Here is a 288,358-nt window from a genome sequence, read left to right as displayed (position 1 = left end):
TCTCCTCCTCTGTCAGCAGTCCAGGTGTCTCTGCCTGGTGTGTGTGTGTGTGTGTCGACAGGAATGAAACAGTTTTGAGTAATCCATCATGTTCCCACTTCCCCTGGACATGCTTGTTTAGCCAGGCAAGTGTCCTTTGTTTCAGAACCAGCTTTAGCAAAACAATTGTAGTAACCAGTACAGCTGGGAACAAGAAGCTCCGATCTCCCCCTGTCGTGGTCAATGGCCATGCCTGCGCCCGTCCAGAGTGAGTGACGTTCAACACCCCTGAGCTGTCACCGGAACGCTAGGTAATAAATAATAACAGTTAATAAAATAACAGCATTATTTTGGGTGACTGTGGTACGGATGCTGGATGGGCCCTAACTAACAGGGTGTTGTGTTTAGTAGCACCACACGCACGCACGCACGCACGCTTGTTTTGTCTGGGGGGGTGAGGTCAAATCTTGACGTCCGTGATCTTCAGGTTGGAGCGCTTGACAGGTGCCAGAGTTTCCGACTAGGAGTTGGATGACCGTTCCAAAAGATTTTCTTTATTTTTGCTTAAAAAATAAAATTGTAATCAGTTGTTTTGATTGCTCTGAGGTCGGAGATTTCCAAGTTCCCAGTTGTTTTGAACGTGGCATTAGTCTCAGCGAAGAGAGGGAGCGAGCAGCAGAGGGTCCACCTCACGGTTCCTGCTCTCCTTCCTCTCCTCCGGTGAGACTGACCAGAGAGAGGGGACACCGTCTTCTACCGGATAGAGAAACTCCACTCTCACCTCATCTGCCTCATGCACACATTCACATTGTTCCTATATTTCTTCTCTCTGGCTCTCTCGCTCCAGCCTCCAGGTGCTAACAGTAAGGGCCCAGCATGTCCTTCCAAAACCATCAAATGCCCTTCCAACACACACACACACACACACACACACACACACACACACACACACACACACACACACACACACACACACACACACACACACACACACACACACACACACACACACACACACACACACGCGGTTACCGTGGCTTTTCTTAGTTGTCTTATTTAACCTTTTAATGAGCCTTTGACTCAGCAAACCTTTAACATTTATTTGACCAGGAAGTCATCATTCTTTAATGTCTTTACTCAAATCCCCTTCCCTAAACACCTTGTTGGGTCCTGTACCTACACACTCAACTAGCAGGCACCTCTCCCCACCCAGGTCCGTCTCATCAGTGCAGTGCTATTGATCGGGAGTGATTGTAACAACATTGTTGCCCTCCGCTATGTGTGTGTGTGTGTGTGTGACCTTTACTAAGTAGGGACAATAGGAGCACCACACACACACACACACCTCTGAATTATGGATGGACTTTCTCTTCCTCCTTTTTTCTTACATTTTTGTTTGCTCTACACCCTTTTCAGTTCTCCCTTTCTCCTCCTTATTTTTATATTTTATCCTCCATCTTCCTCCCTCCTCTCATCTGGTTAAAGGCAGTCGTCAGCACTTCTGTTTGCGGCCCCTGGATGACACGTGTGATTAGGATGATAATTGTAGTAATTGTTGAGGGAATGAAACACTACCATCACTCTGCTTTTTTTATATCTTCTACCCTCTGCTTCTTCCTGCTCTGCTTTCCCTCTTCTTCCTCTCCTTCTTTCTCTCCTCCTCTTTCTCTCCTCTCTCTCGCTTCCCTTGCTTTCCCTCTTCTTCCTCTCCTTCTTTCTCTCCTCCTCTTTCTCTCCTCTCTCTCTCTCTCGCTTCCCTTGCTTTCCCTCTTCTTCCTCTCCTTCTTTCTCTCCTCTTTCTCTCCTCTCTCTCTCGCTTCCCTTGCTTTCCCTCTTCTTTCTCTCTCTCGCTTCCCTTTCTTTCATTCTCTCAACCAGTCTTTCTGTCTACAAAAAAAAATCTAGTCCCTCTCTACCTCTTACCTCTCTTTCTCTCAATCATTCACTTGCTACTGTCTCCTTTTCTTTCTTTCTCTCTACAGTCTGTCTACCTCTAACTTTCTCTAGTCCCTCTATCTCTACCTCTCCCTCTCTTTCTCTACCTCCACACTCCCTCCCACTCATTCCCTTAACATTGCACTGTACTCAGCGTTAGTGGGGATTAATCTTTTAATCGATGCTATCGAATTGCCTTGTTGTGGCAAGAACTTTTGACTTGTCGTCTTATTGTGGAAACTTTGTATTTGTACGAACAGGAGTGAGGCATTGGGGACTGCTGATAGGTCCCTGAATAACAAGCCACTGGCGCTTACACAGCTTACATGGGTCTCGTTTGGGCTCTAATAAGCTAGTAGTGTATATTTATGTGTTTCTATTGCAAATATAATTTGCTGTGTTGTCTTTTTCATGTGTGTGTCAGGGTTTCTGTTAGCCGGGAATAGCTGGCTTTTGGCCTTTAAACAATTGAAAGGCCAATAAAGAACAACTCCTGTTGTGAAATGATGCTTTTTATCCTGTTCATTGATGGAACTACATTAGACTGGTCATGTTTATGGGTTTCTGGGTTAATTTGCATACTTTAGTGGAATTAGATTGGCCCGTGTGTGTATTCGTTATGTATCTTAACACGTGCACAGAATAGAGATGCAGAGGCTTTGAGCAGCAAATCAGTCAGACAGCACTTTTATAAACCCAATCATTCCTCAACAATTCTAACCGCAATCGTGTGTTAAAAATATTTTTGGGACAACCATTAAAAATAGCAGTTATTTGTTTTTCTGAACTGGTAATTAAAGTGCGCTACCCATTCGCCATTCAAATGCAGGCAGGCTTCATCAACACATCACCCCACGCTGCAATGATCTGGAGGCAGTAGCCATTTTGAAAACCTATGGCTACTTAATTGTTTGACACCTGAATATTTGAATACATATTATGAGGCGTGTTTTACCTTGCTTCAAAGTAGCTTGACCAAATCCAACCATATCCTTGGTTGCAATGATTTGATACAGACTTCCATGTGCCATTGTTCTAGTGGTTTTCTACTTTCTCTCACTGCCCGGACGCCAAATGCTCATGGCAAAATTCTATAGCCTAGTTAGCCAACTCCTGTCTATACAGAAATAAATAAAATAACTCAAAATAGGCTACTAAAGCATGATTTGGCCACAGAGGATCATTAGCTTCCTCTAGCCTTTATAAGTTGTGTATTGTTTTAAATCGTATTGCCTACAGTCGGAAGGAAAGGCAACGCGCGCAATTTGGGCAGAACACACACTTTGGACAAGCTCACGTTGCGAATCCCAAACAGATGATTGTGGAGTTGAGACTGTCAGTGAGAAGTAGAGGCGCCCAGTCAGCCATGTCACAGTATTTCAAAATTCACTCGCGGTTAAACACAGTTTGGAATGCAAATGGCTGTTGCTGTAAAAAGACTGTCATCTGTATTTAACTTATCAAAAATGTTATCGGCACCAGCGGAGATCATCGGCCATATCCCCGGTGAGTGTGCACTGCCTATATCCCCTCTGTCATTGTTGAGTCATTGCCACATTCATTTAGTTTATTCTTGGACCATCATTTCCTCCTCCAGTTGATTCTGTGTGTCTCATTGTCAGAGGCCTATTAGATGTAGGCTCCCCTGTCGCATTCAAAAAGATTCTCCTAATGTCTCCTGTCATATAACGTAGAGTAGTATTGCATGAAATGTGTTTGTCCCGTGCAAAGAAAGAAACGTATCTTATAAAGCCTATTTCCCAGGCTGCTACACGGGCTCAGCCATGTGTCGAATTGAATGGTCTTTTCCAACCGTGATTGAGTTGTATTCAATTATGACTATCCAATCTACTCATCACATTATGAATAGTAACTCTGCAAATGTAATGATGCATGGAATGCTTTTTATGGTGAAAATGGTCTTCCCCAATCTTAACTTATGCTGCCTAGGCTAGTGATTTTGCTGTTCGTTTCGCGTCTTGTTGGCTGAGGAAAAGTACATGTGGACAGTTATTGTTCAAATTGTAAGGACACACGTCATTGCATCCTCGACATGCATGTTCTGTTAAGATGAATTACCATAATGTAAATGTGATTTCTGTCTTTCTGAGCACCGTGGGTGGACATCCTAATCAATTTACCACCCAATGCATATGGGTCCGGTACAGTTCTCAAATATCCGGAAAATGAAAATGATGCCGGTCAAATGTCCAGTGCCACATTCTCCTGACCGAAACCCTGGTAAGTGTGTGTGTCTGGCTCGCAGTTGCTCCATTTTTGTAGAATGGCGAAGGTTCCTATGACAACAGTGCTTGTTGTATGCCGTCATGATCCTGGTGAAGGCATGAACATGCTGCTCCACACACACACAACAGCTGTCATCCTGAAAACTGCCAACCTGTCCCTCTCCTCCCACCCTTTATTTTCTCTCTCCATCCCCCCTCTCTCCCTGTGTTGACACAGAGACAGGGCTCCCATGTTGGTAGAGGAGAGACCCCTCTCTCTCCCTGTGTTGACACAGAGACAGGGCTCCCATGTTGGTAGAGGAGAGACCCCTCTCTCTCCCTGTGTTGACACAGAGACAGGGCTCCCATGTTGGTAGATCAGAGACCCCTCTCTCTCCCTGTGTTGACACAGAGACAGGGCTCCCATGTTGGTAGAGGAGAGACCCCTCTCTCTCCCTGTGTTGACACAGAGACAGGGCTCCCATGTTGGTAGAGGAGAGACCCCTCTCTCCCTGTGTTGACACAGAGACAGGGCTCCCATGTTGGTAGAGGAGAGACCCCTCTCTCTCCCTGTGTTGACACAGAGACAGGACTCCCATGTTGGTAGAGGAGAGACCCCTCTCTCTCCCTGTGTTGACACAGAGACAGGGCTCCCATGTTGGTAGAGGAGAGACCCCTCTCTCTCCCTGTGTTGACACAGAGACAGGGCTCCCATGTTGGTAGAGGAGAGACCCCTCTCTCTCCCTGTGTTGACACAGAGACAGGGCTCCCATGTTGGTAGAGGAGAGACCCCTCTCTCTCCCTGTGTTGACACAGAGACAGGGCTCCCATGTTGGTAGAGGAGAGACCCCTCTCTCCCTGTTGACACAGAGACAGGGCTCCCATGTTGGTAGAGGAGAGACCCCTCTCTCTCCCTGTGTTGACACAGAGACAGGGCTCCCATGTTGGTAGAGGAGAGACCCCTCTCTCTCCCTGTGTTGACACAGAGACAGGGCTCCCATGTTGGTAGAGGAGAGACCCCTCTCTCCCTGTTGACACAGAGACAGGGCTCCCATGTTGGTAGAGGAGAGACCCCTCTCTCTCCCTGTGTTGACACAGAGACAGGGCTCCCATGTTGGTAGAGGAGAGACCCCTCTCTCTCCCTGTGTTGACACAGAGACAGGGCTCCCATGTTGGTAGAGGAGAGACCCCTCTCTCTTTTCTCACTTCCTGCTGGGCACACACAATCTCACAGCAATGTTTTGTCTCTTACCACCTGGGCTGCCCACCGTGCCGTTTCACATCAACCCGTGTGTCTGTCGTACGCTTATTGAGTTGTCAAATGCCTGGCTGACTGGCTTCTACCATGTTGAGGTCACAGGCCCAGTCCTGCCCCCCTCTTCTCTCTTCTCTGCCGTCATACACACACCTTTGTAGAAGAGTTCTGTCAGGCAGTCTGTCAGCTTGGGCCTTTCAATAAGCGTGTCCTCCCCTTTAGTTCATCCATCAGAATCAGCTGCGGCAGAGAGTTCTCTTTTAAAGAGGGTGACTAAAAGAGAGAGAGGGAGCAATCCCACGCGAGCTTACCCCAGCACAATGTCTGACCTCTCCAGGCTGCTCTCCGGTCCCCCGCACCCCAGAGAAAGGCTTCTGATCTCAACCGCAGCGGCAGTGATCCCCCCCTCCCCTGGCTTCAAGGAGAGCCGGAGCTCAAAGAGAAGGACAAGCCACAGAGCCAGCCAGGCAGAATCCTTTACAAGGCAGGGAGATCTGACTAGTATAAATAGGAGAGAATCATCTGATTGGGCCAAGAGAATAGGCTAGAAGAGAGAGGTGTGTGTGTGTGTGTGTCTAACCCCAAGGTTACAGAAAATGGTGTGTCTCAACAAATATGTGCAGTAGCTTTGATACACTGTTATATAGTCAGATAATCAATCCCACATGACAAGATAGACTATACATATTCCGTACAGTCCTTCCCTTGTCTCTAATGGCTGTCAGTGGCGATATGACACACACTCAAGCTAAATATTCACATGCATATGCGTAATCCATTATTTTATATACACACACAAATCGCACACTCCTCCCATCTGTGACATTTGCAGAGATGTGTAGGAGTATTGGGTGCCTGTGTCCCTACAGTGGTTGCTCCACTAAAAGTTTTGTGATTATGCTGTGGGACTTAGAGGTCATTTGTGGTTTAGTACGGTACCCTGCGTCACCACTTCATTGCTCCAGACCAGCACAAGGGGGAGTTAGAGAACTGATTATGCTTTTGGGTCGCTACTGTGTCTCGAACTGACAATGAATTGGCGAAATAAACCGAAATAGAAACTGATAATTGTGCAGGACTTCAGTATTACTTACTTAAACTGTTGTTACACTAAGGTTTTTATTATTTTATTTTGTTTAGGATTATTTTTCCCTTACTGTAGTAGTATAGGCCACTCCCGACCGGTCACGTTATACAGCGCCTGAGTGGTGCAACAGTCTAAGACACTGCATAGCAGTGCAAGCTGGTTCAATACCCGTGCCGGCCTCGACTGGGAGACCCATGAGATGACTGTAGGTTTTTGGTTTCTCTTCCTCTAAAACCAGAAATAACAAACTGGCTTTATTTACAAATTAGTAACAATGTCTCACCCCATGTTGGCCTCTTTCTCACTCATTTTACATTATTTGAAAACAAACTCATCTCCAAAATATTGTTATTTTTTAAACAAAGCGATTTATTATTATTATTATTATTCATTTAGAATTATATTAAAGCCCCTTGGATATTCTGACAGGTATATTATTAACCCTGTTATTAGCAGGACAATATATATTGGTCATGTTGTTCATGGCTCCCGACTGGCGCACAATGGGATTGCCTTGCAGTTCTCCAGCTGTATCCACTGAAAGCGCGTGAGCTTCAAGGCACGAGGGCAGGGGATGGGCCGCAAAGCCGCGCACAGAAGACCGACCTAGCCCATGGGGAAGGGAGGAGGAGGGGGGGGGGGACCCTCGCCACACTGGGTAGCACAGAGCAACACTTTAAGGGGCATTGCACTAATAATGGCGCTGACTAGGGAAGCGTTCCCGCTGTTCTAGCAGGTAGCTGGACAATAGACTTGCCTAGATGCCGCGCACGGCACAGGGATTCTTTCGCTAAATAACCCAGCACTGTAGCCTACTTCCGACTGTCACGTTGTACAGCGCCATATTATCCGTTCCATCCTATCGGAAACCCACAGGGGTTTTTCATTTTTCTTGGAATAGAAACACCATAATATTAATCAAACTAATCCCAAACTCTAAAAGTAATTGGAAAGGTAGATACAAATTATTTGTGACATTATGGTTACAATAAGGAATGTAAACAAGATGCTGTGTTTTTATTTACAGTAGTGATGGACAGCTGGTGGCATTTTGAAAACACGTTTTCAAACACTAGTAGGCTGATTATCAGGACAATAGCCTTTATAGCCTGGCTACTGTAGGTGAGAACATCCCCCCACTACCTGCAATGTATTCGATGCTTAAGTATTCTGAAGTGTTACATTTCTAACTCAAAACAGCAGCACAGTATTTCTTCATCAACATCTTTATACTTTAGTTAATAAAATAACTTGAAGAAAGACATTCAAAATGCAGATGGTTATTTAAACTACATTTTAGTTGCACTTCCACCCTGCTCCACGACCACAGGTAAAATCTTGCTGAAATGATCAATGTATTTGTTGCATTGTAGTATCGTCAATTTCTCTAGCCAAAATGTCTTGATGGCCTCAAAAGATTGGACATACCTACTCATTCCAGGGTTTTTCTTTATTTAACTTTTTTCTACATTGTAGAATAATAGTGAAGACATCACAACTATGAAATAACACATATGGAATCAGTTAAGAACAAATTCTTATTTACAAAGACAGCCTAGTCCTTCCTCCCCATTGGGGAATTGAACCCCGGTCTCCCGCGTGCCCGGCACTGTAGCCTACTCCCGACCATTACGTTGAACAGCTCCATATTTTCTGTTCCATCCTAACGGAAACCAAGAGGGTTTTTAGTTTTTCTTGGAATAGAAACACCATAATATTAATCAAATTAATTAAGCAACATTTCTTAAAATCAGTCCCATATACTATGTTCTTACAATAAAAGGTTTTAAATTCTCTAGTACAGCCACTTTTGAAGGCTATCAAATGCTTCTCAAAGATGCCCTCTGGTGGTCAAACTAGCACTAACTAGCATTAATGGTACCAGTGGTTGACACTTAAATAACGTGCCATAGAATTCTGTGGCACCATGCAAGCTGTGCAGCAGTACGCTGCAACTTTTAAAGGGAGAACCACTGTACATATCCTCAAGGATGTTTTATTAAGAAGATACCATGCACAATCACATGATTTGACATACACACGTTCATAGACATTTTACACACACACACACACACACACACACACACACACACACACACACACACACACACACACACACACACACACACACACACACACACACACACACACACACACACACACACACACACACACACAGCCCTTCTCTGTAAGACTACGTGTTAGCCTCTCTGCAGAGTGTGTGAGTACAGCACAGTAGGTGCAGGCTGGTGAGTAAAGGCTGTTTATTAACACCACAGACACACGATGACTAAGGCTGTTAACACCACAGACAATGACTGTTGTGAAAGGCTCTTTGTTAACACCACAGACAGACAGTGTGCTCCTGCTGTCTCCAGACAGACACTCGATGACTGTTGTTCATTAAATCCTGCCCAGCTGAGTGCTAGGCTAATGGCCATGTCGTTTGGCCACTTAGCGTCGAGATAGAGTCGCAGTGAAGATGGATTTACAGGATGGGTTGGCTGAGTGAGGGGTAGAAGAGATATTGGGGGGGTTCTGGTTATTCATTTAAGTCTGGCAGAGAAAGATGAGCTGCATACTGATCAATACGTTATCGTAGCAGATGTCAGTGTTCTTGATTAGAGAAGAGGCCTACGTGTGTGTCCGTGTCTCTCTCTCCCAGTGAATCCAGAGGAAAGGCCATCGAATGTAATTGGCAAAAGAGAAAGCATATGGCTGCTGATTAAGGTGAAACCGGTGTGCCTGGCACTTACTACCATACCCAGATCAAAGGCACTTCAATATTTTGTCTTGCCCATTAACCCTCTGAATGGCACACACACACGGTCCATGTCTCAATTGTCTCAAGGCTTAAAAATCCTTCTTTAACCTGTCTCCTCCCCTTTATCTACACTGATTGAAGTGGATGTAATAAGTGACATCAATAAGGGATCATAGCTTTAACCTGGATGCACCTGGTCAGTCTGCCGTGGAAAGTATTGTACACTCAGTGTAGTCACACAAAGCTAACCCCACACACACACACCTGTTGTACCCTGTCGTTGTCCCCATCCCTTGTCACCCACATCAGTATACTGATTGTTGTAAAAATGACCTCATAAAAATATCGAGGAGTGAAAATATTCCTGCTGCTGACATTTGTGCTCAATTACTCTGATGTGAATATTAAGATGGGTGTATGTACTACCCCTCCTGCCAGCCTGCTACCACAGCCTCTACTGCCTCAGCCTCTACTGCCTCAGCCTCTACTGCCTCGCTGGAATGGAGCTTATTCACGCCTCGTACGGATGTTCTACAGCGTCTTCTCTGTGGAGGAGAGAGGTGCAGACCAATCCAAATAGCAGCGTTACTGTCCATTGTGATTAGCCTCAGGCCTTTGAAATGTCTTAAAGTTGGGCCACGGATAGTTTTGCAGTCTACTAAGATAGTCAATAAGGTACACCATATAGGGTGTTGGTGTGAAATATAGTTTTTTGTGTATCTGGAACATTGAACCAGAGAGACATATTGTCAGCTTTTCAGATTTTCTATCAGCCACTGCAGTTGGCTGGTACACAGTGGTAGACACCACCCAGTCATTGCACCGCGTGCACTCACACACACACACACACACACACACACTACACACAGGTGTCGATTCACTCCATATCGTTCCTCTGTCCCTTAGTGCAAGTTGTCATTTTGTCTGCGAGATGACACACTCTTCACAAAGAGAGTTATCTCCTGAAACAATGCTAGTGAAGCCATACTGGATGTATTACTGTGATCTAACATTTTGTTCCTGCGCTGCCAGCAGAGTAGGAGGCTAGGTCTAGGCCAAGTCATCTGATGTAACCTCACCTCCCCTCACCCCTCGCTCCCCACTGCCAGGGGTGGAGTGTCTCCCCCTAGCCATACGTTGACTCTCTCCCAAGTACACATTGTAGACAGCTGAAAGAGCTTGGTAGGTGAATGAAGCTTTCTGGCCCATTGTTTTCACCTGTCCTGCATGTTCAGATGCTGTATCTGTCCTGCATGTTCATCTGTGTTCAGATGCTGTATCTGTCCTGCATGTTCATCTGTGTTCAGATGCTGTATCTGTCCTGCATGTTCATCTGTGTTCAGATGCTGTACCTGTCCTGCATGTTCATCTGTGTTCAGATGCTGTATCTGTCCTGCATGTTCATCTGTGTTCAGATGCTGTATCTGTCCTGCATGTTCATCTGTGTTCAGATGCTGTATCTGTCCTGCATGTTCATCTGTGTTCAGATGCTGTACCTGTCCTGCATGTTCATCTGTGTTCAGATGCTGTATCTGTCCTGCATGTTCATCTGTGTTCAGATGCTGTATCTGTCCTGCATGTTCATCTGTGTTCAGATGCTGTATCTGTCCTGCATGTTCATCTGTGTTCAGATGCTGTACCTGTCCTGCATGTTCATCTGTGTTCAGATGCTGTATCTGTCCTGCATGTTCATCTGTGTTCAGATGCTGTATCTGTCCTGCATGTTCATCTGTGTTCAGATGCTGTATCTGTCCTGCATGTTCATCTGTGTTCAGATGCTGTATCTGTCCTGCATGTTCATCTGTGTTCAGATGCTGTACCTGTCCTGCATGTTCATCTGTGTTCAGATGCTGTATCTGTCCTGCATGTTCATCTGTGTTCAGATGCTGTATCTGTCCTGCATGTTCATCTGTGTTCAGATGCTGTATCTGTCCTGCATGTTCATCTGTGTTCAGATGCTGTATCTGTCCTGCATGTTCATCTGTGTTCAGATGCTGTATCTGTCCTGCATGTTCATCTCAGTACCTTTATGCAGCATCTTCATCCTCACATTATTCATTCATAGTACGAACGTACTAGTAGCTGCCCTGGCTGACTTTCCCTGAGCAATCACAGTGGCTGCTACACTGAACAAAAATATAACACAACATGTAAGGTGTTGGTCCCATGTTTCATGAGCTGAAATAAAAGACCCCAGAAATGTTCCATATACGCACAAAAAGCTTATTACTCTCAAATTGTGTGCACATATTTGTTTACATGTTGGTAAGTGAGCATTTTATCCTTTGCCAAGATAATCCATCCACTTGACAGTTGTGGCATATCAAGAAGCTGATTAAACAGCATGATCATTACACAGGTGCACCTTGGGCCGGGAACAATAAAAGTCCACTCTAAAATGTGCAGTTTTGTCACACAACACAATGCCACAGAAGTCTCATGTTTTGAGGGAGTGTTCAATTAGCATCCTGACTGCAGGTATGTCCACCACAGCTGTTGCCAAATCATTTTATGTTAATTTCTCTACCATAAGCTAATGTCGTTTTAGAGAATTTGGCAGTTTGTCCAATCGGCCTCACCACAGCAGACCACGTGTAACCACGCCAGCCCAGGGGTGCTGAAGAGTATTTCTGACTGTTAATAAAGCCCTTTCGTGGGAAAAAACTCATTCTGATTGGCTGCGGCCCTGCCCAGTCAAGTGAAATCCATATATTAGGGCCTAATGAATTAATTTAAAATGCCTGATTTCCTTATATGAACTGTAACTCAGTAAAATCTTTGAAATTGTTGCGTTTATTTGTTCAGTATACTCATTGTTGAACCTAGTATATTTGTCATGTTTAACCCAAAGCATTGTCTCTCCCCATGCCACTGTTCTTTTCCACTCCTCCTCCTTTGGTCTCCCCTCAGTCTCCCCAGCAGGCGCGCAGTACCTTTATCAATAGTCACCACAGGGGGTGTGTTGGTTCACTGTAGCTACCCGTCTCCTCCCATAGACAGGTAAACCATCCATCATTTAACCTTCTATTGGCAGGAACAACCGCTTGTGGAGTGTTTGGAAGTTTAGGGTCAGAAGGAATATGATATGCTACATCAAATTAAAGGGATTGGCAGCACTCCAGCTAGTAGAAAACAATTGGAGATGGTTGGGTTGGTATTTCAAGGAATCGTATAGAATACAAATGGCTAATTGACCTAATTTGCTGCTTATGTAACAATACACACTAGAAACACAGTATACAGGTTCAACTGCCAGTCAAAACGCACCTCCAAGCACAGAGGCACATCAGAGTTCACCCTCGTGTGTGTGTGTGTGTGTGTGTGTGTGTGTGTGTGTGTGTGTGTGTGTGTGTGTGTGTGTGTGTGTGTGTGTGTGTAAAAATAACCAAACGACGGGGGGGTATTAGAAAGCCCTGGCGCTCTCTCTCCCTCTCTAGGGCCCCTCTGTGATTGGAAAAGACAAAGGACTATTAAAATGGTCCAGCTCTAGCAAAGAATACCTTGACTGTTGTTCTCACACACACCAGCTTTGATGTTCCCATCGCCCTCCTATTTAATTAGACGGTCACAGACGGATAGAGACCGAGAGAGACCGAGGGAGCGACAGAGCAAGCGAGGAGCGTTGTCTAATTAGTAGTGCCCCCTACAGGGGGAGTATACCTTCCTCCCTCAGTGGGATTCTTTTAAACAATCTGTATTTGCGCTTGGTATTTGTTATGCATTTTGATGCTCACTCACCTGCTCAGTGGGTAAGAGTTGCCCAGTGGGTAAGAGTTGCCCAGTGGGTAAGAGTTGCCCAGTGGGTAAGAGTTGCCCTGTGGGTAAGAGTTGCCCTGTGGGTAAGAGTTGCCCAGTGGGTAAGAGTTGCCCAGTGGGTAAGAGTTGCCCAGTGGGTAAGAGTTGCCCAGTGGGTAAGAGTTGCCCAGTGGGTAAGAGTTGCCCAGTGGGTAAGAGTTGCCCAGTGGGTAAGAGTTGCCCAGTGGGTAAGAGTTGCCCTGTGGGTAAGAGTTGCCCTGTGGGTAAGAGTTGCCCTGTGGGTAAGAGTTGCCCTGTGGGTAAGAGTTGCCCTGTGGGTAAGAGTTGCCCTGTGGGTAAGAGTTGCCCTGTGGGTAAGAGTTGCCCTGTGGGTAAGAGTTGCCCTGTGGGTAAGAGTTGCCCTGTGGGTAAGAGTTGCCCTGTGGGTAAGAGTTGCCCTGTGGGTAAGAGTTGCCCTGTGGGTAAGAGTTGCCCTGTGGGTAAGAGTGCAGGGTTGGTAACACCAGGGTTGTGAATGTTATTCCCACATAGGTCACATAAAGGTAACTGGCAAAATAAAGGAAACACCAACATAAAGTGTCTTAATAGGGCGTTGGGTCACCACGAGCCAGAACAGCTTCATTGCTCCTTGTCATAGATTCTACAAGTGTCTGGAACTCTATTGGAGGGATGCAACACCATTTTTCCATGAGGAATTCCATACTTTGGTGTTTTTTTCATGGTGCAAAACACTGTCTGAGGCACCGCTTCAGAATCAGGAGTGTTCCAATTGGGTTCAGATCTGGTGACTATGACTGACACACAAACCCTTTAAACCCCCATGCTCCTTTGAGAGCCCTCTTTCAAAGTCACTGAGATCTCTTCTTCTAGCCATGGTAGCCAAAATAATGGGCAACTGGGCATTTGTATACATGACCATAAGCATGATGGGATGTTAATTGCTTAATTAACTAAGGAACCACACCTCTATGGAAGCACCTGCTTTCAATATGCTTTGTATCCCTCATTTACTCAAGTGTTTCCATTATTTTGGCAGTTACCTGTAAATTGAGTTAATGTCTTGGCTCGGAATTGCTTTGAATAAGTGTCCTGAATGACCGTGTTCGTTCTATATTATTATACTCTGGGATTGTGGGTGTTGTCCAGAATCACTTCCTGACTCGTCTTTGCTGAACAGACTGATTGTGTTTGATGTGGCCAGAGAGAGAGAGGTGGTGTGTTAGACTGACGCAAGGTCACCTTAAATCCTCACACACTGCCAGGTCTACATCTCACGTGGACAAATACACACAAACAAACACTGTTAGAATGCCCTTCACTGGGGTTAACTCCCTTCGGAGGCATCAGGCCCCCACTAATACCCAGCTGTGTGTGTGTGTGTGTGTGTGTGTGTGTGTGTGTGTGTGTGTGTGTGTGTGGGCGCGCGTGCGCATCCATGTCCGTTCGCCGAGATAAGAGGGATTGAGGGTATAAACTTGTTTCTGATCTTTACAACTAGTCTACAACTAATCTAAACACACTGCGCATTTGGACCTAGAAACTCTAATGTGCTCTTTAATCCTACTATTAGTGTTGCTGCGTTCTGAACTCAGTCTGTTTTTCAGCAGTAAACGCTCGCTCTCAGCACTCTTTAGCAGTAATCTGCAAGTGTGCATGTTTGCTGTTCGGAGTGCTTTATTGTCAAAGTGCACACTACCGTTGTATTGGCCTTCCCAATGAGAGCATGAAAGCCAAGTCTGTGATTATTACATATAGGTGTTTTTGTTCTCCTGGCTCGCACATCGTTTAAATGAACTATTAGCTGTATTTTAAATGGGCAGTTTTCAAGGCTGCATTTATTTGGGGTCCATTAAAACTAGGAACTGGGACCGGCGCCTAGGCCCTGCTCATAAAAGCTTGCCTATGAATCTGAGATAAGCACTCTACTTGCTATATCTTAATATATTGGATCGGAATCCATCTTTTTACCACATTTACATTAAGTAATTATGCACAGTGCAATAGTTTTCTAAATGGCCCCACTAAATAATAAGTGCAGAGAACTGTAAAAGAGAGAGAGAGAAAATACTCTGTTTCCCATGATGCATTGGTTAGCGCATCACAGGCTGCTGCAGAGAGGTTTCATATTGATCCTGGAAGGCTACAGCGACAGCTGACCCCATTGAACTATTGCTGATGGAGTGTTAGACACACACACACACACTGTAGCCATATAAGTCCTACAAGTGATCACACAGGTCATTGTATAATCTGTAGTGAACATAAACTGCCTCTGAAGCTGAAATAACACAGTTAGTTTTTCCCTGTTAATGTCTTTTCTAGCCGTATTCCCATTTGAAAGCAGCGTTATCAGAGAACACATGATAATGTGAATCTAAATGGGTTCAACAACCTAGAAAACTAGTACACAGCTCTTTCCCTTTCTATTTCAAAGCCATACTTTCTTCCTCTTCAGCACCCCCACCGCTCTCTCTCGCGCGCTCTCTAGCGCTCTCTCTCTCTCTCGCGCTCTCTCTCGCGCTCTCTCTCTCTCTCGCTCTCGCGCGCTCTCTCGCGCTCTCTCTCTCTCTCTCTCTCGCGCTCTCTCTCTCGTGCGCGCGCTCTCTCTCTCTCTCTCTCTCTCGCGCTCTCTCTCTCTCTCTCGCGCTCTCTCTCTCTCACGCTCTCTCTCTCTCTCTCTCTCTCTCTCTCTCTCTCTCTCTCGCGCTCTCTCTCTCTCTCTCGCTCTCTGGCTCTCTGGCTCCCTCGCTCTCTCGCTCTCTCTGGCTCCCTCGCTCTCTCTCTCTCTGGCTCCCTCGCTCTCTCTCTCTCTGGCTCCCTCGCTCTCTCTCTCTCTCTCTCCGTCTGTCGCACTCGCTCTGTCCCTCTTTTCTTCCTTGCAGGAAGCACTGTGCTGATTCTTCCCTAACTCTGACACATTGAATCAGAATACCTTTTATAACACACTGACTTAAGTAGCTACCTTGTTAAAACATTTTCTCTCCTCTTAGCATGCCAGCTTTGAAGTAGATTGCTAGCACTGTAGGAGGCGTTATGTCAGATGAGCTCCCCACCGCTCCAAAACTGCTCCAAATGAAGTCGTTGTTTGGGTTTTTTCTCCTTCTCTTCTGACCCAGAGTCATCTGTTCACTCCGAGACGCTCTGCTTCACAAACCCCCCAACCCCTGTGTGTCGTGTTTAAAATGTGTGTAGCTACCAAGGGGGGCCTTCTCTTTCCCAGTGTGTGTCTCGCTCGCTCCCTCTCTCTGCTTCCTAAATGACATGTGGAGAAATGGATGGCCCTGCAGAACAGCAGCGGCAGCACTAGCAGCGGCAGCACTAGCAGCGGCAGCACTAGCAGCGGCAGCACTGGCAGCGGCAGCACTGGCAGCGGCAGCACTGGCAGCGGCAGCACTGGCAGCGGCAGCACTGGCAGCGGCAGCACTGGCAGCGGCAGCACTGGCAGCGGCAGCACTGGCAGCGGCAGCACTGGCAGCGGCAGCACTGGCAGCGGCAGCACTGGCAGCGGCAGCACTGGCAGCGGCAGCACTGGCAGCGGCAGCACTGGCAGCGGCAGCACTGGCAGCGGCAGCACTGGCAGCGGCAGCACTGGCAGCGGCAGCACTGGCAGCGGCAGCACTGGCAGCGGCAGCACTAGCAGCGGCAGCACTAGCAGCGGCAGCACTAGCAGCACTGGCAGCGGCAGCACTAGCAGCACTGGCAGCGGCAGCACTAGCAGCACTGGCAGCGGCAGCACTAGCAGCGGCAGCACTAGCAGCGGCAGCACTAGCAGCGGCAGCACTGGCAGCACTGGCAGCGGCAGCACTGGCAGCGGCAGCACTAGCAGCACTAGCAGCGGCAGCACTGGCAGCGGCAGCACTGGCAGCGGCAGCACTGGCAGCGGCAGCACTGGCAGCGGCAGCACTAGCAGCGGCAGCGGTAGCACAGTGGTGGCAGAGGCAGTAGCGGTAGCTAACAACGTCAGTGGAAAATCCATTCCGCTAAAGCAGGGGGCACCGAGAGTACCGTGAAGATCCATGCTAATGTGGTACAAGGAGAGCAGAGGGGGAGTGCATGGGCAAATTCATTGTAGAATCCGGAATGAACTGTGTGTGAGAGAGAGAGACTGTGTCTACCCTGACAGCTCCCTACGATAAGCAGAGGTCATAAAAACTCTTCCATTGTCTCTGGCCGGCGGCAACACAGAGACACTGTTTTTCACTTTCCATCAGAGCAATACAGTCTCCCTCCAGGACCACAACTGGTTCACATACAACTAGGTTGGTAACAGTAACAGGCAGCTTAAATTGGATTTGAAATCGTTTCTAGTCTGATCTTCCAGATTGAATATTGTCTGATGGTATCTTTTAAAGGCTCGCCTGTTGGCATTGCTGTTAAGATATGTTTCTATTGAATTCTTTAACAACCAATCAAAGCACAAGCCTGACAGTGAACCAATGAAAATTAATCAATACGGCCCCATCTGATAAAACACACCTCAGAAAAACAAGTCGGTCTCTTCCTCTTTCCTTACGCAACCGCTCGTTCCCTAGGCCTCAACCCCCCCCCCCCCCCCCCTTCCCCCCCCACACACACACACAATAGCAGGGATCCTCACACACAGCAACAACTCATCATGTCAACCTACTATAGTGTGTAGCCATCAGTAATTGGCTTTTACTCCCATCAACATTGTTGAGTCACGTTGACTCCCAGCCACGGCGTGCAGCCAGGCGTGCTCATAGAAGAGCCTGTTGTTTGAGTGTCATTCATACAACTGTTATGAACAGATAGGCCCTGAGTCATCACCAGTGTTGTTTTAAAGGTTGGCATTCATTATAGTATTAAAGAATGTTTATTTCATGTTATAAAATGTTGGTCTATAGTCTAATCATTGGTAGTAGAACGTTTGTCTATCTTTTCCCTTGTGCCATTTGGAATAAATTGAATTCTAACGACCTGTTATATTCCAATAACTAGGACCCTATTTAGTCATATCCCCCTTGACTATAGAATCGTATAGAAATATATTGAATCGTATAGAAATATATTGAATCGTATAGAAATATATTGAATCGTATAGAAATAAATTGAATAATTTAGCCTAGATAGCACATGGAATAAGTAATGCAGAAAGTAAATATTTGAGGAGCTGTTATTTCATGAACACATTGTTTGGTCATTAGAAGGGACCAGCACACTGTTCCTCTGTCCTCATGTGGGTCAACAATTAATTTCCATTCAAAATCCTATTTCTCCTAACCTTACCCTAACCTTAACCCATAACCCTAAACCTAACCCCTAAACTTAAAATAGTCTTTGTCCTCATGGGATATGGGATATGTCCCCACGAGAGAGCATTTCCCTTGTTCTAAAATCCCATAAGGATAGTACATCCCCACAAGTATAGAAGAACCAACCACGCACACACAACCCTACAACCACACAACCGAGCACACAAAACCCTACAACCACACACAACCCCTACAACCACACACAACCCCTACAACCACACACAACCCCTACAACCACACACAACCCCTACAACCACACACAACCCCTACAACCACACACAACCCCTACAACCACACACAACCCCTACAACCACACACAACCCCTACAACCACACACAACCCCTACAACCACACACAACCCCTACAACCCCTACAACCACACACACCCCTACAACCACACACAACCCCTACAACCACACACAACCGAGCACACACACAACCACACACAAACCCACAACCACACACAACCCTACAACCACACACAACCGAGCACACACACAACCACACACAACCCCACAACCACACAAAACCGAGCGCACACACAACCACACACAACCCCTACAACCACACACAACCCTACAACCACACACAACCGAGCACACACAACCCTACAACCACACACAACCGAGCGCACACACAACCACACACAACCCCACAACCACACACAACTGAGCGCACACACAACCACACACAACCCCTACAACCACACAAAACCGAGCGCACACACAACCACACACAACCCCACAACCACAAACAACCGAGCGCACACACAACCACACACAACCCCACAACCACACACAACCGAGCGCACGCACAACCACACACAACCCCTACAACCACACACAACCGAGCACAACCCCTGCAACCCCACACAACCCTACAACCACACACAACCGAGCACGCACAACCACACACAATCCCTACAACCACACACAACCCCTACAACCACACACAACCCCTACAACCACACACAACCGAGCGCGCACACAACCCTACAACCACACACAACCCCTACAACCACACACAACCCCTACAACCACACACAACCCCTACAACCACACACGACCCCTACAACTGAGCGCACACACAACCTCTACAACCGAGCGCACACACAACCCCTACAATCACACACAACCAACCACACACAACCCCTACAATCACACACAACCAACCACACACAACCCCTACAACCACACACAACCCCTACAACCACACACAACTCCTACAACCACACACAACTCCTACAACCACACACAACTCCTACAACTGAGCGCACACACAACCCCTACAACCACACACAACCCCTACAACCACACACAACCCCTACAACCGAGCGCACACACAACCCCTACAATCACACACAACCAACCACACACAACCCCTACAACCACACCCAACCCCTAGTACATCACATACCATTTATTGCCCCCCTCCGCCCCCTAGTGAGAGAACTTGGGACTATAGCCTTGTTCTGTTCAATGTTCTCTGTGTATATAGTTCAAAATAATACAATGTAAAAATTGCTGACACCATTCAAACCAATGAGGGTTCAGAACTTTAAAGCCAATTATCTCAGAATCATCTTTTTGCAGATAGAACCATTAAAGTCCCAAGTTTACCAGTGGTTCAGCCCCTTACTGGTTATCAGCTTTTCCTATTGTACTATACTGCCCCCCCCCCCCCCCCTACACCTCTAGCTGGTGCAGCCCTCCAGGCACAATCAAAGAATTCATTCTTTCCCTGTTCTATCTCTAGCTGGCACTTTTTCATCATGTTCTGTTTGCTCCATATATCTCTTGCTCTGTCTCTCCCTGTCTGTCTCTCTCTGTTTTCCCCTTCTCCTTTTCTATCTGCTCTGTCTCCCCTCTTTTGATATTTGTTTATTCTATTCCATTTAATATTTCACCAACATGCTTATCTTGCTCCACCACATTTGTCCTGCACTTTCTTTCTGCTGATTTGTCTATGTTCTGCCCGCTTCTCTCTCTCTCTCTCTGCCTCCATCTTTCCTCTTTTGCATTTTTCAGATTTCCTACCGTTCTACTTTTCCTGTTTCTCTCCCGCTCACTCTTTCTCTCCCCTTTTCCTTTCTCTCTCATGTCTTCCCTCCTTTTCTCTCCCCTCCAAGTGTTCTGCTTCTCCCTCCCTCCCCTCTCTCCATCCGTCAGGGTCCTGTGAGCTGTGGCGGACACGCTGCATGCTGCATGCTCGTCTCCTTCCAAATGGCTTCCTCAGTGATTGCTAATGAAGCACACGGAGTAGAGCGAGAGCTGCTTCCTTCCGACGGAGGAGGACTGGCGTTTGTGTCGCCCTGGACACTGCCTGCCTGACAGCCCCCAACGACTAGCTAGCTAGCGGCACCACGTTAGCTCAGTACAGAACCACTCCAGTATAGATTGGTGTGGTATAGCAGAGATATAATTCAGTACAGAACCACTCCAGTATAGATTGGTGTGGTATAGCAGAGATATAATTCAGTACAGAACCACTCCAGTATAGATTGGTGTGGTATAGCAGAGATATAATTCAGTACAGAACCACTCCAGTATAGATTGGTGTGGTATAGCAGAGATATAATTCAGTACAGAAAGCACAGGACAGACACCTTACTGCCTCTAGGACCCCTCTTGTTGTCCAACTACACAACTGTGCTTTGTCAGCTCACTACAGCATAGTACAACATTGGATGATGTGGTACATCATGGGTAGAGCACAGTATGCCAATGGTATTGCATTGGTGTAGGATAATACTGCACAGAAATGGTACAGAACTCTACAGACCAGCACATGTCCACCATACGTACTGGATGTGGATACCTGCTGGTCGAACATCTCATCCCAAAATCATGGCCGTTAATATGGAGTTAGTCCCCCTTTTACTGCTATAACAGCCTCTACTCTTCTGGGAAGGCTTTCCACTAGATGCTGGAGCGTTGCTGTGCGTACTTGCTTCCCTTCAGCCACAAGAGCGTTAGTGATATTGGGCACTGAGGGTGGGCGATTTAGGCTTGGCTCGCAGTCTGCGTTCCATTTCATCCCAAAGGTGTTCGATGGGGTTGAAGTCAGTGCTCTGTTCAGGCCAGTCAAGTTCTTCCACACCGATCTCGAGAAACCAACAACATTTCTGTGTGGACCTCGCTTTAGATGCACAGAATCGTCTAGAATGTCATTGTATGCTGTAGCGTTAAGATTTTCCTTTACTGGAACTAAGGGGCCTAGTCCGACCAATGGAAAAACAGCCCCAGACCATTATTCCTCCTCCACCAAACTTTACAGTTGGTACTATGCATTCGGTCAGGTAGCGTCCTCCTGGCATCCACCAAACCCAGATGAGTTTGTTGGACTGCCAGATGGTGATGCGAGATTCACTCCAGACAACACGTTTCCACTGCTCCAGAGTCCACTCATTTGAAGGAGTGTCCACATACTTTTGTATATATTGTGTATGTACTATCTTAGTTTGATCACTCTGTTGTTGCAGAGAATTTTACTGTCATTTCCACCTTAAAATGTCAGACTTGATTTGCCTTAACAAAAAAATATACCAACACTTCCTTCGGTTTCTCACTCTCTCTACTGTCTCTCACTCTCTCTACTGTCTCTCACTCTCTCTACTGTCTCTCACTCTCTCTACTGTCTCTCACTCTCTCTACTGTCTCTCACTCTCTCTACTGTCTCTCACTCTCTCTACTGTCTCTCACTCTCTCTACTGTCTCTCACTCTCTCTACTGTCTCTCACTCTCTCTACTGTCTCTACTGTCTCTCACTCTCTCTACTGTCTCTCTCACTCTACTGTCTCTCTCACTCTACTGTCTCTCTCACTCTACTGTCTCTCTCTACTGTCTCTCTCACTCTACTGTCTCTCTCTACTGTCTCTCTCACTCTACTGTCTCTCTCTACTGTCTCTCTCACTCTACTGTCTCTCTCTACTGTCTCTCTCACTCTCTACTGTCTGTCTCTCTGTCTTTCTCTCTCTAACTCTCTTTCTCTGTCTCTCTGTCTTTCTCTCTCTAACTCTCTTTCTCTACCTCTCTAACTCTCTTTCTCTACCTCTCTAACTCTTTCTCTACCTCTCTAACTCTCTTTCTCTACCTCTCTCTCTCTACTGTCTCTCTCACTCTCTACTGTCTGTCTCTCTGTCTTTCTCTCTCTAACTCTCTTTCTCTACCTCTCTAACTCTCTTTCTCTAACTCTCTTTCTCTACCTCTCTCTCTCTCTACTCTCTCTCTCTCTCTCTCTACTGTCTCTTGCGTTCAGCACACTCCAGTGACAATTGGGATGCTACTTTGTGGCTCTCACACACTATCACATCGTCAAACCAGTTTCCTGCTCAAATCATCACACCGGAGAAACAATGACAAATTCTGCCATTCGATGGCGATGAAATGGACTGGATGAAGCGGCTACGCTTGTTTTCCAAGCCCCCCAAGTCGCCGCAGCTCGCCCCGCTGTCCCTACACATGAAGTATCCACAGCACAAATCACTGCTGACACACACACACACATGCATACGCACACACAGGCACATACGCAGACACACACACATTCACATGCATACGCACACACACGGGCATGTTCGCATATGCAACAAAGCAAACACACACATTTCACTGTCAGTCTACACCTGTTGTTTATCAAGCATGTGACAAAGAACATTTGATTTGACACACCACAGTGCCCGTCAGATGCTGTCCCTTAGCCAGCCCTGCACTTTGACACACTGTCCCTTAAGGCAAGCCGTGAGTCACCGACGGTAACGGGGAGAGGGGGAAGGAGCGAGAGAAAGAGAAGGGGGGGGGGGGGCGTATTTGGATTTAATCATGTCTGATCCTTGCCTAAGTGACCAGAGTTGGCCTAAGGTGCACTGCAGAAGCCTGCATTTAACCCAGTAGGTAGTTGGGGGGGTCTTCAAGGGTAGATGGTACAAGGTCATGCATGGGCACAACATGTATGGCTTTGTGTTTTGTGTGAGGTGAACTGGCTGGGATTGTTTGTTCGTGAGCTGTGTGTGTGTAAGGGTGTCTTACTGTTTGTGTGCCAGCGATATGTCTGCATCAGTGACAGACACAGTGAATGTAATACACGTATAGGTAATGTGTGTGGGATTCAGGTTCTCTAAGTATTTGGGTTTAAGAGAGATTTTTAGGCTGCTTATCAGCTCAGTGGCAGTGTGCATATGGTTGTGTGCATCTGTGTGTAATCTAAGTAAATGTGGGCTATGTGTGTGTGAGAGGCAGGGATATTTTGACTTTGTGTGTGTGAAGGATATATTAATCAGTTTGCGTGTGTATGTATCAAACCCCCCCTCCTAATCTGTCTCTTTGGATTGGAGATGGCCCCTCTCTCTAAGCCCCCCTCCCTCCCTCCATCTCGCTCTCTAAATTCCCAGAGCCGTCACCCCCACATACACACGTCACTCTCCCTCTGACGGGCCCTGACTGCAGGATAAACACATCAAAAGCTGCCTCAGCTCTCTCTCTCTCTGCTATCTCAGCTCTCTCTCTCTGCTATCTCAGCTCTCTCTCTGCTATCTCTGCTCTGTCTCTCTTTCTGCTATCTCTGCTCTGTCTCTCTCTCTGCTATCTCAGCTCTCTCTCTCTCTGCTATCTCAGCTCTCTCTCTCTCTGCTATCTCTGTCTCTCTCTCTCTCTGCTATCTCTGCTCTGTCTCTCTCTCTGCTATCTCTGCTCTGTCTCTCTCTGCTATCTCTGCTCTGTCTCTCTCTGCTCTCTCTGCTCTCTCTGCTCTGTCTCTCTCTGTCTCTCTCTGCTCTCTCTGCTCTCTCTGCTCTGTCTCTCTCTCTCTCTGCTATCTCTGCTCTGTCTCTCTCTCTCTGCTATCTCTGCTCTCTCTCTCTGCTATCTCTGCTCTGTCTCTCTCTCTCTCTGCTCTGTCTCTCTCTCTCTCTGCTATCTCTCTTTGCTCTCTCTCTCTCTCTCTCTCTCTCTCTGTCTCTCTCTCTCTCTGCTATCTCTGCTCTGTCTCTCTCTCTGCTATCTCTGCTCTGTCTCTCTCTGCTCTCTCTGCTCTCTCTGCTCTGTCTCTCTCTCTCTGCTATCTCTGCTCTGTCTCTCTCTGCTATCTCTGCTCTGTCTCTCTCTGCTCTCTCTGCTCTGTCTCTCTCTGCTCTCTCTGCTCTGTCTCTCTCTCTCTGCTATCTCTGCTCTCTCTCTCTGCTATCTCTGCTCTGTCTCTCTCTCTCTCTGCTCTGTCTCTCTCTCTCTCTGCTATCTCTCTTTGCTCTCTCTCTCTCTCTCTCTCTCTCTCTCTCTCTCTCTCTCTGCTATCTCTGCTCTGTCTCTCTCTCTCTCTCTCTCTCTCTGCTATCTCTGCTCTCTCTCTCTGCTATCTCTCTCTCTCTGCTATCTCTCTCTCTCTCTGCTAGCTCTGCTCTGTCTCTCTCTCTCTGTCTATCTCTGCTCTCTCTCTGTCTCTCTCTCTGCTCTGTCTCTCTCTCTGCTCTCTCTGCTCTGTCTCTCTCTCTGCTATCTCTGCTCTGTCTCTCTCTCTCTGCTATCTCTGCTCTGTCTCTCTCTCTCTCTCTTTGCTATCTCTGCTCTGTCTCTCTCTCTTTGCTATCTCTGCTCTGTCTTTCTCTCTCTGTCTGCTCTGTGTTTCTCTCTCTCTCTTTGCTATCTCTGCTCTGTATCTCTCTCTCTCTTTGCTATCTCTGCTCTGTATCTCTCTCTCTCTTTGCTATCTCTGCTCTCTGCTCTCTCTTTGCTATCTCTCTCTCTTCTCTCTCTGCTCTCTGCTCTGTCTCTCTCTCTGCTCTCTCTGCTCTGTCTCTCTCTCTGCTCTCTGCTCTGTCTCTCTCTCTGCTATCTCTGCTCTGTCTCTCTCTCTCTGCTATCTCTGCTCTGTCTCTCTCTCTCTCTCTTTGCTATCTCTGCTCTGTCTCTCTCTCTCTCTCTTTGCTATCTCTGCTCTGTCTCTCTCTCTTTGCTATCTCTGCTCTGTCTCTCTCTCTCTGCTCTGTCTCTCTGCTATCTCTGCTCTGTCTCTCTCTCTCTTTGCTATCTCTCTCTCTCTCTCTGCTCTGTCTCTCTGCTATCTCTGCTCTCTCGCTCTGCTCTCTCTCTCTGCTAGCTCTGCTCTGTCTTTCTCTCTCTCTCTGCTCTCTTATGCTCTTACTGCATGGCGCAGAGCAGAGACACGAGTATATCAGCCACTCTCCCTTTCCCTCCCTCCCTCTCTTTCTCGCTCCTCTCTTTCTCGCTCCTCTCTTTCTCGCTCCTCTCTTTCTCGCTCCTCTCTATCACAAATAAATAGGAGTAGAGAGGAAATAGAGTCGGACCCTCCGAGACAATCTTGCATCGTCCTCCCATTACTGCCTCGGTTACGTAAACCGGTGACAGAGGGGACAGTATGTGCCGTTTAACGGCTGCCGGGGCTTTGCCGGTGACCGGGCTGCGGTGACACTACCTCGTCAGCAGTAGTTTTTTATTTTTGTGGGATGAGTTTTCTACACGAGGGTTGTGTCCGTCCAGGCTGTGTAAATTATAGACCAATCAGAGTTGAATCACTCAGACACAGTGAGCATTATGCCCTCATCGTCGATACCAGCTGGTATTATTACTTCCTTTTACTGATTAATAAGATGCCCCCAATTTTGTTTTTGTCTGATCTTTTTTTCTCTTTTCTTGCATTTTAATGAGCTGTGGCACCGGGGGCCCTGTCGCCCGGTTGTTAATGCTCCGGCGTCCCGCTGACAGCCAGCGTGCGTCTTGGTAAAGAAAGAGAGGCCTCTGTTCTGTACGTGTCACTCCTTACACCGATTGTCAAAACAACCGGCTCTCTAAAAAACCACGCTGTTAGCCAGTTTGAGCCGTCCACAGACGCTAACGACCCGGTGTACATGTCATCTCTGCAGGTGAGGGCTAGGGGAGAGCTAGGCTAGGGCTATGTTAAGATGGAGAGGGAGATTGTTGAAGAATGCACAGTTAACGGCGAGACCCACAGCATTTGTCATATAAAACCGTTGCTGACTGATGAAGCCACAACAGCTGGGGGGTGCAATGAAAAGAGAAATGAGATGTTTTGGGGGCCAAGAGGAACGCGTGCTCACATCACCAGGGTCTGTCTCGTACATCCACAAGTCACGTAGTGAAAAACACCTCTCTGATCACTTGAAGTCAAGCGCATAGAAAACAACCCCTCTAGTTAGCACACCATATCACACCCTACATCTTCATATCTTTACACACATGCAATCATTCATTGACATGACAGCAGTGCAGTCTCATATCACTGGGGAGCACTTCAAATACCCCTGTATGAATAGAGGCCCTTTAAGAGCTATTTCTCCTGGGTTCCATGCATTTGGAGAACTTCATGAAAACGGGACAAATCTAGTACCCGCTTTGAAATGGGCCACACCTTGATGAAGTACCGTGTCATTGGCTAATGTTATGCGTACTGAACATAGCTTCTCTCCACCTGCCTCGACACACGGGCATATCAAGTGTTATTAATAACAGCAGCAGACACGGTGCTGTGATTCATTCTGTGTGAGTCACCCAGCACACGCAGGGTTAAAGTATAGCTGCAGAGTCTTACTGCAGTGTCTGAAGCGTTTGGCTGTTCGCTACAGTACGCCAGGATGGAAAAAAGAGGGAGAAAAAAACGTCATCTCTCTCTGTTTGTTTTTTTTCTCTCCAAAAATCATTTTTATTGCATTTGTAACATTTGGCACAGTACAAATTCATGGTGCTTTTACAAGATAAACCTGTAAAGATCAAACACTGACCTTTTTTTTTTAATGTTTCTTTTCTTAAAGAAAGTCTTCTCAGTATAAATGTTTTTTCTCTTTTCACTGCATTCTCTGTAGCATTGGTTTAAAAAAAATCACACAGAATGCCTCTTTTTTAAAACAAGTCTACCCTCATTTCTCAAAGTCAAGATGGTATGTTAAACAACTCGTCTTTTTAAATAGAAGTTACAAGTTAGAAAATAGTTTGAATGTATTTATTTGTAATATAATATGCTTCTCTATCACCAGCCCATGGTAGTTTGAATAGTTTCATATATAGATTTATTTATAAGCATGTACAACAAGAAATTATCAGTCTTTAAGTTTTGCACTCTGTACAAAAAGAAAGTTCCTGTCCTTTTTTCCCCGTTGTGCATTCTATTGCATGTAGTTATGAGAAGAGAGGGGGGGCTATGGGGATTGGGACGTGGCTGGGGAGGGGGGTTGTTAAATCTGAGTCTCCTGAACCTTCTCCTTGGTGTGAGTTTTTATGACAAAGGGCTCAGGGAGGTTTGTGGTGGCGCTGGGCAAGGTTCGAGGGAGAGAGTTCCCGATGTTGTTCTCTGTCCATTTAGCCCCGTGTCCTGCTGGCTTGTACGTGTTGTATTTGGGCTTGAGGGTGCGGTAGTCCACCTTGTGATGGTCTGCTTTGTGGGGACTGGAATCCATGATGGGTTTCTGGTTGCCATAATCCTGTTTGTGGGAGCTGTTGTAGTCTGATTTGAAGACGATGTAGTCCGGCGCGGCCTTGGGAGTGTATTCTGATTTGGGTTTGTATTGACTGTTGTCGGGTTTGGATTTGTGTGTACTGTACTCCGGTTTGGATTTGGACTGAGTGCTGTAGTCAGCTTTGTAAGGGCTGTAGTCTGGTTTAGGTCGTGGGTGAGTGCTGTAGTCAGGTTTGAATGGGCTATAGTCCGGTTTGGGTTTTGGATGAGTGCCATAATCCGGTTTGAAGGGGCTATAATCTGCTTTAGGTGTTCTCGGGTGAGTACTGTAGTCGGGTTTGAAGGGGCTATAGTCCGCTTTAGGTGTTCTCGGGTGAGTACTGTAGTCAGGTTTGAAGGGGCTATAGTCCGCTTTAGGCTGCTTGTGAGTGCTATATTCAGGTCTGAACGGGCTATAATCAGCCTTTGGTCTATGAAGGCTAAAATCTGGTGTAGATTTGTGGGCACTATATTCCACGGTAGATTTGTGGGTAGTGTAGTCCACGGTTGGTTTATAGGTGGTGTACTCAGCCTTGGGCTTGTGTATAATGTAGTCTGGTTTGGGCTTGTGGATTATGTAGTCCCCCTTGTAGTCAGCTTTGGGTTTGGGGAAGCCATAGTCTGTTTTGTGGCTGATATAATCCAGTTTTTGGATGCTGTTGTGGTCTCGTATCTCGGGCAGCGTGTGGTCTCGGATCTCTTTGGCAGCAGAAGCTGGCGGTGGCAGGTCCTCCTCGTCCACCTGGATGATTTCCACGGTACGGGCGGCTGCCACCGTGCTCCGCTGCTGGTGGCGCTTCCTCAGCTTGTAGAAGGCGATGAGCATGACGGCGGCCAGCAGCGTGACGGCTACGAAGCAGCCGATGATGATCTTGGTGGTTTTCATCATCTCGTCCAGGCTGGGGACTGTGTCGGGTGGCTTGACCGTGGCGGACTTGGAGGCAGGAATGGCGGACGGTCGGGCGCCTGGCTGGCCCTCGGTGTTCTGGAGCAGAACAGTGGGAGTAGAGATGAAGACGGGCTGAAAGAGGGAGGGTGAGGCAGTGGTGGTGGTGCCAGCTCCCCCCGCACCTCCTCCTGCTTCTCCTCCTGCCCCCCTACCAGTGTTAGGGGCGCTCGTTGTGGTCTTGGGCTTGGGCATCTCCGTGGTGGGTCCCGGCACTTCCACGGTCACCGTGGTGAAGTAGCTGAGGTTGGACGTGTTGAGTTCAGCCGCGCTCACGTTGAGGTAGGCCGAGGCGTTTGAGTTGCCGGCCGCGTTGGACACCATGCAGGTGTAGGTGCCTGTGTCAGCCGCCAGGACGTTGGAGAAGTTGAGCGTGCCGTCGTTGAGCACAGCGATCCGCTGGTGTGCCGAGGCGTGCGTCAGGACAGTCCCATTGGGTAGCAGCCACCGGACCGAGGACATTGGCGCCGTCCGGCAACGGAGCTCCGCTACGCGCTCTGCCGAAATGTTCAAGTCTCTTGGCGCATCGCCAATGAAGGGGGCAGAGCACTGGAGCACGCCGGGCTCCCCCCGGTCCACCTCCACCAGCTGGCGGCCCCGCATGTGGGCCGGCGCGTGGCATCGGCCGCAGCAGGTAGAATTGGTAGGGATGTACTCTCGCAGCCAGCGCGCCAGCCACAGGGCTTCACAGCCACAGTTCCAGGGGTTGTGGTGGAGGTGCAGCTCCACCAGGTACCTGAGGGGGGAGAACAGGTCGTGCGGCAGGGCGCTCAGATTGTTGTGGGCTAGGTTGAGCTCCACAAGTGAGCTCAGGTCGTCGAAGGCGTTGCGCTCGATCACCCCAATCTGCGAATTCATCACCCACAGCTTCTTGAGTGAGCGGAGGCCCCGGAAGGAGCCTGGCTTGATTTCGGAGAAGAGGTTCTCCGAGATCTCCAGCTCCTCCAGGCCCAGCAGGGGGCTCAGATTGGGCATCTCCCCCCGGATGTTGCACATGCCCAGGTTGAGGTACTTGAGGTTGTGCAGGCCCTCGAAGGCGCCATCGGAGATGAAATCCAGCTTGCGCAGCTCGCCCAAGTCCAAACGCATGAGCGAGGGCACTCGGTTGAAGGCATACGAAGGGATGCTCTCGATGGGGTTATTCCTCAGCCATAATTCCCTTAGCTTGGACAGGTACTCAAAGGCACCACTGGGCACCCCAGTTAGCCGGTTGTCAAATAGCTCCAGCGTGTTTAGGCTGGTGAGGCCATTGAAGGCGCCCACCTCGATCTGCCGGATAGCGTTGCGGCCCAGCTGCAGAACCTCAAGGTGGTGCAGGTGTCGGAAGGTGTCGGCCTGCACCTCTCCAATGGCATTCTCCATCAGGTTGAGGTGGCGCGTGTTGGCGGGGATGCCCGGGGGCACGCGAGTGAGGCCGCGCCGAGTGCACACCACCTTGCTCAGCTGGCTACTACACGAGCACTGCGGTGGGCAGCCCTGAGGCCCTGGCGCTGCCGCCCCCGCCATAGCCAAAGAGGAGCTGCTCCACGCTCGCGCCATCAGGAACACAACACAGAGCAGGGTGGCTCGACGCACAGCTACCCGCCCCAGGAGACTCATGATGTGGCACGCTCATAATTCAGCATCGTCCGGGGGGAGAGGGCTGGAGGTGGGGTTGGGGGCGGGGGGGTTGGCTGATTGGGGTGGTGGTCGAAAGTGGGAGGGGGGGTGGGGTATAAAGAGGGGAGGGAGGGGGGTTAGTTCTTGGGCTGGCCCTACCCTGGATTAAGCAAGACTCTGGCTCTCTTTTCCATGGACACTACTGGAGGGGGGAGGACGACTGCTCTTAAATGTTTCTGAGAAAGAGAAATAATAATAGAATAGGAGATGGAGATGATTGAAATAGGGTTGGAAACGCTAGACACCTACCTCAATCTTTTATTTACAGGTCCTTACGAGATTGTTTTCTCTTTTTGTCAATCACATTAAATCAGGTATATATCCAAGGAGCATAAAAATACAGACTTTTCTTTCTGCTCTGTTAGAAGCAAATGAAGTGAAGATTCTTTGCCAAAATGGCCCCTTTTTATAATTCCACTCAAGCGAACATCATCCGAAGAAGGAAAAGATGTGAAGGCCCATCCGCAGCTTGTGTTTTAGATGGGTAGGAATCCAGTCAGGCTCCTAAAGCAGTACCCTCTCGCTCCCCCTCGGCTGCTCTTCTCCCGCTTGTCCTTGGAATCCGCTGCTCGATGCCTCCGCTGAACGCCTTCTCCAAGTCTCCATAGCACAAACGCGTGCTCACCGACACACACACTCCGCACTCTGAAAACCCAAGGCAGAGAAGAAAAATGGGTGGGGGTTTCAGGGTGGGGTGGGGGGGGGGGGGTTAAGGAGGAAGAAGAAGAAAAATTCCACAGTCCTTTCAAATGTTCTCCCCCTTTTGCTTGAGGTGGGGGGGGGGGGGACAGGACCCCCCTTTCCTTTCCTTGGCTCTTTCTATTTTTTGGTGGTCAGTCAGTCAGTCCACCCTCTCTCTCTCTCTTGGTGTGTCGCGTCGTGTCCACTTGATTTCTGTTGCGCTCGGCAGGGTTGAAAAGGCTACGCGACACACACTGCGGTCATTAGCTTATTTCTCCTCTTAACTAGCTCTGCGCTCCAGCACAGCAGCACGCAAACACGGCTCGCCAGCAGCGGCGCTCACACACACACACACAGCAGCTGCAGCCTGCCTCCCGCGCACTTCCCAATAATCCGTCAATTTCTTCCGAGGGTGGGTGGGGGTTTGTAGCAGGGTGAAGAGTGGTAGCGAAGGGGGGTGTGTAGAGTAGGTTCAGCAGCAATATCAGCACAGCAAAAAGAGGATAAAGCGCTATCTCCCTCGGTCTCTTTCTAGCTCCTGTTTTCAATCCCTTTTTTTTCTTCACCGCGCGGCAGAATAGGAGAGTGAAGCAAGAGAGAGCCGAGCGGGGCACAGGCGTGAATGTTACAGCAGCTTCGATGAGGAAAATAGATCCGCTGTAGCAGCAGACGAGCGAGAGCGGGGATGTGTATCTCTTTCTCTCTCTCTCTCTCTCTCGCTCTTCTCAGCCCCTGCAGTGTCCTGAGGTAGTGGCCAAGCTCAAAGCACTCAGTCCTTTGTGTGTGCCAGCGCGAAGCCTCTCAACCGTGTTAGCTTCCACTGTCCTCTCTTTTTCTCTCTGTCTCTCTTTCTCTCTCTTTCTCTCTCTGGCTCCCTGGCTTAGAGGAGAATAAAGCGCTGCCCAGGTGAACTGGAGAAAACGCCAGCGTGTCCCCACGGCAACACGATTTTAACCCCTGCAGCCCCGGTGTTAATCCTGTTGCTCAGGTTATTCCGGCACGTTTTTCTGGTGCCACTGTGGTGCAAGGCTGCTCTCTCTCTCTCTCTCTCGTTTACTCACTCTCTCTCTTTCATTCGCTTGTTCACTCTGTTGCTCTCTCTCTCTTTTGTCCTTGAGTGGGGAACGTGAATGTACTGCTGACGCATCCCGCTCGGAGCAGTGCATTGGTTTGATGCAGTGTTTTTGTGCATTAACTAATCCACTCTCTCCCCTCTCTTTCTTTCTTTCTCTCTCCCTCTTTCTCTCTCTATCCCCCCTCTCTCATTCTACCCTGTTCATCTCCCCTCTCCAGTCTCACTCAAGCCTTTGCTCTTGCTCTCTCTCCTCGTTTGCCTGTCTACTCATCTTTTTTCTCTCCCCCATTGCTCTCTCTCGCGCTCGCTCTCTCTCTCTCCGTCCTCCTGTCAGAAGGTCAATGTAGAGTGAGTGTATCCTGCCTGACGTGTGTGTGTGTGTGTGTGTGCGCGCGCGCGCACACGTGCGCTCTGGGCCCTGGGACATTTTGAGGACTGGATGGCGGGAGATGGTCTACTGTTGAGTGAGGAAGTAAAAGAGAGAGGGAGAGAGGGACAGAGAGAAGAAGAGAGAGGGACAGAGAGAAGAAGAGAGAGGGACAGAGAGAAGAAGAGAGAGGGACAGAGAGAAGAAGAGAGAGGGACAGAGAGGGACAGAGAGAAGAAGAGAGAGGGACAGAGAGAAGAAGAGAGAGGGACAGAGAGAAGAAGAGAGAGGGACAGAGAGAAGAAGAGAGAGGGACAGAGAGAAGAAGAGAGAGGGACAGAGAGAAGAAGAGAGAGGGACAGAGAGAAGAAGAGAGAGGGACAGAGAGAAGAAGAGAGAGGGACAGAGAGAAGAAGAGAGAGGGACAGAGAGAAGAAGAGAGAGGGACAGAGAGAAGAAGAGAGAGGGACAGAGAGAAGAAGAGAGAGGGACAGAGAGAAGAAGAGAGAGGGACAGAGAGAAGAAGAGAGAGGGACAGAGAGAAGAAGAGAGAGGGACAGAGAGAAGAAGAGAGAGGGACAGAGAGAAGAAGCGAGAGGGCGGGAGAGAGAGAGGGACAGAGAGAAGTGAGAGGGAGGACGAGATAAAGAGAGAGGGACAGAAAGAAGAAGTGAGAGGGAGGACGAGATAAAGAGAGAGGGACAGAGAGAAGAGTCACTCTGATTTCGATGATAAACACACCTCTGTTTGATGAATGATTTTACTCTACATCTACTGTCTCTCTCTTTCACTCTCTCTTTCACTCTCTTGTTCTCTCTTTCACTCTCTCGTTCTCTCGTTCACTCTCTCGTTCTCTCTTTCGCTCTCTCGTTCACTCTCTCGCTCTCTCGTTCACTCTCTCGTTCTCTCTTTCACTCTCTCGTTCTCTCTTTCACTCTCTCTCCCTCTTGCTCGCTCTCTTTCCCTTTCTCTCTCTCCCCCACTCCTCCATTTCCCAGGAACAGGGAAGAATATCTGACTCCTTCCTTTCCCCACTATTCTCTCTCCCTTTAACGCCCTCTCTCGCTCCCACCTCTCCCTCTTACTCTCCCTCTTACTCTACCTCTCTCCTCAAGTTGATGTGAGTGAATGGTGATTAGTCCGGGGTCCGGCCCCTGGTCGGAGAGTGGGATGCTGCTGACTGTGGTGCTTGGAGCACACCAGGCCACCGTGCAGGGTCTTCATGGTGTGTGTAGAACAGGGATTCCTCAACTAGACTCAGATGTTTTTTTCTTTAGTGGATGGTCATGGGGCTGGAACATAAGTACAAATCATTTGTAGACTGCACATTGAACGCAACAAGATATCATCATATTTGACTAAAACATGATCATTTCAAACCTGGATTACATTTGTATATGGTCACACTTGGGGATACTTAAATAAATAAATATTATATTTAATATTATAAATATAAATATTTCCAAAATTCAAATCACTTAGAGCTGGTTTGCTGGTGTTTTTACAATATTTTATGTCCAACAATAAAACTATTGTTTATTTATAATTGTTTTGCTCAGAAAACTTTTAAGAAAGTCACTTGGCCGCCAGCTGGGGAACCCTGGTTTAGAACATAGAATTACAACTGATAAGGCAGGTCCTCACCAGACATCACCGGCAACAACGTCGCCTATGGGCACATACCCACTGTCACTGGACCAGACTGGACTTCAAAAAGTGATCTTCACTGACGAGTGGCGGTTTTGTCTCTCCAGGGGTGATGGTCGCATTCGCGTTTATTGTTGAAGGAATGAGTGTTACACCGAGGCATGTGCTCTGGAGCGGGATCGATGTGGAGGTGGAGGGTCCGTCATGGTCTAGAGCGGTGTGTCACAGCATCATCGGACTGAGCTTGTTGTCATTGCAGGCAATCTCAACGCTGTGCGTTACAGGGAAGACATCCTCCTCCCTCATGTGGTACCCTTCCTGCAGGCTCATCTTAAAATGACCCTCCAGCATGACAATGGTACCAACTATACTGCTCGTTCTGTGCGTGTTTTCCTGCAAGACAGTAATGTCAGTGTTCTGCCATGGCCAGCGAAGAGCCCGGATCTGAATCCCATTGAGCACGTCTGGGACCTTTTGGATCGGAGGAAGAGAGCTAGGGCTATCACCCCCAGAAATGTCCGGGAACTTGCAGGTGTCTTGGTGGAAGAGTGGGGTAAAATCTCACAACAAGAACTGGCAAATCTGATGCTGTCCATGAGGAGGAGATGCACTGCAGTACTTAATGCAGCTGGTGGCCACACCAGATACTGACTGTTACTTTTGATTTTGACCCCGACCCTTTGTTCAGGGACACATTATTCAATTTATGTTAGTCACATGTCTGTGGAACATGTTCAGCTTATGTCTCAGTTGTTGAATCTTGTTATGTTCATACAAATATTTACACATTTTAAGTTTGCTGAAAATAAACACAGTTGACAGTGAGAGGACGTTTCTTCTTTTGCTGAGTTTAGTTGGTTTTGACTTTGAAATCAAACATATACACACACACACACACACACACACACACACACACACACACACACACACACACACACACACACACACACACACACACACACACACACACACACACACACACACACACACACACAGCCGGAAGACCTAACCCGGGATAATCTGCACAGCTCCATGAACCCAGTCACAACATCAGCCTGCAATGTCAATTGCCCTTCTGTTTTAATGGGCCAAGCCCAAATGTAATATTGTGTGTGGATGAGGTGAGCAGTGGTACTGGCAGGCACTCAGTCTGTTCAGAGCGGGGACGGTGTGTGTGTGTGTTGGGTCTCATACGAGAATTCATATGAGAATTCCCTACCAAAATGACCCATCAACCCATAATGACCACGGCTTGTAGTTGGTAGGCTCCTCTCCTTTTAGCCTGCCCTTGACTCATTGAAACAGTTCCCCCTAATGCCACATCGAATTGACCCAGAATGGCAGCTTTGCCCTGATAGGCTCTAGTGCTGCCCCCCCTGTAAATAATATTGTTGATATATTTTTGGTTGCGTTAAAGCACTGTCCAAGCAGTGCTGGTGGTCATATAACGTTACGGTGATCCACAATGGCAGAAGGGAGCCTGGTTGAGTTGTGGTCGGCCCCTGACTCCTTCCATGGGGGATCTGATGAATTTAACGTTGAAAGACTGAACTGCCTTACCACCACCATGCCACCTTCTCATGCCCGCTAGCCCTAACGTGCCTGCTGCTGCCTCGAATGCCCTGGACCGCCCGGCGTGGTTTGTGGGCACGAGGCGACCCACTTTTTGGCACGGTGGGTCTGCCAGTCAGTTAGGATGTCAAGGGTAGACGTGTGTTTGTGGAGTGCGTGGTGCAGAACCCAGGCCTTGGGGCTACAGCCAGCGAGTCTGGGATGCTACCAGTCACATGTAGGTCAGCTGTGTGTTTGTGTGAGATATGAGATGAGAGCGAGAGGACCAATGAGTGTATGTCCTGCCGTATATCCCTAATGCTAATCTGATTATATACTGTACACAGTAGCAGGATGATAGATCTAATGAATATTATGTCATTGCACAGCCCTTGCCAGAAATGAGGATTTGTGTGCGTTCTGTTTAGTTTGACAGTGTAGGCTAAAGAGCAGGGGTGGGCAACATACGAGCCCATTCACTCCGGCCCAGGGGAGATTTGAGTCAAAAATATACAAAAAATATTGGGAAATGTATTATTTTGGTTTAAGGTCCAGGTCACTCTTGAATGTCTAGAACTATATGGAAATTATTTTAAAAATTCTAATGGACCTAAAAGTTTTCAAATCACTGCCCCTTTTTCTTTCCGGCTTTTGACGAAGTAATCGTTCCGAAAAAATCAGTGCAAAAATCTCGAATGCAACTTTCTGTCGTTGGATTCTATCTTGTAACCTTTGGAATCAGAGGCAGATGCTTTCTCCCATCCGCCGTCCCCAACGCCCTAGCAAAGCCCAACTTGAAGTTTACAGCGCTCACTGTTGCTCCTAGTGGCTGGCTATAGCGCCTGTGAACCTTAAAGGCATGTGTGCTTGGGGAAAGAAGTCTCTGCTTCTGTGTTTGTGAGTTTGTATGTGCTCATTTCTTTTTGCGTTAGCTGTGTGTGTTCATAGTGTTTATGTGTGTGTGTGTGTGTGTGTGTCCTCCACCTCTGCAGTATCTAGGGAGACCACAGTCCTCTCTCTCATCAGTTCTGCTCAGCCTCATCCCCAGTAAACTGGGTTTAACCATTTCTCCAGCCCACTGCCCTGCTCTCCGCTGGGAACTTTGTCCCCTTCTCTCTCTCCAGACTTTCAGTTTTCAATCCTCTGCTAGTTTTAGTATTATTTCTCAGAGGAGGGAACACACACCGACTGACCTTGGGGAAGAGGACAGGGGTCAGACACATCTTTTCCCATTTTTCATTTCAATTTCCAGAATTTTATTCTGGGAGAGATTACACCCACAAAGACCGCCGCCACCCCGGCAAGAGAGCTTAAACCATGTGTGAGGGATTTTACCATTAATCATTCTCATTACACACTTTACACACACCATACACACGCGCCAGTGTGACAGCTGGCAGTTGTCCAGCATACAATGGACTCACTCACACACACACACACACACACACACACACACACACACACACACACACACACACACACACACACACACACACACACACACACACCTGTACACACACCCAGACATACGCTACATTGCAACTAGATTAAATATTCTAGATTAGACTTCTGTAATCCAGTTCGATGTGAGTTTTTTTTATTTTATCACGTGAATTTAACCCACCATAGGTAATCTCACCTCAACCTGTGGGGGCTCTTGTCTGTCTCTTGTCTCTCTCACACTCTCCTCTCCTTCCCTCCTTAACAGTGTATTAGCGCGTGGTCTAATATTTGAAGGCCAGTCAGTGGTTAATTGTATTTGCCCAGATGGTGTGGGAGACGTGGTATATGTGTGACATGCTATTGGGGGCTTAAGGGTTCAGTCTAAGTGAATCCACACTTTAACCCCCTCTCTTTGTCTCTCTCTCCCTCCATCCCTCTCTTTGTCTCTCTCTCCCTCCATCCCTCTCTTTGTCTCTCTCTCCCTCCAACCCTCTCTTTGTCTCTCTCTCCCTCCATCCCTCTCTTTGTCTCTCTCTCCCTCCATCCCTCTCTTTGTCTCTCTCTCTCCCTCCATCCCTCTCTTTGTCTCTCTCTCCCTCCATCCCTCTCTTTGTCTCTCTCTCCCTCCATCCCTCTCTTTGTCTCTCTCTCCCTCATCCCTCTCTTTGTCTCTCTCTCCCTCATCCCTCTCTTTGTCTCTCTCTCCCTCCATCCCTCTCTTTGTCTCTCTCTCTCCCTCCATCCCTCTCTTTGTCTCTCTCTCTCCCTCCATCCCTCTCTTTGTCTCTCTCTCTCCCTCCATCCCTCTCTTTGTCTCTCTCTCTCCCTCCATCCCTCTCTTTGTCTCTCTCTCCCTCCATCCCTCTCTTTGTCTCTCTCTCCCTCCATCCCTCTCTTTGTCTCTCTCTCCCTCCATCCCTCTCTTTGTCTCTCTCTCCCTCCATCCCTCTCTTTGTCTCTCTCTCTCTTTGTCTCTCTCTCTCTCCCTCCATCCCTCTCTTTGTCTCTCTCTCCCTCCAACCCTCTCTTTGTCTCTCTCTCCCTCCATCCCTCTCTTTGTCTCTCTCTCCCTCCATCCCTCTCTTTGTCTCTCTCTCCCTCCATCCCTCTCTTTGTCTCTCTCTCCCTCCATCCCTCTCTTTGTCTCTCTCTCCCTCCATCCCTCTCTTTGTCTCTCTCTCCCTCCATCCCTCTCTTTGTCTCTCTCTCCCTCCATCCCTCTCTTTGTCTCTCTCTCTCCCTCCATCCCTCTCTTTGTCTCTCTCTCTCCCTCCATCCCTCTCTTTGTCTCTCTCTCCCTCCATCCCTCTCTTTGTCTCTCTCCTCCCTCCATCCCTCTCTTTGTCTCTCTCTCCCTCCATCCCTCTCTTTGTCTCTCTCTCCCTCCATCCCTCTCTTTGTCTCTCTCTCTCTTTGTCTCTCTCTCCCTCCATCCCTCTCTTTGTCTCTCTCTCCCTCCATCCCTCTCTTTGTCTCTCTCTCCCTCCATCCCTCTCTTTGTCTCTCTCTCCCTCCATCCCTCTCTTTGTCTCTCTCTCCCTCCATCCCTCTCTTTGTCTCTCTCTCCCTCCATCCCTCTCTTTGTCTCTCTCTCCCTCCATCCCTCTCTTTGTCTCTCTCTCTCTTTGTCTCTCTCTCCCTCCATCTCTCTCTTTGTCTCTCTCTCCCTCCATCCCTCTCTTTGTCTCTCTCTCCCTCCATCCCTCTCTTTGTCTCTCTCTCCCTCCATCCCTCTCTTTGTCTCTCTCTCCCTCCATCCCTCTCTTTGTCTCTCTCTCCCTCCATCCCTCTCTCACCCTGTTGATCTCTGTCCTTCTCAGTGTTGATCTCTACCTCTTATTCCCCCCTTCCTCCTCATCTCTATTTTTATCTCTCAATCTACCCTCCCCCTCTCTCTCCTGTCATCCCCCTCTCTCTCCTTTCATCCCCCTCTCTCTCCTTTCATCCCCCTAGTGTGCTACAGCAGCTCTCATAATAGCCATTGTTTATAGACTAATGACCTTCATTATGTTTGGGGCCTGTTTGTAGCCCCGCCAGAGCTAGTGGATTAGCTAGCCTCATGTCAGCTGGATGTGGAAGAAAGCAGGCTTAAAGTAGCCAACCCAGTGATTATCCTCCTCATCATCATTGCCTGTTAAAAGCCTTCATAATAGCCTAGCAGATGAACATTTAATAAAAAGACTATTGAAGTCGCCCAAATTCAATTTTGGTATTTGAGAATCATCTCATCTATTTTGATATGGTTTATTGCACATCTGAGGCATAGCATTTGTGGTGGTGAGATTTGAAGGTCAGTTGTGTGTAGTGTAGCCTAACAATGTTTGGCTTTAATCCTCTTGTGTTTCTTTTAGTGTGACCTTTTACATATTTAGAGGTGTAATTAGCCAAAGTGTTTGTGTTAATGTTCTGGGGCACACACACACACACACTGTCCCATTTAGGAACGCATCCAACCACTGCTCTCCCTGGCATCCGGTACCAAGGGGGTGGGGCCAACCCCCTGTTGCTCACCCATTCTACCATATGCAAATTCCCCCGCCGTCTTTCCCGGCCACGTCATTGGTCGAGGAGGCTCCATTAAGATTCCTGAAGCGTCGTGGCGTGCGCTTTATCCCTCACTGTGTCGCCTTGCCAACCGCCTGACGGGCTAGCGGGCTGTAAATAGAGAGGGCTCCATTCTCAGCTCCCTGGGTAAAGACATGTTGATGCCCAACCATGAGAGGCCTTAAATCTCCCTGACTTTTAGCTGCTTGGGAGCAGAGGACGTGTGGGTGGTGGGGGGCTACTCTGGGTACTCTGCCCTACTCTCTCAATCTCCCTTTTCTCCCATTCCCCTCTCGTCCTTTTCGGGGGCTGGTGAAAATGAAACTTGCCTGTCTGTCTCTATCTCTGAGTTTGCTGGCTAGCTGAGCGCATTCCCAAATGCAGCACAACCGTGCTAAAGAAAGCCTCTAAGAGTCTAATATTCTGTCTAAAATGTTTTATGGTCAGTCTCTGCCTAGCGAACTCTTTGATCGTGACCACTGAAATACATGCTATGTCAACATTTTAATGCGGATGGTTTTGCCACACACCCAATTTGTGACATTGTGTTAACACCTTTGTACTTTGCCTCACTGTCATGAGATGCTAGTTCCGTCTCCAAAATGGCATCTCTACTAACCTCCAGTTTCCCACAGTCTTCCATGAAACGGCAGGGTAAGTGTGGAAACTCCATCAGAAACCGTGGGAGGATTAGGAGGGGAGGGGAGGCAGGTTAGATCGGGACAGAAGGGAACAGCTTTCATCCCTAAAATCCGTCACAGATATATGCCAGACTATCAACAATGGTCAGACTGAGTTCAATGCCCACAGCCTGTCTCTCTGTGTGTGTTTCTGTGTTCCTGTCTGTCACAAATCCCTTCCGCAGGAATATCTAGAACGTCTCACAGATATTACCTCTGGAAAGAGTTTTAGCCAGTGAGGATGGTAGCTAGTCTAGATGGAGAACCCAGTGACTTATCCTCTAATATTCCCAATTTTGATTTCATTACAGGTAAACTTTCCCTCTTAGTAACCTGGTTTGCACTCCAAATGGCACCCTATTCCCTATATAGTGCACTACTTTTGACCAGGGACCATGGGGCTTTGGTCAAAAGTAGTGTACTATATAAGGAATAGGGTGCCATTTGGCGCATTAATGTATTCCTGCTCAGTGCAGCACTCAGACACTGGGAGCTCGTTGAGCAGATTGAAGCCCCTGCTACCATTCAAATGAACAATGTGTTCCCAGGCTACTAGGCTGGAGATGAGTCAAAAGGGCTGCGGGGGAACACTGTGATAGGATGCTGGAATGCAGGCTAATGCAGAGAGGTGTGAGCATGCACAGTCCCGCGCTGTTAGTTGGTACTTCGCAAAGGAGATGAGGGAAATCACCTGCTTCTATGTTTTTTTGGGGGGGGTCTATATTTGTTGGGAGTTTATGTTCAGGGGAAAAAAGGTGTGTGCTGCGTGTGTGGGTGTGAATATTTTAGTTTTAATAAGTGTGTGCACTTTATGCTCCTCGTTTGCACGTATGTGGTTGTCGTGTGTGTGTGTGTGTGTATTTATTGGTTTTCTCCTAATGCTGATCTCATGATTGTGACACTCCCCACCCCCACTCCTGCACGGACTATCTGAAACAGTCTCCTCGTACAAACCTACTGCAGTCAGTTTCTCTAAAATGTCATCTCCATTCCTCTCCTCCTTTTTTAAAACCTGAGGATTTGTCCAAACAAGCTAAGTGGGTCTAATCTGGTGCGTACACCTGTCATACAGACATGTTAACCACACCACATTTAGTTACTCTAAGAATCCTCCACAGAACACTCAACCAGACAAGCAGCTTTGCAGCACCAGGAATAAAAGAAACAGCAATGGACAGGGAGAAGGAGTGGAATATGACGTCCAAAAGAGAGGGGGAGAAAGACGGAAAAGAGGAATAAATCCCCTTAAACCTGTGACCTTTCTTAAATGTGTTTTCTGTAGCAAGGCAATTGGCGATTTCCCCAGAGGTGGGACTGACTGGACTCGGCCCGGCAGGCTGCTCAGTAGCTCTAGTGAAGGGAAAAAAGCCATGGCTAGCACTTTCTGAGTTGAAGTCAATAACAGATTGGGCCATTCTATCAGGGCCTCTCTCTCTCTCTCTCTCTCTCTCTCTCTCTCTCTCTCTCTCTCTCTCTCTCTCTCGCTCTCTCTCGCTCTCTCTCGCTCTCTCTCGCTCTCTCTCGCTCTCTCTCGCTCTCTCTCGCTCTCTCTCGCTCTCTCTCGCTCTCTCTCGCTCTCTCTCGCTCTCTCTCGCTCTCTCTCGCTCTCTCTCGCTCTCTCTCGCTCTCTCTCGCTCTCTCTCGCTCTCTCTCGCTCTCTCTCGCTCTCTCTCGCTCTCTCTCGCTCTCTCTCGCTCTCTCTCGCTCTCTCTCGCTCTCTCTCGCTCTCTCTCGCTCTCTCTCGCTCTCTCTCGCTCTCTCTCGCTCTCTCGCTCTCTCGCTCTCTCGCTCTCTCGCTCTCTCGCTCTCTCGCTCTCTCTCTCTCTCTCTCTCTCTCTCTCTCTCTCTCTCTCTCTCTCTCTCTCTCTCTCGCTCTCTCGCTCTCTCGCTCTCTCGCTCTCTCGCTCTCTCGCTCTCTCGCTCTCTCGCTCTCTCGCTCTCTCGCTCTCTCGCTCTCTCGCTCTCTCGCTCTCTCGCTCTCTCGCTCTCTCGCTCTCTCGCTCTCTCGCTCTCTCGCTCTCTCGCTCTCTCGCTCTCTCGCTCTCTCGCTCTCTCGCTCTCTCGCTCTCTCTCTCTCTCTCTCTCTCTCTCTCTCTCTCTCTCTCTCTCTCTCTCTCTCTCTCTCTCTCTCTCGCTCTCTCGCTCTCTCGCTCTCTCGCTCTCTCGCTCTCTCGCTCTCTCGCTCTCTCGCTCTCTCGCTCTCTCGCTCTCTCGCTCTCTCGCTCTCTCGCTCTCTCGCTCTCTCGCTCTCTCTCTCTCTCTCTCTCTCTCTCTCTCGCTCTCTCTCGCTCTCTCTCGCTCTCTCTCGCTCTCTCTCGCTCTCTCGCTCTCTCTCGCTCTCTCTCGCTCTCTCTCGCTCTCTCTCGCTCTCTCTCGCTCTCTCTCGCTCTCTCTCGCTCTCTCTCGCTCTCTCTCGCTCTCTCTCGCTCTCTCTCGCTCTCTCTCGCTCTCTCTCGCTCTCTCTCGCTCCCTCTCGCTCCCTCTCGCTCCCTCTCGCTCCCTCTCTCTCGCTCTCTCTCGCTCTCTCTCGCTCTCTCTCGCTCTCTCTCGCTCTCTCTCGCTCTCTCTCGCTCTCTCTCGCTCTCTCTCGCTCTCTCTCGCTCTCTCTCGCTCTCTCTCTCGCTCTCTCTCGCTCTCTCTCGCTCTCTCTCGCTCTCTCTCGCTCTCTCTCTCGCTCTCTCTCTCGCTCTCTCTCTCGCTCTCTCTCTCTCTCTCTCTCTCTCTCTCTCTCTCTCTCTCTCTCTCTCTCTCTCTCTCTCTCTCTCTGTGTTGAGAGCTCAGGGATGGAGAAATGGGCGTTGATTGAGTTCTTAAAAATACTCCTTCCTTCCAACAATCGGTTGTGAAAAAGCGAAGGAGGGAGCATGCGCTGAGGAAAAAGAAGACAGGAAAGAGACTGTTGATGGATGGCCTGGCAGAGATGTACTACTGCCTGGCAACAAGGGGGGAAATGGAGAGATAAAGAGGAAAGAGAGAGTCAACAAGTGTGAATGGGAAAGGGCCTGGAGATCAGAGACCTTGGGAGTCCCTCCAGCCTGTTTCACTGGGTTTGAGAGAGCGAGACGCACACACAGATAGGTCTAATGCACATAGATTTAGCCCCAAACCTCCTTTTCTCCAAATCCCTTCTCATATGTTAGCATTTTTACCAGGGCTTACAGGGATTAAAGTGGGCACGGCTGGCCGGCTTGTGTCGGGAACGGAGAGATCCAGAAAGATGAGTGTAGAGGAGAGGACACACTGTGTGTGGCGGTAGATGGGCTACTCTGTGTGTGTGTGTGTGTGTGTGTAATCCTCCATTGCCTGACAGATACAGTAACTATACTAGTCATATCAGCACAGTTTGGCCCACAGTATGCTGTTAGTATGTTGGAAAGCATCGCTTGCAATTTTCGTGAACCTTCCCTCAGTTATATTTAGCAAAATTTGAAAGATGGGCAAATTGAATTTGTATAGCCTACAGTTGGGTTTCTGCATTTTCCTTTGTCAGCTAACTTAGCATTGGCCTACATTTTAAGACCCATTTATTTTCCATGAACCTAGACCTGGATGGGTTCTATGCTACAGTGTCTTCAGAAAGTATTCACACACCTTGACTTAATCCACATTTTGTTGTTACAGCCTGAATTCAAAATTGATAAAATATATTTTTTAAATTCTAACCCATCTACACACAATACCCCATAATGACAAAGTGAAAATGTGTTTTTAGAAATATTTGCACATTTATTGAAAATGAAATAGTCATATCTCATTTACGTAAGTATTCACACCCATGAGTCAATACATGCTAGAATCACCTTCGGCACCGATTACAACGGACTTCTTCTGACTCTCTAAGAGCTTTGCACAACTGTACATATTTGTACTTTTTATTTTTTATGATTCTAGCTCTGTCAAGTTTGTTGTTGATCATTGATAGACAGCAATTTTCAAGTCTTGCCATAGATTTTCAAGCTGATATATGTCAAAACTGTAACTAGGCCACTTCGGAACATTCAATGTTGTCTTGGTAAGCAAGTCTCGTGTATATTTGGCCTTGTGTTTTATTGCTATGTTTTGGAATATTTGCATTCTCTACAGGCTATGTTTATACTGTGGAGTAACTACAATGTTGTTGATCCATCCTCAGTTTTTCCTGTCACATTCATTAAACTCAAACTGTTTTAAAGTAACCATTGGCCTCATGTTAAAATCTTGTGCGGTTTCCTTCCTCTCCGGCAACTGAGTTAGGAAGGACGGCTGTATCTTTGTAGTGACTGGGTGTATTGATACACCATCCAAAGTGTAATTAATAATTTCACCATGCTCAAAGGGATATTCAATGTCTGCTTCCCCCCCCCCCCCCCATCTACAAATAGGTGCCCTACTTTGCATGGCATTGAAAAACCTCCCTGGTCTTTGTGGTTGAATCTGTGTTTGAAATTCACTGTTCGACTGAGGGACCTTACAGATAGTTGTATGTGTGGTGTACAAAGATGGGGTAGTAATTCAAAGATCATGTTAAACACTATTATTGCACACAGTGAGTCCATGCAACTTATGTGACTTGTTAAGCACATTTTTACTCCTGAACTTTTTTAGGCTTACCATAACAAAATGGTTAAATACTGACTCAAGACATTTTAAGCTTTTAACAAAGTAAAATAATAATCTAAAAATATAATTCCACGTTCACATTATGGGGTATTGTGTGTAGGCCAGTAACACACCATTTAAATGTAATCCATGTTAAATTCAGGCTGTAACGGAACAACATGTGTAGAAAGTCCATGGATGTGAATTCTTTCTGAAAGCACTGTATGCAGTGGAACGACAAGGTCAATGGACTTCTAGGAGAGAGAGAGGCCCACTTAACTCTACATTAACCACCATTTCCTCAAATTATAGTGTACATCTAAGCCCCTAACCATCAGTTACATCATATCATTGGCCTTTAGGTGTGTGTGTGGTGCATGTGCATGTTACCCAGAATGGGCTCGATCCATGTCTGACGCATGGCCCCAATCTGTCGTATGTCTCTCCCGGCTCACATCTGGAGCAATGGGTTTTCCTCTGGATAGACACACATGCTGTACACACACACTCTGCCCACACACACACTGCCCAGAGATGCATTTCCATGGTCGTATGATGCAGAGGACGCTTTATTGTATGAAACCAGAAGAGTCAGTGTAAATAAACCACACACCGTCCCCCCATCAAAATACACTTGCTTCATCATGGGAGAACAACTTGATCGTTTTGTGGTTTTGCTGCGGTAAGAGTGCTGTCTAGTATGAAAAAGCAGGACATTTCACTTCCTCTCCTCCTCCTATTCCCCTTCCTCCTTCCCTTCTTTTTTCTCCTCCTCGTCCTAGATGGTGCTCTGCCATGTGCCGGTGATCCCTGGCTGCCTTGTGGTTTTAGCACTATGCCCACTCCTCTCTGTCTCCTTCCCTCTCTCGCCTTCCCTGTAAGACAAGCTCATAGTGAAAGCCGATGCCCGGGGATGTGTGCTCACTCACTCTCTCTCTCTCTCTCCCCCTCTCACTTACTCACCATATCTCTCTCTCTCATTCCGTTCCTTTCTCTCATTTCGTTCCGAGTATCAACCACAGGAACAGACAGGACATGGTAGAGAGAGAGAGCTGCTGACGACTGGCCCTACGTCACCTCGTGTCCCTCTCTCCCGCCCACATAGACACAGACACTTATCTCACACACATAAACACTGTTCTCTTGCTTGCATACACACACAGCTCTCTCTCTCTCTCTCACAGACACACGCCGCTCTGCCTCCCAGCTGAATGCTTTATGTAAGACGGTTTGTTGGCCTTAGAGGAAAACTCCATGAAATTGCAGCATATTATTGCCCTGCTACTGGGAAGCTATAGGCAGATAGAGTTAAGCACACTGCATAATATCATCTCCCATGTACAGTTGATATCAGAAGTATTCACCCCATTTTTAGATTTTGTCACATTTTGTTGCGTTACAAAGTGGGATTGAAATGGATTTAGAAAGTGATTTTGTTGTGATTGATCTACACAATAGTTCATGTCAAAGTTACAAGACAATTCTACACATTTTTACAAATGAAAACAATATTAACTCAAATATAGTTATTGCATCAGTGATGGCGCCGTTTTATTGGCTCTCAACCTATCATGCTATTTTGTTTGTTTTTTCCCGTTGGTCGTAACTTGTTTTATACATAATGTTGCTGATACCGTCTCTTATGACCGAAAAGAGCTTCTGGACATCAGAACTGGGATTATTCACCTCAAATTGGACGAGGAGTTCTTCAATGAGTTGGACGCAGGGGATATACTGCAGACACCCGACCAGGCCCCGATCCCCGTGATTCGCTGGAGAAGGAGATTTAGGCAAAAGATCAGGCTGCCTTGCAAGGATCAGGCGACGAGTGGGTAATCTGCCTTTGCCCTCCGTTCTGCTAGCTAACGTACATTCGCTGGAAAATAAATGGGACGAACTGAAAGCACTTATATCCTACCAATGGGACATGGAAAACTGTAATACCTTATGTTTCACCGAGTCGTGGCTGAACGACGACATCAAGAACATACAGCTAGCGGGTCAGACAATATCGGCAGGACATAACAGCAGCCTCTGGTAAGACACGGGGCGGGAGCCTATGCATTTATGTAAACAACAGCTGGTGCTTGATATCTAAGGAAGTCTCAAAGTTTTGCTCACATGAGGTAGAGTATCTCATGATAATCTGTAGACCACACTATCTACCTAGAGAGTTTTCATCTGTATTTTTCGTTGCTGTCTACATACCACCACAGAGCAAGGTTGGCACTAAAACCGCACTAAAGGAGATGTATTCCGCCATAAACAAACAGGAAAACGCTCATCCAGAGGTGGCACCTTTCCAGAGCCGGTGACTTTAATGCAGGGAAACTTCAATGAGTTTTACCAAATTTCTATTAGCATGTTAAATGTGGAAGCAGAGGGAAAAAAATTCTAGACCCCCTTTACTCCACACACATAGAAGTGTACAAAGCTCTCCCTCGCCCACCATTTGGCAAATCTGACCATAACTCTATCCTCCTGATCCCTGCTTACAAGCAAAAATTAAAGCAGGAAGCACAAGTGACTTGGTCTATTAAAAAAAGTGGTCAGATGAAGCGGATGCTAAACTGCAGGACTGTTTTGCTAGCACAGACTGGAATATGTTCCGGGATTCTTCCGGTGGCATTGAGGAGTACACCACTTCAGTCACTGGCTTTATCAATAAGTGAATCGAGCACGTCGTCCCCACAGTGACTGCACGTACATACCCCAACCAGAAGCCATGGATTGCAGGCAACATTCGCACTGAGCTAAAGGGTAGAGCTGCCGCTTTCAAGGAGCGGGACTCTAACCCGGACCATCGAGAGGATCCTGACTGGTTGCATCACTTCCTGGTATGGCAACTGCTCGGTCTCCGACCTCAAGGCACTACAGTGTATGGCTCAGTACATCACCGGGGCCAAGCTTCCTGCCATCCAGGACCTAAGGCCCTAAAAAATGTCAGACTCCAGCCACCCTAGTCATAGACTCTTATCTCTGCTACCGCACGGAGCACCAAGTCTAGGTCCAAGAGGCTTCTAAACAACTTCTACCCACAAGCCACAAGACAAGACGGAACAGCTAATCAAATGGCTCCCCCCCAGCTGCTACTCTCTGTTATTATCTATGCATAGCCACTTTAATAACCAATTACCTCGACACCGGAGCCCCCACACATTGACACATTGACTCTGTACAGGTACCCCCTGTATATAGCCCCACTATTGTTATTTACTACTGCTTTTTAATTATTTGTTTTTCTTATCTCTTACTTTTGAGGTATTTTCTTCACTGCACTGTCGGTTAAGGGCTTGTAAGTAAACCTTTCACTGAAAGTTCTAAACCTGTTGTATTCGGCACATGTGACAAATACAATTTGATTTGAATAAGTATTTACCACCTTTGTTTAGGCAAGCCTTAATTAGTTCAGAAATGAAATGTGGCTATGTACAATGTGGCTTAAGCTACATTGAGGGGTTGACCTTATTTTTTGCTCTGTCCCGAGTGGCGCAGTGGACTAAGTCCCTGCATATCAGTGCTTGAGGCGTCACTACAGACATCCTGGTTCGAATCCAGGCCGTGATTGGATGTCCCATAGGGCGGCACAATTGGCCCAGCATCGTCCGAGTTTGGCCGGTGTAGGCCGTCATAGCCAGCAGCATACCACCCCCCCCCCCCTTCTGCATACCACTGCTGGCTTGCTTCTGAAGCTAAGCAGGTTTGGTCCTGGTCAGTCCCTGGATGGGAGACCAGATGCTGCTGGAAGTGGTGTTGGAGGGCCAGTAGGAGGCACTCTTTCCTCTGGTCTAAAAAAATAATAATATCCCAATGCCCCAGGGCAGTGATTGGGGACACTGCCCTGTGTAGGGTGCTGTCTTTCGGATGGGACGTTAAACGGGTGTCCTGACTCTCTGAGGTCATTAAAGATCCCATGGCACTTATCGTAAGAGTAGGGGTGTTAACCCCGGTGTCCTGGCTAAATTCCCAATCTGGCCCTCAAACCATCATGGTCACCTAATAATCCCCAGTTTACAATTGGCTCATTCATCCCCCTCCTCTCCCCTGTAACTATTCCCCAGGTCGTTGCTGCAAATGAGAACGTGTTCTCAGTCAACTTACCTGGTAAAATAACGGTAAAATAAAAATAAAATTGTAAATAAGAATTTGTTCTTTACTGACTTGCTTAGTTAAATAAAATGTGAAATAAAATAAAAAATACATACAACATCTGTAAGGTCCCTCGGTCAATTATTGAATTTCTAGCATAGACCAAGGAGCTTTTCAAAAGCCTCATTAAGAAGGGCAGTGATTTGGTAGATGGGTAACAAATAACAAATCAGACATTGAATATCTCTTTAAGCATAGTCAAGTTAATAATTATGCTGTGGATGATGTATCAAACCACTCACGCACATCAAAGTTGCAGTTGTCCTTCTGAACTGATCTGCAGGACTTGAAGGAAACTGCTCAGGGATGTCACCTTTGGTGATTTTAAAATGGATACAGAGTTCAATGGCGGTGTTGGGGGAAAAACTGAAAATTGAGCAACATTGTAGTGATTCCACAATAATGATGAATTGAAAAGGGAAAAAAGTATAAAAAATATTACAAAACATGCACTAAAGTAATATTGCAAAAAAGAACACAGCAAAGGAATACACTTTTGGTCCTAAATGCGAAGCCCTATGTTTGGTCCTAAATGCGAAGCCCTATGTTTGGTCCTAAATGCAAAGCCCTATGTTTGGTCCTAAATGCAAAGCCCTATGTTTGGTCCTAAATGCAAAGCCCTATGTTTGGTCCTAAATGCAAAGCCCTATGTTTGGTCCTAAATGCGAAGCCCTATGTTTGGTCCTAAATGCGAAGCCCTATGTTTGGTCCTAAATGCGAAGCCCTATGTTTGGGGCAAATCTTCAGGATACAAAGAAACAGGATGGATCTAAGCACAGGCAGAATCCTAGAGGAAAAGCTGATTGTCTGCTTTACACTAGACACTAGGAGAGGTATTCACCTTTCAGCAGGACAATAACCTACAACACCAAGCCAAATCTACACTGGAGTTGCTTACCAAGAAGACAGTCAATGTTCCTGATAGGCGAAGTTACAGTTTTGACTGAAATCGTCTTGAATCTTTGGCAAGACTTGAAAATTGCTGTCTAGCCATGATCCCCTTGACAGAGCTTAAATAACTTTTAAAAGAATAATGGGCAAATGTTGCACAATCCAGGTGAGCAAAGTCTGAACTAGGGCTGTTACGGTGACAGCGGTAATTAGGCTTCTCCCAGCTCTGATGCTGCTGATGGTCATTAGTATCATATCAAACATGCTAACAGCCTGGTACTCAGCACCCTATTGTCCCTCAAATCACTCTGACAGCAATGCAAATGTATTTATAAGTCTAATCAAACACTCCATGAGCTCATGTTGCGCAACATGTCTATAGGCTATGCAATTGCATGAGAAAACAGAGTGATGGCCTCTATTAAAAAGAGGATGATTTCTTTCAGCTCTCTCAGCTTTCTATAGGCTAGGCCTACTATATTTATTTCTCAACTTTCCTAATATTAAGCATATTGCTTCTCTTTACAGCAGGAGTATAGCCTACCTGGCTGGCATGGGAAAGGTGTCCTCCATTCACAATTTAAGTACATAGATGACAAGTATTTTTTCCCCCTGCCCCTGTTTGGAGACAGGTGCATGATAATCGTACTCCCTAATGTAGCCCACAGCCATATGGCATAGCCAGATCAGGGCCTAACATAAGGACAACTCCCGAGTATGCTATTCTATTCTTCTGAAATGGACTACATTTTCTTCATATGTTTCTTTAGACTTGTTTTAAAATAAAGAATGGATTTATTGTGGTGGCTATATTTCATAGATTTTTTTTTATTCAAATGTATATGTTCTGAAGGTTTGCATCAGTGGCTTGTAGGCTATGTGTGGAATTCAGGAGACGCTAAATGTGTTTGTTTATTAACGGTAAATTACCGGCAGTTATATATGCTTGACAATCAACGGCTGACAAAATGTAATGACCGCCAGAGCCCTAGTCTTAACAGGCAAAAAGCCCATGGAATCCGATATTTCAAGCCACATTTCAATCCAATTCCATAACTGGTTTAAAGTCAAATACAAATCTGATTCCTGGCCTGTGTCTGAATGGTCAAATCTGATTGTGTATATATTGTTTAAAACTGAAATGGATTTTATACTGTTATTTGGCATATTTTGTTGCTTGCTAACTTCTGTTTGACAAGAACATGTGTAAGCTAACCAGCTTGTTAATTGTTTACAAACAAGTAAGTGATTGTGCTAGAAAGCCAAACAGCTACCTAGCTAGCTAGTTGACTGCTGTCCGTAGCCAAAAAATACTTGTTTTCAAAGGATCATCTCATCCTTATCTTACACTGATTTTGAACATTCAAATCAACTGGGAAATGTCCATGGCAGGCATTGTCACCATAGCTTGCTACATAACTTCTCACTGATAGGAGCACCACCAACAGTCAGACTACACCACTCCCCACAAACCCATCGTTACTATGACAACTTGCATAGCCATGTCAGCAAATGACTGCTGTATGAACACATCAAATCCCATTTGGTCACTTGTAATTCCAAAACGGATGTGAAAAACAACAGCTGATTTGAGCATTAAGGCCTGCAGTGAGAACAAGGCTTTAGAGACTTACCCAAGAAGACTTACATCTGTAATCGCTGCCAAAGGTCTTTCTAATATGTATTGGCTTATTCTTCCACTTTGACATTACATAGTATTTTGTGTAGATCATTAATGAAATCCATTTTAATCTCACTTTTTAACACAATAAAATGTGAAGAAATCCAAGGGAAGTGAAAATACGTATGATACCCACTGTATGTTTGCTATAATATTTAAAGCCAAACGTCATCTCCTGTTTTATTGCTTTGTCTGACACAGACATTAGTGGATCAAGTTAATGTCATGATAAAAGACACCGACGTGTTGGATAAGATATTAGAGTGGCTTAGGTTAGACAGAGTTATTAGGTCGCCTTGACATTTTGTGAAATTACATTTTTCTCACAAGTCGTCCTTCTGAGGACAGAATAAGCAACGCTACAGTACATTTGGTGTGTGTAGGTCTGTATCACTCTTTGAAACTAGACTAACTCATTATGTCAGTTTGTGTGTGTTAATGTGTCACCATGGAAACCAGTGCCCAGTTGCTTGGAGCTTGATGGCTGTAGGTAAATAATGCTTCCTCTATGGATGCTTTAATAAACACACCCCCACCCTCTCTCCGTGCCTACAGTGTTCCCCTGAAAGACTACCATTTGCAGAATAGTCCCTCTAGGCTACGCTGGTGTGTCCCATTATTGACATGCACTTTGCCTGTCTCCACTCTTTTCACTTCAGTATTTGACTCCCTTTCAAGAGTCTGTTCTGTAGTAGAGATCAGAGATGATGCTTATTGTTTCTGTTTCTGGCTTGACTGGCCGTACGACTCTCATTGAGACAGCTAGGATCTCTACTGCACCTCTCCTGTCCTCAGTACACACATCTGTGCATGTGCTCGCATGAAAGCAATGCACACACACAAATTATACACACATACACACACCGCCACATGACCTTTACGATGATTGAGACCCTCTTGCTGTGCTCCCTGTCGGAATCTGGAGGTTTAGTTCCACACACACACACACACACACACACACACACACACACACACACACACACACACACACACACACACACACACACACACACACACACACACACACACACACACACACACCCACCCACCCTTCTCCCTCTGTGGTGCATCACAAGACAATCTGAATCTCAGAGAGTGGCAGGAACACTAATGATAGTAATGATAGTACTGGGGGCCTGAGACAGACAGCCAGGAGCCCAACGGGACTCCTCAACCACAGCACTTAACCTGTCAGAACCAAACCAACACTTTATTATAATCAGAACCATAGCCTTTTAGCATTCTGCATTATGGATGGTGTGTCTCTGTGTAAATGCCAAAGCAGATGAGAGCTTGTCTGGATTTGCAATAAAATTGATTTTCTTTTTGAGTTGATGCTGCCTTAATGTCGACTTTTTATGAGTTCATTCTTTTGGACTCTTCCCTTGTTAATCCAACGTGGGTGAATGGAGAATCCTGGGTATTTTAATATGTATTCACGGCGCATTGCCTTGTCTGGATGGCGACTGCTTTGCTGACTCCAGTGTCTAGACTAAAGCCATAGACTAGGCACCATTTGATGGGTGTATCGTACTTTGTCATTACACTGTTCATTTAAATGGGATGGAGGTGACGACGTGAATCTTCCAGGCCGAGGAAAATCTTCACCTTAGTTAGGGTGGATGCGGTTTCACTGGACTCAACTTAAAATCAAATCAAATTTTATTGGCCACATACACATGGTTAGCAGATTTTAATGCGAGTGTTGCGTAATGCTTGTGCTTCTAGTTCCCACCATGCAGTAATATCTAACAAGTAATCTAACAATTTCACAACAACTACCTTATACACACACAAGTGTAAAGGAATGAATAAGAATATGTACATATAAATATATGGATGAGCGATGGCCGAACGGCATAGGCAAGATGCAGTAGATGGTATAGAGTACAGTATATACATATGAGATGAGTAATGTAGGGTATGTAAACATTATATAAAGTGCCGTTAATTAAAGTGACTAGTGATACATTTATTACATCCAATTTTTTATTATTAAATTGGCTAGATATTTGAGTCAGTATGTTGGCAGCAGCCACTCAATGTTAGTGATGGTTGTTTAACAGTCTGATGGCCTTGAGATAGAAGCTGTTTTTCCGTCTCTCGGTCCCTGCTTTGATGCACCTGTACTGACCTTGCCTTCTGGATGATAGCGGGGTGAACAGGCAGTGGCTCGGGTGGTTGTTGTCCTTGATCTTTTTGGCCTTCCTGTGACATCGGGTGGTGTAGGTGTCTTGGAGGGCAGGTAGTTTGCTCCCGGTAATGCATTGTGCAGACCTCACCACCCTCTGGAGAGCCTTGCGGTTGTTGGCGGAGCAGTTGCCGTACCAGGCGGTGATACAGCTTGACAGGATGCTTTCGATTGTGCATCTGTAAAAGTATGTATGTTTGCTATGTTTTTGGTGGCAAGCCGAGTTTCTTCAGCCTCCTGAGGTTAGAGGCGCTGTTGCGCCTTCTTCACCACGTCTGTGTGGGTGAACCATTTCAGTTTGTCCGTGATGTGTACGCCGAGGAACTTAACTTTCCACCTTCTCCACTACTGTCCTGTCGATGTGGATAGGGGGGTCCCTCTGCTGTTTCCTGAAGTCCACGATCATCTCCTTTGTTTTGTTGATGTTGAGTGTGAGGTTATTTTCCTGACACCACCCTCCGAGGGCCCTCACCTCCTCCCTGTAGGCCATTTTGTTGTTGTTGGTAATCAAGCCTATCACTGTAGTGTCGTCTGCAAACTTGATGATTGAGTTGGAGGCGTGCATGGCCACGCAGTCATGGGTGAACAGGGAGTACAGGTGGGGGCTGAGAACGCACTTTTGTGGGGCCCCAGTGTTGAGGATCAGCGGGGTGGAGATGTTGTTTCCTACCCTCAGCACCTGGGGGTGGCCCGTCAGAATGTCCAGGACCCAGTAGCACAGGGCGGGGTCGAGACCCAGGGTCTCAAGCTTAATGCTGAGTTTGGAGGTTACTATGATGTTAAATGCTGAGCTGTAATCGATGAACAGCATTCTTACATAGGTATTCCTCTTGTCCAGATAGGTTAGGGCAGTGTGATTGCGTCATCTGTGGACCTATTGGGGCGGTAAGCAAATTGGAGTGGGTGTAGGGTGTCAGGTAGGGTGGAGGTGATATGATCCTTGACTAGTCTCTCAAAGCATTTCATGATGACGGAAGTGAGTGCTACGGGGCGATAGTCGTTTAGGTTAGTTACCTTAGCTTTCTTGGGAACAGGAACAATGGTGGCCCTCTTGAAGCATGTGGGAACAGCAGACTGGGATATGGATTGGTTTAATATGCATGTAAACACATGCTCTGAGGACGTGACTAGGGATGCCGCATGGGCCGGCAGCCTTGCGAGGTTTGACACGTTTAAATGTTTTACTCACGTTGGCTGCGGTGAAGGAGAACCCGCATGTTTTGGTAGCGGGCCGTGTCAGTTACACTGTTTTGTCCTCAAAGCGAGCAAAGAAGTTGTTTAGTTTGTCTGGGAGCAAGACGTCGGTGTCCGCGACGGGGCTGGTTTTCTTTTTGTAATTCGTGATTGACTGTAGACCCTGCAACATATGTCTCGTGTCTGAGCTGTTGAATTGCGACTCTACTTTGTCTCTATACTGACGCTTAGCTTGTTTGATTTCCTTTGTGGAGGGAATAGCTACACTGTTTGTATTCGGTCATGTTTCTGGATGCCTTGCCATGATTAAAAGCAGTGGTTCGCGCTTTCAGTTTTGCGCGAATGCTGCCATCAATCCACGGTTTCTGGTTGGGGAAGGTTTTAATAGTCACCATGGGTACAACATCACCGATGCACTTGTTACTAAACTCGCTCACCGAGTCAGCATATACATCAATGTTGTTGTCTGAGGCTATCCGGAACATATCCCAGTCCACGTGATCGAAGCAATCTTTTAAGCGTGGAATCCGATTGGTCAGACCAGCGTTGAACAGACCTGAGCAGGAGCGTTTCCTGTTTTAGTTTTTGTCTCTAGGTTGGTAGCAACAAAATGGAGTCATGGTCAGATTTGCCGAAAAGGAGGGCGAAGGAGGGCTTTGTGTGCGTTGCGGAAGTTACACATTTGATATGCTGATAAAATTTAGGCAGCCTTGTTATCAGATTAGACTTGTTAAAATCCCCAGCTACAATAAATGCACCATGATATGTGGTTTCCAGGTTACATAGGGTCCAATGAAGTTCTTTCAGGGCCGTCGATGTGTCTGCTTTGGGGGGAGGGATATACACGGCTGTGATTATAATCGAAGAGAATTCTCTTGGTAGATAATGCGGTCGGCATTTGATTGTAAGAAATTCTTGGTCAGGTGAACAAAAGGACTTGAGTTCCTGTATGTTGTTATGATCACACCACGACTCGTTAATCATAAGGCATACACCCCCGCCCTTCTTCTTACCAGAGAGATGCTTGTTTCTGTCGGCGCAATGCGTGAAGAAACCGGGTGGCTGTACCGACTCATATAACGTATCCCGCGTGAGCCATGTTTCTGTGAAACAGAGAATGTTACAATCTCTGATGTCTCTCTGGAAGGCAACCCTTGCTCGAATTTCATCTACCTTATTGTCAAGAGACTGGACATTGGCGAGTAGTATACTTGTGAGCGATGTGCCCATCTACGGAGCCTGACCAGAAGACCGCTCTGTCTGCCACTTCTGCGGCGCTGTTGTTTTGGGTCGCCTTCTGGGATCCGATCCATTGTCCTGGGTGGTGATCCAAACAGAGGATTCGCTTCGGGAAAGTCGTATTCCTGGTCGTAATGTTGGTAAGTTGACGTTGCTCGATATATCCGATATTTATTCGGATATATTGAGCATTTATATGATTTCCTGCGGTAACAGTGTAATACATAAAAACACGAAATACTGCATAGTTTCCTAAGAACACGAAGTGAGGTGACCATCTATGTCGGCGCCATATCTAGCTCATCTATAAAACAACTAGGCTAGACGCTAGAGTTTTCAAGCATGAACGGAATTACAATCCTCCAACCAACATTTTTGCCTGCATGCGGCTCTCCTCAGGTTTTATTGTTTTTTTTATCCAACCCTCATTATACCTAGCTACAGGGCCCTACTTTGTCTGCTGAGAGTGGTATAAGTTAAATGTGTTTGACTGCATCGTGGCGTTGTCAGTTGCTGAATGTGGACATTACTGCGAGCCAACCTGGCAACGTGCTGTTTTAAACCCACTTTGTCCCTGGTCCTGCTGGCTCGTTTGGCTTGAGCACTCTGCCTCCTAATTGAACTGGTCGTACATTAACAACACCAGGTGTGTTTAAAGCACTTTAGCGGCCGGGAAGTGGCAGCACGGTTTAAAGGCCCAATGCATACATTTTTTTAAAGCAATATCAAATAATTTGTCTAATTAAGTACCTTGCTGTAATATATTTCCATTAAAATAGGCAAAAATGGCTTTTTAGGAAAACAGTATTTCTCAAGCAAGACTTTTGCTCTGATTTTCAGGGAGTGGCCTGAGTGGGGAGGGGAAAACTGGGTTTGCAACTCGGCGCTATTGGTCTATTATCCAATTTACCGCATGGTAATGTCACCATGGAAAGCCAAAACTCCTACCCATGCAAACCTGCTGTGTAAATTGTATTTTCAACCAGCAACTATCAGGAAATAACACTGATCAAATTGTTCCACACTTTTACAGTGTTACTTTCATCAGCTGTTGATACAAAACACAGGGAATTCTTGATTTTAACTGCACTGGGCCTTTTAAGGGGCTCTTTGCTTTCTCGTGTGTTTGGGTCTCTCTGTGTGCAACTGCAGCCCCCATGGGGCGTCCAAGACCTGCCTTTGCGAAACACTTGGTACCGTTATCCTAACAGTGTTACGCAACCGCACTTAGTCAGCGAGAGGTGACACGGCTCGCCAATAAACCTCACTTTGACTTACCACACCCCTTGGCCCCCCTGGCTTGTCGCTTTTGCTCACCCGCCTCAGCCATCACTGTGAGTGTTAATACTGTACTACACTCTCTGTTTATTCTACTGCATTACATGTAATCAAGAAGCGGCAGGCAGGTTAAGCAGGCCCACAGTGACGCCACTGATTTGATGAACGTGCAACCTTTTGACTGGCGAGGACGAGGAGGGAATATTCGCTAGCTCCTTTCTTGGAGTGGAGGAGCAGGTGTGTGTGTGTGTGTGTGTGTTGCTCTCCTGCTGTCGTTCTCTCTCTCCATGTCTCAACTCGGTCTCTTCCTCTCAATTCAATTCAAGGGGCTTTTTTGGCATGGGAAACATATGTTAACATTGCCTCTCTCTTCTCACTCTCCCGTTCCCCTCTTTCCTTCCCTCCCTCCTGATTCTCCAGTCAGTGCATGTCTTTACCCAGGCAGCCTGATTAGCAGCATCTGTTTATCCTGTAGTCTTCTGGGGGAGGAAGGAGGGGAAGAGGAGACACAAAAGAAAACTCTTTCTCCTTCATCGCTCTCCTCCCGTCATCCCTCACTACTCCTCCTCCTCCTCTCTCTCTCTCCCTTGTCTCCTCATTATGGTGCCTGTTCCGAGGCCTTGTTTTTTACACTCCAGTCAATCACTTCTTCCCCCCCCGACCACAGAGAGCAGAGGAGCACTGCTAGCAACAAAGATGAGGAGCAGAAGGATGGTGTCACATTGAAAATACTTTTCTTTTATAGCTTACCTCAGCAGAAATGTTAACCAACCCAGGGTGATGGAGGCAGATAAGGGACAGTAATACTGGGAGGAAGTGGAGGAAAGTGGAAAGAAGGATTGTGTTGGCAGCTAAAAGTTTTGTTTTGGATAACGGCGTGCTACAGCAGTTTTGCTATCTTTAGCGATTTTAGCACGGTGTTGCTAGCTATGTGTCCAATGCGGGATGCCAAGAACAATGTTAGCACGCTACATGCTACGCTGTACGGCGATAGCATTAGTGTCTTGCATGTTCTTCCAAAGGAGAAACACTTCAGCAATAAGCTAGCTGCTAGCTCTTCCTGCTTCATACCTTTTAGTCTCTACCTCAGGAATGTCAGCTCAAGGCTAAAGCAACACGCTAGGCGGCCATGTTTGAGCTGATAGAAAGCTCCTTCTCTGTTCCACACACTCTCTCCTCTAAAGCTCCCTGACTAGAACTAATCACTCCTAGCCAGGCGCCCAGAGAGGCTGCAAGCACCGCTCCCATCCCCCACGCATTGCATCCCTCCCCCACTTCGGATAACCGTTCTTGGGTACACGGGCGGGGAGGTGTTCCTGGCTGGTTCGCGGGCATGGAGACAGGGAAGGCTGTAATCCCATTTGGGAAACGCCATACTCTCCGCTGGTGATTAGATTACAGTAGCACAGTGCTGCTGTTGTCGTGAGCTTCGTGTCTCTAACGTCCAGGCCCCTTTAAAAACAGCAGTGGAAGTAGTATTCTCACCTCCCTACCAGTACTGCAGGAAGGCCCACACGACTGTCTGACTCCAGACTGTAGGCTGGGACTGTGTGAGTCTGGTGAGCTTAGTTTACCTCGCGACATGGATTTGTGTGTGTGATTGGATCAGAGGGGCCTCATCTCATTTGTTGATTGGCTGTTGTCTCCAAGGCCGACTGGCTCCAAGTCTATTGTAGCTTTATGGGTCTGGGTGTCTGGCTTTTTTACTACACTCCTCCAAATCAGAGGGCTCTGATTGGATCAACGGGGACCAGTCTGATTTGGTGATTTGGCTGTTGACTGGTGGGGTGAAAAGTTCATTCCCATGTCTCATGTTTGTAGCCTAGCTGGGTTGTAGAGTAGGGATGGAGTATGTTGTGTTGTACAAGGGAGGAGGTAGGAATGATGTGCCTTAATTACAGCAATAAATAAATGGGGTTATCTAGTTAGTTATGTTGACCCTTGCGGTATTTTGATATGTATTGTATTTGCAGCATTGTTTAGGGCAGAGAAATAGGATAGAGAAGCTCTCCCCTCACTAGTCTCTGTCACTTTCCCACACTCTGGCCCCACCCCCATCTCCAGTGACACGCTCCTTCTCCAACCAGCCCTCGCAACAGGCAGCGCTCTACTCCTGTTTCTCTGACAACCGTTTCAAACGAACAAAAGGGCACGCTGAAAAATGCCTACACTCTCCCCCTCTTTTCTTATTTTCTTCTTCACCCTCGCTCTCGCCGTCTGTCAGGCCGGGGAGGACAGAAAGGGCTTTTTGGTTGTCGTTGGCGTACGGCATTCTAGCGGTGTCACGGGGAGAAGGGGGTTCAGACAAATGAAGGGCTCACCATGATTGCCTTCACCTCTCGCCGCAGCACCACTGTTTCTCCAGAGTTCAGTCAAACAGCACTGCCATGCCAGATATGTCATCCTTCAGGTGCTACGGCTGTTTTTCCCCTCCCTCACCGTCCTCCATTTTGTGGTGGGGGGGTTGTTTTGACACTTTTGAGGTGGTTTTGGAGGGGCGGCGACTCGTTTACGTTCATGTTCTGATTAGGAAAGGAAACCCGTCCATTGGGGAAATGTATCCCAGCAAAGTCCTGGCCGCGGAAAAGCCTGGAATGAATCATATTATATTAGGTGTTCGTGTTGGTTTAGGAAAGATTGACTGCCTTCCGCTGAACTCTCGCAAATGTTGCCTTGACCCTTTTGGTTATCTGGCGTTGTGGTTTTATTTTTGCAACGAATCTCTCAGCAATTTCAATGATTCTCCACTTCCTTTTTTTAATGGTGCTGAGAATCCAATCAAGTTCAGAGTGAGAATAGTCCTTGGCCTTAGCATTAATCACATTTTAAGTCCGGTGCTATCAACACACTGTTTCTCTCTCTCTCTCTCTGGACTCTTTCTGGGGTCGATCCAATGTCCAGCTCCCTCCCAAAGGCTTCTTTAACGATCCTTATGAACTTCCTTCCAGTTCACCATCCATGTGGCTGTGAAGTGCATTTTCTAACCCTAAAAGGGACAACCACTATCTTTACAAAAGTCTGCTAGAACTTTTTTCACCCCTTAAAGTAACTGTCCAGTGAAAATCTCACTTAAAAGTTAAGTTAACATACCCAAATAATGTTGACTCATCCTATACTCGTATTTGTGGCAAAATCATACATTGGAGAAAATAAAACACTTCAAAAACACCACCTCAGACTTGTATCTCAAACAGTTTGTCATCACTCGCATTAATATTTTAATGACCAGTGTACGCCCACACTATTCCAATACAGAAAAGCTGCTTTTTTACATACTTCTAAAAAACTTGGAAAGAGAACTATTTCCCTGATAATTTAACGAATTATAGGTCATATTTCATAGACATCTGGAAATACTGGATAGTTACTTTAAAGGTGCAACCTGTAACTTTAATTGTTGACCAAATGACTGCACTTATTTTTATAAACAGGGGGGGTGAGTAGTGGCACATGAAACAATTTAGTTTATTTCAGCTTCTTGGCTGAGTGAGTTTTTGTAGTACTTCAAGTTTCCAATGGGGGATTTCAATGAAATTTAGGCTACAATTTACCAACTACACCTTTAAGCAACAGTGGAATATCCCACAGGAAGTGACCGGTTCACTTGTTATTAGTGAGTCAGCAGTTTTGGTCGTGAACTGAAAAGAAGACATAGACAAGATGTCCGCCATCTTCCTTTCGGGAGAGTTATTGAAAGAGGGAAAAAAACACATTATTTGATTTAATCATTCTCCAGTTGGCAGATAGCCTCGGCCCAGAGACAGCCAGGGAATGGCTGTGTAGTTTTATGGTACCAGGTTGGTACTAGGTGTGTTTGTGTATCACATTGGGGAGTCGTGGCTTAAATCCCTCTCCAATCGTTTTCCCGACCCTAAGTGTGTTCAATGTGACTTAACCGCTCCCACACATGCTTCAAGGCACTGTTTTGGATAGCATGGACTACCTCACACTAAACTAAAGAGAAAAACATTGTTTGTGTGTGTGTGTGTGTGTGTGTGTGTGTGTGTGTGTGTGTGTGTGTGTGTGTGTGCACGTACCTGTATAGTTGTTCCTATACAATCACTATGACTTGTGGGTTGTTTCAGATCCATAGTGTCATTTCTTTCTCCATTCTATAACGTTGTGATATTGACATTTTAACATGTTTACCCACACAGCTCCCACTTCCTGCAGCTCCACTGGGAATGCTTGTGATATTAGCCAGCTTGATATGCATGGACCCAGTGTCAGGTTCACCTTTTAACTTGGATGGTTCTGTTCTACTTTGTCAAAAGAAGCTGTAACTGGACTGGATTACTTACTATAACTCTCTTACTAACCAGATCTACAAGTAACTTCAGTTGACCACATGTATTACACATGTATTACACTAATGTTTTTAATGTAAGGGAAATGAAAATAGGCTATACGTTTTTCAGTAGGGCCTTGAATAATCTGTCAATGTGTCCTTGAGCAAGGCACTTACCCCTAATTTGTTCGAGACACCGTACTACTATGGCTGACTCTGTAATACAACACATTTCACTTCACCATTTTGATCGAAAACATTTCCTTGCTTCTATCTAAACAAAAAACTATTGTTATATTTTTACATGGATATACACAAGCCTAAGATCACCATCCGCAATGCCAAGCACCAGCTGGAGTGGTGTAAGGCTCGTCACCATTGGAGCAGTGGAAACGCGTTTTCTGGAGTGATGAATCACGCTTCACCATTTGGCAGTCCAACAGATGAATCTGGATTTGGCGGATGCCAGGAGAACTCTACCTGCCCGAATGCGTCGTGCTAACTGTAAAGGTTGGAGGAGGAATTATGGTCTTGGGCTGTTATTCATGGTTTGGGCCAGTACCCTTAGTTTCCAATGAAGGGAATTCTTAACCTTACAGCATGCAATAACATTCTAGACGATTCTGTGTTTCCAACTTTGTAGCAACAGTTTGGGGAAGGCCCTTTCCTGTTTCAACATGACAAAGACCCCGTGCACAAAGCGTGGTCCATACAGAAATGGTTTGGCAAGATCGGTATGGAAGAACTTGACTGGCCTGCACAGAGCCCTGACTTCAACCCCATCGAACACTTTTGGGATGAATTTGAAAGCCGAATCGCCCAACATCAGCGCCCAACCTCACTACTGCTCTTGAAGCTGAATGGAAGCAAGTCTGCGCAGCAATGTTCCAACATCTAGTGGAAAGCCTTCCCAGAAGAGTAGAGGCTGTTATATCAGCAGAGGGGTGACCAACTCCATATTAATATCCATGATTTTGGAATGAGATATTCGACCACTTTTGGTCATGTAGTGTAATTCCAAAAATGTTTCATGCAATTCATCCTTTACAATTGCAAATGCACTATTCATTAAGCTTTGAGGACACCTGGCAACATTCTCTACTTTCTCTAGCGGTACCTATAGGCTGACAGGCCCAGCGGTTCTGGTGTTAACAGACTACTTTCTCTAGCGGTACCTATAGGCTGACAGGCCCAGCGGTTCTGGTGTTAACAGACTACTTTCTCTAGCGGTACCTATAGGCTGACAGGCCCAGCGGTTCTGGTGTTAACAGACTACTTTCTCTAGCGGTACCTATAGGCTGACAGGCCCAGCGGTTCTGGTGTTAACAGACTGCTTTCTCTAGCGGTACCTATAGGCTGACAGGCCCAGCGGTTCTGGTGTTAACCGACTACTTTCTCTAGCGGTACCTATAGGCTGACAGGCCCAGCGGTTCTGGTGTTAACAGACTACTTTCTCTAGCGGTACCTATAGGCTGACAGGCCCAGCGGTTCTGGTGTTAACAGACTAATTGCAGTTATTACTGTTATTGATTTTAATAACCAGGCTGTTAGAGCCCATCCAATGCCACTCTGCTTTCTATCGAGCTACATGGCTGCTGAAACTGCACTGCGACAGTTGCATAAATTGCCTTTATCAAGCCCCATGCTCTCGTTTTGTGGTCCCGTGTAGCTCAGTTGGTAGAGCATGGTGCTTGCAACACCAGGGTTGTGGTGTAACGCTCGTCGTCAGTGGAAGGAAGAGTGGACCAAAGTGCAGCGTGGAAGTGTTCATGATATTTATTTACAAGAAACACTCAAACAAAAATAACAAATCCAAAAACGAAAGCGAACAGTTCCGTCAGGCACAGACACTAAACAGAAAATCACACCCCACAAAACTCAAACGGAAAATCACAACTTATATATGATCCCCAATCAGAGACAACGATAGACAGCTGTCTCTGATTGGGAACCACACTCGGCAAAACAACAAAGAAATAGAAAGCATAGATTTTCCCACCCGAGTCACACCCTGACCCAACCAAACATAGAGAATAAATAAGGATCTCTAAGGTCAGGGCGTGACATGTGGCTTCGATTCCCACGTGGGACCAGTACGAAAAAAGTATGAACATGTATGCACTCACTGCTGTAGGTCGCGTTAGCTAAATGACTCGAATATAAAACAGTCATTCCAACACTGTCGACTCATCGTTCTTTATTGAGATTTGTATTTAACTTTCGTCACGACAAGATATTGCCCCTCATGTTACTCAATGGTTATCTCCCCGCCTCCCAACGTATAGGTTTGTGTGCTCTCTCCCTCCCCTACAATCCCCCCCACCCCTTCCCTCTCTCCCCGTGCCCCCGAGCGTAACCATAGAGAAACAGATAGATCACACCACAAAACATTGTGGTTCTTGGTAGGCTAACAGAGAGGGAGGGGGTCTCCTCTTCATAATTGATTGCCACACACACACACACAGACACACAGACACACACACACACACACACACCCCACACCCCACACCCCACACCCCCCACACACACACAGCCATCTAGGTCAGCTGGATGGGACACCCTGGGCCCGGAGTGTGATGGACTCAGTATTGACCCAGTGAGAGGCTATGCTTTCAGCTGAAGGCTTCATACGTCTTTCAACGCCCAGCTATCTAGTCTTCTCTCACACCTCTCTCTTGCTGTCACTCTTTTACTCTCTCTCTTTCTCGTTCTCCATTCTTTCTCTGCTCGTTGTCTCCTCACACACTCACATTCCCAGTTATTGTACACTCATTTATCTAACCTTCTCTCTTGCTCTCCACCCCCAATTTGCACCAACAGTATTTGCATACTAAAATTGCCACTGGTGATGGGAGAACTAGATGATGCATACCAGATGCATACCAGCAAAGCCACTACACAACATTTTATTGGGCCTTTGTTGTTTAAAAAGGATGGAAAATACAATCACGAGGATCCACTTTTATTGACAATATACGACTCACAGACAGTGCATTGCGCAAACAAAACAACCCTTGCAATATCAACTGGAATTGCATGGGTCTATTAATGAACTTTTTGTTGAAAACTAATATTTGAATGGGAAGAGTCTGTCACTGGCAAACATGGTTACAGACCCAACAACATTATATAGTATCCCCTCCTCATGGTTACAGACCCAACAACATTATATAGTATCCCCTCCTCATGGTTACAGAACCAACAACATTATATAGTATCCCCTCATGGTTCCAGACCCAACAACATTATATAGTATCCCTTCCTCATGGTTACAGACCCAACAATATTATATAGTATCCCTCCTCATGGTTACAGACCCAACAACATTATATAGTATCCCCTCATGGTTACAGACCCAACAACATTATATAGTATCCCCTCCTCATGGTTACAGACCCAACAAGATTATATAGTAAAACAATGAAATCATTCCAACATTGATTAAAATGATTAATAAGATTCTATTGAGAGAGAGATCAATGTAAGCAATATAACAATTGAGATGTACAAGCTATGGCATAAGGGAACGATGAGTGGATAAGTGGCAAGCCGTCATTTCTATTAAGACATTAATGAGCGAGTAGTCTAACTATTTGTTCCGCACTTTTGAAATGTACAGCGACAGAATTCAGAACATGGGCCGTTCTTACAGTATTCTACCTGTACACCAAGTCAGAACTGGAGGATAAAAAAACGGGGCATATAAGCAGACAATGAAAGCTCTTACAGTATTCTACGATGACATTTCTCTAACAGGCTTTAGGCTACATGTGTACCACCAAGTCAAAACAGTAGGGTAAGTTTTTTGAGGGGGAGACGGACAAAACTCTTAGGCTGAGACACATAGGCTACTAACAGCTTACTACACAACATACAATTAGTAGTATTTTCTTAGCTACAGTATACATATCTCCCTGGCATATTACATCATTTATGCCGCCGTATGCAAGACATGTTTGTGGACCGTTGTTGTGCTGTGCTTCCTTGAATGTGGCGAGGCGGTCCTTCTTGTGGGCAAACTTTGTCATCAAAGTCTTGCATTCTCTGGATTTAGGGTGCTTTCAAGATAGCAGGGAACTCAGGGAAAAAACACTGTGGAATCATGATGTCAGTGATCTTCAGGTCGGCGCTCTAGAAAGAGGCCAGCGTTCCCCACGTGGAATTCCGACTTGAATGACCATTCAACACGTATGTTTCCAATCTGAAGTTGTTTTTTTCCCTAGTTCCCAGTTGTCTTGAATGCACTGAAGTCTGAGATTTCCCAGTTATTAGTGTCCAGTTGTTTTGAATGCGGCTGAAGTCTGAGATTTCCCAGTTATTAGTGTCCAGTTGTTTTGAACGCGGCTGAAGTCTGAGATTTCCCAGTTATTAGTATCCAGTTGTTTTGAATGCGGCTGAAGTCTGAGATTTCCCAGTTATTAGTATCCAGTTGTTTTGAATGCGGCTGAAGTCTGAGATTTCCCAGTTATTAGTATCCAGTTGTTTTGAATGCGGCTGAAGTCTGAGATTTCCCAGTTATTAGTGTCCAGTTGTTTTGAATGCGGCTGAAGTCTGAGATTTCCCAGTTATTAGTGTCCAGTTGTTTTGAATGCGGCTGAAGTCTGAGATTTCCCAGTAATTAGTGTCCAGTTGTTTTGAACGCGGCTGAAGTGTGAGATTTCCCAGTTATTAGTGTCCAGTTGTTTTGAATGCGGCTGAAGTCTGAGATTTCCCAGTTATTAGTATTCAGTTGTTTTGAATGCGGCTGAAGTCATGCTGTTTTGACTGCATGGCCAATGTATTCATCTTTTCTGTCCCATGGTGTTGCGTGTGAATGTTTATCCTTATAAGTTTGGAAAATAGACCCTTCAGACTTAATGTTTTAAATCCTTAAACCCAGACTTGGACCACACACCGTCTCCTCTGAATAGCAGGCAGGGGAAGCAAAAGTTAGCCGTTGATTCATTGCAAGCCCCTCATTGTTGAATTAGCAATTCCCAACTTTTTGACTTATGTTTATGTCCAATGGTCGATGAGCACCGACATGTTTTATCTATAATTTCTCTTCATATGACAAGGATTATGGTGGCAGGCAGCCTAGTGGTTAGAGCGTTGGACTAGTAACCGAAAGGTTGCAAGATCGAATCCCCGAGCTGACAAGGTTCAAATCTGTCGTTCTGCCCCCTGAACAAGGCAGTTAACCCACTGTTCTTAACTGACTTGTCTAGTTAAATAAAGGTAAAATAATTGAAAGGGATTTTCCAGTAGATTGTCGACGTGATTCATGATGACTGCTTGTCGAGCTCTAGCTAAGATTGTGAAAGTATGATGTTGACATGATCAGTCCAATCAATGCTACAGTAGATCTGATTGGCCTGTCTGTGTGGCATTTCAGCTGTTCCCCTGTTGCCAGAATACACTCACACACTCCACCTGCTCCAGGTCTAAACAAGAGACCCAGCAGAAAACCCTACAAACCAGCCTTTATAGAGAGAATGGCAGCGCCTATTTGTCTTTAATTGGACACGTTTGGGAGAGAACGACGTAATGGACGTGTCCACTTCTCCTCTAACTCATTCATGAGCGAGGGAGCGCAAAGACTACTGCTATTTGTGCCAAAACAGAGTACAAACAGAGAGTACTTGTGACGGACCCGAACTTAAGGTAAGCTTTGACTATGTACAGACTCAGTGAGCATAGCTTTGCTATTGAGAAAGGCCGCCGTAGGCAGACCTGACTCTCAAGAGAAGACAGGCTATGTGCACACTGCACACAAAATGAGGTGGAAACCGAGCTGCACTTCCTAACCTCCTGCCCAATGTATGACCATATTAGAGACATGTATTTCCCTCAGTTCACACAGATCCACAAAGAATTCAAAAACAAACCCAATTTTGAAAAACTCCCATACCTACTGGGTGAAATACCACAGTGTGTCATCACAACAGCAAGATTTGTGACCTGTTGTCACAAGAAAAGGTCAACCAGTGAAGAAAAAACACCTTTGTAAATGCAACCCATATTTATGTTTATTTATTTTGCACATTGTTACAACACTGTATATAGACATAATATGACATTTGAAATGTCTTTATTCTTTTGGAACTTCTGTAAGTGTAATGTTTACTGTTCATTTTTGTTTATTTAACTTTTGTTTATGATCTACTTCACTTGCTTTGGCAATGTTAACATATGTTTCCCATGCCAATGAAGCCCTTGAATTGAATTGAGAGCGAGAGAGATTCGTCCTTTGATCTCCTCTCCTTATCCCAAAACGAAACAGACGCTGGGATATAATAAGCACTAGAAAAAAAGTCTTCCACCCCTCCACAACCATGGTAAATACTTTTTGTTTTCCCTGCTAACTCAGGTGGAGAAGGATGTTGGATGTTCGCCTCCCAATCAGCCGTCTCTGTTTCTTATTGTCCCTTTTCTGTTATTTTCTCCTCATCCCGCTCGCCTGTCATAGCCACGACAAATCGTTTAGCGACTCGAGCAGACGGTAGATCCTTTCATTACAACCCGGGAGCCCTCTGCCATTTCTCGCTTTCTCTACCTCTCTCTCTGTATTTTTTTCAATCGGCAGACAGGAGACTCATTCTGGGCAAACATAAATTATCTATTGATGAGGGAAACTCATTAATGTGAGGCAGTCTTTTGTGAGTGAATTTGCCAAGGGGGTGGTTGTAGGGGGGGGGGGGGGATCATTCATGTTTCACTGGCCTGCTAATGACCCCCGATCGTTTGGTGCGAGGGGTGCAATCGGCCCTCTGTGACAGTGATGCATGGGCCTCCGAGTCACATTGATCGCACAGGGGTCCTTAGGAGTGGACATAACAAAACACACACACACACTGTGCACCTTTGTAAACCTCACATGCCTGCTTTGTGTCAGAGACAAGTGCATCTAGACTATGCTGCCTTCCTGTGTGTGTGCGTGCGTGACGAGACCTTCTATGATATGAGCACTGATTACAAGAGCAGACCACCCTAAGCAGAGTGCTGAAGGTTGATGGGACAGCAGGCTAGAGTGGAGCTATCTAGCTTAGACACACAGCGCTGTGAGTGCCAAAGACTGCTCTACTGGGAGGTATAGGCCTAGTTCAGTTGAAGGCAGAGGACAAAGTGCTGTTTGAAAAGCTACATGGCAAAAGCTCTGGAGAAGTGAGAGTGAAGCTGTGGGAGGACAGAGTTGGATTTGGGGTGTGTGAGCTTGTGTCCTGCATCCAGCTCTGTGTGTGCCCACGTCCAGCGCCTGTCAACATGGTGAGAGGTTAAGCAATAAATGTTTATGGAGAAACCTCTCAGAGTTTACACACACTTCCCTCAGCACTTATTGCTGCGCTCTGTGATTTCCACCTGTGCTCCCGGCCGGGCTCACCCCTCTCCCGGACTCTTAAAAACCCAGAGTGCTTCTGTGTTATTCTGCCAGTCCTTTCCCAGGCTGTGTCTTAAATGACACTCTATTCCCTTTGGGCCCTGGTCAGATGTAGTGTACTATATAGTCAATAGGGTGCAATTTGAGACGCTTTCCAAGTCCCCCCCCCCCGATGTTGTTTAGCTAGTGGCGACTCTGTGTGGACTTTAAAGAGGTCTGAGTGACGGGTTGATATGCCGTGTTCTCAGCTCTTTTACCGTGTTGGAGCGTAAAGATGATGCTGTTGCTACAGGGCAGCAGAGCTCTACTCAGGGAACTTTATGTACTCACACACTCATCAATGTGCACACACACATCCACACACACACATCCGCACACACTATCATGCATACAGCAGGTGACCACTCTTGACAGCGCTGTATATCGACAGTGACACAGCTAACCCGAAACAAACGAGCAAACGTCTCCTCTCACCGCTCCCCTGGTTATTGGACACACCTGGCTGCTTCACCGCCAGAGGAAACCAAGTGGTCATGAGTCAGATGTCAGGAGATCGGTCCAGGCCAGGGAGGGCAACTCAATAGCCCCAGGCCCCTTTAGACACACAGGGACAGGGCTTATGGGGAGAGGCAAATGGTCTGGATAGCTGGCCCTCCTCCCTTGTCTCCCTGATAGGCCTAGAAGGTTTCCTTTGGCCTTTGTTGTCTTCAAAAACAAACAAATGACTGGCACTCTTCTTATAATTACTTAAAAATGCCTTTATTTTACTTATGGCATGTTCAATAAAAGAAAAGGTCTGTGTTTGGGCAGCATGGCCTACATCAGGGAGTAACCACAGTCTTTGTAGTCTCATTGATCAGGAGAATAGGAAGAGGATTTGTTTTGTCATTTCTCTGTCTCCATCATTCAGTTTTTATAGAATCATTCCTGGTAGGGATGAACATTTCTGTAGCTTTTGCTGCCGACTAACCGATCCTCATTAACCACTTAACAAACGCTTACATTTGTTCCAAACAGTAAAATGATGTGACCAAGAGAAAATCATGCATACTAGAAACATACATTTTTCCAAATACTTAATGCGGGGGACTAGAAACAAAGTGCTTTAATTTATAAACAGTAAAACAGATATGTATGAAAATACCCTCAAAGGAAAGCTTTCGTTCTGTACTGGCGCCTAATATTAAGCATTCTATGTGTATTCTAAAATGTATTATAAACTGGGTGGTTCGAGCCCTGAATGCCGATTGGCTGACAGCCGTGGTATATCAGACCATTTACCATGCGTATGACAAAATCTGTATTTTTACTGTTCTAATGACGTTGGTAACCAGTTTATAATAGAAATGTGACACCTCGGGGTTTGTGGTGTATGGCCAATATACCACGGCTAAGGGCTTCTCCTCCATCATTGTCACGGCCGTTTACATCCCTTTTCAAGCCCATACCACGACGGCCCTCAAAGAACTTCACTGAACTTTATGCAAACTGGAACCACATATCCTGAGAGTGCATTTATTGTAGCTGGGGATTTTAACAAAGCAAATTTGAGGACTAGGCTGCCGGAGTTCTATCGACTGTAGTACTCGCGCTGCTAAGACTCTCAACCATTGCTATTCAAACTTCCGGAATGTGTACAAGGCCCTCCCCCGCTCTCCTTTCAGCAAATCTGACCACGACTCCATCTTGCTCCTCTCTTCCTATAGGCAGAAACAGGAAATCCCGGGAAGCTTGCGAAAATAATCTAGACGCATACACGGATAAAACCTACCCTAACCAGAAACCGTGGATAGAAACTGAAAGCGCGAACCAACGTATTTCACCATGACAAGGTGACTGGCATTATGGCAAAATATAAACAGTGTAGTTAATCACTCCACAAGGCAATCAAACAAGCTAAACGTCAGCATCGAGAAAAAGTGGAGTCGCAATGCAACGGCTCAGACACAAGACGCATGTGGCAGGGACTACAGACGATCACAGACTACAAAAGGAAAACCAACCATGTTGCCGAGACTGATGTCTTGCTTCCGGACAGGCTAAACACATTCTTTGCACGCTTTGAAGATAACACAGTGCCACTGACGCGGCCGCTAACAAGGACTGTGGGCTCTCCTTCTCCGTGGCCGACGCGACTAAAACATTTCAACGTGTTAACCCTGGCAAGGCTGCCTGGCCAGACAGCATCCCTAGCCACGTCCTCAGAGCATGCACAGACCTGCTGGCTGGTGTGTTTACGGGCATGTTCAATCTCTCACTATCCCAGTCTGCTGTCCCCATATGCTTCAAGATGGCCACCATTGTTCCTGTACCCAACAAGGTGAAGGTAACTTATCTTAATGACTATAGCCCCCTAGCACTCACCTCTGTCATCATGAAGTGCTTTGAGATACTAGTCAAGGTTCATATCACCTCTACCATACCTGCAACCCTAGACCCACTTCAATTTTCTTTACCTTCAATTTGCTTTACCGCCCCAATAGAACCACAGACGATGCAACGCCATCACTCTGCACACTGCCCTATCTCATCTGGACAAGAGGAATACTTATTCATACCTTGGGCTCCCGAGTGGCGCAGCAGGCTAAGGCACTGCATCTCAGTGCTAGAGGTGTCACTACAGTCCCTGGTCCGTATCAAGGCTGTATCACATCCAGCTGTGATTAGGAGTCCCATCGGGTGGCGCACAATAGGCCCAGCATTGGCTGGGGTAGGCCGTCATTTTAAATAAGAATTTGTTCTTAACTGACTTGCCTAGTTAAATAAAGGTTAAATAAAATTTTTAACAAAATGTAAGAATGAGCATTCAGCACCATAGTACCCGCCAAGCTCATCATTAAGCTCGAGGCCCTGGGTCTGAACCCCGCCCTGTGCAACTGGGTCCTGGACTTCCTGACGGGCCGCCCCCAGGTGGTGAAAGTAGGAAACATCACCTCCACTCCGCTGATCCTCAACACTTGGGGCCCAACACGGGTGCGTGCTCAGCACCCTCCTGTACTCCCTGTTCACCCATGACTGCGTGGCCAAGCATGCCTCCAACTCATTCATCAAGTTTGCAGACGAAACAACATTAGTAAGTTTGATGACCAATGATGCCGAGACAGCCTACAGGGAGGAGGTGATGGCTCTGGGAGTGTGGTGCCTGGAAAACCACCTCTCAATTAATGTAATCAAAACAAAGGAGAAGATCGTGGACTTCAGGAAACAACAGAGGGTTCACCCCCCTATCTACATCGACAGGACCACAGTGGAGAAGGTGGAAAGCTTCAAGTTCCTTGGTGTACACATCACTGACAAACTAAAATGGACCACCCACACAAACAGTGTGGCGAAGTAGGCAGATCAGAGCCTCTTCAACCTCAGGAGGCTATAGAAATTTGGCTTGTCACCTAAAACCCTCACTAACCTTTACAGATGCACAATTGAAAGCATCCTGCCAAGCTGTATCACCGCAGGTACTGCAACTGCACCGCCCACAACCGCAAGGCTCTCCAGAGGGTGGTGCGGTCTGCCCAACGCATTACCGGGGGCAAACCACCCACCCTCCAGGACACCTACAGCACCCGATTTGAGCCACTGCCTGTTCACCCTGCTATCATCCAGAAGGCGAGGTAAGTACAGGTGCATCAAAGCTGGGACTGAGAGACTGAAAAAAAGCTTCTACCTCAAGGCCATCAGACTGTTAAACAGCCATCACTAACACTGAGTGGCTGCTGCCTATAGGCATAGCCTAGAAATCACTGGCCACTTTAAGGAATGGAACACTAGTCACTTTAATTATGTTTACATATCTGGCATTACTCATCTCATATGTATATACTGTATTCTAGACTATCCTACGGTATCTTATTCCGTTCCGCTCTGACATCGCTCGTCCATATATGTATATAGTCTTCATTCATTCCTACTTAGATGTGTGTATTGGGTATATGTTGTGTAATTTGTTAGACATTACTGCACTGTCGGAGCTAGAAGCACAAGCATTTTGCTACACCTACAATAACATCTGCTAATCACGTGTATGTGACCAATAAATGTAGATTTAGATTTGTAATACAGGCACTCCGCGTTGTGCATATGAACAGCCCTGAGCCGTGGTATATTGGCCATATACCACACCCCCTCTGTCCTTGTTGCTTAACTATCCCAACTAAAATGCACACGCTCCAATTGAATTCCACGAAATGATGCTAATTAACCTATTTACCGATAAGCATGACCGGTCAAATGTATTTTCGGTGCCTAACCGATTAATGGTTAACCGTTAACATCCCTAGTTATTTGGCCCAGGCCCTGACCTATTTGCCTATTTGTGTTCATAGTGTGCGTGTTTTGTTCGTCCTCAGTATTTGTCATTAGGCCACATGTAGCCACTTTAATTAAGAGGCCATTACCACAGCATTATCATCCAAAGCAGATCAATCCCATTAGGGGATCGATGAACGTCAACTACCTATTTCTTTTTTAAGGTGATCTATATTTATAGATTTGACCCTGTAACCACGAGGCCTTCGATCCGGCAGAAGTGCCTTGCCATAACCTAACACGTCAAACTCATTCCACGGAGGGCTGAGCGCCGGCGGGTCTTTGCTCCTCCATTGTACTTGACTGATGAATGAAGGTCACTGTTTAGTAAGGAACTCCCCTCACCTGCTTGTCTAGGTCTTCATTGACAGGAAATAACAAAAGCCAGCAGACACCAGGCCGTCCATGGACTGAGTTTGACCCTTCCTGGTTTAAAATGTGGGATCGTTTTAGGTTGGGCAAGGTGATGGACGTCACCAAGGTGTCATAGGCCTGTATGTCTGTTACACCTCTTTATGTTTGCTTAGGCCCTATGGGCCTAGGTCAAAAGGAGTGCACTATAAAGGGAAGAGTTCCATTTGGGATGCAGCCCAGGAAATGTCCACATAATGACCGTGGTCGTTATGTTTTGAAAGGATTATTAGGAAGAAGAAACAACCTTAATGATTTGAAGAGGAGCTGTAAGGGTGCTCGACAAATAGGCCCTTGGTCTGTAATGTGAAGCCATCATCATCCCAGCCTACCCTGCTATTAGTGTTATTATGTGCAATTTATTCCCTTCATTACTGGTGGTGTTCCAGGTGTAATTTTGTGGTCATAAGGTTATGTGATGACTAACGTGTGTGTGTGTGTGTGTGTGTGTGTGTGTGTGTGTGTGTGTGTGTGTGTGTGTGTGCGTGTGCGTGTGCGTGTGCGTGTGCGTGTGCGTGTGCGTGTGCGTGTGCGTGCGTGTGTGTGTGTGCGCGTGTGTGCGTGCGCCAATAGCTCGACATGCAACCCTCCACAGCTAATTTGACCCTGTCTTCTCTTTTTTGCTGAATATTCTGAATCTTTCCATTTTCATTTATTCTCTTTAGTAAGCAGTGATTGACACACACACACACACACTCATTAAGATGTCGTCCCCTCTCGGATAGCACTGTACGCACCGTTACCCTCGCAGCAGTGCTGTCAACAAACGTACCAACAGCGCTAACAGAACACTGTACCAGACACACACACACCCCCTCCCCTTGCAGTGCTAGATAATAGAGCTGCCATGGCATTCACACGGGCTGTCATACAGAAACCTGTCCTGCATAATGTATTTATTTCCAGGTAATAGTTGTTCATTTATTTATTTGGTTTCCTGCTTATCATCACGGACATTTATTTGATTTATTTCCACCTCACTATAAAACGCACCAGACTGCGAGGTTTATCGATTTGTGTCCAGTCGGAATGCCAGTCCGGAACGCGGTGTGGGAAAATGTATCATTTATATGAACTTACAGTATATCCACCCAAAGGAATCTATAATAGTGATGGGGGAAATCGATACAGTTACATATCAATCTTATTTTTGCCGATATGTTGTTTTGACTATTGCAATATTTGTGCGCTAGTTGGCTGTACCTGTTCACCAAAACTCCAGTGTTTTTCCTTCATAGCTTTTCCTCCATTTTTAATAGGGAGACAATTTGTTTCAGCTTTATTTTCATGGCTCTTGTCCCTCTGAGGCAGACATATGGTGAGCAATATGTTTGGAACAACAAATTGTAATAAAATCACAGTATCAAATCACAATACATACAGTAAAGAATCGTGATAATTGCAATACATATCTTTTCGGCACCTAAATATTGTAATGATGTTGTTTTGTGAGGTGGCTGGCAATTCCCAGTCCTAATCTATATTTCAGTGAAAGGCGAGACGATGAGTTTTGGCCGCTGTTTGATACCTCTGAAATGGTGCTTTCAAGGTTGACTGGGAGCCCCACTGATTCAGCACTCCTGTCCCATCAACGTCTCGATGCCTTTTCTTCTCCCATCACAACACATGAACCGCATCCAATGTATTTATTTTATTTGTCAAAAATATCGACATATGGATTTTGATCAAAGTTTTCCATTGTTTTTGAGTTAGGGTTTTGAGTGGACGAGCCAGTGAAATCTCTCCTATGTCCCCTTCTCTCTCTCCCTCTTTTTCTCCGTCCCTCTTTTTTTCCTCCATCCCTCGCTCTCTGATAAGTGCTTAAGATTGCTCTGAGCATGTTGATACCCTGCCCCCAATACCCCCTCTAGGGCTCAATGTGATACATGTCTAATGCCAGTGGGTGAGCAGAGCTGTCGGTTGGAGAGACTGAGGTTCTTGTCATCTAGCAGATGGAGAGGGGAATGATGGTGAAAGAGGGATATCAGAGGATGGACGGAGGGGTTATGGAGGATGAATGATGGTGTTTACCCTCTCCCTCCCACCTCTGTCATTCCTGCTTTCTGTGGAACAAGCACCTGTTTTGTTCTTCTATCCTCGTGGGGATCTAAAATGTATTTCCGTTCAGAATCCTATTTTCCATAACCCTAACCCAACCCCTAAACCTACCTCCTAACCCTAACCCAAACCCTAAACCTACCTCCTAACCCCTAACCCAACCCCTAAACCTACCTCCTAACCCCTAACCCTAACCCAAACCCTAAACCTACCTCCTAACCCAAACCCCTAAACCTACCTCCTAACCCCTAACCCTATTTGTAACCCAACCCCTAAACCTACCTCCTAACCCCTAACCCTATTTGTAACCCAACCCCTAAACCTACCTCCTAACCCCTAACCCTATTTGTAACCCAACCCCTAAACCTACCTCCTAACCCCTAACCCTATTTGTAACCCAACCCCTAAACCTACCTCCTAACCCCTAACCCTATTTGTAACCCAACCCCTAAACCTACCTCCTAACCCCTAACCCAACCCCTAAACCTACCTCCTAACCCCTAACCCTAACCCAACCCCTAAACCTACCTCCTAACCCCTAACCCAACCCCTAAACCTACCTCCTAACCCCTAACCCTAACCCAAACCCTAAACCTACCTCCTAACCCTAACCCAACCCCTAAACCTACCTCCTAACCCCTAACCCTAACCCAACCCCTAAACCTACCTCCTAACCCCTAACCCAACCCCTAAACCTACCTCCTAACCCCTAACCCTAACCCAAACCCTAAACCTACCTCCTAACCCTAACCCAACCCCTAAACCTACCTCCTAACCCCTAACCCTAACCCAACCCCTAAACCTACCTCCTAACCCCTAACCCTATTTGTAACCCAACCCCTAAGCTTAAAATAGCCTTTGCTCTCGTGGGGATGTGGGAAATGTCCCCGCGAGAGAGCTTTTTCCTTGTTGTACTATCCTTGTGGGGACTTTGGGGGAGTTTTGGCCACCACAGGGATAGAAGGACCTACACACACACCCTTAGTGCAGATTACAGCTCACTCACTGTCACACGTCAGCCATGATACTTACATCTGAGGCTGACTGAGTCATTCTGCATTGTCCCAATACACACAGTCTCCCACATCAATTGATTTGTAACTGAAACTCTCATGGAACTCAGCTGACTTGTATGATGATAAGGAAACCCTCTCTGAGTGTTCCATCTCTTTTAATGTAGTGATGACACACAACCTGTTGACAGGTTTGCATTACTCATGAAGAGCTTTTTATGTAAATGGATGAATCAGTGCCAACCTGCCTGCCTGCCTGTCTTTCCTCTTGTTATTCACTCAGAAAGCCATGCTTACGTTTGTAAATTAGAGGCTGTGGCTGAACCCCTGACACGGACCCACACAGACACCCAGACAGACAGGCAGGCAGACAGACAGGCAGGCAGACAGACAGACAGGCAGGCAGACAGACAGACAGGCAGGCAGACACCCAGACAGGCAGACACCCAGACAGGCAGACACCCAGACAGGCAGACACCCAGACAGGCAGACACCCAGACAGGCAGACAGAGACCCACACAGATAGACAGAGACCCAGACAGACAGACAGAGACCCAGACAGACAGACACAGACAGAGAGACAGAGATATACACATGAAGAAAAAGACAGATAGACATACAGACAGAGACCCCGACAGAGACCCACACAGACAGACAGAGACCCACAGACAGAGATCCACACAGGACGAAAGAGACACAGACAGACAGACATACATAGACCCAGACAGAGAGACAGAGATCTACACAGGCAGAAAGAGAGACAGACAGACAGAGACCCACCCACACAGACAGACAGAGACCCACCCACACAGACAGACAGAGACCCACCCACACAGACAGACAGAGACCCACCCACACAGACAGACAGAGACCCACCCACACAGACAGACAGAGACCCACCCACACAGACAGACAGAGACCCACCCACACAGACAGACAGAGACCCACCCACACAGACAGACAGAGACCCACCCACACAGACAGACAGAGACCCACCCACACAGACAGACAGAGACCCACCCACACAGACAGACAGAGACCCACCCACACAGACAGACAGAGACCCACCCACACAGACAGACTGAGACCCACCCACACAGACAGACTGAGACCCACCCACACAGACAGACTGAGACCCACCCACACAGACAGACTGAGACCCACCCACACAGACAGACTGAGACCCACCCACACAGACAGACTGAGACCCACCCACACAGACAGACTGAGACCCACCCACACAGACAGACAGAGACCCACCCACACAGACAGACAGAGACCCACCCAGACAGACAGACAGACAGAGACCCACCCAGACAGACAGACAGACAGAGACCCACCCAGACAGACAGACAGAGACCCACCCAGACAGACAGACAGAGACCCACCCAGACAGACAGACAGAGACCCACCCAGACAGACAGACAGATGCGCAAACGCAGACAGACAGACAGATGCGCAAACGCAGACAGACATACACATGCGCACACGCAGACAGACAGACAGATGCGCAAACGCAGACAGACAGACAGATGCGCACACGCAGACAGACACATACACGTGCGCACACGCAGACAGACACATACACGTGCGCACACGCAGACAGACACATACACGTGCGCACACGCAGACAGACACATACACGTGCGCACACGCAGACAGACACATACACGTGCGCACACGCAGACAGACACATACACGTGCGCACGCGCAGACAGACACATACACGTGCGCACGCGCAGACAGACACATACACGTGCGCACGCGCAGACAGACACATACACGTGCGCACGCGCAGACAGACACATACACGTGCGCACGCGCAGACAGACACATACACGTGCGCACGCGCAGACAGACACATACACGTGCGCACGCGCAGACAGACACATACACGTGCGCACGCGCAGACAGACACATACACGTGCGCACGCGCAGACAGACACATACACGTGCGCACGCGCAGACAGACACATACACGTGCGCACGCGCAGACAGACACATACACGTGCGCACGCGCAGACAGACACATACACGTGCGCACGCGCAGACAGACACATACACGTGCGCACGCGCAGACAGACACATACACGTGCGCACGCGCAGACAGACACATACACGTGCGCACGCGCAGACAGACACATACACGTGCGCACGCGCAGACAGACACATACACGTGCGCACGCGCAGACAGACACATACACGTGCGCACGCGCAGACAGACACATACACGTGCGCACGCGCAGACAGACACATACACGTGCGCACGCGCAGACAGACACATACACGTGCGCACGCGCAGACAGACACATACACGTGCGCACGCGCAGACAGACACATACACGTGCGCACGCGCAGACAGACACATACACGTGCGCACGCGCAGACAGACACATGCACGTGCGCACGCGCAGACAGACACATACACGTGCGCACGCGCAGACAGACACATACACGTGCGCACGCGCAGACAGACACAGACACGTGCGCACGCGCAGACAGACACAGACACGTGCGCACGCGCAGACAGACACAGACACGTGCGCACGCGCAGACAGACACAGACACGTGCGCACGCGCAGACAGACACAGACACGTGCGCACGCGCAGACAGACACAGACACGTGCGCACGCGCAGACAGACACAGACACGTGCGCACGCGCAGACAGACACAGACACGTGCGCACGCGCAGACAGACACAGACACGTGCGCACGCGCAGACAGACACGTGCGCACGCGCAGACAGACACGGACACGTGCGCACGCGCAGACAGACACAGACACGTGCGCACGCGCAGACAGACACAGACACGTGCGCACGCGCAGACAGACACATACACATGCGCACGCGCAGACAGACACATGCGCACGCGCAGACAGACGCATACACATGCGCACGCGCAGACAGACGCACGCGCAGACAGACGCACGCGCAGACAGACGCACGCGCAGACAGACGCACGCGCAGACAGACGCACGCGCAGACAGACGCACGCGCAGACAGACGCACGCGCAGACAGACGCACGCGCAGACAGACGCACGCGCAGACAGACGCACGCGCAGACAGACGCACGCGCAGACAGACGCACGCGCAGACAGACGCACGCGCAGACAGACGCACGCGCAGACAGACGCACGCGCAGACAGACGCACGCGCAGACAGACGCACGCGCAGACAGACGCACGCGCAGACAGACACGCATGCACATGCGCGCGCAGACGCTCACGCGCGCACACAGGCACGCACGCACACAGACACGAAAACAGAGAGACAGACAGCAGTGACAGAGTCCAACCTGAGAAGCATTCTCCAGCCCCTTATCCTCCCTCTCCTGTGTTTTACGACCACCGGCAGCTCTTTTGACTTATGCAGCGCTGCGTTTATACGGCGCAGAACTCTGGCCTGGTAATTGGACAGTGCCGTAAAAAAGCAGATTTAAAGTGTGTGAGAGATACAGTGACTGGTGATTGAAGACACCAGGAAAGGAGAGTATCTCTCTGTCTCCTGATTCCCAGGTGGGGACGACGTTAAATCGAGGTCCCGGCTCATTCGACTTCTCAAACGATCGTGAGAGCTTATCAAAAGGCGTTTAATTTCAAATCCCGGGGGACTGTTTTGTATGAGAAGTGTGGCCCTTTGGTGACATCTTAACCATCTAATCCCACCCTTTGAAACAGCCAAGTGAATTAGCGACTAGTGAGCTAAGTCTGTAGTAGTTGATCAGCTAAAAGTCCTTCTAAGCCTTCCACTTCAATGGACTCCAAGAAAGGATTGGTCTTCTGTAGTCTTTGTAGTCTTAAACAATGAGTTCTCACCCACTCTCTTGTTTTGTGTTGTTTTTTTGTTTTGTTTTGAACACCGGTTTACAATCCCAGCGTTTAGGAGATTACCGGAGCTACATTTGTGTTCCGACGGCAGCCATTTTGGCTCCTTCAAGCCCTCCACTGGGAGCCATCTGGGCTCTGCTCTAAAGCAGTCGACCCTCCCCACCCCTAGCCCTCCATTGTGAGCGTTTTTACTTTAGACTGGAAACTAAAGTGGTTCGCGTGGGCCGCCAATCAGCCTCCTCAGATCAGCTCCAGAGCTCCAGGGGTGTGAATGCAGTCTGTTACCTCAGAGAAAGAGAAAACAAGCCCAGGCAGGTGCATGCTTGCTTGGGCCGCGTCTGTTATGCGGGGGTATCCCCCGAGCGGTGAAAGGCCCACCGGTATCAATGGGCCACATTATCACCTCTGCTGGGGGGCCCCTGAGTGGCCCTAGAAACACTCTGTGCCAGGCATGATGCTTTAGTCAGCCCACAGCCACTCAGTACACAGCCCATTTCATGGTGTTGGTATGCAGGCGATAGGTAAGACATGGTCTTTGGTCCAGCGAGAAGGTGACAAAACAACCAAATATTGAGCTGTAGCAGGAGATAATGAGGTGTGTGTGTACATGCGTTTACACACGTGTGTTGCCGCCCGCCAGCTTGTCCATTAGTGTGTAATGTGATTCCGTGTATAGGCCAGTATTATTCATGTTGCTCAGTAGGATCATGTCTGACCATTAGGCTTCACAAAGCTCTGCTGCCATTATTTTAGTATTTGTGCTGTTGTCAAGTGGTGAGCAAATGTCCCTTCCATCATGCCTCCTGTAGTTGTATAGTTCTATATGTGGTCCAGCAGATAGACACACTCATCAGTCCTGCAGTGAAGGAAACGGTGTGTGTGTACTCCCGTGTGTCTGTGTACTTGTCCATTCAGTCCTCCCTACAAAGCTTTCTTACTACGCCCCATTTTCCCTTCTTTGTCCTTCATCTCTTTCCCTTTCTCTCACTCTTTCTTTCACACCTTCTCTCTTCGATATCTCTCCCTCTTTACTATCTCGCTCTCTCCCCACTGTCTCTCTCCCCACTGTCTCTCTCTTTCTCCCCACTGTCTCTCTTTCTCCCCACTGTCTCTCTTTCTCCTCACTGTCTCTCTTTCTCCCCACTGTCTCTCTCCCCACTGTCTCTCTCTCTCTCTCCCCCACTGTCTCTCTCTCTCTCTCCCCCACTGTCTCTCTCTCTCTCTCCCCCACTGTCTCTCTCTCTCCCCCCCCACTGTCTCTCTCTCTCTCTCCCCCACTGTCTCTCTCTCTCTCTCCCCCACTGTCTCTCTCTCTCTCTCCCCCACTGTCTCTCTCTCTCTCTCCCCCACTGTCGCTCTCTCTCTCCCCCACTGTCTCTCTCTCTCTCTCTCCCCCACTGTCTCTCTCTCTCTCTCTCCCCCACTGTCTCTCTCTCTCTCTCTCTCCCCCACTGTCTCTCTCTCTCTCTCTCCCCCACTGTCTCTCTCTCTCTCCCCCACTGTCTCTCTCTCTCTCTCTCCCCCACTGTCTCTCTCTCTCTCTCTCCCCCACTGTCTCTCTCTCTCTCTCTCCCCCACTGTCTCTCTCTCTCTCTCCCCCACTGTCTCTCACTCTCTCCCCCACTGTCTCTCGCTCTCTCCCCCACTGTCTCTCGCTCTCTCCCCCACTGTCTCTCGCTCTCTCCCCCACTGTCTCTCGCTCTCTCCCCCACTGTCTCTCTCTCTTTCTCCCGACTGTCTCTCTCTCTTTCTCCCCCACTGTCTCTCTCCCACTGTCTCTCTCTCTCTCTCCCCCACTGTCTCTCTCTCTCCCCCCCACTGTCTCTCTCTCTCTCTCCCCCACTGTCTCTCTCTCTCTCTCCCCCACTGTCTCTCTCTCTCTCTCCCCCACTGTCTCTCTCTCTCTCTCCCCCACTGTCTCTCTCTCTCTCCCCCACTGTCTCTCTCTCTCTCTCTCCCCCACTGTCTCTCTCTCTCTCTCTCCCCCACTGTCTCTCTCTCTCTCTCTCCCCCACTGTCTCTCTCTCTCTCTCCCCCACTGTCTCTCTCTCTCTCTCTCCCACTGTCTCTCTCTCTCTCTCTCCCACTGTCTCTCGCTCTCTCCCCCACTGTCTCTCGCTCTCTCCCCCACTGTCTCTCGCTCTCTCCCCCACTGTCTCTCGCTCCCTCCCCCACTGTCTCTCTCTCTTTCTCCCGACTGTCTCTCTCTCTTTCTCCCCCACTGTCTCTCTCCCACTGTCTCTCTCTCTCCCACTGTCTCTCTCTCTCTTTCTCCCCACTGTCTCTCTCTCTCTTTCTCCCCACTGTCTCTCTCTCTCTTTCTCCCCACTGTCTCTCTCTCTCTTTCTCCCCACTGTCTCTCTCTCTCCCCACTGTCTCTCTCTCCCCCACTGTCTCTCTCTCTCTTTCTCCCCACTGTCTCTCTCTCTCTCTCCCCCACTGTCTCTCTCTATCCCCCACTGTCTCTCTCTCTTTCTCCCCCACTGTCTCTCTCTCTCTCCCCCACTGTCTCTCTCTCTCTCTCTCTCTCTCTCCCCCACTGTCTCTCTCTCTTTCTCCCCCACTGTCTCTCTCTCTTTCTCCCCCACTGTCTCTCTCTCTTTCTCCCCCACTGTCTCTCTCTCTTTCTCCCCCACTGTCTCTCTCTCTCCCCCACTGTCTCTCTCTCTTTCTCCCCACTGTCTCTCTCTCTTTCTCCCCACTGTCTCTCTCTCTTTCTCCCCACTGTCTCTCTCTCTTTCTCCCCACTGTCTCTCTCTCTTTCTCCCCCACTGTCTCTCTCTCTCCCCCACTGTCTCTCTCTCTCCCCCACTGTCTCTCTCTCTCCCCCACTGTCTCTCTCTCTTTCTCCCCCACTGTCTCTCTCTCTTTCTCCCCACTGTCTCTCTCTCTTTCTCCCCACTGTCTCTCTCTCTTTCTCCCCACTGTCTCTCTCTCTTTCTCCCCCACTGTCTCTCTCTCTTTCTCCCCCACTGTCTCTCTCTCTCCCCCACTGTCTCTCTCTCTTTCTCCCCCACTGTCTCTCTCTCTTTCTCCCCCACTGTCTCTCTCTCTTTCTCCCCCACTGTCTCTCTCTCTTTCTCCCCACGGTCTCTCTTTCTCCCCGCGGTCTCTCTCTCTTTCTCCCCACTGTGTCTCTCTCTCTCTTCCCCCACTGTCTCTCTCTCTCTCCCCCCACGGTCTCTCTCTCTCTCCCACGCTCTCTCTCTCTCCCCCCCACTGTCTCTCTCTCTCTCCCCCACGGTCTCTCTCTCTCTCTCCTACTGTCTCTCTCTCCGAGTCCCGTGTCTGTCTCTGACGTATGTACACTCAGGTTGTCATAAACAGGTAATGGATCTACTTGTTATCACGTCTTTATGTCGTTGCTTTTAACGCTCAACAAGGCGTTTGTTCCCCCAGCTTCGCTAAGTGGCCACCAGAGAGGTTTACAACGTCCCCAAGTCAGTCCCCGTCGTGGTGGCGGAGAGAGAAGACGTCTCAACAAGCAGCATATCTTTCAGCCCGTCAGATTGAAATGTGCAGCGAATGATTCGAAAAGCTTTTTGAGATTGTAAATACAGACGTAATAAGCATCAATACAACTGGCATCAATATCCCTCTTGTGTTCTACCAAGTGTGTGTGTAGCGATTGTGTGTGTGTCCACAACTGTGTGTGTGAGACGAATATATTTGGCCCCATAGAACCATAATTCCATCCCCTATTGGCCTGTATGTGCTGTATCTCTTTACTCTGTTAGTGATAGTGAATAGTGATGCTGTACCTCTTTACTGTGTTAGTGGTAGTGAAAAGTGCTGCTGTACCTCTTTACTGTGTTAGTGGTAGTGAATAGTGCTGCTGTACCTCTTTACTCTGTTAGTGGTAGTGAATAGTGCTGCTGTACCTCTTTACTCTGTTAGTGGTAGTGAATAGTGCTGCTGTACCTCTTTACTCTGTTAGTGGTAGTGAATAGTGCTGCTGTACCTCTTTACTCTGTTAGTGGTAGTGAATAGTGCTGCTGTATCTCTTTACTCTGTTAGTGGTAGTGAATAGTGATGCTGTACCTCTTTACTCTGTTAGTGGTAGTGAATAGTGCTGCTGTACCTCTTTACTCTGTTAGTGGTAGTGAATAGTGCTGCTGTATCTCTTTACTCTGTTAGTGGTAGTGAATAGTGATGCTGTACCTCTTTACTCTGTTAGTGGTAGTGAATAGTGCTGCTGTACCTCTTTACTCTGTTAGTGGTAGTGAATAGTGCTGCTGTACCTCTTTACTCTGTTAGTGGTAGTGAATAGTGCTGCTGTACCTCTTTACTCTGTTAGTGGTAGTGAATAGTGCTGCTGTACCTCTTTACTCTGTTAGTGGTAGTGAATAGTGCTGCTGTACCTCTTTACTCTGTTAGTGGTAGTGAATAGTGCTGCTGTACCTCTTTACTCTGTTAGTGGTAGTGAATAGTGCTGCTGTACCTCTTTACTCTGTTAGTGGTAGTGAATAGTGCTGCTGTACCTCTTTACTCTGTTAGTGGTAGTGAATAGTGCTGCTGTACCTCTTTACTCTGTTAGTGGTAGTGAATAGTGCTGCTGTATCTCTTTACTCTGTTAGTGGTAGTGAATAGTGATGCTGTACCTCTTTACTCTGTTAGTGGTAGTGAATAGTGCTGCTGTATGATAATGTCATGGATCCTATTATCAGTCCAGTTTGACACTTTGAAATTGAATACCTATGCAATTCCTCAAATTAAGCAAGTGATTTTCTTTGGCACCCCATAGTGAATAGGATGCTCCTGATGGATAACACACACACTCCCATTTGCACTGATTAATACGAAACATCCCACTGCTCTACTTCTTTTCCCCACATTGTTCAATTTCTCCTCCTCTCCCTCTCTCCATTTCTCCTTCTCTCTCTCCATTTCTCCTTCTCCCTCTCTCCATTTCTCCTCCTCTCCCTCTCTCCATTTCTCCTTCTCTCTCTCCATTTCTCCTTCTCCCTCTCTCCATTTCTCCCCTCCATCCACTCATTTCCCCTCTCAATTTTCGTCTGACATCAAGCGTTGGGGTGCTGACATGTTTTGGGCATGTGGTTTGTGAAGACCCAGTGAGGGGTGGAGAGGATAATGAGCATCAGCCTGTCTGAGGAGAGAGCGCTGCCTGCTCCCTGCTCGCTCCAGCTCACTACAGACCTTTCCCTCCGCTCTCCCCCCTCACTTCCCTGGTTGACATTTAAGTGCTGGGAGGTGCAGTGTGTCTATAATAGCCTGGTTGTATAACTGGCAGGCCAGTTAGAGAGAGGTGCGAAGGGGGGGAGAGAAAGGGAGGGAAGAGAGAGGGGGAGAGACAGGGAAATTGGGGAAGGGGGGAGAGAAAGGGTGGGAGATCGGGGAGGGTGAGAAAGAGAGGGAGAGGTAGGGGTAGGAAGGAGGGGAGAGGGGAGAAATAGAGGGAGGGAAGAGATGAGGAACTTGTCATCTTTTGTCAATCCTTGTCTATCTGTCCTCTTAACAGCATGTTGAGGATGTAACATTGGCACATAAACGATACTGAACCAGAAAGACAGCCACATGGTAGTGTACTGTAGCAGTAGTGTGGGGAGGGATCCTGTAGTCAAACACTTCAACAAGACTTGTGCATTTACACATAACATCCAACCCCATTTAACCAAACTTGCCTAGACAGGTCAGAAAGCATCAGAAACCCCCCCACGAGGCAGCATTACTTAACATGACCCCCTCGCCTTCTCTCAACCCCCCCCAAGACCCAGCTAGGAGCTGGGTGCGAAAGCAGGAAACACAGCCTACGTTTGTCCCTGTTTCCACCGCAGCGTGTTGTCATTATTGTGTTTAATCAAAGTGCAGATTATGCTCTCATTAAAAAGCTTTTTACTTTGACTGTGGATACAAGGCACAGAGGAGTTAGGCAAAGTAATTTGCGTCAAATTTCCCACGGGGGCCCACAGAGGCTAAGCAGCCAGTGTCTTAATCGTTTGACTTTCTCTAGTATGTCTTCGCCGCACCTGGCCTCTCTCTTCTTTCTCTCTCTCTCCCACTCTGCCGTCGGAGGGAAAAGATAACGCCATATTGATTTGTCTTTCTCTCCTCCCACGCTTTATGAAACAAAACGTAATGAATAGGTAATTCTCCTGAATAGGCAGATTTTGGTTATTGTCTCCAAAGGGCTAATGTTGTTAAATACCCAGCACTTTGTCAGCAGCCAGGTTAGCACTGCAGGGAATACAATTTGTCTCGCACTGATTGCAAAAAATTTTGAAAATGTGTGGGAACCGCACTCTATGACGATATTGGAGTCTTAACCAAAGACTGGTAGAGGAAGTTTGGACTCGATACTGAATTAGAAAGTCATTTAAAGTTCTTTTAAGGTTGTTGTTGGCATCAGCTGAAGTCAAGAGGGGAAACATGGTGAAGTTTACTATTCTACTATTCAGTTATGGATCTGCTCCAGCTAATCATGGATGTGTTTTGTTATAGAACTATGACATGTTCCTCAGCTGTCCCCAAAAAAACAATCATGGTCTATTAGTTTTCCAGCTCAGTCACTCTCTGACTTTTCTTTTCCTAACTTTTTGAAACGCTAATTTGATTTTCATTAGCTATATATTCCAGTACTTTTCCAGCCCTTTCATATGGTGTCCCTGTAAACAGTCCTCCATGGCTCAGAGACCAATGAGGTCGATCTGGGGGTCCTGAGTCGTCTTGGAGGTCTAACCCACTGAGTGTCTCCGCTGGGTGTAATTGTGCATGAAAGATGAGCGCGGCGGCCGTGACCAAAACAGCGAGAAGGCCAACTGACAGTGAGAGAGCTGCCACATCAGCTGTGTGCGGCGAGCTCAACGCTCTCAGATCGATGGCGAGCTCAGGGGCCTCCAATGATCTGTCTGTTTAAGGACAGGAGAACGTCTCCTGCTTCAGAGCACCCTCCTCGCTTTCTCTAATAGAATCTAAAACCTAATCCCGATACAGTACATTAACCCGGTCTCGTTTCTCCCTCCTCTTCTGTCTCCTCCCTCTTCCCTCTGGCAGGTGGAGGTGGAAGTAGAGAGTATGGACAAGGCTGGTAACTTCATCGGCTGGCTTCACATCGAGGGGGTCAACCTGTCGGTGGCGCTGGTAGAGAACGCCCTATCGAAGGTCCACTTCACGGCCGAGCGCAGCTCCTACTACAAGACCCTGGTATCCGGAGAGGAGGCCTCTCGTCTCAGGAAAGACAAGGTAAGTCCTCAGTTTGCCCCGTGTTTTTGTTTGTTAGCGTTTTGGCGTTATATATATATATATATATATATATATATATATATATATATATATATATATATATATTTATTATTATTATTATTATTATTATTATTATTATTATTATTATAGTTTATAGTTTTGGGGTTAGCAATCTTTGTTAGCCTTGAGGGTGCTTTTGTTTGTTAGTGTTTTGGGGTTAACAATCTTTGTAATCCCTGAGGGCACTTTTGTTTGTTAGCACTTAACCATTAGCATCAGGCTTAGTTTGCATGGGCTTTAAGGCTCATCCTAACTAGAGGTCTTCACGGATCCACCTGTACCCGAATACCGGAGACCCGATCCCGGTCCAGATCCAGAATTCCTAATGAATCCACGGGTCTGATCTGATATGATTGTCACGGGTCTGGGTATGATCTGATATGATTGTCACGGGTCTGGGTATGATCTGATATGATTGTCACGGGTCTGGATATGATCTGATATGATTGTCACGGGTCCGGGTATGATCTGATATGATTGTCACGGGTCTGGGTATGATCTGATATGATTGTCACGGGTCTGGGTATGATCTGATATGATTGTCACGGGTCTGGGTATGATCTGATATGATTGTCACGGGGTCTGGGTATGATCTGATATGATTGTCACGGGTCTGGGTATGATCTGATATGATTGTCACGGGTCTGGGTATGATCTGATATGATTGTCACGGGTCTGGGTATGAGCTGATATGATTGTCACGGGTCTGGGTATGAGCTGATATGATTGTCACGGGTCTGGGGTATGTGTAGTAAAGAGAGAGAAATTGTATTTGTGCTGATGCTCTTGCTTTTCACGAGAGTGGAGAGTGTAGCTTGTTGTTGCTGTTAAGCCAATCATAAATCATCAAATCGGAAATAGGCTACAGTCATAGAGCCTCCGTGTGTGGCAAAAGTTAGATGTCTAATCAATGGAAGATTGAGTTAAAATGGCAGAATTAAAAGTTAAAGGGGGAGGTTAGGTTAGCACGACCAAGAGCCAACAGGTAGGCTGCTACTTAATATTCTGCAGGGTGGTGTTGTTATTTGTAACAGTAGGATTAGAAAGCGCTTTCACTGCAGCTTCAGTTAGCCTAGCTAGCTAGCTTAACTAGCTTTTCCCGTTTTGATGTAGTCAAGACAGGTACTATGTAATCATATTTGTTGATAAATAACCTAGCTATGGCAGGTATTAGTCTACTATGGCTTGGTTGCTGTCTCTTGTCTCTCCATCCTCCCTGCTCCCTGTGTCACTCGCTCACAGTACAGTCCCTCCCCCGCCTGTTACAGCAGTACATCTCTCTCTCCTCTCGCGCTTTATCAGCTCCGGTTATTAAAGTATCTTAAAAAAATATACGTTTCTGCTGCTTCCCTCACTTGGATCGGGTCTGGATCCGACCAGGTCTATACTGAACGGGTCTAGTTGTCCTCGGGTCTGTTCGAGTCTAGCAGTCCTTGGGTCCGTTTGGTTTCTATATTTAAAACATTTATTTATGCATATCTGGTCCATGTGGGAATAATTTAGGCAACAACAAAACTTTGAAGAGGTAAGAGATGGTGAAATAATTTGGAATAGGGTTAGTATTTGTGGAAAAGTTGGGCTAGTTAGCTAGAAGACATGGACTCCAAGACTAGTTGGTATCACAAAGTCCAGTGGACTTGGGAATCAAGACCAGTACTAGTTGACATCACTCCGTTCCTGTCTTAACTTTAAACCGCTAGTTAGCATGAACGCTATGGTTAGCAGTTAAAAAGGCTTTTCATAATATCTGCTTAGAGACCCTGTCCTTGTGTAAGAAATCTGGTGTCACCCCGTCATCATACTATATCAATTTCCTCCAAATGCATCAATCTCATCTGTGACATGGAGAAAGCCAGCCAATGATGAGAGTGGTGAGAGTGATGCTACGTCTTTGGGGAGGAGAATTGCCACATATTCCCCCGTTATCATTGACGCCTCCTTTCCCTTCCTATCGCAGGCCTTTGATGGATGGAGGCCCTCTCTCTTAGTGATCCCAATCTCTCCCTCCATTTTCATTATGCCAGATGAATTCAGTCCTGGGCCAGCTGTCTCGCCCATCCTCTATCCCCGCTACCACTCTCTCTATCTCTCCCTGCTATGCCCAACGCTTTGGGAAGCTGCCGCATCTGCTTTTCTCCTATCATTGGAATGATCTACTGCTGGAGCCAAGCAGGGACTGTGTTCCCTGTCCTTCCTCTGAATCCATCACGGCTCTAGCAGCACTATATGAGAAACATCCATCTGAGTGGTTGGGATAGGGAGTGAACCTGGGGCCGGAGTACAAAGTAAATCTAATCTCCCACGATTGTGCCATGGATGCACGTTGTCCGCTGAGGGGGCGGTGAGGAGAGCGCTCTTTTTGGCCTCCCGACCAGTCTGTCCCTCTCCATCGTCTGTCCAGGAGTACAGGCCAGATTGGCTTCCTGTTTCAGACCTGATCTGATTGAGAGCAGAGCTTAAGAGGGCAACAGTGAGATTCTCTCTTTCTCTACTTGGCCTAACCGTCAGTTGTGGCCCTCAAGGGCTGTGTGATTGTGTTTGAAGTGGTTTTCCCTGAGTGGCATTGGGCCGAAAGACAACGGCGTCACCCCCCCCCCCCCCCCCCCGTGTGTATATATGTGTGTGGGGGTGGGGCAGATGTTTGTGTGCTGTGTACATCCTGGGGGGTCAGACGAGGCGGAGGGGTTGTGGATATAATTAACCCTTCGGGACCTGGCGGAGAAAAAGCTGAGCGCTCTGCTTTTTTTCTTTCTTCTGAAGTGCAGCCGGGCCGTCCTTCGCTAGGTGTACCATCCTCCTCTCTCGTCTTCCTCTTCTTCCCTCTCTTTTTATTGGCCCCCCTGGCTGTGGATATGGGAGAAATTGTTGTTGCTGTGTCAGGCGTATCCCCCGACAAGAAAGAGGGCTTGGCGTAATGAAGTGGACTCTGAGGGGTCCAGAGATCTTCCCCTCATTAAAGTTTCCACTGCTGGGGGAGCAGGGACCGGGGCATGGGGGGGGGGATGTTGCTGCTTTTGCACTTGTTCCTAAAACTAAAGTGCTTAGCTCGAGTGACTTCCGTCGATATGAGGTTTTCTTTACGCGACGCTGCCAATGGGAGCAGGTCGTTACGGTTGAAATGAAAGCTCTCACAAAGTTGTCCGCTTCTGTTTTTATCTTTATGGCCATCAGCATATTTGGGCTCGGAGATCAGCATCTCTTAAATTGATGTCTGCCTCCGTTACGCAAGACTCAGCTCAACCGTGTCCCATTTAGATAGGAAGGTCAAGGCCTGGTCACACCACATGCCTAATTCTGCTCTGCCACATCTATCTGGATGAGCGGTTGCATCATTTTGAGACGTAATGCACCACAGATAGACTTGGCGGGTGCAGTGGTGGTCAGAGCTGTCTCTTTAGCTTCTTGCCTTGACAAATGAACCGTTAATCTTCACCCCAAACCCCTAACATGACTTAACCACTGTCTAGAGAATAGACGGAGCATGTGTTTACCTAAGCAGTAAGGCACAAGGTGGTGTGGTATAGGGCCAATAAACCACGGCGAAGGGCTGTTCTGAAGCACGACGCAACGCGGAGTGCCTGCATACAGCCCTTAGCCGTGGTATATTGGCCATATACCACTAACCCCCGAGGTGCCTTATTGCTATTATAAACTGTTTACTAACGGAATTATAGCAGTAAAAATAAGTGTTTATACGTGGTATACGATCTGATATACCTCGACTGTCAGCCAATCAGCATTCAGGGCTCAAACCACCCAGCTTATAATTAGTGTTACGTTGTTTTAACAAAGCACTACTCCTTTTATTCCTATGCCCCGGCCCATTTTAATGCCTTCTCTTGTTTGTTTTGTGAAAGCATTCTTGTGTACCGAGACTTCTCTCTGGATGGTGAAAGAATCTGATTCCTGCTTACGAAGCATCACTGTAAACAAGGTCTCCTGAAACACTGCCTGTTTTCTGCTGCTGAATAAGTGCCATTGCATTTGTTTATGTGTTACACTCCCACTAGTCACATGCTGGGAGAGCAAGAGGGGACGGGGGTTTTTGTACAGTAACAATTCCGCTCAAAGTGGAACGCAGCATAATTTTTTTCTATTCAGGCCTAGTTTTACGAGTTCCCAAAGAATGAGGTCGGTAAGGGCACCGGAGGGGGGTGGTGCACCTCTAGGGACAATCACAATCACAAGAACACTCACACAAACACGAAAATGAAAGTGTTCTGAAATGAAGAGAGGTGGAGAGAAAAGAACAATCAGTTCAAAATACCAAAGCTCTTTTTTGGTTGCTATGCAGCCCAGTGGGTTTCATTGTCCTTCTTAGTTGTTGACATGCAATTCTGGCTCTTGTCAATGTTTGACTCCTCAATGGGAGCCCCCCCGGCCTCAGCACACCCAGCCAGTAGGCTGTGATAGAGGGAAAAAGCAACACACTGATAATTGGAGCGGCCTAATTATGAAGAAGTAAATCAAGAATGGGTCCTTGATAAAACCAGAGCCCCTGTTTCTGTTGAGCAAGAGGTTTTCTGCTGTAATTACCCAGTAGTGAAAGAGATTAGCTTCCTCTGATGGGCCTTCAGAGAGCGAGAGAGAGGAGGAGGGACGAGCAAGATTATATGACCTTCCTGGTGATCCCCCTATCTTAGTCCCTTTTTTCTGCCTTCTACAGAGACCACTCCCCATCCCTTCTCCCTTTGTTCTCTCATCTTTCCCCAGTCTTCCCTCCTTCCATCCCTCCCTCCTTCTCTCCTAAATCATCCTCGTAATACCTCTAATTAACTGGAATCATGCTTCTTCACAAATGCAGTCATGACCTTATTCCCCTGAACTTGCTTCATCTGACAGTGGGAGGGGAGGCTAGGGTGAGCTGGGCTGCTTTGTACTGTTTCGTGTGAATACCATTTTGAGAGTCTCTGGCACCTGCATTGCCCGTGACCTTTCAAGAACAGCAGAATCCCTGGGGAGGTAAAGCTTGGCCGACCGCTGTACTGTCTCGTTTCACATCCGTCCGTCAACGTGCATCCGTCTGTCTGAGAATTTAAAAGTACCCCGGGTTTGACGTTGGAACTCCTCCCAAAACGCGTCCTTGAGGAAGACTGATTGAAGTACATAATCCTGTTTCAGATGGGTTTTTGGGAGGAATCCAAGCGTTAGGAGAGACTGACTAATGTTCCAGCGCATCAGGGGCTGTTTGAATACCCAGAGCTACTAGCCAGAGCGTCTCTGGTAATGTAAGGGAAATCAACATTCCCAATGTCCCATGTTTGGCCGACGAGCACTGTAAGCATGTCCTGATGTTTGTTGCTACGCAGCAATCTTAACTCTTACTCACCATTACCAACACTGAGTCACACAAAGGGTCAAGTGGCTTGCTTCATAAGCCAAAATGTTTCCACGTAATCAAAAATCATCCCACTTCTCCCTCTCTATGGGTTGTCAATTCCATATTATTTTTAGACGTGTTGTCAGAAATAGCCCCACAGCTTTGGAGAGCTCCCCATGGCCCTATCTGCACAGACTGATCCACAGTCAGCACATTACACACCTGGCTAAACAAGAACAAGCCGAGAATGAATCAAGATAATTGGGGTTTTAGTGAACCTAATATGCCTGTGTCTTCTTCCTGAGTACATGCTGGGGGAAGTGTACCTTGGATTACTATATTCAATACTCTGGATTAGCCTAGCGATAGCATTTCATCTCTTTCCCTAGCATTATTACCATTTATTGCTGTTACTATGGAAAAACGTCTACCCGTTTTGTCAGTCAAGGGGATTTACATGGAATCAACATAACTAGGCTGTATCATGTGGTAATTAAAGATGACATGTATAGAGGGCATACCGTTACGTACAAGGACTCATGTTGTTGCTCTTCCAAGGAACAGGCCGTCTCTATCCATCTATTAGTACTTCCTCAAAGCAACTTTAAGCCCTAAAGTGTTCATGCCTTCTGCTTTCTTTTTCTCCCTCGGAGGGAGATCCTATTGCAATCACCATGGCGAAATCTCAAAAACGCACTGGGGATTATTATTAAAGCAGCTCATTTGGAGTCGTTTGTGAACTAATGAGCGAATTCGAGAGCCAATCCGCTTGAAATTTCAGGTGCTCCTTCTTCAATTTAGCTCCCCTTTTAACAGAAATCCCTCTCTCTCGCTCAGCCGGCAAGTTATTACTTTTTACTTCAGCCATTTTATTCAGGCCCGGGTCTCTTTCCCGTTAGCATTGTGAAGAGGCTCGGCACGGATGTGAAATCATTATAATTTTTTCCCAACCAAATGTCATTAGTCAGTGTGAAGAATTGAGACTAATTGCGTCTCAGGGTAGACAAGTGATTATATATATATGACCATTACCATCATCACTTCTCACCGCTGTCATTGTTGCCTGCTTATTTAACAAATGGAGGGCATTCGGTGTCAGACAGGAGCCACGACAGCGACACAGAGAATCAAAAAAAGAGTTATCCAATTAGACACCCCCCTTCACGCCAAATACCTGGAAAGCACATTGAGAGCCACTGGAAGCAGCCACAGAGGCTGTTGGGCTATTCACACAGCGCCTCACCAAACCTCTGGTTTTAATTTCCAAAGCAACCTATCACCTTTCACATAAACCCTGTTGGTTGAATCAAGTGGGTGAGCTGATGTTGGAGTCTGAGCATGAGTCAGTCTGATGACTAGGCAGGAGCACCTGTGTTATTGATCCAAAATGACCGTGTTAACTCTACCCAGCAACAACAGGAACATCATTGATTGGGTCCAGATGGGCATCCTCTACAAGGACACTGCTGACATGGTACTGTTGAAGTGGGAGATGTGTCAAACATCCTGTCAGAGAATCATAAAGCCAACTGATACATGTACAGCAGGACATTTGAGATGCTGTCAACATGCTCCCCAACAGCCCGTACTGTTTCCCACGGAATACCACAACAACAAAGTGGTGGGACATTGTTTTTGCGTCACCGGACTCCACATTTGGCAAATTATTTCAGTTAGCGTCTGTCTGCGGTGGATTAGAGCGAGGGATAATATGATGATAGAAAGTAGAAGTCTCCATTGTGTAATACATTCCCCCTCGCATCATTTCTCAAGCGCTGGGCTCTGGCAGCTTGTTTGCATTGCGATGCCGAGTGATTCTTGGAGCCGTATCAAAACAATCTGTCATAACCAGTGAACTTTGAATAAACACAAGAAAGCTCTTTACCTTTCGCTATAGCGTGAACTCTGCCTCAACTGCTAAGCCCCTCATCTTAAATGAATGAGTGTGGGCCACTGCCATCGTTGTGCTCTTGTGTTTTTCTCTCTGTGTAAACACAAACTGAAGAATGAGGGGGATATGAAGGGAGACATCCTCTTTAACATCCTGTGTGTGCTTCCTGGTTGCGTTGAATAATGCAGGGCTATGGAGGCTGCTGTGTCAGGGACACAGGTTGCACTGGGTCTACTGTACTGGGAGTGAGACTTTGAGGAAGGTTGGACGTAACAACTAGTCTTCGGTGTTTCCCCTAGGTTGTTTTGGTCAAGACGGGATGCCATTTTATTTTAGTTTCTCAGAATCTCTCCGGAAACAATGCAAACGATAGTAGGGAAAACACAGATTTTGACACAAAGGTAGTCAAAGACATTCGTTTTAATAATAATCCCAAGTTAGTCAAAGACATTAGTTTTAATAATAATCCCAAGTTAGTCAAAGACATTAGTTTTAATAATAATCCCAAGGTAGTCAAAGACATTAGTTTTAATAATAATCCCAAGGTAGTCAAAGCCATTAGTTTTAATAATAATCCCAAGGTAGTCAAAGACATTATTTTTAATAATGCTTAATTACACTGTTATCTTGTTTCCGTTAATAGCCGGCTGCTCATTAGCACAATGGCCAACCCCATAAAACATGAAAGGTACACAACATAGCCTCCTATCCCACCCCAGCCATTTGTCTTTGTTTTGGTTGAACGGCTATTTGATAAGGGCTGTGACTCATAGTTAATGAAATGCCTTTGGCCGCTCAGGCGTTAACTCTGCGCAGTCGCAATACATGGGCTGTTTATATGCTGAGGCCTGTACGCAGGCTCTGTTTGTGATGTGTGGCAGCGACATGGTCTGTTTATATGCTGAGGCCTGTACGCAGGCTCTGTTTGTGATGTGTGGCAGCGACATGGTCTGTTTATATGCTGAGGCCTGTACGCAGGCTCTGTTTGTGATGTGTGGCAGCGACATGGTCTGTTTATATGCTGAGGCCTGTATGCAGGCTCTGTTTGTGATGTGTGGCAGCGACATGGTCTGTTTATATGCTGAGGCCTGTATGCAGGCTCTGTTTGTGATATGTGGCGCAGCGACATGGGCTGTTTATATGCTGAGGCCTGTACGCAGGCTCTGTTTGTGATGTGTGGCAGCGACATGGTCTGTTTATATGCTGAGGCCTGTACGCAGGCTCTGTTTGTGATGTGTGGCAGCGACATGGTCTGTTTATATGCTGAGGCCTGTATGCAGGCTCTGTTTGTGATGTGTGGCAGCGACATGGTCTGTTTATATGCTGAGGCCTGTACGCAGGCTCTGTTTGTGATATGTGGCAGCGACATGGTCTGTTTATATGCTGAGGCCTGTACGCAGGCTCTGTTTGTGATATGTGGCAGCGACATGGTCTGTTTATATGCTGAGGCCTGTACGCAGGCTCTGTTTGTGATATGTGGCAGTGACATGGTCTGTTTATATGCTGAGGCCTGTACGCAGGCTCTGTTTGTGATGTGTGGCAGCGACATGGTCTGTTTATATGCTGAGGCCTGTACGCAGGCTCTGTTTGTGATGTGTGGCAGCGACATGGTCTGTTTATATGCTGAGGCCTGTACGCAGGCTCTGTTTGTGATATGTGGCAGCGACATGGTCTGTTTATATGCTGAGGCCTGTACGCAGGCTCTGTTTGTGATATGTGGCAGTGACATGGTCTGTTTATATGCTGAGGCCTGTACGCAGGCTCTGTTTGTGATGTGTGGCAGCGACATGGTCTGTTTATATGCTGAGGCCTGTACGCAGGCTCTGTTTGTGATGTGTGGCAGCGACATGGTCTGTTTATATGCTGAGGCCTGTACGCAGGCTCTGTTTGTGATATGTGGCAGCGACATGGTCTGTTTATATGCTGAGGCCTGTACGCAGGCTCTGTTTGTGATGTGTGGCGCAGCGACATGGTCTGTTTATATGCTGAGGCCTGTACGCAGGCTCTGTTTGTGATATGTGGCAGCGACATGGTCTGTTTATATGCTGAGGCCTGTACGCAGGCTCTGTTTGTGATGTGTGGCAGTGACATGGTCTGTTTATATGCTGAGGCCTGTACGCAGGCTCTGTTTGTGATGTGTGGCAGTGACATGGTCTGTTTATATGCTGAGGCCTGTACGCAGGCTCTGTTTGTGATGTGTGGCAGCGACATGGTCTGTTTATATGCTGAGGCCTGTACGCAGGCTCTGTTTGTGATGTGTGGCAGTGACATGGTCTGTTTATATGCTGAGGCCTGTACGCAGGCTCTGTTTGTGATGTGTGGCAGCGACATGGTCTGTTTATATGCTGAGGCCTGTACGCAGGCTCTGTTTGTGATGTGTGGCAGCGACATGGTCTGTTTATATGCTGAGGCCTGTACGCAGGCTCTGTTTGTGATGTGTGGCGCAGCGACATGGTCTGTTTATATGCTGAGGCCTGTACGCAGGCTCTGTTTGTGATGTGTGGCAGCGACATGGTCTGTTTATATGCTGAGGCCTGTACGCAGGCTCTGTTTGTGATGTGTGGCAGCGACATGGTCTGTTTATATGCTGAGGCCTGTACGCAGGCTCTGTTTGTGATGTGTGGCAGCGACATGGTCTGTTTATATGCTGAGGCCTGTACGCAGGCTCTGTTTGTGATATGTGGCAGCGACATGGTCTGTTTATATGCTGAGGCCTGTATGCAGGCTCTGTTTGTGATGTGTGGCAGCGACATGGTCTGTTTATATGCTGAGGCCTGTACGCAGGCTCTGTTTGTGATGTGTGGCAGCGACATGGTCTGTTTATATGCTGAGGACTGTACGCAGGCTCTGTTTGTGATGTGTGGCAGCGACATGGTCTGTTTATATGCTGAGGCCTGTACGCAGGCTCTGTTTGTGATGTGTGGCAGCGACATGGTCTGTTTATATGCTGAGGCCTGTACGCAGGCTCTGTTTGTGATGTGTGGCAGCGACATGGTCTGTTTATATGCTGAGGCCTGTACGCAGGCTCTGTTTGTGATGTGTGGCAGCGACATGGTCTGTTTATATGCTGAGGACTGTACGCAGGCTCTGTTTGTGATATGTGGCAGTGACATGGTCTGTTTATATGCTGAGGCCTGTACGCAGGCTCTGTTTGTGATATGTGGCGCAGCGACATGGTCTGTTTATATGCTGAGGCCTGTACGCAGGCTCTGTTTGTGATGTGTGGCAGCGACATGGTCTGTTTATATGCTGAGGCCTGTACGCAGGCTCTGTTTGTGATGTGTGGCAGTGACATGGTCTGTTTATATGCTGAGGCCTGTACGCAGGCTCTGTTTGTGATATGTGGCAGCGACATGGTCTGTTTATATGCTGAGGCCTGTACGCAGGCTCTGTTTGTGATGTGTGGCAGCGACATGGTCTGTTTATATGCTGAGGCCTGTACGCAGGCTCTGTTTGTGATGTGTGGCAGTGACATGGTCTGTTAATATGCTGAGGCCTGTACGCAGGCTCTGTTTGTGATATGTGGCAGCGACATGGTCTGTTTATATGCTGAGGCCTGTACGCAGGCTCTGTTTGTGATGTGTGGCAGTGACATGGTCTGTTTATATGCTGAGGCCTGTACGCAGGCTCTGTTTGTGATATGTGGCGCAGCGACATGGTCTGTTTATATGCTGAGGCCTGTACGCAGGCTCTGTTTGTGATGTGTGGCAGCGACATGGTCTGTTTATATGCTGAGGCCTGTACGCAGGCTCTGTTTGTGATGTGTGGCAGCGACATGGTCTGTTTATATGCTGAGGCCTGTACGCAGGCTCTGTTTGTGATGTGTGGCAGCGACATGGTCTGTTTATATGCTGAGGCCTGTACGCAGGCTCTGTTTGTGATATGTGGCAGCGACATGGTCACATGCTATCCCATAGGAGCAATGCTGTGGTACTACAGTAATCCCTTTGCAATAGATGGCGCTATTGTGGTGTGGTTTCAGGGCACCCCTCCTTCTGTGGGTAATCACAGGTACACACCACAGAAATAACCCTAGTCATGTAGGAGTGGAACCATCTACCACAAGGCTGTGTGTGTGTTGTCGGTGACAGGCGGCCACAGAGTGTGTGTAAGGATAGGGGAAATGGCACTTTCCAGTGCCGTGACTGGGGGACACAATGGGGGATGTGACACGTAGGAGATCCAGCGCTGTTGGCATGATGAGGAAGAGGATTCTACCACATTTAGTTTCCTGTTGTGTGTGTGTGTGTGTGGTAGTTGTGTGTGCAGGTGAATATACATTGTGTGTCTATACTGACTGAGTGGCCCTGCCCTCTTTACTCTCCCTCAACAGTGTGCACAACATTCATCCCCCACAACACAAGGCTAAGAGCTGACAGAGGACATTTCATACGGCTAACACGTTATATAATCTGATTCTCTGCCCTGCCCTGCGCTCACACACACACACACACACACACATACACACACACACATACACACACACACACACACACACACACACCATGAACACAGAGACTCACATGCACGCACATTATGAACATACACATAATTAGACCTGCATTCTCTCTCTCACACACACACACACACACACACACACACACACACACACACACACACACACACACACACACACACACACACACACACACACACACACACACACACACACACACACACACACACACACACACACACACACACACACACACACACACACACACACACACACACACACACACACACTCCGCTCCCCCAGGGACGTGGCTCTCCTCGGCAGGCGACAGGCTTGGCCCACTGGTACCCCGCGGTGCCAGAAAGAAAGGTGGAGGGAGAAATGTGTGTATGTCCCCATCTCTCCTCCTCATTCAGACCTAGGCTGCAGCATTCTGTCAGCTCTGCAGCTCTCAGCCCTCACTGCCTCTGGAGTGTGGGTTGTTTTTATGTGTGTTTGTGTGAGTGTGTGTGTGAGTGCGTGCAGTTGTCTGTTTGACTGTGTCCTTGGCCCACCACTCGCCCTTCTCCAGTCATCCGCGGGATTCCTGCAGGCTCTTATAGCCGAGCTCCTCTGGGGCAAGTTTGCGGCTGCTCTTGGTCTGCCCGTGCAGAAAGAACGCACCCCCCCCACACACCTTCTCCCCCCAGTTTGCTGTTGGTTGATGTTAGGGATAGGAAGTTAAGGGGGGAGAAGGGGAGCACACATTGTTGGGGGTAGCGTAATGAGGGATGACATTGTGAATTGCATTAATGCTGGTTAACACATGCTTGGGTATGCAGACTGCAAAAGAGAGGGAACACGAACCCTGCACTGCCTGCCTTACCGCCTGCCTTCCTGTTCATAGGGGCTTTCCTCTTTCTTCCCCTTCTCCTCCTCCCTGCTCTCTCATCTCTCCCTTTCTCTTTTCTCAAAACCCCCCATTCATCCATGCTGACGTAATCGGGCGTGTAAGGGTTCATGTTGGCGGTGGTGGTGCATTTTGACATCATAGGGGATCTTCTGCACAGGACTGGTCCTTCCTGATTTTCCTCCACCTCCAAAGGAATGAGATGAGTTTTGAAAGCAGCACCATGATATTATGACATCATATTAGGTCAACCATAATCTCATAGATGGTTATGCTCCTCATTTATGGGAAATCAACAAACACATTTGTTTTTGTCGCTCTAATGACTTTTGGTATTTTTTATTTGGATTTTATTTCATTTTTTTGGTTAACCCATCCATCCATCCATCTTTGGAGGACACATCAATTAATTTTTTTATTTTACAGCTTTTCTGCTGTGTGTGTGTGTGTGTGTGTGTGTGTGTGTGTGTGTGTGTGTGTGTGTGTGTGTGTGTGTGTGTGTGTGTGTGTGTGTGTGTGTGTGTGTGTAAAATACAGTTGAAGTCAGAGGTTTACATACACTTAGGTTGGAGTCATTAAAACTTGTTTTTCAACCACTCCACAGATTTCTTGTTAACAAACTATAGTTTTGGGAAGTCGGTTAAGACATCTGCTTTGTGCATGACATAAGTCATTTTTCCAACAATTGTTTACAGACAGATTATTTGACTTATAATTCACTGTATCACAATTCCAGTGGGTCAGAAGTTTACATACATTAAGTTGACAGTGCCTTTTAAACAGCTTGGAAAATTCCAGAAAATTATGTCATGGCTTTAGGTGCTTCTGATAGGCTAATTGACATCATTTTAGTCAATTGGAGGTGTACCTGGGATGTATTTCAAGGCCTACCTTCAACCTGAGTCTCTCTTTGCTTGACATCATGGAAAAATCAAAATAAATCAGCCAAGACCTCAGGGGAAAAAAAATGTAGACCTCCAAGTCTGGTTCATCCTTGGGAGCAATATCCAAACGCCTGAAGGTACCTCGTTCATCTGTACAAACAGTAGTACGCAAGTATAAACACCATGGGTCCACGCAGCCATCATACCGCTCAGGAAGGAGACGTGTTGGCCTCCTAGAGATGAATGTACTTTGGTGCAAAAAGGGAAAATCAATCCCAGATCAACAGCAAAGGACCTTGTGAAGTTGCTGGAGGAAACGGGTACAAAAGTATCTATATCCACAGTAAAACGAGTCCTATATCGACATAACCTGAATGGCTGCTCAGCAAGGAGGAAGCCACTGCTCCAAAACCGCTATAAAAACGCCAGACTACGGTTTGCAACTGCACATGGGGACAAAGATCAGACTTTTTGGAGAAATGTCCTCTGGTCTGATGAAACAAAAATAGAACTGTTTGGCCACAATGACCATCGTTATGTTTGGAGGAAAAAGGGGGTGGCTTGCAAGCCGAACACCACCATCCCAACCGTGAAGCACGGGGGTGGCAGCATCATGTTGTGTGGATGCTTTGCTGCAGGAGGGACTGGTGTATTTCACAAAATAGATGGCATCATGAGGTAGGGAAATTATGAGGATATATTGAAGCAACATCTCAAGACATCAGTCAGGAAGTTAATGCTTGGTTGCAAGTGGGTCTTCCAAATGGACAATGACCCCAGGCATACTTCCAAAGTTATGGCAAAATGGCTTAAAGACAACAAAGTCAAGTTATTGGAGTGGCCATCACAAAGCCCTGACCTCAATCCTACAGAAAATGTGTGGGCAGAACTGAAAAAGCATGTGCGAGCAAGGAGGCATACAAACCTGACTGTTACACCAGCTCTGTCAGGAGGAATAAGCCAAAAAACTTCTGACCCACTGTGAATGTGATGAAAGAAATAAAAGCTGAAATAAATCATTCTCTCAGCAATTATTCTGACATTTCACATACTTAAAATAAAGTGGTGATCCTAACTGACCTGAGACAGGACATTTTTACTAGGTATAAATGTCAGGAATTGTGAAAAACTGAGTTTAAATGTATTTGGCTAAACTTCCGACTTCAACTGTGTGTGTGTGTGTGTGTGTGTGTGTGTGTGTGTGTGTGTGTGTGTGTGTGTGTGTGTGTGTGTGTGTGTGTGTGTGTGTTTGTGTGTATATATATATATGTGTTTGTGTGTATATATATATATATGTGTTTGTGTGTATATATATATATATGTGTTTGTGTGTATATATATATATATGTGTTTGTGTGTATATATATATATATGTGTTTGTATATATATTTTACCTACATGGTGCTTGTATATACACTGCTCAATAAAAATTGAACACTAAAATAACACATCCTAGATCTGAATGAATGAACTATTCTTATTAAATACTTTTTTCTTTACATAGTTGAATGTGCTGACAACAAAATCACACAAAAATTATCAATGGAAATCAAATTTATCAACCCATGGCGGTCTGGATTTGGAGTCACACTCAAAATTAAAGTGGAAAACCACACTACAGGCTGATCCAACTTTGATGTAATGTCCTTAAAACAAGTCAAAATGAGGCTCAGTAGTGTGTGTGGCCTCCACGTGCCTGTATGACCTCCCTACAACGCCTGGGCATGCTCCTGATGAGGTGGCGGATGGTCTTCTGAGGGATCTCCACCCAGACCTGGACTAAAGCATCCGCCAACTCCTGGACAGTCTGTGGTGCAACGTGGCGTTGGTGGATGGAGCGAGACATGATGTCCCAGATGTGCTCAATTGGATTCAGGTCTGGGGAACGGGCGGGCCAGTCCATAGGATCAATGCCTTCCTCTTGCAGGAACTGCTGACACACTCCAGCCACATGAGGTCTTGCATTGTCTTGCATTAGGAGGAACCCAGGGCCAATCGCACCAGCATATGGTCTCACAAGGGGTCTGAGGATCTCATCTCGGTACCTAATGGCAGTCAGGCTACCTCTGGCGAGCCCCAAAGAAATGCCACCCCACACCATGACTGACCCACCGCCAAATCGGTCATGCTGGAGGATGTTGCAGGCAGCAGAACGTTCTCCACGGCGTCTCCAGACTCTGTCACGTCTGTCACATGTGCTCAGTGTGAACCTGCTTTCATCTGTGAAGAGCACAGGGCGCCAGTGGCGAATTTGCCAATATTGGTGTTCTCTGGCAAATGCCAAACGTCCTGCACGGTGTTAGGCTGTAAGCATAACCCCCACCTGTGGATGTCGGCCCCTCATACCACCCTCATGGAGTCTCTTTCTGACCGTTTGAGCAGACACATGCACATTTGTGGCCTGCAGGAGGTCATTTTGCAGGGCTCTGGCAGTGCACCTCCTTGCACAAAGGCGAAGGTAGCGGTCCTGCTGCTGGGTTGTTGCCCTCCTACGGCCTCCTCCACGTCTCCTGATGTACTTGCCTGTCTCCTGGTAGCGCCTCCATGCTCTGGACACTACGCTGACAGACACAGCAAACCTTCTTGCCACAGCTCGCATTGATGTGTCCTCCTGGATGAGCTGCACTACCTGAGCCACTTGTGTGGGTTGTAGACTCCGTCTCATGCTACCACTAGAGTGAAAGCACCGCCAGCATTCAAAAGTGACCAAAACATCAGCCAGGAAGCATAGGAACTGAGAAGTGGTCTGTGGTCACCACCTGCAGAACCACTCCTTTATTGGGGGTGTCTTGCTAATTGCCTATAATTTCCACCTTTTGTCTATTCCATTTGCACAACAGCATGTGAAATTTATTGTCAATCAGTGTTGCTTCCTAAATGGACAGTTTGATTTCACAGAAGTGTGATTGACTTGGAGTTACATTGTGTTGTTTAAGTGTTCCCTTTATTTTTTTGAGCAGTTTACATCAGTCACATAACAATAATACATGACTGAACATGAGCTTTTTAATCCCGCCCCTCAGCCCCTCCCACCCATCACCACCATTCAATAGATTTGTACATGTGATGAATGTCACACATGTTGCAATTTTGTTGTCTATATCTTAGTTTTCCATCTCTAACACCTGGGGAATTACATGGGATGAAATCGTTAAACTGATGTCTCTGATATTGGGCTATTGACTTGTTGGCAACATTGCTGTAACACTAGAATTGTGTGTTTATTACTCAGCCCTGTGTCAGGGTAGTGATGATGAATTATACAACCTACCTGTAACATTCTACAAACGGTTGGTGGTGTCTGCAATTTGCAGTTTTTGCAGCGTTTCTATAACGTTCAACAAACATAGCTGTATATTACTCTGTATATTAGCGTAGCTGAATATTAGCCCTGGGTCGTGGAGGCGGTGATGATATGTTGGTCACACGGGCCTCACGGCGCCCTTCCTTGCGTAATGGATGTTGCCTCTACATTTCCCCGCAGTACGCTAACATTTAGGCATTTGATGAGTGTAGAGGCAGCGCCACGAAAACATCAGGACCCTCCACTCTCTTCCTTGCTTCAGGTGTCCTCTCTAATCGCCCGTCTGTAATTAAAAAAGTGTGGGCAATCGCCAAACAAATACACACACACACTTGGACATGACATGTTTTAAGGCCTCCTCTCCCAGCTACATTTAACTGGTTTTAATACGGGTGGGCAGTACGACTTCCTCCCTCCTCTTTGTTCTTCCCTTTAATGAAATGCTAAATATTTGTTTCTCCGGGGCGCCATTTAAACGCTCCCTCCTGCTTTTGGGAGCGTCTCAACCCCGCTTTTAATTAGTTCCACTTTAATGAGTCACTCAGTCCTCCTGGAGACTAAGGCACCTTATGTGACTTTGCCTCAAAATGGCCCCCACCACGTCACGTAAACCGGCTCTGACAGGCGCTAGTTGCCTTTGACACCTCTGATGCTGGCTGGGCAGCTCATGCCACCGCACTCCCGTGGGGACTGAGGTAACGTTAGATCAGGTTTCCTGGCTGCAACACACAGTGGTTGCCATAATAATAACCATCTTATAATTTGTTTGTGCCAGCTAGGTGGGTACAGTGCATGTACATTTGGAGAGTGAGGTAATTAGTTTTTTTCTGTATACTTGGATTTGATAAATACACTGAACAAAAATATTAAGGCAACATGCAGCAATTTCAAAGGTTACAGTTCATATAAGGAAATCAGTCAATTTAAATGGCATGGCAATGGGCCTCGGGGCAATGGGCCTCGGGGCAATGGGCCTCGGGGCAATGGGCCTCGGGGCAATGGGCCTCAGGGCAATGGGCCTCAGGATTTCGTCACGGTATCTCTGTGTATTCAAATTTCCATCGATAAAATGCAATTGTGTTCGTTGTCCGTAGCTTATGCCTGGTCAGACCATAACCCCACCACTACCATGGGGCACTCTGTTCACAATGTTGACATCAGCAAACTTCTCGCCCAAACATGTGCCATCTGCAGTTGAAACCGGTATTCATATCTGTGAAGAACCCACTTCTCCAGCGTGCCAGTGACCATCGAAGGTGAGCGTTTGCCCACCTAAGTCAGTTACAACGCCGAGCTGCAGTCAGGTCAAGACCCTGGTGAGGACGACGAGCATGCAGATTAGCTTCCCTGAGACAGTTTCTGGGAGTTTGTGCTGTCATTATTATTGGTTGTGCAGACCCACTGTTTTATTTGCTGTCCGTCCGGTTGGCTGGTCACAGACGATCCTGCAGGTGAAGAAGCCGGATGTGGAGGTCCTGGGCTGGCGTGGTCTGCAGTGTTGAGGCCAGTTGGACATACTGATAAATTCTCTAAAACTTGAGACATCTGTGGCATTGTGTTGTGACAAACCTGCACATTTTAGAGTGGCCTTTATTGTCCCCAGCATAAGGTGCACCTGTGTAATGATCATGCTGTTAAATCAGCTTCTTGATACAGTATGCCAGGTGGATGTATTATCTTGGCAAAGGAGAAAGGCTCACTAACAGGGATGTAAGCAAATATGTGCACACAATTTGATAGTAATAAGCTTTTTGCGTATATGGAACATTTCTGGGGTCTTTTATTTTAGCTCATGAAACATGGGACCAACACTTTACATGTTGCTTTTATATTTTTGTTTACTGTATCAATATGAGAACTACTGGGAGTACAAAGTTAACATGTTTAGTTCTAGGTAATTGCCTCTACTCTACACTAGGTAGCTAGGCCACAGGCAGTGGTGCCTAGTACTGCAATGCACTTCCTGCTTCCATGTCCAGTCTGCTCTGAGGTTTAACACAAACACCACACAGACTGACATTTGTAAAGACTACATCCTGCGTGGTTTTGTGAGGTCCCCCCTCCCAGACAGCTTTAAGCTGGGGTGATCCTGCTGTAGGACTGGGGCCTAACTCTGGATCTAACGGCTCATCAGTTCTCTTTATTACCTGCTCTCACCAAGAGACAAATGGAGAGAGAGAGATTAAGAGAGAGGGCCCTCCTCTGTAGAAGGCTACAACTATTCTTAGATCCTCAGCCAATTCCACTCTCTCTCTCCCTTCTCTCTCTCTCACACTTCTCTCTCTCACTCACTGTACTCATTCGATAGGGGTGTTTATTGTGATAGCATTGAGTTGGAGTTGTCATTGTTTTACCTGTGTGTGTGTTCATTGTTAGGCCTATCTGTGTTGCCACGTGTCCATCTGTATCAGTGTGTGATTGCCTGCCTCTGTGTTGGTTTCTCCACATGTTTTTCACCTACCACTGCCCAGGCCCTGACAGTCCATCCCCTCCAGAGTTGTAGCAGGCTGTTAAGTTAAGGTCCTCACAGCATCAATCACACAGTCACTCTCCACTGCTCCCTCTGTCAAGCCATCCGTTTCTCCTTTGCTTAGGCCTCTATTGACCCCTCGGGGGCCCCTGGGGGCTTTTATAGCCGCCCGTAAATCTGCACTGGCTTTCACTTCCACACACATTGAGGAGCACACACACACATAGCTAGTTAACACACACATGCACTAACACACACCATGGGTTAAGGTTAGAGGGGCTAGAGTGAGGGGGAGGGGGTTGACAGAAAGCTGACAGAAAACGCCATTCCTTAATGAGAGAATAAATGGGCCTTTTTCATGTGCTGTCACTGTCCCCTGGTCTTTGGAGGAGAGAGGGGATGGAGGGAGGGAGGTGTGGAAGGGGTAGTCCTGTCTGGATTAGCTAGCCTAGCTGTGTGTGTGTCTGTGTGTATGTGCACATACCTGTACTTGTGTTTCTATTAGTGGTGACAGGGTCAGCAAGGGGCGGGCCCAGTTCCCACTTGCCAATCAAGGAGGGAGGAAGTAGTCATTCCCCAGTAGGTGAAGGGGGAACACATCATACCAGTGCCTGTACCAAGCTTTCTTACTGGCTGCTGCTTCTTAATGGCACTTACTGCTTCTACTGCTTCTTAATGGCACTCTAACATGCTACTCTGTGCCCCATTGATAATTCCAGACACCCATGACTATTTAGCCACCTGACTTACTCCCTTTCAGAACAAGCATTTGGCTCAACTGATGTGGATCAGACCATCTCAGTTAACTGACAGTGTTAGCCCCCTTCCCCCCCATTTGAAGTTTTTTTTATTTATTTATTTATTTAACCTTTATTTAACCAGGTAGGCAAATTGAGAGCACGTTCTCATTTACAATTGCGACCTGGCCAAGATAAAGCAAAGCAGTTCGACACATACAACAACACATAGTTACACATGGAGTAAAAACAAACATATAGTCAATAATACAGTGAAAAAGATTTAAAAAAAATAAGTCTATATACAATGTGAGCAAGTGAGGTGAGATAAGGGAGGTGAAGGCAAACAGATATATGTATAAATAAATAAAAATATAAAAAGGCCATGGAGGCGAAGTGAGTACAACACAGCAAGTAAAATAAAAACTAAAAAAAAAACACTGGAATGGTTGGTTTGCATTGGAAGAAAGTGCAAAGTAGAGACAGAAATAATGGGGTGCAAAGGAGCAAAATAAATTAATAAATAAATACAGTAGGTAAAGAGGTAGTTGTTTGGGCTAAATTGTAGATGGGTTATGTACAGGTGCAGTAATCTATGAGCTGCTCTGACAGCTGGTGCTTAAAGCTAGTAAGGGAGATAGGTGTTTCCAGTTTCAGTTTCAAGTTTGGTGAATGGATCATTTTATTATTATGTGCTAATCAGACCAGCTCTGCCTTCCCCTCTCTCCCTCTCATTCTCGCTCCCTTTCTCTCCCTCTCACCTGAAGGAGAAACAGAGTTACGTAAGAAGGCCATTCTGTCTTCAGCATTTTGTCATCTCTGTCGCTGCGCTAGTCTCTCTCTCCCTCGCTCTCCGTATTTTCTGTTCCTCTCTTTCGCTCTCTTCCTTTCTCTATTCCTGTACATCTCTCTATCAATTCAATTCAAGGGGCTTTATTGGCATGTGAAACATATGTTAGCATTGCCAAAGCAAGTGAAGTAGATAATATACAAAAGTGAAATAAACAATAAAAATTCTCTCTGTCTGTCTGTCTCTCAAGAGAGACTGTATGCTCCTCGCCATCTTCCCTCCATGGCAGCCTGGGTGAAGTAGTCGGTTAATTAAAAAGTTGATTAATTGGCTTTTAATTGCATATTTGTACATGTAACTTGAAGGCTGTTTATTTTGTTCTATTATTTTTACCGTCTCTCCTCCAATACGACACAAAGCTTGCACACGCACAATAAGCCAGCATGTGTATAAACAGAGCTGCTGGAGGGGGAGGATGGGGGATGTGTCTTTCTTTCATCAATACGGAATTCCAACCCACTTTATTCTGAGGGAGAGAGAGAATGCAGCACCAAGGTCATAGAAACCACTCTGCTGCTGGATAGATAAAGGTGATGGAGAGATAGAAGGCGATACACTGGGAAGAGAGAGTGGTGATACACTGGGAAGAGAGAGTGGTGATACACTGGGAAGAGAGAGCGGCGATACACTGGGAAGAGAGAGCGGTGATACACTGGGAAGAGAGATAGAAGGTGATACACTGGGAAGAGAGATAGAAGGTGATACACTGGGAAGGTAGAGAGGTGATACACTGGGAAGAGAGGGTGGTGATACACTGGGAAGGTAGAGCGGTGATACACTGGGAAGAGAGAGAGAGGTGATACACTGGGAAGGTAGAGAGGTGATACACTGGGAAGGTAGAGAGGTGATACACTGGGAAGGTAGAGAGGTGATACACTGGGAAGGTAGAGAGGTGATACACTGGGAAGGTCGAGCGGTGATACACTGGGAAGGTCGAGCGGTGATACACTGGGAAGAGAGAGAGAGGTGATACACTGGGAAGAGAGAGAGAGGTGATACACTGGGAAGGTAGAGAGGTGATACACTGGGAAGGTAGAGAGGTGATACACTGGGAAGGTCGAGCGGTGATACACTGGGAAGGTAGAGCGGTGATACACTGGGAAGAGAGAGAGAGGTGATACACTGGGAAGGTAGAGAGGTGATACACTGGGAAGGTAGAGAGGTGATACACTGGGAAGGTAGAGAGGTGATACACTGGGAAGGTAGAGAGGTGATACACTGGGAAGGTCGAGCGGTGATACACTGGGAAGGTCGAGCGGTGATACACTGGGAAGAGAGAGAGAGGTGATACACTGGGAAGAGAGAGAGAGGTGATACACTGGGAAGGTAGAGAGGTGATACACTGGGAAGGTAGAGAGGTGATACACTGGGAAGGTCGAGCGGTGATACACTGGGAAGGTAGAGCGGTGATACACTGGGAAGAGAGAGAGAGGTGATACACTGGGAAGGTAGAGAGGTGATACACTGGGAAGGTAGAGAGGTGATACACTGGGAAGGTAGAGAGGTGATACACTGGGAAGGTAGAGAGGTGATACACTGGGAAGGTTGAGCGGTGATACACTGGGAAGAGAGAGAGAGGTGATACACTGGGAAGGTAGAGAGGTGATACACTGGGAAGGTCGAGCGGTGATACACTGGGAAGGTAGAGCGGTGATACACTGGGAAGAGAGAGAGGTGATACACTGGGAAGGTAGAGAGATGATACACTGGGAAGGTAGAGAGGTGATACACTGGGAAGGTAGAGAAGTGATACACTGGGAAGGTTGAGCGGTGATACACCGGGAAGAGAGAGAGAGGTGATACACTGGGAAGGTAGAGAGGTGATACACTGGGAAGGTCGAGCGGTGATACACTGGGAAGGTAGAGCGGTGATACACTGGGAAGAGAGAGAGCGGTGATACACTGGGAAGAGAGAGAGCGGTAATACACTGGGAAGAGAGAGAGCGGTAATACACTGGGAAGGTAGAGCGGTGATACACTGGGAAGAGAGAGAGACAGAAGGTGATACACTGGGAAGAGAGAGAGACAGAAGGTGATACACTGGGAACAGAGAGAGACAGAAGGCGATACACTGGGAACAGAGAGAGACAGAAGGCGATACACTGGGAACAGAGAGAGACAGAAGGCGATACACTGGGAACAGAGAGAGACAGAAGGCGATACACTGGGAACAGAGAGAGACAGAAGGTGATACACTGGGAACAGAGAGAGACAGAAGGCGATACACTGGGAACAGAGAGAGACAGAAGGTGATACACTGGGAACAGAGAGAGACAGAAGGCGATACACTGGGAACAGAGAGAGACAGAAGGCGATACACTGGGAACAGAGAGAGACAGAAGGCGATACACTGGGAACAGAGAGAGACAGAAGGCGATACACTGGGAACAGAGAGAGAAAGAAGGTGATACACTGGGAACAGAGAGAGACAGAAGGTGATACACTGGGAACAGAGAGAGAAAGAAGGTGATACACTGGGAACAGAGAGAGAAAGAAGGCGATACACTGGGAACAGAGAGAGACAGAAGGCGATACACTGGGAACAGAGAGAGACAGAAGGCGATACACTGGGAACAGAGAGAGACAGAAGGCGATACACTGGGAACAGAGAGAGACAGAAGGCGATACACTGGGAACAGAGAGAGACAGAAGGTGATACACTGGGAACAGAGAGAGACAGAAGATGATACACTGGGTACAGAGAGAGACAGAAGGTGATACACTGGGAACAGAGAGAGACAGAAGGCGATACACTGGGAACAGAGAGAGACAGAAGGCGATACACTGGGAACAGAGAGAGACAGAAGGCGATACACTGGGAACAGAGAGACTACATTCAAGTAGCATGCACACACACACTTAGAACAGCCCTTTTGAACCCTTGCACTCTGGAAAAGTTAAGCAAGCTACTGTTTAAGAACAATTATGTACAGGAACATCGAGGGACATTGTATAAAATGTCCTTTCTTTTGGAACACCACTCACTGATGCGTTGCAAGGTAATTCCTCTTTTCCATGCATTTGCAACCTCCTGCCCTTTCTTAATGAATGCAGACCACATACAGTGTCTTCAAAGGGTTCACACCCCTGGACTTTCTCCACATTTTGTTGTTACAGCCTGAATTTAAAATGGATTGAATTGAAATGTAGTATTTGTTATGGCCAGCCTAAATAAGTTCAGGTGTTCAAATGTCACATAATAAGTTGCATGGAATCACTCTGTGTGCAATAATAGTGTTTAACATGATTTTTGAAAGACTACCTCATCTCTGTTCCCCACATTAATTATCTGTAAGGTCCCTCAGTCGAGCAGTGGATTTCAAACACAGATTCAACCACAAAGATAAGGGCGGTTTTGAAATGCCTCGCAAAGAATGGCACCTATTGGTAGATGGGTAAAAATAACAAATGCAGACATTAAATATCCCTTTGAGCATGGTGAAGTTATTAATTACACTGTGGATGGTGTATCAATACACCCAGTCACTACAAAGATACAGGCGTCCTTCCTAATTCAGTTGCCGGAGAGGAAGGAAACCGCTCAGGGATTTCACAATGAGGCCAATGGGGTCTTTAAAACATTCAGAGTTTAATGGCTGTGATAGAGAACTGCGGATGGATCAACAACATTGTAAATACTCCACAATACTAACCTAATTGACAGAGGGAAAATAAGGAAGCCTGTACAGAATGCAAATATTCCAAAACATGCATCCTGTTTGCAAAAAAAATGGCAAAGAAATTCACTTTAATTCCTGAATACAAAGTGTTGTGTTTGGGGCAAACACGACACATCACTGAGTACCACTCTTTATATTTTCAAGCATGGTGTTGGCTGCATTATGTTATGAGTATGCTTGTCATCGGCACGGACTAGGGAGTTTTTTTATGATTAAAAGATAATGAATAGAGCTAAGCACAGGCAAAATTCTCGAGGAAAACCTTGTTCAGTCTGCTTTCCACCAGACACTGGAATTGCTGTCTAGCAAATTCTCGCAATGATCAACAACCAACTTGACAGAGCTTGAAGAATTTTCAAAAGAATAATGTGCAAAGCTCTGAGTGTGCAAATGTGTGCAAAGTTCTGAGAGCCTTACCCAGAAAGACACACAGCTGAAATTGCTGCCAAAGGTGGTTCTAACATGTATTGACTCAGGGGTGTGATTGTAATGATGATGTAATTATTCAATACATATGCAAAAATGTCTAAAAACATGTTTTCACTTTGTCATTATTGGGTATTGTGTGTAGAGAACAAAATGTGGAATGAGTCAAGGGGTATGAATACTTTCTGAAGTCACTGTACACACACACACACACACACACACATAGACACCCCCCCCCCCCCCGTCAGGCAGACTACAACAGCTTTAATTGCATGACGCCACTTTGATGTCCTTGTAGCTTGATGATGTTTTAGTTTTCATTTTATTTAACCTTTTATTTAACTAGGCAAGTCAGTTAAGAACAATTTCTTATTTACAATGATGGCCTACCCCGGCCAAACCCAGACGCCGACGCTGGGCCAATTGTGCGCCACCTTATGGGACTCCCAATCATGGCCGGAAGTAATGCAGCCCGGCCTGCAATGCGGTCGTTTTCTGCTAGCGGTAATGCTCCATGTGTTACAAAGGTTCCCCCAGTCGGCTAACGTATGTGTATGTAAAAGAGGGAGAATTGTGTGTTCATGTGAATGATGGAGAGAGCCCGGGTCGCATCAAAACAGAGGTGTGTGTGTGTGTGTGTCTTCATGTGTGTGTTCATCTTTGCATGTGTGTCACAAGATTTTTCCGCATGCATGCTTTTCCTCCTGTTTCCATGGTTACGCCATGCTGTGGTCACCTCGGTATCCAGGTGGCGATAGCGTCCGCCACGGTAAACTCCTTAGCACTCAGCGCCAAGTGCTAACCCAGAACCAGTAAAGTGAATGGTGGATGAGCTCCTGTGTCAATTTGAAAAAGTTAGGAAGGCTACAACCAGAGAGAGCTTAAGGGTCATTTTCTGAAATGAGTCATGAAAGCCGGGGGTTGAGGAGCCCACCGCTGCTCGCCCAGCCGCCGCCCGCTGTCCACCGACTACGGACATCTGTTGGCTGTGATATAAGAGGCTAAGGAGAGTCTCTCTTTCAATCTCTCACTCTCACCCTCCTCTCTCGCTCTCTGTTTAAATTCCCAGCTGCTCACTCCTCCCCCCCCAATACTCACCACCAGCCGCACCACCTGTTCAGTTTTAATGCATCATCTATTTGCTAAGTAACCACATCCAGGTCTCTCTGCGTTCTCTCCTCCTCTCCCGTCTTGTCCTCCAGATTTCGATGCTGTTCGGGAGAGACTGGGTGGGAAAAAGGGATTAGGGCTGTTAGAGCTCACGGCTTGTTAAACCGCCGCTGTGTGTGCGTGTGTGTGTCTGCCTGTGTGTATCTGTGGGGTTTAAGTGTGTGGTGGGTGGGCATTGGAGTTTAGCCTTTTGGAAAGAATGAAGTCTTGCTCATATGTCTCTGGGGGAAGTTTCTACTAGGTACAGATCTGGGATCAGCTTCCCCTCCCCCAATCCATTAGTGCACAATATTAAAAGCTGACCTCTTGGATGAGTGGGCTGAGCCACAGTAGTTTCCTGTGCTGTGATATAGACCCAGCCCTAGAGTGTTGGGATTGGTATGTATATAGGCCCAGCCGTAGAGTGTTGGGATTGGTATGTATATAGGCCCAGCCCTAGTGTGTTGGGATTGGTATGTATATAGACCCAGCCCTAGTGTGTTGGGATTGGTATGTATATAAGCCCAGCCCTAGTGTGTTGGGATTGGTATGTATATAGGCCCAGCCCTAGTGTGTTGGGATTGATATGTATATAGGCCCAGCCCTAGTGTGTTGGGATTGGTATGTATATAGGCCCAGCCCTAGTGTGTTGGGATTGGTATGTATATAGGCCCAGCCCTAGTGTGTTGGGATTGGTATGTATATAGACCCAGCCCTAGTGTGTTGGGATTGGTATGTATATAGGCCCAGCCCTAGTGTGTTGGGATTGGTATGTATATAGGCCCAGCCCTAGTGTGTTGGGATTGGTATGTATATAGACCCAGCCCTAGTGTGTTGGGATTGGTATGTATATAGGCCCAGCCCTAGTGTGTTGGGATTGGTATGTATATAAGCCCAGCCCTAGTGTGTTGGGATTGGTATGTATATCGACCCAGCCCTGGTGTGTTGGGATTGGTATGTATATAGGCCCAGCCCTAGTGTGTTGGGATTGGTATGTATATAGGCCCAGCCCTAGTGTGTTGGGATTGGTATGTATATAGACCCAGCCCTAGTGTGTTGGGATTGGTATGTATATAGACCCAGCCCTAGTGTGTTGGGATTGGTATGTATATAGGCCCAGCCCTAGTGTGTTGGGATTGGTATGTATATAGGCCCAGCCCTAGTGTGTTGGGATTGGTATGTATATAGACCCAGCCCTAGTGTGTTGGGATTGGTATGTATATAGACCCAGCCCTAGTGTGTTGGGATTGGTATGTATATAGGCCCAGACCTAGTGTGTTGGGATTGGTATGTATATAGACCCAGCCCTAGTGTGTTGGGATTGGTATGTATATAGGCCCAGCCCTAGTGTGTTGGGATTGGAATGTATATAGGCCCAGCCCTAGTGTGTTGGGATTGGTATTTATATAGACCCAGCCCTAGAGTGTTGGGATTGGTATGTATATAGACCCAGCCCTAGTGTGTTGGGATTGGTATGTATATAGGCCCAGCCCTAGTGTGTTGGGATTGGTATGTATATAGACCCAGCCCTAGTGTGTTGGGATTGGTATGTATATAGGCCAAGCCCTAGAGTGTTGGGATTGCTATGTATATAGGCCCAGCCCTAGTGTGTTGGGATTGCTATGTATATAGGCCCAGCCCTAGAGTGTTGGGATTGGTATGTATATAGACCCAGCCCTAGAGTGTTGGGATTGGTATGTATATAGACCCAGCCCTAGTGTGTTGGGATTGGTATGTATATAGACCCAGCCCTAGTGTGTTGGGATTGGTATGTATATAGGCCCAGCCCTAGTGTGTTGGGATTGGAATGTATATAGGCCCAGCCCTAGTGTGTTGGGATTGGTATTTATATAGACCCAGCCCTAGAGTGTTGGGATTGGTATGTATATAGACCCAGCCCTAGTGTGTTGGGATTGGTATGTATATAGGCCCAGCCCTAGTGTGTTGGGATTGGTATGTATATAGACCCAGCCCTAGTGTGTTGGGATTGTTATGTATATAGGCCAAGCCCTAGAGTGTTGGGATTGCTATGTATATAGGCCCAGCCCTAGTGTGTTGGGATTGCTATGTATATAGACCCAGCCCTAGTGTGTTGGGATTGGTATGTATATAGGCCCAGCCCTAGTGTGTTGGGATTGATATGTATATAGGCCCAGCCCTAGTGTGTTGGGATTGGTATGTATATAGGCCCAGCCCTAGTGTGTTGGGATTGGTATGTATATAGACCCAGCCCTAGTGTGTTGGGATTGGTATGTATATAGGCCCAGCCCTAGTGTGTTGGGATTGATATGTATATAGGCCCAGCCCTAGTGTGTTGGGATTGGTATGTATATAGGCCCAGCCCTAGTGTGTTGGGATTGGTATGTATATAGACCCAGCCCTAGTGTGTTGGGATTGGTATGTATATAGGCCCAGCCCTAGTGTGTTGGGATTGGTATGTATATAGGCCCAGCCCTAGTGTGTTGGGATTGGTATGTATATAGACCCAGCCCTAGTGTGTTGGGATTGGTATGTATATAGGCCCAGCCCTAGTGTGTTGGGATTGGTATGTATATAAGCCCAGCCCTAGTGTGTTGGGATTGGTATGTATATCGACCCAGCCCTGGTGTGTTGGGATTGGTATGTATATAGGCCCAGCCCTAGTGTGTTGGGATTGGTATGTATATAGGCCCAGCCGTAGTGTGTTGGGATTGGTATGTATATAGACCCAGCCCTAGTGTGTTGGGATTGGTATGTATATAGACCCAGCCCTAGTGTGTTGGGATTGGTATGTATATAGGCCCAGCCCTAGTGTGTTGGGATTGGTATGTATATAGGCCCAGCCCTAGTGTGTTGGGATTGGTATGTATATAGACCCAGCCCTAGTGTGTTGGGATTGGTATGTATATAGACCCAGCCCTAGTGTGTTGGGATTGGTATGTATATAGGCCCAGACCTAGTGTGTTGGGATTGGTATGTATATAGACCCAGCCCTAGTGTGTTGGGATTGGTATGTATATAGGCCCAGCCCTAGTGTGTTGGGATTGGAATGTATATAGGCCCAGCCCTAGTGTGTTGGGATTGGTATTTATATAGACCCAGCCCTAGAGTGTTGGGATTGGTATGTATATAGACCCAGCCCTAGTGTGTTGGGATTGGTATGTATATAGGCCCAGCCCTAGTGTGTTGGGATTGGTATGTATATAGACCCAGCCCTAGTGTGTTGGGATTGGTATGTATATAGGCCAAGCCCTAGAGTGTTGGGATTGCTATGTATATAGGCCCAGCCCTAGTGTGTTGGGATTGCTATGTATATAGGCCCAGCCCTAGAGTGTTGGGATTGGTATGTATATAGACCCAGCCCTAGAGTGTTGGGATTGGTATGTATATAGACCCAGCCCTAGTGTGTTGGGATTGGTATGTATATAGACCCAGCCCTAGTGTGTTGGGATTGGTATGTATATAGACCCAGCCCTAGTGTGTTGGGATTGGTATGTATATAGGCCCAGCCCTAGAGTGTTGGGATTGGTATGTATATAGGCCCAGCCCTAGTGTGTTGGGATTGGTATGTATATAGGCCCAGCCCTAGTGTGTTGGGATTGGTATGTATATAGGCCCAGCTCTAGTATAGTATTGTTAAATTGGCCTCTATGTTGGGCTATTGTGTTTATTGGTGTGTCCTTAGAGCCAATAAGCCAGCGTGTTATTGTGTTGTCCCAGTGTGTGAAGATACTGTCCTAGCTCACCCTCCTGTCCCCACCTGTCTTCCCAAGGCCTTGTGTGTGTGTGTGTGTGTGTGTGTGTGTCGGCTACGTATGCGTGTGTCGCCTACATGTGTGTTTTATTACAGTGTTGTGCTCAAGGCAGTCATGTGCTGCAGGGCAGTGAGGTGAGAACCACGTGGCGCTCATACTAACATACAGACATCGCAAATCATCACACACAAACATCCACCCCTCTCGCTTAATCCCCTAAGACAGGGCGAGCCATGAGGGGTTAATGCTCCATGACCACCCCCTGTTAACCTTGGTGATTGGGTTAATGTCCTTGGATCACCAGGTCTCCTCCATACATCATACCGCCTGACAAATGTCCTCACATTCTACCGTTGTACCCAGTGTACTGCTGTGTGGGTCCCCAATGACACCTGTCAATCAAGCACCCATCCAATCAGAGACGAGCCCTGTGGTTTTCTTTCATTGTTGGATCAGGAGGAAATGTGATATGCACCAAATAAGAAAATTGCTCCGAGTCACCTGCTCTGCATTTGTCTTAATCGGAGGATTGTGTTTTTACCTGAAGTGATTGCAATCAGTCAAATCATTCACCGTTCAACCCACATCTCCCCGTGTGTTACCTGACGAGAACATCGGTCTCTGTCGTGGAATCAGTCATGGTCAACCCTCTATGGCTCTAAGCTCCACCAGCCACCACCCCTCTCATCACCCAGATGGTTGAAACATTAACATTTGCACTTAAGACAAGTGAGAAGGGATTTTATGCCTCCCTGTTTTTGATCGATGGTTTTATTAAAACAGCATTTCAGATCGTGTAAAACGCACATTCTGGCTCCACACACACACACACACACACACACACACACACACACACACACACACACACACACACACACACACACACACACACACACACACACACACTGAGGATATTGGTCTTGTTCATATCCTCCCATGTGCCAATCAGCCAAGCACTTTACAGATTCCTCCCCCACTGTGCGTGTTTTTCAAACATTTACCAGCAATGATAATTCCTGTTAACATGCTTGTAGTCATTATTAATACAGCTGTTCCATGATGGATGCACAGTGCATAGACGTTCTGTCCTTCAATCAATTCATTAACATGGCTGTACACATGTATGTAAAGCGTCATCAGTAAATAGCGCACTATGCCATCACACCTACCGTAAGTGTTGCACACTGTCATGTACAGTAAGTGTTGCGCACGGTCAGGTACAGTAAGTGTTGTGCACGGTCATGTACAGTAAGTGTTGCGCACGGTCATGTACCGTAAGTGTTGCGCACGGTCAGGTACAGTAAGTGTTGTGCACGGTCATGTACAGTAAGTGTTGCGCACGGTCAGGTACAGTAAGTGTTGTGCACGGTCATGTACAGTAAGTGTTGCGCACGGTCATGTACCGTAAGTGTTGCACACTGTCATGTACCGTAAGTGTTGCGCACTGTCATGTACAGTAAGTGTTGCGCACGGTCATGTACAGTAAATGTTGCGCACGGTCATGTACAGTAAGTGTTGCGCACAGTCATGTACAGTAAGTGTTGCGCACGGTCATGTACAGTAGGTGTTGCGCACGGTCATGTACAGTAGGTGTTGCGCACGGTCATGTACAGTAAGTGTTGCGCACAGTCATGTACAGTAAGTGTTGCGCACGGTCATGTACAGTAAGTGTTGCGCACGGTCATGTACAGTAAGTGTTGCGCACGGTCATGTACAGTGTTGCGCACGGTCATGTACAGTAGGTGTTGCGCACGGTCATGTACAGTAGGTGTTGCGCACGGTCATGTACAGTAGGTGTTGCGCACGGTCATGTACAGTAGGTGTTGCGCACGGTCATGTACAGTAGGTGTTGCGCACGGTCATGTACAGTAGGTGTTGCGCACGGTCATGTACAGTAAGTGTTGCGCACGGTCATGTACAGTAAGTGTTGCGCACGGTCATGTACAGTAAGTGTTGCGCACGGTCATGTACAGTAGGTGTTGCGCACGGTCATGTACAGTAGGTGTTGCACGGCTTGCCAGAGTGTGTTGTCCATACAAATACAATGATTGCATCAATTTATGTCATTGTCATTCATATTCTATGTGGCTGATGAATGCATAGTAGGCTGTAACGCGTCCCCGTTACAGAAAGCGTTGTATGAATTGTCATTGTGTTGGCGAACGCGTACCAGGCCCAGGTTGCGTATGACCGTGTTCTTACATGGGATGTATCACAGCTGCACTATAGAGCCCCTAGTTAGGTTGAGTGGTGTAGTGGTATAGATTGAAGTGGTGGGATGGATTGGTTGGCTGGAGTGGCACTCTGATTCGCCAGACTGGTTCATCATTTCCAGCCTCGAATAGTTCCCCCGACACACCATGGCAACGGTTGAGCCAGAGGAATCCGGGGTCAGCCACAGGCCCGCCAACCCCATCAACCCAATATCTCTACTCATTTATACAACGTTGTGCTCAACATTGTAAGGAAAGCCTGGTGTTCAAATTGGTTTACCAATCAAGTCTAGTGGGAATGAGGTAGTGGTTATGTCCTGACCTGAGTGAATACCTTGTGGTTGGATGATTGAATTGGAGGAATGATGCATCTTTGTTATTGAATGTGGGATTGGTACCTACGTCTGGATGTTCTGATGTTCAGGTGAACATGTAGCCTAGATTTACTTTACTGAATCTTCTTGGGGGCTTTGTCTCGTGTCTCCCGTCAAACAAGCATAGTTTGGGCTCAGTTTGTTTTCTCTGAGTGTTCGGTGACGAACGTTCGAGGTTCACTCATCATGTAAGATGTAGACTCGAGAAGGGAAACGTGGCAAGAGAGCAGCCATTTATTTAATGAGGCATTCACTTTTCAAGGCCCCTTCATTAGGAACCTAATAGAGGCTTAGATTGATCTGCAAAGGTCACTTTTATTAATAACAAGCACTTGTATTGATTTGTATTGTTTGCAGAGCACTATTGAATAATGAATTAACAATGAAACTACATATGTGGGTGGTGTAGCGGGAGAGAGGCTGCTCCATACGCTCTCCCTACATTCATGTTCTCCTCCAGCTCTAGACAGATATGACTAGCTTTTCCACAGCTGCGTATTTTCAAAATGTCAATTACCTCAATTGCTAACGAATAGTGCTGTACTTTTCATTGTGTGATAGATTTGAAAACTTGTTTCAACAGGCTGCAAGTGAAGTACTTGAAGTTTAGGGCAAAGGTTTCTGGGTAGAGTAGTTTGATAAAACCAGTATGATACAAGTAAGCTAGTATATAGCCTACACCAGAAAAGGAGTAGCAGGGTTGTTGGAAATGGTTTAGACTGAAGCTGATGTGGAGGTCTGTGGCCATGTCCTACCTCGAGTGATAGTTCACTGTGTAGTGTAGAACAGACAATGACAGCAGTGTGGATTTATCCAACCTGTGCGTGTCCTTGTGCACCCTACTACCCTCATCTCACTCTTCTTGTGTGTGTGTGTGTGTGTGTGTGTGTGTGTGTGTGTGTGTGTGTGTGTGTGTGTGTGCGCGCGTGTATGCCCCAGTGTGTGTGTGCGCGTGTATGCCCCAGTGTGTGTGTGTGTGTGTGTGAGTCTGCCCTAGTGAGTGTCTGTGTGAGTCTGCCCTAGTGAGTGTCTGTGTGAGTCTGCCCTAGTGAGTGTCTGTGTGAGTCTGCCCTAGTGAGTGTCTGTGTGAGTATGCCCCAGTGAGTGTGTGTGTGAGTATGCCCCAGTGAGTGTGTGTGTGTGTGAGTATGCACTAGTGTCTGTGCTCTGGGTGTTGATGGAGATTTGGTCTCGCCCGGGCCGAACACACTCTATTGGAATTGACATGCTGTCACCTTTAATCAATGTTCCCAATGTCCCCATCCCCCTGGTTCCGGGGGGGTGTGTGTGCACACGTGAACAAGGCTGTGTGTGTGTGAAAAAGCAAATGTTCTGAATGTAATGTCTCTTAGTCTGCCAGGACATTCTAAATGACCTCCCATTCCAGTCTATACCAGTACTGCTGCAAGCCCTTCCAGACTCACGTTTCCTCTCTTCAAACTCTGCAGTGTTTTTCACTTTCTTCGTTATTAGTTAGTTCATTTGAAAATGTCTTTGCACATTTGTATATAAAGCCGGTTGTGGTTTTAGTAAAACAGTCAGTCTACTCTTCAGTACCTCAAGGGGTTTGGCTGTGACATCTGCAAGGCACAGTTCACCCTTAGGCTTTGGTTCAGCTATCTCTTACCATTTGTCACTACTTTACTATTCATGCTTCACTAGCATAGCATGATTATCCCATGTTAAACCCCATGCCATGTGACCTGGGTGTGTTAACAACATGCTGATACCAGTGTACTCAGCCATACCCATCAGTCACTATGGCAGCAGTGTGCTGTAGGGGCCCTACTCTGAATGGTGGGGGCTACTGATTATGATTACACATCATGTGCAACACAGCCACAGACTATTATTGTGTCACACAATACACCTGCTGTACAAAACATTACGAACACCTGCTCTTTCCACGGCAGACTGACCAGGTGAATCCAGGTTAAAGCTATGATCCCTTATTGATGTCACTTATTACATCCACTTCAATCAGTGTAGATGAAGGGGAGGAGACGGGTTAAAGAAGGATTTTCAAGCCTTGAGATAATTGAGACATGGATTGTGTATGTGTGCTATTCAGAGGGTTAATGGGCAAGACAAAATATTTAAGTGTCTTTGAATGGGGTATGGTAGTAGGTGCCAGGAGCACCGGTTTGTGTCAAGAACTGCAACACTGCTGGGTTTTTCACGCTCAACAGTTTCCCGTGTTTATCAAGAATGGTACACCACCCAAAGGACATCCAGCCAACTTGACACAACTGTGGGAAGCATTGGAGTCAACATGGGCCAGCCTCCCTGTGGAACCATCACCAGCATCACATCATTCTTGTGGCTTCAGTGTGTAAGCGTGTCTGTCTGTCTTTCATCATGAGGGAGACCATTACAGCAATGGACCCTGCCTTCACATTATCCAGTAGGTCTCAGTTTTCAACCGTGTGTGTGTGTGTGTGTGTGTGTGTGTGTGTGTGTGTGTGTGTGTGTGTGTGTCGGCTACACATCATTCACCAGGGTACTGAAGGTCACAGAGTCCTAAAAGCTTGCTACTTTACCCCTCAAGGTGTTTCCTTTTGGAAACACTGTTGTTGTCCTTTTGGAAACACTGTTGTTGTCCTTTTGGAAACACTGTTGTTGTCCTTTTGGAAACACTGTTGTTGTCCTTTTGGAAACACTGTTGTTGTCCTTTTGGAAACACTGTTGTTGTCCTTTTGGAAACACTGTTGTTGTCCTTTTGGAAACACTGTTGTTGTCCTTTTGGAAACACTGTTGTTGTCCTTTTGGAAACACTGTTGTTGTCCTTTTGGAAACACTGTTGTTGTCCTTTTGGAAACACTGTTGTTGTCCTTTTGGAACAATGTTGTTGTCCTTTTGGAAACACTGTTGTTGTCCTTTTGGAAACACTGTTGTTGTCCTTTTGGAAACACTGTTGTTGTCCTTTTGGAAACAATGTTGTTGTCCTTTTGGAAACAATGTTGTTGTCCTTTTGGAAACACTGTTGTTGTCCTTTTGGAAACACTGTTGTTGTCCTTTTGGAAACACTGTTGTTGTCCTTTTGGAACACTGTTGTTGTCCTTTTGGAACACTGTTGTTGTCCTTTTGGAAACACTGTTGTTGTCCTTTTGGAACACTGTTGTTGTCCTTTTGGAACAATGTTGGTGTCCTTTTGGAACACTGTTGTTGTCCTTTTGGAACACTGTTGTTGTCCTTTTGGAAACACTGTTGTTATCCTTTTGGAACACTGTTGTTGTCCTTTTGGAACAATGTTGGTGTCCTTTTGGAACAATGTTGTTGTCCTTTTGGAACAATGTTGTTGTCCTTTTGGAAACACTGTTGTTGTCCTTTTGGAAACACTGTTGTTGTCCTTTTGGAAACACTGTTGTTGTCCTTTTGGAAACACTGTTGTTGTCCTTTTGGAACCCCTGTTATTGTTCTTTTGGAACCCCTGTTATTGTTCTTTTGGAACCCCTGTTATTGTCCTTTTGGAACCCCTGTTATTGTCCTTTTGGAACCCCTGTTATTGTCCATCTTTTGGAACCCCTGTTATTGTCCATCTTTTGGAACCCCTGTTGTTGTCCTCCTTTTGGAACACTGTTGTTATCCTTTTGGAACACTGTTGTTATCCTTTTGGAACACTGTTGTCCTCCTCCTTTTGGAACACTGTTGTGCTCCTCCTTTTGGAACACTGTTGTTATCCTTTTGGAACACTGTTGTCCTCCTCCTTTTGGAACACTGTTGTCCTCCTCCTTTTGGAACACTGTTGTCCTCCTCCTTTTGGAACACTGTTGTCCTCCTCCTTTTGGGACACTGTTGTCGTCCTCCTTTTGGAACACTGTTGTCGTCCTCCTTTTGGAACACTGTTGTCGTCCTCCTTTTGGAACTCTGTTGTCGTCCTCCTTTTGGAACACTGTTGTCGTCCTCCTTTTGGAAGCCCTGTTGTCGTCCTCCTTTTGGAAGCCCTGTTGTCGTCCTCCTTTTGGAAGCCCTGTTGTCGTCCTCCTTTTGGAAGCCCTGTTGTCGTCCTCCTTTTGGAACACTGTTGTCGTCCTCCTTTTGGAACACTGTTGTCGTCCTCCTTTTGGAACACTGTTGTTGTCCTCCTTTTGGAACACTGTTGTTGTCCTCCTTTTGGAACACTGTTGTCGTCCTCCTTTTGGAACACTGTTGTCGTCCTCCTTTTGGAACACTGTTGTCGTCCTCCTTTTGGAACACTGTTGTCGTCCTCCTTTTGGAACACTGTTGTTGTCCTTATAGAACAGTTTTCCTTTTCAGGAGTAGAGGCCTGATGATTTACTGGCTCTGCTTTTTGGAGCCGGACACAGGGAGCTTGGAATCCTAACTCCTCTCGCGTCTACTGTGTCGAAGCAGCAACAGCAGTCACATACCTGCGTTCAAGTGGAACAAACAGGAATGGTCGGTTGCTCACGGAAGGTCATCCGCCTAGGGCACAGCGAGGGAGAATGTGTGTGGGGGGGTGAGCGCCATGTGGAAGGGCACTTCTGCATCGTCTTTGTGAAAGCAGCGCTGTGATTGGCATTCTGTGTGTTTTCTCTCCTCCTGTTCCCTTGCCACTGCGGCGGCATGACGTGGGCCAACGTGTCAGAGGTCACTTGGCCTGAATCGGCATGAACGACTCCCAAACCCCCACAGAGACGCCACCACGGTGACAGTTGCCACGGTAATGAACAGTGACACGCTAATCTGTGTCACTCGGATTGGTCCTGCAGGTTTGATTAAAAGCCCAGACATGTCATTACCCTCTGCTGAAGCACCACTGCATTGTGGGTATTGACTCCATTAATATCTATGGGAGGGATGGAGAAAAAGACCCGTGGAAGTTTGAAGCGTGGCCATGTTTGGGTCTTAACTTCTCTAGGGTAGGGGGCAGCATTTGGCATTTTGGATGAAAAGCATGCCCAAATTAAACTGCCTGCTTCTCGGGCCCAGAAGATATGATATGCATATAACTGGTAGATTTGGATAGAAAACACTCTTAACGTTTCCAAAACTGTTAAAATAGTGTCTGTGTATAACAGCACTGATTTGGCAGGCGAAAACCTGCGAAAAATCCAATCAGGAAGTAGTTGTTTTTTTGGTTTTGTAGTTTTCTATTCAATGCCATTACAGTATCCATTGACTTAGGACTCAAATTGCAGTTTCTATGCCTTCCACTAGATGTCAACATGAGTGGAATGAGTGGACCCTAGGGTGTCACAGAGCTTTTTCATGCGCGCGACCAAGAGAGTGCCTTTCTTGTTTACCTTTTATATTGACTACGTTATTGTCCGGTTGAAATATTATCAATTATTTAGGCTAAAAACAACCTGAGGTTTGAATAAAAATATCGTTTGACATGTTTCTATGAACTTTACATATACAATTTGGATTTTTTGTCTGCCTGTTTTGACTGCGTTTGAGCCTGTGGATTACTGAAGAAAACACGCGAACAAAACGGAGGTTTTTGGATATAAAGAGACTTTATCGAACAAAAGGAACATTTATTGAGTAAATAAATGTCTGCTGAGTGCAACCATATGAAGATCATCAAAGGTAAGGGATTAATTTTATCTCTATTTCTGACTTGTGTAACTGTTCTACTTGGCTGGTTACTGTTTAATGATTTGTCTAGTGGTCTATGTTCTCAAATAATCGTAAGGTATGCTTTCGCCGTAAAGCATTTTAAAAATCTGACACCGTGGTTGGATTCACAAGATGTTAATCTTTAAACCTATGTAAAATATGTTTTGTTTTCTGAATTTTTATAATGAGTATTTCTTTCTGTATTTGAATTTGGCGGCCAGCAGTTTCACTGGCTGTTGAAGAGGCGGGACGCTAATGTCTCACGTACCCAAGAGAGGTTAATTAACTCCTGGTCGGTCGTGTCCACAAAGTTATTATTTTTTAAATTCCCCTTCCCTTTTATTTGGCACCACGAAGAAGCAATTGAATGTAATTGGGTGGTTTGACCCAGTCTTTTGTATCCAGGTGGGCAGGGCACCCGCCAAGGCTCGCTCGGCTGGCGCTCTGTGTCACTTGTTGTATAATAAATATGTTTTCACAATGATTCAAGGTAGCAGGCAGTAAGCCGACACACTAGCACGACTCATTGCTGTAGTGAAATGGGCCTGTAAATGTCTTACGCTGCACACGTCAGATGTAATTGGTTAGTGCTAGCATGTCGTAAAAGGCCTATAAAACGTGGGGTGTAATTAGCCTACCATGCTAACATGCTGACCACACCGCGCATCGCGTTACATACGCGAGCATTGCAAAATAAATGTACACATACATGTTATTCAGTAATTTCCTCCAAACTGATCGCTCGCGTCAATGAGTGTCCGCGTAGCCAGGCGCTAAAATAGAACTTGGTTTTAACGCTTGACGTGCTGCAAGTCTCATCTCTCCCATCTCCTCATTGGTTTTTAGGAGCATATACCCACGTGGGTGATTGAAAGATGGTGGTGGTAATGCACTGTAAAATTGGTTGCCAACCGCCATATGAAGTCCAAAGAAGAAGAAGAAGCCTAAAGGAGGAGAGATTACTAGAAACTAACTAGGTTTCCTCTTTTATCTGTGGTTTAAATGTCGGAGTAGAGAACACGTGTGACGCAAAATTTTACAAAGACCCAGGAAAGAAAAGACCTTATGCATGTAATGTAAAATAACAACCCAATGTTCATATCCCACGACAAATTAGCTAGCAACAGCAAGCAAGCTAGCTAGCTAAATGGCTGTGAATGTTTTATGTGTTTCGACCTGTCCCCAAATTAATATAGTTGGTTCACAGTTTGTTTTGATATTTTAACCTGCGTGTCCTGATCGCGTCTGTTGTGGATGGACAAAATCAACATGCGCACGATGGCACACGCAGGACTCACGCCCGTGCCTGGTCTAGTCAGCATGTAACACTGCTTGGAGAGAGAGAAGGGGAGAGGGATGGAGAGAGAGACCTTGTGAAGGTAATTAGCTGATGATACCACATAGTAAATAATTAGCCAGCTGCTAAAAGCTGGTGATAAGCGGTACCAGAGCGAGAAGTCTAGGACCAAAAGGCTCCTGAACAGCTTCAAGCCATAAGGCTGCCTAGTCTGGGACCAGAAGGCTCCTGAACAGCTTCAAGCCATAAGGCTGCCTAGTCTGGGACCAGAAGGCTCCTGAACAGCTTCAAGCCATAAGGCTGCCTAGTCTGGGACCAGAAGGCTCCTGAACAGCTTCAAGCCATAAGGCTGCCTAGTCTGGGACCAGAAGGCTCCTGAACAGCTTCAAGCCATACGGCTGCCTAGTCTGGGACCAGAAGGCTCCTGAACAGCTTCAAGCCATAAGGCTGCCTAGTCTGGGACCAGAAGGCTCCTGAACAGCTTCAAGCCATAAGGCTGCCTAGTCTGGGACCTGAAGGCTCCTGAACAGCTTCAAGCCATAAGGCTGCCTAGTCTGGGACCAGAAGGCTCCTGAACAGCTTCAAGCCATAAGGCTGCCTAGTCTGGGACCAGAAGGCTCCTGAACAGCTTCAAGCCATAAGGCTGCCTAGTCTGGGACCAGAAGGCTCCTGAACAGCTTCAAGCCATACGGCTGCCTAGTCTGGGACCAGAAGGCTCCTGAACAGCTTCAAGCAATAAGGCTGCCTAGTCTGGGACCAGAAGGCTCCTGAACAGCTTCAAGCCATAAGGCTGCCTAGTCTGGGACCAGAAGGCTCCGGAACAGCTTCAAGCCATAAGGCTGCCTAGTCTGGGACCAGAAGGCTCCTGAACAGCTTCAAGCCATAAGGCTGCCTAGTCTGGGACCAGAAGGCTCCTGAACAGCTTCAAGCCATAAAGCTGCCTAGTCTCGGACCAGAAGGCTCCTGAACAGCTTCAAGCCATAAGGCTGCCTAGTCTGGGACCAGAAGGCTCCTGAACAGCTTCAAGCAATAAGGCTGCCTAGTCTGGGACCAGAAGGCTCCTGAACAGCTTCAAGCCATAAGGCTGCCTAGTCTGGGACCAGAAGGCTCCGGAACAGCTTCAAGCCATAAGGCTGCCTAGTCTGGGACCAGAAGGCTCCGGAACAGCTTCAAGCCATAAGGCTGCCTAGTCTGGGACCAGAAGGCTCCTGAACAGCTTCAAGCCATAAAGCTGCCTAGTCTCGGACCAGAAGGCTCCTGAACAGCTTCAAGCCATAAGGCTGCCTAGTCTCGGACCAGAAGGCTCCTGAACAGCTTCAAGCCATAAGGCTGCCTAGTCTGGGACCAGAAGGCTCCTGAACAGCTTGAGGCTGCTTATTTCATTCTCTTATTTCACTCTGTTGCACAGGTTCGATGTACACTCACTGGACTCTAACCACACACTCACACATACTACACTGACTCTCCAACACACACAAACACACAACGCGCACACCCGTACATATTGATGCCACATACACGCATACACACACACACACACACACACACACACACACACACACACACACACACACACACACACACACACATATATTCACACTCTTCACATGCTGCTGCTACTCGCTGTTTATTTTCTGTACATAATAACTTTTTCCGAACATAGTAATATCTACCTTGTACCCCAGCACCGACTCGGTACCCTGTGTATTTCGGCAAGTTATCGTTACTCATTCTATTTATTCCTCGTTATTACTTTTTCAAAATACATCTCTCTGGATTGTTGGAAGGGCCTTTAAGCGTTTCACTGTTAGTATACACCTGTTGTTTGCAAAGCATGTGACAAATATAATTTGATTTGATATCGCTACACTATATAAAAACCACACTTTTAAAATATTTTTTACCTGCAAGTAAACACAACAGCCTGCGGTGGACATGAAAGGAGTAGAACAAGCTGTGTTGTGGTGTTACACAAGGAAAGGAGACTTTAGTTGTTGTGAAGTTGTGTTCCACTTGTTCTCCCCGACAGTGGGGTTCAGTGACCCCCATCAGCAGGAGCCCCAGAACATCAGCATGTAGAGAGATGAATAGACACCTCTTGTCATCCTGTCCCTCACACGCGCGTGTGTGGCTGTTTTCATGCGTGCGTGTGTGGCTGTTTTCACGCGCGCGTGTGTGGCTGTTTTCACGCGCGCGTGTGTGGCTGTTTTCACACGCGCGTGTGTGGCTGTTTTCATGCGCGCGTGTGTGTGTTTTTGTGTGTGTTTGTGCGTCCATAGTGTCGACCATAGTGTTTGATTTGTGTCCCCGAGCGGAGCACTCTTCCCTTAATGAGCCTCCTGCCCTCCCGACAGAGGGCCAACCTTGGAGAGGAGCTGACCTGGTTTCCACACCAGAAACACTCTAGAGGATGCTGAAGAGAGGGAGAGATGGAAGGAGGGAGAGGTTGTCCCACAGGGGATTGCTGTTGCTGTTAGATAACACACCCATGTTTCTCTGGTCTAAGGGTTGTTTGTTCTGGACCGTATTTCCCTTTGGCATCAAAACAGGCCCTGGATCAAGTCATGGGAGTCATTTAGGAGAGTAAATTGTTCTGTTGGACTTGGCAGTGATTCAAGTAGGAGTTTGGTGTCTGGTTTGTTTTGAGTATGTTAGATGTTTGATCATGTGACGTATAATAAGGAACTGGCATGCTTAGCTGGAGGTTTAGACATGAGAAAGGTCCTTTTTGCTGTGGTCTTCAGTCAAGACAGTGGACTGAATATTATTTCATTTGTCCTACAAGTAGATCCCCAATTTAACGAGGAAGACCTCACATTAATGATATCATTATATGACACATAAGAACAGGGAGTGTTCTGTCATGCTTCACCCTAATCATGTGACCTTCCCCCCATCAGATCTGGGCCAACTATGAGGAGAAGAAGGTGGAGGAGGTGGTGCACGTGACGGAGGAGAAAGAGCGCACAGCCAACTACAGAGCTGTGTATGTCACCGAGATCACGGACACCATGCACTTCTACACCCAGGACGTGGAGACAGGTGGGTGTGGGGGGGGTGTTGTCTGATATTTTGACTGGGTTGTTTTTGTTTGTGTTTTCGTGTGTGTGTGTGTGTGTGTGTGCGAGAGACGAGGCTGACTTCATGGATGACGGGCAGTTCTGCATCAAAGCCCAGACTGTCTCTCTCTGCTCTCACATGTATCTCCTTTCTGCGTCCTCCACTTTCCTGCAGAGAAACACACCAACGGTCCGCTTGTTTTTGCTACTGAAAGACTGGAATAAATCACCAGGTTATTCTGTCATTCCCCAGTGGAGGGAGGGAAAGTTTGAGACAGAATAAATAACAATCCCAGGTGTCTTGGCGTGGCTGCTCCCATCATCACCCTCCTCCCCTCGCTCTCCGTGTGCGATGCATTATGGGTCGGTGTGAGGAGAGGTCCATAGTTTAGCCCTCTGAGCTTAACCTGTCTAGGACTGGGGTGCCGCTAGCGGCACCCCCCCACCCCCACTATGCCAGCAGCATACCACCCTGCATACCACTGCCGGCTTGCTTCTGAAGCTAAGCAGGGTTGGTCCTGGTCAGTCCCTGGATGGGAGACCAGATGCTGCTGGAAGTGGTGTTGGAGGGCCAGTAGGAGGCACTCTTTCCTCTGGTCTAAAAAATATCTGAATGCCCCAGGGCAGTGATTGGGGACACTGCCCTGTGTAGGGTGCCGTCTTTCGGATGGGACGTTAAACGGGTGTCCTGACTCTCTGAGGTCATTAAAGATCCCATGGCACTTATCGTAAGAGTAGGGGTGTTAACCCCGGTGTCCTGGCTAAATTCCCAATCTGGCCCTCAAACCATCATGGCCACCTAATCATCCCCAGCTTACAATTGGCTCATTCATCCCCCTCCTCTCCCCTGTAACTATTCCCCAGGTCGTTGCTGCAAATGAGAACGTGTTCTCAGTCAACTTACCTGGTAAAATAACGGTAAAATAAAAAAATTAAAAAAATTAAAAAAAAGGCAGAGCCGCGAAATTCAATTTTTTTTTATTTTTTAAATATTTCACTTTCGCACATTAAAGTCCAATACAGCTAATGAAAGACACAGATCTTGTGAATCCAGCCAACATGTCCGATTTTTTTAATGTTTTACAGGGAAGACACAATATGTAAAGATGTAAATCTATTAGCTAAACACATTAGCATAATACACCATCTTTTCTTTGTCCACCAACACCAGTAGCTATCACCAATTCGGCTAAACTAAGATATTGATAGCCACTAACCAAGAAAAAAGCTCATCAGATGACAGTCTGATAACATATTTATGGTATAGGATAGGTTTTGTTAGAAAAATGTGCATATTTCAGGTAGATGTCATAGTTTACAATTGCACCCACCGTCACAAATGGACTAGAATAACTACAATGAGCAACGTGTTTACCTAACTACTAATCATCAAACATTTCGTAAAAATACACAGCATACACTAATCGAAAGACACAGATCCTGTGAATACAGACAATATTTCAGATTTTCTAAGTGTCTTACAGCGAAAACACAATAAATCGATATATTAGCATAGCACATGTGCAAACATTACACCAGCATTGATTCTAGCCAAAGAGAGCGATAACGTAAACATCGCCAAAATATATTAATTTTTTCACTAACCTTCTCAGAATTCTTCAGATGACACTCCTGTAACATCACATTACAACATACATATACAGTTTGTTCGAAAATGTGCATATTTAGCCACCAAAATCATGGTTAGACAATGAGAAAAGTAGCCCAGCTGGTCAGAAAATGTCCTGCGCCACATTAGACAGTGATCTAGTCGTATACATAAATACTGATAAACGTGACTAAAAAATATAGGGTGGACAGCGATTGATAGACAATTTAATTCTTAATACAATCGCGGATTTACATTTTTTTAAATTATCCTTACTTTTCAATACAGTTTGCGCCAAGCGAAGCTACGTCTAGCAAGATGGCGTCATAAGCGATTAACAATTTTCGACAGAAACACGATTTATCATAATAAATTGTTCCTACTTTGAGCTGTTCTTCCATCAGTATCTTGGGCAAAGAATCCTTTCTTGGGTCTAATCGTCTTTTGGTCGAAAGCTGTCCTCTTGCCATGTAGAAATGTCCATTGCGTTCGGCATGAACTGGAACCGTGCCCAGAGATTCACAGTGTCTCAGAAATAAATGTCCCAAAATCGCACTAAACGGGTATAAATTGCTATAAAACGGTTTAAATTAACTACCTTATGATGTTTTTAACTCCTATAACGAGTAGAAACATGACCGGAGAAATATTACTCCCTACACTAATGCTTGGAACAAGTGCGGGTCGGTGGCCACCGCGCGCCTGACGCACCTAGAAAAGAGTTCCTACCTACAGGTTTTTTTCATTTATAGTGGCTGTGATTGGGCAATCGACACCATTCAAATCGTCATCACGTAAAGGCATCCAGGGGAAGACGTAAGCAGTGTCTGTATGCTCATAGCAATAACAGTGGCCTTAAAACTGACTCCAGATCAGGGGCCAAAATGTGTGAAATCTGACTCCATGTCAGGGAAATTGCTGTAGAATGAGTTCTGTTCCACTCAGACAAAATTCCAACGCCTATAGAAACTATAGACTGTTTTCTATCCAATAATAGAAATAATATGCATATTGTACGATCAAGAATTTAGTAGGAAGCCGTTTCAAAAATTACACTATTTACATAAATAGTGACAACAGCACCCCCTAGCCTCAACAGGTTAAAGAGGTGATCTAGTGTACAGCTTCTCCTGTTGCTGTTGTACTTAGTGGTCATCATTGTTCTCTGTGGGCTGCCAAGGTTGTGTGTGTGTGTTTGTCTGCATGTTTGTGTTTCTGTCTGTCTGTTTGCATTCTGTGTATGTGTAGTGAGCGACAGTGTGTTTATGTAGGCCTGTTAGCCCGAGCCCAGTGAAGCAGCACTATGGCCAGCCACTCATGTAATTACTACTAACCCATCCAACCCCCTGCCATCGACAGAGGGAACCAACCCTCACATTTTATATCATTATCATTCTTCTAGCTGACCCAGACTCAACCCCCTCCACCCATCCACAGCCCAGAGGCATTAGACATCTACAATGTTAAGGGACGTCTTTCTGTTAGGCTCTCCTTTAAACAAAAATAACATTCTTATCGTTAATATTAATATTCTTACCAATGTTTTCTACACACTCTGAGAAATGTGTTCAGACACAACATAGCTGGAACGGTTGTGTGTGGCGTCTCATGCATAGCCCTGTGTCTAACAACACTCTGGTTAGTGTGTACACTACACACTACAGCCGTAGAGGAGTCTGCCAAATACTGGTCCCAGCGCCTATCCCCTTTTGGCTCCTTGAATAGGACGGGAGGCTGTGATTCAATGTGACTGTGTGCATGGTCTCATGCCTCGTGGGAACGAGGAGTTGGTTGGACAGAGCAGGGGTTAATGAGCGTGTTGCATCATCAAACATACACAGACCCTTTGCTTTTATTGGTTCAATCACTCTCTTTCTCTCTTGGTCATTCACTCAATCACACATTCACTAGTGTGTGTTCCATAACGAGGTGGGGGTGGGTGGGGGTCTCACTCCCCCTCCCGTTCATGGGGCGGCAGGTAGCCTCATGGTTAGAGCTTTGGGCCAGTAACCGAAAGGTTGCTGGATCGAATCCCCGAGCTGACAAGGTAAAGATCTGTTGTTCTACCCCTGAACAAGGCAGTTACCCACTGTTCCCCTGAACAAGGCAGTTAACCCACTGTTCCCCTGAACAAAGCAGTTAACCCACTGTTCCCCTGAACAAGGCAGTTACCCCACTGTTCCCCTGAACAAGGCAGTTACCCACTGTTCCCCTGAACAAGGCAGTTACCCACTGTTCCCCTGAACAAGGCAGTTACCCCCCACTGTTCCCCTGAACAAGGCAGTTAACCCCCCACTGTTCCCCTGAACAAAGCAGTTAACCCACTGTTCCCCTGAACAAGGCAGTTAACCCACTGTTCCCCTGAACAAGGCAGTTAACCCTCTGTTCCCCTGAACAAGGCAGTTACCCCACTGTTCCCCTGAACAAGGCAGTTACCCCACTGTTCCCCTGAACAAGGCAGTTACCCACTGTTCCCCTGAACAAGGCAGTTACCCACTGTTCCCCTGAACAAGGCAGTTACCCACTGTTCCCCTGAACAAGGCAGTTACCCACTGTTCCCCTGAACAAGGCAGTTAACCCACTGTTCCCCTGAACAAGGCAGTTAACCCACTGTTCCCCTGAGCAAGGCAGTTACCCACTGTTCCCCTGAACAAGGCAGTTACCCACTGTTCCCCTGAACAAGGCAGTTAACCCACTGTTCCCCTGAACAAGGCAGTTAACCCACTGTTCCCCTGAACAAGGCAGTTAACCCTCTGTTCCCCTGAACAAGGCAGTTACCCCACTGTTCCCCTGAACAAGGCAGTTACTGTAACGGGTGACGCTCTCCTCATCCTCGGACGAGGTGAGGAGAGAGGGATCTGAAGACCAAAACGCAGCTTGTGGGAAATAAGCCATCTTTATTATAACAACGATAAAGATGGCAACACGAAACGAACCAAACACTTTCAAAACTACAAAATAACAAAACGACGTTGACGAGACCTGAACATAAACTTACATAACTAAACATAAACTTACGTACAGGAAACAGACGACATCGAAACGAAAACGAAACAAACAAACGCTACAGTCCCATGTGGTACGAACATAACATACGGACACAGGAGACAATCACCCACAAACAAACAGTGAGAATGCCCTACCTAAATATGACTCTTAATTAGAGGAAAACGCAAACCACCTGCCTCTAATCAAGAGCCATACCAGGCAAACCAAAACCAACATAGAAACAGATAACATAGAATGCCCACCCAACCTCACGTCCTGACCAACTAACACACAAAAACTAACATAAATAGGTCAGGAACGTGACAGTTACCCACTGTTCCCCTGAACAAGGCAGTTAACCCACTGTTCCCCTGAACAAGGCAGTTAACCCACTGTTCCCCTGAACAAGGCAGTTAACCCACTGTTCCCCTGAGCAAGGCAGTTACCCACTGTTCCCCTGAACAAGGCAGTTACCCACTGTTCCCCTGAACAAGGCAGTTAACCCACTGTTCCCCTGAACAAGGCAGTTAACCCACTGTTCCCCTGAACAAGGCAGTTAACCCACTGTTCCCCTGAACAAGGCAGTTAACCCACTGTTCCCCTGAACAAGGCAGTTAACCCACTGTTCCCCTGAACAAGGCAGTTAACCCACTGTTCCCCTGAACAAGGCAGTTAACCCACTGTTCCCCTGAACAAGGCAGTTAACCCACTGTTCCCCTGAACAAGGCAGTTAACCCACGGTTCCCCTGAACAAGGCAGTTAACCCACTGTTCCCCTGAACAAGGCAGTTAACCCACTGTTCCCCTGAACAAGGCAGTTAACCCACTGTTCCCCGGGCACAGAAGACATGGATGTCTATTAAGGCACCGCTCTGATTCAGAGGGGTTGGGTTAAATGCTGAAGACACATTTCAGTTGAAGGCTTTCTGACTAGGTATCCCCATTCCTCTTTCCAGTGCCACTTGACTTTGGCAGAGGCCATGAAATTGACTTTCGTCATTACTTAATTCGTCTTAATGCGATAATTAATTAATTTGCATTAATTTAGAGCCAATCTGAGCCCTGCGTCGCCGTGAGCGTGACAATCCTATCACGTTGGAGCGTGGCAGCCTTTGGCACCCGACATAACCCCTCACTAATACTACGTACGTACACACCACCCATCCAGGAGATCTTCAGGTGTTGGAGCGTGCTCAGAACAGATCTTCTCCATGTAGCTGCATATATCCCCCACGTCCCCGGAGGAAGTTGGGTCGAGCGCTGGTGATGTGCCATGTCACCTATGTGATCACCGTGACGACTAGTGTGATTGACAGGAAACCCACTGGCACAGACAGGGTTGATTAGCCTGATAACAGTCGGAAGCCTGGAAAGCACATGTGAAGAACCAGAACAGGATAGAGACACACACGTTAGGTTAAGGAAACGTAGCTAAAGCAGCAGCTCGGCTGGTAGTACTGCACTCTTTGCGTTCAAGCACAGTTTTAGTCATCTTTCATTAAAAAAAATCATGATTTCAGATGAACCAGCAATGTGGGGCCTTTTTTTAGTTTTTAATTGGCCGATGTTTCCCACCGAGCGAGTTATGTGCTCGTTAGGAAAAACAGGATTGTTATTTTCAGCAGGCAAGAAAATATGACCAGAATCACCCCCTGTGACCCCCTCTCTCTCTCTCTCTCTCTCTCTCCCCCCCTCCTACCCTCTCTCCTTCTCTTATCCTCTTTTCTTCTCTCTCTCCTTCCTACCCCCTCTCTTCTTCTCTTATCCTCTTTTCTTCTCTCTCTCCCTCCTACCCCTCTCGCCTTCTCTTATCCTCTTTCTTCTTCTCTCTCCCTCCTACCCCCTCTCTCCTTCTCTTATCCTCTTTTCTTCTCTCTCCCTCCTACCCCCTCTCTCCTTCTCTTATCCTCTTTTCTTATCTCTCTCCCTCCTACCCTCTCCTTCTCTTATCCTCTTTTCTTCTCTCCCTTCTACCCTGTCTCCCTCCTACCCTCTCTCTCCTTCTCTTATCCTCTCTTCTCCCCCCCCCCCCCTCCCTCCCACATTAAGGCCCACAGCCCCTTGAAGAGCACTTCAAAGCCCAGGCCCAGTAAATTCTTACAAGCCAAGTGCTTTGCAATTTCACGACATGTTTTTTCAGAGACGGCAGAATTTATAATGTATTGGGGGAGGGGAGGGGGGTGATTTTAGAAATAATATGAAGATTGGTTTTTGATAATGACATAGCTTTCTGTGTTGTGGTTAAGTTGGTCCTAAGGCGCCCGGCACCGACAAATTGCCGTTAAGCAGTAGCCCCTGTGGCTCCAGGGGCTGTTTCTGAAATAGAGGGCTTTTGTCAGGTTTCCCCCTAACCAGTGTTTATTCCCACCTTTCACAGAGAGCAGGGATCTCCCTAAATGTACATCCCCCAATGCCACACCATACACTATTATGGAAATAGATTCTGACACATATAGGATGCTGTGAATTCATCACCTGCAAATAGATGTTCTCGCTCCCTATATTCTTTCCGTACTGTAGCAGAATTCTGTACGAGGCAAACAGGTCGACCACAACAGACAGCAATCTACCTGAGAGAGAGTTTTGACCTTGTTTCTCTCTGCCTTACCTGCTCCTCTCTCTCTCCCTCCCCGTCCCTCCCTCACTCCGCTCTCTCACGCTTAAGTGTTTTAAGATCAGAGGTGAGAGGTCAGGCAAGTTTTTTTTTTTTTGGCAGCTGCCGTCATCACTCCATTTACTGTCTGGATAAAAATACGCAGCTGAGGCGAAGGCTCCTTGACCGACCTTGAGGCGCTGGGCGAGCCGTGTGGGACATAGGAGATACATCCAAAGGGAATCAATCCAGCCGTTTCGCCCTCCTCTCTTTTGGAAGGGGTTGAAGACTGTTATAAAGTGTAAATAAAACTGCTAGTTCTCATTAGTTCCCATTGTGCTCTGTTCTGTTCGTACTCTGCCTGTGGTCACTGTGTCTCACATACCAAGAGAATATAGTAGGCTGTATTTTCATCTTCTCTTAAGCTCCCTGATGTCTCTTAATGGTTCCTAAACAGTGAAGCAAAGTGCACAGTAATATCTTTACTGTTTCCATTATTCTCAGGGGGGGTCGGTTGTGACAGTTTTGTGAGAATGTTTTTTATCAGTCAGATGTAATTACCGAAAGAGTGAGTGTGTGTGTGTAAACGTGTGGTAGAAGTTGTTGGGAAAGGAATTTTCCTGTCTGGGGAAATGCTACGGATATCATACAATTTCTCATCTCTCTCCCTCTCCCCATCCCTCTCTCCTGAGACAATTTGTAATTACTCTGAGGGGAACCTGCATAAGATATCTGACCTTGGACACACTGAAAGACAGAGGCCGCTCTATGCAGCTGAGGAAAGTGACAGGCTACGAAAACACTGTTGGTTTCCCTCTGGTTTGCAGCCTAGGGATTAACAAAGGATATTTAGATTTTCTGTCTCTAGCTTGGCCCTCTTTACCTGTCCATGACTAGAGCATTGAGAATGATTTTTAGTCTAGAGCTACACTATCAGACCGTCCAGGACTGGGATTCAGGCCCACCAAGCCTCAGCCTGGACCAGACCAGAGTTAGGAGCAAAGAGCCTGCAGCGCTGCAGGCTGGTCCAGACCAGACCAGACCAGAGTTAGGAGCTGGCAGCGCTGCAGGCTGGTCCAAACCAGACCAGAGTTAGGAGCTAAGAGCTGGCAGCGCTGCAGGCTGGTCCAGACCAGACCAGAGTTAGGAGCTAAGAGCTGGCAGCGCTGCAGGCTGGTCCAGACCAGACCAGACCAGAGTTAGGAGCTGGCAGCGCTGCAGGCTGATCCAAACCAGACCAGAGTTAGGAGCTAAGAGCTGGCAGCGCTGCAGGCTGGTCCAGACCAGACCAGACCAGAGTTAGGAGCTGGCAGCGCTGCAGGCTGGTCCAAACCAGACCAGAGTTAGGAGCTAAGAGCTGGCAGCGCTGCAGGCTGGTCCAGACCAGACCAGACCAGAGTTAGGAGCTGGCAGCGCTGCAGGCTGGTCCAGACCAGACCAGACCAGAGTTAGGAGCTGGCAGCGCTGCAGGCTGGTCCAGACCAGACCAGAGTTAGGAGTTGGCAGCGCTGCAGGCTGGTCCAGACCAGACCAGAGTTAGGAGCTAAGAGCTGGCAGCGCTGCAGGCTGGTCCAGACCAGACCAGAGTTAGGAGCTGGCAGCGCTGCAGGCTGGTCCAAACCAGACCAGAGTTAGGAGCTAAGAGCTGGCAGCGCTGCAGGCTGGTCCAGACCAGACCAGAGTTAGGAGCTGGCAGCGCTGCAGGCTGGTCCAGACCAGAGTTAGGAGCTGGCAGCGCTGCAGGCTGGTCCAGACCAGACCAGAGTTAGGAGCTGGCAGCGCTGCAGGCTGGTCCAGACCAGAGTTAGGAGCTGGCAGCGCTGCAGGCTGGTCCAGACCAGAGTTAGGAGCTGGCAGCACTGCAGGCTGGTCCAGACCAGAGTTAGGAGCTGGCAGCGCTGCAGGCTGGTCCAGACCAGAGTTAGGAGCTGGCAGCGCTGCAGGCTGGTCCAGACCAGAGTTAGGAGTTGGCAGCGCTGCAGGCTGGTCCAGACCAGAGTTAGGAGCTGGCAGCGCTGCAGGCTGGTCCAAACCAGACCAGAGTTAGGAGCTGGCAGCGCTGCAGGCTGGTCCAGACCAGAGTTAGGAGCTGGCAGCGCTGCAGGCTGGTCCAGACCAGACCAGAGTTAGGAGCTGGCAGCGCTGCAGGCTGGTCCAGACCAGACCAGAGTTAGGAACTGGCAGCGCTGCAGGCTGGTCCAGACCAGACCAGAGTTAGGAGCTGGCACCGCTGCAGGCTGGTCCAGACCAGACCAGAGTTAGTAGCTGGCAGCGCTGCAGGCTGGTCCAGACCAGAGTTAGGAGCTGGCAGCGCTGCAGGCTGGTCCAGACCAGACCAGAGTTAGGAACTGGCAGCGCTGCAGGCTGGTCCAGACCAGACCAGAGTTAGGAGCTGGCAGTGCTACAGCCTTCCAGGTGCCACTCTGTCCACATTATTCACATTCTACCTTTACGCCCAGCAGCTGTTCTCCACCTAAACGATGCTGGAACACCACTCAGTCTCACTCCTTCCTACTATCATGCTGGTATTCAATCTCTTTCTTGTTCTGTTGCTAAATCTATCTTTCTCCCTCTTGTTCCTTATGTTCTGTGGTTCGATCTCTGTGTTTTAGTTTTTCTCATTCTCTCCTTATGTCTCACCTCTCGCTAGCTCTCTCGCTATCTCTTTCTCAAATGTTCCCCTCATTCAGTGAAAACCTAGGGGTTTTAAAAGGTCCCAACGCCCCAGAACTGTCCGCCACTGTGGAGTGCCTTAACGTGTGACGGCACACATTGTTTGGGGAGCAGTCAACGGGGGGCCTCGTAACACTGGTGTGCCAGACCATTAACATTTGCCACTATTGATGTCAATAAGAGGACATTCTCTATCGATCTGTCCGAAAGGGAATACAGGGGGCTCTAACCAGGCCTTAATGTGAAGCGGCGAAATAGGGCCATCTTAGAAACAGCACTCCACTCCCGGGCTGTGTTCATTAGGCACCGGATGGAATAAAACGGATTGAAACAGGGAGGGTCTTCCTGGCCAATGCAACATTTTTGTGTTCAGTTGCGAAATGTTTGACTTTTTTTCTCCATTGTGTGCTCAAATGAACACACCCCTGCTTAATGCGGACGGAAGATGGCTGGATGAAGCTCAGTGCACATAAGCAAGTCCCTGTTCCCATGTGATCCTCTGTAGAGGATGGCTCTTTGTTTCCCCCCGCCTACCGCTGGCCTCTGTCTTTTGAGGACACCGTCATCCTAGAGAGGGCAGTAGTTTGTCATGGTCATGATTTTATCCTCACATCTCTAGGCCGTCCTTGTTTCACCGGGTCTATATTCTTCAGTCGTGCTGAACTTTGTCTTGTTTCTCTTCAGCTGGTCTGTAAACAGCTGTGGTGACACTCCACACAAACTGCAGAGGCCACGGCTGTAGAAAGCAACAACAAACTCAAGCAGGGAGAAAAGCAGACACTGCAAGTTTTATTTGTTTTCTTAACTCCCCACCACCGCGCCAGATGATGCAATATTTAGCGGTCCTCAGATGAGCTTTACCGCGAAGGCATTCATTGTTGAATTTGAATGGAACTGCAGATTGAAAGGTCAGATCACCTGTCTGCTCAGCTGGAGCACGGTTTGTTCTGAGGGGTGTATTTTGGAGGGAGCAGGACCCAATCTGGCTTGCTCTTGGTCTTAGTGTTCTGGTTTCACTAGTAACCAAAAAGGCAACGCTGGTTACCTTATGTGGTGGTGAATGGCTCTTCTCTTGGCAACGAACCCATTTACACTCTTCTCCTCCAAACTACAAGTACAGGTGAACCCTCCTAATGCGGCACCGCACCCGGGTATATTGGGAGAAAATCCGCATTAGCCTCACTCGACGAGGCCTCAATGGGAGTGTAGAGAGCAGGAGTAGTCACAGATGCTGCCTCTTTGTCTCTTCTGGGCTTTCAAATGACAGAAACTGTAATTTGGTGGTGAGGGCCCCCTCTCCGCCTGCCAGGAGGGGGAGAGAAAGATTGAGAGAGGGAGAGAGTGCTGTGCGATGCGACTCTGAAACGCTCTTCCACAGGCAGAGTGGGCATTAGTGAGGCTCTGCCATCATTTGTTTTTTATGGCGGCCTCGCTCCACGCACAGCGGCTGCCGACACTTTCTCCCAACCGGTGCCCAAAAGAGGAGTAAATTGCTCCCCATAAAGCCATTTTATCCCCCCGCATCTCCAGTACCTCCTTTGTCTGTGTTGGGGTAGGTTGTCTGTTATCATTCTGTGTGTGTGTGTGTGTGTGTGTGTGTGTGTGTGTGTGTGTGTGTGTGTGTGTGTGTGTGTGTGTGTGTGTGTGTAAGCAATCAGCAGTGTTGTTCCCGTTCCCACCTGGAAGTTCTTTAACACAAGCCGCCATCCCCCCAGAGGATGAAGCCTGTCCAAACCTCATGCATATTTAACAGGCCAAACTAGCAGGTAGAGTTAGCACTGTGTGCGTCAGCCCGGTGTCATCATTCAAACTGCCCGTGCACACACACATTCACACACACCGTATGCACACGTCAGAAGCGGCAGCGTTACAACTGCTAAAATAACAGACACCAGTGCCTATATAGCAGATCTGATAAAGACGCCGGGAACAACATGTACTAAATGGAAATGAGCGTCTTCGGAGACCTCCCAGAATAAGTGTTGTTTTTGGGTTAGTTACACATTTCCCTGGATGAGCTCCTTTCTCCATGCCGCTGCGTGCGTCTCATACATTTGAATATTGAGCTGATTACAGCTGGTGAAATGTTGCCTCTTTCTGCGCTTCTCCTGTTCGTTTTTTCTCTTTGGGTGTCCTGAATTAGACTTTCTGCATCATTTGGAAAATGCTTAACAGTGATTTAGTGTTTAATTTCTTCATTTGGGAAGGGAATTGGAATGATCCTAGCTTTTTAGTAACCATTTAGCAGTGATTCTCTAATCTGTTCTCTGGTCTTCTGTTTCATTCTGGATGGGATGATTTCCGTTGTTCATGGTAATGATTTGGTCAACTAGGATTCCGCGTGGCCTTCGGTCGAGTGCGGAGGACAACATGATCCAGTGTTTTCATAGCTTTTTGTTTTCTTTCTGCGAGTACGCCTCATTCGCCACACCACAGCCAAATGCCATTTTAATCAACCCCAACTAAAATCATTTTCTCTTCTCTAAAGCCTAATCGCTTTCTCCGTTCCGCGCGGGGCATTTACAATGTAATTACATATGATTTACCAACAGCTGCAGCCATAATGGCGCATAAACAAATTACAGAACAGAGTGAGAGAAAAGAGAGGAGGAGAAAAGAGATCTGGAACTGTCTTCATTTTATGTGGATCAGTGCTTTTGCTCACTAGCAAATACACAAAGCGAGGCCTGTCACACTGGAGACCCATTAGCCTCTTCCACCGAGACTACAAATACATAGATTTGTCTTTCTTTTCTTCAAAGCAACGTGGAACTGGGACCTGGGACTCTCCTTACTACATACATCTCCTGGTATTTTTCCTAGCCTGATTTGGCTTTGCCAGAGATGCAGATCTCTCTGGGTTGCTGAAGGCAGGAAACCAACCGTAGGCGTCGGTTCACTGGACACTCACAGGGTTTATCTTTAGATTTCGCAGCAGTGTATGCAAACAGACAGAGGGAGATGTAGGCTGTTTTATGTTTTTTACACATCGGTTGGGCTGGAATGATGTTCTTTCAAGCTGAAAAAACTTTGCCTGTGTGTTTACCTGTGTGTGTGTGGGTGCATCTATGCTTGCCAGAGTGCTAATGTATGTGTCTTCATTCCTCTCTCTCTCTCTCTCTCTCTCTCTCTCTCTCTCTGTCTCTGTCTCTGTCTCTGTCTCTGTCTCTGTCTCTGTCTCTGTCTCTGTCTCTGTCTCTGTCTCTGTGTCTATGCTTGCTAGAGAATGCTAGTGTATTTGTCTTCGTTCCTCTCTCACTCGTGTGTGTGCTTCTCCATTCCCTTGTGTGTGCATTATCGTCCAAGCCTGCACCTGGAAGGGAATCTGCATGCATAGGTGTGTGTAATAAATCAGTGCCCTCCAGTACAGGTCACCCTGGGCCAAGATGCCTGCACAGCAAATGACCAGCCATAAAGTGACTGGCAGTAGGTGGGGAGATTCTCATGCTGCAGAACCCCTGCACTGCATGCTGAATCTAATACCAAGTGTCATCGTTCTCTCACCTGGCCCTGTGGTGTGTGTGTGTTATATAATGGATAGCAAACCCACGGAGAAATATGTAGTAGTTAAGAGGCTTAAGTTCACCACTAAATCAGGATGGCACTTGAAATGAAGAAGGATTGAAGTGTGTGGGGGGGGTGTTTACTATACTATGTGTGCACTAAGTCCTCTCTGTGAGCAGCCTACAACCACCACCAAGAAACGTAACCATCTCATTGGTCAATATCAACATGACTGCATGTTCACTGTAACAGACCCAGTCCCTGTTCCTTCTCCCAACGTCTAATCCTCCACCTTCAGAGGGAGAGACATTAGATGTACGGTGTCTGACTCAATCTGACACGACTGTAATTAGAGGGAATCTAAGGCTTCTACCAAGTAATGAAACTGCACTGGGAAATCAGTGATCCATAGAGATGACTGCTTCCCGAATGTTACCCTATTCCCTACATAGTGCACTACTTTTAACCAGGGCCCACAGGGCACTACATAGGGAATATGGTGCCATTTGGGACGCTGTCGGCCGTGTACTGATCTACTGTTCCTCATGTAACCTCAGCCATATGTCCTAATGGATGGCTCTAAACCCCACTGGTATTATGAGAACACTGGCCCGGAGGATGGATCTCATAGGAGAACATGGAAGGTAGGGTTAACATTGGTGTTTCATGACCACTCTTGGGGTTGTGTGCTTGATGTGTGCTTGCCCTGATTTTCATAGGATAGGATGTAGCATAGCCTACAGTGCCTTCGGAAAGTATTCAGACCCCTTCCCTTTTCCACGTTACGTTACAGCCTTATTCTAAAATGGATTGAATTCGTCTGTTTCCTCATCAATCTACACATAATACCCCATAGTGACCAAGCGAAAACAGGTTTTTATACATTTTTGCAAATGTGTTAAATAAAAAAAACATACAGTTGAAGTCGGAAGTTTACATACACCTTAGCCAAATACATTTAAACTCAGTTTTTCACAATTTCTGACATTTAATCCTATTAAAAATTCCTGTTTTAGGTCAGTTAGGATCACCACTTTATTTTAAAAATGTGAAATGTCAGAAAAATTGTCGCGAGAATGATTTATTTCAACTTTTATTTATTTCATCACATTCCCAGTGGGTCAGAAGTTTACATACACTCAATTAGTATTTGGTGGCATTGCCTTTAAATTGTTTAACTTGGTTCAAATGCTTCGGGTAGCCTTCCACAACCTTCCCACAATAAGTTGGGTGAATTTTGGCCCATTCCTCCTGACAGAGCTGGTGTAACTGAGTCAGGTTTGTAGGCCTCCTTGCACGCACACGATTTTTCAGTTCTGCCCACAAATTTTCTATGGTATTGAGGTCAGGGCTTTGTGATGGCCACTCCAATACCTTGACTTTGTTGTCTTTAAGCCATTTTGCCACAACTTTGGAAGTATGCTTGGGGTCATTGTCCATTTGGAAGACCCATTTGCGACCAAGCTTTAACTTCCTGACTGATGTCTTGAGATGTTGCTTCAATATATCCGCATAATTTTCCTTCCTGGTGATGCCATCTATTTTGTGAAGTGCACCAGTCCCTCCTGCAGCAAATCACCCCCACAACATGATGCTGCCATCCCCGTGCTTCACGGTTGGGATGGTGTTCTTCGGCTTGCAAGCGTCCCCAAACATAACGATGGTCATTATGGCCAAACAGTTCTATTTTTGTTTCATCAGACCGGAGGACATTTCTCCAAACAGAACAATCTTTGTCCCCATGTGCAGTTGCAAACCGTAGTCTGGCTTTTTTATGGCAGTTTTGTAGCAGTGGCTTCTTCCTTGCTGAGTGGCCTTTCAGGGTGTGTCGATATAGGACTCGTTTTACTGTGGATATAGATACTTTTGTACCTGTTTCCTACAGCATCTTCACAAGGTCCTTTTCTGTTGTTCTGGGATTGATTTGCCCTTTTCGCACCAAAGTACGTTCAACTTTAGGAGACAGAACGCGTCTCCTTCCTGAGCGGTATGACGGCTGCGTGGTCCCATGGTGTTTATACTTGCGTACTATTGTTTGTACAGATGAACGTGGTACCTTCAGGCGTTTGGGAATTTCTCCCAAGGATGAACCTGGTCTTTTTTTCTGAGGTCTTGGCTGATTTCTTTTGATTTTCCTATGATGTCAAGCAAAGAGGCACTGAGTTTGAAGGTAGGCCTTGAAATACATCCACAGGTACACCTCCAATTGACAAAATGATGTCAATTACAAAATGATGACTTCAGAAGCTTCTAAAGTCATGACATAATTTTCTGGAATATTCCAATCTGTTTAAAGGCACAGTCAACTTAGTGTATGTAAACTTATGACCTACTGGAATTGTGATACAGTGAATTATAAGTGAAATAATCTCTGTAAACAATTGTTGGAAAAATTACTTGTCATGCACAAAGTAGATGTCCTAACCGACTTGCCAAAACTATAGTTTGTTAACAAGACATTTGTGGAGTGGTTTAAAAACGAGTTTTTCACTCCAACCTAAGTGTAAGTAAACTTCTGACTTCAACTGTACCTTATTTACATAAGTATTCAGACCCTTTGCTGTGAGACTTGAAATTGAGCTCCGGTGCATTGTGTTTCCATTGATCATCCTTTAGATGTTTCTACAACTTGATTGGAGTCCACCTGTGGTAAACTCTATTGATTGAACATGATTTGGAAAGGCACACACCTGTCTATATAAGGTCCCACAGTTGACAGTGCATGTCAGAGCAAAAACCAAGCCATGACGTGGAATGGATTGTCCATAGCGATCCGAGACAGGATTGTGTTGAGGCACAGATCTGGGGAAGGGTAACAACAAAAGTCTGCAATGTACAAGGTCACCAAGAATACAGTAGACTCCATTGTTATTAAATGGAATAAGTTTGGAACCTCCAAGACTCTGTCCAGGCGGCCAGCTGGGAAAGATGAACGAAGCAAAGTACAGAGAGATCCTTGATGAAAACCTGCTCCAGAGTGCTCAGGACCTCAGACTGGGGCGAACGTTCACCTTCCAACAGGACAACGACCATAAGCACGCAGTCAAGACGATGCAGGAGTGGCTTTGGGACATGTCTCTGAATGTCCTTGAGTGGCCCAGCCGGAGCCTGGATTTGAACCCAATCGAACATCTCTGTAGAGACCTGAAAATAGCTGTGCTGCCTGCTCCCCATCCAACCTGACAGAGCTTGAGAGGATCTGCAGAGAAAAATTGGAGAAACTCCCCAAGTACAGCTGTGCCAAGCTTGTAACATCATACCCAATAAGACTCTATGCTGTAATCTCTTCCAAAAGTGCTTCAACAAAGTCCTGAGTAAAGGATCTGAATACTTATGTAAATATCATATTTCAGCTATTTTTATTGCATACATTTACAAAAATGTCTGTAAACCTGTTTTTGCTTTGTCATTATGCTGTATTGTTGATGAGGGAAAAAACTATTTAATCCATTTTAGAATAAGTCTGTAACGTAACAAAATGTGGAAAAAGTCGAGGTCTGGATGCTTTTGGAAGGCACTGTATGTGTAAATGATGTTTATTGATGCGTACTACAGAGATCACAGCTCTGTCTGGAGTTGCCACATTTGGGGTGTGTGCACGCATGTGCTCTCCAACATGTTTTTTGTGTGTTAGTCTACGAGTGTGTACTGTCTCATTGTGTGTTTTGGCTGTGTGTACATTGTGGTTCTTGAACGGTACAAAGTGGGTTATCATCACAGTATTTCAGGCCTTAATTCTTATGGCATAGAGTACATACAGCGATCTCATCAGGTGTTCTGTACCCTACCTCCTTCCTGTACCTTCCCCTCCACAGTAATGCCAGTCCTCCGCTACATCAGGTGTTCTGTAACCTACCTCCTTCCTGTACCTTCCCCTCCACAGTAATGCCAGTCCTCTGCTACATCATGTGTTCTGTACCCTACCTCCTTCCTGTACCTTCCCCTCCACAGTAATGCAAGTCCTCTGCTACATCATGTGTTCTGTACCCTACCTCCTTCCTGTACCTTCCCCTCCACAGTAATGCCAGTCCTCTGCTACATCATGTGTTCTGTACCCTACCTCCTTCCTGTACCTTCCCCTCCACAGTAATGCCAGTCCTCTGCTACATCATGTGTTCTGTACCCTACCTCCTTCCTGTACCTTCCCCTCCACAGTAATGCCAGGCCACTGGTATTAATTAGGTTAAATGAAGTGTTTCCATTAAAGCTTTATATAGCGATTGGAGAGGACTCCCTCTTAGCTTATTTATTATTTAATCAAATCTCTCCGGGCCCAAAGTGGAGCACGCCGCGCGACCCAGGCAAAGACACACACACACAGACACACACACACACACACACCATTACCACTACCACTCCTGGCTGGGGAAGGAGGAAGTCGCTCTCTCTCAAACTTTTTAATTAGATGAATAAATCTTCCGCCGGCGGCCGGAGCGCTGACAGGCAGGCCACAGTGCTGCACAGCCGCAACTACGGCAACTGACGTGGTGTGCTACTACGGTAACACGGCCGTCACGAGCTGTACCTCTGGGATAGATGGGAGGGTTGGAGGGGTGGGGTTGTTTATCTGATCTGTTCCTCTGGGATAGATGGGAGGGTTGGAGGGGTAGGGTTGTTGATCTGAGCTGTACCTCTAGGATAGATGGGAGGGTTTGGGGGGTAGGGTTGTTGATCTGAGCTGTACCTCTAGGATAGATGGGAGGGTTGGGGGGGTAGGGTTGTTGATCTGAGCTGTACCTCTGGGATAGATAGATGGGAGGGTTGGGGGGAGTAGCGTTGTTGATCTGAGCTGTACCTCTGGGATAGATGGGAGGGTTGGAGGGGTGGGGTTGTTTATCTGATCTGTTCCTCTGGGATAGATGGGAGGGTTGGGGAGGTAGGGTTGTTGATCTGAGCTGTACCTCTAGGATAGATGGGAGGGTTGGGGAGGTAGGGTTGTTTATCTGATCTGTACCTCTGGGATAGATGGGAGGGTTGGGGAGGTAGGGTTGTTTATCTGATCTGTACCTCTGGGATAGATGGGAGGGTTGGGGAGGTAGGGTTGTTGATCTGAGCTGTACCTCTAGGATAGATGGGAGGGTTGGGGGGGTAGGGTTGTTTATCTGAGCTGTACGTCTGGGATAGATAGATGGGAGGGTTGAGGGGGGTAGGGTTGTTGATCTGAGCTGTACCTCTAGAATAGATGGGAGGGTTGGGGGGGTAGGGTTGTTGATCTGAGCTGTACCTCTGGGATAGATAGATGGGAGGGTTGGGGGGGTAGGGTTGTTGATCTAAGCTGTACCTCTGGGATAGATGGGAGGTTTGGGGGGTAGGGTTGTTTATCTGACGTGTTTCCTTAAATCTGCTGCTTCTACAAAACACTGAGGATGCCTCAAGCGTGTGTGTGTGTGTGTGTTTGAGGGGAGCTCCCTCCTCGCTCCCCTCAAACAGCAGTCATTAGCCATCAGGGTGCCAGTGGTTGGGCAGTGAGGAGTGTGAACGCCACATTCCTCTCCCCAAACCCCACAACAAACACACCCACCCCCTCTCACACACACCCCCTCCTCCCCCTCTTACCTTACCTCCCCTAACCCCCCTCCAGAAGCCTCCTGTTTTCACTCTCCTGTTTAGCGTACATCACATCATGTTAAGGTAGCTGGCTAAGCGCTAGCTGGCTGCTCACTCTCTTTTTAACCTTTAATATTCCCTCGTTTTTTTTAAACAAATGCTCTGATGCAGCCTGGAATAACATCACAATAACAGCTCTGAGCTGAGGGAGGGAGGGAGTGTGGGAGGGAGGGAGGGAGTGTGGGAGGGAGGGAGGGAGGGGAGCAGTGGTGTGTGTGTGTGAGATGTGGCTTGTTCGTTCATTTAATGTGGCTTTGCCTTTGAGGTGTTTGTTTGATCACAACACACATTAAGCTGCCCCCCCCCCCCCCCACACACACACACACACACCTCCGTCAAACACACACACGCACTTCTCCCTCCCTCCAATACACACTCCGACCTCCCTCCAATAAACACACACACCTCCCTCCAATACACACACACATCTCCCTCCAATACACACACACACCTCTCTCCAATACACACACACATCTCCCTCCAATACACACACACACACCTCCCTCCAAAACACACACACACACCTCCCTCCAATACACACACACACCTCCCTCCAATACACACACACACCTCCCTCCAATACACACACACACCTCCCTCCAATACACACACACACCTCCCTCCAAAACACACACACACACACACACACCTCCCTCCAATACACACACACACACACCTCCCTCCAATACACACACACACACCTCCCTCCAAAACACACACACACAACTCCCTCCAAAACACACACCTCCCTCCAATACACACACACCTCCCTCCAATACACACACACCTCCCTCCAACACACACACCTCCCTCCAATACACACACCCCCCTCCAATACACACACACCTCCCTCCAACACACCCCTCCCTCCAATACACACACACCTCCCCCGTTCAGTAACGTTGGTAATGCAGTGGAGGAGCTCCTCCATGTCACATTTCCGTAACGCTTCAAGCTCATGGGCCACAGATTACACTGATTACACAGATTATGCAGATTACACCGATTACACAGATTACGCAGATTACACTGATTACGCAGATTACACTGATTGCACTGATTGGTGTTTGTCATGTATGCGGTGCCAATGTGTGTGAACGTCTGCGTGAACGTCTGCGTGTGTGGACGTCTGCGTGTGTGTGGCGGACACCATCGTCCCCCCTCCCCCCGGGGCACATGCTGAAACATCACCTCTATCAACCTGGCTCACATCAAAGGGAAACGACCACAAGTCCTCTGTGTGTTACGGGTGGAGTAGCATGTTCATTACTAGCAAGTATAGCATTGACTGCTTGCTTTTAGTGTTGCTTTTTTCTGCCATCTTTGAAATAATTACTTTTTTTCATCAATCGTTGAGAATGTTTCCATGTCCAGCCCCCCTCCACACACACACACTTGCTGTGCAGACGAAGGGGCATTATTTTTTATTGAGTCAGTGTATAGCCCTGGTTGTTACATTGCCCTAGGCCCAAGGGGAAATCAATGGGAATAGGATGTCAACAAATCACCATGTAATTTCAACATCGGGCACTTTGCTAAACTAGCTGGAGTAAGCGATCTGGACTCTCTTCACACTCTCTCTCACGCACACACATCCCATACTTCTTCACACACACTCCGAGCCATCAGCCCTGACAGCTAGCCATTTGTTACTGCTGAGCGCAAATCACTCGACTAGTGATTGCAGTCTGAATCCACACAGCCTGACGCTCTTATCATCCTCTTCAAAACGTGGACATTATCCACCGCCACATTTTCTAGAATCTCCACCTAATAGTTCTCCCATACACGATAATGGGTTGATGACTGGTAAACACATGTCACAGAGCGCAATCTTTTTACTCACGCTGTTTTGGTTATGACTGTCTCCACTGATGGTAATGCTGGTAGAAATAGGATTATTTAGCATTTGTGACATGGTGCTAATGCAGTGGAAATTACTACAGGAAACGGAGATGACCAATTTCCCCGTGGTGGTTACTGCGGTCGGGCGTCCACTTTGGGCAGAGCGCTGTATGGCTCAACACTGCTACATGGGATATGAGCCAAATACTAACGCCGTTGGCATCTAGTCAAAGGGCATGTTTGTAGAAATTGATAATGTCTCCCGGTCACCTATCGCTTGTCCTTGGACAAATCACTGATTTAATGTGATGTTACTAGTCAAAGCATTGTAGTGGAACTATCACTTTCACCTATCCAATCAAGGAAGAGATGCGCGTTCCAAGTACTTTACATACATTTATTTTCACAGTATTCCAACCAGGCTCTATACTAACAGGAATGGACTCAATGTATTCAAACAGAGACCAGAAGTGAAGCAGTCCATGCTCCTCCTCTTCCCTCTCTCTCCCCGCCCCCTCAGGCACCCAGCTGGAGAACCTGATGGAGACCATGAGGGCAGAGATCGCCGCCCAGCCCCCAGTGGAGGGCTCGTACGCCGCCCGCCGAGGGGACTACTGCATCGCCAATTTCTCCGCCGACGGAGAGTGGTACGTGTTTTGTCTTTCTGTCACATGGTGCTGCAATGTCTCCCTTTTAATGTGTAGTAAAATACCTGACCCTTTGTTGAGGTCCTGGAACTGATCTTTCTGTTAAAGAGAGAGCTTTTGGTCCTACAATCAATCCCCTTTCCTTATGGCTATTGGTCCTACAATCAATCCTCTTTTCTTATGGCTATTGGTCCTACAATCAATCCCCTTTCCTTATGGCTAGTGCCCAATCAATCCCCTTTCCTTATGGCTAGTGCCCAATCAATCCCCTTTCCTTATGGCTAGTGCCCAATCAATCCCCTTTCCTTATGGCTAGTGCCCAATCAATCCCCTTTCCTTATGACTAGTGCCCAATCAATCCCCTTTCCTTAAGACTAGTGCCCAATCAAACCCCTTTCCTTATGACTAGCGCCCAATCAATCCCCTTTCCTTATGACTAGTGCCCAATCAATCCCCTTTCCTTATGGCTAGTGCCCAATCAATCCCCTTTCCTTATGACTAGCGCCCAATCAATCCCCTTTCCTTATGACTAGCGCCCAATCAATCCCCTTTCCTTATGACTAGCGCCCAATCAATCCCCTTTCCTTATGGCTAGTGCCCAATCAATCCCCTTTCCTTATGGCTAGTGCCCAATCAATCCCCTTTCCTTAAGACTAGTGCCCAATCAAACCCCTTTCCTTATGACTAGCGCCCAATCAATCCCCTTTCCTTATGACTAGTGCCCAATCAATCCCCTTTCCTTATGGCTAGTGCCCAATCAATCCCCTTTCCTTATGGCTAGTGCCCAATCAATCCCCTTTCCTTATGGCTAGTGCCCAATCAATCCCCTTTCCTTATGACTAGTGCCCAATCAATCCCCTTTCCTTATGACTAGTGCCCAATCAATCCCCTTTCCTTATGACTAGTGCCCAATCAATCCCCTTTCCTTATGACTAGTGCCCAATCAATCCCCTTTCCTTATGACTAGTGCCCAATCAATCCCCTTTCCTTATGGCTAGTGCCCAATCAATCCCCTTTCCTTATGACTAGCGCCCAATCAATCCCCTTTCCTTATGGCTAGTGCCCAATCAATCCCCTTTCCTTATGACTAGCGCCCAATCAATCCCCTTTCCTTATGGCTAGTGCCCAATCAATCCCCTTTCCTTATGGCTAGTGCCCAATCAATCCCCTTTCCTTATGGCTAGTGCCCAATCAATCCCCTTTCCTTATGACTAGCGCCCAATCAATCCCCTTTCCTTATGGCTAGTGCCCAAGTCGGGGCTAATAGTTGGCGTTTGGGTTCAGCCAAAATGTACATTAGAGGATCGTATTAGAGCAACTGATAAGCTCCGCCCTTAACCTGGATGTGAGTCACCCACACCCTCTCTAATTGGCTTTTTGTCTGGGCCTGTTCTTATAGAGACCTTTGTTTGTAAAGGCCAGGTATCAACTCTCCAAAATACAGGCGTCCTACCTATTTATCTACCCTTTGTTTATTCTGTTTCTGATTTTAAATCTGCCCAGCGATAAAAGGGACATCACAAAGTCATGGCTCCTGAACGGCCCTGGTTTTTAAGAGGGCCCCTTTTAGAACAGAGCTTTGTAGAGGTGTTGAGCCCTCGTCAACCCAGCCGGTACACCGGATGTTGCCGGTGAAGTTTACAGATGGTGGCGGGGACAGATGGTAGTCACGGAGGCGAAGTGCGTCGGGTGGGCTCCACCGGGTGTCTGCTATGACTTTGGGCCCCGTCAAGGAGGTGACTGAGAGAGAGACGGTGGGAAGGAGGGGGAGAGAAGGGAAATGCCAAACTGATATTAAAAATAGAGACTCACCCCTCCCTAGCCAGGTGGACAGCTCATCATCTCCCTCCCCCTCTCCCCTCACTCAACTTCTGGGAACAAAAACTTTTACGTTTTCGCATCCGCCAGCGATACTTGAGGAGAGTTTTCAAGAGCCATCTGTGAGATGCAGTGGCTGGAATGTTTTTAATCTTCTTGTTCACTCGTACTTCCTAATCTCCCTGTGGCTGTTTTGTGTGGAGAGCACCAGTCGATTGTTACTCCTGTTTTGTATGGAGAGCACCAGTCTAGTGTTACTCCTGTTTTGTATGGAGAGCACCAGTCTAGTGTTACTCCTGTTTTGTATGGAGAGCACCAGTTTATTGTTACTCCTGTTTTGTATGGAGAGCACCAGTCCATTGTTACTCCTGTTTTGTATGGAGAGCACCAGTCTATTGTTACTCCTGTTTTGTATGGAGAGCACCAGTCTATTGTTACTCCTGTTTTGTATGGAGAGCACCAGTCTATTGTTACTCCTGTTTTGTATGGAGAGCACCAGTCGATTGTTACTCCTGTTTTGTATGGAGAGCACCAGTCTATTGTTACTCCTGTTTTGTATGGAGAGCACCAGTCTAGTGTTACTCCTGTTTTGTGTGGAGAGCACCAGTCTATTGTTACTCCTGTTTTGTATGGAGAGCACCAGTCTATTGTTACTCCTGTTTTGTATGGAGAGCACCAGTCTATTGTTACTCCTGTTTTGTATGGAGAGCACCAGTCGATTGTTACTCCTGTTTTGTATGGAGAGCACCAGTCTATTGTTACTCCTGTTTTGTATGGAGAGCACCAGTCTATTGTTACTCCTGTTTTGTATGGAGATCACCAGTCTATTGTTACTCCTGTTTTGTGTGGAGAGCACCAGTCTATTGTTTACTCCTGTTTTGTATGGAGAGCACCAGTCTATTGTTACTCCTGTTTTGTATGGAGAGCACCAGTCTATTGTTACTCCTGTTTTGTATGGAGAGCACCAGTCTATTGTACTCCTGTTTTGTGTGGAGAGCACCAGTCTATTGTTACTCCTGTTTTGTATGGAGAGCACCAGTCACTCCTGTTTTGTATGGAGAGCACCAGTCTAGTGTTACTCCTGTTTTGTATGGAGAGCACCAGTCTATTGTTACTCCTGTTTTGTATGGAGAGCACCAGTCTAGTGTTACTCCTGTTTTGTATGGAGAGCACCAGTTTATTGTTACTCCTGTTTTGTATGGAGAGCACCAGTCTAGTGTTACTCCTGTTTTGTATGGAGAGCACCAGTCTATTGTTACTCCTGTTTTGTATGGAGAGCACCAGTCTAGTGTTACTCCTGTTTTGTATGGAGAGCACCAGTCTAGTGTTACTCCTGTTTTGTATGGAGAGCACCAGTCTAGTGTTACTCCTGTTTTGTATGGAGAGCACCAGTCTATTGTTACTCCTGTTTTGTATGGGGAGCACCAGTCTATTGTTACTCCTGTTTTGTATGGGGAGCACCAGTCTATTGTTACTCCTGTTTGGTATGGGGAGCACCAGTCTATTGTTACTCCTGTTTGAGTATGGAGAGCACCAGTCTATTGTTACTCCTGTTTTGTATGGGGAGCACCAGTCTATTGTTACTCCTGTTTTGTATGGAGATCACCAGTCTATTGTTACTTCTGTTTTGTATGGAGAGCACCAGTCTATTGTTACTCCTGTTTTGTATGGAGAGCACCAGTCTATTGTTACTCCTGTTTCTATGGAGAGCACCAGTCTATTGTTACTCCTGTTTTGTATGGAGAGCACCAGTCTATTGTTACTCCTGTTTTGTATGGAGAGCACCAGTCTATTGTACTCTGTTTTGTATGGAGAGCACCAGTATATGTTACTCCTGTTTTGTATGGAGAGCACCAGTCTATTGTTTCTCTCTGTTTTGTATGGAGAGCACCAGTCTATTGTTACTCCTGTTTTGTATGGAGAGCACCAGTCTATTGTTACTCCTGTTTTGTATGGAGAGCACCAGTCTATTGTTACTCCTGTTTTGTATGGAGAGCACCAGTCTATTGTTACTCCTGTTTTGTATGGAGAGCACCAGTCGATTGTTACTCCTGTTTTGTATGGAGAGCACCAGTCGATTGTTACTCCTGTTTTGTATGGAGAGCACCAGTCGATTGTTACTCCTGTTTTGTATGGAGAGCACCAGTTATTGTTACTCCTGTTTTGTATGGAGAGCACCTGTCTAGTGTTACTCTTGTTTGGTATGGAGAGCACCAGTCTAGTGTTACTCCTGTTTTGTATGGAGAGCACCAGTCACTCCTGTTTTGTATGGAGAGCACCAGTCACTCCTGTTTTGTATGGAGAGCACCAGTCACTCCTGTTTTGTATGGAGAGCACCAGTCACTCCTGTTTTGTATGGAGAGCACCAGTCACTCCTGTTTTGTATGGAGCGCACCAGTCACTCCTGTTTTGTATGGAGAGCACCAGTCACTCCTGTTTTGTATGGAGAGCACCAGTCTATTGTTACTCTGTTTTGTATGGAGAGCACCAGTCTATTGTTACTCTTGTTTTGTATGGAGAGCACCAGTCTATTGTTACTCCTGTTTTGTATGGAGAACACCAGTCTATTGTTACTCCTGTTTTGTATGGAGATCACCAGTCTATTGTTACTCCTGTTTTGTATGGAGAGCACCAGTCTAGTGTTACTCCTGTTTTGTATGGAGAGCACCAGTCTATTGTTACTCCTGTTTTGTATGGAGAGCACCAGTCTATTGTTACTCCTGTTTTGTACGTTTTTTGTTTTAGTGTTTCTTCCGGGACCTGTTGTTCTGTTCTGCTGTTCTGCTGTTCTGTTGTTCTGTTATTCTGTTCTGTTGTTCTGTTATTCTGTTGTTCTGTTCTGTTGTTCTGTTATTCTGTTCTGTTGTTCTGTTATTCTGTTCTGTTGTTCTGTTATTCTGTTCTGTTGTTCTGTTGTTCTGTTATTCTGTTCTGTTGTTCTGTTATTCTGTTGTTCTGTTGTTCTGTTCTATTGTTCTGTTGTTCTGTTCTGTTGTTCTGTTATTCTGTTCTGTTGTTCTGTTCTGTTGTTCTGTTATTCTGCTGTTCTGTTCTGTTGTTCTGTTCTGTTGTTCTGTTCTGTTCTGTTCTGTTCTGTTGTTCTGTTCTGTTGTTCTGTTATTCTGTTCTGTTATTCTGTTCTGTTGTTCTGTTCTGTTGTTCTTTTATTCTGTTCTGTTCTGTTCTGGTTTTCTGTTGTTCTGTTCTGTTCTGTTATTCTGTTCTGTTCTGTTATTCTGTTATTCATTGAGGTAATTGCCAACCATAGTGAGTGTTGTACTTCTTTATTCTGAGAGGGAGGGAGGGCGGTAGGTTTTCTGGTTTTATTAAAGACTAATTAGGGTTGGGTTCCTGTTGAATGCAGCCACTGAGGAGTCTGTCATTCTTTCTCTCTCTCCTCTCTCCTTTCTCCTCTTCTCTCTCTTTCTCTCTCTTTCTCTCTCTTTCTCTCTCTCCTCTCTCTTTCTCTCTCTTTCTCTCTCTCCTCTCTCTTCTCTCTCTCCTCTCTCTTTTCTCTCTCTCTCTCTCTCTCTCCTCTCCTCTCTCTCCTCTCTCTTTTCTCTCTCTCTCTCTGTCTCTCTCTCTCTCTCTCTCTCTCTCTCTCTCTCTCTCTCTCTCTCTCTGTCTCTCTCTCTCTCTCTCTGTCTCTCTGTGTGTGTCTGTCACTGTTTGTCGGGCTCTCTTTCATCACTTTCTCCCTGACTGTTTCTCTTTCTGTCTCTCTTCTCTCATCATTCTCTCTACATGTCTGTCTCTCTCTCCCCTGTTGTGTCCACTCCACCGTTGCCTAATTGTTAGTAGCGTTTGTTTTCTCCTTCTGTCCATCCTGTGTCTCCTCTCCTCCTCGGGTTAATGCGGGTGATGTGGGCCACACAGTGATTGACAGGCTCTTTGACTCGCCTCTCCCTCCCACTGAGATATCCCACAATGCACTTCACCAATTGGCTTCAATACCTTTTATTTTTGATTATCTCTGTGCTTTTCTGGTACTATAGGCTTAGATTGTAGACGTAAGATTTCTCACACACCTTGAAATGAACAAGTCATACAGGCCAATATAATTCCCTCTGTTTCTATACAGTGGCCTGTCTGAAATGAAACATTTCAAATCCCATAGGATCTCTCTCCTCAAAGACCTTATCAATACAGACATATCCACCATCACACCAGCTCTGCTGGGAAATAAGAATGGAATGATTTACTCATCTCTCTCTCTCTCTCCTTTCTCTCATCTTCTCTAACTCTCTCATCTTCTCTCTCTCTCATCTTCTCTCTCACTCTCATATTCTCTCTCTCCCCTTTCTCTCTCTCCTTTCTTTCTCTCTCATCTTCTCTCTCTCTCCTTTCTTTCTCTCTCATCTTCTCTCCTTTCTTTCTCTCTCATCTTCTCTCTTCTTTCTCTCACTCATCTTCTCTCTCTCTCTTCTCTCATCTTCTCTCTCTCTCTCCATCTCCATCTCTCTTCTTTCTTTCAATTTTCACCTTTCTTTCTCTCTCTCATCTTCCCCTCCATCTGTTCCTTCACTTACCTCTCTAAAGGTACAGAGCCCGGGTAGAGAAAGTTCAATCGCCAGCAAAGGTCCATGTGTTCTACATCGACTATGGCAACGTGAGTACCTTTATAGCTCCATCCCTCTCTACGTGTGTGCCTGCCTGTGTGTTTGTGTCCATGTGTGTGTGACCGTGTGTGTCTATGTGTGTGTGACCGTGTGTGTCTATGTGTGTGTGACCGTGTGTGTCTATGTGTGTGTGACCGTGTGTGTCCCTGTTCATGTGTGTGTGTCCCTGTTCATGTGTGTGTGTTCATGTGTGTGTGTCCCTGTTCATGCGTGTGTGTCCCCGTTCATGTGTGTGTGTGTGTGTGTCCGTTCATGTGTGTGTGTGTGTGTGTGTGTGTGTCCCCGTTCATGTGTGTGTGTGTGTCCCCGTTCATGTGTGTGTGTGTGTCCCCGTTCATGTGTGTGTGTGTGTCCCCGTTCATGTGTGTGTGTGTCCCCGTTCATGTGTGTGTGTGTGTCCGTTCATGTGTGTGTGTGTGTCCCCGTTCATGTGTGTGTGTGTGTCCCCGTTCATGTGTGTCCCCGTTCATGTGTGTCCCCGTTCATGTGTGTGTGTGTGTGTGTCCGTTCATGTGTGTGTGTGTGTCCCCGTTCATGTGTGTCCCCGTTCATGTGTGTCCCCGTTCATGTGTGTCCCCGTTCATGTGTGTCCCCGTTCATGTGTGTCCCCGTTCATGTGTGTGTCCCCGTTCATGTGTGTGTCCCCGTTCATGTGTGTGTCCCCGTTCATGTGTGTGTCCCCCTTCATGGTTGTGTGTCCCCCTTCGTGGTTGTGTGTCCCCGTTCGTGGTTGTGTGTGTCCGTTCGTGGTTGTGTGTGTCCGTTCGTGGTTGTGTGTGTCCGTTCGTGGTTGTGTGTGTCCGTTCGTGGTTGTGTGTGTCCGTTCGTGGTTGTGTGTGTCCGTTCGTGGTTGTGTGTGTCCGTTCGTGGTTGTGTGTCCCCGTTCGTGGTTGTGTGTGTGTCCGTTCATGTGTGTGTGTGTGTCCGTTCATGTGTGTGTGTGTCCGTTCATGTGTGTGTGTGTGTGTCCGTTCATGTGTGTGTGTGTGTGTCCGTTCATGTGTGTGTGTGTGTGTGTGTCCGTTCATGTGTGTGTGTGTCCGTTCATGTGTGTGTGTTCCCGTCCATGTGTGTGTGTTCCCGTCCATGTGTGTGTGTGTCCGTTCATGTGTGTGTGTTCCCGTCCATGTGTGTGTGTTCCCGTCCATGTGTGTGTGTTCGTTGATGTGTGTGTGTTCCCGTCCATGTGTGTGTGGGTCCACATGCATTTGGAGCTGACTTCAGTTCGACAACGACAAGTGTAGTGGTAAGTAGCCATCATTAAAGAACTATCAGTTGTCTTTTGAAGGATGGTCCTATCTCTCCTCTGGCTCAGATGATGCTCTATCAGGTTAGCATCGAGCACCAGCCTAGTTAATGGCCAACTGTGGCCAACTCTGTGGCTGAATGCCATTCACTTGAATCACTTTCCCAGAATCAAAATAACTTTAGCCGTACAGCGCCATCAAGCAGGGCATCAATCATGTCCTATGTAGTTGAGGCTTTGTTGTTTCTGTCTTCAGAGCTCCATATTCCCAGTAATATAATCCCTATCTGAGCTGTTAGTCTGGGAAATGGCTCTGCAGGCCTTTTCTTTCTTTCTATATTCTCTGGATGACGAAAGCACTGCGTGTGTGTGTGTGTGTGTGTGCGCGTGTTTGTGTGTGTGTGTTTGTGCGCATCTCTGCACATCTGTGTCGTACCACCGCCACAAAGTGGCCCATCCAGCCGACCCTCCCCCCATGGGAGATTACCCATGGTGCAGTGCGGTGCTTTTGTGTGCGTCAGGCCGGTGACCTCATAGCGGGCGCCCAGGGCTGAGTATGGCAGACGCGATGCGTCCTGGCATGTTGCTGGAAGTGTGATTCTCTCTCTGAGCTGACTGGGAGCTCCCACAACAACTGGGAAGCTGCTACTATGGAGGGCTTTCTCTCTCTCCCTTTCTCCCTCTCTTTCTTTCTATATCTCTCTTCATCTATGTTTTAATCTCTCTGGCTCTCCTCTCTCTTGTCTGTCCCTCTAGCCTCTCTATCGCTTTCTCTATCTCTCTCTATCGCGTTCTCTACATTCATTTCTTTCCTCTCTCTTGTCTGTCCCTCTAGCCTCTCTATCGCTTTCTCTACCTCTCTCTATCGCGTTCTCTACCTCCATTTCTTTCCTCTCTCTTGTCTGTCCCTCTAGCCTCCCTATCGCTTTCTCTAACTCTCTCTATCACGTTCTCTACCTCCATTTCTTTCTTCTCTCTTGTCTGTCCCTCTAGCCTCTCTATCGCTTTCTCTAACTCTCTCTATCACGTTCTCTACCTCCATTTCTTTCCTCTCGCTTGTCTGTCTCTCATTTTGCTCAATCTCCTTTTATATAAGTCCTTATTTCTCTTTCTCGTTCTCCCATTTTAATGTTGTCTCCATCTCTTTCTCTCTCTTTCCATCTCACTCAGTTATTATTCTCATCTATCGTTTTACATCAATAATATTCTATTAAAATATCACACTGCAGATCTTCAACGTGTCTTTCCATCCTAATCAAATTGTCCGGCCTAAATTACTGCCCGGTCATTTGCATATAACCATACAACACATCGTATTTGATCTTAATTTCCACATTTACTGTGCTATCAAACTATATGGCTTAAATAAATCTCCCATTTTTCCTGTCATTAATATTATGTCTTTGTGTGGGCAGTCCAAACATTCACCTGTTAAACCATGGGTCATTAAGACTTATACATGTCCTCTACTCTCCAATGGTGTCCCATATTAATTCCACGGGCCCAGTGTGTGTCTGTCTGTGCGTGTCTGTTTGTGTGTCTGTCTGTGTGTGTCTGTTTGTGTGTGTGTAGCGTGCGTCTGTCTCAAGGTGCCTCACGTCCACCTACCTTACTCCAAACTCACGTTTCTACTACCCACTCATTCTGTGTGTGTGTGTGTGTGTGTGTGTGTGTGTGTGTGTGTGTGTGTGTGTGTGTGTGTGTGTGTGTGTGTGTGTGTGTGTGTGTGTGTGTGTGTGTGTGTGTGTGTGTGTGTGTGTGTGGAGAGAAAGAGAAACAGAAATAGGGAGAGGTCATTCCCTCAAGGTCTTCCCTCTCCTCTCTCTTACTGTACTCTCCCCTCTCTCTCCCTCTGTCCCAGCCCTCCTCTGAGTTTCCCATGGTACTCTGTGTCCCTCTGTGCCTGGAACATGCACCTTTTAAAAAAAATTCCAATTGAAACTAAATGAAAAGGAATGGATTGAGGTGGGGTTCTTCAATCTTTTGGTCTATAATTTTTTTTGGCTGTGTCATCTTGGTTTTTGGAGCAAAATGACAAAAGTAGACTGCTTGCCTGAGTGTCTTGACACTGCTGTTGTCAGATAGGAGGCTTGTGGAAGTTTGTCTTGACACTGGTGTTATCAGATAGGAGGCTTGTGGAAGTTTGTCTTGACACTGCTGTTATCAGATAGGAGGCTTGTGGAAGTTTGTCTTGACACTGCTGTTATCAGATAGGAGGCTTGTGGAAGTTTGTCTTGACACTGCTGTTATCAGATAGGAGGTTTGGGGAAGTTTGTCTTGACACTGCTGTTATCAGATAGGAGGTTTGGGGAAGTTTGTCTTGACACTGCTGTTATCAGATAGGAGGTTTGTGGAAGTTTGTCTTGACACTGCTGTTATCAGATAGGAGGCTTGTGGAAGTTTGTCTTGACACTGCTGTTATCAGATAGGAGGCTTGTGGAAGTTTGTCTTGACACTGCTGTTATCAGATAGGAGGTTTGTGGAAGTTTGTCTTGACACTGCTGTTATCAGATAGGAGGCTTGTGGAAGTTTGTCTTGACACTGCTGTTATCAGATAGGAGGCTTGTGGAAGTTTGTCTTGACACTGCTGTTATCAGATAGGAGGCTTGTGGAAGTTTGTCTTGACACTGCTGTTATCAGATAGGAGGCTTGTGGAAGTTTGTCTTGACACTGCTGTTGTTGTCGTTAGATAGGAAGTTTGTGGAAGCGACTGGTTATCTCTAGCTATTATATCAGGGCTCTGCTGAGCAGAGAGAGGATCGTGAGTTAGCCCTTTAAGTCGGTGCACATTTAGTTTTCTGCCCAACACTACACAGCTGATTCAGATAACCTTCGTATCATCATGCTGGGATCATTTGAAACAGCTGTGTAGTGCTAGGGCAAAAAGCACAACATGCTCCCAGGGGGGGCCCCAGGACCCAGTTTGAGAACCCCTGGTCTAAGACTTCAGTTAAACTGGCTCTCTCTTTCTCAATAACCCTCCATATCTCTCTCTTTGTTGATATCCCTTCGTATCTCTCTGTCTCTCTTTCTCAATAACCCTCCATATCTCTCTCTCTGTCTCTCTCTTTGTTGATAACCCTCCATATCTCTCTCTCTCTGTCTCTCTCTTTGTTGATAACCCTCCATATCTCTCTCTCTGTCTCTCTCTTTGTTGATAACCCTCCATATCTCTCTCTGTCTCTCTCTTTGTTGATATCCCTCCATATCTCTCTCTGTCTCTCTCTTTCTCAATAACCCTCCATATCTCTCTCTGTCTCTCTCTTTGTTGATATCCCTCCATATCTCTCTCTGTCTCTCTCTTTGTTGATATCCCTCCATATCTCTCTCTGTCTCTCTCTTTGTTGATATCCCTCCATATCTCTCTCTGTCTCTCTCTTTGTTGATATCCCTCCATATCTCTCTCTGTCTCTCTCTTTCTCAATAACCCTCCATATCTCTCTGTCTCTCTCTTTGTTGATATCCCTCCATATCTCTCTCTGTCTCTCTCTTTGTTGATATCCCTCCATATCTCTCTCTGTCTCTCTCTTTGTTGATATCCCTCCATCTCTCTCTGTCTCTCTCTTTGTTGATATCCCTCCATATCTCTCTCTCTGTCTCTCTCTTTGTTGATATCCCTCCATATCTCTCTCTGTCTCTCTCTTTGTTGATAACCCTCCATATCTCTCTCTGTCTCTCTCTTTGTTGATAACCCTCCATATCTCTCTCTGTCTCTCTCTTTGTTGATATCCCTCCATATCTCTCTCTGTCTCTCTCTTTGTTGATATCCCTCCATATCTCTCTCTGTCTCTCTTTCTCAATAACCCTCCATATCTCTCTGTATCTCTCTTTGTTGATATCCCTCCCTATCTCTCTCTCTTTATTGATATCTCTCTTTCTCTCTCTTTGTTGATATCCCTCCATATCTCTCTCTCTACATCTCTTTCTCTCTCTTTGTTGATATCCCTCCATATCTCTCTCTTTAGTGATATCTCTCTCTCTACATCTCTTTCTCTCTCTTTGTTGATATCCCTCCATATCTCTCTCTCTTTATTGATATCTCTCTCTTTCTCTCTCTTTGTTGATATCCCTCCATATCTCTCTCTGTCTCTCTCTTTGTTGATATCCCTCCATATCTCTCTCTGTCTCTCTTTCTCAATAACCCTCCATATCTCTCTGTCTCTCTCTCTTTGTTGATAACCCTCCATATCTCTCTGTCTCTCTCTCTTTGTTGATATCCCTCCATATCTCTCTCTGTCTCTCTTTCTCAATAACCCTCCATATCTCTCTGTCTCTCTCTTTGTTGATATCCCTCCATATCTCTCTCTCTTTATTGATATCTCTCTCTGTCTCTCTCTTTGTTGATATCCCTCCATATCTCTCTCTCTTTATTGATATCTCTCTCTGTCTCTCTCTTTGTTGATATCCCTCCATATCTCTCTCTCTCTCTTTCTCAATAACCCTCCATATCTCTCTGTCTCTCTCTTTGTTGATATCCCTCCATATCTCTCTCTTTATTGATATCTCTCTCTTTCTCTCTCTTTGTTGATATCCCTCCATATCTCTCTCTTTAGTGATATCTCTCTCTCTACATCTCTTTCTCTCTCTTTGTTGATATCCCTCCATATCTCTCCTCTTTCAGACCCAGTCTTTTAATATTTGGGCTTACAGCAGTGGTCAATGTAGTAGTTAAGGGAGGTCTTTGTTTTGTGGATGAAAGAAGCTCTAATTGAGGTGAAACAGTGTTTCTGTGTTGCGCTCTTTGATTCTGTTGAGGACGCATCACATCCAAGCTCTGCATGGTGCAATAAAGGCCTGTTAAAACATGTCTCTCTCTCTACCTCTCTCTCTCTACCTCTCTCTCTCTACCTCTCTCTCTCTCTATCTCTCTACCTCTCTCTCTCTCTATCTCTCTACCTCTCTCTCTCTACCTCTCTCCCCTACTCTCTCCACCTCTCTCTCTCTCTCTCTCTCTCTCTCTCTCTCTCTCTCTCTCTACCTCTCTCTACCTCTCTCTCTCTACCTCTCTCTCTCTCCACCTTTCTCTACCTCTACCTCTCTCTCTACCTCTACCTCTCTCTCTACCTCTACCTCTCTCTCTACCTCTACCTCTCTCTCTACCTCTACCTCTCTCTCTACCTCTACCTCTCTCTCTACCTCTACCTCTCTCTCTCTACCTCTATCTCTCTCTCTACCTCTCTCTCTCTCTACCTCTCTCTCTCTCTACCTCTCTCTCACTCTACCTCTCTCTCTCTCTACCGCTCTCTCTCTACTTCTCTCTACCTCCACAGAGAGAGATAGTACCGTCCACGCGCCTGGCTGTCATTCCCCCGGCCTTCAGCACTCGGACCCTGGCTGCACAAGCCACTGAGTACACCTTCGCCTACATCCAGGTCCCACAAGACGTAAGTTTTGTACACAGAGACACATACATACAGTGGCTTGCGAAAGTATTCACCCCCCTTGGCATTTTTCCTATTTTGTTGCCTTACAACCTGGAATTAAAATAGATTTTTTGGGGGAGGTTTGTATCATTTGATTTACACAACATGCCTACCACTTGAAGATGCAAAATATTTTGTATTATGAAACAAACAAGAAATAAGACCCCCCCAAAAAATGAAAACTTGAGCGTGCATAACTATTCACCCCCCCAAAGGCAATACTTTGTAGAGCCACCTTTTGCAGAAATTATAGATGTAAGTCTCTTATGTGTCTATAAGCTTGGCACATCTAGCCACTGGGATTTTGGCCATTCTTCAAGGCAAAACTGCTCCAGCTCCTTCAAGTTGGATGGGTTCTGCTGGTGTACAGCAATCTTTAAGTCATACCACAGATTCTCAATTGGATTGAGGTCTGGGCTTGGACTATGCCATTCAAAGACATTGAAATGTTTCCCATGAAACCACTCGAGTGTTGCTTTAGCACTATGCTTAGGGTCATTGTCCTGCTGGAAGGTGAACCTCCGTCTCAAATCTCTGGAAGACTGAAACAGGTTTCCCTCAAGAATTTCCCTGTATTTAGCGCCATCCATCAATCCTTCAGTTCTGACCAGTTTCCCAGTCCCTGCCGATGAAAAACATCCCCACAGTAGGATGCTAACACCACTGTGGGGATGGTATTTTCCCACCGGCCAGGGAAAATACAGCACGCCATATTCAAATAACATGATATAAAAATCAAACTTTCATTAAATCACACATGTAAGATACCAAATTAAAGCTACACTCGTTGTGAATCCAGCCAACATGTCAGATTTCAAAAAGGCTTTTCGGCGAAAGCATAAGATGCTATTATCTGATGATAGCACAACAGTAAACAAAGAGAGTAGCATAATTCAACAGTGCAAGCACGACACAAAACGCAGAAATAAAATATAAATCATGCCTTACCTTTGACAAAATTCTTTTGTTGGCACTCCAATATGTCCCATAAACATCATAAATGGTCCTTTTGTTCGATTAATTCCATCGATATAAATCCAAAATGTCAATTTATTTGGACCGTTTCATCCAGAAAAACACAGCTTCCAACTTTCGCCAAGTCACTACAAAATATATCAAAAGTTACATGTAAACTTTACCAAAACATTTCAAACTACTTTTGTAATACAACGTTAGCTATTTTTAAACGTTAATAATCGATCAATTTGAAGACGGGATGATCTGTGTTCAATACAAAAAGAAAACAAACTGACGCAACTTTTCGTAACGTGACTCTCTCAAAAAATGTACTTCATGTGACCCTGATTTATGATAGTCCTACTTCTTCACTACACAAAGGAATAACCTCAACCGATTTCCAAGGACTGGTGACATCCAGTTGAAGCGGTAGGAACTGCAAGCAAGTCCATTAGAAATCTGGTGTTTTAAGAAAACTCATTGAAAGACAGTGACATCAGAAAAATACAAATTCTGAATGGTTTGTCCTCAGGGTTTTGCCTGCTACATACGTTCTGTTATTCTCACAGACATGATTCAAACAGTTTTAGAAACTTCAGAGTTTTTTCTATCCAAATCTACTATAATAGTATGCATATCTTATATTCTGGGGATGAGTAGCAAGCAGTTGAATTTTGGCATGCTATTTTTACGAAAGTGAAAATGATGCCCCCTGCTCTCAAGAAGTTAAGCACAGTTTTTTTTCTGGCCACTCTTCTGTAAAGCCCAGCTCTGTGGAGTGCATGGCTTAAAGTGGTCCTATGGACAGATACTCCAATCTCTACTGTGGAGCGTTGCAGTTCCTTCAGGGTTATCTTTGGTCTCTTTGTTGCCTCTGATTAATGCCCTCCTTGCCTGGTCCATGAGTTTTGGTGGGCGGCCCTCTCTTGGCAGGTTTGTTGTGGTGCAATATTCTTTCTATTTTTTAATAATGGATTTAATGGTGCTCCGTGGGATGTTCAAAGTTTCTGATATTTTTTATAACCCAACCCTGATCTGTACTTCTCCACAACTTTGTCCCTGGCCTGTTTGGAGAGCTCCTTGGTCTTCATGGTGCCGCTTGCTTGGTGGTGCCCCATGCTTACTGGTGTTGCAGACTCTGGGGCCTTTCAGAACATGTGTATATATACTGAGATGATGTGACAGATAATGTGACTCTTAGATTGCAAACAGGTGGACTTTATTTAACTAATTATGTGACTTCTGGAGGTAATTGGTTGCACCAGATCTTATTTAGGGGCTTCATGTAGGGGGTGCGTACTGGCGGCAGAGAAGTCAGGCGCAGGAGAGCAAAAACTGATTTACAACCGCGCAGCTTAGTAAACAAAACCACCGTAAACAGAACAATACATCAATTAGTAACAAAACGCGGTACACACCAGCATAACGTGCACAAGCACTACAATAAACAATTCCAGACAAGGACATGGGGGGGAACAGAGGGTTAAATACACAACACGTAATGATGGAATTCAAACCAGGTGTGTGGGAAGACAAGACAAAACAAATGGAAAATTAAAGGTGGATTGGCGATGGCTAGAAGACCGGTGACGTCGAACACCGAACGCCGCCCGAACAAGGAGAGGGACCAACTTCGGCGGAAGTCGTGACACTTCATAGCAAAGTGGTGAAAACATATGAACGCACCACTTTTCAGTTGTAATGTTTTGAAACAAGTAATTTTTTTCATTTCACTTCACCAATTTGGACTATGTCCCTTACATGAAATCCAAATAAAAATCTATTTAAATTACAGGTTGTAATGCAACATAAAAGGAAAAATGCCAAGGGGGGTGAATACTTTTGCAAGGCACTGTACATACACACACACACACATACATACATACATACATACATACATACATACATACATACATACATACATACATACATGAATGAACGGGGTATGGTAGTGTGTGTGTGTATATATATATATATATATATATATATATATATAGATCAAAACACATGGTTTGTCTGAGTGGGGATCACATAGCTAAGATCAAAACACATGGTTTGTCTGAGTGGGGATCACATAGCTAAGATCAAAACACATGGTTTGTCTGAGTGGGTATCACATAGCTAAGATCAAAACACATGGTTTGTCTGAGTGGGGACCACATAGCTAAGATCAAAACACATGGTTTGTCTGAGTGGGGATCACATAGCTAAGATCAAAACACATGGTTTGTCTGAGTGGGGATCACATAGCTAAGATCAAAACACATGGTTTGTCTGAGTGGGTATCACATAGCTAAGATCAAAACACATGGTTTGTCTGAGTGGGGATCACATAGCTAAGATCAAAACACATGGTTTGTCTGAGTGGGGACCACATAGCTAAGATCAAAACACATGGTTTGTCTGAACTGAAAGTGTATGTTTTTACATCTGTCTAAGCTTAGTCTGTCCTAGCCTAGGATGTCTATTTTTGTGGTTCTGTTCGTGTGTGTGTGTGTGTGTGTGTGTGTGTGTGTGTGTGTGTGTGTGTGTGTGTGTGTGTGTGTGTGTGTGTGTGTGTGTGTGTGTGTGTGTGTGTGTGTGTGTGTGTGTGTGTGTGTGTGTGTGTGTGCGTCTATCCGTTTGTGTGTGTCTGTCCATGCGTGTGTTTGTAATGTGTGTGTCCTTACCCAATATGTATATTTGTTTATTTTCGAGTGTGTGTCTGGGTTCAAGGTGTGTGTGCTGTCCCCCTCCACTGAGTCAGTGTGAGGCTGCAGCAGGGTGATGTGGACCATCTGTCCGCCCAGGCCTCAGCCTCACCTCCACTCTCTACAGCTGACATAGCTCTCTACCTCTCTAACTCGCTCTCCCCCTTTTTCTCTCCCCACCTTTGTCTTTCTACCGCTCTTTCATTTGATCTGTCTCTTTCACCATTTCCCTTTCTTTATCTAGCTCCCTCTTTCTCTCTCTCTTTCTCTCTCTCCTCTCCTCTCCTCTCTCTCTTTCTCTCTCTCTCTCTCTCTCTCTCTCTCTGTTGGCTCTTGTATGGTTCATGTTTTCTTTATTCTATTCAATTCAAGGAGCTTTATTGGAATGGGGAAAATATGTTTACATTGCCAAAGCAAATGTTTTCTTTATCTCAGGGGTACTTACCCATCTTCTTTATATCCTCTCTCTTTCAGCTAATATTTCTCTTCTCTTTTCTTCTCAGTCCCTAAATCTCTGGTCAGATCTCTCAATCTCAATCTCTCTCCCTCTCTCTCTCTCTCTCCCTCTCAATCTCTCTTGCTCTCTCTCTTGCTCTCTCTGGGTTTTTCCTCTCCCTCTCTCTCTGGGCCTGTTACTAGTGGTGACAGCGTTTCTCCCCTGATGTCCTCTCTGCCCTGCCACCTGGAGTAGAGAGGGTGCTGCCTGGTCACTCACTCACCTGCTGTGACTCACACTGGCCAGTGGCCACACAGACAGAAACACACACAGTCAGTCATTCACTTAGACACATATTCCTATTAATACATGCATATAAGTTAAAGATATATAATACATTCTCCTCTGTTAGCATATATAGTTGAATGCATAGTTATGACCATCCACACACTGTTCCATTTCAGGCGCGTGCTAGTGCTAACCTTGTTACAGTGTCCTGTCCCACTCAGCAGAAGGCCCTGTTAGTGTCCTGTCCCACTCAGCAGAAGGCCCTGTTAGTGTCCTGTCCCACTCAGCAGAAGGCCCTGTTAGTGTCCTGTCCCACTCAGCAGAAGGCCCCGTTAGTGTCCTGTCCCACTCAGCAGAAAGCCCTGTTAGTGTCCTGTCCCACTCAGCAGAAGGCCCTGTTAGTGTCCTGTCCCACTCAGCAGAAGGCCCTGTTAGTGTCCTGTCCCACTCAGCAGAAGGCCCTGTTAGTGTCCTGTCCCACTCAGCAGAAGGCCCTGTTAGTGTCCTGTCCCACTCAGCAGAAGGCCCTGTTAGTGTCCTGTCCCACTCAGCAGAAGGCCCTGTTAGTGTCCTGTCCCACTCAGCAACAGGCCCTGTTAGTGTCCTGTCCCACTCAGCAGAAGGCCCTGTTAGTGTCCTGTCCCACTCAGCAGAAGGCCCTCATTCATATTGCATATCCCCACCCTGTCCCCTTGGCTCTCTCTCCTCCTCTCCCTCTCTCTTTCTCACCCTGTCCACTTGGCTCTCTTTCTCCCTCTATCCATCTCTCTCACCACCTCTCCCTCCCTCTCTCGCCCTGAGCACCCCCGCGGAGTGTGTGACAAGCTGACCACAGGAAGAAGAAGAAACAAAAAGCCCCTCACTTTTCCCCCTTGAACACTCAGCGTCCCTCTCCACACATACACACACACCACATTCACACCCCAAAGGCAGCTTGCTCGGGGGTTGCCATGGAGACAGGACCAGGGCAAGAGGCATGGAGGGAGGAGGAGAGGAAGGAGAGCAAGCGAGAGGGTCAGAGCAGTGATGAATGGGGAATGTTGGGGTGAACTCAATTGATCCCTGTTTTTTAAAGCCATGGCGGGGCGTGTCTTATTGCTCCTCAATACTCCTAATTGGCTTCCTTGTCTCGCTCTCTGAGCACAATATGAATCCCTTGTATTAGAGGACTAAAGATTTCAGGATAAACTGTTCCGGCTCAACAGCCTCCAGCAGGGTGACCTAACCCCTTGACCTCCCTTCTCCTCCTCTTCCACCCCCGTTAGGAGGATGCGCGTGCTGACGTGGTGGACAGTCTGGTGCGGGACATCCAGAACACCCAGTGTCTACTCAACGTGGAGCACAGCGGCGTCACCTGCCCCCACGTCACACTGCAGTTCGCCGACTCCAAGGACGACGTGGGCCTCAGCCTGGTCAAGGAGGGCATGGTCATGGTGGACGTGCGGAAAGAGAAGCACCTGCAGAAAATGGTAGGAAAATGGCAGAGAGAAATGAAAGTCATGTTTACCTTAAGTTTTCAGTTTTATAATGACTTTGTCAGGGCACTATGGCTAAAACAGATGTGTTGTATGTACCAGTGCTAGCATATGTACCAGTGCTAGCATATGTACCAGTGCTAGCATATCTACCAGTGCTAGCATTGGGCCAAATGTATTGGCGTTAGAGTTGAGAAAAGGTTACGCTGACATGTGCCATACGTTTTCAGGTCATAGTGACTTTGTCAGGGCCAAAACGTGATACTGGGTGACAGTGTATGTGACTGGCTGGCTGTGAAGGGTCTAGTCTATTTCAGCAAGGCTGTTAGCCTTACGCTACCATGCTAACAGGTCAGTGTTTTTGCTATGAATAAGTGCTAGCATTTGGCTAAATGCTGACGTGTTTAGTAATCCAAAATGAAGACCGATCTGAAGCGATGCATCTCTCCGCTCCTCTCGGTACGTCTAGCTCTCAGCAGGACAGGCCCCTCTGACGGCGGCCATTTTGTAATGTCATGAAGTGCAGCTCGTTTGCCTTCCCTCATTATGCTAATTCAACTGGCACACTCCAAGCCTCTCTGTGAATGAAAGATAAAGGCAGAAAAGTGATATTTATTCCTGGTGTAATTACGCTCCTACGCGCCCGACATTACTCCACTCTGTCATTTAGGTACACAGTGGCACACACACGTTCACACACAAAGACACAGAAATGGTTTCCCCGGTCAGAACACAAACACTCATAAACATATGAATGCATACCAACACACCCACACACCACACAGAATTTTAGACTTAATCACCCTTGTTTCCCTATACCACCACTAAAGTTTTACAACCCATTGAAAGACACTTAGTCAGCCCACGTCAGTCAATAAGTAACTGTATAGTGTGTATTTGTCGCCAGGGTGCTCACCTTTGACCTCTTTGGGCCACTGAGACTGTAAACAGTATTGTGTTGAAACGACCCACTGGAACAGAGTCAGAGCAGTGATTAAAACCCTGCTGTCCACTGAAACAGGCTAATAGAGCCATGCCGTCTGAACCCTGCTGTCCACTGAAACAGGCTAAAAGAGTCATGCAGTCTGAACCCTGCTGTCCACTGAAACAGGCTAATAGAGTCATGCAGTCTGAACCCTGCTGTCCACTGAAACAGGCTAATAGAGCCATGCAGTCTGAACCCTGCTGTCCACTGAAACAGGCTAATAGAGCCATGCAGTCTGAACCCTGCTGTCCACTGAAACAGGCTAAAAGAGTCATGCAGTCTGAACCCTGCTGTCCACTGAAACAGGCTAATAGAGTCATGCAGCCTGAACCCTGCTGTCCACTGAAACAGGCTAATAGAGCCATGCAGTCTGAACCCTGCTGTCCACTGAAACAGGCTAAAAGAGTCATGCAGTCTGAACCCTGCTGTCCACTGAAACAGGCTAATAGAGTCATGCAGTCTGAACCCTGCTGTCCACTGAAACAGGCTAATAGAGCCATGCAGTCTGAACCCTGCTGTCCACTGAAACAGGCTAAAAGAGTCATGCAGTCTGAACCCTGCTGTCCACTGAAACAGGCTAATAGAGTCATGCAGTCTGAACCCTGCTGTCCACTGAAACAGGCTAATAGAGTCATGCAGTCTGAACCCTGCTGTCCACTGAAACAGGCTAATAGAGTCATGCAGTCTGAACCCTGCTGTCCACTGAAACAGGCTAAAAGAGTCATGCAGTCTGAACCCTGCTGTCCACTGAAACAGGCTAATAGAGTCATGCAGTCTGAACCCTGCTGTCCACTGAAACAGGCTAAAAGAGTCATGCAGTCTGAACCCTGCTGTCCACTGAAACAGGCTAAAAGAGTCATGCAGTCTGAACCCTGCTGTCCACTGAAACAGGCTAATAGAGTCATGCAGTCTGAACCCTGCTGTCCACTGAAACAGGCTAATAGAGCCATGCAGTCTGAACCCTGCTGTCCACTGAAACAGGCTAAAAGAGTCATGCAGTCTGAACCCTGCTGTCCACTGAAACAGGCTAATAGAGTCATGCAGTCTGAACCCTGCTGTCCACTTAAACAGGCTAAAAGAGTCATGCAGTCTGAACCCTGCTGTCCACTGAAACAGGCTAATAGAGTCATGCAGTCTGAACCCTGCTGTCCACTGAAACAGGCTAAAAGAGTCATGCAGTCTGAACCCTGCTGTCCACTGAAACAGACTAATAGAGCCATGCAGTCTGAACCCTGCTGTCCACTGAAACAGGCTAATAGAGCCATGCAGTCTGAACCCTGCTGTCCACTGAAACAGGCTAATAGAGTCATGCAGTCTAAACCCTGCTGTCCACTGAAACAGGCTAAAAGAGTCATGCAGTCTTAACCCTGCTGTCCACTGAAACAGGCTAATAGAGTCATGCAGTCTGAACCCTGCTGTCCACTGAAACAGGCTAATAGAGTCATGCAGTCTGAACCCTGCTGTCCACTGAAACAGGCTAATAGAGCCATGCAGTCTGAACCCTGCTGTCCACTGAAACAGGCTAATAGAGTCATGCAGTCTGAACCCTGCTGTCCACTGAAACAGGCTAATAGAGCCATGCAGTCTGAACCCTGCTGTCCACTGAAACAGGCTAATAGAGCCATGCAGTCTGAACCCTGCTGTCCACTGAAACGGGCTAATAGAGCCATGCAGTCTGAACCCTGCTGTCCACTGAAACAGGCTAATAGAGCCATGCAGTCTTTCAGGCCTGTTTGTCTTATGCTGGTCATGTCTCCTGTGCTGCTCTCTCTGAAACGATGCTGTTCAGACTGATGTGAAGGCTCTGGGTGCATCTAGTTCATTGATACAGTCTAAAGTGGTATAGTTTTAATAGTCTAATAGGGGGGGGGGGGGGGGGGGGGGGGCTAGACAGGTGGAAGCACCCTGAAGGCCTTCTACCTTATCACTTTAAAGTCCCCCTGGCAAACAAACTCCTCTGTCAGCTAAAGACTGACCACTAACTGAGCTCAGCTTCCATTTCCTCAAATGGCCTTTATTATTAAATGTTAAAGCTGGAATGCTTAGTGGTGAAACTCCCACGTCCGTTTGTGATATTACAACAACAAACACCGTTTTGTCCCTCCTGACATCATTGTTTTCCAGATGACAAATGGATGTTCTCAGGCGCTGGTCTTGTTTCATAGAGGAGAGCGGATTTATTTGAAGGGAAGCCGTTGTAGTCAAGCTAGGCTCTGTTTGTTTTGTGGATATGCCCTGCAGCAAATGGACAACACACTTAAGCATTGTCCATGCAATAAAGACAGACAATATTAGTATAATCATAAATGTATGCACCGGCTGCTAGTATTGTTGGAGAGAAAAAGAGGGAGGTCGATGGAGAGAGGAGAGAACGACAGAGAATGGGAGAGAGAGAGAGAGAGGAGAAAATAATGTAGAGAGTTAGAGGGATAGATATAGAGAGAGAGGAGAAAATAATGTAGAGAGTGAGAGGGATAGATATAGAGAGAGAGAGGAGAAAATAATGGAGAGAGTGTGAGGGATATATATAGAGAGAGAGGAGAAAATAATGTAGAGAGTGAGAGGGATAGATATAGAGAGAGAGGAGAAAATAATGTAGAGAGTGAGAGGGATAGATATAGAGAGAGAGAGGAGAAAATAATGGAGAGAGTGAGAGGGATAGATATAGAGAGAGAGAGGAGAAAATAATGGAGAGAGTGAGAGGGATATATATAGAGAGAGAGGAGAAAATAATGGAGAGAGTGAGAGGGATAGATATAGAGAGAGAGAGGAGAAAATAATGGAGAGAGTGAGAGGGATATATATAGAGAGAGAGGAGAAAATAATGGAGAGAGTGAGAGGGATATATATATATAGAGAGAGGAGAAAATAATGGAGAGAGTGAGAGGGATAGATATAGAGAGAGAGAGGAGAAAATAATGGAGAGAGTGAGAGGGATAGATATATATAGAGAGAGGAGAAAATAATGGAGAGAGTGAGAGGGATATATATATAGAGAGAGGAGAAAATAATGGAGAGAGTGAGAGGGATAGATATAGCGAGAGAGAGGAGAAAATAATGGAGAGAGGGAAAGAGATATAGAGAGAGAGAGGAGAAAATAATTGTGAGAGGGATAGATAGAGAGAGAGAGAGAGAGAGAGAGAGAGACAGAAGGCGGGAGCCAGCCAGAGGAGGTGTGGAGGGGAAGATAAAGAGCTGAGAGAGGGAGAGTGCGGTCTGAGTCAGGCGCAGTAAAACCAGGCATGCATCACTGCAGGGCCAGAGTGGCTAACTTTAAGAGCGCAGAGCCGTGACGGGCAGTTAGCTAGAGGCCTCCCAACGCAAAGGACTAAACTAGCTGAAGAGCCCACACACGTTATTGCATAGGCTAGTTGTCGCTTAGTATGCGGCCTACACAGTAATACATAGACATGATGCCATTATATGAAGGTGGTTGATATTACCATAGAAATAGGATTACCATTCTATGGATATTACATGAATACATAGTGATGACATGACATAGACATATGTATGTTCACAGGTATTACATTTCAAATGAGATGTTAGTATGTTATTGCATATCAGGTTACTATAGCATCAGAACAGCCATCTGTTTGCTTTAGTGCAGTCAGGGATCTGGAATACGTCTCAGGTGTATTGCATTGGCTACTGTGTGATCAGATGAAAGCTACTGGCCTGCATATTGTCAATGATTAATGACACAGCATCGGCTTATTACATACAAACACATATTGCTGGGGATTGATATTCCAACAGGACGGAGATGATATTCATTCAGACTGGATCACACACTCCTGTCACACATCATGTGTACACACACACACACAGTATCTTACTGAGCTGATATTCATTCAGACTGGATCACACACTCCTGTCACACATCATGTGTACACACACACACAGTATCTTACTGAGCTAATATTCATTCAGACTGGATCACACACTCCTGTCACACATCATGTGTACACACACACACAGTATCTTACTGAGCTGATATTCATTCAGACTGGATCACACACTCCTGTCACACATCATGTGTACACACACACACACAGTATCTTACAGAGCTGATATTCATTCAGACTGGATCACACACTCCTGTCACACATCATGTGTACACACACACACAGTATCTTACTGAGCTGATATTCATTCAGACTGGATCACACACTCCTGTCACACATCATGTGTACACACACACATACAGTATCTTACTGAGCTGATATTCATTCAGACTGGATCACACACTCCTGTCACACATCAAGTGTACACACACACACAGTATCTTACTGAGCTGATATTCATTCAGACTGGATCACACACTCCTGTCACACATCATGTGTACACACACACACAGTATCTTACTGAGCTGATATTCATTCAGACTGGATCACACACTCCTGTCACACATCATGTGTACACACACACACAGTATCTTACTGAGCTGATATTCATTCAGACTGGATCACACACTCCTGTCACACATCATGTGTACACACACACACAGTATCTTACTGAGTTCAACAGTGTATCCAGATAGTACATCACCCGCCCAAGCTACTCTACTGTCGGGTGGAGATAGTACATCACCCTCCCAAGCTACTCTACTGTCGGGTGGAGATAGTACATCACCCTCCCAAGCTACTCTACTGTCGGGTGGAGATAGTACATCACCCGCCCAAGCTACTCTACTGTCGGGTGGAGATAGTACATCACCCTCCCAAGCTACTCTACTGTCGGTGGAGATAGTACATCACCCTCCCAAGCTACTCTACTGTCGGGTGGAGATAGTACATCACCCTCCCAAGCTACTCTACTGTCGGGTGGAGATAGTACATCACCCTCCCAAGCTACTCTACTGTCGGGTGGAGATAGTACATCACCCTCCCAAGCTACTCTACTGTCGGGTGGAGATAGTACATCACCCGCCCAAGCTACTCTACTGTCGGGTGGAGATAGTACATCACCCTCCCAAGCTACTCTACTGTCGGGTGGAGAGTGTGAGAGTGTCAGGCTGAAGAGCAGGTGAATGCAGACAGGAGGCAGTCTGTATGAACTGCTGAGCTCTCTCCTTTCATATCCTGAAATGAGTCAGGAACTCCCTGTAGAACTCACTAACTCCAACAGCTTTGGCAGGGCCGACGGCTGGTCCTCCCCCTTAGCCTGACACAAACACACTATCGCACACACACTCAGACACACACCTCCTCCGCCGGTCATTGCCTCAGAGCCTTAAACCATGTGGTGTGTGTGTGGTTGGGTGATGGAGAACATGCCTTCCCCTCCTCTCTCCCCTCCTGTCTCCCCTCTCTCTCTCAAGCCTTCGCCCCTCAGGCATGCTGGCATGGGAGGCCATCTTTAGGGAGAGCACTGGCACTAACCCCCCCTCCCTACTCTGTCGGTCTAGAGTGGCACTCTGCCACCCCTGGCACACCGCCACCCGCACACTGAGCACTCACTCACTCCTCCCATCCCTTTTAATGTCTCTCTCACTCCCTCTTTCCATTTGCTCTCCCTCCCTCTCTCTCCATCCATCTCTCCTATGTTCACCTTCTCTCTGCCTCTCCTTCCATCTTCCCGTCTCTCGCTCGACCTCCCCTTCTCCATTTTCCTTCTCATCCATCTCCCTCTTCTCCGAGTCCTGTCTCTCCTTCCATCCCTCTCTCTCTTCTCCTAGTCCTGTCTCTTCTTCCATCCCTCTCTCTTCTCCTCGTCATGTTTCTCCTTCCATCCCTCTCTTGCTCTTCATCCTGTCTATCTCACCTAGCCCAAAGAGAGGTTGCGCACAGCAATATTGGAAGGCAAGGTGCTAGCATCCAGAATTTGCATGAATTTGCATGTCTTTGAGAGCGCCGCCATGATGAATTATAATCCACAGGAATTAAAGTAAACGGCGGTGGATCAGACCTTTCATTCTAAATGAGATGTGATTTAAAACGCTGTTAATGCTGATTATTTCCGCTCTGTCTTAGCCCAACCCTGGCCTCTCCCTCAGCCCCCCTCCCACATTCTGCTTCATGCCTCCCTTTGATAACATTATTCCATGGGGGGGTGTATGTGTTGAGGCGGGGATGGTGGGGAAAAGTGTGTGTTACGGGGGAATCAATTCAACGGCTCAGACAAGAGACGTACTGTATGTGGCAGGGACCTTAGACAACCACGTATTATAGATACTGACGGCTCGAGCTGCTAGCTCCGTCCATGGGCAAACCAGCTGGCTGGAGTGTTCATGGACATATTGATTCTATCCATATCCCAGTCCATTGTCCCCACTTGCTTCAAGATGTCCACCATTGTTCCTGTACCCAAGAAAGCGAAGGTAACTCAACTAAATGACTATCGCCCCGCAGTACTCACCTCTGTCATCATGAAGTGCTTTGAGAGGCTAGTTAAGGATCATATCACCTCCACCTTACCGTCACCCTAGACCCACTACAATTCACATATTACCCCAATTTAAGAATGTCAAATGCTGTTCATTGAATACAGCTCAGCATTCAACATCATAGTGCCCTCCAAGCTCATCACTAAGCTCAGGGCCCTGGGTCTGAACCCCTCCATGTTGAACTGGGTCCTGGACTTCCTGACGGGCTGACCCTAAGTGGTGAAGGTAGGCAACAACACCTGTCACATTGATCCTCAACATGGGGGCCCCACAGGAGTTCATGCTCAGCCCCCTCCTGTACTCACAGATCACCCATGACTGTGTGGCCATGCACGTCTCCAACTCAATCATCAGCCTAGAGGGAGGAGGTGAGAGCCCTGGCGGAGTGGTGGCAGGAAAATAACCTCGACCCTCAACGTCAACAAAACTAAGGAGTTGATCGTGGACTACAGGAGACAGCAGAGAGAGCACCTGAAGTGGTCCCGTCACACATTCAGTTTGGTGAAGAAGGCACAACAGCGCCTTTTTAACCTCAGGAGGCTGAAGAAATCCGGCTTGGCCCCTAAACCCTCACAAACTTCTACAGATGCACCATTGAGAGCATCCTGTCGGGCTGTATCACCATAGCTATTTCATTTTTTTTTTTTTTCTATTTTTTTTTTTTTAACCCCTTTTCTTCCCAATTTTCGTGGTATCCAATCGCTAGTAATTACTATCTTGTCTCATCGCTACAACTCCCATACGGGCTCGGGAGAGACGAAGGTCGAAAGCCATGCGTCCTCCGAAGCACAACCCAACCAAGCCGTACTGCTTCTTAACACAGCGCGCCTCCAACCCGGAAGCCAGCGCACCAATGTGTCGGAGGAAACACCGCGCACCTGGCCCCCTTGGTTAGCGCGCACTGCGCCCAGCCCGCCACAGGAGTCGCTGGAGCGCGATGAGACAAGGATATCCCTACCGGCCAAACCCTCCCTAACCCGGACGACGCTAGGCCCAATTGTGCGTCGCCCCACGGACCTCCCGGTCGCGGCCGGCTGCGACAGAGCCTGGGGGCGAACCCAGAGACTCTGGTGGCGCAGTTAGCACTGCGATGCAGTGCCCTAGACCACTGCGCCACCCGGGAGGCTTCACCATAGCTATTTCATCGTCTGCAACCACAGGGATCTCTAGAGGGTGCTGCGGTCAGCCCAACGCATCATCAGGGCACACTGCCTGCTTTCCAGGACATCTACAGCACCCAGTGTCACAGGAAGGCCAAGGAGATCATCAAGGACATCATCAAGGAGATCATCAAGGCCACCTGAGCCACGGTCTGTTCACCCCGCTAAACTCTAGGAGGAGGAAACCGTACAGGTGCATCAAAGCTGGGACCGAGAGACTGAAAAACAGCTTCTATCTCCAGGCCATCAGACTGTTAAATAGTCACCACTATATATACTGTATTGTAGTCATGGATCATCCTATATAACTTCTGCTGTACACACCTTTTCTATTCATATACTGTCCATACTGTCTACACACACATCATATATACTGTATATATACATATTTATAACATTGCTCGTTCTGATATTTCTTCATTTATTTCTTTTTACTAGGTACTATTGCTTCACTGTTGGAGCTAGAAACACATGCATTTTGATACACCTGCGATAACATCTGCAAATCTCTGTACGTGACCAATACTCTTTTTGATTTGAGTAGACCCATCCCTTTAACTACCAGGCCCGTCCCTTTAACCTCTCTTGGGTACGTGAGACGTTAGCGTCCCACCTCTTCAACAGCCAGTGAAACTGCTGGGCGCCGAATTCAAAAAGAAATACTCATTATAAAAATTCAGAAAACAAAACATATTTTACATAGGTTTAAAGATTAACTTCTTGTGAATCCAACCACGGTGTCAGATTTAAAAAATGCTTTAGGGCCGAAAGCATACCGTACGATTATTTGAGAACATAGCCCACTAGACAAATCATTACAAACAGTAACCAGCCACACAAGTCAGAAATAGAGATAAAATTAATCCCTTACCTTTGATGATCTTCATATGGTTGCACTCAGCAGACATTCATTTACTCAATAAATTTTCCTTTTGTTCGATAAAGTCTCTTTATATCCAAAAACGCCCGTTTTGTTCGCGTTTTCTTTCAGTAATCCACAGGCTCAAACGCAGTCACAACAGGCAGACAAAAAATGCAAATTGTATCTGTAAAGTTCATAGAAACATGTCAAACGATGTTTATATTTAATCCTCAAGTTGTTTTTAGTCTAAATAATCGATAATATTTCAACCGGACAATAACGTTGTCAATATAAAAGGTAAACAAGGAACGCACTCTCTCGGTCTCGCGCATGAAAAAGCTCTGTGACACTCTAGGGTCCACTCATTCAGACTGCTCTTACTTCCCAATTTTTCAGAATACAAGCCTGAAACAATTTCTAAAGACTGTTGACATCTAGCGGAAGGCATAGAAACTGCAATTTGACTCCTAAGTCAATGGGTACTGTAATGGCATTGAATAGAAAACTACAACACCAAAAAAACAACTACTTCCTGATTGGATTTTTCTCAGGTTTTCATCTGCCAAATCAGTTCTGTTATACTCGCAGACACTATTTTAACAGTTTAGGAAACTTTGGAGTGTTTTTTATCCAAATCTACCAGTTATATGCATCTCATATATTCTGGGCCCGAGAAGCATGCATTTCATCCAAAATTACGAATGCTGCCCCCTACCCTAGAGAAGTTATTAACTACCAGACCCGTCCCCATAACTACCAGACCCATAGCTACCAGACCCATCCCCATAACTACCAGACCCGTCCCCATAACTGCCACGCTGCATCTGCTGTCTGTCTGCCAGATCAATGACAGTGGATAACACCACAATCAATGGGACCTTTTCCTCCTCACACTTTTGCACAGTAAACACTTTTTATCTTATTGCACTGGATTGGTACTGAATCTTTCTCTCTGTCTTTTACTGTCTGCATGTCCCTCTGTCGCGCGCTCTCTCTTACTCTCCCTTTAACTCTCTCATTTTCTGTATGTCTTTCTCTCTCACACATATACAGTTGAAGTCGGAAGTTTACATACACTTAGTTTGGAGTCATTAAAACTTATTTTTCAACCACCAAACTATAGTTTTGGCAAGTCGGTTCGAAATTCTACTTTGTGCATGACAAGTAATTTTTACAACAATTGTTTACAGACAGATTATTTCACTTATAATTCACTGTATCACAATTCCAGTGGGTCAGAAGTTTACATACACTAAGTTGACTGTGCCTTTAAACAGCTTGTAAAATTCCAGAAAATGATGTCATGGCTTTAGAAGCTTCTGATAGGCTAATTGACATCATTTGAGTCAATTGGAGTTGCACCTGTGGATGTATTTCAAGGCCTACCTTCAAAGTCAGTGCCTCTTTGCTTGACATCATGGGAAAATCAAAAGAAATCAGCCAAGACCTCAGAAAAAAAATTGTAGACCACAAGTCTGGTTCATCCTTGGGAGCAATTTCCAAACGCCTGAAGGTACCATGTTCATCTGTACAAACAATAGTATGCAAGTATAAACACCATGGGTCCACGCAGCCGTCATACCGCTCAGGAAGGAGACGCGTTCTGTCTCCTAGAGTTGAACGTACTTTGGTGCGAAAAGTGCAAATCAATCCCAGAACAACAGCAAAGGACCTTGTGAAGATGCTGGAGGAAACAGGTACAAAAGTGTCTACATCCACAGTAAAACGAGTCCTATATCGACATAACCTGAAAGGCCGCTCAGCAAGGAAGAAGCCACTGCTCCAAAACCGCCATAAAAAAGCTAGACTACGGTTTGCAGCTGCACATGGGGACAAAGATTGTACTTTTTGGAGAAATGTCCTCTGGTCTGATGAAACAAAAATAGAACTGTTTGGCCACAATGACCATCGTTATGTTTGGAGGAAAAAGGGGGATGCTTGCAAGCCGAAGAACACCATCCCAACCGTGAAGCACGGGGTGGCAGCATCACGTTGTGGGGATGCTTTGCTGCAGGAGGGACTGTTGCACTTCACAAAATAGATGGCATCATGAGGGAGAAAAACTATATATTGACGCAACATCTCATGACATCAGTAAGGAAATTAAAGCGTGGTTGCAAGTGGGTCTTCCAAATGGACAATGATCCCAAGCATACTTCCAAAGTGGAAACATGGCTTAAGGACAACAAGGAGGCCTACAAACCTGACTCAGTGACACCAGCTCTGTCAGGAGGAATGGGCCAAAATTCACCCAACTTATTGTGGGAAGCTTGTGGAAGGCTACCCAAAACATTTGACCAAAGTTAAACAATTTAAAGGCAATGCTACTAAATACAAATTGAGTGTATGTTAACCTCTGACCCACTGGGGATGTGATGAAAGAAATAAAAGCTGAAATAAATCATTCTCTCTACTGTTATTCTGACATTTCACATTCTTAAAATAAAGTGGTGATCCTAACTGACCTAAGACAGGGATTAAATGTAATCAATTTTGAAAAACTGAGTTAAATGTATTTGGCTAAGTTGCATGTAAACTTCTGACTTCAACTGTACATTCACCATCTTTCATCAAGAGAATATTCTCTTGTCAGCCACATTCACAGCATACTGTCACCACACACACACACAGACCTACAGTATATCACAAAAGTGAGTACACCCCTCACATTTTTGTAAATATTTGAGTATATCTTTTCATGTGACAACACTGAAGAAATTACACTTTGCTACAATGTAAAGTAGTGAGTGTACAGCTTGTATAACAGTGTACATTTGCTGACCCCTCAAAATAACTCAACACACAGCCATTAATGTCTAAACCGCTGGCAACAAAAGTGAGTACACCCCTAAGTGAAAATGTCCAAATTGGGCCCAATTAGCCATTTTCCTCCCCGGTGTCATGTGACTGGTTTGTGTTACAAGGTCTCAGGTGTGAATGGGGAGCAGGTGTGTTAAATTTGGTGTCATCGCTCTCACACTCCCTCATACTGACTGGTCACTGGAAGTTCAACATGGCACCTCATGGCAAAGAACTCTCTGAGGATCTGAAAAAAAGAATTGTTGCTCTACATAAAGATGGCCTGGGCTATATGAAGATTGCCAAGACCCTGAAACTGAGCTGCAGCACGGTGGCCAAGACCATACAGCGGTTGAACTGGACAAGTTCCACTCAGAACAGGCCTCGCCATGGTCGACCAAAGAAGTTGAGTGCAGGTGCTCAGCGTCATATCCAGAGGTTGTCTTTGGGAATTAGACGTATGAGTGCTGCCAGCATTGCTGCAGAGGTTGAAGGGGTGGGGGGTCAGCCTGTCAGTGCTCAGACCATACGCCGTACACTGCATCAAATTGGTCTGCATGGCTATCGTCCCAGAAGGAAGCCTCTTCTAAAGATGATGCACAAGAAAGCCGGCAATTAGTTTGCTGAAGACAAGCAGACTAAGGACATGGATTACTGGAACCATGTCCTGTGGTCTGATGAGACCAAGATAAACTTATTTGGTTCAGATGGTGTCAAGCGTGTGTGGCAGCAACCAGGTGAGGAGTACAAAGACAAGTGTGTCTTGCCTACAGTCAAGCATGGTGGTGGGAGTGCCATGGTCTGGGGCTGCATGAGTGCTGCCGGCACTGGGGAGCTACAGTTCATTGAGGGAACCATGAATGCCAACATGTACTGTGACATACTGAAGCAGAGCATGATCCCCTCCCTTCAGAGACTGGGCCGCAGGGCAGTATTCCAACATGATAATGACCCCAAACACACCTCCAAGACGACCACTGCCTTCCTAAAGAAGCTGAGGTTAAAGGTGATGGACTGGCCAAGCATGTCTCCAGACCTTACCCCTATTGAGCATCTGTGGGGCATCCTTAAACGGAAGGTGGAGGAGTGCAAGGTCTCTAACATCCACCAGCTCCATGATGTCATCATGGAGGAATGGAAGAGGACTCCAGTGGCAACCTGTGAAGCTCTGGTGAACTCCATGCCCAAGACTGTTAAGGCAGTGCTGGAAAATTATGGTGGCCACACAAAATATTGACACTTTGGGCCCAATTTGGACATTTTCACTTAGGGGTGTACTCACTTTTGTTGCCAGCGGTTTAGACCTTAATGGCTGTGTGTTGAGTTATTTTGAGGGGACAGCAAATTTACACTGTTAAACAAGCTGTACACTCACTACTTTACATTGTAGCAAAGTGTCATTTCTTCAGTGTTGTCACATGAAAAGATATACTCAAATATTTACAGAAATGTGAGGGGTGTACTCACTTTTGTGATATACTGTATCTGACACAAAAGTGATTCATTCCAGTCTATTAAAAACCATTCAGTTCCAGTATGGTCGTACAGACACCATCTTGGTGCTCGATCACCACAGTAAAAGTAGGCCAACCAAAGGCGACGACGTCAGATGACTGACTGACTCCCAAACCGTCTCGCACAAGCAGGCTGCGCTAAGCGAACACTGTCATCGAGCGAAAAAGTTCATTAGCTCTACAAGCTAATCATCTCCCCTTTTGCTAATTAACAATCAATTACAAAACACAGAAGCCTCTTGCTAATTATCAATCACCAACGTAGCATGAACCTCGTATATTATCCCTAGTCCTTTTCAATAGAACATTTGTTCTATAGTTACAGTTAGCTTCAAATGCTAACTCTCCCTTTTTTTATTTTTAAACTTTATTTAACTAGGCAAGTCAGTTAAGAACAACTTCTTATTTACAATGACGGCCAAGAAACAGTGGGGTAACTGCCTAAAATGTACTTTTTGGTCCACCAGCCACTGTGGCAGGTAGATGGAAAAATTGATCAGCCAAAATATTTTTGCGCCATAATTACCTAAACAAAAATACACGCGCTGATGGCCATGCTTAATGTTTCTAAAACAAAACATTTATTATTTTTTGTGACCCGAGAACGTATCAGATAAGACAAAATGTTCAGGGTGGGGGTTACCGTGGTAACTAGGCCACTGGAGTCCTGTCACTGGTCTGTGTGTGAGAGATTTTGAGTAGACAATATCTCTGCATCAGTTGAAGCAGCAGACTCAAACTTCCATTTAAAAACAGCTAACCTTGTGAACAAAACAATGTAAATAAACAAGAAACACGAGGACAAAGTCACTTTGACTTTCGAGTAAATTTGACCAACTTTTATGCCTGTGCGCAGCGCCTCAAAAAATGAATCAGCACAGTGCACAATCTCTCCTGCCAGGCAGTGTTGCTTCATGAGGTGGGATATAGATTCATGTTTATTTGTGTGATTAGCAGCTATGAAACAAAATGGCAGAAATACTATGAAAACAGCTACTTCAGCATTTTCTTCGCACGTGCTCATGCTTGACTTTTTCACTATATTTTTATTCGTAAATGTAATGCCCGCACTGTAGAGCCAATTTACTAAACAATACCTAAATCTACCCGCATTTGGCGGATGTTCATTGTATGCCCTGTTTGGCTCTTTGTAGCGACATAAGCAAATACACAACACTCACCTAGCGCTTTGAGCTAGGATTGTTGTTTTGGCTTTGGTGTTAGCTCCAGTGTGTGTTTGTGTGTTATCTCCAGTGTTAGCGTCGCTAGCTCCAGTGTTTGTGCTGATGCAGGCATGTGAGTGTGGAGTGTGTGTTTTGGGAGGGAGGGAGAGAAAGAGCAGAAGGCAGCCTGTGGGAGAGCAGCTGTGATGTGGATGGAGCCTGAGAGTTTAGAGGACGTACACTGCTGCTTGAAGCCCAAGCTGAAGAGGGATATGAGAGCTGGGGAACAGACCAACACTTGCTTTTAATTGCTGTGCTGTTCTGCAGATGAGAGGCCCCATGGGATCTGTAGTTTATTTCCCAACAGATTATTTTTATTTTGGCCGTGTAGGTAAATTGCACTACTGTGAAGGGATGGATGTGCTGCCTCGTGGGAAATGTAGTGTTTTGGGGAGTTGCAGTGTACATTTTATTATGAGAGGACGGATGATGTGCTTCCTGGATAGTGTAGTTTCTTTGTAGGTGTTATATGGGGCGGCAGGTAGCCTAGTGGTTAGAGCGTTAGACTAGTAACCGAAAGGTTGTAAGATCGAATCCCCTAGCTGACAAGGTACAAATCTGTCGTTCTGCCCCTGAACAAGGCAATTAACCCACTGTTCCAAGGCCGTCATTGAAAATAATAATTTGTTCTTAACTGACTTGCCTAGTTAAATAAAGGTAAAAAACATATATATATATGAGTTACAGTGTAATTATTCTGTGGTGAAAATGCCTTGTGCAAGTGAAGTTACATTTTGGTGTAATTGTGCCGAGGAACAAATGAGGTGCTTTGGGGATGTGTAGTTTTTTCTATTGTGCTGAAGGCAGACATGATGCCCCATGGGAAATGCAGTTTCTTCTATTACAGGGTAATTGTGCGGTGGGGCATTGCTGTGATGCCTCATGGGAAATGTAGTTTCTTCTATCAGTGTAATTGAACAGTGGGGTAGAGATGAGATGCCACATGGGAATTGTAGGTTTGTCGGTTAATACAGCCGTCTGCCCTTATCAGGGAACAGCAGAGATAAATTGAGTACTCAATAGCAACACGGACTCTGAGGGGCTCCAAGGCCCTACAGACACACACAGAGAGACACAACCAATCACTCACCTATCATAGGCAGTAAAGATAGACAGTTCTGAGACATACAGGCTAACTCTTTTGTCGTGGTGTACTCAATGGCCTTTTGCAGTACTTTCAACCAACTTTGTCTGGTTGACAGCTTGCCATCGACCCCCTCACCCTAAACCCCCCATGGGTTCCTGTCATGTCCCATCACCCCCCCCCCCCCCTCCCCCGCCAGTACACTGTGGAGTGTACAAAAGCATGCCCCTTCCTCCTGACTGTTCGATACCTCATTAACCAGTAAGAGTTTGTGTTGAACGCCTAATGGACACTTTTATATCGACCCTACCTCTCATACCCACACACACACACCGCCAGCAGCAGTGCTCTGAGGGCCTTGTGACATGTCCAGGGTGACAGTGACACGCGCCACTAACCAAGCTCTATTTCCCCTGGCCCGACCACAGACACACACACTCCTGCCTCCCCCGCACCCTGGGGTCAGGAGAGGAGAGAGAGACAGAGGGGGGAAGTGAGGGTTGGAGAATGGGCGTAGGTCATTTAAACTTCTGTCACTTCACAGTGGGTGATCTCATGGGGAGAGACAATACAAGAGAGAAATAGAACCGAAGTTGTACTGCTACTCTAACCAAGGTCTGCCCTCGTTTTCTGCCAACTCATCTTTAGCTATGTCTATAGGGTTCCCTTTTTTATACTTTATTTAGTTGTATCATAATCATTTAGTTTGGTTTATATGGTCAACATTTTCTTTCAGTGGAAAATGACCTACAAGAGACATAATTACATTGGTCTGTCTGTGTATTTTACCATCAAATGCACTTGTGTAGGTCAAATCTCGACGTTCTCGGCCTGTGTGTGTGTCTACCTGGTGTGTGTGTGTGTGGAGATGAAGTAGCCCACATACCTTTTTAAAAACCTTGTTCACAATGTTTCTATCCAAGAGTTGGGCTGTGGTCATAACGTTTTGTCAGCCGGTGATTGTCAAGCTAATAACTGCCGGTCTCGCGGTAATTTACCGTTAATTAACATAAACATGTTTAGCATCTCCTGGCTTCCACACACCGCCTCCAAGCCACTTATGCAGACCTTCAGAACATTTACATTTAATAAATCCATGTAATATAACCTACACCATAACAGTAAATCCATTATTTATTTTAGACAGGTCTAAAGACACATGATATGAAGAAAATGTAGACTATTTCAGATGAACAGAATAGCATACTCTAAGTTGTCCTTATGTTAAGCCCTGATCTGGCTATCCTGTGGTTAATTTACATGCCAGCCAGGTAGGCTATACTCCTGTTGTAAAGCGAAGCAATGTGCTTAATATTAGGAAAGTTGATAAATAAATATAGTAGGCCTAGCCTATAGAAAGCTGACGGGATCCTCCTCTTTTTAATAGAGGCCATCACTCTATTTTCTCACACAATTACATAGCCTATAGAAATGTTGCAACATGAGCTCATGGGCTCTCATGAAATGTTTGATTAGATTTTTGATAACATTTGCAGTGATGTCAGAGAGGGACAATAGAGTGCTGAGTACCAGACAGTTAGCAATTTTTGTAGGCTACTAATAACCATCAGCAGCATCAGAGCTTGGAGAAGCCTAATGACTGTGACTAAGCGGTCACGTGGAATTTGACTGCGGTCATGACTCGTGACCGTCGGTGTGACGGTAATATGGTCACCGTAACAGCCATATCCCAGAGTGTATATGTGTGTGTGTATAGCCTATATAACGTGGTGCGTTGTGTGCCTGTACTCACGGAAGCCAGGTCCTCTGATGGGGCGCTCCTCTGTCGTTGGTCCTCCTTAACTCGTTGAACCATCGGTTGCGGGGCGCTGTCATGCCACGTTGTCCCCCTCGCTGCCTGAAAGCCCCCGACAGACCACACTGCTGGAGCTACCAGCATGCACCGGGGCCTGTCCCAGCATGCCTCACAAGGACTTCAGAGGGATACACACACACACACGCGCGCGCAGACACGCAGTCACACAAACACACACACACACACACAGGCAGACATACTGTACTCACACACACAGACATGCACAGATGGCACACACACACTCCCACACACAGCCTCCAGGGAGCAGTCTCTGACGAAGACTGCTGTGATTAAAAGAGGGGCTTTTCAAATCAAATCCATGTTACCAGGATGTCTGGAGAGACATGGGGAGAACACTGAGTCTCCTCTCGCCATGCACTATTCATTGGAAAGACAGACAGACAGTGGTGTGGTTCTCTCTGTGAGGGATATCACTTAAAGATAAACTATGCAGAAATAGCTCCACCATTTCCTGGTTGCTAAAATTCTAATAGTTTGCCTAATTTCAGTTTATGTGACAAAACAAGCAAGTCTACTGTAGAGAATCATTGTACCATCTAAAACACTGAAATGTATTTTCCATAACCAAAAATATTGTATTTTCAGCTGTTTGAAGCTGGTGTACAAAATTGAAAGTAAAAGACGCAAAAACTAAACTTAAGAATGGGAAGCATAGAAATAGAACATAGAACAGATATACCGCTCCTTAGACCTGCTTTCAATGAGAATGACAGATCTATAACTCCATTTCTTTGTGGATTTGGTTAGGTCGACCAAAAAAGTGACATCTTGCAGCTTTAAGACTAACACCCAGGACTGCAGAGTCAGACGAGCCTGGAAAGATCTACGAAGCGAGGAGTCGTTGTTATTCACAAGTACAGAGGCAGACTGTTCAGAAGATAAATTGGACTTGAATACCAGTTGTTAATCCATTGCTGACTATTCATAAGATGGAATACATTTGGTCTCTCTTTTTTGCGTTTTGGGGGAAAGGGAGAGAGAGGGAAAGAGGGATGTTTTGCAAGTCGGAGAAGGCTTCGGGTGTATAATACGACTGATACTTAGTGTTGCTAACGAGCGTTAACTTTGTTGTACAAAATGAAGAACGTTATTCCAGATTGACTATAATGGGGTTCTAAGGCATCACCTGCATTGAGTCAGACACTATGGTAATGAACGTACTCTCTGTACCAAGAACAGGATGCACATGATCTGTTCATCCTGAACCAGAACCACTCACACACCGCCTGCCAAAAACCTGCCATCTAGCACATTCACAGACTTGCACCAAAACACCACCTGAGCTTGCACTCCCACATACACACATGTAGAGACACACACACACAATCACCAAAACAACACCTGCGCTTGCACTCCCACATACACACATGTAGAGACACACACACACACACAATCTCCAAAACACCACCTGTGTATAGTGATCCACCAAACACACACACACTCTTACTTATTCTTATTCTACACACTCAACACACTGACCACCAACACCATATTCCCACCACCTCCCAGTCTGCCAGGTAGTGGCAGGTTGTTCACCAACACCATATTCCCACCACCTCCCAGTCTGCCAGGTAGTGGCAGGTTGTTCACCATATTCCCACCACCTCCCAGTCTGCCAGGTAGTGGCAGGTTGTTCACCATATTCCCACCACCTCCCAGTCTGCCAGGTAGTGGCAGGTTGTTCACCATATTCCCACCACCTCCCAGTCTACCAGGTAGTGGCAGGTTGTTCACCAACACCATATTCCTACCACCTCCCAGTCTTTCAGGTAGTGGCAGGTTGTTCACCAACACCATATTCCCACCACCTCCCAGTCTGCCAGGTAGTGGCAGGTTGTTCACCATATTCCTACCACCTCCCAGTCTACCAGGTAGTGGCAGGTTGTTCACCATATTCCTACCACCTCCCAGTCTACCAGGTAGTGGCAGGTTGTTCACCATATTCCCACCACCTCCCAGTCTGCCAGGTAGTGGCAGGTTGTTCACCATATTCCCACCACCTCCCAGTCTACCAGGTAGTGGCAGGTTGTTCACCATATTCCTACCACCTCCCAGTCTGCCAGGTAGTGGCAGGTTGTTCCCCAACACCTTATTCCCACCACCTCCCAGTCTACCAGGTAGTGGCAGGTTGTTCACCAACACCATATTCCCACCACCTTCCAGTCTGCCAGGTAGTGGCAGGTTGTTCACCATATTCCCACCACCTCCCAGTCTGCCAGGTAGTGGCAGGTTGTTCCCCAACACCTTATTCCCACCACCTCCCAGTCTACCAGGTAGTGGCAGGTTGTTCACCAACACCATATTCCCACCACCTCCCAGTCTACCAGGTAGTGGCAGGTTGTTCACCAACACCATATTCCCACCACCTCCCAGTCTACCAGGTAGTGGCAGGTTGTTCACCAACACCATATTCCCACCACCTCCCAGTCTGCCAGGTAGTGGCAGGTTGTTCACCATATTCCCACCACCTTCCAGTCTGCCAGGTAGTGGCAGGTTGTTCACCATATTCCCACCACCTCCCAGTCTGCCAGGTAGTGGCAGGTTGTTCACCAACACCATATTCCCACCACCTCCCAGTCTGCCAGGTAGTGGCAGGTTGTTCACCAACACCATATTCCCACCACCTTCCAGTCTGCCAGGTAGTGGCAGGTTGTTCACCATATTCCCACCACCTCCCAGTCTGCCAGGTAGTGGCAGGTTGTTCACCAACACCATATTCCTACCACCTCCCAGTCTGCCAGGTAGTGGCAGGTTGTTCACCAACACCATATTCCCACCACCTCCCAGTCTGCCAGGTAGTAGCAGGTTGTTCCCCATATTCCCACCACCTCCCAGTCTGCCAGGTAGTAGCAGGTTGTTCCCCATATTCCCACCACCTCCCAGTCTGCCAGGTAGTAGCAGGTTGTTCACCATATTCCCACCACCTCCCAGTCTACCAGGTAGTGGCAGGTTGTTCACCAACACCATATTCCCACCACCTCCCAGTCTACCAGGTAGTGGCAGGTTGTTCACCATATTCCCACCACCTCCCAGTCTACCAGGTAGTAGCAGGTTGTTCCCCATATTCCCACCACCTCCCAGTCTGCCAGGTAGTAGCAGGTTGTTCCCCATATTCCCACCACCTCCCAGTCTGCCAGGTAGTAGCAGGTTGTTCACCATATTCCCACCACCTCCCAGTCTACCAGGTAGTGGCAGGTTGTTCACCATATTCCCACCACCTCCCAGTCTACCAGGTAGTGGCAGGTTGTTCACCAACACCATATTCCCACCACCTCCCAGTCTACCAGGTAGTAGCATGTTGTTCACCAACACCATATTCCCACCACCTCCCAGTCTACCAGGTAGTAGCATGTTGTTCACCAACACCATATTCCCACCACCTCCCAGTCTACCAGGTAGTGGCAGGTTGTTCACCATATTCCCACCACCTCCCAGTCTACCAGGTAGTGGCAGGTTGTTCACCAACACCATATTCCCACCACCTCCCAGTCTACCAGTTAGTGGCAGGTTGTTCACCATATTCCCACCACCTCCCAGTCTTTCAGGTAGTGGCAGGTTGTTCACCATATTCCTACCACCTCCCAGTCTACCAGGTAGTGGCAGGTTGTTCACCATATTCCCACCACCTCCCAGTCTGCCAGGTAGTGGCAGGTTGTTCACCATATTCCCACCACCTCCCAGTCTACCAGGTAGTGGCAGGTTGTTCACCATATTCCTACCACCTCCCAGTCTACCAGGTAGTGGCAGGTTGTTCACCATATTCCTACCACCTCCCAGTCTACCAGGTAGTGGCAGGTTGTTCACCATATTCCCACCACCTCCCAGTCTGCCAGGTAGTAGCAGGTTGTTCACCATATTCCTACCACCTCCCAGTCTGCCAGGTAGTAGCAGGTTGTTCACCATATTCCTACCACCTCCCAGTCTGCCAGGTAGTAGCAGGTTGTTCACCATATTCCCACCACCTCCCAGTCTGCCAGGTAGTAGCAGGTTGTTCACCATATTCCTACCACCTCCCAGTCTGCCAGGTAGTGCCAGGTTGTTCCCCAACACCATATTCCCACCACCTCCCAGTCTGCCAGGTAGTGGCATGTTGTTCACCATATTCCCACCACCTTCCAGTCTACCAGGTAGTGGCAGGTTGTTCACCATATTCCTACCACCTCCCAGTCTGCCAGGTAGTAGCAGGTTGTTCACCATATTCCTACCACCTCCCAGTCTGCCAGGTAGTGCCAGGTTGTTCCCCAACACCATATTCCCACCACCTCCCAGTCTGCCAGGTAGTGGCATGTTGTTCACCATATTCCCACCACCTCCCAGTCTGCCAGGTAGTGGCAGGTTGTTCACCATATTCCCACCACCTCCCAGTCTGCCAGGTAGTGGCAGGTTGTTCCCCAACACCATATTCCCACCACCTCCCAGTCTACCAGGTAGTGGCAGGTTGTTCACCAACACCATATTCCCACCACCTCCCAGTCTGCCAGGTAGTGGCATGTTGTTCACCATATTCCCACCACCTCCCAGTCTACCAGGTAGTGGCAGGTTGTTCACCATATTCCCACCACCTTCCAGTCTGCCAGGTAGTGGCATGTTGTTCCCCAACACCATATTCCCACCACCTCCCAGTCTACCAGGTAGTGGCAGGTTGTTCACCATATTCCCACCACCTCCCAGTCTACCAGGTAGTAGCAGGTTGTTCACCATATTCCCACCACCTCCCAGTCTGCCAGGTAGTGGCAGGTTGTTCACCAACACCATATTCCCACCACCTCCCAGTCTGCCAGTTTGTGGCAGGTTGTTCACCAACACCATATTCCCACCACCTCCCAGTCTGCCAGGTAGTGGCAGGTTGTTCACCAACACCATATTCCCACCACCTCCCAGTCTGCCAGGTAGTGGCAGGTTGTTCACCAACACCATATTCCCACCACCTCCCAGTCTACCAGGTAGTGGCAGGTTGTTCACCATATTCCCACCACCTCCCAGTCTACCAGGTAGTGGCAGGTTGTTCACCATATTCCCACCACCTCCCAGTCTACCAGGTAGTGGCAGGTTGTTCACCATATTCCCACCACCTCCCAGTCTACCAGGTAGTGGCATGTTGTTCACCATATTCCCACCACCTCCCAGTCTACCAGGTAGTGGCAGGTTGTTCACCAACACCATATTCCCACCACCTCCCAGTCTACCAGGTAGTGGCAGGTTGTTCACCAACACCATATTCCCACCACCTCCCAGTCTACCAGGTAGTGGCATGTTGTTCACCATATTCCTACCACCTCCCAGTCTACCAGGTAGTGGCAGGTTGTTCACCATATTCCTACCACCTCCCAGTCTGCCAGGTAGTGGCAGGTTGTTCACCATATTCCTACCACCTCCCAGTCTACCAGGTAGTGGCAGGTTGTTCACCATATTCCTACCACCTCCCAGTCTACCAGGTAGTGGCAGGTTGTTCACCATATTCCCACCACCTCCCAGTCTGCCAGGTAGTGGCAGGTTGTTCACCATATTCCCACCACCTCCCAGTCTACCAGGTAGTGGCAGGTTGTTCACCATATTCCTACCACCTCCCAGTCTACCAGGTAGTGGCAGGTTGTTCACCATATTCCCACCACCTCCCAGTCTACCAGGTAGTGGCAGGTTGTTCACCATATTCCTACCACCTCCCAGTCTGCCAGGTAGTGGCAGGTTGTTCCCCAACACCTTATTCCCACCACCTCCCAGTCTACCAGGTAGTGGCAGGTTGTTCACCAACACCATATTCCCACCACCTTCCAGTCTGCCAGGTAGTGGCAGGTTGTTCACCATATTCCCACCACCTCCCAGTCTGCCAGGTAGTGGCAGGTTGTTCACCAACACCATATTCCTACCACCTCCCAGTCTGCCAGGTAGTGGCATGTTGTTCACCAACACCATATTCCCACCACCTCCCAGTCTGCCAGGTAGTGGCAGGTTGTTCACCAACACCATATTCCTACCACCTCCCAGTCTGCCAGGTAGTGGCAGGTTGTTCACCAACACCATATTCCCACCACCTCCCAGTCTGCCAGGTAGTGGCAGGTTGTTCACCATATTCCCACCACCTCCCAGTCTACCAGGTAGTGGCAGGTTGTTCACCATATTCCCACCACCTCCCAGTCTACCAGGTAGTGGCAGGTTGTTCACCATATTCCCACCACCTCCCAGTCTACCAGGTAGTGGCAGGTTGTTCACCAACACCATATTCCCACCACCTCCCAGTCTACCAGGTAGTGGCAGGTTGTTCACCAACACCATATTCCCACCACCTCCCAGTCTACCAGTTAGTGGCAGGTTGTTCACCATATTCCCACCACCTCCCAGTCTTTCAGGTAGTGGCAGGTTGTTCACCATATTCCTACCACCTCCCAGTCTACCAGGTAGTGGCAGGTTGTTCACCATATTCCCACCACCTCCCAGTCTGCCAGGTAGTGGCAGGTTGTTCACCATATTCCCACCACCTCCCAGTCTACCAGGTAGTGGCAGGTTGTTCACCATATTCCTACCACCTCCCAGTCTACCAGGTAGTGGCAGGTTGTTCACCATATTCCTACCACCTCCCAGTCTACCAGGTAGTGGCAGGTTGTTCACCATATTCCCACCACCTCCCAGTCTGCCAGGTAGTAGCAGGTTGTTCACCATATTCCTTCCACCTCCCAGTCTGCCAGGTAGTAGCAGGTTGTTCACCATATTCCTACCACCTCCCAGTCTGCCAGGTAGTAGCAGGTTGTTCACCATATTCCTACCACCTCCCAGTCTGCCAGGTAGTAGCAGGTTGTTCACCATATTCCCACCACCTCCCAGTCTGCCAGGTAGTAGCAGGTTGTTCACCATATTCCTACCACCTCCCAGTCTGCCAGGTAGTGGCATGTTGTTCACCATATTCCCACCACCTCCCAGTCTGCCAGGTAGTAGCAGGTTGTTCACCATATTCCCACCACCTCCCAGTCTACCAGGTAGTGGCAGGTTGTTCACCAACACCATATTCCCACCACCTCCCAGTCTGCCAGGTAGTGGCAGGTTGTTCACCAACACCATATTCCCACCACCTCCCAGTCTACCAGGTAGTGGCAGGTTGTTCACCATATTCCCACCACCTCCCAGTCTACCAGGTAGTGGCAGGTTGTTCACCAACACCATATTCCCACCACCTCCCAGTCTACCAGGTAGTGGCAGGTTGTTCACCATATTCCCACCACCTCCCAGTCTACCAGGTAGTGGCAGGTTGTTCACCAACACCATATTCCCACCACCTCCCAGTCTACCAGTTAGTGGCAGGTTGTTCACCATATTCCCACCACCTCCCAGTCTTTCAGGTAGTGGCAGGTTGTTCACCATATTCCTACCACCTCCCAGTCTACCAGGTAGTGGCAGGTTGTTCACCATATTCCCACCACCTCCCAGTCTGCCAGGTAGTGGCAGGTTGTTCACCATATTCCCACCACCTCCCAGTCTACCAGGTAGTGGCAGGTTGTTCACCATATTCCTACCACCTCCCAGTCTACCAGGTAGTGGCAGGTTGTTCACCATATTCCTACCACCTCCCAGTCTACCAGGTAGTGGCAGGTTGTTCACCATATTCCCACCACCTCCCAGTCTGCCAGGTAGTAGCAGGTTGTTCACCATATTCCTACCACCTCCCAGTCTGCCAGGTAGTAGCAGGTTGTTCACCATATTCCTACCACCTCCCAGTCTGCCAGGTAGTAGCAGGTTGTTCACCATATTCCCACCACCTCCCAGTCTGCCAGGTAGTAGCAGGTTGTTCACCATATTCCTACCACCTCCCAGTCTGCCAGGTAGTGCCAGGTTGTTCCCCAACACCATATTCCCACCACCTCCCAGTCTGCCAGGTAGTGGCATGTTGTTCACCATATTCCCACCACCTCCCAGTCTGCCAGGTAGTGGCAGGTTGTTCACCAACACCATATTCCCACCACCTCCCAGTCTACCAGGTAGTGGCAGGTTGTTCACCAACACCATATTCCCACCACCTCCCAGTCTGCCAGGTAGTGGCAGGTTGTTCACCAACACCATAATCCCACCACCTCCCAGTCTGCCAGTTTGTGGCAGGTTGTTCACCAACACCATATTCCCACCACCTCCCAGTCTGCCAGGTAGTGGCAGGTTGTTCACCAACACCATATTCCCACCACCTCCCAGTCTGCCAGGTAGTGGCAGGTTGTTCACCAACACCATATTCCCACCACCTCCCAGTCTACCAGGTAGTGGCATGTTGTTCACCATATTCCCACCACCTCCCAGTCTGCCAGGTAGTGGCAGGTTGTTCACCAACACCATATTCCCACCACCTCCCAGTCTACCAGGTAGTGGCAGGTTGTTCACCAACACCATATTCCCACCACCTCCCAGTCTACCAGGTAGTGGCATGTTGTTCACCATATTCCTACCACCTCCCAGTCTACCAGGTAGTGGCAGGTTGTTCACCATATTCCTACCACCTCCCAGTCTGCCAGGTAGTGGCAGGTTGTTCACCATATTCCTACCACCTCCCAGTCTACCAGGTAGTGGCAGGTTGTTCACCATATTCCTACCACCTCCCAGTCTACCAGGTAGTGGCAGGTTGTTCACCATATTCCCACCACCTCCCAGTCTGCCAGGTAGTGGCAGGTTGTTCACCATATTCCCACCACCTCCCAGTCTACCAGGTAGTGGCAGGTTGTTCACCATATTCCTACCACCTCCCAGTCTACCAGGTAGTGGCAGGTTGTTCACCATATTCCCACCACCTCCCAGTCTACCAGGTAGTGGCAGGTTGTTCACCATATTCCTACCACCTCCCAGTCTGCCAGGTAGTGGCAGGTTGTTCCCCAACACCTTATTCCCACCACCTCCCAGTCTACCAGGTAGTGGCAGGTTGTTCACCAACACCATATTCCCACCACCTTCCAGTCTGCCAGGTAGTGGCAGGTTGTTCACCATATTCCCACCACCTCCCAGTCTGCCAGGTAGTGGCAGGTTGTTCACCAACACCATATTCCCACCACCTCCCAGTCTGCCAGGTAGTAGCAGGTTGTTCCCCATATTCCCACCACCTCCCAGTCTGCCAGGTAGTGGCAGGTTGTTCACCATATTCCCACCACCTTCCAGTCTACCAGGTAGTAGCAGGTTGTTCACCAACACCATATTCCCACCACCTCCCAGTCTACCAGGTAGTGGCAGGTTGTTCACCATATTCCCACCACCTCCCAGTCTACCAGGTAGTGGCAGGTTGTTCACCAACACCATATTCCCACCACCTCCCAGTCTACCAGGTAGTGGCAGGTTGTTCACCAACACCATATTCCCACCACCTCCCAGTCTACCAGTTAGTGGCAGGTTGTTCACCATATTCCCACCACCTCCCAGTCTTTCAGGTAGTGGCAGGTTGTTCACCATATTCCTACCACCTCCCAGTCTACCAGGTAGTGGCAGGTTGTTCACCATATTCCCACCACCTCCCAGTCTGCCAGGTAGTGGCAGGTTGTTCACCATATTCCCACCACCTCCCAGTCTACCAGGTAGTGGCAGGTTGTTCACCATATTCCTACCACCTCCCAGTCTACCAGGTAGTGGCAGGTTGTTCACCATATTCCTACCACCTCCCAGTCTACCAGGTAGTGGCAGGTTGTTCACCATATTCCCACCACCTCCCAGTCTGCCAGGTAGTAGCAGGTTGTTCACCATATTCCTTCCACCTCCCAGTCTGCCAGGTAGTGGCAGGTTGTTCACCATATTCCCACCACCTCCCAGTCTGCCAGGTAGTAGCAGGTTGTTCACCATATTCCTACCACCTCCCAGTCTGCCAGGTAGTAGCAGGTTGTTCACCATATTCCCACCACCTCCCAGTCTGCCAGGTAGTAGCAGGTTGTTCACCATATTCCTACCACCTCCCAGTCTGCCAGGTAGTGGCATGTTGTTCACCATATTCCCACCACCTCCCAGTCTACCAGGTAGTGGCAGGTTGTTCACCATATTCCCACCACCTCCCAGTCTGCCAGGTAGTGGCAGGTTGTTCACCATATTCCCACCACCTCCCAGTCTACCAGGTAGTGGCAGGTTGTTCACCATATTCCCACCACCTCCCAGTCTGCCAGGTAGTGGCAGGTTGTTCACCATATTCCCACCACCTCCCAGTCTGCCAGGTAGTGGCAGGTTGTTCACCAACACCATATTCCCACCACCTCCCAGTCTACCAGGTAGTGGCAGGTTGTTCACCATATTCCCACCACCTCCCAGTCTACCAGGTAGTGGCAGGTTGTTCACCATATTCCCACCACCTCCCAGTCTGCCAGGTAGTGGCAGGTTGTTCACCAACACCATATTCCCACCACCTCCCAGTCTGCCAGGTAGTGGCAGGTTGTTCACCATATTCCCACCACCTCCCAGTCTGCCAGGTAGTGGCAGGTTGTTCACCATATTCCCACCACCTCCCAGTCTGCCAGGTAGTGGCAGGTTGTTCACCAACACCATATTCCCACCACCTCCCAGTCTGCCAGGTAGTGGCAGGTTGTTCACCAACACCATATTCCCACCACCTCCCAGTCTACCAGGTAGTGGCAGGTTGTTCACCATATTCCCACCACCTCCCAGTCTACCAGGTAGTGGCAGGTTGTTCACCATATTCCTACCACCTCCCAGTCTGCCAGGTAGTGGCAGGTTGTTCCCCAACACCTTATTCCTACCACCTCCCAGTCTGCCAGGTAGTGGCAGGTTGTTCACCATATTCCTACCACCTCCCAGTCTGCCAGGTAGTGGCAGGTTGTTCCCCAACACCTTATTCCCACCACCTCCCAGTCTACCAGGTAGTGGCAGGTTGTTCACCAACACCATATTCCCACCACCTCCCAGTCTACCAGGTAGTGGCAGGTTGTTCACCAACACCATATTCCCACCACCTCCCAGTCTGCCAGGTAGTGGCAGGTTGTTCACCAACACCATATTCCCACCACCTCCCAGTCTACCAGGTAGTGGCAGGTTGTTCACCATATTCCCACCACCTCCCAGTCTGCCAGGTAGTGGCAGGTTGTTCACCAACACCATATTCCCACCACCTCCCAGTCTGCCAGGTAGTAGCAGGTTGTTCACCAACACCATATTCCCACCACCTCCCAGTCTACCAGGTAGTGGCAGGTTGTTCACCAACACCATATTCCCACCACCTCCCAGTCTGCCAGGTAGTGGCATGTTGTTCACCATATTCCCACCACCTCCCAGTCTACCAGGTAGTGGCATGTTGTTCACCATATTCCCACCACCTCCCAGTCTGCCAGGTAGTGGCAGGTTGTTCACCATATTCCCACCACCTCCCAGTCTGCCAGGTAGTGGCAGGTTGTTCACCATATTCCCACCACCTCCCAGTCTGCCAGGTAGTGGCAGGTTGTTCACCATATTCCCACCACCTCCCAGTCTGCCAGGTAGTGGCATGTTGTTCACCATATTCCCACCACCTCCCAGTCTGCCAGGTAGTGGCAGGTTGTTCACCATATTCCCACCACCTCCCAGTCTACCAGGTAGTGGCATGTTGTTCACCAACACCATATTCCCACCACCTCCCAGTCTACCAGGTAGTGGCAGGTTGTTCACCATATTCCCACCACCTCCCAGTCTGCCAGGTAGTAGCAGGTTGTTCACCATATTCCCACCACCTCCCAGTCTGCCAGGTAGTGGCAGGTTGTTCACCATATTCCCACCACCTCCCAGTCTGCCAGGTAGTAGCAGGTTGTTCACCAACACCATATTCCCACCACCTCCCAGTCTACCAGGTAGTGGCAGGTTGTTCACCATATTCCCACCACCTCCCAGTCTACCAGGTAGTGGCAGGTTGTTCACCATATTCCCACCACCTCCCAGTCTGCCAGGTAGTGGCAGGTTGTTCACCATATTCCCACCACCTCCCAGTCTACCAGGTAGTGGCAGGTTGTTCACCAACACCATATTCCTACCACCTCCCAGTCTACCAGGTAGTGGCAGGTTGTTCACCAACACCATATTCCCACCACCTCCCAGTCTACCAGGTAGTAGCAGGTTGTTCCCCAACACCATATTCCCACCACCTCCCAGTCTACCAGGTAGTGGCATGTTGTTCCCCAACACCATATTCCCACCACCTCCCAGTCTGCCAGGTAGTAGCAGGTTGTTCCCCAACACCATATTCCCACCACCTCCCAGTCTGCCAGGTAGTAGCAGGTTGTTCCCCAACACCATATTCCCACCACCTCCCAGTCTGCCAGGTAGTAGCAGGTTGTTCACCAACACCATATTCCCACCACCTCCCAGTCTGCCAGGTAGTAGCAGGTTGTTCCCCAACACCATATTCCCACCACCTCCCAGTCTGCCAGGTAGTAGCAGGTTGTTCCCCAACACCATATTCCCACCACCTCCCAGTCTGCCAGGTAGTGGCATGTTGTTCCCCAACACCATATTCCCACCACCTCCCAGTCTACCAGGTAGTGGCAGGTTATTCCCCAACACCATATTCCTACCACCTCCCAGTCTGCCAGGTAGTAGCAGGTTGTTCCCCAACACCAGGTTGTTCCCCAACACCATATTCCCACCACCTCCCAGTCTGCCAGGTAGTGGCATGTTGTTCCCCAACACCATATTCCCACCACCTCCCAGTCTGCCAGGTAGTAGCAGGTTGTTCCCCAACACCATATTCCCACCACCTCCCAGTCTGCCAGGTAGTGGCAGGTTGTTCACCAACACCATATTCCCACCACCTCCCAGTCTGCCAGGTAGTAGCAGGTTGTTCCCCAACACCAGGTTGTTCCCCAACACCATATTCCCACCACCTCCCAGTCTGCCAGGTAGTGGCAGGTTGTTCACCAACACCATATTCCTACCACCTCCCAGTCTACCAGGTAGTGGCAGGTTGTTCACCATATTCCCACCACCTCCCAGTCTGCCAGGTAGTGGCAGGTTGTTCACCATATTCCCACCACCTCCCAGTCTACCAGGTAGTGGCAGGTTGTTCACCATATTCCCACCACCTCCCAGTCTGCCAGGTAGTGGCATGTTGTTCACCATATTCCCACCACCTCCCAGTCTGCCAGGTAGTGGCAGGTTGTTCACCATATTCCCACCACCTCCCAGTCTACCAGGTAGTGGCAGGTTGTTCACCATATTCCCACCACCTCCCAGTCTGCCAGGTAGTGGCATGTTGTTCACCATATTCCTACCACCTCCCAGTCTACCAGGTAGTAGCAGGTTGTTCACCATATTCCCACCACCTCCCAGTCTACCAGGTAGTGGCATGTTGTTCACCATATTCCTACCACCTCCCAGTCTGCCAGGTAGTGGCAGGTTGTTCACCATATTCCTACCACCTCCCAGTCTACCAGGTAGTGGCAGGTTGTTCACCATATTCCCACCACCTCCCAGTCTACCAGGTAGTGGCAGGTTGTTCACCATATTCCTACCACCTCCCAGTCTACCAGGTAGTGGCAGGTTGTTCACCATATTCCCACCACCTCCCAGTCTACCAGGTAGTGGCAGGTTGTTCACCATATTCCTACCACCTCCCAGTCTACCAGGTAGTGGCAGGTTGTTCACCATATTCCCACCACCTCCCAGTCTGCCAGGTAGTGGCAGGTTGTTCACCATATTCCCACCACCTCCCAGTCTGCCAGGTAGTGGCAGGTTGTTCACCAACACCATATTCCCACCACCTCCCAGTCTGCCAGGTAGTGGCAGGTTGTTCACCAACACCATATTCCCACCACCTCCCAGTCTACCAGGTAGTGGCAGGTTGTTCACCATATTCCCACCACCTCCCAGTCTGCCAGGTAGTGGCAGGTTGTTCACCAACACCATATTCCCACCACCTCCCAGTCTACCAGGTAGTGGCAGGTTGTTCACCAACACCATATTCCCACCACCTCCCAGTCTACCAGGTAGTAGCATGTTGTTCCCCAACACCATATTCCCACCACCTCCCAGTCTGCCAGGTAGTGGCATGTTGTTCACCATATTCCCACCACCTCCCAGTCTGCCAGGTAGTGGCATGTTGTTCACCATATTCCCACCACCTCCCAGTCTACCAGGTAGTGGCATGTTGTTCACCATATTCCCACCACCTCCCAGTCTGCCAGGTAGTGGCAGGTTGTTCACCAACACCAACCTGGTATAGATGGGACCAGGGGCATCTATCTGGCATATGGAGCTCTGTGGGGTCATACAGTACTATTATTTCTCTCTCTCTCTCTCTCTCTCTCTCTCTCTCTCTGAAATACACAAAGCCTACCCCCCTATCCTATTTATTCATTTAGTTGAGCTATTTGGTTCCGTATTCTTTTTGTTTATTGGCTAGTGATTCTCCTCCAGTGGAAGTCTGGTGGCTGTGAAAAGGGTCCTGAAAGGGCTTTTCTGGAACAGCATATGGGCCCATATTAGGAGGATGCTAGGCACACATACACACACTGGTTTCCTGCTCTCACATACTGTACTGAAGAGAACAGCAGGAGACGGGCTGTCAGGAAGGCACCCCTTAGTTAAAGGACAAAGAGCTTGGCTAGCTGTCTGGCAGCTCCCTTTCATTCATATAGTAATGCCTCCATATAATCCCCTGCTATTGGCCAGGACCAAATATGAGGTCATTATTGAGATGGGGTTACTCTAAGAGGTCTCCAAAGCAGACGGTAGATGGAAGGAAATGACAAGATGATGGAATTCCATCTAGGGACTTTAACCTACATCAGTAGTCATGAAGGACACTGGGCACCAAAATACCTTTAACATGGCGTATCCGGACCCCTCCCAGCCACTCAAATGTCACCGGAGACCTCTGAAATAAGACATTAATGCTATTGACTAGGACCTCCATATGGTGACATCTGTTTGGTAAGGAGATATGTGAACATCTGCTGTCCCCTTTTCTAAATTCTCACTCTTAGTTAGCTTTGATTGATAGCTTATGCAGCGGTTGCAGTTTTCGACACCCCACGCACACACAGTCTCTCTCACACACACCACTCTCTCTCTCCAGCTCTCCATCACACACACTTTATCACACACACCACACACACACACCACACTCTCTCACACACACACTCACACACTCTCACACTCACACACACACTCTCACTCACACACACACACACACACACACAAAGCTGTACGATCCAGCTGTACTGAAGTATGTTTTTCGTGTGTTCTGGGTTGCTATCAAATGAACCAGTGTATACCAGCTAGCTAAGCAATTAATCCCGATGCAGAATCCACGCTCTGCAGTTTTCAACATCTGCTGTTCTCTTATATCTGTGTTCATTTCCTTGGCCAGGAGTCTCATCTGTTCTCCTGGTCAGTTATGATGCATGATGAAACCCTCTGTGGTTAATATGGTACTGTAAAGAGTAGACTGTCTCACCCCCCCTTCTCCTCCCTCAGCCTTTGACTCACTCTCTTCCACTCTTCACCCTCTCACCCCTTCTCTCCTCCTTATCCGTCCCCTCTTCTCATCCATTATTTTTCCTGTCCTCCTCTACCCCTTCCCCTAACTCCTATTCTCCCCCCTTCAACACCTTTGACCCCTTTCTCTTCCCCACTCCTCTCCCAATTCTCCCCTATCACCCATTTTCTCCTCTTCAACCCACCCTCCATCTTGTGTATCCTCCCTCCCCCCTTCTCCTCACCCACTTTTCCCCTGACTGACCCGAGACACACACTCCAAAAGCCTCCCCATCGATCACGCTGGCAGGAAGGAGCCAGAGCTGAGGCTGGGTTAGCTAGGGTTGGAGGAGAGAGAGGAGGGCTGGCCAGAACCATGTAGAGCTAAACCGCTCAGTCACAGTGCAGAGCACCGTCCTCGTTTGGAGCTTTTCAGCCTCTATACACACACACGGACAGACAATACCCACAGTCTCTCTTGACCGTAACCGGACATTTCCTTTCTGTCTCCCTCTCTCATTTTTGCTCTTCTCCACCCCCTCCCTCATCTCTCTCCCTCACTCTACCTCCCTCCCCCATCCCTCAGTCCCGTCATGCTGTGTGTGTCTTGTGACTCATCGTCAGGCTCAGTCAATGGGGCTAAATGGACACTCTGGCATAATAAGAGGTCAATATGCCCAGCGCTGCCTGTCTGCCGATTTTCTCACTCTCTCTCTCTCTCTCTCTCTCTCTCTCTCTCTCTCTCTCTCTCTCTCTCTGTCTCGCTGTCTCTCTCTCTCTTCTGTCTCTCTCTTTCTGTCTCTCTTCTGTCTCTCTCTCTCTTTCTACTGTCTCTCTCTCTACTGTCTCTCTCTCTCCTGTCTCTCTCTCTCTCTCTCTGTCTGTCTCTCTCTCTGTCTCTCTCTCTCTCTCTGTCTCTCTGTCTCTACTGTCTCTCTCTCTCTCTTCTGTCTCTCTCTCTCTCTTTTATATATATTTATATATATATATATATCTGAGCCGAAGCATCACAAGTAAAATCCTGTCTATCCAAGCCAGCCTAATCTCCCACACTTACACAAAGACTAAGGATGGGGAGACAAATCACTACAGTTACATTTGACGATATATCATATTGTTTTGATGATATTATTTTTGTGCTAGTTGGCTGTAACTGCACACCACATCTCCAGTATTTTCCTTCATAGCTTGTTCTCCATCTTCTTTTTAAGTAGGAAGCCAATTTGTTTTCAGCACATTTCCATGACTGATCAAACTTGTGTTCTCATGGCTCTCTCTTGTTCCTCTGCCTCAGACATATGGTGAGCAATATGTTTGGAACAACAAATCACAGTATCGAATCGCAATACATATAGGATTGTGATCATTTTATTTAACCTTTATTTAACTAGGCAAGTCCGTGAAGAACAAATTCTTATTTACAATGACGGCTTACCGGGGAACAGTTAACTGCCTTGTTCAGGGGCAGAACGACAGATTTTTACCTTGTCAGCTCGGGGATTCGATCCAGCAACCTTTCGGTTACTGGCCCAACACTCTAACCACTAGGCTACCTGCCGCCCCTACATAACATATCAGCACCTAAGTATCGTGTTAATATCATCATTCCCAGCCCTAACCAAGACCCAGACATAGACACACATATACAAGCACAATCTACTTCATTTACAGACCTCAATATCCTAGAGGATTCTGACTTCCTGACTCTATTCCCACCATTCACTGCTCTATCAGGGCCCTCGCCGACTAATCACCTGCCCTTGTGATGCAGTACAATCACAATACAGGTCTGATTTCATCACTAGTGTAGGCAGGTAGTGCGCCTCTCTTACCCTGCTAGCCTAACGCTGAAACGTGAATGCATTTTGATTGTAATTAAATGCTAAATAGGAAGGCTCTAAAAGCTAGCTCGCTGTATAGACGAGAGCCACTTTGCTTGATTGCTCACTGTTGTTAGCTGTTAGCACGTGGGCTAGCGGTTAGCATCCGCGTTTCCTATTGATCTGATGATGACCTAGCTGTTTTTGTTGTTACCATGTGCAATGCAGGGCTACCAATGAAGCCTGTCGACATGTGTATTATGAATGTATGGGTGGGAATGTGTTTGTCGGTGCGTGTTGATAGTCTAAAGTGGCGTCCTCCACTTGTGTCCTCCTCATTCATCTGCACTGAGCCGATTTTCAATGAAGGAAAGGAGACGAGTCGAGGAGGCTACGTTAGAGAGTTGAGATGCACCCTATGTGTTTCTCTCCACAGCATTCAGTCTGGTTTAGTTGCAACACTAATGCATGTTCTCTCTCAGGTGACGGAGTATCTCAACGGTCAGGAGTCTGCCAAGACTGCCAGGGTAAGTTTCTCTCTACCTCTTTATGTCTCTTGCTCCCTCTCTCTCTCTCCCTCTCTCTCTCTACGTCTCTCTACCTCTTTACGTCTCTTGCTCCCTCTCTCTCTCTACCTCTCTCTCTACGTCTCTCTACCTCTTTACGTCTCTTGCTCCCTCTCTCTCACTACCTCTCTCTCTACGTCTCTCTACCTCTTTATGTCTCTTGCTCCCTCTCTCTCACTACCTCTCTCTCTTTGTCTCTCTACCTCTTTATATCTCTTGCTCCCTCTCTCTCTCTCTCTACCTCTCTCTCTACGTCTCTCTACCTCTTTACGTCTCTTGCTCCCTCTCTCTCACTACCTCTCTCTCTTTGTCTCTCTACCTCTTTATGTCTCTTGCTCCCTCTCTCTCACTACCTCTCTCTCTTTGTCTCTCTACCTCTTTATGTCTCTTGCTCCCTCTCTCACTACCTCTCTCTCTACCTCTCTCTACGTCTCTCTACCTCTTTATGTCTCTTGCTCCCTCTCTCTCTCTCCCTCTCTCTCTCTACGTCTCTCTACCTCTTTATGTCTCTTGCTCCCTCTCTCTCACTACCTCTCTCTCTACCTCTTTATGTCTCTTGCTCCTTCTCTCTCTACCTCTCTCTACGTCTCTCTACCTCTTTATGTCTCTTGCTCCCTCTCGCTCTACCTCTCTCTCTACGTCTCTCTACCTCTTTATGTCTCTTGCTCCCTCCCTCTCTCTACCTCTCTCTCTACGTCTCTCTACCTCTTTATGTCTCTTGCTCCCTCTCTCTCACTACCTCTCTCTCTACGTCTCTCTACCTCTTTATGTCTCTTGCTCTCTCTCTCTACCTCTCTCTCTACGTCTCTCTACCTCTTTATGTCTCTTGCTCCCTCTCTCTCTCTACCTCTCTCTCTACGTCTCTCTACCTCTTTATGTCTCTTGCTCCCTCTCTCTCTCTACCTCTCTCTCTACGTCTCTCTACCTCTTTATGTCTCTTGCTCCCTCTCTCTCTCTACCTCTCTCTCTTCGTCTCTCTACCTCTTTATGTCTCTTGCTCCCTCTCTCTCTCTCCCTCTCTCTCTCTACGTCTCTCTACCTCTTTATGTCTCTTGCTCCCTCTCTCTCTCTACCTCTCTCTACGTCTCTCTACCTCTCTCCCTCTTACTCACTTTTCTCACCCTGTTTCGTACTAGCTCGCTCAACACAATACAAATTCAGCCTAGCTTTATTGGCATGACAGGGAAACCGGTGTTTCCAAAGCTGTAATTACAACTACTAGTAGAAGAAAGGAGCTCTCCTTCATTTCTCTGCTCCCTCTGTCTTCCTCTCCACCTGTCTGTTCTCTGAAGACATTACACATCTCATTGGCAGGCAGTGCTGTCCTAAATGGACACTGGCCCACAATCTGTGCAGGCCCACGCTGATGGAAAGAAAGCAAGGGATGGAGAGAGGGATAGATGGCATCCAGGCCTCTTGCCCGCCCCCACACACCCCAGGGTCCGCTCACAGCACAGCAACCAATCCAAACGAGCATCCTCATTTAATCCCCGTCAGACATATCCCTGTTTATTCCCTCTATTCCATTAAATCCACTCCGCTCTGCATCCCTCATCAAGCATCCAAGCCATTTCCTGCTAAACGTTCCGTTTGACGCGCAATGGGAAGGGTGGTGGTAGTGTGTGTGAGGGGGCATTCTAGGTGTGTGGTGTAATGGCAAGGATAATGAAACTGGGCGGCAGCGTAGCCTAGTGGTTAGAACGTCGGACTAGTAACCGGAAGGTTGCAAGTTCAAATCCCCGAGCTGACAAGGTACAAATCTGTCGTTCTGCCCCTGAACAGGCAGTTAACCCACTGTTCCTAGGCCGTCATTGAAAATAAGAATTTGTTCTTAACTGACTTGCCTAGTTAAATAAAGGTTAAAAAAAAAAAAAAAAAAAATAAAAAATAAAAAAAACACCGCTCAATCCTAATATTCCTAGTTATACAGTAACTGTTTACTGTATCTTGCCCAAGAGCATAGCCAATGAACTTATATAGATTAGTTTGTCTAATCTTGGGGTGCTTGTTTTACCTGCTTTATGGTAAACAGGTGGCATACATTAATCCTCCTTAAACACTGTGACCTTCAAGAAGGCACAGTTCTCTCCAACAGCCAGTCACAAGACAAACACTCTCACTGCTTTGACATATTGTCCAATCACACAACGCCATGCTCAAACAATCGTCCAATCACAGGCAAAATTGGTGTAAATTAGATGTAGTTCTCCAAAAGGCCGGAAGGAGTGACGAAGCATCGACGGAAAAGGAAAAGAAACAGGAAAGACAACATTGACGACATGGCAGCCGCTTCCTAACGATTAGCGCAAATTAGCATGGGCGCTAATTGGCTGTGAATCGTCATGTTAACAGCTGATCACACGCTGCTGATGAGGAGAGGAGGGGGCCTTGGTTGGTGTCGTGAAACATCTCTCACACACACACACACACACACAACTTATTGCGTACACACCTAGAATGCCCCCTCACACACACTACCACCACCCTTCCCATTGCGCGTCAAACGGAACGTTTAGCAGGAAATGGCTTGGATGCTTGATGAGGGATGCAGAGCGGAGTGGATTTAATGGAATAGAGGGAATAAACAGGGATATGTCTGACGGGGATTAAATGAGGATGCTCCCCTCATTCTCACTGGGGTGTGAGAGTACACTGATGTTCTCTCTATACCTCTTTACCTCTCTCTCTCTACCTTTCAACCTCTGTCTACCTGCCCCTGTCTCTCTCTCTCTCTCTATCTACCTTTCAACCTCTGTCTACCTGCCCCTGTCTCTACCTCTCTCTCTCTCTCTCTCTCTCTCTCTCTCTCTCTCTCTCTCTCTCTCTCTCTCTCTCTCTCTCTATCTACCTTTCAACCTCTGTCTACCTGCCCCTGTCTCTACCTCTCTCTCTCTCTCTCTCTCTCTCTCTCTCTCTCTCTCTCTCTCTCTCTCTCTCTCTCTCTATCTACCTTTCAACCTCTGTCTACCTGCCCCTGTCTCTACCTCTCTCTCTCTCTCTCTCTCTCTCTCTCTCTCTCTCTCTATCTACCTTTCAACCTCTGTCTACCTGCCCCTGTCTCTACCTCTCTCTCTCTACCTTTCAACCTCTGTCTACCTGCCCCTGTCTCTACCTCTCTCTCTCTACCTTTCAACCTCTTTCTACCTGCCCCTGTCTCTACCTCTTCCTCTCTCGCTCTCTCTGTCTCTTGCTCTCTGTCTCTTGCTCTCTGTCTCTCGGTCTCTCTCTCTCTCTGTCTCTCTCTCTCGCTCTCTCTCTTGCTCTCTGTCTCTCTCTCTCTCTCTCTCTCTGTCTCTCTCTCTGTCTCTCTCGCTGTCTCTCTCTCTGTCTGTCTCTCTGTCTCTCTCTCTCTGTCTCTCTCTCTGTCTCTCTCTCTGTCTCAGGGGGAGGCTAAGTCTCCCATTTGAACTGAAGGTTAATGTGAAACTGTTGCTTGTCTATTTTATTGTCAGCTATTCACTAAGCGCTCATAGTCTTTTCTGCCTCATGTTTTATCTCAGCTCAACATCTGGCGCTACGGAGACTTCCGCGACGATGACGCAGACGAGTTTGGCTACAAACTAAAAAAATGAAAAACGCACGGCGCCATTCCAAAGACCAACGCGGAAGACGAGATGCACTCATTGGACGAGAAAAAGTGACAGAAAACAATTCAACGAAAATAAAACAAAATAAAGGACAAGCATTGACTCTCTCTCTTCCTTTTATTCCATGTTCATCCTTCCGGTCCTCTCTCCTGCTACTCTGTGCATCCCTTCCTCCTCCTCCTCCTCCTCCTCCTCCCTCCTGACTCTGAAAGAGCATGCTATAGCTATGAACTCATAAAAACAGTGACTGTCCAATCCTTCCTCTTCTCCACCCTGCCTGAGCCACTACCAGTTGTTCTTATCATGTCCCCCCCCCCCGCTGCAGAGCTCCGTTAATTAACATGGCATCCTTTCAACACGTTTCCTGATTAGTGACGTCATGCGCCCACGTCAGCTAATCATGTGCATCGCTACCTTACCCTATCCCTACCACAGCCAATCCCTCCTATCCGTTGAACAGGAAAGGGGCTAGGCCTTGAGAAGGGGGATTTAAGCAGAGGATCCATTCACTTTTAATATTAACAGCTTTTTGCAGAGAGAAACGCTTCCTTAATGAATGACAAGAAATGAATAATGCTGTTTTATGAAGTTTATTTTAAAAAGCTAGCTGGAGAGCCACACCAACCGGACGAGCTTATTTCTGTCCTTGATGTATACCTATGTCATATGACGTTTAATGACGTTTATGTTGGGAGTGTTTTATTCTCGTCTTTCTTCTCTCTCGTGGCCAGAACACCTTGACAAACAGCATTTTCTCATCTTCCTCCTCCCTCTTTCTGTAATGTTTACATATGATGGTGACATGATGATCTCTCTCTCTCTCTCTCTCTCTCTGTCTCTGTATGCCGTAGCAGAAACAGTGTTTGAATTTGTTTCCTTATGACAGCCCTTGTCGTTGTATTAAAAAATTCTGCTGAATAAAAATGAGCAAATGATTAAAAAGCATGTTGTTGTTACTGGAATGAAATCACCAAACAGTGAAAGCTGCTAGATTTCACCAAGGATTGTTAATGTCCTTAGCCTGGTGTAAACCAGACCGGATGCTGCGCTCCCCATTCAATCATGCTGAGCGCAGCTTTCAGTATGGTTTTACCAGGCTATGGCATCCTAGTTCTACTCAAAGGACTTAAAAGTTCCAGTGCTACTTTTGGTAGGGCACCTCTTACATTTAAAAGACTCTTACACACCTTGATCTCATTTGCATCTTAAATAAGCGGTTGTTACCACAGACTGACACAGCACACGCGACTGTACTAGATATATTTTAACAGAAGTGGCTGGTTAGTGTCACATTTATTAGCATCAGTTCAGACACTACGTAGGTTGAGCAACGACTCAAGTACAAGTTGAAGTTTTGACTACACAGCATTTTGAATGCAAAAATAAATGTTACACCTTGGATATGTAAATGTTGCCATGCATAGAGTTTTGTGTACACATTTTATGATAATCTGTTCATAGCTCGATCACATCATTGTACAACAACTCTGGTCCTGGAGAACTGCAGTGGGCGCATGGTTTTGTTTCATGCCAAAAGGAACAACTGATTCAGCTATTAAATCCACAAGGTGTTCAATAGTCTTTAGTTATTGAAGAGCATTATCAGTTAAATCAAGTCTTTTAGAGCTCCGTTTACATTTGTCATTCAGCAGACACTCTTATCCAGAGCCACTTCCAATTAGTACATTCATCTGAAGACGTGAAACAAAAGCTTAGCTGCAGTGTTGTCGTTCCCTCCACTATTACCCTCAAGTGTCTTCAACCAGAGATCCATGTGGTTCACACACCCACCTCCTAAGAGGACCTGACACCTTTGTCCAATTTTAGATCCCATTAGATATACACAAGTACCTCAGAGGAGGGGATCCGTTTAGACACCAGTCTTCATTTCCTGCCCCGCCAACCAATCAGGCAAGGCCTTACTCATTTAGCAAAAATCAGAGATGGCTTTATTAATTTATCACAAGTGACTGGCACAAATGATGGGATGGCAAGATGAGGCAATATGCTCCAAGGGCAATTATGAGCTCTGTCACATGTTGCCTTCTTCAGCCAGTTGAGTCACCTGCTGAGTCTAACTATGCTTTAAAAAGCCTACTTCTCTTTTCTCACTCTCTCTCTTTCTCTCTCTCTCTTTTACAGGCACCATTCTTTTCACGCCTGGCTGCTCCTCCAGACTGATGAGATGTCTATTAGGGCACCTGATGGAGGGCAGCCTGGTCTCACTGACTAGACGTAACATAGTAAATATACACCCGGGACACTTAAATTAGTATGATATGTTTGGTATGGTTACATAAAACAGAGGATTACTTAAGGCAAAAAACAAACGTATGGTGGATGGTTGGCGTATAATGCAAACGTCTAGCAACCCAAAGGTTGCATGTTCGACACTCATCACGGACAATTTTAGATAATTAGAAACTTTGCAACTAATTGCTACTTTTTAGCTACTTTGCAACTACTTAGCATGTTAACTAACCCTTCCCCTAACCTTAACACCTAACCCCTAGCCTAGCTAACATTAACGACCTAGCTAACATTAGCCACTTAGCTAACGTTAGCCACAACAAATTGTAATTTGCAACATATCTTACGTTATGCAAATTCATAACATATTGTATGAATTGTAATTCCTAACATATCATACGAAATGTTTGGTGTACATCCACATATTAAACGTAACATATCATACTAATTGGAGTGTACCAGATGTACATTTACTACATTACGTCTACCCCCAGGTTGTGGAGGGAGGAGGAGTGGAGCTAAAGGGTTAGCCAGTAGGTTAGGTAGTAGGTTAGGTAGTTAGGTAGTAGGTTAGGTAGTAGGTTAGGTAGTAGGTTAGGTAGTTAGGTAGTAGGTTAGGTAGTTAGCCAGTAGGTTAGGTAGTTAGGTAGTAGGTTAGGTAGTTAGGTAGTAGGTTAGGTAGTTAGCCAGTAGGTTAGGTAGTTAGGTAGTAGGTTAGGTAGTTAGGTAGTAGGTTAGGTAGTTAGCCAGTAGGTTAGGTAGTTAGGTAGTAGGTTAGGTAGTTAGGTAGTAGGTTAGGTAGTTAGGTCTTCTCCAAATGGTGGTCGTTGGAGATTATTGGAGGCTGAAGCATGGTAAGATTGTGTATTACAGTTATAGACATACTGGTATTGACTTGAGAGAGTCTCAGTTGTCAACAACTGCCAAATTGCAGAAGAATGCCTCAATATATTGCAGTGCTGAAGGGAACAAAGTTCTTTCTAGGTCTTGTAGTGAAGTAAGTTGAGAATTTCTAGCTACATTTTTACACCTGTAGGGCTTTTTTTATTTCAACACAAATTCATGGAAAGAATCCCAGCAATCATCAAGCCCAAACTGCAGATTTCTCAATACGTTACAGTGCTGTAGAGTACTAGTAAGAAGTGCTTGCTCTAGGGCTTGCAGAGACCTTGTGGAGTAAGTGGTGAGACATTCAACAATCCGATGTTGGCTCTACACTTGTAGGGCTTTGGAGTCTCAACACAAATCTGTACTGTCATCTTCCTCTCTCTGCCTATGCATTATTTGGGTAGCGTTTGGAGTCAAGGTAATGCGTTTGGATCGGAGGCGAGACGGAGTAAATAGATATTAGAGCGAGATAATGAGGATGGTTTGTCAGCAGCGTTGTTTGAGCCGAGACATTGATACTTCCCTGAACCTCTCATTCTAACTGCATCAACAACTATCTACAATGATAAAGCAATCTTCCCCGTGTCTGTCAACTGATCTAGTTCCAGAACAAAACCCATCAATGAAGTCTTTGTTTCCATTGAAGGAAATGACATTTCCGTGAAGTTCAAACGCAGGAAGAGTTTACATTTCCTGTGAAAGGGCGACAAAAACTCAGAGACAAAAGTAAATTTAAAAAAATCTATGACTTTGCTCCGAACAAAAGACAAAAGAGTGAGAGGAGCAAATATGTATTTTTCATGAGCCCAAAGCATGTTTCTCATTCGAGGCGTTTTGGAGGGAGAATGAAACCTATTCAATAATTCAGAGCTGAAATATGTTTGGGAGCAGATTGTAGTTTTTTCTTCAGACTAATGAAAGCGTGGTCCTCTGTGGACCGTGGTTTTGACGTGTGTGTTCGGTTCATCCTAGAATGCACCAGTGGTCATAGAGAGTTTTTGTAAATAATGTCTGATTTACTTTGGAGAGTCCCTAGTTTTAAAGTCTTACTACTTCTAACTTTTCAGCCTCGAGTCAGAGTCGTACTAACTTTTTCACTACTCGAAGCCCTTTGTAAATAATGCCTTCCATGTTGGTTGGTGCACCACAACTTTAGGTGAAGTTATCTTTCCTAATACGGCAACCACGAGTGAAGTTAAAATCAACCTATGGATGGATATTTAACATGCTCACATGGATGTTCTCACCGCTGCACAAAGTAAGGTTTGGATTCAACCCTTATTGCGGAAGATCTGTGTTATAGTGCGATTGAAATTTAAAGTGGATTTTTCATTAAGCCGAGTCTGACAGGTGCAACGTGTTCCGTGAATGCTGTGTCCGCGAACACATTTCAATCACGCGATAGTGCGACTCTTCCTCGATGCTGACTGAATCTAGGCCTCGGTGTGTGTTGTGCAGTCATTACCATGTCATGTATGTGATTGTATGGTGGGAGGTAGCCTAGCGCGGTGGGACAGTAACCGAAAGGTCGCTGGTTTGAATCCCCAAGCCGACTAGGTGAAAAATCTGTGGATGTGCCCTTGATCAATGTTGTTGATGTTGTTTCCACCTATCAGTGACACACATTCAAGGCCACTGAACCCACCAAACACCTCTGTATGTCTGCCTACACAACCCACCCACACGGTTGGGAGAAATAATTCATTCACAAAATCCCCAGCAACCACACCAGAACACAACAGTGCACTGAGATATTGAGGTAGTACTGTAATCGAAGGGAAGTGTGCTCCACTGGTCAGATGAGCCACAGATTCCTCACTATCCCACAATCTCTGTATTTAACCAACTGTAAACCCTCCAACCTGGGAGTGTTCCCATCCGTCCTATAGATGCATCCCAAATGGTTCCCTATTTAGTGCACTACGTTTGAGCAGGCCCCATTGGGATCTGGTAAAAAACCAGTGCACTATATAGGGAGTAGGGTGCCATTTGGGATGCAGGCCCTAGTCGTCGTGTGCCACAGATGGATTTGTCCAATCAGTCTCTACATAACGCTCTTATTATTAAGAGTAATTAAATAAGTTCATGAGCTTGTCCTGTTTACCATGGAATAATTAAGGAGGAATTTTCCCTCATAAAGCCAGCATTCTCCAAGTATGGTATCTGAATTAAACATGTTTCTGTATTATTTCTGAATGTTCTGTATTAAGCTTCAAGGCAGAATATTTCCATACACTCCCTCAAGTACACGATTCAAGCGAAAGGTGAAACGTCTTTGAATCCTTCAAAGATTTGTTTTAATGGGGCCGTGCACTTTAAACAAACGCTAGCCTTAACCGCAAAGGAATGAATGATGTGATTGTAGGTTGATTTGTAGATTTGGTAGGCTGACAATCCCTCTGTCTGCAGTCAGGTCTCGTTCCATGTACAGAGCGGGGTTTATGTCTCAAGTCAAGGTGAAATACAGTATTATTCTCTCCCTCATTCCCTCTATTGCTGTCTCTTGGACTCTGTTCTACTACTCTATTCATCTGTATCCTCTTTCTCTCTGTCATCTTGTTTTCTACCTTTCTCTCTTGTGCTCTGTTCTACTATTCTATTCTCTCTCGTTTTCAAGTCTTCTCTTTTGTGCTCTGTTCTACTATTCTATTCTCTCTCGTTTTCAAGTCTTCTCTCTTGTGCTCTGTTCTACTATTCTATTCTCTCTCGTTTTCAAGTCTTCTCTCTTGTGCTCTGTTCTACTATTCTATTCTCTCTCGTTTTCAAGTCTTCTCTCTCGTGCTCTGTTCTACTATTCTATTCTCTCTCGTTTTCAAGTCTTCTCTCTTGTGCTCTGTTCTACTATTCTATTCTCTCTCGTTTTCAAGTCTTCTCTCTTGTGCTCTGTTCTACTATTCTATTCTCTCTCGTTTTCAAGTCTTCTCTCTTGTGCTCTGTTCTACTATTCTATTCTCTCTCGTTTTCAAGTCTTCTCTCTTGTGCTCTGTTCTACTATTCTATTCTCTCTCGTTTTCAAGTCTTCTCTCTCGTGCTCTGTTCTACTATTCTATTCTCTCTCGTTTTCAGGTCTTCTTTCTTGTACTCTTTTCTACTATTCTATTCTCTCTCGTTTTCAAGTCTTCTCTCTTGTGCTCTGTTCTACTGTTCTATTCTCTCTCGTTTTCAAGTCTTCTCTCTTGTGCTCTGTTCTACTATTCTATTCTCTCTCGTTTTCAAGTCTTCTCTCTTGTGCTCTGTTCTACTATTCTATTCTCTCTCGTTTTCAAGTCTTCTCTCTTGTGCTCTGTTCTACTATTCTATTCTCTCTCGTTTTCAAGTCTTCTCTCTTGTGCTCTGTTCTACTATTCTATTCTCTCTTGTTTTCAAGTCTTCTCTCTTGTGCTCTGTTTTACTATTCTAACATCTCTCTCTCTCTCTCTCTCTCTCTCTCTCTGTAGTTTAAGTCTTCTCTCCTGTATTCTGTTCTACTATAATCTCTCCATCATCCTCTCTCTCCCACCCCCCTCTCTCTCTCTCTCTTCCCTCCTTCCCTCCCTCCCTTTCTTCCTGCTATCACAGGCCTCAGGGGGATAGTGAACATGTTGCTATTTTAACCTGCCACTTGATCATGTGACTATGATGTGTGGTTGACAGCGAGGGTTCCTGAACACAAGTACTACCTCCAGCACTGTGTGTGTGTGTGTGTGTGTGTGTGTGTGTGTGTGTGTGTGTGTGTGTGTGTGTGTGTGTGCGCGCGCGCGCTATATCCCAGTGGGCAGACCATAGCATTGATCCAGGGACGACCGGCTTACACAACACACCTGGAGTAAGATCACTTTCTCTATCTCGCGCTCCCTTTCCCCTCTCTCCCTCTATCCATCTCTCGCTCTCCCTTTCCCCTCTCTCCCTCTATCCATCTCTCACTCTATCCCCTCTCTCCCTCTATCCATCTCTCGCTCTCCCTCTCTTACACAAGGCAGCCATCTTGACATAGTTTCTGTCTGTTACAGTGCCTCTACCACTTCAGTGTATCATCACTGACTCTACCCTTCTGTCTTTTGTGCTGTTTGTCACTGTCAAGACATTACTGACAAACCTTGTTTCTATACATTTACCATCTGAATAAAAGAGAGAGAGAGACAAGCAAGAGAGAGATAGACAAGAGAGAGATTAGGCCGATACCCACTAGTTATCCAAATCCAGAAAATAGTTCAATTCTACAACCACCTAAAAGGAAGTGATTCCCAATCCTTCCATAACAAAGCCATCACCTACAGAGAGATGAACCTGGAGAAGAGTCCCATAAGCAAACTGGTCCTGGGGCTCTGTAAACAAACACTCCCCACAGAGCCCCAGGACAGCAACACAATTAGACCCAACCAAATCATGAGAAAACAAAAAGATAATTACTTGACAAATTGGAAAGAATTAACAAAACAACAGAGCAAATTAGAATACTATTTGGCCCTAAACAGAGAGTACACAGTGGAAGAATACCTGACTACTGTGACTGACCCAAACTTAAGGAAAGCTTTGACTATGTGAGCATAGCCTTGCTATTGAGAAAGGCCACCGTAGGCAGACCTGGCTCTCAAGAGAAGACAGGCTATGTGCTCACTGCCCACAAAATGAGGTGGAAACTGAGCTGCACTTCCTAACCTCCTGCCCAATGTATGACCATATTAGAGACACATATTTCCCTCAGATTACACAGATCCACAAAGAATTTGAAAACAAACCCAATTTTGATAAACTCCCATATCTACTGGGTGAAATGCCACAGTGTGCCTTCACAGCAGCAAGATGTGTGACCTGTTGCCACAAGAATAGGTCAACCAGTGAAGAACAAACACCATTGTAAATATCACCCATATTTATACTTATTTATTTTCCCTTTTGTACTTTATCACGTATCACTCCTGTGTCATCAAACCCACTGGGCACAAACTGGTGACACAGCCTACACGTATCACTCCTGTGTCATCAAACCCACTGGGCACAGCCTGGTTGACTCAACGTCGTTTCCACGTCATTTCAACCAACAGAAATCTCTGTGATGTTGAATCAACGTGGAAAACTGATTGGATTTGAAAAAGGCATCAACGTAAAGACATTCCCTCTATTTTTCACCCAACTTTTAATTCGATGACATGGTGAAATTGTTTTATTAATTTCACGTTGATTTCACATTAGTTGACAACTCAACCAAATGTCAATCTAGACTAGACGTTGGACTGATGTCTGTTCCCAGGGGAAGCATCTTAATACATACAGATGGTGTTGAACTCAACACTGTCAAGGGGAACAAATCAACAAAGTAGATGATTTTCTCTCTACCTCTGTATTACGGTAATGGCTGTGTTATTTGACTGGTATATTTCTCTCTACCTCTGTATTACGGTAATGGCTGTGTTATTTGACTGGTATATTTCTCTCTACCTCTGCATTACGGTAATGGCTGTGTTATTTGACTGGTATATTTCTCTCTACCTCTGCATTACGGTAATGGCTGTGTTATTTGACTGGTATTTTTCTCTCTACCTCTGTATTACGGTAATGGCTGTGTTATTTGACTGGTATATGTCTCTCTACCTCTGTATTACGGTAATGGCTGTGTTATTTGACTGGTATATTTCTCTCTACCTCTGCATTACGGTAATGGCTGTGTTATTTGACTGGTATATTTCTCTCTACCTCTGTATTACGGTAATGGCTGTGTTATTTGACTGGTATATTTCTCTCTACCTCTGCATTACGGTAATGGCTGTGTTATTTGACTGGTATTTTTCTCTCTACCTCTGCATTACGGTAATGGCTGTGTTATTTGACTGGTATTTTTCTCTCTACCTCTGTATTACGGTAATGGCTGTGTTATTTGACTGGTATATGTCTCTCTACCTCTGTATTACGGTAATGGCTGTGTTATTTGACTGGTATATTTCTCTCTACCTCTGCATTACGGTAATGGCTGTGTTATTTGACTGGTATATTTCTCTCTACCTCTGCATTACCGCAATGGCTGTGTTATTTGACTGGTATTTTTCACTCTTCAAACCCTCACTAAATGTGCTTGTGCAGTCGGTGTAATGGGTTTTGCAGCATAACGGTGAGAGAAAGAAGAATCGTTCATCGTTATCCTTTTTGTTGATTCTGTTGTGTTTCTCAGGCATTGAGAGGAAGTCGACCTCTTGTGTGTGTACTTACCACCTTGTGTGTAATGGCATTTGGTGGCGTCATGCTCTCGTGTTTATGTGAGAACGCCTTGTTCGATTACCGTCGGAAGCTGTAAGTGCTGATTGTTTGTGTGTTAGCCGTAAGCTTGTGCACACACACATTCACACACACTCACCTTCCAAGAATATAGTAAAAAAGTCACAGAAACTGGAGAGAGATGGAGAAAGAGAGGGATGGATGGAGATAGGGATGGATGAGAGGGGGATGAGAGAGGGATGAGAGAGGGATGAGAGAGGGATGAGAGAGGGAGGGATGGATGGATGGAGATAGGGATGAGAGAGGGAGGGAGGGAGGGAGGAAGGGAGGGAGGGAGGGAGGGATGGATAGAGGGATGGATAGAGGGATGGATAGAGGGATGAGAGAGGGATGAGAGAGGGAGGGATGGAGAAAGGGATGAGAGAGGGATGGATGGATAGAGGGATGTGAGAGAGGGAAAGAGGTTGACACACAGAGAACTGTGTCTGCTCTCCTCCTGTCCTCTCCTCCTGTCCTCTCCTCTTCCACCTTGTTCGTAAAATCCCTTTCTGGAACTGACAGCACACACCACAGGGTGGTAACCTCATCGCCAACATAACCGCCCCCCTCTCCCCTAGGGCTGCCCAACACATCCGGAGCACTGGCAAGGCATACATGGTGCCAGTGCAGAACACACACACACTCCCTCCTCAAACCCCCTGGCTTGCATGTCGTTGGCAGTCACTTCCAGAGAGATGGAGGTACCCACAGGATATGCCCATAAAGAGAGAGAACCCCTCCACACACACACACACACACTTTCATACCCTTTCTCTCCCCGATAGCGACAGAACACAGCCAAGACGTCTTGTTCTTCTTCCCATCCAGTTTTACTCTTCACCACACACTGTCCTTACCCTCCTCGCACTTGTTCCATCCCACCAGTCTTCCACCCTAACCCCCCTCCTTGAATGTATTTGGCAGTCATTCCTGGGGATGTAGATGTTCCCTTCGGTACCTAAACCCCCATCCTACCCACCCTATCGGGAAGTACTGGAACGGCTCAGGGTGGTGTTGTTATGCAGAGACTGGCGTGTTGCTACCTCTGGCACAATCTCTGTTTCTTACCACCTAACTTTTTACTCAGCCGTGTCTATGCCATCAGTCACTTTGAGCTGGCATTGATGCAAGGACATTTCCCTCGTCTGTCTGTGTGAAATAGGAAGTCCGTGTTTACTCAGAGACGTCCAGATCATAATTAAAAGGACATGAATTTGACAACGGACCCATTTAGATGTATTGTATTAACAGATGTGCTAGCCTGGAGGTCAGTGTCTCAGCATGCACTGTGTTCTAATGGAGCTCGCTATGCTAGCAGAATCAGTGATGAGGCATCTGGCCTTCTCAGAGACAGACGGATAGAGCATGAGATTGGGGCCTGGCTCCAATTCTGTAGATACGTGGCTGTCCTTCCTTCCTTGAAGTAGCTCATGTCATGTGACATGGATACTTTTATTCCTAGTTGATTAGGTCAGTGGGAGATTTTGCAGGTGTTCTGATGCTATTGGATGGTTAGATAGTACAGGTGTCCTGATGCTATGAGAGGTTAGATAGTACACGTGTCCTGATGCTATGAGAGGTTAGATAGTACAGGTGTCCTGATGCTATTGGATGGTTAGATAGTACACGTGTCCTGATGCTATGAGAGGTTAGATAGTACAGGTGTCCTGATGCTATTGGAGGTTTAGACAGGTGTCCTGATGCTATTGGATGGTTAGATAGTACACGTGTCCTGATGCTATGAGAGGTTAGATAGTACAGGTGTCCTGATGCTATTGGAGGTTTAGACAGGTGTCCTGATGCTATTGGATGGTTAGATAGTACACGTGTCCTGATGCTATGAGAGGTTAGATAGTACAGGTGTCCTGATGCTATTGGAGGGTTAGACAGGTGTCCTGATGCTATGAGAGGTTAGATAGTACAGGTGTCCTGATGCTATGAGAGGTTAGATAGTACAGGTGTCCTGATGCTATGAGAGGTTAGATAGTACAGGTGTCCTGATGCTATGAGAGGTTAGATAGTACAGGTGTCCTGATGCTATGAGAGGTTAGATAGTACACGTGTCCTGATGCTATGAGAGGTTAGATAGTACAGGTGTCCTGATGCTATGAGAGGTTAGATAGTACAGGTGTCCTGATGTTATGAGAGGTTAGATAGTACAGGTGTCCTGATGCTATGAGAGGTTAGATAGTACAGGTGTCCTGATGCTATGAGAGGTTAGATAGTACAGGTGTCCTGATGCTATGAGAGGTTAGATAGTACAGGTGTCCTGATGCTATGAGAGGTTAGATAGTACAGGTGTCCTGATGCTATGAGAGGTTAGATAGTACAGGTGTCCTGATGCTATGAGAGGTTAGATAGTACAGGTGTCCTGATGCTATGAGAGGTTAGATAGTACACGTGTCCTGATGCTATGAGAGGTTAGATAGTACAGGTGTCCTGATGCTATGAGAGGTTAGATAGTACACGTGTCCTGATGCTATGAGAGGTTAGATAGTACAGGTGTCCTGATGCTATGAGAGGTTAGATAGTACAGGTGTCCTGATGCTATGAGAGGTTAGATAGTACAGGTGTCCTGATGCTATGAGAGGTTAGATAGTACAGGTGTCCTGATGCTATGAGAGGTTAGATAGTACAGGTGTCCTGATGCTATGAGAGGTTAGATAGTACAGGTGTCCTGATGCTATGAGAGGTTAGATAGTACAGGTGTCCTGATGCTATGAGAGGTTAGATAGTACAGGTGTCCTGATGCTATGAGAGGTTAGATAGTACAGGTGTCCTGATGCTATGAGAGGTTAGATAGTACACGTGTCCTGGAAAACATTGTCTCTCCATCTTTGCTGATCCTTCTTCTTTTTAACATAAACTGAGAGTAGTTATGAGGTCCCAGGACGCCAACGATAAATTACATACAGAATTATAATATTCATGAAATGTAAGCACAGCCGTCACAACCAATTTTTGTGTCCCTAACAGAAAAAAGTCAAGTACAGAATAAAGTGCCATAGGTGATAGTTACCTAAGTTACCTTACGTTGGTGGTACAGTTTTAGGAATAACTCTCATTGTGTTTTTTAACTCAGAGGTTTTCCATTTTATTTGTATTGAGGTAGCAACAGGCTCTGATATTAAGTGATCATTGGCTCAGCATTAAGCTCACTGGCTGGCATTTACATAAATAGTAACATCTACAGACCAGTCTGTTGCCACGGCAACACCAGGTGATTCTCCACGGCAACCTCCTTCCACACTGCAGCTTTGTCATGAACCTCCCCACCCTTGGATTAAGGCCCCGCCCCTCTTCTCCCCCGCATTGATCCTAGTTTGACAGGAGTAACAGAAACTCTATTTGGACAACACACACATATCCAAACAAACAAAGACACACAAACACATGCACACACACAGCACATTCATTAACACCACATACAGAACCCTCACATTAATACATACATTTAAAAAAATACATGGCTATGCCATTGAAACACGACACTTGTACCTCACACAACTTTGCAAAGCTCCTACACACACACAACCCATGTCTAATCTGTTCCCCCTGTTACAGCAGCCGGACACACACAGGTAAGCTTGGTGGTGGCTCTGCAGATTGTTCTTGGTGTAATAGCAGCCCTATGATAGATACTACTGTATCAGTGAGCTCCTCCATAAACACTTCCCTTATTGTCTTCTAGCAGTGTTCCTGGAGTTGGGTACACATCCATGTCTGTTTGTATGTGTATGTGAGAGTGTAGGCCTAATATCCATGTCTGTTTGTGTGTGTATGTGAGTGTGAGAGTGTAGGCCTAATATCCATGTCTGTTTGTATGTGTATGTGAGTGTGAGAGTGTAGGCCTAATATCCATGTCCAGACAGGCTAATGGAATCAGGGAGCGGTAGGGAGAGTATAGTATTGTCACTGCTAATAGTCTTAGGAGTTTATCATGCTTTTCATCGCCGGAGAAGAGCGAAAAACATCACAGCCACAAACACGCATTAAAGTCAAATTAGATAAGCGCCTCTGTGTCTGTTGCCACTGCTTTACCGCCGGTAGCAGAGGAAAATAAGCTTTTATATTACCTATTAAAGCACACGGCCTGTTTCTTCTGTTCTGGAGATGTTACCCTGTCAACAATTTCCCAAGCTAAGCCTATGATTACAGACAAGTTTGGATGAGCTCTTGTTTCCTGGAAACAATCCATGGCAACGGCCACCCCATAATTCTCCCAAAAAACATGGCCTCTCGTGTGTTTTGTTGATGTTGTTTGGTTTTGTCTGTTTAACGCCAAAGCAACGAATTAAGGCCAATTTGTTGATATTTGTGGATGTTTCCACTCTCAATACCCGATGCTTCCGAACTGCCAAGGTCTATTTTCTCTGTGATTCCCTGACATTAAAGCCAACCGCGTCGACTGCCCCATGCCATTTCATATGCATATATTAGCCTTTACGTGATTGATTGAATTATTTCATTATTTGTGGTTAATCTCCTAAAACTGCCCGCAGGTTGGCTGGATCGGAATTACTCGGCGGAGTATAGCTAATTACCTTACATTAGCATATGCAAATGAGGGATGTTATCTTGTGTACAAAATGTTGCTTGTGATAAACACTGAGCTAATGACTTTAGCTGTTTAAATGGTACTAATTGCATATTGTTTAAAGAGATGCGCATTTTTAGAATATCTTAAATCACAGGAAGGATGGGAGGTGTTTATATAGTTCCATCTTGGTTGTTGTTTAGCCTTTATGGTCAAACAGCCTACGTCTTTGTTGAGGGGGACAAAAGATGTGTTCTGGACTTGAAACAAGGACCTGGGACTGCATCCTAAATGGCACCCTATTCCTTGTATAGTGCACGACTTTTGACCAGAACCCTATGGCATGCCCCATGTACCCTGGTCAAAACAAGTGCACTAAATGGGGAATGGGGTGCCATTTAGGATGTAGGCTTCGTGCCATTGTGCTGGACAAGTCATGAAGGTTATTTTACCGATCTCTCTCTCCACTGTCATTCATCTTAACTATATGCCATCCAGTGTGTCTGTCTCCACTGTCATTCATCTTAACTATATACCATCCAGTGTGTCTGTCTCCTCTGTCATTCATCTTAACTATATGCCATCCAGTGTGTCTGTCTCCACTGTCATTCATCTTAACTATATACCATCCAGTGTGTCTGTCTCCACTGTCATTCATCTTAACTATATACCATCCAGTGTGTCTGTCTCCACTGTCATTCATCTTAACTATATACCATCCAGTGTGTCTGTCTCCTCTGTCATTCATCTTAACTATATACCATCCAGTGTGTCTGTCTCCTCTGTCATTCATCTTAACTATATACCATCCAGTGTGTCTGTCTCCTCTGTCATTCATCTTAACTATATACCATCCAGTGTGTCTGTCTCCTCTGTCATTCATCTTAACTATATACCATCCAGTGTGTCTGTCTCCACTGTCATTCATCTTAACTATATACCATCCAGTGTGTCTCTCTCCTCTGTCATTCATCTTAACTATATACCATCCAGTTTGTCTGTCTCCTCTGTCATTCATCTTAACTATATACCATCCAGTGTGTCTGTCTCCACTGTCATTCATCTTAACTATATACCATCCAGTGTGTCTGTCTCCTCTGTCATTCATCTTAACTATATACCATCCAGTGTGTCTGTCTCCTCTGTCATTCATCTTAACTATATACCATCCAGTGTGTCTGTCTCCTCTGTCATTCATCTTAACTATATACCATCCAGTGTGTCTCCCTCCTCTGTCATTCATCTTAACTATATACCATCCAGTGTGTCTGTCTCCTCTGTCATTCATCTTAACTATATACCATCCAGTGTGTCTGTCTCCTCTGTCATTCATCTTAACTCTATACCATCCAGTGTGTCTGTCTCCACTGTCATTCATCTTAACTATATACCATCCAGTGTGTCTGTCTCCTCTGTCATTCATCTTAACTATATACCATCCAGTGTGTCTGTCTCCTCTGTCATTCATCTTAACTATATACCATCCAGTGTGTCTGTCTCCTCTGTCATTCATCTTAACTATATACCATCCAGTGTGTCTCCCTCCTCTGTCATTCATCTTAACTATACACCATCCAGTGTGTCTGTCTCCTCTGTCATTCATCTTAACTATACACCATCCAGTGTGTCTGTCTCCTCTGTCATTCATCTTAACTATATACCATCCAGTGTGTCTGTCTCCTCTGTCATTCATCTTAACTATACACCATCCATTGTGTCTGTCTCCTCTGTCATTCATCTTAACTATATACCATCCAGTGTGTCTGTCTCCTCTGTCATTCATCTTAACTATACACCATCCAGTGTGTCTGTCTCCTCTCTGCTTATGAAACCTCCTCCAATAGGGCCACTATGTAATTCATAAAGGAATGGTTGGGCCGTCAAGGCCACCTACGCAACACCTCTGTGCGCACGCAGGCACGCACGCACGCACGCACGCACGCACGCACGCACGCACACACACACACACACACACACACACAGGTTTAAAAGGTCAGTGCCCCTGTTGTATGACCTGATGTAATTATTCTGTCATAGTGGTGGTGACCTCCATCAGTCCAAATGATGTCATATTGATGTTGAGAGAATGGTCTTACTTTGTGTGGGTGTCTGCTTGTGCGACTGAGTGTGTGCATACACGCGTGTGTGTGTGTGTGTGTGAGAGTGTGTGCATGCACATGGGTGTGTGTGCTTTTGCGTCTCCTAATGTGTGACTGTGTGTCTAAGTCATCCGGTGGACCTCTTACAGAAAAGACTCAATCATTTCATCAGGGCATAGAGGACACTCACCTTATCTAGCGCTGTAGGGAACAGGCTGGCGGGAAACCCAACTGAGATCATTATTCTCTCACAGGTATTCACATCCAGAAACATCCATTACAGTTATTCTAGTTTGAGTAGAAGTCATTTTGAGTAGAATTGGATTTCACTGCATTGCCTTCACTCATCAAGTCAGATCAGTGACTACCTCAAAGAAGGATGGAAGGATTTCAAACTATTGTAACAGGGCCCTATAATGTACCATTATACCTGCAAAAACGTTATACCTGCAAAAACATATACCTGCTGTTTAACAAATGATCCTGGATCAGCTTGGTTTCACGGCTCTGAATAGTCAACGCTTGACCTGGTATCAGCTGATCCCAATTCAGTTGTTAAAATGGGCTGCAGTGTGCAGTTCTCTGCTGCCCACCTGTTCTGAGTAACCAGGCGTGCCGGATATCTCCATGTCTGGAATGTTCAATGTTCCGGTTTGGAAGTTACCTACCTCCAGGGAAGTATCTGTCTTTCCTGCTGAAGGGCCTTCCTCCTCCCTGCCTCTTTTCTCACTTACCTTTCTCTCTCACTCTCTATTTCTCTCTCTGTCTCTTTCTCTCTCTCTCTCTCGCTGTCTCTCTCTCTGTCTCTCTCTCTCTTTGTCTCTCTCTGTCTCTCTCTCTCTTTGTCTCTCTCTCTCTCTCTCTCTCTCTCTCTCTCTCTGTCTCTCTCTCTCTCCATCACCTCTTCTCTGTGGGTCTGACATGCTGACCAAACCGGCAACATCAATGCGTCTGTGTGCATCCTCGCGCGCATGTTGTTTTTGTCTAACCCCACAAGACACGCAGGTTAAAATTACAAAATCAACCGTGAACCAACTATATTCATTTGGGGACAGGTTAAAACACACATATATTTATGGACATACAGCTATCTTGCTATTGCTAGCTAATTTGTCCTGGGAGATAAACATTGGGTTGTTATTTTACCTGAAATGCACAAGGTCCTTTATTTAGCTGGATCTTTGAAGAATTTTTACCTAATTTGAGTCACACAAAATCGTGTGTTCTCTACTCCGACAATTAATCCACAGATAAAAATGGGAAACATAGTTTGTTTTTAGTTCATTCTCTTTGATTAATCTCTCCCCGTTCATCTTTCTTCTTCTGTGGACTTTATATGTCGGTTGGCAACCAACTTTAAGGGGCATTACCGCCACCAACTGGACTGGTGTGGACCTCAGTTCATCTTTCAAACACCCACGTGGGTATACAGTATGCTGGTAAAAAGTGATCGGAGAGGTGGGACTTGCAGAGCGTCAAGCATATGAAATAGAACCAAGTTCTTATTGAATAACATGTATGTGTACATTTATTTTGCTGCGCTCAAGAACCCACAAACTTGGGGTTCTTGATCATGTTCACCCAGAACCTCAGAGGTAGGCTATAGAGGAGAGACAGAGAGAGTTAGGAAATATCATGTCATCCTGCAGGTAAGGAATGTGGCCGAGTTGTAGATTCCAGCAGCCTGAGGTGGAGAATGTCTTGTGTGGGCTATTCTAGGTGCTGGCTAGGGAACCTTTCTGTCCTCTTGTCATTTGGGTGGGTGGAGGAGGGGGGGAGACTTATTTTGGAGCACTCTGGAGAGGTACGTAATTGGCCTTCCATGGAGATGGTTACCTCTCTCTCTGTGTGTGTGTGTGTGTGTGTGTGTGTGTGTGTGTGTGTGTGTGTGTGTGTGTGTGTGTGTGTGTGTGTGTGTGTGTGTGTGTGTGTGTGTGTGTGTGTGTGTGTGTGTGTGTGTGTGTATCTTCTTGTCTTCTACCTCCTCTTCCGTGATTGCAGGGCCATGCTGTGTGGAACACAGACTGGACTGCTTTGTCCTCTGTGCTGGGAAAGCTCCCATCAGACCACCCGCGCTGTGCTGAAATATACTTCAGGAACACGGCATTAAATATGCATGAGGTGTGTTTGTATGAGTAGGGGGAAAATAGGGGAATGTGTGTGTGGTTCACATGTATGCACTGTGTTTGTGTGTGTGTGGTTGGTTCACTTGTATGCACTGCGTTTGTGAGTGTGTGTGTGGTTCACGTGTATGCACTGTGTTTGTGAGTGTGTGTGTGGTTCACGTGTATGCACTATGTTTGTGAGTGTGTGTGTGGTTCACGTGTATGCACTGTGTTTGTGAGTGTGTGTGTGGTTCAGGTGTATGCACTGTGTTTGTGAGTGTGTGTTTGGTTCACGTGTATGCACTGTGTTTGTTTGTGAGTGTGTTTGTGGTTCACGTGTATGCACTGTGTTTGTGAGTGTGTGTGTGGTTCACGTGTATGCACTGTGTTTGTGAGTGTGTGTGTGGTTCACGTGTATGCACTGTGTTTGTGAGTGTGTGTGTGGTTCACGTGTATGCACTGTGTTTGTGAGTGTGTGTGTGGTTCACGTGTATGCACTGTGTTTGTTTGTGAGTGTGTGTTTGGTTCACGTGTATGCACTGTGTTTGTTTGTGAGTGTGTGTTTGGTTCACGTGTATGCACTGTGTTTGTGAGTGTGTATTTGGTTCACGTGTATGCACTGTGTTTGTGAGTGTGTGTTTGGTTCACGTGTATGCACTGTGTTTGTGAGTGTGTGTGTGGTTCACGTGTATGCACTGTGTTTGTGAGTGTGTATGTGGTTCCCGTGTATGCACTGTGTTTGTGAGTGTGTGTGTGTGGTTCACTTGTATGCACTGTGTTTGTGAGTGTGTGTGTGTGGTTCACGTGTATGCACTGTGTGTGTTTGGTTCACGTGTATGCACTGTGTTTGTGAGTGTGTGTTTGGTTAACGTGTATGCACTGTGTGTGTTTGGTTCACGTGTATGCACTATGTTTGTGTTTGTGTGTTTGGTTCACGTGTATGCACTGTGTTTGTGAGTGTGTGTTTGGTTAACGTGTATGCACTGTGTGTGTTTGGTTCACGTGTATGCACTATGTTTGTGTTTGTGTGTTTGGTTCACGTGTATGCATTGTGTTTGTGAGTGGGTGTTTGGTTCACGTGTATGCACTGTCTTTGTGAATGTGTGTTTGGTTCACTTGTATGCACTGTGTGTGTTTGGTTCACTTGTATGCACTGTGTGTGTTTGGTTCACGTGTCTGCACTGTGTTTGTGAGTGTGTGTTTGGTTCACGTGTATGCACTGTGTTTGTGAGTGTGTGTTTGGTTCACGTGTATGCACTGTGTGTGTTTGGTTCACGTGTATGCACTGTGTTTGTGAGTGTGTGTGTGGTTCACGTGTATGCACTGTCTTTGTGAGTGTGTGTGTGGTTCACGTGTATGCACTGTGTTTGTGAGTGTGTGTTTGGTTCACGTGTATGCACTGTGTTTGTGAGTGTGTGTTTGGTTCACGTGTATGCACTGTGTTTGTGAGTGTGTGTGTGGTTCACGTGTATGCACTGTGTTTGTGAGTGTGTGTGTGTGGTTCACGTGTATGCACTGTGTTTGTGAGTGTGTGTGTATCAGAGAGGCTGGTGGGAGGAGCTATAGGAGGACATGCTCATTGTACTGGCTGGAATGGAATCAATGGAACCACATGTTTGACTCTGTTCCATTTATTCTATTCCATTAGAGTCTGTCCTTCTATAGCTCCTCCCACCAGCCTCCTCTGGTGTGTATTGGGTTAGTGTGTGTTAGTGTGTGTATGTGTCAGAGAGGGGTTGACGGGGGTGGTGTGACACAGAGTGACTCTGTGTCCTTTGGTTTCCTCCTTAGTATCATGGCGCCCTGTTGGGGGATTTCGGGCAGGTGCTGCGGTTTGTTTCCAGGACTTTTTTAAATAAAGTACAGTTTTACAGCTAATCTCATGCTATTCTACACATTTTGCTATGAGGCTGAGAGAAAATGTTGCTGTTTTAAAGCAAATGTCCTGCAATTCTACACATTTTGCCAAGACGCAGAGAGGAAAATGTACAGTTTTAGAACTTATCTCATGCTATTCTACACATTTTGCCATGAAGCTGTGAGAGAATGTAGCATTTTTAAAGCGAATTAAATATAAAATATAGGTGTTTGGATTATGAGCTGTCTTTTGTGCTAAATAAACGAATGAAATAGCCAGTGTCATGGTGCATAATAGCCATAGAAGCACAGTGACATAAGCCTCAATGCAGTCATATTCGTGCCTTGTTAGGGGTGTGGCTTTCAGTTAGTTATTTTTGGTATCCCATCCCGTGAGAGTGAATGTCATTCCGGGTCATCTATTCTGTTATATTTAACCCAGTGCACTGCTTGCTATGAATTATATCTGATGTTGTTTGCATGTTTAGGTAAAATATAACCAATAATGTCCTGTTTGGAACACTAACAAGTAAAGAGCATATAAAAACAATACAACATTTCTGTTGTTGCTCAATCTGAGTGGGTGGTCCTGGCTTCCTAGTTGGTGGGCCCATCCGTGGCTATGCCCAAGTTATGCCTGAGTGTTTATCTGGGAACTCTCTGATTTGAGGGGTTGAACAGCTGGTGGGCACTTTGTATGTCTGCTTTCTCTCTCTTCATCTCTCTCTCTCTCTCTCTCTCTCTCTCTCTCTCTCTCTCTCTCTCTCTCTCTCTCTCTGTCAGGGGTGAGTCCAGAGGTGGAAAACTTACCCAATTGTCATACTTAAGTAAAAGTAAAGACACCTTAATAGAAATGACTCAAGTAAAACTGAAAGTTACCCAGTAAAATACTACTTGAGGAAAGTCTAAAAGAGTTTGGTTTTAAATATACTAAAAGTATAAATCATTTCAAGTTCCTTTAGTTTATTTAGTAAATATTTTATTAACTCTATTTCTTGAGCTGCACTGTTTGTATAAGAGCTTGTAAGTAAGCATTTCACGGTAACGTCTACACCTGTTGTATTCGGAGCATGTTACAAATAATATTTGATTTGATTTGATATTCATCAAATCAGACGGCACCATTTTATTTAAAAAAATATATATATATGTGTTTTACGACTAGCCAGGGGCATACTCCAACACTCAGACATCATTTACAAACAAAGTATGTGTGTTTAGTGAGTCCGCCAGATTAGAGGCAGTAGGGATGACTAAGGATGTTCTCTTGATAAATGCCTGAATTGGACCATTTAACTGTCCTGCTAAGCATTCAAAATGTAACCAGTACTTTTGGGTATCAGGAAAAATGTATGGAGTAAAAATAAGATTATTTTCTTTGGGAATGTAGTGAAGTAAAAGTTGTCAAAAATATAAATAGTAAAGTACAGATATCCCCAAAATACGACTTAAGTCATACTTTTACTTCAGTACGTTACACCGCTGGGCGAGTCCTACATGACTTGGCACATTGCGGTTCCATAAGGATGTGTTTTAGGTGACTTGATGTTCTCTAAAAAATGGTCTGGCATTTTGAGGGGTAGCTAGGGATGATGGCCACCTTTTCCCTTTCCCAAAAGAATACAAATACGAGTGTCTGAGGGTTTTAACTCCTCCATTGTACTTGACTGATGAATTAAGGTCACTAATTAATAAATGACTCCACTCACCTTGTTGTCTAGGTCTTAATTGAAAGGAAAAAACAAAAACCAGCAGACACTTGGCCCTCGATTGAATGAGTATGACCCCCCCTGTACTAAGCATTATTGACTGATTAGCCAAGAGTAGGGAAATAACATTTTACAAACATAATCGGCCCCAACGCTGTTTAATTTCAGGCTGCATACACATTTACTGCCTTAACAAAGACATTGTGAAATGTAACTGCCGCTACGATAATTATCTCTGTAATATGGTGAGTAATATGTTTTTGTTCAGCACTGTTTTGCAGACAGAACGTGTTGTTCCAAGAGTACATCATCAATCACTAATTATAATGGGTATCAGAATGTCTGTGCTTGTATTTGTGAAATAAGGTTGTTACCAACATCGAGGGCCCACAGTCAGTTATGCCAAGCCGCAGGATAGCCTGCCAAAGGGGCAGGCGAATCACATCTTCTCACATTTTCAGCCAACCTTACATAAATGATTAATGAGCTTTTTAATCTCAGTATCTAGCATGAGCTTTCACCCACCGCATTGCTGTCATAACATGGTCAACCGAGATTCGTATTGAAAAAGGCTTTTGACTTAGTTACACCAATCTTACTTTAACAGTCCTGGCTCTTGAAAACCATGTTTAGTTCGATCTTTCCTTAGAAAGACCTTTGAAATGTTTAAAATGGCGGAATAGAGATTGTTTTCCTGGGAAAGGGCTGTAGTCTGCCGGGCTCCACACCGACCATTCAGCCCCTAGGAACGGAAGTAATTGCCATGGTTACTCTGAAAAAGCGAATGCAATTCCACCCTTTTGTTCCTGTGTCTGTGTAATCACTGTCGGAGAGATGTTTTGACATGACCCTCCCTCTCTCTGGGCTCTCCTTCGTCTTTAAAATCCTTATTAACATTTTGGGGATTCGTGTCACGTCTACAAGTGCTACTGTACTTCTCTGCTTAGCTGTTGTAAAAATAAAAAGAATCCCTGCAGTTTTGTGAGACTATATTTAGAAATAGGTCTTTGCGAAGACTTTAACTGGTCAGTTCAGCTACTCTACATGGCACAGTGTGACTATTGTGGCCAGTCAGTTTTCAACCTTGCTGGATGTTTCAAGGTTGTGTGCTCCTCTCCTCTCAAAGAAGGGAGCACGCCTCTTTCTTTGTCCACCTAATATATTCTTCCTTTGTGCTTTCCTATAGTCACTCTTTGTCAATCTATACATGTTCTCTCTGTGCACCTATATGTTCTCTGCTTTGTGGGGACAATAGCTATTTTGCCCATTCAAGGACAATCCTCTTCACATCACAATTGCTCATGTGAGGAGTGGGGGATGCTCAATGATGTGGACTGTAAATGACCCTGAACCTGATGGATCCTGTTTTTGTGAGATGTCCTCGGGGTCACGTGACCATTTGACGTATGCTGTTACCATGGCAAATGGAAGACTTTCCCTGGACAAGCTAAAAGGGCAAGTGGCGGGAGGCAGTGGCGGGAGGCAGTGGCGGGAGGCAGTGGACGGAGGCAGTGGCGGGAGGCAGTGGCGGGAGGCAGTGGCGGGAGGCAGTGGACGGAGGCAGTGGACGGAGGCAGTGGCGGGAGGCAGTGGCGGGAGGCAGTGGCGGGAGGCAGTGGCGGGAGGCAGTGGCGGGAGGCAGTGGACGGAGGCAGTGGACGGAGGCAGTGGCGGGAGGCAGTGGCGGGAGGCAGTGGCGGGAGGCAGTGGCGGGAGGCAGTGGCGGGAGGCAGTGGCGGGAGGCAGTGGCGGGAGGCAGTGGCGGGAGGCAGTGGCGGGAGGGAGGCGTATCCATTAAGGGTTGAGACATCATCTGGCCAGTGATTGAGTGGACGGAAGGGAGGTAAAACAAGGAAGGAGATATCGGTGAGAGCATCTGTGATTGGGTAAGATCTGGCGGAGCTGATTCCCGGTTGGCTGAGAGCAGCTGCGATTGGGTAAGAGCTTGCAGAGCTGATTCCTGGTTGGCTGAGCATGAGGTTTGGATCCCAGACACTGCATTTTCATCTGCTCCCTCTAATTAGCTGCTCGCCTAAGAGAGTGGAAAGAAAAGCCAGCCAACCCCATTAGCCAAGCAAACTGTCCCTGAAATCCCAGCCCTGGCCTTCAGATAAACACACACACACACACAACACACGCACACACGCATGCACACACACACACATAAGAATGACAGATTTTGTTTAACCAACACTGCAGACCCCTTGAGTGATGTGTCAACAGTGAAATTGGTGGGTTTGTTCTAGGTCTAAGAATTGCTAAAATGGCAGCCTCTGTCTTACCCTCCTTCCCATTCTGCTCGGGCGGTATAACGAGTCATCCGCCGCTGCTGACATCCCCCCCCATCAGCTGTCCAATTAATGCCCATGCTCCTTTTTAATCAGGCGCCTGTGCAGACGCCTCAGTCCGACAATGCCTGGGCCCCCAGCTTTCAGAGGTTCTTTGTGGAGCTCAAAAATGATTTTCTCCAGAAAGAAGTCGATTCACTTTCTGCCAGATGATTTCCACTCCACACAGACATTCTGGAAAGGAGCCCGGAGGTAATGTTAACTTCAATGGCGAGCACAAAGTGTGTTTTCTGATGCGCACAATAAGCAGATTGTAATTAGGGAACTGTGTCTGAAATCACAGGCTACTCTAAAGAGGCTCGGAGAGGTTGGCAGTGTGAATTACTGTGCAGTATGAATGCCTGCACATGGTGACATAATGCATACATGTTACAAAGGCATGTCAAGATAAAAACGGGCCCGCTCAGAGATAGCTGTTGTAGTTAAAATGGGAGGCATGAGATAAATAGAGCTCTTTGAGGGGCGACAATAGATAACCACAGATGTTCAAAAGGCGACAAAAGAGAGCCGCTAAATACAAGTGGCGGTTCGATTCGATAAAGAGACCCATCTGCCCATTACTGTGTCAACAGACAAGGTCTGTTTGCAGAGAGCGGGAGGGAGTTTGATAAAAGGCAGAGGGATAGAAAGACGGAGGGATAGAAAGTAGTATGAGAGAGACAAGAGGAGGAGACATAGCTCTCCAGACAGCACAGTCAAGAGATAAGGGGAGCCATTTTGTTGTGGCTGATGCTGCGAACTGGTTCATGCATCGGCACTTTTGACAACTGACTGTCGCTCTGCAGAGTCTCTTATCGGGCCAAGGCCTGCCAGAGGAGACCCTCCACATCCCTGCGATGCCCCGGCAAAACACGCAGAAATTCATGTTTCGGCATTAATGGAACAGAGCAGAGATAGGGGTGTCACTGCACCTCCCCTCTCCCCCGCCCCTTCCAACTCAACACCCTCTTCCCCCTTCTCTCCACTGGGGACTCGGAGGTGTATTCTCATTCGTGACACGCGTGGTTTATGAACTGGCATCAGTTTATGTTAATTGCATCCGTAGACTTGGTCCGACCAGGTGTAATGTAAGCTGGCACTGCTATCTGTTCCCTTATCTCTATTCCCTGGGATTCTGCTAGCAGAGATCGGCAGTCCCGTCACGGCGCTGACGGAGCCTATCCCGATGAGAGCAGATGTCCTTTAATGTGATCTCTAGGAGAGGAACTATGGACTGACCACAGTGTTGTGTTGGAACACATTGTGCACGTTGTAACTCCTCATGGCTAAATAGTTTTTGACAGGATGCGGGAACTGAGGGGGACTGAAGGGAAGTTGACAGTTAAGTTTGTAGTTGTGTTTTTGTGGTTGCATTGTTGTCTACCTCTCAAAGGTCTGGACACAACAATAGCCTTGTTGTTTACAAAATCCCTGTTTGTTTACAACTGCTTATCCAGGTGTACTGGCCTGAACTTAGCAACTACAAAGCACTCTTAACTGTTCTTGACTTTCTCAAAGCAGTATCAACAGTTGTTGACCTCCTCAAACTCCCTCTGTGAATGTTCAAGTAGGCGTTCTGTCATCAATTGTCATTTTCACAAGATCTCGAGTTGCAAAGAAAAAGTCATATCTCAGACTGGCCAATAAAAATAAAATATTAAAATGGGCAAAAGAACACAGACACTGGACAGAGGAACTCTGCCTAGAAGGCCAGCATCCCGGAGTCGCCTCTTCACTGTTGACGTTGAGACGGATGTTTTGCTGGTACTATTTAATTAACCTGCCAGTTGGGGACACTCTAATGTAATTGTCCTCTTGCTCAGTTGTGCACCGGGGCCTCCCTCTCCTCTTTCTATTCTGGTTAGAGCCAGTTTGCATTGTTCTGTGAAGGGAGTAGTACACAGTGTTGTACGAGATCTTCAGTTTCTTGGCAATTTCTCGCATGGAATAGCCTTCATTTCTCAGAAAAAGGATAGACTGATAAGTTTCAGAAGCATTGTTCTTTGTTTCTGGCCATTTTGAGCCTGTAATCGAACCCACAAATGCTGATGCTCCAGACACTCAACTAGTCTATAGAAGGCCAGTTTTATTGCTTATTTAATCAGAGCAACAGTTTTCAGCTATGCTAACATAATTGCAAAAGGGTTTTCTAATGTCAATTAGCCTTTTAAAATTATAAACTTGGATTAGCTAACACAACGTGCCATTGGAACACAGGAGTGATGGTTGCTGATAATGGACCTCTGTACGCCTGTGTAGATATTCCATAAAAAATCCGACATTTCCAGATACATTAGTCATTTACAACATTAACAATGCCTACACTGTATTTCTGATCAATTTGATGTTATTTTAATGGACACATTTATTTTATTTATTTTTTAAACAAGAACATTTCTAAGTGAACCCAAACTTCTGAACGGTAGTGTATATATATATAACATGACAGCTCAATACATAACATGTCAGCTCAATATATAACATGACAGCTCAATACATAACATGTCAGCTCAATATATAACATGTCAGCTCAATCCATAACATGTCAGCTCAATATATAACGTGGCAGCTCAATACATAACATGACAGCTCAATATATAACATGTCAGCTCAATATATAACGTGTCAGCTCAATACATAACGTGTCAGCTCAATCCATAACATGACAGCTCAATACATAACGTGTCAGCTCAATTCATAACATGTCAGCTCAATACATAACATGTCAGCTCAATACATAACATGACAGCTCAGTACATAACATGTCAGCTCAATACATAACATGTCAGCTCAGTACATAACATGTCAGCTCAATACATAACATGTCAGCTCAATATATAACATGTCAGCTCAATACATAACATGTCAGCTCAATACATAACATGTCAGCTCAGTACATAACATGTCAGCTCAATACATAACATATCAGCTCAATACATAACATGTCAGCTCAATACATTACATGACAGCTCAATACATAACATGTCAGCTCAATACATAACATGTCAGCTCAATACATAACATGTCAGCTCAATACATAACATGTCAGCTCAGTACATAACATGTCAGCTCAATACATAACATGTCAGCTCAATACATTACATGACAGCTCAATACATAACATGTCAGCTCAATACATAACATGTCAGCTCAATACATAACATGTCAGCTCAATACATAACATGTCAGCTCAATACATAACATGACAGCTCAATACATAACATGTCAGCTCAATACATTACATGTCAGCTCAATGCATTACATGACAGCTCTACACATGTCATTTCTATCTTCAACAGCCAAGCCTTCTATGCTTCAGCCGGTTTAAATGAGCTTGTAACACAACATTTTCTACCTTCAATTTTCTATATGTTGCTGCACCTAGGGCTGTTGTGGTGACCGTATTACCGCCACACCAGCAGTCATGAGTCATGACCGCAGTAGAATTCCATGTGAACGTTGAGTCATGGTAATCTCCTCTAATGCACTCAGGACATGCATTGGTAGTACCCTAATGACCATCAGGTCACTAATGGCCTGGTACTCAGGGCTCTATTGTCCTTCTAACCACACTGACATCAATGCAAATGTAATCAAAAATCACATCAAACACTTATCATCAAAACAGTATCATGCTTTTAAAACTCACCTCAATGTGATGGATCAATTTGAAGAAAGAAGTTGAAAAGCAGGTTGAAACTGAGTGTAGAACACGGTCGTTGTGGATGTTGTTTCAAAGCCTAACACAACGAAATGGACAATGCTTTCTAAGGTGATGATTCATTCAAAACAACCATATGCATATTAGAACTTATGCATTGGCTTATGAGTCCAAGCATGAAAAAGACCTGAATGAAAATAATGATTGTGCTGTTATACAATATATAGCCTACGTATTATGCATGGCAGAAAAACATCAAACTGATGTAAGATGTCTTGGTACATAATTGGTTTAGCCTTTGAGTGTGGACTGTATTATTATGTGTACTGGATGGACTGGGTTACTTTGTTATGCTCCAAAATGTAATCCACGAGTCTGGGAGAGAATGTATAGCCCTAGGCAATGTTGTTGGTTCATTGATTGTGCATGGCGGCTTACAGTTAGCTTACAATTATAGTATAGTTGTAAATTATTTTGAATAGCCTAGTAATAGGGATTTTTTAAAATATTTTCATAATTAATAGGTTGACACATTACCTTTAGCTACAAAATATATCACCAGCATGTGTTTCCATCTCCTCCTCTCTCTCCTTTATTCATTTCTCAAGTGCGCAGAGGGGCTGTCAACAGTTTAGTGAAATACGTTTCCTTGCGAAAACATGTTACTATCAATGTTCCTGAACAGATTTCACTTGGTTTACCAAAGGAACAGGGTTGGAGAGTCCATGGCATACAGAGTACTGGGTAGCTGCAGGAACAGGGTTGGAGAGCCCATGGCATACAGAGTACTGGGTAGCTGCAGGAACAGGGTTGGAGAGCCCATGGCATACAGAGTACTGGGTAGCTGCAGGAACAGGGTTGGAGAGTCCATGGCATACAGAGTACTGGGTAGCTGCAGGAACAGGGTTGGAGAGCCCATGGCATACAGAGTACTGGGTAGCTGCAGGAACAGGGTTGGAGAGTCCATGGCATACAGAGTACTGGGTAGCTGCAGGAACAGGGTTGGAGAGCCCATGGCATACAGAGTACTGGGTAGCTGCAGGAACAGGGTTGGAGAGCCCATGGCATACAGAGTACTGGGTAGCTGCAGGAACAGGGTTGGAGAGTCCATGGCATACAGAGTACTGGGTAGCTGCAGGAACAGGGTTGGAGAGCCCATGGCGTACAGAGTACTGGGTAGCTGCAGGAACAGGGTTGGAGAGCCCATGGCATACAGAGTACTTAATAGATGCAGGAACAGGGTTGGAGAGCCCATGGCATACAGAGTACTGGGTAGCTGCAGGAACAGGGTTGGAGAGCCCATGGCATACAGAGTACTGGGTAGCTGCAGGAACAGGGTTGGAGAGTCCATGGCATACAGAGTACTGGGTAGCTGCAGGAACAGGGTTGGAGAGCCCATGGCGTACAGAGTACTGGGAAGCTGCAGGAACAGGGTTGGAGAGTCCATGGCATACAGAGTACTGGGTAGCTGCAGGAACAGGGTTGGAGAGCGCATGGCGTACAGAGTACTGGGTAGCTGCAAGAACAGGGTTGGAGAGCCCATGGCATACAGAGTACTGGGTAGCTTTCCCTATACTCATCATGAGGTTGCTACAACCTAGCCTATGAATGAAAATGTACAAAGTAGGTTGAGATAAAAATGTGAGGTGACAGACAGTGACACATGGACAGTCAGTGACACATTCAATACCGCCTTGCACACTCTTGCCTTTATCTATCTGATCTAGGGTGTAATCCTTAGTCCAACAGATGCAAACGAGAGTTTCCATTGGACTATTGGAGTTTCTATTGGTATGTTTATCCCCGTTTTGTTCCGTTTGCTTCCCTTTCAGAAACGGCGGAATACACCCCTGATCACACGTAAACACAGTTCACTTTCATAGCAGCCACGTTGTATTCCTTATCGCATCTATGTGCTCTCCTCCTCCCACCTTTTCCCTTCGCTTGTGGACTTCAATGCACAACACATCAGCTGTACCACACAAAAGAATCTTTCCAAGCCAAACCATATCATAACTGCTACACACAGCCTATATCGTTGTCACCATATTAGCAAAAGTAATGTCATAGTAAACATAGTACTAACGCATTAGTAAACCCGCTACAATCATGCAGTAACGTTACGGTGTACAGTCAGTAAGCATTTCAGTAAACAGTTTAGAAGTTACACCCGCTGGCCTCTGTGGCAATAAATTAGTAAAACAAAAAGCTTGTCTTGACTTGGAAGGGTTCCAGTGTTGTGTTGGATAGTCATAGCCAGCTAGCTAACATAGCATCCCTCTGTTTGAGCTGGGTGTTTGAGTAGGCTAAACTAGCTAGCTAGCTGCATTTTCTAACTAGGTGAAAGTGGAAAAAAAAATATTAAATATAGCTCTCTAGCTCTCTCTTGCTTCTACTTCAATTTTTAAGAATTGTATTTATTCAAAACTGTTCAACTATTGTATTTCTCTCTCTTTGAGTCAACCACACACCACATTTTATGGACTGCAGTGCTAGCTAGCCGTAGCTAATGCTTTCAGTACTAGATTAATTATCTGTTCCTTTGATTGGGTGGATGACATGTCAGTTCATGCTGCAAGAGCTCTGACAGGTTGGAGGACGTCCTCCGGAAGTTGTCATAATTACTGTGTAAGTCTATGGAAGGGAGTGAGAACCATGAGCCTCCTAGGGTTTTTATTGAAGTCAATGTACTCAGAGGAAGACGGAAGAAAGCTGTCCTCCGGCTACACCATGGTGCTACCCTACAGAGTGCTGCTGAGGCTACTGTAGACCTTCATTGCAAAACAGTGTGTTTTAATCAATTATTTGGTGATGTGAATATATTTAGTATAGTCTTATCTAAAAAGGATAACTTTTTAAATGTTTCACCATTTACATTTCTCTGAAATTCACTGGAGGAGGATGGTCCTCCCCTTCCCCATCTGAGGAGCCTCCTCTGTCCTCAAACAGTGGTTGATGTGTGGAGTGAAATAAGTCTTGTTATATTTATTCCTCAGCTGCTCATATTAAGTACAACTCAGCTATAAAACCCAAGTAGCCTATCCAGCATCATTGAAAAACGTACCGGTGGGACAGCACGCGGCCGCCATTCTGTTATTCGAGCACATATGGAATACATGTCTTTTTTCCCCTGCCACTGTTCCTGCCCATTTGAAAATGGCTCATTCTAAATCCACACATCAGTAAAGACAATATTATATTGAGAATAGTCTGATGGGTGAAAATATGATGATGTGATGACAGAACAGCTGTGCAGCCTGAGCCAAGGAATGGAGTGTAAGCTTTTTACAAGACTTTCTCAAATCATCAATAGCCTGTAGGGCATCATGCAGCCCATATATGTTTACATTTCTAAGACATTCTAAGATTTGTATCATTCACAACTAAAGTTTCCAAGTAACTTTAATTCTAGCATATAAGACCTGTGTCAAATGATCACTTTTAGGAGCAGTTTCGAAGTATCATGTGTTATGCTCAACATAGCCACATGATATGCGCACTTGCTCTGGAATGAAAAATGTCCTTTCTATATGATTGAGCTAAGTTCAATGATATTCTTCTTACTATAAAATCATATAATATAAAATAATGGCATGGGATTTATATCTTGTCAGCTAAATGAACAAGCCTACAGCCTATGGCATGGAGCATAGCCGGATGACATACAGCAGGTCAACTCATATTCTGTTCTTCTATAATACATTCATATCATAATGTTTCTTTAGACCTGACAAAAATAAATCATGGATTTTTTGTGATGGTGTATATTAAATTGATTTATCAGACTTTAAATGTACATGTGCCAAAGACGCACATCGGCGGCTTGAATGCAGCTTGTATGCGTGGAGGCCTTGACTTGCTAAACTTGTTTATGGTAATTAACGGTCAATAACTGTGAGACCGGCATACTTAAGCAATCGCGCAAGATGCATTCTCGGTATGCAAAAATATAATGTTTCATGGTAGGCGGCAGGCCTATGTGGATTTTCGACAATCAATTCTGTTTTAAATGCCAGGATGTTATACTCATCTTAGCTCTTCATCTAGTACAATTACATGCTCACTTTCCCCCAATGCATTGGAAGAGGTGGGCTGCGAGCCATGGACCCTTGTTCTGTTCCAGTAGCCAAACAACCAAACTACTCTAAGTCATTGGGACGATGCCAAACAGCAACGTTTCGGCGGTGGTGTTCAACAGTAGGCTAAGTAGTTTTTGTTCTCTTTAAAATGATCACAAGTATTGCATCGTAGTCTACATGTTTGAAATCACAAGTGTTTTCTTCATTTTTTAAGGTGATTTCTGTTTTGTCATTGAAAAGTGTTTCCTGTTCTCTTGGCCTTTGTTAGAGCTTTCAAAGTAAATATTAAACCATCATTTGATTTCTGAATGTGTGTTTGCACCGGGGACTCGGGATGTGGCTGTGTTATTCATGTCATGTTAATCAGGTCTTTTGATTTGAACACATGGATTGTTTTAGTTAGTAGACTAGGCTACCTATTTAATTATTGAATTTATGGATCAAGTCTTAGCATTCATTTTGAAATCGTTTCCAATGTTCAGTGCTTTAGTTTATTATGCTGCTGTCCAGCTGTTCTGAATTTGAGATGCATCTGACTGTCAACATTTTTCTGTCCAATAGGCCTAGCCTTTTGATTTGAACATTTCAAAGGTTTTGGTGTACTTGGCTATTTGATTTAATGTACAGTTCAAGTCGGAAGTTTACATACACCTTAGCCAAATACATTTAAACTCAGTTTTTCACAACTCTTGACATTTAATCCTAGTAGAAATTCCATGTCTTAGGTCAGTTAGGATCACCACTTTATTTTAATAATGTGAAATGTCAGAATAATATTATGGAGAACTATTTATTTCAGCTTTTATTTCTTTCATCACAATCCCAGTGGGTCAGAAGTTTACATACACTCAATTAGTATTTGGCAGCATTGCCTTTAAATTGTTTAACTTGGGTCAAACGTTTCCACAAGCTTCCCACAATAAGCTGGGTGAATTTTGGCCCATTCCTCCTGACCGAGCTGGTGTAACTGAGTCAGGTTTGTAGGCCTCCTTGCTTGCACATGCTTTTTCAGTTCTGCCCACAAATTTTCTATGGGATTGAGGTCAGGGCTTTGTGATGGCCCCTCCAATACCTTGACTTTGTTGTCCTTCAGCCATTTTGCCACAATTTTGTAAGTATGCTTGGGGTCATTGTTCATTTGGAAGACCCATTTGCGACCAAGCTTTAACTTCCTGACTGATGTCTTGAGATGTTGCTTCAATATATCCACATAATTTCCCTACCTCATGATGCCATCTATTTTGTGAAGTGCACCAGTCCCTCCTGCAGCAAAGCACCCCCACATAATGCTGCCTCCCCCGTGCGTCATGGTTGGGATGGTGTTCTTCGGCTTGCAAACCTCCCTCTTTCTCCTCCAAATCTAACAATGGTCATTATGGCCAAATAGTTCTATTTTTGTTTCATCAGACCAGAGGACATTTCTCCAAAAAGTATGATCTTAGTTCCCAGATGCAGTTGCAAACTGTAGTCTGGCTTTTTTATGGCGGTTTTGGAGCGGTGGCTTCTTCCTTGCTGAGCGGCCTTTCAGGTTATGTCGATATAGGACTCGTTTTACTGTGGATATAGATCATTTTGTACCTGTTTCCTCCAGCATCTTCACAAGGTCCTTTGATATTGTTCTGGAATTGATTTACACTTTTCGCACCAAAGTACGTTCATCTCTAGGAGACAGAACGCATCTCCTTCCTGAGCGGTATGACGGCCTCGTGGTCCCATGGTGTTTATACTTGCGTACTATTGTTTGAACAGATGAACATGGTACCTTCAGGTTTTTGTAAATTGCTCCCAAGGATGAACCAGATTTGTGGAGGTCTACAAAAAAAATTCTGAGGTCTTTGCTGATTTCTTTTGATTTTCCCATGATGGCAAGCAAAGAGGCACTGAGTTTGAAGGTAGGCTTTGAAATACATCCACAGGTAAACCTCCGACTCAAATGATGTCAATTAGCCTATCAGAAGCTTCTAAAGTCATGACATCATTTTCTGGAATTTTCCAAGCTGTTTAAAGGCACAGTCAACTTAGTGTATGTAAACTTCTGACCCACTGGAATTGTGATACAGTGAATTATAAGTGAAATAATCTGTCTGTAAACAATTGTTGGAAAAATTACTTGTGTCATGCACGAAGTAGATGTCCTAACCGACTTGCCAAAACTATAATATGTTGACAAGAAATTTGCGGAGTGGCTGAAAAACGAGTTTTAAACCTAAGTGTATGCAAACTTCAGACTTCAACTGTATATATATTACAACACTTTGGTTTCACTAATAAATATGTTGAAATGGAACCAAATGATCTGTTCCCTTCCGCAGTCCTTTTTAAATAGCATATATGGGCTTTTGGGCTACGGTATACAGTGACTTCAGAAAGTATTCACAACCTTTGACTTTTTTCACATTTTGATGTGTTACAGCCTGAATTTAAAATGGATCATATTCAGATATTTTGTCACTGGCCTACACACAATAACCCATTATGTCAAAGTGGAATTATGTTTTTCAAAATGTTTACAAATTAAGTGCAAATAAAAAACAAACGTCTTGAGTCAATAAGTATTCAACCTCTTTGTCATGGTAAGCCTAAAGAAGTTCAGTAGTAAAAATGTGCTTAACAAGTCGCCTAATAAGTTGCATGAACTCAGTCTGCATGCAATAATAGTGTTTAACATGATTTGTGAATTACTACCTCATCTCTGTACCCCACGCATACAATTATCTGTAAGGTCCCTAAGTCGGGCAGAGAATTTCAAACACAGATTGAACCACAAAGACCAGGGAGGATTTCCAATGCTTCGCAAAGAAGGGCACCTATTGATTGATCCAAGATGGCGTAGCAGTGTAGGCGTGTTTCTTTAGTCCTCTCGTGTACGTTTGTATTTTTTCGTATTTCTTGTATATATTTTAACATTTTTTTTCTATCTCTTTTCTATTTTTAATTCGATTATACCTTCCGGTAACCTACCTCACCCAATGTGATACGGAATCGCTATTATTTTTTTTAACTTTGGAACACTTTCAAGAACCACCAGTAGCTAGCCAGCTAATCAGCTACAAGCTAATTTAGCCATTTTTTGCCGCTGCTAGCAGCTTTTACCTTCTGCACAGACACCAGCCCTGTTATTAGCCTGGATATTACTCACCAATTTACCAGCATCGGACTGTCTCTCGACAACAACGCCGGATTCCTGCCATAATCCCTGAGCCACTACTTCTGATCCTCACAGCTAGCTTGCAGCTAGCGCAGCTAGCGCCACTGCCACGAAGCTAGCACCAGTTAGCAAGCACAATTCTGCAATTCACAACCTCTCTTTCGCCATCGCCATCCGGCTTGGATTCTCTGTCGACACGACCACGTCTGGTCTGCAGACGAATACCCCATCCGCTGTGCCCTCAACCGGCCTCCGTCTGAGCAGACCCCCTCCGTCTGAGCAGACCACCCCCCGGGCTACTAACTTTAAACGCCGCGTGCTAGCTTAGTGGAGGCCTCCCTGCTCCATCTACGGCTGCCCCCTGGACACTATGATCACTTGGCCACATAGCTGATGCCTGCTTGACTGTCCATTAATTCACGGTACTCCATTCTGTTTATTTGTGTTTTATCTGTCGGCTCTGTGCTTTAACTCAGGATCTGTGTGTAGTTAATCCGACCCTCTCTGCCTAGTCGTCGCCATTTTTCCCTGCTGTTGCTGTGTTAGCTGACTAGCTGCTGTTATTTCACCTGTTGTTTTAGCTAGCTCTCCCAATCAAGACCTGCAATCACTTTATGCCTTATTGTATGTCTCTCTCAAATATCAATATGCCTTGCATGCTGTTGTTCAGGCTAGTTATCATTGTTTTTGTTTGCAATGGACCCCGTAGTTCCACTCTCCGTACCTCTGATACCTCCTTTGTCCCACCCCCCACACATGCGGTGACCTCACCCATTGAGACCAGCATGTCCAGAGATACAACCTCTCTTATCATCACCCAGTGCCTGGGCTTGCCACCGCTGTACCCGTGCCCCACAATACCCCGGTCTGCACATTATGCCCAGAATCTATTCTACCACGCCCATAAATCTGCTCCTTTTATTCCTTGTCCCCAACGCTCTAGGCGACCAGTTTTGATAGCCTTTAGCCGCACCCTCATCCTACTACTCCTCTGTTCCTCGGTTGATGTAGGGATAAGCCCAGGCCCTGCATGTCCCCAGTCACCCTCATTTGTTGACTTCTGTGATCGAAAAAGCCTTGGCCTCATGCATGTCAACATCAGAAGCCTCCTCCCTAAGTTTGCCTTACTCACCGCTTTAGCACACTCTGCCAACCCTGATGTCCTTGCCGTGTCCGAATCCTGGCTTAGGAAGGCCACCAAAAATTCTGAGATTTCCATACCCAACTATAACACTTTCCGTCAAGATAGAACTGCCAAAGGGGGAGGAGTTGCAATCTACTGCAGAGATAGCCTGCAAAGTTCTGTCATACTTTCCAGGTCTATGCCCAAACATTTCGAACTTCTAATTTTAAAAATTAATCTCTCCAGAAATAAGTCTCTCACTGTTGCCGCCTGCTACCGACCCCCCTCAGCTCCCAGCTGTGCCCTGGACACCATCTGTGAATTGATCGCTCCCCATCTAGCTTCAGAGTTTGTTCTGTTAGGTGACCTAAACTGGGATATGCTTAACACCCCGGCAGTCCTACAATCTAAGCTTGATGCCCTCAATCTCACACAAATCATCAAGGAACCCACCAGGTACAACCCTAAACCGTAAACATGGGCACCCTAATAGACATTATCCTGACCAACTTGCCCTCCAAATACACCTCTGCTGTCTTCAATCAAGATCTCAGCGATCACTGCCTCATTGCCTGTATCCACCACGGGTCCGCGGTCAAACGACCACCCCTCATCACTGTCAAACGCTCCCTAAAACACTTCTGCGAGCAGGCCTTTCTAATCGACCTGGCCCGGGTACACTGGAAGGATATTGACCTCATCCCGTCAGTTGAGGATGCCTGGTCATTCTTTAAAAGTTACTTCCTCACCATATTAGACAAGCATGCTCCGTTCAAAAAATGCAGAACCAAGAACAGATATAGCCCTTGGTTCACTCCAGACCTGACTGCCCTCGACCAGCACAAAAACATCCTGTGGCGAACTGCAATAGCATCGAAGAGCCCTCGCGATATGCAACTGTTCAGGGAAGTCAGGAACCAATACACGCAGTCAGTCAGGAAAGCAAAGGCCAGCTTTTTCAAGCAGAAATTTGCATCCTGTAGCTCTAACTCCAAAAAATTCTGGGATACTGTAAAGTCCATGGAAAACAAGAGCACCTCCTCCCAGCTGCCCACTGCACTGAGGCTAGGTAACACGGTCACCACTGATAAGTCCGTGATAATCGAAAACTTCAACAAACATTTCTCAATGGCTGGCCATGCCTTCCTCCTGGCGACTCCAACCTTGGCCAACAGCCCCGCCCCCCCCCCCCCCCCCGCTGCTACTCGCCCAAGCCTCCCCAGCTTCTCCTTTACCCATATCCAGATAGCAGATGTTCTGAAAGAGCTGGAAAACCTGGACCCATACAAATCAGCTGGGCTTGACAATCTGGACCCCCTATTTCTGAAACTGTCCGCCGCCATTGTCGCACCCCCTATTACCAGCCTGTTCAACCTCTCCTTCGTATCATCTGAGATCCCCAAGGATTGGAAAGCTGCCGCAGTCATCCCCCTCTTCAAAGGGGGAGACACCCTGAACCCAAACTGTTACAGACCTATATCCATCCTGCCCTGCCTATCTAAGGTCTTCGAAAGCCAAGTCAACAAACAGATCACGGACCATCTCGAATCCCACCGTACCTTCTCCGCTGTGCAATCCGGTTTCCGAGCCGGTCACGGGTGCACCTCAGCCACGCTCAAGGTACTAAACGATACCATAACCGCCATCGATAAAAGACATTACTGTGCAGCCGTCTTCATCGACCTGGCCAAGGCTTTCGACTCTGTCAATCACCATATTCTTATCGGCAGACTCAGTAGCCTCGGTTTTTCTAATGACTGCCTTGCCTGGTTCACCAACTACTTTGCAGACAGAGTTCAGTGTGTCAAATCGGAGGGCATGTTGTCCGGTCCTCTGGCAGTCTCTATGGGGGTACCACAGGGTTCAATTCTCGGGCCGACTCTTTTCTCTGTATACATCAATGATGTTGCTCTTGCTGCGGGCGATTCCCTGATCCACCTCTACGCAGACGACACCATTCTGTATACTTCCGGCCCTTCCTTGGACACTGTGCTATCTAACCTCCAAACGAGCTTCAATGCCATACAACACTCCTTCCGTGGCCTCCAACTGCTCTTAAACGCTAGTAAAACCAAATGCATGCTTTTTAACCGTTCGCTGCCTGCACCCGCACGCCCGACTAGCATCACCACCCTGGACGGTTCCGACCTAGAATATGTGGACATCTATAAGTACCTAGGTGTCTGGCTAGACTGCAAACTCTCCTTCCAGACTCATATCAAACATCTCCAATCCAAAATCAAATCTAGAGTCGGCTTTCTATTCCGCAACAAAGCCTCCTTCACTCACGCCGCCAAACTTACCCTAGTAAAACTGACTATCCTACCGATTCTCGACTTCGGCGATGTCATCTACAAAATAGCTTCCAATACTCTACTCAGCAAACTGGATGCAGTTTATCACAGTGCCATCCGTTTTGTTACTAAAGCACCTTATACGACCCACCACTGCGACCTGTATACCTTGTCGGCTGGCCCTCGCTACATGTTCGTCGTCAGACCCACTGGCTCCAGGTCATCTACAAGGCTATGCTAGGTAAAGTGCCGCCTTATCTCAGTTCACTGGTCACGATGGCTACACCCACCCGTAGCACGCGCTCCAGCAGGTGTATCTCACTGATCATCCCTAAAGCCAAAACCTCATTTGGACGCCTTTCCTTCCAGTTCTCTGCTGCCTGCGACTGGAACGAATTGCAAAAATCTCTGAAGTTGGAGACTTTTATCTCCCTCAACAACTTTAAAAATCTGCTATCCGAGCAGCTAACCGATCGCTGCAGCTGTACATAGTCCATCTGTAAACTACCCACCCAATTTACCTACCTCACCCCCCACACTGCTTTTATTTATTTACTTTTCTGCTCTTTTGCACACCAGTATCTCTTCTTGCACATGATCATCTGATGATTTATCACTCCAGTGTTAATCTGCTAAATTGTAATTATTCGATTTATTGCCTACCTCATGCCTTTTGCACACATTGTATATAGATTCTCTTTTTTTCTACCATGTTATTGACTTGTTTATTGTTTTCTCCATGTGTAACTCTGTGTTGTTGTCTGTTCACACTGCTATGCTTTATCTTGGCCAGGTCGCAGTTGCAAATGAGAACTTGTTCTCAACTAGCCTACCTGGTTAAATAAAGGTGAAATAAAAAAAAATAAAAAAAAAATTGGTGGATAAGTAAAACAAACAAAAAAAAGCAGACATTGAAGATCCCTTTGAGCATGGTGAAGTTATTAATTACACTTTGGATGGTTTATAAAATAAACCCAGTCACTACAAAGATACAGGCGTCCTTCCTAACTCAGTTGCCGTAGAGGAAGGAAACCGCTCAGGGATTTTACCAATAGTGACGTTAACCTGTTTGGGCTGGAGGGGCAGTATTGCGTAGCCGGATAAAAGGTCCCCATTTCAAACGGCCTCGTACTCAATTCTTGCTCGTACAATATGCATATTATTATTACTATTGGATAAAAAACACTCTAGTTTCTAAAACCGTTTGAATTATATCTGTGAGTAAAACAGAACTCATTTTGCAGCAAACTTCCTGACAGGAAGTGGAAAATCTGAAATCGATGCTCTGTTCTAGGGCCTGCCTATAAATGTCCTTGATATATATCAGTATACATGCACTTCATACGTCTTCCACTAGATGTCGACAGGCAGTGAGAGAAGAAATGGAGTGTATAACTTGATCTGGGGTCGAATAAAAGCTCTTTGTATGACGTGTCACCAGTTTCCTGTTTTCTGGAGAGCGCGTGAAGGGACCTGGTTTTGCCTTCTGTACAGCTGTCGTTATAGACGTCTAATATCTCCGGCTTTGATTTTATTTGATACATGTGACAATATCATCGTGAAGTATGTTTTTTCAATATAGTTTTATTAGATTATTGAAATTTTTTCGGGACGTTAGGCGTGTTGCTTTGTCTGCAGATGTTCAGGAAGGAGAGCTTCGCGCCACTTTGCTAGCTTTCCATGCTAATTGACTGGAGAAGAGGACATTCTAAATCCAAACAACGATTGTTCTGGACAAAGGACCCCTTGTACAACATTCTAATGGAAGATCGTCAAAAGTAGGACCCATTTTATGATGCTATTTCACATATCTGTCGAACATGTTGTACTAGTAGTTTGCGCCCAGAGTTTGGGCACTCTCTCGCTATAACTAAGCTGGATGTCGTAATGAAGTTATTTTTTGAATTCTAACACGGCGATTGCATTAAGCACTAGTGTATCTATCATTTCCTATACAACATGTATTTTTTAGTAACGTTTATGTATAGTTATTTGGTCAGAATAGTTGAGTGTCATAAAAATATCCGCACATTCTGGGAAAAAGTTGCTACGTTAGCACAATGTATAACCACTGATTTCAGCCCTAAATACGCACATTTTCTAACAAAACATAAGTGTATGTATAACCTGATGTTATAGGACTATCATCTGATGAAGCTTATCAAGGTTAGTCAAAAATTATATATCTTTTGCTGGTTTATTCGCTATCGCTAACGTGCCTATTGCTATCGCTAACGTGCCTTAATGAATTAATGCGGTAGTGTGGTAGGCTATTGTAGTAAGCTAATATAATGCTATATTGTGTTTTCGCTGTAAAACACTTAAAAAATCGGAAATATTGGCTGGATTCACAAGATGTTTGTCTTTAATTTGCTGTACACCATCGATTTTTCAGAAATGTTTTATGATGAGTATTTAGGTATTTGACGTTAGTGTCTGTAATTACTCTGGCTGCTTCGGTCCTATTTGTGATGGTAGCTGTGATGGTAGCTGCAATGTAAAACTGATTTATACCTCAAATATGCACATTTTTCGAACAAAACATAGATTTATTGTATAACATGTTATAAGACTGTCATCTGATGAAGTTGTTTCTTGGTTAGTTTGGTTGGTTCTTGGTTAGTTAGGTTGGCTTTGTACATGCTACCTGTGCTGTGAAAAATGTCTGTCCTTTTTTGTATTTGGTGGTGAGATAACATAAATATATGTGGTGTTTTCGCTGTAAAACATTTAAAAAATCGGACATGTTGGCTGAATTCACAAGATGTTTATCTTTCATATGCTGTATTGGACTTGTTAATGTGTGAAAGTTAAATATTTCAAAAAAATATACTTTGAATTTCGCGCCCTGCACTTGAAGTGGCTGTTGTCATATTGTGCCCGGCTTCGGGCTTGCAGCCCAAAGAGGTTAACCTGTTTGGCGTGCAAGCCCGACGTCGGTACATTTATGACAACAGCCAGCTCAAAGTGCAGGGCGCGAAATTCAAAATATATATATTTTTTAATATTTAACTTTCACACATTAACAAGTCCAATACAGCATATGAAAGGTACAGATCTTGTGAATCCAGCCAACATGTCCGATTTTTAAAATGTTTTAGAGAAATTAATCGAATTAGTAAGGAGCTATTATCAGGCTGATTAACAATGCATGTCTGTTGAATTTGGATAAATCCACTTGCACTCGGCGCCGCCCCACATACTCAGCCAGTTAAGAGCCGCTACTGTAGTGCGGCCGTGGCACACTGCATACTTTTTACTAAACGGTATGTGCTAAATTGTATGCTATGACGAGTACATATTACGCAGTTTAAGTATGTAGTACGCTAGTATGGGCATTCGGACACGGCCACTGTCTATATGTGTACTCTCCTTTGAACAGACAGACAGACTACTTGTCTCGTTCTCCCGCTAACGGGCAGAAGAGGTGGTCTCTTGTATGAAGAGTGTGTGCGAGCACTGAATCTGTTCTGGTTAATCAAGGACAGATACAGTTAGGAGGGCCTTCTGTCTGTGTGCGTAATGTTAATCACACTCAATACTATTACACATAATCTCCATCATCTCAGACTGTACACCCTGCTGTTTTGTATAAGTGTCAGCAGATCCAGAGTGGACGCGCATACATTCTGACACTCACATGCTAATGACGACATGCAGAGTTTTGAGAACACGCCGATACATGTGTGTATGCGCAGGTAATGTAGACCAACACCTGATGGGCAAATAATTCATGCACACTCACGTACGACACACACACGGACTGCCCTTTTGCGTAGTTGCAATTCATATTCCAATAAGGTGGAAATATACACTGAGTATACAAAACATTATGAACAGCTGCTCTTTCCATGACATAGTAGACCGGGTGAGTCCAGGGGAAAGCTATGATCCATTATTGATGTCGCTTGTTAAATCCACTTCAATCAGTGTAGATGAAGGGGAGGAGATGGGTTAAAGAAGGACTTTCAAGCCATGACACAATTGAGACATGAATTGTGTATGTGTGCCTTTCAGAGGGTGAATGGGCAAGACAAAAGATTTAAGTGCCTTTGAATGGGGTACGGTAGTAGGTGCCAGGAGCACCGGTTTGTGTCAAGAACTGTAACGCTGATGTGTTTTCACATTCAACAGTTTCCTGTGTTTATCAAGATTGGTCCATTACCCAAAAGACATCCAGCCAACTTGACACAACTGTGGGAAGCATTGGAGTCAACATGGACCAGCAACCCTGTGGAACACTTTCCACACCCTGTAGAGTCCATGACTGGATGAATTGAGGCTTTCTGAGAGAAAAAGGGTGAGGGGTGCAACTCAATATTAGGGAGGCTTTCTTAATGTTTTGTACACTCAGTGCACATCAGATCAGCAGCACATCCTCATTTGGTATGCGTCACGCATGCATGACAATGTGTCCAAAAAAACAACTCCCAATTCTCGCCCATTGATACAAGACCCCGGCAATTAATTGTGATTTCTGTCATCTCCAAGTCAGACATTATGGAAAGCTGACACCGAAATACAAGGTGGACCCTCTCAAAATTGAACCAATTGTCTTCGGGGCGATGTGGGGGCTATGTGGGGGAAAAGCATTTGTAAGACACTTTTTAGATGAAAAAAAAGAGGCTTTTTTCCCCTTAAAGAGAAAATGTCCAATGTAGCCGACGCTCTCTTGCCATCAAAGTAAAAGACTCTTTCAGCGTGGGTCATTACAGCAAGCGGCTCCTGTCAATAGCAGCCCTTAATCGTATTTGATAGAGGGCCACAACTACAGTCAAAAGCTATCCTCTCCACAAGGACTAATGGCCCACTCTTCCTTTGAACTCCAACTGAGTGAGAGAGAGCGCGGGAGAGAGAGAGAGGGAGAGCGTGTGTGTACGTGTGAGAGAGGATCTGTGTGTTGGTGTGCGTATGTGTGTGTATGTGTGTGAACGTGTATATGTGTTTGCGATAGTCTGTCTGAGTGTATGCATGCACGCACATAATATAGCAAGAAATCAACACAAGGCACGAGAACACAAGGCATTAGAACACAAGGCATTAGAACACACGGCATTAGAACACACGGCATTAGAACACACGGCATTAGAACACACGGCATTAGAACACAAGGCATTAGAACACACGGCATTAGAACACACGACATTAGAACACACGGCATTAGAACACACGGCATTAGAACACACGGCATTAGAACACAAGGCATTAGAACACACGGCATTAGAACACACGGCATTAGAACACAAGGCATTAGAACACACGGCATTAGAACACAAGGCATTAGAACACAAGGCACTAGAACACAAGGCAATAGAACACAAGGCATTAGAACACAAGGTATTAGAACACAATGCATTAGAACACAAGGCATTAAAACACAAGGCATTAGAACACAAGGCATTAGAACACAAGGCATTAGAACACAAGGCACGAGAACACAAGGCACGAGAACACAAGGCACTAGAACACAAGGCACTAAAACACAAGGCACTAGAACACAAGGCACTAGAACACAAGGCACTAGAACACAAGGCACTAGAACACAAGGCACTAGAACACAAGGCACTAGAACACAAGGCAATAGAACACAAGGCATTAGAACACAAGGTATTAGAACACAATGCATTAGAACACAAGGCATTAAAACACAAGACACTAGAACTTCAAGGCATTAGAACTTCAAGGCATTAGAACACAAGGCATTAGAACACAAGGCATTAGAACACAAGGCATTAGAACACAAGGCACGAGAACACAAGGCACGAGAACACAAGGCACTAGAACACAAGGCACTAGAACACAAGGCACTAGAACACAAGGCACTAAAACAAAAGGCACTAAAACACAAGGCAATAGAACACAAGGCATTAGAACACAAGGTATTAGAACACAATGCATTAGAACACAAGGCATTAAAACACAAGACACTAGAACTTCAAGGCATTAGAACACAAGGCATTAGAACACAAGGCATTAGAACACAAGGCATTAGAACACAAGGCACGAGAGCACAAGGCACGAGAACACAAGGCACTAGAACACAAGGCACTAAAACACAAGGCACTAGAACACAAGGCACTAGAACACAAGGCACTAGAACACAAGGCACTAGAACACAAGGCACTAGAACACAAGGCACTAAAACACAAGGCACTAGAACACAAGGCACTAGAACACAAGGCACTAGAACACAAGGCACTAAAACACAAGCCACTAGAACACACGGCATTAGAACACACGGCATTAGAACTTCAAGGCACTAGAACTTCAAGGCATTAGAACACAAGGCATTAGAACACAAGGCACTAGAACACAAGGCACTAGAACACAAGGCACTAAAACACAAGGCACTAGAACTTCAAGGCACTAGAACACAAGGCACTAGAACACAAGGCACTAGAACACAAGGCACTAGAACACAAGGCACTAGAACACAAGGCACTAAAACTCAAGGCACTAAAACACAAGGCATTAGAACACAAGGCATTAGAACACAAGGCATTAAAACACAAGACACTAGAACTTCAAGGCATTAGAACACAAGGCACTAGAACACAAGGCACTAGAACACAAGGCACTAGAACACAAGGCACTAGAACACAAGGCACTAGAACACAAGGCACTAGAACACAAGGCATTATAACACAAGGCACTAAAACACAAGCCACTAGAACACACAGCACTAGAACACAAGGCACTAGAACACAAGGCACTAGAACACAAGGCACTAGAAAACAAGGCATTATAACACAAGGCACTAAAACACAAGCCACTAGAACACACGGCACTAGAACACAAGGCACTAAAACACAAGGCACTAAAACACAAGGCATTAGAACACAAGGCATTAGAACACAAGGCATTAAAACACAAGACACTAGAACTTCAAGGCATTAGAACACAATGCATTAGAACACAAGGCACTAGAACACAAGGCACTAGAACACAAGGCACTAGAACACAAGGCACTAGAACACAAGGCATTATAACACAAGGCACTAAAACACAAGCCACTAGAACACACAGCACTAGAACACAAGGCACTAGAACACAAGGCACTAGAACACAAGGCACTAGAAAACAAGGCATTATAACACAAGGCACTAAAACACAAGCCACTAGAACACACGGCACTAGAACACAAGGCACTAAAACACAAGGCACTAAAACACAAGGCACTAGAACACAAGGCACTAGAACACAAGGCACTAGAACACAAGGCACTAGAACACAAGGCACTAGAACACAAGGCACTAAAACACAAGGCACTAGAACACAAGGCATTAGAACACAAGGCACTAGAACACAAGGCACTAGAACACAAGGCACTAGAACACAAGGCACTAGAACACAAGGCACTAGAACACAAGGCACTAGAACACAAGGCACTAGAACACAAGGCACTAGAACACAAGGCACTAAAACACAAGGCACTAGAACACAAGTCACTAGAACACAAGTCACTAGAACACAAGTCACTAGAACACAAGGCACTAGAACACAAGGCACTAAAACACAAGGCACTAAAACACAAGGCACTAAAACACAAGGTATTAGAACACAAGACACTAGAACTTCAAGGCATTAGAACTTCAAGGCATTAGAACACAAGGCACTAGAACACAAGGCACTAAAACACAAGGCACTAGAACACAAGGCATTATAACACAAGGCACTAAAACATAAGGCACTAGAACACAAGGCACCAGAACGCAAGACAATATAACACAAGGCATTAGAACACAAGCCGCTAGAACGCAAGGCGCTAGAACACAAGGCGCTAGAACCCAAGGAACTTCAACACAAGGCACTAGAACACAAGGCACTAGAACACAAGGCACTAGAACACAAGGCACTTGAACACAAGGCACTTGAACACAAGGCACTAAAACACAAGACATTATAACACAAGGCACTAAAACACAAGACATTATAACACAAGGCATTATAACACAAGGCATTATAACACAAGGCATTATAACACAAGAAACTAGAACACAAGGCACCAGAATGCAAGACAATATAACACAAGGCATTAGAACACAAGCACTAGAACGCAAGACAATATAACACAAGGCACTAGAACACAAGGCACTAGAACACAAGGCACTAGAACACAAGGCACTAGAACACAAGGCACTAGAACACAAGGCACTTGAACACAAGGCACTTGAACACAAGGCACTTGAACACAAGACATTATAACACAAGACATTATAACACAAGGCATTATAACACAAGGCATTATAACACAAGGCATTATAACACAAGGCATTATAACACAAGGCATTATAACACAAGGCATTATAACACAAGGCATTATAACACAAGGCATTATAACACAAGGCATTATAACACAAGGCATTATAACACAAAGCATTATAACGCAAGGCATTAGAAAGCAAGGCACAAGGACGCAAGGCACAAGGACGCAAGGCACTAGGACGCAAGGCACTAGGACGCAAGGCACAAGGACGCAAGGCACTAGGACACAAGGCACTAGGACACAAGGCACTAGGACACAAGGCATTAGGACACAAGGCTATGTGGGTCTTTGATGCAGCTCGCTAGCTCTTCTGTCATGATCAAAGTGGTCCAACACTGCAACCTAAATACATTGACTGTGACTGATTGACTGGATGGGTGATGCTTAGTTTAGCCGCCCCGTCTCCTCGGGCTCTTAAGCCAGGCACCCCACACCTCGACCACCACAACCCGGCCACCACTGGGTCCCAGTCAGCCGGTCTGTCACTAGTCCACCCACAAACAAAGCCCTGGGAGACACTAATGCGATGTGACCACTATCAGCCCCTCACGTCGTTCTCCGTAGCGCCACTACCTCTCTGTCACATCAAGGCCAGATATTCTCCTGGCTGTCAGGGGAGAAGCTCTCTCAGTCCCCTCACGCCTCAGTCCTCTCACTCCTCAGTCCCATCAGTCTCCTCACGCCTCAGTCCTCTCACTCCTCAGTCCTCTCACTCCTCAGTCCCCTCACTCCTCAGTCCTCTCACTCCTCAGTCCTCTCACTCCTCAGTCCTCTCACTCCTCAGTCCCCTCACGCCTCAGTCCTCTCACTCCTCAGTCCCCTCACTCCTCAGTCTCCTCACTCCTCAGTCCTCTCACTCCTCAGTCCCCTCACTCCTCAGTCTCCTCACTCCTCAGTCCCCTCACTTCTCAGTCCCATCAGTCCCCTCACTTCTCAGTCCCCTCACTTCTCAGTCCCCTCACTCCTCAGTCCCATCAGTCCCCTCACTCCTCAGTCCTCTCACTCCTTAGTCCCCTCACTCCTCAGTCCCCTCACTCCTCAGTCCCCTCACTCCTCAGTCCCCTCACTCCTCAGTCTCCTCACTCCTCAGTCCCCTCACTCCTCAGTCCCATCAGTCCCCTCACTCCTCAGTCTCCTCACTCCTCAGTCCCCTCACTCCTCAGTCCTCTCACTCCTCAGTCCCCTCACTCATCAGTCCCCTCACTCCTCAGTCCCCTCACTCCTCAGTCCCATCAGTCCCCTCACTCCTCAGTCTCCTCACTCCTCAGTCCCCTCACTCCTCAGTCCCCTCACTTCTCAGTCCCCTCACTTCTCAGTCCCCTCACTCCTCAGTCCCATCAGTCCCCTCACTTCTCAGTCCCCTCACTTCTCAGTTCCCTCACTTCTCAGTTCCCTCACTTCTCAGTTCCCTCACTCCTCAGTCCCCTCACTGCCTACTCCCCTCACCCCTCAGTCCCCTGTTCGACTGTTCCTGGAGAGCTCCAGTCCTGTAGGTTTTCACTCTCCTACCTTAATCTAGCGCACCTGATTTCCAACCATATTATGTTATTGACGCTCTTGTACACAATCCATTTCAGTTTGTACTATGATTAAATTGATTGACCTTTGACACACTACAATAACCTTGTTTATTAATGCATTTCCTCTGCTGGTTTCAAAGCAACCTCAGGCAGCTGACGGTTCCCAAAAATGGAGGGAGTCATTTCCCTGTCATGATGTTTTTTAAAGGCATTGTTGGAGTGTACATACCTTCTCCCTCTCATCCAAAGGAACCTCTGAAGAGAGTGTGTCTGCGTGTCTGTGTGGGAGAGAGAGACATATTATCAGACTCCACAGTGCTGCCATAGCAGGTCTCACAGCGTCACAGCTCCAGTCTTACTCATCTCATTTTAATAGGAGCCTTTGATGAAGGGAAAGAGTTCCCCAGAGACGTCACTAGGAGAAAGAGAGGGCTTCTTTCCTCCCCCTTTCTCCCCTCTCCCTCCCCCTTTTACATTTAAACACCCTGGTTATCACCTTTATTTTACATCTCTCAGATTTGCTCTTTGAGCAGAGGACACATTTGCCTCCTCGACATGGCCTCCCCTGTGAACGGAGCATATTCTTCTGATTAACCCCCTGCATTGACGGTGACCACACACACATGAGTTCGCACGCACGCACGCACACACACCTCACACCTGACATGTGACCGCGAGCACCACCAGCCGACCCCACTGCATGTACGTTTTAATGTGTGGCGTGTCCGTTAGCGTGGAATGGGTTGGGATAGTCCTGCGTGCCAGCTGTGCTTTCACCCCCCCCCCCCCCCCCCCAGGGCGAGATGTACTGAGAAAGCAGAAGAGAGCGCGGAGGGGGTGAGGAGGAGAGGGAGTCACACAAGCGTTTTACTCAATAGCCCTGCGTCCTCCGAGGATACTCTCCTTCTGTTTATCTACACAAACAGCTGCCAGAGCTGGAAGTGGAAGAATCAGACTTTCATATGGAGATGGAATATCGGTGAGGAATTGAGTCAGTCTTTAGCCTAAAGGCTGTTGACTCTGTGGGCTCTGTGGTTAGTGTGATGTATAGAAAGTAACATGCTATCTTGTTTTCTTTGGTGCGTCATGCATTGGTTATGTAAAACCAACTGCAGTGCGCTGACCAGCTGAATGTGGACGTTAAAGCCAATTTTTTTATACTTTTTTTTCTTCTCTTAAATACCTCCTCTCTCCAAGAATGGAACATTAAGTGGCCCTGACTCCATTTGTCAAAGACCCTTTGCGTCTCTCCGCTAACGACCTTTCAGTTTAAATAAGTAAACGTTTCTTTTCTCCTTGCGCTGCGTCTCATCGTCTGAAAATGACCCCTCGGATGTCTCCGACCCGTTTTCTGAACGCACAAGGGGTCCGTTGGTTTCTCAGACAGGACAGAGGGGTCCGTTGGTTTCTCAGACAGGACAGAGGGGTCCGTTGGTTTCTCAGACAGGACAGAGGGGCCCGTTGGTTTCTCAGACAGGACAGAGGGGTCTGTTGGTTTCTCAGACAGGACAGAGGGGTCCGTTGGTTTCTCAGACAGGACAGAGGGGCCCGTTGGTTTCTCAGACAGGACAGAGGGGTCCGTTGGTTTCTCAGACAGGACAGAGGGGCCCGTTGGTTTCTCAGACAGGACAGAGGGGCCCGTTGGTTTCTCAGACAGGACAGAGGGGCCCGTTGGTTTCTCAGACAGGACAGAGGGGCCGGCTTCCCCTGGCCTGGTCTGGCAATGTGTGTGGCCCAACCTCGGCCATGCTGCTTCGGCCCGGCGATCATTCGCTGCGGCTGCTCCAAGTAGGAACTGACAGGGTGAGAGGCAATTACCGCCACTCAGCCAGCCATTTAGGCTCGGAACTAGGGGGCCAGACACTGCTCACTTAGGGTTGAGCTCAGACTGGCTTAAGCAGGAATGACACTCCTGTCTAGGGAAAACAGGGGGGAGGGAGTTGAGGACACACACAGTCACAGGGGGATGCACCAGTGCAGGCATGTATGCATACACACACACACACACACACACACACACACACACACACACTGAAAGACACATGCAAGCTTGCTTATTCACTTACTCATAAACACACTCATACTTCAAAAGACACTCAAGTAGAGGTTAACACACATGGTCAGGTATACCATTTAATCATACCCTCTTCTACATCTGATAATTGTATTGTACATTGATATGCACACTCACCCATACAGACACTCAGAGATACAGTATAAACACTGACAGACACAATGAACAGCTCTCAAGCCTCTAACGTTGCTCATTACTAAGACTGATGTGCTTTTGTTTGTTGATTCATTCTCCTATAAGAAGGCATGTCCTCTCAATGTAATACAAATTAATGATCAGCATGTCCTCTCAATGTTATACAAATGAATGATCAGCATGTCCTCTCAATGTTATACAAATGAATGATCAGAATGTCCTTTCAATGTTATACAAATGAATGATCAGAATGTCCTTTCAATGTTATACAAATGAATGATCAGAATGTCCTTTCAATGTTATACAAATGAATGATCAGAATGTCCTTTCAATGTCATACAAATGAATGATCAGAATGTCCTTTCAATGTTATACAAATGAATGATCAGAATGTCCTTTCAATGTTATACAAATACACAGTAGCCATCTAGATGTTCTTCTGATTTCAAAATCCCCCACCTCCTTTAGAACACTGTAGTGACTCTGATGTATTTCTAGTGTTCTTTACTTAACAGTAGGGTTAAAACATGACTCATGAAACAGAGAAACACCATGGTTACGTCCCAAATGGCACACTGTCACCTATTTAGTGCACTACTTTTGACTAGGGATCACATGGCTCTGGTCTAAAGTAGTGCGCCATATAGAGAATAGGGTGCCATTTGGGACGTAGCCATGGTATTTCCCTGTTTCATGAGTCACGTTTTAACCCTACTGATGTTGGAGATGTAACTGCGGTATGAGCTGACAAATCGGTGAGCGGCTACTCTTGTGTGTCACAAACCACTCTCTTCCTTATTATGCTACTGTGTTGAAGTCACAAACCACTCTCTTTCTTATTATTCTACTGTGTTGAAGTCACAAACCACCCTCTTCCTTATTATCCTACGGTGTTAGTCACAAACCACTCTCTTTCTTATTATCCTACTGTGTTGAAGTCACAAACCAGTCTTTTTCTTATTATCCTACTGTGTTGAAGTCACAAACCACTCTCTTTCTTATTATTCTACTGTGTTGAAGTCACAAACCACTCTCTTCCTTATTATCCTACTGTGTTGAAGTCACAAACCACTCTCTTCCTTATTATCCTACTGTGTTGAAGTCACAAACCACTCTCTTCCTTATTATCCCTACTGTGTTGAAGTCACAAACCCCTCTCTTCCTTATTATCCTACTGTGTTGAAGTCACAAACCACTCTCTTCCTTATTATTCTACTGTGCTGAAGTCACAAACCTCTCTCTCTTCCTTATTATCCTAATGTGTTGAAGTCACAAACCAGTCTCTTACTTATTATCCTACTGTGTTGAAGTCACAAACCACTCTCTTCCTTATGATTCTACTGTGTTGAAGTCACAAACCACTCTCTTCCTTATTATTCTACTGTGTTGAAGTCACAAACCTCTCTCTCTTCCTTATTATCCTAATGTGTTGAAGTCACAAACCAGTCTCTTACTTATTATCCTACTGTGTTGAAGTCACAAACCACTCTCTTCCTTATGATTCTACTGTGTTGAAGTCACAAACCACTCTCTTTCTTATTATTCTACTGTGTTGAAGTCACAAACCACTCTCTTCCTTATTATTCTACTGTGTTGAAGTCACAAACCTCTCTCTCTTCCTTATTATCCTAATGTGTTGAAGTCACAAACCAGTCTCTTACTTATTATCCTACTGTGTTGAAGTCACAAACCACTCTCTTCCTTATGATTCTACTGTGTTGAAGTCACAAACCAGTCTCTTTCTTATTATTCTACTGTGTTGAAGTCACAAACCACTCTCTTTCTTATTATTCTACTGTGTTGAAGTCACAAACCACTCTCTTCCTTATTATTCTACTGTGTTGAAGTCACAAACCTCTCTCTCTTCCTTATTATCCTAATGTGTTGAAGTCACAAACCAGTCTCTTACTTATTATCCTACTGTGTTGAAGTCACAAACCACTCTCGTCCTTATTATCCTACTGTGTTGAAGTCACAAACCACTCTCTTTCTTATTATTCTACTGTGTTGAAGTCACAAACCATTCTCTTCCTTATTATCCTACTGTGTTGAAGTCACAAACCACTCTCTTCCTTATTATCCTACTGTGTTGAAGTCACAAACCACTCTCTTCCTTATTATCCTGCTGTGTTGAAGTCACAAACCACTCTCCTCCTTATTATCCTACTGTGTTAAAGTCACAAACCACTCTCTTCCTTATTATCCTACTGTGTTGAAGTCACAAACCACTCTCTTCCTTATTATCCTACTGTGTTGAAGTCACAAACCACTCTCTTCCTTATTATCCTGCTGTGTTGAAGTCACAAACCACTCTCCTCCTTATTATCCTACTGTGTTAAAGTCACAAACCACTCTCTTCCTTATTATCCTACTGTGTTGAAGTCACAAACCACTCTCTTCCTTATTATCCTACTGTGTTGAAGTCACAAACCACTCTCTTCCTTATTATCCTACTGTGTTGAAGTCACAAACCACTCTCCTCCTTATTATCCTACTGTGTTAAAGTCACAAACCACTCTCTTTCTTATTATCCCTACTGTGTTAACGCACTGAGATGCTTGTGGATTTGAGAGCTCTAACGCAGTTCCGAAACTGCCTAAGCAACTGCTATGCGAATGTCGGCTAAATTGAATCCGATAGATTCGTGCCCTAGCTCTATGAACGGGCAGTAGCTCAGAAGGTAAATGCTGTCATCACCATCACCACAATAATTGCAGCCATCTTTCTTGGAAATGCCTCTCTTCCATGAGAGTTATACCCTGTCATTAGCAATGTCTATCTATGGCAGTCAGAATGGATTTTTTTAAAGTCAAAATGGTGGAGCAGTTTCTCTCACAGCTCTAGAGAGTGTTTTGTGTTTTGCTATCATCTGCAATAACTGACTCATGGTTCAAAATCAGGGAGCGTAAAATAATAAATTATCTTGGTCTTGTATTGACAATAGAACCTGTTGAAGCTTGAAGGTTTTTGACATACGCTTGTTCCCGACAAAAAAGACTGTTGCAACAGGTGAATATGGTAAGAACATGTACCTGACTTTGATGCCCAAAGTACATTCTGTATTTTCACATAGGTGAAGGGTTCAGTAGTCCACAGCCTAACTCCTCCAGCATCTCTTTCACCTAGAATTGACATTGAACCTCCATCTCAAGGACATCACTCACAAACGCCTGAGAATACACAACAGCACTAACCAGCGGATCCACTCCATAGCTTTGACGATATCAAGGCCCAACCGTCACAGTCATGAAATCCCTCAAAATGTTAAATTAGTGAAATAGTGACAGATGGATATAGAAATAGATAGTGGAATTTAAACCTACAACTCACTGACTCAGAGGGGGGACCCACTGGTTGAATCAACGTTGTTTCCACGTCATTTCAACCCAAGAAATCTATGTGATGACTTTGAATCAACATGGAAAACTGATTGGATTTGCAAAAAGTCATCAACTTGAAGGTGCAATATGCTCTGCCATTTCCTTCAAATAGTTCGCCTAATTTCCGTTTCTGTGACCAAACAAGCACTGTGTTGAGAATCATTGTACCATATAAACCACTGTGAAATAATCTTTTCATTATATATATTTTTAAATACTTTTTCACCTGTTTGACGCTAGTGTACAAAACCGAAAGTAAAACAAAACTTAAGAATGGGAAGCATAGAAATAGCACACAGAGAACAGATCTACAGCTTCTTAGACTTGCATTCAATTTGAATGACAGATCTATGACTCACATTTCTATGTGAAATTGGTCGGTCGTCCAAAAAGTTACATTGCAGCTTTTTTATTGCTGCTATTTCGTCTTTTTTTCACCCAAATTTTAATCTAAATCCAATGACATGGTTAAATGTTTTGTTGAATTCACGTTAGTTGAAAACTCAACCAAATGAAATGTAGATATTGAACTGACTGACGTCTGGGCCCGGTGGGCTGATTTCCCTTCTAAACTGTCAAATGCAAACAGTGGTTATTGATATAGGTTCTAATGATGGGCTTTGACTCCAGATGGTTAGGAGCCTGATAATTGGGTTTGTGATAGCACACACTCTTTGAGCCACTCAAGATGTTTAGAGGCTACGGCTACGACATGTCATTACTTAAGAGCTCACATTAACATCATGTTGAGGTGTTGTTATACATAGCAAGAGATTGCAGAGATGGGACTTGTCATTGCCAGGTTGTTGACCCTTGTACATATGCTCTGAGACGTTTCAGAGCCTTGACACCACTGGCTCCCTCCCTGTCTTATTAAATGACAGAATACAATTGAACTCACATTCCTGTCACACAAAACATCCGATGGACTCGGGGTGTATTGATATTGTATTGATATTGACTTCAATAAATAATTGCTTCCCCAAGGTAATTCAATGACAAGAAAATGACAAGAAAATAGGAGCATCAAAAATGATTTGGACACTGCCAGGGATACTCTTACATGGCATTGGAAAATTATGGAATGAATGTGGATTCGGGAGAAAAACATATGTTCTCTACAGTCTATTTCTATGTTCACGGTTGTGCAATGTAATTCATCAATGGTCTCACAAGGGGGCAGCACTACAAGATGGCTGCCGTTGCCCTCGTCAATAGATTGCATCACCCTGCTGTACCTCTATTGGCCACCACTCTCCAGCTGCAGAGGATTGGGGGAAACAGGCCTGCAATCAAGCCTGACACATTTGAAACTGATTGTAATTGAACACTGATTGGAATGCATGATCAGTTTGCACTGGTGAGGAAGCCAGGAACAAAGAGTGCTCTGCCGGTCTTCCCAACAGGTGAAATCCATTTATGTCTTGTTTGTTGAGGTTTTGAGTTCATAACTTGATGTTATTGATCAAAACCATAGATTTAAAACATCACATTCCTGATTACAATCAATCGCCATAGGCTCTCAGTTGCATAATACTGACCAGTGGAAAACCAAGAGCCAGGCTTGAACCCACCTAGCCGGGAAACCCGACCTGGAATTTCATTGAATTCTACTTCAGGCAGAAATGAGCATTTGGATCAGGAAAGTTTCCTCATGACCTCTACAAGCCAGCATATTGAATACAGTTATATTTGATCTTACTTTACCGGTTGTCCGTGTGGTTGGTCTGTTTGCAGGTAGGAATGTGGAACAATATATTGACAGGAAATATAATTACATTAACTTTTCAACGCGCTGGTAGTGCATTTTTGATTTTTATCACCTGAGTCATGCGCACAAGATAAAAACACATTCACGAGTTGTATGAATACTTGCTGAACTCGTGCACGTGTTTACATGGTTCTGCACATGCTTCGGGTGATAGAAATCTGAACGCACTGCCAGCGCTTTGAAAAGATGATGTAATTATATTGTCCTGTCAATGTATTGTCCCACATTCCTACCTGCAAAAGGACCAACTGCACAGACAACCGGTAAAGTAGGTTTAAAATATCATTTTATTCAACATTCTGGCTTGTAGAGGTTGTGAGAGGAAACTTTCGTCATCCAAACGTTCATTTATGCCCAACGTTGAACCCACCATTGCATTTCCATTTGCTGGGTGGGTGGGTGACACAATCACTTGGCCTATGAGCAAAACAAGTCATTCAAGAGCAGCTGAAACAGTCAGTTCCCATCCACTTCCTACAGGCCCTGCGGTATAGGATAACAGTGACATGGTTATTTCTGGCTCTCGTGGGTTTGAATCCTACAGTTCAGGGATGCTGCTGTTTTCAATATTGCTGTGTGGGTGGTACCTGGAGCCAGCCTTTAGCCTTTGAGTCACAATGGAGCTACTGCTGACTACAGCCACTTCCATCAAAGTCAAATAATCAATAATACTCCGTACAATTACCAGGAGTGGGATTTCAATCAGTATGTCAGCGAAATACTGTAGGCCTATTTTTCAAATCATACTCATACTATTGTTCAAGTTGAATAAATAATTTGTTATATACACTGCTCAAAAAAATAAAGGGAACACTTAAACAACACAATGTAACTCCAAGTCAATCACACTTCTGTGAAATCAAACTGTCCACTTAGGAAGCAACACTGATTGACAATAAATTTCACATGCAGTTGTGCAAATGGAATAGACAAAAGGTGGAAATTATAGGCAATTAGTAAGACACCCCCAAAAAAGGAATGGTTCTGCAGGTGGTGACCACAGACCACTTCTCAGTTCCTATGCTTCCTGGCTGATGTTTTGGTCACTTTTGAATGCTGGCGGTGCTTTCACTCTAGTGGTAGCATGAGACGGAGTCTACAACCCACACAAGTGGCTCAGGTAGTGCAGTTCATCCAGAATGGCGCATCAATGCGAGCTGTGGCAAAAAGGTTTACTGTGTCTGTCAGCGTAATGTCCAGAGCATGGAGGCGCTACCAGGAGACAGGCCAGTACATCAGGAGACGTGGAGGAGGCCATAGGAGGGCAGCAACCCAGCAGCAGGACCGCTACCTCCGCCTTTGTGCAAGGAGGTGCACTGCCAGAGCCCTGCAAAATGACCTCCAGCAGGCCACAAATGTGCAGTCATACCATATCTCCTATTCGGGCCAAAGCCACTCTGTGCAGGCCAAACCACTCACAGGGTGACATCTCTTCAGTATTTGAGTGGTGTAATTTTGGTTGTGCCCCCATCTCACACCCTCTAAAAATTCCCGGTCCCTCCTCTGCTGTCTGAGTGTCAGGACGCGTTAAGGTTGCCCTCCGTCTCGCTCTCGTTTTGATCTCACTCCGCATCCAAAACAATTTGGCTTCCTCGCATCACCGTGTTCCTCGCCCGTTGCCATCTCTCATTCGCCTGCGAGGTGTCGGAGTACTAAAACTTCATGGTCAAAAGTCCTCAGTCATTTCTGAAAACACAGAGGAGAGCTGTGTGGGTGTTTAGACTGTGACAACAGAATCTGAAGGGGCTCTGTGGGTAAAGGATCTATTCGCGTCAGTTCATAATTCCGGAGAACTTCAACCAGGTCGTTATTGTAGAGCATAATTGGTTCTTAAAGAGACGTGGCTTAACGAAGGTTTAAATAAGGAAGTGATAACATCCTGTGTGAGTCAATTTGTAAGAGCGTGGCACTAGCAATACCAGGGTTGTGGGTTCAAATTAAGCAGGGGACACACACAAAAAATGTACTCTCTCTAATGTCAGTCACCTTGGATAAAATAGTCTTCAAATGGCATATATGAAACTAAGCTCTTAGCTTGAGGATGATAGAAAGCCTTTATTTATAAAGTATTACAGATCCTCAGAGTGATGATGACATCAAAAAGCACATGGCGCACGTTTTGGCACACTTGACTATGCACGTTTAATTGGCTCCTCTTGCAGCTTTCTGCCGTTCATTGAGGGCTCTGGGCTGAGGGAAATACATCATGATCCTAAACATAGCATTATACTCTGTCATCCTCATCATCTGTTTTCACATGCATAGACCTACACACGGCGATGAAGATGTTGAACTGGTGCTTTGATAGAGAGACTCATTTATAGCACCTGCTGTGGTTCTACAGCGTCTTTGACCAGCTGCTGGAGCCTTTGTGGTTATGTTGGTGAAGAACCCACAGGTGACCATAAACAGGCAAAAAGGTATTTTTGTTATTGGTCAGCCTCAAAGCCACAACTGATCGCTCACATAACAGAGGACAACAGAAAAATGTCTGATAAAAATCCTGATGCATTTATTTTTTGGTCTGACAAGAGAAAATAAAGACTATTGTTACTAAGTCCCTGCAGAGAAACCACATGATCAAATTCACATCACTTTCTTGGTGTGACATCATTCGTGGGGGCAGAGCTAGCTTCAAACAGGAAGCTCACCCTGCAAAGCACATAGTAAGATCAGTGACAGATTTTTTTCTGTTTTGATGTTAAGGTTATAAAACTGTCATAACTAATGCACTGTGCCAAATTGTGATATAAATGTGTATACGTTGTACTGGTGCATCAAAATACATCAAAACACGTTTCCATGTTTCCATTTTGTAATTCTGTCTATTTTGCAGTTGTCCTGCTTTACCAACCATACAGTAGCTAGCTAAAGTAGGACAACATGGAGCAGCTCAATTCAGACAGTCTCGTAGACTTGTCCAATGGAGGAAAGAGATCCAGTTAACATTAGGTACCCCCTGTACTTAGGTTAGGTAGGGCTCTGGTTCTTGTAGTACTGTAAATGTGTTCTTGTAGTACTGTTATTAATACTGTTATTAGTACTGGTGTTAGTACTGTTATTAATACCGTTATTAGTACTGTTATAGTACTGTTATTAGCACTGGTGTTAGTACTGCTATTAATACTGTTATTAGTACTGGTGTTAGTACTGTTATTAATACCGTTATTAGTACTGTTATAGTACAGTTATTAGTACCGTTATTAGCACTGCTATTAATACTGTTATTAGTACTGGTGTTAGTACTGTTATTAATACCGTTATTAGTACTGTTATAGTACTGTTATTAGTACCGTTATTAGTACTGTTATAGTACTGTTATTAGTACTGTTATTAGCACCGCTATTAATACTGTTATTAGTACTGGTGTTAGTACTGTTATTAATACTGTTATTAGTACTGGTGTTAGTACTGTTATTAGTACCGTTATTAGCACTGCTATTAATACTGTTATTAGTACTGGTGTTAGTACTGTTATTAATACTGTTATTAGTACTGGTGTTAGTACTGTTATTAATACTGTTATTAGTACTGGTGTTAGTACTGCTATTAGTACCGTTATTAGCACTGCTATTAATACTGTTATTAGTACTGGTGTTAGTACTGTTATTAATACTGTTATTAGTACTGTTATTAATACTGTTATTAATACTGTTATTAGTACTGTTAATACTGCTATTAATACTGTTATTAGTACTGTTAATACTGCTATTAATACTGCTATTAATACTGTTATTAGTGCTGTTATTAATATGGTTATTAATATGGTTATTAATATGGTTATTAATATGGTTATTAACACTGTTATTAACACTGTTATTAACACTGTTATTAACACTGTTATTAATACTGTTATTAGTACTGTTAATACTGCTATTAATACTGCTATTAATACTGTTATTAGTGCTGTTATTAATATGGTTATTAATATGGTTATTAATATGGTTATTAACACTGTTATTAACACTGTTATTGATACTGTTAAATAGTACTGTTAATACTGCTATTAATACTGCTATTAATACTGTTGTTAGTGCTGTTATTAATATGGTTATTAACACTGTTATTAACACTGTTATTAATACTGTTATTAATACATATTAATACTGTTATTAGTACTGTTATTAATACTGTTGTTTGAGTGAATTCAGAAAACGTAACCTCTTCAGACATCTATCCAACATATTAGCCTAATCACAATGTTTCCTAATCACACAAATGCAATTGAATTATCATTGGGGTACAATTAGGACTATAATAATGGTGTCCCAGTGTATCTAACCTGCTGTACCCAGTCTACCAAATGTGAACTAAAAATAGGGTTTTGACTTAGTGTACTCAAAAGGGTGTGTCATGCCTCCTGGTGAATATATCAAAATTTTTGGTGTTCAATTATGAAACATATTGAGGATTTCGGATATGTATTATGTGTTGGCTGATATGTTGGTTAGATGGTGAAAGAGGTTACAGAAGACAGGAATGAAAACAGTTACCCACTGAATTCTCCTCTGTATGTCTGTTTACCATGTGTTGTTTCTTCATCACTAGTATTCAAGCCATTCAAGATTTAGTCTGTTTTAACCATTGTGTTCATGAAATTATGTTTTTACAATTATTATTATTTCACTTTAATCTCGGAGAATACCAGCCTTCCCCTGCTGTTTTATGTATCGCTTTTGATTCAGCGTCTCAAACGTTTAATTGGAAAACATTTCACAAAAAACGCATCCGGCTATAAATTTGAAAAAGGACTGTTTTTGGAAGTTAATTAAGATGTATAACTAAGCGATTGCAATTAATACTTTCGCACAGTTCATTGGTCTGACGGATGACAAGCAACGCTAGCAGTCGCCGGGATTATAATGAACAAACTCAATTCAGCCTAATTAACACATTTTTTCTTTCTTGCTTTACCCAACACATGGGACAGACAAATATGGAGAGATCGAAAGAGTAGAGTACAACCCTCCAGTTCATTACACAGATGAAGACACTGGGGGTTATACGGACGGTACGGTGTGTGACGCTGAGAGGCTCCGTTGCCGTGAGACCGCTGTGGGGTGTATGAATCAAAATGTACCCCTGCAATTCGTTCTTCACTTTGACGCCCGGCTGTTGGAATTATGTCTGTCGCAGCCGGTTTGACGGTCACCGAAATGAATGAACGATCTTATGTGAGAACGAACGGTGGGTGGGGGACAGAAAAAGCTTCAGGGCGGTGTGTCTACTATGTCATTTGTGTCACATTGTGTTGGATCTAACCCACGGAGAGTGTTGCCTTTTGAAAACAAATAAAAGTTTCTATGTCACAATTTCAATTCTCTTTCCAATTAAATCAGGTTTTATGTCACATGATTTCAATTCCAATTCCACAGGTAGTTGTTTTGAGCACAATACACATTTTCTCCCAAATGGACCCCGTCTCTTTTCCTCCTCGGCCCTTAACCAAAATGGACCCCTTCTCTTTTCCTCCTCGGCCCTTAACCAAAATGGACCCCTTCTCTTTTCCTCCTCGGCCCTTAACCAAAATGGACCCCTTCTCTTTTCCTCCTCGGCCCTTAACCAAAATGGACCCCTTCTCTTTTCCTCCTCGGCCCTTAACCAAAATGGACCCCTTCTCTTTTCCTCCTCGGCCCTTAACCAAAATGGACCCCTTCTCTTTTCCTCCTCGGCCCTTAACCAAAATGGACCCCTTCTCTTTTCCTCCTCGGCCCTTAACCAAAATGGACCCCTTCTCTTTTCCTCCTCGGCCCTTAACCAAAATGGACCCCTTCTCTTTTCCTCCTCGGCCCTTAACCAAAATGGACCCCTTCTCTTTTCCTCCTCGGCCCTTAACCAAAATGGACCCCTTCTCTTTTCCTCCTCGGCCCTTAACCAAAATGGACCCCTTCTCTTTTCCTCCTCGGCCCTTAGCCAAAATGGACCCCTTCTCTTTTCCTCCTCGGCCATATCATATTATCATATTACTCACACCTGTTCCAATCCTCTCAGATCTACACAGGTGCCCCAGGGTAGGAGCTGGGGGTTGGTTTAGGATTCCTCAATGTTTTTTTCCCCCTATTCCCTATTTTCTTCTCCACAATCCACCTAGACCTGATTATAGGCCTACATCAACACCATTATCTATTGTAGCGATACTAGTGATAATGCATTAGCGAATGGCCCTGACGGAATACATTTGAACATATAACTCTAATAACTCTTAACTCTATGTTATATGGTTCCTTTAGTGTACCTGGTTTAGTGCCGTCATGGTGTCTTGGTTCGTCTGGGCCTGCCAGCGTAACCTATCTATCAAGGCTGCTCTGTCAGTCCCACCGGGAGCCCTGGTTCCTCCAAGGTCTTCTTAGACATGAGTGAGTGACCACATCTCACTCCTTTTCGTCTCACTTAGAGGAGAGGGGCGAAGACGGGAGTAGAGAACTGAATAATATCTCCATAAGAAAGCATACAGAATTAGAGGAGAGATGCTAGACCGTTTTGCAGTCGTATAATCCTTGACTGTGGTACTGGGTTTGGAGACTGCTATTTATAAATTACAGTGATCTTTCCCCTAACCTCCTCTTTGAGATAATGTGTATTGTGAGTATTCTGGAGCAAAATGACAAGAGAGCATCACCCAGGTGGGTGCTACACATTGGTGATGGAAGGAATTGCTGTGAATTCCCCTCATGCAATGCAAAGCACTATCAGTTAGAGAAAAAGGAGCTATATAAATGCAAATCATTATTCTGGGGTGGAAAATAAGTCCCTTCAACAGTGGCATATTCTTGTTCTTTCCCCATGATACAAGCTTGATTAATGGGAAACTCAAAAGCCCTTAGTTTTATCAGCACCCGGCTGAGGCCAGTTAATTGTTGACATTTGATTCCAGAGGGCTTCTTTTTATGACAATTAAAACTTTACATGGCACGGGCACCTCACACTGTTTCTATGACAACCCAGTTTTTAGATGTATCACTGCATGGTCCTCTCACTCTGCAAATGCACTCTGATTGACACAGAGTAAAGAATTCATCATGCTTCACTGAGATGCGCAGATGTTGACTCGTGAGCTTGCCAAAAGCTCCTCTCGCCACTGTTTCCTTGGCCCCGAATCAAATTCCCAATTTGTTTATGCTATTATGTTTATAAAGGGTAGCATTTCCACATGAATATCAATATTTCAGGTGCAGGGGAGGGAAGGAAAGCGGTATACGTTCGTTAGTATTGGCGTGGCTCACGTGCACCACGGGCCAGTAGTGTATAGTATGGTCTCCATAGCTCTTCATAGTGTATAGTATGGAGAGTAGATGAATGGACTCCATTTTGAATGCAATTTCACCCATCTGTTTTTTCGGCGCCAATATCACAAATGCGGTATTTTTAGAGGCCGCTGCTTATCCTCGCCTCGCTCGAGGCTAATGTTAAATGAACAGATCCATCAACAGGAATTTGGGAGGAGAGCAGAGGACACAGAAGCAGCGTCGGCTCCCTCCTGCCAAATGCGAGATTCCAAAGCCGTTCCCATTAGTATAACTGACTGTAGCTGGAGGAGAAACAGCAGCATTTTAACGTGACAGCGCTTATTAGGGAGGGAGCGGCCCTCTAATCGCTATGGTACAGTAAATACATCTATAGCATTTGTAGAGTTTAATGGACAACGTAAAAAATGGAGCTAGATAAAAGTCTTAATAACTACTTAGTTTAACTAAGTACAAACTACTAATTCTACATTTTCTACAGCCACAGGAGGTTGGTGGCACCTTAATTGGGGAGGACAGGCTTCTGGTAATGACTGGAGCAGAATCAGTGGAATGATATCAAATACATCAAACACATGGTTTGATGCCATTCCATTTGCTCCGTTCAAGTCATTATTATGAGCCGTCCTCCCCTCAGCAGCCTCCACTGGTACAGCTACATGGACATGTGTAGTAGATGTAGGGGGGGGGGGGGTAATGTGATAAGGCTTGTTTGTGTATGGTTAGGTGGAATACCATAGGGATGTAATTTAGTATACTGTAAACATTAACCAAGTTATTCATTCTAAGTACGTTTACTGTGTACACAGCGCACATCTCCTCCATCCGCCTTTGATGACCTATTTAGATCAGATGGGAGAACAAACTCGCAGGTTAATTACTCACAATGCACCTTGTTTTTTGAATGAATGAACTAAGATGGAGGCGGGGGGAGCGGCGCTAAGTTAAGTTGCTAATGATGTAATGATATAAATAAACAAAGTCATCATCGTTCACTATTCCTCCAAACACAACCCCCCTATACCACAATTCATCAGTGGTCTAAATCACTGCAACGGAGGCGTGTTTGGTCTTTAATGCCTGCCTAATGTACGACGTGCACTCGTTCCACCGCCATTAGATGACCGTTTGCCTTGCGAAATGGTATAATCAGCTATGAGAGGTCGCACAGCTACATGAGAGATATGAGCCTATCTGTCAAGCGTTGCGCGCGTTAGCGGGGTCCTCACCATCGGAGGATGACAGAAACACAGCTGTGATTTAAGCCCCAGATGGACAGGACCAGCCATTCCAATCATTCCCAATATAAGTCCTAGTCGTTCCCGCCAGCGGGATAGATAGTGGGAAATGAGAGAGGGAGCAAGGGGGAGAGTACATGGCCTGTGGAGAGTACATGAAGAATAATGCAAGTAATTTAGAGATGGAGAGACAATGTAGATAAAATGTAGAGGTCCCCTTACTAGTGATGCATCTCAATGATCTAAAATGGCTTCCTCTCTTCCATCCATCGTCACTAACCTAAGACAAGTGAACAGATGAGAGCAAACTTGGTAGGCATCCCCCATATTGCTTTCACCAAGCAGTTCTTGCTTGTGTTTTCATTTTAGAGGAAGGTGTAAGGGCACAAGGAAAGGAGGCCACAAATGACTATTGAGATATATCCCAGGTAGAGTTGAATATTTTCCTGGTATTTTACAAATGTTCCATCCGAGAATAAATCACTTTTCTCCCGTGTAACCAAGTATTTCCTGCCAAATCCGGAAGTGTCATTCACAGCTTATAAAGCATATAAATAGGTTTATGTCTGGATTTGTTGAGAGCTTTGATGGAAAATTCAAGCCTGATGCAACCTGAGCCTAATGAGCCCTACATTAAATACATTTTATGAGCCCTACATTGAAGACATTTAATGAGCCCAAGCCCAAGAAGCCCAAATGATTGTGCCGTTATCCAAAACATATATGATATAGGCCAGGGGTGTAACGTACTTAAGTAAAAATACTTTAAAGTACTACTTAAGATGTTTTTGGGGTATGTTGTACTTTTTACTCCATACATTTTCCCTGACACCCAAAAATACTAGTTACATTTTCAATGCTTAGCAGGACAGGAAAATGGTCCAATTCACGCACTTATCAAGAGAACATCCCTGGTCATCCCCACTGCCTCTGATCTGGTGGACTCACTAAACACACATGCTTTTTCATTTGTAAAATATGTTTGAGTGTTGGATTGTGCCCCTGGCAATCTGTAAATAAAAAAATTAAATGGTGCCTTTTGGTTTGCTTAATATAGGCAATTTGAAATGATTTATACTTTTACTTTTAGGAATTACGTTTACTTTTGATACTTAAGTATTTTTAAAACCTAATACTGTTAGACTTTTACTCACATATTATTTTACTGGGTGACTTTCACTTTTACTTGAGTCATTTTCTTTTAAGGTATCTTTACTTTTACTAAAGTATGACATTTTTTTTTTTTTTTGTTTCATTTTTAATTTTTATCCCATTTTCTCCCCAATTTTCGTGGTATCCAATCACTAGTAATTACTACCTTGTCTCATCGCTACAACTCCCGTACGGGCTCGGGAGAGACGAAGGTCGAAAGCCATGCGTCCTCCGAAGCACAACCCAACCAGCCGTACTGCTTCTTAACACAGCGCGCCTCCAACCTGGAAGCCAGCCGCACCAATGTGTCAATGTGTCGGAGGAAACACCGTGTACCTGGCCCCCTTGGTTGGCGCACACTGCGCCCGGCCCCCACAGGAGTCGCTGGAGCGCGATGAGACAAGGATATCCCTACCGGCCAAACCCTCCCTACCCCGGACAACGCTATGCCAATTGTGCATCGCCCCACGGACCTCCCGGTCGCGGCCGGCTGCGACAGAGCCTGGGCGCGAACCCAGAGACTCTGGTGGCACAGTTAGCACTGCGATGCAGTGCCCTAGACCACTGCGCCACCCGGGAGGCCCCAAAGTATGACAATTTGGTACTTTTTCCACCACACGACAGAAAAACATAAAAGCCCATAGATATAACTAGCTATATGCTTTCTTGGGTAAATAAATGAAACTAGCTCCAGTAGGCTAATCTTTTTCAGTGTGAACTGTATTACTGTACTGTATTGTATTATACTATATTATATATGGACTGGAATTACACACATCAGTCAAACCATGATAAAGAAGGGAGAGAACATGTGACAATGCAACCTGTAAAGTATTGGTCCCATGTTTCATGAGCTGAAATAAAAGATCCCAGAAATTGTCCATACGCACAGAAATCTTATTTATCACAAATCCCTGTTAGTGAGCCTTTCTCAATTGCCAAGATAATCCATCCACCTGACAGGTGTGGCATATCAAGAAGCTGATTAAAAAGTATGATCATTACACAGGTGCACCTTGTGCTGTGAACAATAAAAGTCCACTCTAAAAGGAGCAGGTTTGGCACACAGTGCCACAGATGTCTCAAGTTTTGAGGGAGCGTGCAATTGGCATGCTGACTGCAGGAATGTTCACCAGAGCTGTTGCCAGAGAATTGAATGTTAATTTCTTTACCATAAAAAGCCTCCAACGTCATTTTAGAGAATTTGGCAGTACGTCCAACCGACCTCACAACCTCAGACCACGTGTAACCTCTCCAGCCTAGCACCTCCACATCCGGCTTCTTCACCTGCGGTGCAGAATCATTTTTGCACTAACTGTCAGAAACAGTCTCAGGGAAGCTCATGTGCCTGCTTGTCGTCCTCACCAGGGTCTTGACCTGACTGCAGTTTCTGCGTCGTCACCGACTTCAGTGGGCAAATGCTCACCTTCAATGGCTACTGGCATGCTGGAGAAGGGTGCTCTTCATGGATGAATCCCGGTTTAAATTGTACCGGGCAGACAGCGTGTATGGCATCATGTGAGTGAGCGGTTTGCTGATGTCAAAGTTGTGAACAGAGTGCCCCATGGTGGCGGTAGGGTTATGGTATGGGCAGGCATAAACTTCGGACAACGAACACAATTGCATTTTACCGATGGCAATTTGAATGCACAGAGATACTGTGACAAGATCCTGAGGCCCATTTTCTTGCCAACATCACCTCATGTTTCAGCATGATAATGCATGGCCCCATGTAACAAGGATCTGTAATACAATTCTTGGAAGCTGAAAATGTCCCAGTTCTACCATGGCCTGCATACTCACCAGACATGTCACCCATTGAGCATGTTTGGGACGCTCTGGATCAACATGAAAAACAGCGTGTTCCAGCTCCCCCCAATATCCATAAACTTCGCACAGCCATTGAAGAGGAGTGGGACAACATTCCAAAGGCCACAATCAACAGCCTGATCAACTCTATGCGAAGCAGATGTGTTGCACTGCATATCCGTATTCCCAGTCATATGAAATCCATAGATTAGGGCCTAATTAATTAATTACTATTGACTGATTTCCTTATATGAACTGTAACTCAGTAAAATCTTTGAAATTGTTGCATGTTCCGTTTATATTTTTGTTCAGTGTAATTTAGAAATATAATAGGACCTATTTGTATAATTAGTGGGTGGGCGCATATATACTTTTCATAATAGCTCTTGGAGTTCCTGCATGGGGCTACAAGAGCTAAGGGGACTTTTTTAAGGAAAGATTGCAGCTGACAACAGGTGTGTGTGTATTGCGCAAGAGACAGAGGCTATAAGTTAGAAGCGTATTATGCATAACCCATCATTAATTATCTACATCTAAGGCTAATAATGCATTGAATGTATTACCTGAAAGAGTTAGGCTAGGACATCTATATACAGGCCTATATATCAATCTAGAACAGGATTATCTATTTTGGATGCAATTTCAATAGAGTTGATGGAGAGTGACTATCCAATCTACTCATCACATTAGTAATAGTAGGGTTACATTAGTCTGCAAATGTGATAATAGATGCATTCGATCATTTGTTATAAAGGTCATTTTTTGGGGTGAAAAAACTTGAAACTCACATGACACATGCTAATACCTAGACTAGAAGCTAGCTAGCTAGCTAATGTTGGCAAACTTAGTCTAGTTGCACCTGGTTAACTTTTACTGCCTCAGAAACCCGGATCCGGGATCCCCCCCCACCCCCCCCCACACTGATTAGCATCGCTAGCATAGCGTCACATTTAAATAGTAGCATCTAAATATCATTAAATCACAAGTCCAAGACACCAAATGAAAGATACAGATCTTGTGAATAAAGTCACCATTTCAGATTTTTAAAATGTTTTACAGGGAAGACAAAATATGTAAATCTATTAGCTAACCATGTTAGCAAAAGACACAATTTTTCTTTGTCCACCATTTTTTCTCAACACCAGTAGCTATCACCAATTCGGCTAAACTAAGATATTGATAGCCACTAACCAAGAAAAAACCTCATCAGATGACAGTCTGATAACATATTTATGGTATAGGATAGGTTTTGTTAGAAAAATGTGCATATTTCAGGTATAAATCATAGTTTGCCATTGCAGCCACCATCACAAATCTCACCAAAGCTCCTAGAATTACTACAGAGAGCAACTTGTATTACCAATTTACTCATCATAAAACATTTCTTAAAAATACACAGCACATAGCAATGGAAAGACACAGATCTTGTGAATTCAGACAACATTTCAGATTTTCTAAGTGTTTTACGGCGAAAACACAATAAATCGTTATATTAGCATACCACATATGCAAACGTTACCAGAGCATTGATTCTAGCCAAAGAGAGCGATAACGTAATCATCGCCAAAATATATTAATTTTTTCACTAACCTTCTCAGAATTCTTCAGATGACACTCCTGTAACATCATATTACACAATCCATATAGAGTTTGATCGAAAATGTGCATATTTAGCCACCAAAATCATGGTTAGACAATGAGAAAAGTAGCCCAGCTGGTCAGAAAATGTTTGTGCGCCATATTAGACAGTGATCTAGTCGTATACATAAATACTCATAAACGTGACTAAAAAATATAGGGTGGACAGCGATTGATAGACAATTTAATTCTTAATACAATCTCGGAATTAAATTTTTTAAATTATCCTTACTTTTCAATACAGTTTGCGCCAAGCGAAGCTAAGTAAAAAAAAATGGCGTCCTAAGCCACTAACATTTTTCGACAGAAACACGATTTATCATAATAAATTGTTCCTACTTTGAGCTGTTCTTCCATCAGAATCTTGGGCAAAGAATCCTTTCTTGGGTCTAATCGTCTTTTGGTCGAAAGCTGTCCTCTTGCCATGTGGAAATGCCAACTGCGTTCGGCATGAACTAGAAGCGTGCCCAGAGATTCACAGTGTCTCAGAAAGAAATGTCCCAAAATCGCACTAAACGGATATAAATTGCTATAAAACGCTTTAAATTAACTACCTTATGATGTTTTTAACTCCTATAACGAGTAGAAACATGACCTGAGAAATATAACTGGCTACACTAATGCTTGGAAAAACAGTGGGTCGGCATCCTCCGCGCGCATGACGCACCAAGAAAAGAGTTCCTACCTACAGGTTTTTTTTATTTATAGTGCCTGTGATTACGCAATCGACACCATTCAAATCGTCATCACGTAAAGGCATCCAGGGGAAGACGTAAGCAGTGTCCGTATACTCATAGGAATAACAGTGGCCTTAAAACTGACTCCAGAACAGGGGCCAAAATTTCTGAAATCTGACTCCATGTCAGGGAAATTGCTGTAGAATGAGTTCTGTTCCACTTAGAGACAAAATTTCAACGCCTATAGAAACTATAGACTGTTTTCTATCCAATAATAATAATAATATGCATATTGTACGATCAAGAATTTTGTAGGAAGCCGTTTCAAAAATTACACGATTTCCATAAATAGTGACAACAGCACCCCCTAGCCTTAACTTATACTGACTAAAAGGGAGCATACAGTTATGAATATAACTATTGTTCCCTGAAGGAGGGAACAAGGTATAACGTTGGGCTTGCTGAAGAGTGGTACTGAATTGAGCAAATTATTGTATTTATATATTTTCATTTATTATAGGCACGAAGGCGTGGCTTCCGAGGGTAGGCTTGGCATCCATTGGCCCGTTGGGCTGAATTTCAGTATGCTTCAGCTGAACAGGAATGGTCATTGACTACCCACAGTATGTTAGACCTTGTTCCTTCCTTCAGGGAACAGTAGCTACATTCATAACTGTTTGATATTTCATCATCTGCAGATATAGGCTTTTCAGATTTGATTTATCCCTGTTATATCTACATTCTCTAATTACCACAATATTGGAAATGATTTGCCAATATCAAAGCTATTGATCGGACCGGATGTCATCAGCCACCCATCGTACCAAACTGCCCGTGCATGGAACCAATCAATAACCACGGACACAGTCACAATTGACAGAGGTATTGGAGCCCATAGTGTGAAACCATCACCTCTGACCTCACTATGAACTGCGGAGTGGTGGTGCTGGAGTCGGGATAGGCTGAGCACTCTACCCACTTCCTGTACAGAACTATTCAGCCTAGGGGGGAGGAAATGAACACTACCCCTCCGTGATACCATTGATTAATTAAACTGTTAGGGCTCAGGCCTGGGACTTGTTGCTTCGGTCGCCCCCATCAATTTACAGGACGTTAGTGTTTCGATGGGTTCAATTGGGTATTGATTTGCAGCCTAGAGATATCTGACCTTGTCAAGTGTGTCACGCTGGCGTTGGGATTGTGCCACCGCCACACAATAAAGACCAAAGCTGATTTTGTTTTGTCACTTATACGGTGGTCATATATACGCCAAATGATACATTCAGAGGTACAGTATGGCATGTTGTGTGTGAGTGTGAGTGTGATTGTGTGTGTGTGTGTGTATTTGATACTCCAGTACAATACTGGATTTGAAGGTTACCCATGTAACTGTATCTTTCCCTTTATATAAAATAGAGAACAATATGTTTAACAAGGACAGAGTTCTGTCCTGCATTATTTGTTTGTTGATTGTCCTTCTCTATTCTCTATCCACTTCTAAAGTCAGTCCACTCCTAAACTCAGTGGCCTGGTGGGTGTTCAGAATCGCTCAAATCGTTATATAAGAAAGAGCATATATATAGTTAAATCAGCATCGTGAATCAATATTTACAATAACGGCACAGTACACTCTGTAACGGTGGTGCATCATCTCAATCACAACTCATGGATAGTAGCCCTGCCTTAGCCTCCATCTTAGCCTTCAATTTACTGCACAGCTTTTCAATCATCTACCCCAAGATGGATAGAGAGCTAGTATTGGGCGGCACATGCAAATATGGACAATTCACCTTGAACAAAGCGTTCGATAAGGCAGGGCCGATGATTAATAGATGGCTGAGCAGTCAATATCCCTTAGCCTGCGGCCCGGGCCATTTAGTCGGGTTAAGCATGACACGAACACTTTGTTATGATAACAAATGATGCAGTCGTGGTAATGGAGCTTTTATTTGCTGTATGGAGCGATCTGTGCTGTGAGCTCTTTTGAAATACGATTCATTCCGCTCAAGGTTGACAAATAAAGCCTTAATTGAGGGAAATCTACATTTCAAAAGCCAATGTGTGCCTCCGCTAATGGACCTTGTGATGGTTGTTGGTAGAAGACAGTCATTTACAAGCCATATTTTGACAATAGTAGGAAAAATGGAAAGCGTCTGTTTCTGTGTTAATCCAACCATTGAATAAATAGGAAACAAGTAAATGTTTTATTTATTTTTATTAGGAACAAAGTCACGAGAACTAGAACATTGCATATTATTGCATTGTATTATAATCAATATTGAGTGGGAAAAATGTTGTTAGTTCATGAATACTGTTGATGTAAAAGTAATAAAACAAGAAAGGGAGTCTCTTTCCTTGGATATCAGGGACTATACGTGTGGTGAATCTTCCCAGGCGAGGTCACCTTAAACACATGATGGTTTATTAATGTGGTTGACTGGGCGGTATTAGCCAGGGATTAGCATTGTGATGTTGACTGTACGTTGGTTGAAAATGAGCTTAATGTTTCTAGATATATAAATAAGAAAGTGAAACGTGAACTATCAGGACAGCTCGATCACGGCGCCGCGGCTGAAAATGCGCTGGTAATGAGTTAATGGTCGAGGCGCGATCGTGCATCTCCACCGTCAATTGGAGGATGAGAATCCTATTAGGTTGAAAAAGTCTGAGGTGAATTTGATGAGCTGTGGGGGCTCGATAATACTCCCTTTCTCTCCCCCCACTCAGGGTCAAGTATGGCTTTATAAATGTTATCTGATTGGTGAGAGCTTTTCTAACACTTAAATTCTACAGTGAAATTAATCTCTGACTAAAATATTGATGGTACACAAAACCCATCAAGTGAGGCGAAGCAATCAGGCAATAAGGGAGGAGGCCATGGATAGAAATAAAACAAGCTTTGTAGATAAGCACAATCAATCGGACGGCCTCACCCTTGGATAAAGGTGATGTTAGCGGGATGGAGGGAGAGAGAAGAGTTTTATAAATAGGCCTACCGTTACAGGTGCAGACTGCAAAACTTGAAGTGTGGATGCTCTCAGGGGACCTTTCACCTTGAGTTTGTTTTGTCTCATCCAATCATATTCCACATACTCCCTGGATCCCTGAGCTAATTGTAGTTATTTCCTGATACTGTTTACTCTTTAAAACTGAAATAAGTAGCGTAATCTTGACCAATCAACTGCTGTATTGCTGGAAATTAGGGATTTGTTTATAAATTTGCTTGGTTTAATTTAATTTAAGAGTGTTAATTTTGATTAAACGATTACAAGTCAGTTAAAACACTCATTCATCTCTATGCCTACTCCAAAGCACCATTTAACACTTATAGCACTGTCGTGTCTTTGGCTATGCCAGATTAAGTGATATGACATGCTATTCTATAAAATAATTTCTCTGTAATTCATATTACCTGATTAAGCTAATCAGGTGAATGTAATTAACTAGAAAGTCAGGGCACCACAAAATAATGTTTATAGAGCTGTTATCCTCCGAATAAACTCTTAAAGACCTAGTAATCTTTTACATCAATAGCAGTCGATATTTAATCGTCACCTTATTTCAGTCTCATCTGAAAGTTGTAAATTCTTGGTTATCTTCACGAACCCTGGCTAACAAGTTGAATCAGCAATACAACATTTGGTTTAATTATTTATTTACTAAATACCTAAATAATTACACAGAATTACATCCACACAAAATGGATCATACATTGATTACAAATTATGTCATAAAGAAAACGTTCCTGGTGGACGGAACAGACACGACGGCTGGTTACACAAAGAGAGGGGGTTGGGTTTGAGTGAAAGAGCGGGAAGACTGAGTAACAAAGGGAGAAGCTATGCTATCGTAAATACAGAATCTTATGCATTCTAAATAACCGCCCATTTGAAAAAGGAAAGTGCAATAAATATTTACTCTGAGCTGCGCTTCGGTAGATTGGTCGTAGATGGTAGGCCGGGTTGTCCAGTATGGATCTCTGGTCCTCTGAAGACTATCTAGTGGTGCACTGGAGCGTGTTAGAATGGATACTCTGTCCATCCTCGCCTAGCCCACGTTTACAGCGACTGCTGCTAACTCAACGGCTAGGAGGTATCACTTCTGGAGTGAATAAGAGTTCAAAGTTCATACCAAGTTGCCATACTTTTAAGCTCATGCTATATTCTGGCTGGTATAGTCGAAATTCATCCTTTCGGCGTGTTGACCGTCATCTTCATGTTGAAATTCGATGCTGATTTCGTAAGGTTATCTGAGACTTTTAACGTAGGACCGTCGCCCTACGTCTTTGGAACAGAAAGTTCCATTTTCGTCAAGGGGTTTATATAGGATTGGGAGAGGCTTATATAGGATTGGGAGAGGCTTATATAGGATTGGGAGAGAGAGCTGTGTTTCATAGTTTTACAACCCATGTCTGTTCACTTGGGCCTCTGAGTGAGCAGAGTGGTGTTCTTCTGGCAAACCATTCTCTCATTAACTTCTTGCAACTATAGGGGGTGCTGTTTCAAATTAGCATAATTGTCTCTACAGATTAAACTGCCTAGTACTCAATTCTTGCTCGTACAATATGCATATTATTGTTATTATCGGATAGAAAACACTCTCTAGTTTCTATAGCCGTTTGAATTATGTCTCTGAGTGAAACAGAACTCATTCTACAGCACTTTTCCTCCCAGTGTGTGAGATTTAGACATCTTGGCCTCTGGTTCCAGATCAGTTTTAAAAGTCTCTGTTAATCCTATGAGATACAAACACTGCCCACACCTTCCTCTAGATGTCAGTAAGTGGTGACAATTTGAATGGAGTCGATTGCGCAATCATTGGCTCTATAATGGACAAAATACCGGAAGTAGCCTTCCTTTGGAAACTGCGCTCAACGCAAGAAGGATATCTGACTGGCCTTTTTCCAAGCATTGGTTTAGCCAGTAATATAGCGTCGGTCATCTTTTTACTTGTTATAGGTGTTAGAAACATCATAATGTAGTTAATTTAAACCGTTTTATAGCAATTTATATCCGTTTAGTGCGATTTTGAGGCATTGCTTTGTAATAGACTTTGAAGCTCCGGGCACGTTTCGGGGTCCCGGTCGTACGTTAGTGGGCATTTCGACGGACAAGTGGACATCTTTCGACCAAAAGAAGATTAGACCCAAGAAAGGATTCATTGTCCAAGATTCTGATGGGAGAACAGCTCATAGTAAGAACAATTTATGATGATAAATCGTGTTTCTGTCGATAAATGTTAAACGTTTATGCCGCCATCTTGTTTGCTATAGCTTCACTTGGCTCAACCTGTATTGAAAAGTAAGGATAATTAAAAAAATGTAATTCCGCGATTGTATTAAGAATTAAGTTGTCTATCAATCGCTGTCCACCCTGTATTTTTTAGTCAAGTTTATGAGTGTTTATGTATAAGACTAGATCACTGTCTAATATGGTGCAGGACATTTTCTGACCAGCTGAGCTACTTTTGTCATTGTCTAACCATGATTTTGGTGGCGAAATATGCACATTTTTGAACAAACTCTCTATGTATGTTGTAATATGATGTTACAGGAGTGTCATCTGAAGAATTCTGAGAAGGTTAGTGAAAAAATTAATATATTTTGGCGATGATTACGTTATCGCTCTCTTTGGCTAGAATCAATGCTCTGGTAATGTTTGCACATGTGGTATGCTAATATAACGATTTATTGTGTTTTCGCTGTAAGACACTTAGAAAATCTGAAATATTGTCTGTATTCACAGGATCTGTGTCTTTCGATTAGTGTATGCTGTGTATTTTTACGAAATGTTTGATGATTAGTAATTAGGTAATACACGTTGCTCTATGTATTTATTCTAGTCCATTTGTGACGGTGGGTGCAATTGTAAACTATGATTTCTACCTGAAATATGCAAATTTTTCTAACAAAACCTATCCTATACCATAAATATGTTATCAGACTGTCATCTGATGAGGTTTTTTCTTGGTTAGTGGCTATCAATATCTTAGTTTAGCCGAATTGGTGATAGCTACTGGTGTTGAGAGAAAATGGTGGACAAAGAAAAATTGTGATTTTTGCTAACGTGTTTAGCTAATAGATTTACATATTGTGTCTTCCCTGTAAAACATTTAAAAAATCTGAAATGGTGGCTTCATTCACAGGATCTGTATCTTTCATTAGGTGTCTTGGACTTGTGATTTAATAATATTTAGATGCTACTATTTAGTTGTGACGCTATGCTAGCGATGCTAATCAGTGTGTGTGTGGGGGGGGTCCGGGGTAGAGGCTCGTGAAAGGTTAAGAAGCTAAATTACATTTAATCTTTTCACAAATAGTTTCATATTTAAACATTTAAATTTCACACCAATTCCATGTGAATCTGATAACTATAATGTGTAGACTTTCCAAGATACAGTTTATGTCGTCATATCATCAGTAATCATGTCTCAGACGCCAACTGAACTGACATCATACTCATTAAGTCCCAACGCATATTTTCAACTGGTTGGATTACCGCAATATGGTTCCGTTTCCCATCTTTTGATGTCACCAGACTCTCCATGTTAACAAAGGAATTTTCAATAGTCAGTAGAGTAGAGAGGGAAAGGTATTAATGGGGGTCATAAACCTCCCCCCCAGGCCAATGTCATAACAACACTGTGACCAAATAAGGAACCGTAGTTCACGGAGTGTGTCTACTCAATTATGTACAGTATAACGTCATCTTCGATGTGATTTTTTCCATCTCCAATTAGTCTTTCCGTGATTCCTTGCATCTTATCTCCTCGCCTCCTTCTCAACTGTATTGGAGGAGAAGGTCTGAGAGCCCTCCCCTTCAGATGTTCGCCAATGCATTTTAAGGAGGCAACAGGGACACGTGCTAATCCTCCATAAAGGAGGCAGTACTTACCTTCCCTACAGAGCTCACCTTCTGCATTCACTTTCCAGGGGTTAAGGGAATGACATAAAACAACCAGTCAATAATCTTCCTTCAGTGCGCTTCAATCCCATAAACCCTAGGGGAATGTCATAAAGAAGCCATCCAAAACCTACTGTATAGAACTCTGGGTGCCGGGGGAAAATTATATATTATAAAAGATGACTCATTCCTTTTGTAATGCTGAGGTAAAACAATCAAATAAAAAGATAGGAAGATGTCTGCCTTGATATACGTAACAAAGACTGACAGGCACTTTCAAGTGGTAAAACAGTGCTAATTCATTCCCTCATAGGGAGTCTTGCGGTTCTGCAATATTCATGTCACCTAGCGCAATAAAAGGAGATCAATCCCTGCACCGCAGAGTGTCTAAGAATAGCATCCGTATCCCCTTTGTTTTGGAGGAAGCTAGCTGGGGAGCACTGGCGCTCATGACTGACCCAGATAATACTTGCTATCAAACTGGAGGGGAAAACAAATCAGCCTGCAAGATGGAGAGAAAAAACAGCAATGATAAAAAACTGTTCTCCTGAAAAAAAGTTAGATGAGAACTTGAAGGGAGGAGAAGCAAAAGAGAAAACTGTAGAGCAGGGGTGAATATTTTAAGATGTGGGGTGCTCTCTCATAACGAGAGATAACATCAAATCAAATCAAATGTTATTTGTCACACGCGCCGAATACAACTGTTGTAGACTTTACCGTGAAATGCTTGCTTACGAGCCCTTCCCAACAATGCAGAGCTTAAAAATAAAATAGTAAAACAAGAGGAATAAAATAAATACACAGGAAGGGAGCTATATACTGTACAGGGAGTACCAGTACCAGATCAATGTGGAGCTATATACAGGGAGTACCAGTACCATATCAATGTGCACAGGTATGAGGTACTTGAGGTAGATATGTACACAAAGGCAGGGTAAAGTGACTAGGCATCAGGATAGATAATAATAAGGTATTTGAGGTAGATATGCACATGAAAGTAGGGTAAAGTGACTAGGCATCAGGATAGATAATAATAAGGTATGTGCGTAATGTGTATGTGTGTTTATGTTGGCCTATGTGTGTGTGTGTGTGTGTGTGTGTGAGAGAGAGAGAACAAGCAGAGCTAGCTGCTGCTGATGTGAATCAAACTGTGAACTTGCAGAAAGGGGAGTTTTTTTAGTGAGAGAGAAGCATCTGTTAAAGCTTGTCTCTGTGTACATGTCCCTACCTAGCGGAGTGCAACATCATCTTATTAATCATCTGAAGAACAGCAAAACACAAATATGGCACCGGGTGCTGCTTTTCCTCACATGGTTCTGCAGTTGTTGCAGTTCTATTTCCAGCCCACCGCTACACTGTGCTGAGAGCTGCTAAGCTTTGCAACAGTATGCAATGCTATCTGAAGAAATGCAATGGTTTCATACACCACAAAAGGTCATGATTGGATTATTTGAGGTGGCGGAACTGCACACAGAATGATATTATGCTAAAGGGTCAGTTTAAACTCTCACTATACAGTATATCTAGCAATTTGTAAGCTCTTTGGGGTTTCTCTTTGGCCACTCATAATGTAATAGACCAAGGACTAATATCTACTGAGTAAAGTGTGTAATTATGCTGTGGTAATTTATGCTACGCTTACATGCTAACGTGCTAATTAGCTGATATGCCTCTCTGGGCTCTCCTACGCTATGACATGCTTAGATATGCTAGGCTAAGCTAAATGTGCCTGCTCTATGCTAACTGTAGTGTACACTGTTTGTCTTACAAAGATTACCTTGTATCCAGATAGCACGAGTGAGGGACACCGGGCCTTGCCTCCAGACCAGTTAGGCTTTGCAATGCTAACGGCACACTGTGTTTGACTTTCAAATATGATATCCAGATAGCATTTCCAGTGAGGGCCAGCAGGTCTTGCGTCCAGGCCAGTCCTCCTCTGCTACCCACCACTCTCTCCTAGTTCCTGACTTTGACCCTCTGATAACAAAGTTGCTCCAGAAGAGATCATGTCCCTGATGCTCCCCTCACGCAGACATTATGCTCACGCTGCCCTTTCACTAAAACACATGGGCCCTCTGCCAGCTACCAGATCTACAGTGCCTTCAGAAAGTACTCATACTCCTTGACTTAAAACCTGTTATGGCTGCACGCTGAATATTGAAAAAACTGGAAAATGTGTGCACATTTTCAAACGGCCTCCTAAGAAACTTTTTATTTTCCAATATGCATATATTTACTACTGTTGGATAGATAACAGT

General features: G+C 45.9%; 2 protein-coding genes across 2 annotated transcripts; one reads left to right on the top strand and one right to left on the bottom strand.

The window, feature by feature from the left end:
* Positions 1 to 27,227: 27,227 nt before the first annotated feature.
* Positions 27,228 to 32,371, bottom strand: LOC129838255 (leucine-rich repeat-containing protein 4-like). The gene has a single exon (XM_055905074.1). The coding sequence runs from the start codon at positions 30,276 to 30,278 to the stop codon at positions 27,474 to 27,476; it is 2,805 nt and encodes a 934-aa protein (XP_055761049.1). The 5' UTR covers positions 30,279 to 32,371; the 3' UTR covers positions 27,228 to 27,473.
* A 55,364-nt stretch (positions 32,372 to 87,735) lies between these two features.
* LOC129838354 (staphylococcal nuclease domain-containing protein 1-like) lies at positions 87,736 to 210,931 on the top strand (the record flags this gene model as incomplete). The annotated part of the gene is made up of 8 exons (XM_055905293.1): positions 87,736 to 87,990; positions 130,190 to 130,331; positions 151,687 to 151,813; positions 158,171 to 158,240; positions 164,767 to 164,880; positions 170,556 to 170,759; positions 206,319 to 206,363; positions 209,903 to 210,931. Coding segments are annotated over 8 exons (1,029 nt in total), but the record flags the coding sequence as incomplete, so codon positions are not given.
* Between the last annotated feature and the right edge of the window lie 77,427 nt (positions 210,932 to 288,358).

This window comes from Salvelinus fontinalis, chromosome 39 (assembly GCF_029448725.1).
Source record: "Salvelinus fontinalis isolate EN_2023a chromosome 39, ASM2944872v1, whole genome shotgun sequence".
In the NCBI taxonomy this organism is placed as follows: Eukaryota; Metazoa; Chordata; class Actinopteri; order Salmoniformes; family Salmonidae; genus Salvelinus; species Salvelinus fontinalis.
The sequence above is the reverse complement of the archived record's forward strand: the minus strand, read 5'-3'. Positions and strand labels throughout refer to the sequence as shown.

Coding starts and splice junctions, on each gene's coding strand:
- LOC129838255 (XM_055905074.1), bottom strand. CDS start 30,278: ATGAGTCTCCTGGGGCGGGTAGCTGTGCGTCGAGCCACCCTGCTCTGT.